The sequence below is a fragment of the Lutra lutra genome, chromosome 6 (genome assembly GCF_902655055.1).
Source record: "Lutra lutra chromosome 6, mLutLut1.2, whole genome shotgun sequence".
Lineage (NCBI taxonomy): Eukaryota > Metazoa > Chordata > Mammalia > Carnivora > Mustelidae > Lutra > Lutra lutra.
This window is the reverse complement of record NC_062283.1, coordinates 75,549,498-75,837,855: the sequence shown is the minus strand read 5'-3', so window position 1 is coordinate 75,837,855 and position 288,358 is coordinate 75,549,498. Positions and strand designations below refer to the sequence as shown.

The 288,358-nt window shown below is 35.4% G+C and overlaps 1 protein-coding gene, 2 long non-coding RNA genes and 1 pseudogene across 6 annotated transcripts; 2 read left to right on the top strand and 2 right to left on the bottom strand.

Moving 5' to 3' along the window:
• Positions 1 to 58,597: 58,597 nt before the first annotated feature.
• Positions 58,598 to 284,276, top strand: LOC125102961 (triadin-like). Of its 3 annotated transcripts, XM_047734649.1 has the most exons (13): positions 58,598 to 59,109; positions 106,825 to 107,034; positions 130,383 to 130,547; positions 131,618 to 131,650; positions 152,114 to 152,173; positions 166,433 to 166,492; positions 170,207 to 170,257; positions 177,420 to 177,590; positions 183,787 to 183,846; positions 207,992 to 208,069; positions 228,904 to 228,963; positions 278,952 to 279,005; positions 284,020 to 284,276. In XM_047734649.1, the coding sequence occupies exons 1-13, from the start codon at positions 59,088 to 59,090 to the stop codon at positions 284,259 to 284,261; spliced, it is 1,266 nt and encodes a 421-aa protein (XP_047590605.1). In that variant the 5' UTR covers positions 58,598 to 59,087; the 3' UTR covers positions 284,262 to 284,276. The 3 variants fall into 3 exon arrangements, with proteins under 3 accessions (XP_047590605.1, XP_047590603.1, XP_047590604.1); XM_047734647.1 differs by lacking the exon at positions 170,207 to 170,257; XM_047734648.1 differs by lacking the exons at positions 170,207 to 170,257; positions 278,952 to 279,005; positions 284,020 to 284,276 and adding an exon at positions 230,000 to 237,884 and having other exon boundaries at positions 58,604 to 59,109.
• LOC125103466 (uncharacterized) lies at positions 96,435 to 96,610 on the top strand (annotated as a pseudogene).
• Positions 180,561 to 228,438, bottom strand: LOC125102963 (uncharacterized). Of its 2 annotated transcripts, XR_007128244.1 has the most exons (6): positions 228,148 to 228,438; positions 224,705 to 224,843; positions 194,053 to 194,229; positions 192,336 to 192,835; positions 187,708 to 187,802; positions 180,561 to 180,829 (listed from the first exon to the last, which is right to left on the bottom strand). It is a non-coding gene; the product is annotated as an uncharacterized LOC125102963 (long non-coding RNA). The 2 variants fall into 2 exon arrangements; XR_007128245.1 differs by lacking the exons at positions 180,561 to 180,829; positions 187,708 to 187,802 and adding an exon at positions 190,054 to 190,100 and having other exon boundaries at positions 228,148 to 228,437.
• Positions 211,655 to 219,360, bottom strand: LOC125102964 (uncharacterized). Its single transcript, XR_007128246.1, has 3 exons — positions 219,256 to 219,360; positions 212,919 to 213,026; positions 211,655 to 211,678 (listed from the first exon to the last, which is right to left on the bottom strand). It is a non-coding gene; the product is annotated as an uncharacterized LOC125102964 (long non-coding RNA).
• Positions 284,277 to 288,358: the final 4,082 nt, after the last annotated feature.

Genomic DNA, 288,358 nt, shown 5'->3' with positions numbered 1-288,358 from the left:
TCAAATCAGATTATATGCCATTTTACTTGTGTTTTCCTATGGTGATTGGAATTTCCATCTTCTATTACTTCATTCTAAAAGATGTATCTAAACTCCCAGGATGATTATTATGGACGGTCTCTCTGCTCTCCAGTGCAGATGTCAATGTGTACTTGCAGAAGACCCCTCCATTTCTTGGAGTCCTTGCTTCAGTGTGCTAAATGTATTACATGTCTGATCCTTTCTACCTAAAATTCTCTCTTTTAAAATCAGAAGAAATGATTCTTGTACACCAACTATAGAAGCGGGATTTGCTTTTCTTGTGTTCACAATTGAGGTAAAAAAAATCTGCTGCCATTGAATGTTCAGAGTTTTCTCTTGTGAGAATGCAGATGGAAGATGCAGCTGCTTTCCTTCAAATCAATTTTCTCCCATTGGTCCTTTGTTCTCTTTTTTTCCCAGAGAAATTTCTTGTTTCCTAACAGTGTATTTTCCCGCACAATCGAAATTATTTTTATACAGTTAATTCTTGAGTTTGAGTTTTAGTTTTAACACTTTAGATGACATCCAAACTTGTCTAACTTTCACGAAAATAATTAACTATATTCTTTAACCTCAAAACAGGAGTCTGGGATTTCCTGGTTGGATGCTGAAGGGATTTTGTAGACATGGGAACTCGAAGTGTAATTAGTAATTTATACAACTAATAGGTCTATTTGTCAGAGACTCAGATCCATACATTCTAAATAAGGGAAACAACTAGTGCAACTTAGTGAGTTGGAAACATTGTTTTGAAAAGTCAAGTAATTATATTTTCATGAAACAGGAGTGATATCATTTTATCTTTGAATAGGGTTTGCTAAAAGAGCGATAGCTCAATAATACATTCACTAGTTTTGTACCAGTGCATGATGTAAGTTTAAGTAGACATTAATGCAATCAATTTGAATTATATGCATATGTAGATGTATCTTTCTCTTAAAATTGCCCCACCTTTGACTGGTGATCTTATCAGATTTTAAGAGAAAGATTGTACATATATCTATTTCCATTTTCTGCTTAGCTTGGCCTGGCTAGACATAGCAGATATGGTATGTTGATAAGGAGGTAATAAAAATAGTTTGGGAAAAAATGTAGTATTGTATAAAATTCTCTTTTGTAATTTCTGAAAATTGACTTGACTTACATGCATCTTTCTATGGGGCATTTCATACTTCAGACATAAGACTTTAGCCAAGCATGGAGGCAACTATTCAGGTCAGGGATACAGAATTACTGAGGTCCATCTGGTTTGTGTTAATAGATTTTTGTATGACTTTAGGAGAATGCACTTCCTTTCTCATATTATGAGCTACGCAGCATACATCTTGAAAATAATTATTTGGATTAAAAAGGTATGTATGTGGTCAGAAGAGGTAGTAAAGGCTAGAAGGACATGAGCTTCAATGATGTAACATACAAGTAGTGAGCTGCCACCAGGCCAAGGATCTTGGTTCCAGGACAGGCCAGTCAGGCTGTAGCCTATTTATAAATATACATTGTTTCTAGGTGCTGGAGATACAGAAAGAAAGAAAAAAAAAGCCCCCAAAACAGACTGAGGACTCTTTCCAAGTTGCTTAACTAACTGAAGGAAGCAGATAGGAATCTGAAAATAAATAAGATAATTTCAGGTACTGAAATGTGTTATGATGAGGATAAATAATATTAGAGAATGATGCTTGAGGTAGGATGAGCAGGAAAGGTGTTTCTGACAAGGTACACTTCAGCCAAGGGCTGAATAATGAGAGAGGGGTAGCCTTGTAAAGCTCTGGGGGAGAGAATTAGAAGTAGGAAGAAGAGCAAGTGCAAAAGCCCCGATCCAGAAAACAGTCTGGTGTGTCCCAAAGCTGAGGGAACAAGCCAGCGCCTGGAGAGAAGTGCATGAGGGAGAGGGTAGAAGGACACAAGGCCAGGAAGGACACAAGGCCAGGGGAAGATCCAGAGGACCTTTTAGGGCATGACACAGAGTTCAAACTCTTATTTAAAAGTAACTGGTAGTCACCACAGTTTTTAAAAGGGTAGAGGAATGATACAATTTACACTTTAGGAAGATCATTCAGGCTGCTGTGTGGTGGATATACTCTGGGGGCAGGACTAGTCAGGAATTTCGCTGAAGTGGTCCTCCTAAAATCCAATGAGAATTGAGAGAGGTCTGGACCAGAAACACATTAGCAAAGATAGGCAAAAGCTGCATCTTTGGAATATATTCAGAAGAAGGGATGACAGGACATAGTGATGGGTAGAAAATAGAGTGTATGAGAAAAGAATCACAACCACTTCTCACTTCTCAGGTTTTTTTTTTTTTTCAGAAATATTGTTTTATAAATATAAAGCAGCAGCTTTCCTTCTCTCCTCCTCATTTTGCAATTCCATTCTAACTGGTTACATGGCCTGTTTTCTTATTTCTTTTCTTTCTTCTTCTTCTTCTTCTTCTTCTTTTTTTTTTTTTTTTTTTTTGAATATATTTGACACACAATGTTACATTAGTTTCAGGTATACAACACAGTGACTCAACTCCCCTGTACATTATGTTGTGTTCCCCAGAAGTGTAGCTACTGTCTGTCACCATACAACACTGTTACAGTACCAGTGACTGTCTTCCCTATGCTGTCTTTTATTCCCATAACACTCATTCCATAACTGGAAGCCTGTACCTTCCTCTCCCCATCACCCATTCTGCCCACCTCTATTCCCTTCCCTCTGGTAACCATCAGTTTGTTCTCTATATTTGTAGATCTGATTCTGCTTTTTTCTTGTTTTATTCATTTGTTTTGGTTTTTAGATTCTACATATAAATGAAATCATATGGTATTTGTCTTTCTCAGTTTGACTTTTTTCACTTGGAATAATGCCTTCTAGGTCCAACCAAGTTCTTGCAAATGGCAAGATCTGTCCTTTCTTATGGCTGTGTAATTCTCATGTGTGTGTGTGGACACATGCATGCTTGTGTACACACATACATATGCCACACCCTCCTTATCCATTTTTCTATCAATGGACACTTAAGTTGCCTCCATATCTTGGCTATTACAAATAATGTTGTGATAAACATAGGGGTGCAAATATCTTTTCAAATTAGTGTTTTCATTTTTCTTTGGGTAAATATCCAGTAGTGGAATTGTTGAATCATATGGTATTTCTATTTTTTTTTTAAAGATTTTTTATTTATTTATTTGACAGAGAGAGAGATCACAAGTAGACGGAGAGGCAGAGAGAGAGAGAGAGAGAGGGAAGCAGGCTTCTTGCTGAGCAGAGAGCCCGACGTGGGACTCGATCCCAGGACCCTGAGATCATGACCTGAGCCGAAGGCAGCGGCTTAACCCACTGAGCCACCCAGGCGCCCGGTATTTCTATTTTTAATTGTTTGAGGAACCTCCATACTGTTTTCCAGAGTGCATGTATCAGTTTACATTCCCATCAAAAGTACACAAGTGTTCCTTTTTCTCCACATCTTTACCACACTTATTATTCCTATGTTTTTGATCTTAGCCATTCTGACAGGTGAAATCTCATTATGTTTTTGATTTGCATTTCCCTGATGATTAGTGATGTTAAGCATCTTTTTGTGTTCCATAGCTTGTTTTCTTAACTTCATTTTTTGGATAGCACAGTGTGAAACTCAAAACTAAAAAACAAGCAAATAAAGAAAGGATATTTTTCATATTATCATGACAAAACAATTTGTGTTTGATAATTTTTTTGAAAGCCTATTTTGCCTCCCCTCTTCCATAATAAATGAACAATGAAGCTTAAGTATAGAACAGTTGCATACTTAGCATGTCCTATCTACATCTACATTTCTTTTTTTTTTTTTTTACATCTACATTTCTAATATCAGCAATGGAAATAGGATATTACATTCTTTTCCAAGTTAAAGCTAATTGTTGGCTTGAGGCTAAGGAAACTACAAGAGAAATCATAACAGCAATTACGTTTTCATGCTGACTTTTTGCCTGGCATGGTTCTTCATACTTTGCGTATTTAACTAATTTAACCCCGAACAATCCTATGATGTATTTGAAAAGGAGAAACTGAGGTACCAAGGTGGAGATACTTGTCCAAGGTCCCAGAGTTAACACATGACACAGCTGATACTCAGTTTCAAACAGCCAAATCTAGAAAGCCACACTTTCCCACTGTGTACTAATATTCCTTCTCATCTCGGTGCAGTTTCAGAAATAGTGGAAGAATGACTGCTATTTCTAGCACTCTCTCCAACGATAAGGATAGAAGCAACACAGCCTCTTAATATCTGAGACAAGAGAAAATAACCCAAATGCTCCTGGACCTCTGATAATGGATAATATAGATAACCATTCATGCTGGCTTCCCTTGTCTCTAAAAATAAATTTATTCTAATTTTCGAGCATGAAAACTCCTCAACATATATTTTAAAAACATAAACCTGAATTCTGGGTGTAGAAGAAGGTGACATTACTATACTTTTTGTATAGTAATGTCCTTGAAATCTTACAACAAATCTCATAATGTAAATATTATTATCTTGATGTCATGAATGGGATTCAAAAAGATTATGAACTTGCCCAGGGTCATACAGACAATGAACTACAGAGTTAAAATGAGCATTTTTGCATACATCCAAATCCCTGTGTACTTTACAAAACAACGTTCTATATTACTAGTGAATTATGAGAGCCCAAAGCACTTTGCCCAGTTTCAAATATTATACTTAAAGATACCATATTGAACTGATGTAAATTAATACCTCAGTAATATTTTGAAGCTAAGAAAACTTTGATATAAAAGTCATTCATAGGGTCATTCCTTTTTTGTTTGTTTGCTTTCCCATTTATATTAACTCTTGTGATAAGTAGCTTGAATGGTTCCTTCAAAACAAAACCACAGTAGCGTAAAATGATATAAAAGTATGAAGTTGTCGATTAAAGAGGGAAAAGCCACATAAACAATATATGTTCTACCTTTTTTCGTGATTCATGAATCAAGAGTTCTATTTTTTTTTTTTAATTGTTAACTTTTCATCCATTCTGGTGTATGTGTTTTCTCTCCACATGACAGATTTTTTTTTTCTGTATTTCCTCCCATCCTTTTATTTTATGAAATTTTGTTTGCGTGGCTCTGTTCTGCGTATGTTAGTTTTCATTGCAAAGCTAGAGCTCTGCAGGAACAGTAAACTGATAAACCTAGTTCAACCCTACCAAAAATGGACTTAGAAAATAACTGGAACTCAAAAGAATGAGCCCTCTGTAGCTGTTCAGTGGTGAAAGGCAAGTTGAACTAGAACTAGCCAGGAGTAAATCTACTTCAGACAAGGATCTCTACAAGGTGTGCTCCTTGCCTGGTCTGACCATTCCGAGCACTAGATTCTTAATTTCAGTTGGCCGGTGGCTTAAGTCTGTCTGATCCAGACATCTACCTAACTCAGTATTTTATAAAATAAAAGTAACAATTAGAAATCATCAAAGTAACACTATGGATTGAAAAACTATGTATAGCTTACATACAATTTGTATAAAATATTACTTCTGTATATGATCTCTTGGTCCCAAGTTTAGAATGCTCTAATTGTCTCAATTTGGACCTGATATACAGGTATTTAAACTTCCTCTGCCCTCACCCTGATATGTGCCTGGTAATTCCTAAAGCATTTCCAAGCATCCTGGGATGTGATTGGAAAACACTTCCTGGAGACAGATTAATAATTTGACATCTTGGACCCAAAGAATCACTCAGGAGGTGATTTATTCACACTCTCACTGAGTAAAGTTTCAAGCTCAAGTAATGTCATGGTTCCACCCACTTGAACATTGACAGCACAGGGTTTTCTCCTGATCTATGAGCTCTGATACTTTTTGGGCCACCGACTGAATTTAGGATGACTTTCAGAAATGGGTCCAAATGATCAAAATCCTACAAATTTTCCTGTCCTCTTCAGCCAAGTCTCATCTGAATTCCTGCTCACTCTTGTCCAGGTCTTCCCATAACAAATTTGTCTCAGCCTTCTCTGCAGAGATGGAGTTTCAATGCTTTCTCAAAGAGCTACCTTAAGTCACATTATTCTCTCAGTCCAATTCCAACTATCTAACCTGTACCAGCCATTCAAAAGCCTTTTTTTTTATGCCTTGGAAAAGACACGGAAGAACCTCAGTCAGGCTTTCTTCTTCGTATCCATAAATTACAGAGTTTAGAAGTTTTAGTCTTAACTTCTAATTCGTCATCAGAAGGAGATAATAAAACGGGCCAAATTTTCCTAAATATATTTTTTATTTTTTATAAATTTATCTGGTAAATATTGTAGAATTGTTAAGTAATTGTCATGTAATATGAATTATTTGGTAGAATTGTTACATAATAAATTACACATGTTATAAGTCATCATACAGGACACCTGGGTGGCTCAGTTGGTTAAGAGCCAACTGGTGATTTTGGCTCAGGTCATGATCTTGTGGGTCATGAGATCTAGCCCTGCATCTGGCTCCATGGTCTAGGCTGGCTATAAGCAGATAGGGAGTCTACTTGAGATTCTCTTCCTCTGCCCCTCCCCCACTTGCATACTCTCTTTCTCTAAAGTAAATAAATACATCTTTAATAAATAGTTGTCATACAGTGTGGTAACTTTTGACCAATATATTCTCCCATAAATTCATTACTACAATCCCTAAATGAACATTTTGTCACTATCCCAATCTTTATTCCCAACTCCCAGATAACCATTATCTGATTTTGTTATTATAGATGGTTTACATTCACCAATATATTACATAAATTTGATCATGAAGTATATACCTTATTTTTCCTTTTTAGAGAGAGAGAGAGAAGAGAAAGATTGGAGGAGGGCAGAGGGAGATGGAGAGAGAGAATCCCAAGCAGGCTCCGGGGCCTGATCTCACATCCTGAGATCATGACCTGAGCCCAAATCAAGAGCTGAACGTCTAACAGACTGAGCCACCCAGGCATCCCAAGTATATAGTCTTTTTTTTTTTTTTTAAGATTTTATTTATTTATTTGACAGAGAGATCACAAGTAGATGGAGAGGCAGAGAGAGAGAGAGAGAGAGAGAGAGAGAGAGAAGCAGGCTCCCTGCTGAGCAGAGAGCCCGATGCGGGACTCGATCCCAGGACCCTGAGATCATGACCTGAGCCGAAGGCAGCGGCTTAACCCACTGAGCCACCCAGGTGCCCCAAAGTATATAGTCTTTTTTGTCTGGCTTCTTTCATTCAGTATGATTTTGAGTTCATCCACATTGTTGCACTGATCCATATTTCCTTCTTCTTATTTCTGAGTAGTATTCCATTGAAAGGGTATACCACATTTGTTTATCTATTTACCCATCGATGGGCAATTGAATCATGTCCAATTTTGAAGTTTTTCAAGTAAAGCCTCTATGGACATTGATGCACAAATCTTTGCGGATTTATTTTTAACTTTTCAAGAAACTGACAAACTATTTTCTAAGGTGCCCGGGACATTTTGCTTTCTGACCAGAAGTACCTGAGACTTTCTGTTGCTTCATGTTTGCCAACACTTGGTATGTCAATTCTTTCACTTTCAGCCATTGTACAAGTCGTGTAATGGTGTTGCATTATGGTTTTATTTTTTTTTAAGATTTTATTTATTTATTTGACAGACAGAGATCACAAGTAGGCAGAGAGGCGGGCAGAGAGAGAGAGGAGGAAGCAGGCTCCCTGCTGAGCAGAGAGCCTGATGCGGGGCTCCATGCTAGGACCCTGGGATCATGACCTGAGCCGAAGGCAGAGGCTTAACCCACTGAGCCACCCTGGTGCCCCTGCATTATGGTTTTAGTTAGAATTTCTGTGACTAGGGGCATCTGGGTGGCTCAGTCGGTTAAACGTCTGCCTTCCGCTCAGGTTATGATCCCAGGGTCCTGGGATGGAGCCCCGCATCGGGCTCTCTGTTCAGTGGTAGAGCCTGCTTTTCCCTCTCCCTCTGCCTGCTGCTCTGCCTATTTGTACTCTCTATCTCTCTGTCAAATAAATAAATAAAATCTTTAAAAAAAAGAATTTCTGTGAATAATAATCTCAAAGATGTTTTTATATCCTTACTGCATATCATTTATTGTTAATTCAATTCCCAAATGTTTTATGTGTTATTTAATTTGGTGATTTTTCTTATTACTGAACTACAAAAGTTCTTCATATATTTTGCACATAAATAGTTTGTGTGATATATATTGTGAATATTTTCTTGCAGTGTGCTTTACTGTTGGTTTCTTAATGATGTCTTTGAAAGAACTAAAGTGTTAAATTTTGATAGAATTCAATATATTATTTTTTTTCTCTTTCATGGCTCAAGATTCTTTTGTTCTGTTAAAGAAAACCTCCTATACCAAGGTCACAATGATTTTCCCCTATTTTTTATCGGAGTAATATTTTTAGGTCTAAATATCATTTGAACTTGGGTTGATGGTCTTTTATTTGTTCTATGTAGACATTAAATTGATTAAACATCATTTATTGAAAAGATATTCCTTTTCCCCCACTGAATTATCTTGGCTCTTTTGCCATAATCTAAATGACAACATCCGTGTGGGTCTATTTCTGCCCTCTCTATTTTGTTCAGTTGGCAATATATTTATCTTCTTGTCAATGGAAAATTCTCTTTGTTATGGCTTAAAGTTTTATATTAAAGTCCTCCAAGTTTTTTCCTCTTTGGGCATATTTTTTGTACTAGTCCTTCATGTGCCTTAGGTCTGTGTTCTATGTTCTCCTTCTTAGGAAGTAATAAGCTTTAGTATCCATTATTCATTATTGCAGAGCTCAAAATATTTTGAACTACATATCTAAGGAGATTTTCCTCTCCCTTAATACAATCTGTATTTGGGGAAGGAACATTCTTTTCTCTTACTCACATACCCTTAAATTGAGCTTTTGCAGTAAGGACTTTTTATAGTTCTTGGATTTTTTTTTTCCAATAAAAATCATGTTAAATTTCTTATTCTGGTTAGGGATGTTAAGTACAATTGATAGAGACTTGTTAAGAGTTAGAATACCTTGGACATCACCTTGTGGTCTGTGATACCAGAATTGCTTAAGGATCTTTGAAGAAAAACAGGATTAGACCAATGTGCACAACTAGAGTTGTTGGAAGCCAAGATCAGAAGCTAAATGTGCTGTTGAAGGGAATGGAAGAGGATGGAAGTGGGGTACAAGTTCTGAGATCCAGGAAGTAAGATTAGTAAGGAGCCAGAGAGAGGATAAGCGAGGAAACAACTACTTAGAGTATTGATCATATGATTGCTTTCTTTCTTTCTTTTCTTTTTGTTTCTTGCTTGCTTTCTTGCTTTTTCTTTTTTACTTTGGGATGGTAAATTAAGGAACCATACATTTAAAGTAACAAGATACATACTATAGCTTGTAGATATTGAGTGCACATTCCACATGCAGATATTGTTCTAAGCATTTGCAAGAAGTAACTGATTCAATCCTCTGAACAACCCAATGAGTTCCATTTATTAAAAAGTTCATTTTGGAAAGCCAAAATAGAGACAGACATCAAATAACTCCATCTATCTCCCTAACTAGTAAGGAGGGAAAGAGTGTTGAGGAGTGTGAGGTCCAGATTTGAACCCAAGTAGTTCCAAAGCCCCATGCTATTATCCTCTTTAGGTAGGTAACCTCTTCAGACTGGATAGTAACAGACCTCATGCTGGATCTTTTTCTTTCTTTCTTTCTTTCTTTCTTTCTTTCTTTCTTTCTTTCTTTCTTTCTTTCTTTTCTTTTCTTTTCTCTTTCTCTTTTTTCTCTTTCTTTTTTTTTTAACATATAATATATTTTTTTTTTAGGGCTACAGGTCTATGAATCATCAGTCTTTCACAATTCACAGCACTTACCATAGCACATTGGATTTTTGTTTAGATTTGCTGGTAGTTCTTTTATTGTCTAGTATTACAGTAATTTTTTTGTTGGTGGTGTATGTATTAAATGATTTCATCTGATTCCAAAATAAGGCTAATTTTTATAGAGTAATAAGTCGTGTAAACGTTATGGTTCTGAACAGTTTTAACCTATAGATTTCAAGTTCAGAGTTAGGCTGTTCTAAGTATCATAAGATTTGTGAAACCCCCATGCTGCTTAAATCTCACTTTTTCCTTTCTAATAGGTCTCATACATTTTTATGAGTGGATATACGCCTTTGGCCCTTTGACAACACCAAAGCTTGTGAACGCAAAATTCTATGTTGAATTTGACTTGGGTAAGATGTCTTTTGTTAACTACAGATATACACATTCTCACACGATCGCTGCATTGCTCCTAAACTGGAGCAATGTTTTGTTATTTTAAAGTTTTGTTATTTTTGTAATTTAAAAAATATTTTTAAAATATTTTAATGCTCATTTTCTAAGAAAGCTTATTTAGGACTGAAGTGATCTTCTTTAAAGGAAAATGCTGAAAAAGAAATACCCTGGACCCTGAAATTTATAAATACATAGAGATTAAAGAAAAACTCCTCAATCATAATGCAGTGTCTGAATTTTCACTATGCATGTCTATAGCCATATTTTCTTCATATTTGGAATTGGCCTTGGGTCATGAATTGGGGATGCAAATTGGTAATATCTTCTCTAGGGTTTAGTTCTTCTTTGAAAGTATTTGAACATTAGCAAAGGAGAGTGCTAAAATAACTATTCACTTATTATATTAGATATTTTTGGAAGATCCACTTCCACTCTGAGTCCAAAAAGAGTATTATCTGTGGTTAGGAGCATGGACTGTGCAGGCAAACTTGAGGCTACATCTGCTTTTACATATTCTCTGTATGGATGATAGTCACATTTAATTTCCACTGCTCGCAAACAAAATGATAAGAATTATGAATAATAATAGCCATAATGATAAAGCTTTACTTATCACTTAACATTTATTTATTTATTTATTCATCTACTTACTTATTTATGTATTTTCAACCTCACAACAGCATAGTTACCTGGGCAATACTGTAAAATAACAGAAAAAAGGGGGGCGCCTGGGTGGCTCAGTGAGTTAAAGCCTCTGCCTTCAGCTCACATCATGATCCCAGGGTCCTGGGATCAAGACTCACATTGGGATCTCTGCTCCATGGGGAGCCTGCTTCCCCTCCTTCTCTCTCTGCCTGCCTCTCTGACCACTTGTGATCTCTTGTCTGTCAAATAAATAAATAAAAATCTTTAAAATAAAAAAAAAATTGAACTTAAAGAGGAAAAGAAAAAACTCATCAATTTGACTAGATTGCTATAGAGCATAGAACAGAGCCAAGATGTGGATCAAGGCTGTCTCACTCAATATCATTTGATATAGATCTTTTTTGTTGATTTGGTATAGGACTGGGAATAATAAGCACCAGAAGTGGATTTACCAAGAAACTAATAAAGCTGGACCCCTCAATTGCATGGACACCTTTCAAAGCTCTGTACCTGAACTTGTGTTTATACTTTTGCATTCCTTTCCTTATGAATGGCCCTACAAATCATGTAAGTTTTAGGCCTCACTGAACCTGGATCTACCTCAGCTAGTCAAGCATAAATGTAGCTCTTCTTATTGCTAGCACCTACTTACTGTTGCTAATTATTATTATATTCATGGAACTTGTTTGTGCCGAAGTTGCAACTTCTCAGCTACCCTCTTCTCTGCTTCTTGTTTGCCGACAACATGTAACCTTTTGTTCATTCTTTGTTTGCCTGATGTTCTCTGTAAGGCTTCTTACCTATAGGCTAACTTAAACACAGATATGTATATAGAAGGCTTTGTCACATGTGAAGTGCAAAACATATATGAATTTTTATCCCTGCTATCATTAGGCAGGGGCTTTCAAGGAGTGAGAAGACATTCTAGAGAGACATGCCCTCTACGTGCCTTTCCCATCTCACTCTTCACTGCCTCTACAGTCTACCATTTATGATAGATAAATGATACTAAATGATCTGAATGAAATCTGATACTGAATGAAATACTAAGGGTTCTGTAAATACAGCATGACCTTGAAATCCATATAAGAGCAATGATAAATACATTGAAAGTCATTATCATTATCATCAGGACAATAATTATACCAGAAACTGATTATTGATGCAGTCATGGGCTAAATGTATGACCTACCTTATTTGATAATTACAAAACCTTGTGAGGTTGCAATTTGATTCCCAATATATAGAGAATGAAACAAAGTCTTGGAGGGATTAAATGACTTATCCAAGGTCATATAATAGGGACAAAGTCAAGATTAGAATTCAAATCCGTGACCCCAAATTCCTTGATCTAATCTCCACACTCGGATATCCCTCCACCCAACATTACTCAGACTATCAGTATCTTGACTCTGTTACATTAAATATGGGTATAAATAGCAAACTGATTCGGGGGGGGGAACCTCGAAAAACTAAACTCTTTATGTCTGAAGTATTCAGACAAATCATGGAGTTAATTATATATTCTAAAATTATGCAAATGATCTTTTTAGTTGTGAATTAATCAATGTTAATCACTTGAAAAATAGCTTGTAATTTCTTTTTTTTTCCAAGAAATATGCCAAAGTAGTTGAAATTCTCTTAGTAAGCTTCCTTTTTTAAAATTCCTTTTTTTTTTTCCTGGCAGATGAAGACTACTTGAGTTATTTTGGTGTTGAGCAACAGTCACAGTAGGTGATTAAATTAGAGGCAGGTGTAAAACCCCTAAGAGTTACTGGGACTCAGTTTTTTGATCACTGGGGTTATGGCTCAGCAGTAAATTTCTGACACTTGAATGCTCTTGTTTTGTGTAAGGGGGGATAAATTAATGAGACCTGCTATTTAGAAAGAAGAGTTAATAAAGGAATAGGATGAACACTGGATGAAGAAGGAAGATATAGTTCATCGGCTTATTTGAATGCAAAAGAGACACATTCTCAACTGTGGGTATTTCAAGTGCACTTTAAGCAAAATGCAAGTGGAGCAAAAGAATGGGCGATTCTCTTATCAGCAAACAGTAAACCTAGTAATTCCCATTCATTTTCAGAAGACCTCACTCTCCTGATGTTAAGTAATGTTAAGTAAAGTGTCTGAAGGTCCTCTGGTGAATGGAGCTATTGACTTTCAAAATTTTGTAAAACAACAGAACTGCAGTGATATAGAACATGGGAAATGCTTCAAGCCCATCATGAAAGGAAGAGCTGACCCCGAACTTTTGGGCAGCTCAGGTGGCTATAATTTATTTTTCAGATAAGGTTAGAGATGTATTTTCAATCTGCAATTTACACTACAGGTATGTATTTTTTTCCTCCTCAGTAGTATATCAAAGTACCTGAGAGAGCTGAATATCACAAACTATAATATGTTACTTCTAAAATTGATTGCTCTTAGGCACCTGGTTGCTCTTAGGCACCTGCATGTCTGATTTCCCCCCATTCACTTCCAAATACTGCGTTTTTTGGTTTTTTTTGAAAAAAAGTTTCTGAAATGTAAATCTTTTTTGCATTTTATGGTTTTTATGTTCTATGCTTCATAAGTTCAACAGATTTATATGGCTTGAAAAGTAAGATTAATTGTTAGTCAGATATGGTTGGGTTTCTCCACTGGGTACTACTAAACTGATGTACCAGAGTTTGATTCTTTGTGGATCAGAGTGAATCATACTGATGGACCTGCAAGTTAAGTTTCATATCCAGAACCTAATAAACTTACAATATTTTGGAATCCTTTTTTCTCAGGGTGGCTAAAGATAGGAAGTCTTTAGCTGTCAAACCCAACCAGCTCCAGGAAGGCTCCATCAGTACATTTATTTTCATATAAAATCTTACATGAATCTTTAAAATAGTTTATTGGTATATTAATATACCAGAACATCTTTTACCCTGTAATCACAGGTATGTCTAAAAAAACCCCAGTGCATTCAGGTCATAGTTATATACACAGTTATAATACATAAATAAAATTCAAGTTTTTCAGGGTAAAATCTCATGAAAAAATTTTGATTTTGTAAACAAGTGGTTCAATGCATATTTTTGAGTACTTAATAGTTCCAATACTGACAGAACCTTGGTTCTTTTATTGTGTTGCATGGTAATGTGTTGAAATTCTTTAGTGAGGAGAACTACATTTTGGTTAAAACAATACTATCAAAATGAATTATAATATGATATCATTAGAAACATCTAGCTGTGTTTTTATTTTTAAAAGGCACACATTACAGAAGTTACATATAGATCCTCAATAAATCCTTACTGATTGAGGCTTGGTGACAAAAGTTTATTTAATAACCAAGGAAATCAAATTTCATCATTTTGAGGGTACACAGAAGAAACATTTCAATGAATAGAGAGATGGGTGCTATATTTTCCCAAAGCTAGTTAGACTAATTGATTTTGTAATCCAAAATGTTTACCAATTATTTCAACTTTGTTTGGGATGACTAATAAAAAATATTATCCTAAAATGAGGAGGCAGAACATGGGATGTTTGAAATCTTCACTTCTTATTTATTATATTATAGTCATTTCATTTTCATATATTATATGTATAGAGATTTACTTCTTGTTTTGTTGACAGTTTGTAATAAGAATAAATGAAATATAAGAACTTGCAGTGAAAGTATTTATGGAGACTTTTCTGGCCCTCAGAGGTTGAGTTTTGTGTGTTTCACAACTGACTCCATTACCAAACCTTGTGACCTTATCTCTATGCCTATCCCAGACACCTAGATTCACTACCCAAAGGCAAAACTCAGCCTTGTCTAATCACATCAAAGAGGGTGACACTGTGAAGTACACACTAGCCTCAAACCTACTTTTATTTCTTGGAAATGATACACGATGACCCGCTCATTCTGATTTACCTGAACTAACCCAGTTTTAAAATTGAAAATTCCATGCTGGACAGCAAACCAGAAGGTTGGTCACTGTAGGGTATTCCAATTCTAATATTCCTGTTTTGTAAACACTCTCTATACACATACCATTATTCAGGTATTCTACCTTTTCCAAACATTCAGGGATTCAGGGGAATATTTTTTTTAAGTTTCTCTGTAAGTAAAAAATAAAAGCACCATTTCCCTAGCAAGTTTTGTTGTGCACATTTTTATCTGAGGCATAGAAAAAGAATCATAGTTACTTGATGCTTCTCTGACTCATGTTCCTCCTTAGTGGTTGGGCAAGCATTTTCTCCGAGATGCCTTCTGGGAGAAAATGCTTACCAGTAGTTTATGTCTGGGGAACAGTCATGCCTAGCCTATATGAATCTTCACTCCGGGTGGGTCAATGAGAGGTTGTTCTGTCAATAAAACTCACTGAGGATGTATGGTCACACTTTTGTCACCTTAGACTCAGAGCCTCAGCCCCTATGTCTGAGTCTCACACTAAGAATAAATACTATTAGATGCATATCTTACCTATTTTCTTTGTCTTCTGTTAAGTGAGTGTGATGCTATGCCCATCCAGGTTCTCTTGAGTCCAGATCACTTACAGCTATGGCCTCTGCCACATTGCCTGACCTTAATTTTGGAAGAAAGGAAAGAGATTGCCTCAGAGAAAAAGTGTACTTCAAGATAGATCTTTAGTCGCAAATGAAAGTTTTTTTTTTTTTACTTTTTTTTAATAAAGATTTTATCGCAAATGAAAGTTTAATGTAGTGACAGAGACTGCAGATTGAGCACCTGAGCACACAACTCAGGTGGGCACACAACTAGGTCATACTTTCCAGTCTCCATTGCAATTAAATGTGTGATTCACTCAATCACTCTTATGTGATTGAGTTCCAACCAAAGGAATGTGAATGAAAGTGACGTCACTTCTAGGACTAGTCCATGAAAGCCCGACATTTACCATTCTCCATGTTATTTCCGTTCTTTGGTGTTTTTTTTTTTTAATTTTATAAACATATATTTTTATCCCCAGGGGTACAGGTCTGCGAATCGCCAGGTTTACACACTTCACAGCATTCACCATAGCACATACCCTCCCCAATATCCATAACCCCACCCCCCTTCTCCCAACCCCCCTCCCCCCCCTTCTTTGGTTTAATGCAGATGGGTCCCTAAACAACTGTTTGAAGGGAAGCTGACTTAAAACAAGAATACTGACAATGAATTTTCTGAGTGAGAAATACATTTCTATTTTGCCAACTTATTAAATTTTTGACTTTTGTCTATATGGTACCCAGTTTACTTTAAATAATACACATAGCCCTTAAAGGAAGATTCTAGAACTAGGCTGCTAGAACTCATGTGGTCTTTTAACCTTTTTTGTGCCTTAGTTCTCTTATTAAAGTGAAAATAATGATGGGTACCTACTTCATAGTATTGCTGTGAGGATTAAATGGTTTATTACATATAAAGTACTTAGAACAGCATCTGGCATGTAAAGGGGCTAAATAATTATTACTATTTCATGAAAATGAGTTTCAACAGTAATTTTTTTTCATATCTATTTCTCCAAAGAAATCTTTCAATTTTTTTTTCTGACTGGTCTTAATTTTTCAACAATGCTACATTGGAGGGTCACTTATATTCATGTTTCAAGGCTTTGAAACTATAGATATTACACGGAGACTGCCATTCTCTCATAATTGTCATCGTTTCTCCATTTTTAAAACAACTTTATTGATATATAATTCATATACCACACAATTCAACTATTTAAAGTGAACAATTCATTGGCCTTTTATATATCCATGGAGCTGTCTGTTGATCACCAATATTAGGGTTTTTTCCCTCTATTTCTGAGGGCTACCACACCCATAGTAGTTTAGGAGTTTGTTACAACTATGACCCCCAATTCTAAATTTTCATGTGCAGCCTCTTAGGCTGGATTCCCTCCTAGGACGTCTATGAGTTTTTAGCTCTAAGAAGCCAGTTGTTAGCTATTCAGCCTCAAGCGACCACTGTTTTATCAAGTGAAGTGGGTCAGGGTTCTTTGTTTCTTCTTCTTGCTTGTCATTTATATTTTGTTATCATTAGTCCTTTTTTTTTAATCCCTCCCTGGCTTCCTTGAGATATTATTGATGTAAAACATATGTAAGTTTAAGGTGTACGATGTGATGATTGATACATACATATATTGTAAGACGATTACTCACAATAAGGTCAGTTAACACCTCCATATCTTTGCATAATTGCCATTCTTTGGTGTATGGTCATGAACATTTAAACTCTACTCTCTTAACAACTTTCAAGTATATAATTCAGTATTATTAATTAGAGTCCCCATGCTATACATTAGGCTTCTGGGACTTCTTCTCGTAGCTGGGAATTTGTACCCTTTGTTAACATCTCCCATTTCTCCCAACCCCCAGCCTCTGAGAAGCACCATTCTATTCTCTATGAGTTTGGCTGTTTTAGAGTCCACATGTAAGTGGGAACATACAGTACTTGTATTTCTAACTGACTTATTCTCCTAACAAAATGGTCTCATATTCATGCATGTTGTTGCAAAAGACAAGATTTCTTTCTTTTTTGTTGGTGAATGACATTCCATTGTATGTGTATCCATTTTCTTTATCCACTCATCCCTGGTGGACACCTAACTTGTTTCCATGTCTTGGCTTTTGTGAGTAATGCTGCAATAATTACAGGATACAGATATCCTTCCAAGTGTTTTCATTTCCTTTGGATACATACCCAGAAGTAGACAGCTAGATCATATGTTAGTTCTGTTTTTAAATTTTGAGGAAGTTTCATACTATTTTCCATAGTGTTTATACCAATTTACATTCAGGATAAGGACTATCCGTTCAAAGTTGTTGGCCATGATATACTAATTTTTCCCTTTGAAGAAAGACTCTGATTTCTTTTTTTTTTTTAAAGATTTTTATTTATTTATTTGACAGAGAGAAATCACAAGTAAGCAGAGAGGCAGGCAGAGAGAGAGGAGGAAGCAGGCTCCCTGTTGAGCAGAAAGCCCGATGTGGGGCTTGAACCCAGGACCTGGGATCATGACCTGAGCCGAAGGCAGCGGCTTAACCCACTGAGCCACCCAGGTGCCCCAAGACTCTGATTTCTTAAAGAAGTTTTGATGGTCAAGGATAAATTAGTATCTAGCTTCCAGCTTGAAATTTGGCAACTGATTTATTCGTTCCAGTAAGTCATAAAATAAACTTCCTTATTTCTCTGAACCACTTAATATACAGTAATTCAGTCTCTTCCAAGGTTGTAATTCTACTTTCAGAGTAGTTGCAACAACTTTTCTGACAACTAGGTAGCAGTCCGGGGATTATGCATGCAATAAAAGGGAAGGTGAACTCTTGATGTCACACTTAGGTTGTGATTTAAGTTCCTATTTCTAGTTGTTATTTCAAAAATCCTAGAGGAGTAAGCCAAAAGTCCAAAAGATCTTCCTTGCACAGACTGACACAGCCTTGACTCAGGGTATATGGCTTTTCCCTGAATTCAGCCCTCGCTGACCCCTAGGCCGCATGCATTTTGCAAGGTACCATTTGCATAAGGATATTTGGTGGCTTACTTAAATCCTCCACTTTCATTTTACTTTCTTAGCTCCCGAGATGTCTCCATCCCTGAATTCAAATAGACTAATCTGCTTCCAGACTAATCTTGCCAGAAACTCTTTCTCAAGTACATTGTGAATTTTATGGTTTCATTGAATATTTGCAAGAAGTGGTAGCAGGTAGAACATCTCACAGGGTGTGTTGATTCTTTCCTCTAGTCAACTCTGAGTTTCCTGGCATGTCTCCTCTTCATGGTTTAGATAGTCCCATGGCCATCTAAGAGCCCCACTCCTGATATGGAACCCTCCATGCTTTACACAATACTAGGATTTGCATCAAGCTTGTGCACTGCTGTGTATAAGGGCCTACTTAGCCACAGCGACTCCATCTCGGTTAAACAGCCATTTTGTTGTTTATGCCGTAAACTTAAATTGACCCCCTTCCCCCGGAGAAACTTACTTAAGACAAGTCCAAGAAACCAGTAAAATGTAGTCGGCTGGTTCCTGATAACAGAGACCAGAATACAAGGATAAGTCAGGCCAGATGGAAACATCTAATCAGTAAAAAGCACATATGCAACCTCCCTAACCACCAAAGAATGTAAACCCCAACTTTTGGCCGCCAAACTTGGGCACCAGTTCTGACCAGAGTGATAAGCTAGTTCAAACAGCTACTATAGGGTAAACTGTAATTCAATTGGCCACCTGCGTGTGCCTAACATGACTAAGCCTTCCCAGAAAGTACTGTCTGTAACAGTTCCTGGTATGGGGTAATCTTGAGTAACAAGTCACCAGACCAGATGGAACTAGCCAATCAGCAAGAGACACATGAACCTGGTGGGTTGAGAGAACAAGATGTGGGTTATGCTTCTACCCCATAAAAGGTAGCCTGTAAAATTGGGAGGGGTCGCTCTCTTTAGAGGCGGCCCTGACCAGTCAGTTGATTCTTGATGCTTGGCGCGAATAAGGCTTTGCTTGACCTTCGCTTTATATCGGCCTCATTCCTTTGATAACGGACCCCAACACTATGGATTACCCCTAGAGGCAAACTTGCAACCAGAAAGATTTTTCAAATGCCCACATTCCCCACCCATTTCCAGGAAATTCTAGTGGATAAACTTTTCTCAGTCTCTTTACAAAATAAATAACCATTGCAGAAAGGCCAGAGAGTTTTCAAATATTTTGAATGAACCTCATGTATCATAGATATCCAATAATAAAGAAACAATGAACCAGAGACCTACAATGTGGTGTGATTTAAAAGTTTAATAGGATTTTTGATTTATGTCAAAATACATTGCATGTCAAAAGACCAGTTTCTGGATTGTGTTACTTTTGTCATGATGAAAAATACCATTAAATGTGTCATTGAAAATTAAGTAATGAAATGATTTGACATATGAAAGAAAATCTTAAAACAGTAGTTTTCCTTCCAGCTGTCACAACTCATTTAGATACCAATTGTCTGCAATTGCAAATCTCTGAGTCAAAAATGTCAGCCAATGGCTGCCTGTGGTGGGGAAGATGTCTCCAAGCTGAATATGAATATTGATTGCCAGAGCTGTATCAGATAAGAGACCTATGATTGGTTTGTTCTTTTATTAGATTAAAGATATGCACAGACATTGGAGAATTTGGCAGAAATAAAGACCCAAATCTAAGGCATCCTCAAGAACATTTTTAGTGTGATACTATTCTGAAAACATTTTTCCCTTGCCCATGTATTACATCACATATGCTCCATCGATTTTTTTCAACACACTTCTAGAGACACTGCCACTATATCTGGAAGAAGAAGGAAAAGATAAGAAAGGAATACCTCCTTTTTCAGATTGCCCTGCCTGTCAGTATGGCATGGTCTTCTTATCTCATATACACAACCTATTATGTGTTTAAAAATGTCATTTTTTAAGACATAGTTTTAGAGAAGAAAACAACTGGAGTGTTTGAGAATGGTCTTGACAAATGTCAACAACTTCTTTAGTAATTACTATGAACTACAGAGATACCCAAAGGATAGGTAGTTTGAGTCAGAGGTACTTGAATTTCTTATAATAAAAAAATACAACAGGGGGGTCCTGGGTGGCTCAGTGGGTTAAGCCTCTGCCTTCCGCTCAGGTCATGATCTCAGGGTCCTGGGAATGACCCCCTCATCGGGCTCTCTGCTTAGCAGGGAGCTTACTTCTCCCTCTCTCTCTGCCTGCCTCTCTGCCTACTTGTGATCTCTCTCTGTGTGAAATAAATAAATAAAATCTTTAAAAAAAAAAACAACAACAGAACAACATGTTAAATAAAGATATGGAGAATATTCCATATATATGTAAAAATATACAAACATTATAAGCTTTTTAAAAATAATAAAGTTAGGAAATCATGATTTTTTTAAAAATTTATTTGAAAAAGAGAGAGAGGGAGAGTACAGAGGGATATGGAGCAGCAGATTCCCCATTAAGCAGGGATTCGGACTCAGGGCTCAATCCCAGTACCCTGAGATCATGACCTGAACCGAAGGAGGTGCTTCGAGCTACCCAGCTGCCCTAGGAAACCATGATATTGAAGAAACATAGATTAAGTTAGTTTTAGAAGTTTTAATATTTTATGATAAAAAGTAATCAAATACTTAGATAAAAATAGTTTGTTCTTATTTTCAAGTATAGAAAAGCATTGTTGAGATAGATTTATTTGTTATTGTAAAATGAATGATTAAAACATAAACCACAGTAATGCTGGACTTTCCTGGTATTTGTTTAAATCTATGATCAGAAGATTATAATTCTGAGTTGGCTGTTGAGGGGGTATTTCACATTGGACTATTCCCTTTTTGGAAGGAAATATTTCTCATATCCACGGGAAATAGAATATTTCTAAGTACTAACGTTTCTTCCTCCAGTCCTTCTCTGATTAACACTGGGAAGCAATACATTTTATTTATTTATTTATTTATTTATTTATTTATTTATTACATTTTATTAGCTGCTAATAGTTCAAGATAAACAAACAAAAACCAAAACCTATCTCCATAGAGAGCTCTATTGTTCTCTCTCTTCCTCCCTTTTTCTGTGTAGCACCCATGGGTTTTACAGGAGACCTACGTCCCAAAACATGTAATCCTTAGAGAATTTTTGCCATATTTTCTCTCCTTGACACAAGGGTAATTAGAGATTTGCATCTATTGAAAGACCTTTCAGGATGCTGTTGTAGTGGCCTGAGAATTGACCCCCACAGATCTCAGATCAAAGTCCCTGGATCTTATATGTTAACAGATGCTTCTGCCCATGTGATTAAGTAAAGAGTTCTGAGATGAGATTATCATGGATTATCCATTTAGGCCTTAAATGACATCACATATTAAAAAAATGAGGCAGAGAAAGAGTTGATACACACACAGAGAAGGCGATATGCAGCCAGAGGCGGAGAACACAGTGATGCAACTAGGCCAAAGAGAACGGGCTTCTACCAAGAGCTGGAAGAGGCACCAAGCAAATTCTCCCAGAGCGCGTCCGGACATAGCCTGACCTGCCATAATTTGTTTCAGTCTAGTGAAACTGATTTCAGGCTTTCGTCCTTCAGAATGGTAAGAGACTAGGTTTCTGTTGTTTTATACACACAGATTATGGTAATTTGTTACTACAGCTCAAGTAACTAATATACCTGTCATCGATCAAATTTGGTATAACTATATAATTAGGTCATATTTTTACTAATCAAATTTCTGCAAGCAGTCTACTATCTTTAAAAATATTAGAGAAAAATTGTGAAACTGAATTAAAAACACTAGAATAAAATTCCATTCAGCTTTTATCAAACCTAACCACAAGTGGCCTAAGAAGTTTCGATATAAATATTTGCTTTTGCTCAGACCATGTTTTAGTTTTTTTTTTTTAAGATTTTATTTATTTATTTGACAGACAGAGATCACAGGAAGGCCGAGAGGCAGGCAGAGAGAGAGGAAGGAAAGCAGGCTCCCCGCGAGCAGAGAGTCCGATGCAGGGCTCGATCCCAGGACCCTGGGATCACAACCTGAGCTGAAGGCAGAGGCTTTAACCCACTGAGCCACCCAGGCACCCCCATGTTTTAATATTTTGAAGAAGAATTGGTCGATATGGACTACTGGACTGAGAAAAGAAATAAAAAATTCAATAGCACACCAGAATATTTATTGCAACCACACATACAGAAACTTTTAAATACAATACTAGTAAATCGAATTAATTGGGGTTTTTTTAAAGATTTTTTTTTAAATTTATGTATTTGACAGAGAGAGATCACAAGTAAGCAAAGAGGCAGGCAGAGAGAGAGGAGGAAGCAGGCTCCCCGCTGAGCAGGGAGCCAGATGCGGGGCTTGATCCCAGGGTCCTGGGATCATGACCTGAGCTGAAGACAGAGGCTTTAACCCAATGAGCCACCCAAGTGCCCCGAATTAATTGGTTTATAATAAAAATAATTATACATGAACAAAGTATTTTCCCTGGAATTCACAAATGATTTTGTTCCAAATGAGAAAAAAAAATTAAGAAATCAAAAACAATTAAAAAAACAAAAATGGTAACTCAGGAAAAAAAAGAAACAGTTAAAAAATGAAACAAATTATCACTATAATTACTCTTCAAGAAAATATAAATTAAAACATCTCAGGTTTTTCAAGCAAGTTAGCTATGATTTTTGTTTTTTAATTGCAAAAACTCAGCGACAGCAAATATGTCATGAGACAGACCCTCTCAAACTCTACTTATGGGAACATCACTTAGACCAACATATTTAGAAAGTTATTTGGCAATAATTCTTAAGAGTAATAAAATATTTATACCCCTTGATCTAATAATTCTACGTCTGAGAATCTTTCTTGAAAGAATAATTTAAAATGCAGATGCTTTTTTTGCTCAAAGATATTCATCACAGCATTATTTGAATATTAGAACTTTGGAGATAACTTTATGTGCTCCCGAACAGGAAAAGAGGTATGATATGTTACATTGATTAATTGATTGGTTGATTGTTGGGTGTGGCATATGGATTAAAATTTTGTTAGAACAAAAAGAATAACTGAGGTAAAGATATGGATATTAGAAAAAGAAGAATCAACATAATAATATCAGAAAAGGAGCACAAATGTACTGTGGGGCTTTGCGACGAGCATAAGTCACTAACTATACATGACGAGTTAAAGAACCCCAAATATGTCCACAGCCTAATCCCTAGTACCTGTGAAAGGTAACTTTATGGCAAAAGGGACTTTAGGGATGTGATTAAATTAAGGATCTTGAAATGGAGGGATTATGTTACATTATGCAGATGGACCAATCTAATCACAAAGGTCCTATAACTCGGGGAGAATGGAGTCAGAATCTGAAAGGACAGGTGATGATAGAAATAGTGATTAGAATGATGTGCTTTGAAGAAGGGGGAAGGGCCACCCATGAATCAGGGAATACAGACAGCCACTAGACGCTGAAAAAGTCAAGAAAAGAGACTCATCTCTCAGACCTTCCAGAATGAACCAGCCTTACCAGCATCTTGACTTTAGCCTCATAGAACTGATTTTGGACTTCTGTTCCCCAGAAATGTAAGATAATAAATTTTTCCCGTTTTAACCCACCGACTTTGTAGTAATCTGTTATAGCAATAATGTGAAACTAACACAACGTATACACACACACATGTGAGTAAAATCTTTAATATGAAGATTTTTACTGGTTAAATGTTTTTGTATTTCAGTATAGTTGACAGACATCAGTTTCAGCTGTACAACCTAGTGATTCAACTTTATACATGGTGCTGTGTTTGCCACAAGCGTAGCTGCCATCTGTCATCATACAACACTATTGCAGTATCATTGGCTATGTCCCCTTTGCTGTGCCTTTTATTCCTATTTTACTCATTCCATGACTGAAAGCCTATATCTCATTCACTCTCCTTCACTCATTTTGCCCATCCTCCACCCCCACCCCTCTGATAACCGTTGGTTTATTGTTTGTGTTTAGGTCTGATTCTTTTTGTTTGCTTGTTTATTCATCTGCTTTGTTTTGTAGATTCCACATGTAAGCGAAATCATATCATACAGGAATGCCATAGGATCATTAAGTATATATAAAAGTACGTTGTGTAAGATTCCACTGGAGAGGATAATCCATGTTCTGAATACAAAACATGTACGATGATGGCCTGGAAGGTCAGGAAGCAGGTAGAAAAGGTGATGGGTATTGTGTATAGTGATCCCTGGGGAATCTGAAAATGTGAACAAGCGAAGTCATGTAGAATGAAGTGTCCAGATTAGGCACTGAATAAATAGCTGCTTAAAGTGTGCAAATATTTTCAGTGTTTTCATGACTTCGTAGAGGCCATGGCAGCCTAAAAAGTCTAGACAGTAAGCACTTCATAAATTGGATTGTTTATAAGACCATGAAAAATAGGATTATAAAGTGATTATATCAATGATTATTTTATTAAATCATTAAACATCAAATGAAAAAGCAAGAGAAAATTTATGTACGAATGATCTCAACTAAGTTACGAAATGTTTAGGTAAAATACTAAATGGAAAATGTAGCAGTAGTTCTCACTGAGTTATGAGATTTATCAGTGATCTGCTTGGCTACTTAATTATATATTAATTTTGTTTCCCCAATTATTTAAAATTCATATGTATTTTATAGTCAGAAATTATGAATCAGTAAAGCATTCAAATAATAGTTGAGTTATATTTGTGCCCAGATTTCTACAAACACACTTGAATTATAATTAACATCTATATTGAGAGAGAAGATTATGGTAGAATTTATTTTTAATCAATTTCCATGAAAACGACTTCATAGTTACAAACAATGGATATCTTAGTAGTCCTTCTCTAAGGAAAGTTGGAGCCTCCGTCATCTGAAAACAAAGGATACAGCAAAATTTTAATAATTAAAGCATAGTAAATTACTATGTGCCAGATGCCAGTGTTCTCCTATTTCATATGGTAACTTGTCTAATCCTCAGGACAATCCTATGACTGTCATAACCCTCATTTAGCAGATGAGAAAACTGAGTTGCAGAGAGATTGAGTAATTTATTAAAAATTTATTAAAACTGGGGCACCTGCGTGGCTCAGTGGATTAAAGCCTCTACCTTCGCCTCAGGTCATGATCTCAGGGTCCTGGGATCAAGCCCTTCGTTGGGCTCTTGGCTCAGTGGGGAGCCTGCTTCCCTTCCTCTTTCTCTGCCTGCCTCTCTGCCTACTTGTGATATCTGTCTGACAAATAAATAAATCAATCTTTAAAAAAATTATCAAAACTTTTAAAACTAAAACTAAAAATATTTATTAAACTATTTATTAAAAATAGTTAATCAATGGTAAGAGTCAAGATTCAAAAACTGGCACCGTAACTCCAGAGCCATGCTTTAAATCCCCTTATTTCTTAACTGTAAAATCTTTGCAAGTACAATTTTAGAGTGAAAATTCAGGAGAATATGGGGTGCTTGAATGGCTCAGCCAGTTAAGCGTCTGCCTTCAGCTGGCTCAGGATTCTGGGATGGAGACCCATGTTGGGCTCCCTGCCCAGTGGAGAGTCTGCTCCTCCCTCTCCACCCCACTCATATTCTCGCTGGCTATCTCTGTCTCTCTCTCTCAAAAAATAAATAAAATAGTAAAAAAAAAAAAAAGAATTTAGGAAAACAAGTTGTATTTTTCAGTTATGAAACTTTGTGTTATATATTAATTTTTGGTGCTTTGTTTCCATATAAAACATGCAAGTATTAAATAAGAGTTGGTCTTGTTTTTATCAGTAAGAAATTGTATAAATATATATATTATATAAAGATAAACACACATTATATATTTCTTTTTACTTAGTCATTTATTTTTAAAATTTTAGTTATTTATTTGACAGAGAGAGAAATCACAAGTAGGCAGAGAGGCAGGCAGAGAAAGAGGGGAAAGCAAGCTCCTGGCCGAGCAGAGGGCCCGATGCAGGTCTTGATCCCGGGACCCTGGGATCAAGACCTGAGCCAAAAGCAGAGGCTTAACCCGCTGAGCCACCCAGGTGCCCCACATTATACATTTCTTGTATCTGCTTCTTCTTACTGGTCATCATTTCAGAGTATGTCATAAAATACTCTGCATGTGCACCTCTAAGCTCCATCTGTTTTGTTAGAGAACCACCTTTGCAAAAGAGTGTGTACTTGGGTAGAACTTACACATGTTGTGCAAATCAGTTTCTCAGCCCACGAATTTAGGAATGGGACTCAGTATACATGAGAATTTAAAATCTAAGAACATTGGGCCCTTTGGGGCTATCATGCTTAGGAGAATAGATACTGTCAATCTGCTGACAGATTAAAAATCAGGAGAGACTATGGACTCTGAAAAACGATCTGAGAATTTTGAAGGGGTGGGGTGTGGGAGGTTGGGGGCACCAGGTGGTGGGTATTGTAGAGGGCACGGATTGCATGGAGCACTGGGTGTGGTGCAAAAATAATGAATACTGTTATGCTGAAAAAATTAAAAAAAAAAATTAAAATAAAGTTATTTTGTAAAAAAAAAAAAAAAAAAAAAATCAGGAGGTGAAGAGAACCCACTACCAAAGGCTCTTGGGAAGCAAATGGGATGCAGATTTGGCACCACCAGCACCCCAACCTCCTCCTCAGCTTTGTGCTCTAGACACTTAAGAAAGTGACTTGGAATCCTTAGGATAAATCCTGCTCTTTAAAACTGTATGAGGCGCCTGGGTGGCTCAGTGGGTTAAGGCCTCTGCCTTCAGCTTGGGTCACGATCCCAGGGTTCTGGGATCGAGCCCCATGTCGGGCTCTCTGCTCAGCGGGGAGCCTGCCTCCCGCCTCTCTGCCCGCCTCTCTGCCCGCCTCTCTGCCCACCTCTCTGCCCGCCTCTCTGCCCGCCTCTCTGCCAACTTGCCATTTCTGTCAAATAAATTAAAAAAAAAAAAATTAAAACTGTGTGGGGTTCTTGTTGCTTGCATCTAAATGATCCCAGATTTGAAACAATTATATTTTGAAGAGGAAATGTTTATTTTAAAAAACTATAAAAAGAATTTTGAAACAATTCCCCCTTGCTAGCCATCTAAAGCAATTCAACATTTTGTTTTAAATTGCTTTAGCAAAAAAATTAAATAATATGCCTAAAGATAACTTGGGGATTTGTCCATTGTTTAGTTTTCATTCAAGGAAGTCACAGGCATACATTTTGTTTTTAGTGCATTTAAATATGTATGAAGCAGATAATGAATGGTATTCTCACCCAGATTTTTTGGGGAGGAGTGGATTTAGAAGTGCTAACACTGATATTATTTTTGAATGTAATGGATGGTTTTGTGTCATAAGGGAAATTCAATCTGATATAAAAATAGAATATTTTTAGACTAAGTTTATTTTAAAAGTAATTTTAAAATATTTTTATTGCACTCTGTGTAAACCTCATTATGCAGGTATAAGATTTAGGAATTAAAATTAAAAGGATTTATTTGTTTTATAATGCCCTCTAGTTTTTTGTTTTTGTTTTTTTTTTTTTTTTCATATCACAAATTACATTCACATAGAAAATTAGGGAAATATTAGGAATGAAATGAAAGCCATATATATCCCTTTCACATAAAGATAAACATTTTAAATTATTTAATGTATTTTCAATCAACCTTTGTTTCTATATGAACCTGTAATCTCTTAAGTAAATATTGGCAGTATAGGAATAGTTTTACTCATGCCTTTTTCACTTAATATACTTATGAATGTTTCTCATATTGTTATTATTTTTCCAAGCCACATATACTATTAAAAGTTCTTAAAGATTCAGTTCTAAAAATACAATGGTTTGGGACATTTGTCTGTGGTAAAACTAGTATTAATGCTGCAATAAATATCATTGTACATGGAAAACCATCAACATAAGATACTTGAATTTCAGTGGCTTTTACTGTAGGTTTTTTTTTTCTTAAGATTTGTTTTATTAAATATTGAAATGTGTATATCAGAATCCTTTGTCTTATAACACCTAGTCCTAGGAATAATTTATGTCTATTTTAGACCAATTTTATGTTTAATATTTTCTTGAAAATCATGACACACTGAACATTTGCAGAGCTTGGCAGGGGTTTCTACTTATTTTTTTAATTTTAATTTTTTTATCTTTAAAGATTTTATTTGTTCATTTGTCAGAGAGAGAGAGCATGCATGCTAGCAGGGAGAGTGGGAGGCAGAGGGAGAAGCAGGCTCCCCACTGAGCAGGGCGTTCAATATGTGGACTTGATCCCAGGACCCTGTGATCATGACCTGAGCTGAAGGCAGATGCTTAACTCACTAAGCCACCCAGGCATACTCTACTTAATTTTATAATTTAAAATGTTTATTCTCTTACCAGTAAATGTCAAATGCTGTCACATGTTACAATTTTGAGGTAGGCTTCAAAATCCTACTGAATAGATATTCTAATGTTTGTGAAGTAAAAGAGAAGATTAACCATGCACTACAATTAAAGTGAATCTTTTGTCAAAATGAGATTACTTAAAAAATAGGTTAAAACAAATGGCAAATCACAATACATCTAATCTAGTCAGTTACATTTTACACATGAAACATTGAGAATATACATGGAAACAAAGTATTACACATGGAAAATTAAATTGATATTAGGTTCCTAGTGTCTAAATATGCCTTACTTCCTCCTCTTTGTTTCTTGGAAAAGATAATTCAATTAAATAAATTTTACTGTGTAGTTACAAACTGAGTATCCTGAATTTCATTGTCATGTAGGTTAGCTTCAACAGGCTTATTAGCTGTCAAAAGGAAATTTGCATGAGCAAAATTGGAAAGAATCTGAGAAATGCCTTATATATCTTTATATTTTAAATAATTTAAGTACTATTTGATGAAAATAGACAACATATAGGACACTTAATATTGTGAATGGATTAATTAACCAATATTAAAACTGAGTACTATGATCAGGAAAGTATTTTGATGGCACTATTGGTTGAAAGTAATATGGCATTCCCAAGTACTATGATACATTTACTTTCGAACCTGGAACTCAAGTGGAAGTGAATATTCTACCAAAAGAATATTTTAAAATGTTTCCTATGTTATCAGGCATGCTAAATTATTGACCATAGTTTGCTCAGGCTAGAAAGACAGAGCTGTAACATTACATATTCTTTCCTAGTAAGAAATAAAGCAAGCATATAGCAATTCAGGAGAGACTGGAAAGAAGCAAAGCTTTCTACGCACTTCCATTCATAAAGATACACAATTTAAAATAAGTTGTGGGTGAAAGACTCTAAATTTAGCAACTGAACTCAGAAGAGAATGATATCCAGCTGTGAAACAGAGAAGGCCCAATGTTGGCGATACCCTGAAAATGACCATTAAAAAAAAGAGACTATACCCCAAATTGAACCAGAGTAGAGCTCTGATCTGCTCTACTTAAGAACTATCATCCAGTTATCAGTGAAGAAGAATAGACATTTATATCAGAATGTCATTAGAGAATATGTATACTGACTTATAGATGCATAGCTTTATAAAATATTCATATACAGAATTGTATGTGTATAAATATATTCATACATATTTGTAAAATATTCATATACAGAATTATATGTATATATTATACACACACACAGAGCTCCATAATTTTTTTTTGTTTAAAAAGAAGGTAAAATGTATAAAGCCAGAGTTTTGTTTCACTTACTTTAAAGACATTACTTTGTCATTCTCATGAAAACTACAAGTGAAGGAAATATGCCACACTTGTATCTGAGAGTTGAACTACTTGAAACCAAGCTTGATGAGAAAATCGAAGATTCTGATGCCACAATGAGTAAAACTTGATAAGTTGCACCCTGTGAGGGATGCTGTGTTTTGGCCCTTGAGTCCTTAACAGTAGCTGTGATTTCTATGAGAATGGTGAATGTTCATTGATTGGGGTCATGCAGCTGTCACCTCCCTTTTCTCAGATGCAGCACCCCTACTTCATTTGGGGGTCTTTACTTCATTGCATGCCTTCTGCCCTGTTCTCTTTTCACATGGTGGGCAGCTGACCAAAGCCTGGCCAATTGCCACCTCTGTTCCAGGACTTCAACTCTTAATTGGAGAGATGGGAGCATATTCAAAAAGTGTTGGAGCACCTTCTTTCAAACCAAATCAGTTCAGAATGTGACTTTCAATAGAACTAGCATAAAAATGGTAAGGAGTTACTATTAGAATTAATAGACTTTGTGACATTCTGATGCTAAGCCTGTACTCAACGAGTGACCATTAGTTAGATAGACTTCAGAAAAATGAACTGCTCATTAAAGGAAATAGCAACAACACAGAAAAATGGAGAAATAATGCACAAATCCCAAGTTTCAAGACACTTAAAAATGTTAAATGTTACCTGCCAATTGACATTTTAGTTCAAGAACACTGGAAAAACCATTATGCAAACAGATGTTGTGCAGTGGAAACTTTGAAAAATGGTATTAGGTAAGAAGAGGAAGTTTTTCTCAGGTTCAAGTTACTTGTTAACATTAATGGACAAATTCAGATAATTCCAGGACTACTCTTATAGTTTCAAGCACTCCCTTCTCCTATAAAAAAAAAAAAATTTTTTTCCCCATATATCTATCATGTTAGTTTGTTTGGTTTGTTTGTGGTGCTTTTAATATTTTGAAAAAAAATTCTCTGCCTAGTCATGAAATTGTTATGTTTCTCTACAAAAGGGGATCTAAGAGAGTGCTTACAGAGTAATACTGTTTGAGTTTTTGGTGGATAACAGGTGTGGAAGGAGGAGGATTCTTCTGTCTAGACAGCAGGAGTTTCACTCATGCTGCCTTTCTGTCATGTGACCTAGAACTCTGAAAGTGTTCCACCTCTTCAATATCAAATTCAAAATTAGTCTTGCAGACTTTAGCTTTATAATATGTGAACTCACTTATTTGGTTAACTCCAGCAACAGTTTTTAAACCTCATAGTAACCTTCACTACCTGCACTTTTCTACATTCATTCAGTAACAAATATCTATCAAATGCCTACTCTGTATTATACCAGGTTCCAGGCACTGGGAATAAGTGCTAAACAAAATATGCAGACTCTTTGCCCAAGGACATACTTTAGAAAGGAAAGCAAATAAAAAATAAATGTACATTATAATTGGGGTAGAAATGAGTGATATAGAAAAATCTGGTGGAATAATGGCATATAGAAGGAGATGGGATCTATGTGGTTCTTTTAAATATAGTGTAACAATTAGTTCTTACCACAATTCTGCTACAAAACAAAATTACTTCAAAAATTCAGTGGCTTGCAACACAAGTATCTGCCCATTGGCTGGAGTTTAGTGGTGTAGGTTGGACTTGGCTAGACTTCATTCCATGCTTCATGTTGGATCCAGTTCTTCTCCATGTTTTTCAGTTTCCTTAAATCAACAGCTATCCATGCATGCACATTTCATGCAAAAGGTAGAAATAAAAGAGAAGGACCAACTGAGCAATCACTACTGAGCCTTTGTTTTGGACAAGTCTACAACTATCCTCTGGGGCAAAGGAAGCCACATGCCCAGACCCAAAATCAAGGGGCAGAAAAATATGCTCTGCTCAGCGAAAGGCCTTGCAAAGTTGTAACTCCATAAAATTAACACAGCAAAGTGAAGAGCTGAGACCAATTGTTTGATCCACCACCTTGAGTGGAAGGGGAAAATTTCTTTGACATTCCACTCCATGCCTGAATTAGGTGAATGAACAAGTAATGTAAATAACTGAGAGTAGAACTTACTAGGCAGTAGGAACAGCAAGTATAAAACCTTAGAAGTCAGGACAAGTTAAAGAGACAGCAATTTGGTGTGATAGCAGTGGAGTAAGTGATTGGAAAAGTAATTAAAATCATTGCAAAACTTGAAGTCCATAGGAATAACTTTGGAGTTTATTCTAAGTTCATTGGAAAGCCTTTGGAAAATTCTGAGCAGGAAAGAGTCGTGATCAAATTTCTGTTATTAAAAAATCACATACCTTTATGTAAAAATTGACTTTAAGGGGACAAAAATGGAAAGAGAACATTAGTTAAGGGATTTTTGTGGGAGTATATGGGAGAACAGGAAATGACTCATATTAGGGTGTTAATAGTAATGGGAGTAAGAAGTAGAATTCTTGATACATACTGCTGGAGAGACCGATATCATATGACAATGGTTTGGACATGAGATGTGAGAGAAAAAGAAGACTCAAAATGACTGCTTAGTACGTAGTTTGAGCAACTTGGTAGTTGCTGTGTCATTTATTAAATGGGAAAAATCAAAGAAAGAATGGGTTTAGTGGAAGACTGAGAATTTGTTTTACAAAGATTAAGTTTGAGATGCTTTTTGGTCATCTAAATAAATTTTAAGTGTCAGGAGAGTGAGAACAGAAGAAATTGGTGCTAAAGATACAAATCTGTGAGTGATCAGAAAATAGATGGTACATAAAGTCTTAAGACTTGATGAGATCACCGAGGGAATAAAAAAGAAGAAGTTCAATGATTTCAGCTCTGGTTGCTTCAAAATTATCATTCAAAAGGAGGTCATAGAGCAAGAAAGTGATATATTAAAGGAGTGTCTGGGAAGGTAAAAGGAAATGCAAAGATGTGTGCTGTTCTGGAACCCAAGGGAAAAAAAGGAATTTCAAGAAAGAGAGAGTGATGAACATGTGTCAAATGCTACTGAGGGATCTAGGAAGATGAGGACTGAGAATTATTCACTGATACTTAGCAAGATGGAAATCATGAGTCCTTTTCACAGGAGAAATTTCTATGGAATGGTGGGGCTGAAACCTTATTTGAATGTATTAAAAAGAGAGAATGAGAAGTAGGATAAATCAGAATATTCAGTTCCTTGGAATTCTGCCCGTCTGTTAACTCCTTGCTACTTTACTTTAACATTTATTTTATTCCTTACTTTATTTCCCGTCCATCCTAGATCAGACAATTGGAGTTTTCAATCAGGTGTAATTACCTTGCTGTCTTGCTATTTCACTTGAATACCCAACAAAACCCCAAATTTGACCAATATAACCACCTTCTTTTTATTTTTATATCCAGACAGTTAAGCTCTGCTGAAGTAAATCACAAACTCACATAGACCAATGCCTTGAAAAATTCACATCATCAATACCATCTGTCATTCTCCCTATGTTTCCTAGTTATTTGTCTCTCTTCTATTCCACACATCTATAATTTACTTGGTCTACACATATTCTTTCCTTTTATAATCCCCTCACAAGAAAGAAGTGTCCCTTCTTATAATTTATCTATCTCAGTCTTATATAGCCTTCCCCTTCCTCAGTAATCTTGCTCCATCAATTATATCTTTTCCTGTATCTTCAAAAGCACCTTCCTCACTGTCCTTTTCCATCAGCATTTAAATATTCTCAATTACTTTCCATCATAAACATAATGTTTCCCCATCTCTCCTTCTGGTCCCATCTTTCACTCACCTTGCAACAGTGGCCAAATTTCATAAGAGGGTTGTCTCCCCTCATTATGGCCATATTCCTCCCCCCCCCCCCCCCCCCGGCCCATGTTTTCCTATCCTATCCTGTAGTCTGGAAACCACTTTCATCTCCCTACTCCTTTAAAACTTTCTTGTGATAATAACCAGTGATTTCACCTAAATAATAGGCATCTTGGAAATCTAATCTCATTTGATTCCACCCTTCCTGCACTTGACGCTATTGAATGTTCTTCCTGAAATGTGTTTCTTAGTTGGCTTTTCTGATGTCACACTTACTTGTTTTCTTCTTTTTTTTCTGGCCGCTCTAAGTAAATGCCATAGCTGTCTCCCTTCTCTTTTTTAATGTATTATTACATATTAATAACACACAGTTAACTCACAGGGCTCTGTTGACATTTTATGATTTTCTCCCTTTGTGTTCTACAGCTGTATGACTTTATTTACTCCCAATATTTTAATTATCATCACAAAAGTACCTTCCCAGTCATGAATATACAATAGTCTCCTGGATAACTCCACGGGGATGTTCCTTTGAGCATTTAAGCCCAACAGGAACATCATCTTGTCCACTGAACCTGCCTGTCCTCTAAGATCCTCTATGCAAATGATTAGAGACACCATGCGTCTAAATGCCTACTAAAAAAAATTGGATACAAATTACTCCCTTTGTACACTCTTTCACCAAATCAACCAAGTCCTATTGATTCTATAAAACCTGTAAATCTCCTGGTTCATTCAATTCCATCCATCCCCTGTGGATCCAGCCAGTTCAAGAAAGCTATCATCTGTCTTGTGGATTTCTTCAACAGCTCTCTGAATTCAGTTCCCTGCTTTCAGTCTCAGCCCTTCCATTTATCTATCATGCAAATATAATGCTATTACTTGCTGTTTCACACTTCAGTGCCTTTGATTTTTTTTTTTTTCTTGGTAGATTTCAAACCTCTTTGGGCTTGCTACATACTATGTAATTTTTGGAGCACTCTTCCCCATTCATCTCTTACTCTCCCAGCATCTAGCTAGATCCTACTTATCTTTAAGGTTTCAGCTAATATGTCATTATTTTCAGTGTGTTTACCATGTCTTAAATTACGACCTATTCCCTTTATAGTACTTATCATATTGAATTACATAACTCATATATAACTTGTTTCTTCAGTATGTGTATGCAGATAAAGTTATCTTGACATTAATGCACATTTCTTGTTTTTGCCCAACACTTGAACCCATAGAAACTCTCCTACCCATCCTTCTGTCAATATCTCAGAAAATTCTTGAAATGGGTCAATGCATCAATCAGCAGATATTCTTTTTAAAGGCCCACTATGAGGCCGGATAATAACAGCCTCCAGGGATGGAAAAGTGAAGAAAATAGAATACCCACAGAATTAAGAGGTAGTCGTTAAACTATACAAACATATACATAATTTCAGGTACAGGCAAATTTTAAAAGCAGTCAAATAAGAAAGTCTGTCAGACTAACTGGAGTCCAGGGAGGGAAGAGAAGAGGGTGTCATTTTACTGTAGAGAATTGTGAATTCATGACTGACTGGTGAGGAGAAGACATCCATACAATGATTTGGAGAAAGAGAATTCCAAGCCAAAAGAACATACTGGTATCTTGGCATGAGAATAAGTTTGGCATATTTGAAGGGAGAAATGAGGCTCTTGTAATAGCAGGATTAGTGAGAGGGATGAAAAAGGGCAGTTCAGAGGGTTACTGAGGGCCATGTCATGCAGGGCCTCCTAGTGCAAGGTGTTTAGATTTAATTCCCGTTGCAGTGGAAAATCATTAGGGGGTTTGAGGTGAACAGTGGATCTAGTCTGATCATTAGTTTATGAGTTTTTGTGAGGTGAGAAGACTCACATGTTCTCATAAACTAATTTCTTCTGTGTCTTCAGTGCATAGATAGGACTCTAGATCTTTTAGAGCCTTTAAAATGGATTGGCTAGTGATTCATTACTTTTGCAAGTGTCATTAAGTTCTGATTCCAGTTAAAAGACAGCAAACTAGGGACACCTGGGTGGCTCAGTGGGTTAAGCCTCTGCCTTCGGCTCAGGTTGTGATCTCAGGGTCCTGGGATCGAGCCCCTCATCGGGCTCTCTGCTCAGCAGGGAGCCTGCTTCCCCTCTCTCTGCCTGCCTCTCTGCCTATTTGTGATCTCTGTCTGTCAAATAAATAAATAAAGTCTTAAAAAAAAAGACTGCAAACTAGAAAATATGCGATAATACCTACTAATACCTACTATTTATTTAAAAAAGACAAAGCAGAACCCCACATGGTAGAAAACTCTTAAACAAAAGGCAATCATCCTACATTAAATCATTGGTAAAAGAATTCCAATCTACATGCTTCAAGTTAAAATAAAACATTTAAAGTATGTATATATCCCATATGTATATTTCATTGTTTATGATTCTTCACTTTAACCATCTTTTTTAAAAGTCCACCTTTTTTTTTTTTTAAAGATTTTATTTATTTATTTGACAGACAGAGATCACAAGTAGGCAGAGAGGCAGGCAGAGAGAGAGGAGGAAGCAGGCTCCCCGCAGAGCAGAGAGCCCGATGTGGGGCTCAATCCCAGGACCCTGGGATCATGACCTGAGCCGAAGGCAGAGGCTTTAACCCACTGAGCCACCCAGGCGCCCAAAAGTCCACCTTTTTATTACCTATAAGCATATTACATAATTTTAAATACTAAATAAACAAAAAAAAATGAATTGACTAAAAGACAAAACTTGCACATTTTTGATTGCTTCTCAAAAACTGATTCTGCTATTTGTTAACTGATTCTGTCATTTGTTAATAGACTTTCTGCCTTCTGGGAGTGAGCAAGGAAGAATGGCACAGAGAACCTCACTCTATTTCACCAGTATTCCTCTGGTGCTCCTTCATCTGCCATAATGTCTTTGAAGCTGGACTGTGACTTGTTTACCATTGTATCCTCAGACCTAGTACGGTACCTGGATAAGACGCAATTACTGTTTGTTGAATGAAGGAGAATCTACGGAGGTGGCAGGGAGAACATTAACTTCTCTCCATGATGCTTGTGCTGCATGAAGGCTACACGTACACCCTAGTTGTCATCACCTATTTCCCTGAAAGAGTGGTGCACAGCTCACTGCACTCTCCCAACATTCAGGACAAAGTACCATTTTTCCTCTTAGAAGATTGGAGCTTCCATTCCTTGAGCCACAACTAGGTGAGGTCTCCCAGTTGCTTGCATTTACTTAGATTCCATTTGCAGGAGGCAAAGCCCAAACTAATTAAAGTGAACTCAAAAATTGGATTGAAATGGCATACGTTTTTTTTCATTTGCATTTGGAAGTGTGAATGACAGGATCTAGAGTTCTAGGGTAGGATAGTGATTGACAGTAATGAGTAACAATTCGGAAAAGAGGAACATATTGCTAGAGTCACAAAACCTTAATGCCCCAAACATTTTCCATCTTTGAAAAATTGGCCCTTTTTGCATTATCTTTTTTTTTGTTGTTGTCAGATGAGTCGTAGCTGCCATTCTTAGCTCAGTTTCTTTTGCATTTGGGCTCATGAAAAACAGAACTGCAAAGCACAAAAGCTCTACATTTATATGTTCAGATGAAAAGCTGAAATCCCAAACACAGAAAGATATTGACAGCTCTGACAGATCCATCTCTGGCTTTAACAGTCAAAGATGGTTGCATGGAAACACTAACAGTCAAAAATAACTTCTTTTGTTACAAAAAATAATGAGGAGGAAATGAATTGAAAGGTTTTCGGACCCAAATGAGTATCACAAAAATTATTCTAAAGTTTTGGACCTGACATTTTGTCTATTAATTTTCATTCTAAAATTTTCAAAGTGAACCTTAGAGAAATGTGCTTCACAGGTTGTTAATTTAGGTTGAGAATTGAAAAAGGTGACTTTTCCACCATGGCCATTTAAAACACTTCCTTCTAATTTTTTCCCACCCTGATTGATACTGATTGATACTTGTGATTTTCTTTCCTTTTCTCTCTCTCTTTATCTCTCCCACTCTTTCTTTCTTTCTTTCTTTCTTTCTTTCTTTCTTTCTTTCTTTCTTTCTTTCTTTCTTTCTTTCTTTCTTTCTTTCTTGAGATTTACTTATTTATTTTAGAGAGAGGAAGTGAGAGAGCCTAATGGGGAGGGGCAGAGAGAGAGGGCAAGAGAGACTTGAGCAGAATCCATGTTGTGCACAGAGCCAGATGCAGGACTCTATCTTACAACCCCAAGATCATGACATGAGCTGAAACCAAGAGTCAGATGCTTAATCTACTGTGCCATCCAGGGCTACAAAACTTGGAATCGTACCTTAACCATCTCAGCACCTTGTTAAATCAGCGCTGAGAGTTCCAGCTCAGCTTCTCAGTGCACTTGCTCAGCTCTACTCCCATCCTCGTCATCGCAGAGCATTCCTGCAGAGAAATTACCATTTGTCTTCAGTGATACTTCATGTCATAGTTTCATTAAAACAGAAAGTAGGATGGCCAAATACTTAAAGGTATTTTTTAAGATTTAGGAAATAGACTCAGAGTTATGGCTCTGTGAAACCATCAAACTGGCTATTTTGGAAAGATTTTTTAAAGGTGGTTGTTTAATGGAATTTTTCATGTTCTAGTGAGATATATTGGCAACCTATAGCGAGCCTTATTTCTCAAAAAGCTTGACTTGTTTGAAAAAAATGGACATTGTCACCATTTAAGAAGGATTGAAATTCAGCAGAACTCATTTCCCCATATCCATAAATAACTGTTTATTGAAATATACCCTCTCACAAATTCTATTTCCTTCCTACCTACAAAGCTCTGCCTAAAAAGTGCCCATCTGTCATTAATATTCATTGGAATTATTTTGTTCCCTAATTTTTTTTTCTATTTCTTTCTATATTTTCCAAGTATACTGTTGCACCTTGGGGGAACAAAGAGTCATTAATTTTTGAGCCACCTTTGAAATTATAGCTGCTTTGTATATTTCTAGCCAAACTTATTCTCTCTCTCTCTTTTTTTAAAAACTCACACTGAGCTTACTGTAACAGAAGACAACAGTTTAATTGATGATGTTTGGCTAATGAGTTAGCATTTCAGAAGGTAAATAAAACCTGAGGCCACATAAACCCTACCCAGGACCTCATGCTTACAGAACATAACATCGAAATTTTCATGGTTTTCCAAGCTGCTTTTAACATGCAGCATTGTACTGTGACATAATTTTTGAATTAATCAATATAAATCTCTATTTTTTCACTATGTGTATCAAATATTAAGTTTACTGGACCAGATCCTCACAGGAACTCTAGAGTAGCATAAATTATGGAAGTGAGACAGAATCTTTTGCCTGGGAGAACTCTGGGAGGTTTCTTAGCTGCTTGGCACGTCTCATACCATGGGGAATCACACTTAGTCAAGAAAGGAGAGGCTTCATGAAGGTTTTATAAGATTCTGAATTATATTGATTTCCCTAGTATTCTTCCTTCAATTTTATCCTCCCTCCAAACACAGTAATCACTTACTAGCTATGATGTCATGGGCATATGCTCAATGGAAGGAATCAGGGTAATATCAAGGTACATCACTAGCTGCCACAACCTGACCCCATTTGCTACTATTGTTCTATCCTGAAAAGCCTGGATTCCAGAGTTTGAACTGGGTTTGAACTTGGGCATTGCCATGGACCAGCTGGATGATGTTGAGAAAATAACCACTTTCCTTTGTTTCAAAGGTTCCTTATTAGTAAAATAAGGGATTATAACACCTAGCTAATAGGCTTCTATATGGATCAAAACAATGAATACCCACAAAACCCTTAAAATAGTGCCTGGTCGGGGCACCTAGGTGGCTCAGTTGATTAGGTGTCTGCTTTTGGCTTAGGTACTGATCCCTAGGATCAAGTCCTGCATTGGGTTCCCTGCTCAGTGAGTAGTCTGCTTCTCCTTCTCCTTCTCCCCCTTCCTACTGCTCATGCTCTCTCTCTCCCACTCTCTCTCAAATAACTAAACAAAATCCTTTTTTTTTAAAAGTGCCTGGTCCATATTGATATTATCTTCATTTTTTGTTATTTGTTATGGATCATTTTGATATGTTGTTCATCATAAATTTCTTGCATTAATATTAATTCTTTAAACTTTTCTGTTATAATGTTATTTACTTTTACTTAGTAAGTTCTTGGCACTCCTTTAAATTTTGTATCCAGGGGGAGGTCCTCATTCATTTTATCCTAATCCCAGCCCGTCTATAAATTATTACCATTACTAGCTTTCTTGATGCTTCTAATCAAATTTGAAAAATTCTTTTTTTTGTTTTAACCATTACAATTGTGAAATGCGCAGTATATATAGAAAACATATTGGGGCGCCTGAGTGGCTCAGTGGGTTAAGCCTCTGCCTTCAGCTTGGGTCATGGTCCCAGGGTCCTGGGATGGAGCCCCACATCGGGCCCTCTGCTCAGCAGGGAGCCTGCTTCACTTCCTCTCTCTCTGCCTGCCTCTCTGCCTACTGTGATCTCTGTCTGTCAAATAAATAAATAAAAAAAATCTTAAAAAAAAAAGAAAACATATTTTAAAATACATATATGTTGGTGATTTAACACACCAAATAAATGCTTGTGCTACCACCACTCAGATAAAAAAATAGAACATCATCAGCATCTCATACACCACCCCCAATAATGATCTTATTTTTCTTCCAAAAGGCTGACTCCTTTCCTAACATTTGTGGCAATTGTCTCTTTGATTTATATGATCATTGTCCATCTATGCATGTATTCTCAAATATTATAATTTCCATGTGCCTGCATTTAAAATTTATACAAATGGAATGATGTCCACACACAATGTATTCTTTTATGTCTGGCTTTATTTAGTCAACATTAAGCTTGTGAGATATATCCATCTTTTTGCACAGAGTTGTAGTTTGTTTAATTTCCTTCCCGAATAGTGACCTATTGTATGAATATACTAGAATTTATTATTTCTACTGTTTATGAGTATTGGGTTTGTTTTCAGATTTTTGCTATTCCTAACAATACTACTAAGACCACTCTTGAACAAATCTCTTTGGACAATTATGGTACATGTGGTTGTGTTTATATTGGCTATGTCCTTGGACTAGAATTAGTATTAATGCTGGTTTTTCCAAAGTAAAAGTGGTTTTAGCAGTTTTTACCTATGACACTAACTTGTTAACTCTAATAGTTTATTTGGAGATTATTTTGTATTTTCAATGTGCCCAATCATGTCAACTGTGATTGTGTGGTTAGTATGATTAAACATGGTGATTTATGATAGTTGTATTTTTCATTTTCAAATATTTCAACATTTTATTATCTCCTAAATGCAATAAGGTCACCACCTCCAGTACCATATTGAGTAAAAATTTCTGTGTTTCATTCCCGTTTCCCAAGAGAAACTTCCAGCATTCCATGATTAAATGAGTTATTTGCTGTAGGTTTTAGATAATGGTCATTTGTCAGATCAAGGGAGAGACTTAATATTATTAATACCCACATATACTTCAAAGAATGAGAGCATTGTGCCAAGTGAAATAAGTCAAACTGAGAAGACAAATACCATATGATTTCATGTATAAGTGGAATCTAAACATATGAACACACACACGTGGATAAACAAACAAAAAGAGTCAGATCGGTAACAAACTGATTGTTACCAGAGGGAAGAAGGGTAGGAGGTTGGGCAAAAAGCATGAAGGGGAGAGGGAGATACAAGCTTCCAGTTATGAATAGATAAATTACAGGATAAAATGGCCTAGCATATGGTGAGTGCTGTGAAGTGTGTAAACCTGGCGATTCACAGACCTGTACCCCTGGGGCTAATAATACATTATATTTTTATAAAAAAATAAAAAAAAAATTAAAAAAAAAAGCCTAGAATAAGGATTGCAGTCAATGGTATTGTAATAGCAATGTAATGGGACAGATGGTAGCTACACTTGTGGTGAGGACAGCATAATGTATAAACTTGTCAAATCACTAAATTGTACACCTGAAACTAATGTAACATTCTGTGTCAACTCTATTAAAAAAAGAGAGAATATATTATTGTATTAGGTAATTTTTCTACATAAATTGAGATGGTCATAGGGTTTTTGTCCCTTATTTGGTTAATGTGATGAATTATATTAATGATTTGCTAATGTTAAACCAAATTTATATTCATGAATCAACCCAAATAGGTCAGGGTGTTTCATCCTTTTGTATATCACTGGGATGGTTTGCTATTTTTTCCTTAGAAATTTTACATCTATATGAAGAAATTGGGTAGCTTGTAATTTTTTTCTTGGCGATACTCATTTTTTATTTGATATTAAGGTTGCCGTGAATATTAAAAAAAAACCATGTTTTTGATTGATAATTCTCCATCTATTCTCTGGAAGATTTTGTGTTAACACTGACATTCATGTACCCTTAAACGTTTGATAGAATTCACCAGGGGAGATACCTAAGCTTCGAGTTTTTTCTTTCTGAAAATTTATATAATGAATTCATTTATTTTGGGGGCTATTCATATTTTCCATATCTTCCTTTGATAGTTTTGATCATTTGTGTTTTTCTAAAGGTTTATCTATTTCATATAATTTTTCAAACTTATAGCGTAGTGGGTGCAATTGTAGTTCTTAGAAAGATATGTTCAAATTCTAACCCCCAGTATCTGTGAATACAAACTCATTTGGAAAGAGGATCTTTGCACATGTAATAGGTTAAGGATTTTGGGATAAGGCCATCCTGAATTAACTGGGCAAGCCCAAAATTGAATGACAAATGTTCTTATATGGAATGGAAAAAAAACACAGACAGATATACAAGAACCAAAGAGGGGATGGTCAAGTGAAGCTGAACGTGTAGGTTGAAGTTATGCTGCTGTGAGCCAGGGAACACCATGGATTGCCAGCAGCTACCAGAAACTAGGAGAGATTCATGAAATAAACTCTCCCTAGAGCATTCAGAAAATCCAACCCTTCTTGATTTAAAAATCTGGACCTCCAGAAGTGTGAAATAATAGATTTCTGTTCTTTCAAGCCACCCAGTTAGGGCTAGCTTGTTAAAGCAGCTCTGGGAAACTAATACAACCATGCAATCACTCTTAATATTCTCTTGTATTTTTAATAATGTCTGTAGGAGATGCTATTATGTCATTATTTTTATGATTATTTCTATTTCTTCTTCCCTTCCACCTTATTTTTTCTTCAACTTCTTATATTTGATCGATCTTATTGTTGATTGATTTTATTATTCTTTTTAAAGAATAAAACTTTGGCTCTCCTGATCTTCTCTACATTTTCCAGTTACTTAATTTCCTAAATTTTCTTTACTCTTTCTTTCCTTCTACATTTTCTGTTTCATCATTTTTTCTCTTTCTGACTTGCTCAAAATGGATATCTAGCTCTCATTCCTTTTACGTATGCATTTATAGCTAGAAATTTCCTTTTATGCGTAATTTTTCTTCAGCATCATCAGCTTAAGATATTCTAATTTTTTCATTGAAATTTCTTCTTTGACTCGTATATTACTTATAGTTCCTAAGTTCTGAAAATATAAGGATTTTCTAGTGATCTTTTTGCCATTGATTATTAGTATAAATATGAACTAATAAAATATGCTAGTATAAATATAAACTAGTAAAATAAAAAATATGTATTTTAGTTCTCTTAAATGTTTTGATTTACTTTATAGGTCAGCATATGAAAATTTGAAGTATATATGTTTTATTTTGAAAAGAATGTTATTTCTGCAGTTTTAGGTATACTGTATTATACATTTCTATTATGGTGGTTGAATTGTTCAAATCTACATTTTTACATTTTTCTGATGTTCTTTGTCCTCTTTCTTTAATCATTTGGTGAGAGGTGTGTGGATTTATCTATTTTCCTCAAAACATTGTTTACATTTCTGATTTGTGTGATTCAAAGACATGTTATTACATGTATTCAAATTTGATATTGTTATCTATTCCTAGCTCATTATAACTTTTTTTTCTTAAGGTAGTGACTTTCTTTATCTCTAGCAATGTTTTTTTACCTTAAAGTTAGTTTTGTCTGATATTAATATATCATTCTTGTTTTATTTGGTTGATACTACAAAGCACATCTTTTTTACCTGTTTCCTTTTCATTTTTCTGTTTTGTCATATTTCAAATGAGTGTTTTATGAAAAACATACAGTTGAACTTTGTATCTTTAATCCAGTCTGATCTTACTTTTTAAATGGAACATTAGTTCCTTTACATTTAATGTGATTACCAATATTTTTGAGTTTTAACATCTTAGTCATTTCTATTCATCTTTCCTGCTTTGGGTTCTTTTTCTCTCTTTTCTTGACTTCTTTTATACTGAGTTAAAAAAAAATTCTTTTTCTTCTTCTATTAGCTTGAATAATATGCTTCCTTAAGATTCTTTTAGTTGTCTTTAGAGAAAGCAATATTGTTTGCTTACCAAAGGCTCATACTAATTGCTATTTTCACTCAGCTTCTGAATGACTCAAGGATTTTAGAATATATGCCACTTTTAAAATGTAATTAATCCTTTTTCTATTTTATTATTTTCAAAATATTTTATTTATTTATCTGTCAGAAAGAGAGCACAGAGGGAGCAGCAGGCAGAGGGAGAAGCAGGCTCCCTGCTGAGCAAGATGCCCCAATGCAGGACTCTTTCCCAGGACCCCAGAATCAAGACCTGAGCTGAACGTAGATGCTCAACCAACTGAGCCACCCAGGTGTCCCCATCCTTTCTCTATTTTAAAGTCTAAAAAAATCATTGTTAATGTTTTATATGATCAGTATCCATTCTAATATTCTCATATGCTTACTTTTTTTCTTGCTTCTTAATTTTTTTTCTGAAGATTTTTCATTCATCTGATTAAACAGTAAGTGACTTCTAGATTTTTTTTTGATCACTGGTAGACTCATGATTAATCCTCCATATTTTATACTTCTAAAAATGTAATGTTCTTTTTTACTTCCATTTTGGAAAGATATTTGTAGGTGGGAATAGAACTCACAGTTGTCTTATTTTCTTTAAACATTATAAAGATGTCATTGTCTCCTGGCTTAAATTTCCCATATAAAAGTCAGCTGTAAGTCTCAGCAGATGCTCCTTTTAAGGTAACCTCTTTTGTTTTCTTCTGCTGTATTTAGATATTTTTTCTTTTATCTTTGGTTTTCAGGGTTTTACTGATGTGTCCGGGCGGGTATTTCTCCGTGTTGATTCTTCACGATCTTCATGCTTTTTGAAACTATGACTTGAAGACTTTTTTTTTTTTTTTTAATTTGGAAAATCATCAATCATTATCTCTTGAAATATGACCTGCCTTTTGAGGACTCTAACTGTGTACTTAATAACATTCTTTCAACCACCTTTTTCTTATACCCTATAATTTTATTTTCCAGGCCTTTCTCTGGGTTTTAGTCTGGATATATTCTTGTAACTTATCTTTGGCTTCTACTAATCCTCTGTAAAACCTATCAAATGATTTCTCAATTTCAGTTGTTGTGTTTTTCAGTTATAAGATTTCCATTTTTTGGAAGTTTTTATCTCCTTCAAAATTCTCACTCTTGTCTTTTATCTCCTTATAAGTATACTTAAATGCTTATAAGGTAAGCATATAAATATCTGATATCCCTAATACCCAAAGCTTTTGGAGTCTGTTTATTGCAGGTTTATGTTATCTTTTGTCTTTGCTGCCTGGATATTTTTAAGTATGTTTTCTTCTTCTTCTTCTTCTTTTTTTTTTTTTTTTTTTTGAAAGTGGTGGGGAGAGACAAAAGAGAGAGAGACTTAATCAGGCTCCACTTCTAGCATAGAGCTTACATGGGGCTCAATCTCACAGCACCGAGATCATTACCTGAGGCCAAAATCAAGAGTTGGATGCTTAACCATGAGCCACCCAGGCACCCCAAGTACATCTCCTGACTATATTTGCAAATAGCTCATAGAAATAATCTGTGACCCAGGATATTATCATCCTCCAAAGAGGATTATCATCATCATAATTATCATCATCATCATTATTTTGGCTAGGAATCACAGGGAAATAGCTTTTCAGAATTATGTTAATATAGTTTCTGGATTTAATATTACATGAGGCTGAAGTGCAATCCCTGAGGGGTCTTATTTTGGATTCACCCTTTACTCCTAGGTATAGGAGTTGAGTAATAAATGTTGAGAAAGTCCATTTGTGTGTGTGTGTGTGTGCGTGTGTGTGTGCATGCATGTGGATTTTACTCCAAGTATCTGTTTTCCTAGTGCATGAAGACTATCCAAAGTGAAACTAAACCTAACCTGCACTTGTCCCTTCTGAAATAACAAATAACCTCAAAAAAAAAAAAAAAAAAAACCAACCTTAACCTAAGATAACATTAACCATAACCTTAGCCTCCATTTCCACTGGATCACAGCTTACTAATCTTCATTGTTTTATTATTTCTAAAATACAGGCTTTTAAAAATATTTTGTCCAGGTTTTTGTGTTGTCTTTGGTGGGAAAATTGGTACTAATTACCTCATCTGACATTACTAGAAGTAGAATTACTTCTCATGTATAAACCCATTATACCAGATAAGGAAAAATCTCTATGTCATTTAAACTGAATCCAATTTCTTGAGGCATTTCTGTTCAACAGAAATATTCTAATTCAATTAGGAAAGCCTATTTACAAACATAAAACCATTCAAAATTATCCAGTCTTCAAGGGTTCAAGCAAATATTGGGAAAGAGGTAGGTCATTTGAAATTTTTTATCCAAGTTCATTTTAAGTTCTATCTCAATATTTATACTATGACTATTATAACTCATATTAAGGGCTTGGAACTATTCTAGGGATTAGAGGTACAACACAACTCTGTGAGCAAGATCTCGCTCTAATGAAGTTTAGAGAAGTGGGGAAGATACTTAGGATGAAATGATGTAATCTGTGAGAAAGTGCTTAACATAGTTCCTGGCATACAACACATGTTCAAACACTATAACACACACAATCATTTCCAAACTGCCCACGGTTCCTAGGGCCCTGTAGACCTGCATCATATACTGTGTGGATTTATAGGAGTAGGCGTTGATGTGCAAACAGACTAGGGAGTGGGGAGCTCTATATGTAGTCATGTTTTTTGATTGTAGGATTTTATTACCTTTTACTGCTTGGTTCAAAATATAGAAGGATATTTTGGTAAGTGTGTTGAGGGGCATACATTTTTCTTTTGCCTCAGCCTCCGCTATGGCTTTGTGCAGCACTTACATGGAAGTATGACAGAAATAGAAATGGAGAAGACATTGATGTAGGTGCTAAAACTGCCAATAAATGAGGAGTTTACTGGCGTCAAAGGATGGTATTGAGAAGAAGAAGTAGAGTAAATACACGCATTTTGGAAAAGGGAGACTTCTCCTCTGGGAAAGATAATAAGAAATCAGAAGGATGTCCCAAGATTACTCCAGGCCTGGAGGTACAAGAGAAAATACTGCCCCTGCTTGACAGACTGTGTGACAAAAAAGCTCCTCAAGATATGACCAATTCTCAGGAAAGCACATAGGTGAAGAAAATACAGAGAAGAAGGTTAAGGATTTTGTCAACCAGAGACTGTAATTTCAAGATGGGACAGTGGCATTCTTGTGTACTTTTTTTCAAGAGAACTGAAAATAACAAATTAGTCCTTGTTCTTTCCCAAACTGTGTATGATGTTCTGGATCAGGGACAACCACATATTACTTCTTTTTCTTCACTGTAAAGGTGTTATTCTCTTGTCATCATTATATGAATGAGTGTAGATTATTTAAATTCATTACTTAGCTCTAGGCTCAGGATTATAAATATATAGCTCTGTCTATCTGTCTATCTATCTATCTATCTATCTAGACTAGATCAAGAGTATTGCTCATCATCCAGAGATAAATGAAGTGACAAGATTCTTGTTTGCATCCTTTGAGGAGGAGGTGAATATAGGCCTAGTCTCCTGATCACAGGGATTGATTGGGAGATGTGCATAGATGTAAGAGGGGGCTCCAGTTAGTGTCATCTCTATAATTTTTATATACAGACATTGATAACAGACAGCTCTCTCTTTCTTCTGATGTCATAATCTTGATCAATCTGAATGAACATGGGGTTATCTATAACTCTGCTTGTAACTTGACCCTCCACATGGAAAGTGTCTCTATAACGTGGGAAATAATGAAGCAAAATATATCAATAAAAATGGAGTTGAAAAATGGAGAAAGTACTGGTAATATTTATTCACATCCCTGGATTTCAAGATATGTAAAATCATCCACCTCTTTTTAGGATTCAGAATAACAAAAGGGAATTGGAATTTATAATAAGTGGGATTTTGGTTCAAATATCGGAAGACTGGGTAAAAGGAAAAAAAAAAAAAAAAAAAACAACCCAGTAAAGGAGAAATGTAAACAGCAGTGGGCCAGAAGTCAGAGCAGCTAGATTCAAGTTCAGGCTCCTCAATTAATAAGAATTCATGTAAATGTGAGCAAGTCACCCAGCCTTCTTGACTCTCAGTTCTCTCCTCTATAAAATGACAAAATTAGCCTTTAATTATGTTTAAGATCTTTAAAACTATAAACGAACCTGTCCTAGAAACTTCTGAACCAACTCCACTTTGAAGTAAATGTCCTACCAATGAGTAGGCACTTAATAATCTTTTTCTTATAACATTTTATTTTTTGTCTTATCCTTTCCTTTGCCTTTAAGCTTTCTGTTAAAAACAAAAAGTATGATTCTGCTAGATTAATCCATTACAGCAGAATGTAAATGCAATCAGTGACTAAATCAAACATGTCTGTGGTCCACAACATTTCCAAAGCAAAAACAAAATGATAGATCCTTCTAATTTGAACCAGCTGAAGTAACTGCTGATTTTTACAGTTCCAATGAAATAGTGAATTGTCAGAATTGATTGTCTCTGCAGATTATCATGCTGAGCACTTATGAACACAGAGGAACAGCAGTCCCTACACCAAATTTAGAGGTTCTTAAAGTTTGGCATTGGAAATACCGGTAATTTGTCCTTTCAGTGGGATCACAACCCTTTCAGTTTGTCCTTCTGATTCCCTTCTCATGCTCATGGCAATTAAGTTCATCATCAGGGCCAACTAGGATAAACTGTAATGGCTGCAGAGAATGTGGTGTTGGAGTTTCAAGACTATATCCAGGCTCTTGGGAGATAATGCTATGAGAAAGATGTAGTTTCTGCAAAGAGCTATCCTCGAGAACGTGACTTTCGTGACTATGATGAGTATGTGCCATCCAATCACTAACCTAATCTCGTATTCCAAATGTTATTTGCCCTTTTAATAGAAAACTTTCAAGTTCCATTTCTTTTTTTTTTTTTTAAGATTTTATTTATTTATTTGACAGGGAGAGAGAGAGAGATCACAAGTAGGCAGAGAGGCAGGCAGAGAGAGGTGGGGGTCAGGGAAGAAGGCTCCCCGCTGAGCAGAGAGCTCAATGTGGGGCTCAATTCCAGGACCCTGAGATCATGACCTGAGCTGAAAGCAGAGGCTTAACCCACTGAGCCACCCAGGTGCCCCTCAAGTTCCATTTCTAAATGATTATACTGAGCCTTTGATTTGTATACAACAGGCTTCCCTACTGGGTGATACATTCTGGGACGGAGGTAGTTTCACCACTCTTCTTTATATTCCAGCCATCTATTCTACTTATTGACCATGCCAAGACAACATGAATTTAAATCCCCAGGGTCTTGCACACCACCAATTTGTTCCCATCATGAAGTGTCACTTATATTGGTTTGAAATTCTATTCTAAACTTAGAGCCCACAATTTCTGTGTGGGATGTAAAGTTGACAAAACACATACTTTTTTCCTAATGCAAATCCTACATGCATTGGCTTTCAGGTAGTCAGGCTGACACTGTCGGGGGCGTGTAAGACAGAAAATAACTCCTGTTAAATAGAAGGGTAAGGAGTGAGGAAAGAGGAACAGATCTATTTTGTTAAATGGAATTTTTAGAGACAGAGCAAACGGTTCTGTTTTGTTTTTAAGGAGATTAAGAATAAAAATCAAGTATTTAAAATGAGAGCAGATACATGTTAGGAGGTCAAGGAAAGTGGCAATCTGCCAGTTGTGACAACATTTAACAATATTCAAATTAATTATAATATTGAAAATGGAAAACTCTGACTTCAAATTAATAATGAATAGCAAAATCAGACACAGCTCTGAGGTGAAATGTGATTTTCATGAGGATGGGAACATTTAACATTTATACAGTAGTTCATATTCTCAAAGTCATACATCAGTGACAACTGTAAAATACATCTTTAATTTGAATTGATGAAACACTCTGCAGGGGTACATTCAGGTGGTTGTACGCTCCCCTCCCCGAGTAAAACGAGACACACACACACACAGAGAAGAGATTTGGATAAACAGATGCTTAAAAACTGCTTAAAAAAATGTAAGTCAAATGCCCTCATATCCAGTTGCTTGAAATGCTTTAATTCTTGGTAGGTATGTCTTTGTTATTCAGTCACATAAATATTCATAGTGTGTTGCAACTCTTCACGTGTTTAGAAGTTAAGGGTAATCCACATTCTGAATGCAAAACGATTGATTTATAAATATGCACTGTAATTCTTAGACACCGCTTAAAATAAAAGACTTTTAGATCATGCATTTTCTTTAAGACAGTCATCTCTGCACTGCTCTTTCTGTATCCTTGCATTGGTTGAAGTTTAGATAAACTTTTCTTGAAGACCGCACTTTCTTGAAGATGGTCCAACCATCTACTTTTCTGTTCCAATGCCCAGTCTATTAACAGGGCTATGGAGAACTCAATAATAGTCTTATGCAGAGATTTCATTCCTAGTGGGAAGGTTTTAGCAGGATGTCACTGCCAGCCCCAGCTCTACCTCTTGCAAGTTACCCCCTGGAAAAGAAACAGCAGTGCTCCCTGTCTCTTCCTGCCTTGACCCATACAGCCTTGAAGGCTTTTGATTTTTTGTAGGCTAGAGTGCTAATGAACAGAATGACATGGCTATGGAAGCCATATAAAGATGGCAGAGCTGCCATTTTCCTGGTTTTCTAAATGACCCTATGAAAAACACCTGTTCACTAATCCAGAACCCCTCCCTGGACTGTAATCCTGATAGGGATAAGTTTTTATTTTGTTTAAGAAGTGTATTTGGACTTCATTTTGTTTTTACCTTTTATGATTCTAACTAATACATGTCTGGATTCGTTACTATAAACTATGATCTCTTAGCCCGGCAGGTTTCTCAGTTGAACTTTGCAATTCTTAAGAAGTTGCCTCTCTCCTTGCCTCTTCAACTTTTTGAAACCTTTAGGACTCTCTTTAAGATGTCATTTTAACCTCTAGCCCTTTGTTTCTCAACTGATGACATTGACTCCTAGAGAAAATAATGCCATCAGGCATGAAATCCTCTAATTCTTCTCTTTCACAAATCAAAAATTGTCTATATTTGCCTCAAACTTGATTATTTTTGCTTTACTAAATTTTTGTTTTCTTTGTAAAAGTACTCTCCACATGAGCTCTAATTTTACCCTTCCATCTGCTTGAAGCTTTCTCTACATTCCTTGTCCTTTCTCTCTCTCCTACATCACCTCATTCCTGTATCCCTTCCCTTAAAGAATAAACATGATCAAGAGTCTTATCTTTAAAAAATATCTTCTGCTTTACCCTGTATCTCCCTCTGTTAATCACCTCACTCTTTTGCTTTTCACGTAAGTTTCCTTGAAGCGTGTTTGGGTTCTCATTTCATTTTATGATCTCTCATTTGCCCACATTCTGTAATCTGGCTTCTATTTCTAAGGCTCCCTGAAATTATCTTAAGGAAACTGTGATGATCACTTTGTTGCTGAATCCAGTATTTCTAAATAGTAAATTTGATCATTTCATATTTTTGCTTAAAAAACTTCAAAGTTGGGGAACCTGAGTGGCTCAGTCAGTTATACATCTGCTTTAGGCTCAGGCATGATCCCAGGGTTCTGGGATTAAGCCTGCATCAGTGGGGAGCCTGCTTCTCCCTCTCCTCCCCGCTTGTGTTCTCTGTCACTTTCTCTGTGTGTGTGTCTCTCTCTCACTCAAATAAATAAAGAAGATCTTTAAAAAAACAAACAAATACTTCAATGTCATTCTAAATTAGAGTTAAGGCCAAACACCAGTAAAATATCCAAGTATCTCACTCTCCTTTATTCTCAGTTTCTTCTTCTGTAGGTTCCTTCCAAGTGCTCTGTGACCAAATCTTATTGAACTATCTCAAGTTCATTATGTGTAAACTTTTGTATTTTTTTCTGAGTTTTTTTTCCTACTTTTTCCTCTACCTAAGATGTACGTCCCCAATCTACTATTTATTTAAATGATTTCTTATACTTCAAGACAGTATTTCTCTCCTCTTAAAGCCTTTCCAAATGCATTAAAACTCCCTTTCTGTGTCAATGCATAGAGTTTATTCTATTCTAGGTCTTACCACATTGCATTATAATGTTCAGTTTATCTTTTTCCATGCTCTTATTAGACTCTGAGCTCCTCAAAGACAAAATCCCCATCTTACTCATCTTGGTATCTCTCACTAGAACCTAGCTTAGTGCCCAAGGCAGAGTAAAGAGGTAATATACCTATTTATCGAACAATGGAATAATGAGTACAAGTTATTTCCTTATTTATAACCAAGTTCAGAAAGTTAGTGACCCTAGTTAGTATGGAATAATGATAAACCATATATAAGAGATTACATTGTTGATAATCAAAAAACATCAAAATGAAAAAACAATCAAGGTGATGATGTTGTAAATTTTAGCCAAGTTAGCAAATAGAAATGCTCATTTAAATTATTTTTAGAGGAAAAGAAATTTGTATCTAAAAACTAGTCAGCAGATACTATTCTTTATTTAAAAAGTTACTTATGGGGTGCCTAGGTGGCCCAGTGGGTTAAGCCTCTGCCTTTGGCTCAGGTCGTGATCTCAGGCTCCTGGGATCGAGTACTGCATCAGGCTTTCTGCTTGGCAGGGAGCCTGCGTCCCCACCTCTCTCTCTGCCTGCCTCTCTACCTACTTGTGATCTCTCTCTGTCAAATAAATAAATAAAATCTTAAAAAAGATAAAAAAAATAAAAAGTTACTTATGCTTTTATAAGAAAATTAAAAAGCATAAATAAAAAATTCCTTTTGAACAACAACTAGGACAACAGACTGAAGGTCATACATGACTGACAGTGAAGCAGAAAACAATAATCCAAATTATGGATTCCATAGGACCACCTACTACAGGATATGGCAGGTCCTTGTAAAGAGGACCGTGGTAGTGGACAGAAGCCAGGAATTCAGAGAATAGAATCCCTGAGAAGGAAGGGGCAACCGCTGCTTTTGTTAACTGAAGGCTGAACTGACTCAGGCAAACTTCTGAGACAATGTTTGACAATGTCAAATGCCTGTGAGGAAAGAAACCTGATATTGGAGACTCAGCTACCCATGAGTCAGAATTAAAGAGAGGAAAGTGTTTAATTGCACTGGAATGCCTTCTGTCATTTGAACCGATCTGGATTACACAGTTTCTAAATAATCAGATGGTAAGCCAAACCTATGGGAAGACTTTCAACCTTTGGTTAAAGAAATGAGCACAGGCCATTTCGAGAAAATAATGAGGATGGAATGAGATTTCCATGACAAAAATAGAACACAAAATAATTTAAAATGAAGTGAACAGCAGCACTGAGACGAAGTAAGATTAATGGACTAATAGTTCAATTGAGGCTTTTCTTGTGATTCTGAAGATTAAGTTTATCAAGTGAGGGCTTCAGAGGACTTTCTAGGTCATGTGATGGGATTTCAAGGTCAGATGAAAGTAAATACAATCAATGGCTCTCAAGTTCACATTCAGTGCTCCTAATTTCTTTTATATTTCTTTCTTCTAAGGTTTAAAAGGCCAGTATTTATTCTTTCTATATCTAGGTTGCTTTTTGTGAAGTTTTTCTTCACTTATGAAACTAAAAGTAAAGCATTTCTTTTTTGTTTATTTCCCCTGGTAAGCTACTTCAACCGAAGCAGTGAAATAGTAGCTTGCATTTTGCTGGCGCAAATATCAAATTTTCTTACATTATAATGTTCTGTCCCCTACCTCCCTGCCTTTTTTTCCAAAATCATTCTGGTTGGTTATTTACCTTTGTCTCTTACTAAAATGAACATGAAGGGGCGCCTGGGTGGCTCAGTGGGTTAAAGCCTCTGCCTTCGGCTCAGGTCATGATCCCAGGGTCCTGGGATCGAGCCCCACATCAGCTCTCTGCTCTGCGGGGAGCCTGCTTCCTTCTCTCTCTCTCTCTGCCTGCCTCTCTGCCTACTTGTGATCTCTGTCTGTCAAATAAATAAATAAAATCTTTAAAAAAAATGAACATGAATACTTAAGCTCACATAAAAGTTATACCTGTTATTATGTTAGGATTCAAGTAAAAAGCACTTTGATCCAAATTAAGTATCCCACAGATTTAGTTATGCTTTAAGTGTACAATATTTTTTAAAAAATTGTACAAAGTTTTATTTTAATTTGTCACCAATTCATGTATAGTTTATTCACCTATAAGCTCTTCATATCCATATATTAAGAAATAGAAGATCTTTATTTTTTATTTATTTATTTGACAGAGAGAGCACAAGCAGGAGGAGCAGTAGACAGACAGAGAGGGAGAAACAGGTTCTCCACTCAACAGAGAGCTCGATATGGGGCTCAATCCCAGGACCCTGGAACCATGACGTGAACAAAAGACAGATGCTTAACCGACTGAGCCACCCAGGTGCTCCTAAGAAATAGAAGATATTGAGAAGTAACTGTAAAGTCTGCTTTCTCTCAAATACCTCTTTTGCTTGAGAAATAGGTAACTGGTAGTAAATAACTATTATCTCCTAAATATATATCTTCTCACTACTTCATTAAACACACATACATTGGCACAGAACAAGATAATGTAATATTGTCTTAAAATGATTTTTTAATTTCATTTTGTTTTATTTTATGATATTTTTGCTGGAAACCTAAAATCATCAAAACCTCAGGTTGTCTCCTGAATCTTTTCGAATTCTGAAATTCAATAAAAATATCTTCTTCCATAGTCAAGTGCAATATAGGTCTTAGTGATTGCTAGTTTATAGTAAGAGCTGACAGAGCTACAAGATTTTTTAAAAACATTGTTCTAAAGAAGAATAGTTTTGTCTACTAATTTGAATATTTAGAATATTGAGTGAAAATCACAAGGGGCAATGACCAATATAAATAAGTTGGAGAGGCAGCTTGGACTAAATGGAACATTTAGTAGGAGAATAAACTTTCAGGGTTTACCATTGACTTATAAAGACCCATCAGTTAATAATGCATCAGGACAGTTATTCCTGTATGCATAACATATCTACCTATGCCAATCCAGGAAGCTATTACTAAGAAGAGAGAGCCACCACTTCTCAGATTATATTGAACAAGCCCAATGAAGGTTGCCTGGGTGACTCAGTTGGTTAAGCAGCCAACTCTTGGTTTGGGCTCAGGTCATGATCTTAGGCTTCTGAGATCAGTTCTGTGTCTGGGCTCTGCCCTCAACAGGGAATCTGCTTCAGGATTCTTTCTCCCTGTGCCTCTTTCCCCACTCTTTCCCTTTCTCAGATAAATAAATAAATCTTAAAAAAAATAAAAGAGGAGAGAGCCCAATGAACTTGTAAGATCTCTTTAAGATGAAAACCTCTTACAAGTGAAGAAAGGCAAAAAAAAAGTTAAAGAAAGGCAAATATATTGTTTGTAATGTTTTATTCTATGAGTGTCCTGAAAAATGGGGTATATACCTTTAGAAAAATGTTAGTTACTTGGTTTAGGAAAGCTTCCAAGAGTTCCAGTTAAACTGAAAGGTATATGTCATTAATTTGGTTTCACATAATTTGAAAGTTGTAATAACTTTTCAAAATGAGAAATGTACTGGTTCCTGATGTCTAATAAGATTCATCAACTCATCCAACAGATTTAAAAAACTTACTATCTTCCATTGTGTATATATACCACATCTTCTTTATCCATTCGTCTGTAGATGGACATCTAGGTTCTTTCCATAGTTTGGCTATTGTAGACATCAAAAGAAATGAAATCTTGCCATTTGCGACGACGTGGATGGAACTAGAGGGTATCATGCTTAGCGAAATAAGTCAATCGGAGAAAGACAACTATCATATGATCTCCCTGATATGAGGGAGAGGAGATGCAACATGGGGGGTCAAGGGGGTAGGAGAAGAGTAAATGAAACAAGATGGGATTGGGAGGGAGACAAACCATAAGTGACTCTTAATCTCACAAAACAAACTGAGGGTTGCTGGGGGGAGGGGGGTCGGGAGAGAGGGGTGGGGTTATGGATATTGGGGAGGGTATGTGCTATGGTGAGTGTTGTGAAGTGTGTAAACCTGGCGATTCGCAGACCTGTACCCCTGGGGATAAAAATATATGTTTATAAAGCTGTAAAAAAAAAAAAAAAAAAGAAAGAAAGAAAGAAAGAAAGAAAGGATGAATCCCCAAGTTTTGTAGCAACATGGACGGGACTGGAAGAGATTATGCTGAGTGAAATAAGTCAAGCAGAGAGAGTCAATTATCATATGGTTTCACTTATTTGTGGAGCATAACAAATAGCATGGAGGACAAGGGGAGATGGAGAGGAGAAGGGAGTTGAGGGAAATTGGAAGGGGAGGTGAACCATGAGAGACTATGGACTCTGAAAAACGATCTGAGAATTTTGAAGGGGTGGGGGGTGGGAGGTTGGGGGCACCAGGTGGTGGGTATTGTAGAGGGCACGGATTGCATGGAGCACTGGGTGTGGTGCAAAAATAATGAATACTGTTATGCTGAAAAAAAAAATAAATAAATAAATACAATGGAAAAAAAATAAAATAAAAATTTTCTAATAACTAAAAAAAAAAAAAAAAAAAACAAACTTACTATCTTGCACACATGTTTATTTGCTAAAAAAATATTTTTTAACTCTTCTTCATCTAGTATATATAGCACAAAATCAGTGATTGGGGGTTTAAGAACAACATAAATCACTAGGAATTTAGTATTCTTGCTCTATATTCTTATTTCAACTTCTTATTAAGTAGGAGTTTGTAATTGTGATTTATTCCTGCTCTAAGATAGCTAATTTTATTTAGACACTGACCCGTGTAAATTCTTAGTGAATTACATACAGGAATTTTGTTTTGTTTTTGTTTTTCAGTTAACTACAGTGAGAGACTATGAGAGTGACTGACTGACAAATGGAGTTGGGAAATACTATTTTTCTCAAATTTGGAAGCAACATGACAATATTGAACAGAGATGCCTTTGGAGGTGAGCTGAAGAGAACTCTGCTTTTAGGCTCCCTCCCCCCATCTTAGAAAGCAGGCACCAACCAGTGTGCCAGGAGCATGCTTCCAGGAGTCTGCATCTTTCCATCTGCAGGTGACCTCTTCCTTAGTGTTCCCCATTATCTGTAAATGGTATAGTCTGCCACAGTGTCTCTCTTCTCGGGAAAGGTATCAGACTCAGAGTCAAAAGCTTCTAGACTTAGTCCTAGGTGTATATGAACACTTCCTGTGGTGGGAGGAATTGAAGCAGCAAATACAAAAGTGCTGACATGGGGTAGAGGGTGTGTCGTTTTCTATGGAAATAGCTGTTGTAACGTTCTTCTGAGTCCCCCAAATTAAAACAACATACATGACTTGCCTTTGTGATCTCTGAAGTACCGTACAAATCAAAGAGATTATGACAACCAAAGGCAGCAAGTTAAGGCTAGAAGTTGAAACTACAAACATGTATTAGGTTGACTATGAGAATAAAATAAAAGATAAGTGTAGTCACCACTTGATTATTCAAATTGGCTGCAGTTTGTGATTCTCAATGCCCTTTGATTCTCCTTCCCCTTCCTACCACTAACCATTGAATATTTCTCTGCTCATTAACACCTGTCTGGGAGTAGGGAGGTGAAGTGCTAATCAGTCCAACCCCTTTGGTTAATCATTAGCTGCTATGATCCTTTTTCTTTAATTTTCTTGAAATTGAGAAAGGGAAAATTGACCTCTTTTACTACAATGCTGGCTGTAGATTTCTAAGCTTTATGTCACCTCCCCTCTCTTTCACTGCATAGATAAATTCAGATATTTTGTTTTCAGTCAGGTGTGAAAGAGAATAAAAAGATTTGGTAATTCATCAGTTCTCAAGTGTCACTATAACCTCACATTACATATTTCTTACTGGCCAGTGTTTGGAAAATCTTTTTTTTTTTTTTTTTTTTTTAAATCTTCTTCTTCTTCTTCTTTTTTTTTTTAAGATTTTATTTATTTATTTGGGAGACAGATCACAAGTAGGCAGAGAGGCAGGCAGAGAGAGAGGAAGGGAAGCAGGCTCCCTGCTGAGCAGAGAGCCTGATGTGGGGCTTGATCCCAGGACCCTGGGATCATGACCTGAGCCGAAGGCAGAGGCTTAACCCACTGCGCCACCCAGCACCCCAAAATCTTCCCTACAAGGAAGCCTCAGGTTTTAATAGTTGCAACTTCAAGTCATGGCCCTGAGTAAATAACTACACCTGTTAAGTGGATTTAGACTCCCAGGGAACCAACCTGGAGAAAATGACTGAAGACTGCCCTCCCCTTTGCCTCTGGTAGACATTGCAGGACCCTCCCCACACCAAATAAGGAAAGAAGAATGTTCTGAGCATTAAGGGCACTAAGAATACATCTGAGCTATCGCAGATAAGATTACTTTCAACTCTTTAGTTCATGTTTTCTGACATAGACCCCAAGGTCTGTAATTATCTTAGGGAAACTGCGGGGGCGTAGGCAGTACTTTTTAGTTATTTTTGTTGTTGTTGTTGTTGTTGTTTCCTTAGCTTTCTTTGGGGCTGAAGAGCTGGGGTGTGTGTGTGTATGTGTGTTCCCCTAGAGTGCCAAAAAAAAAAAAAAAAAAAAAAAGTGCTGAAGAGTCCTAGGGAGATGAGGCTATTTTTGTTCGAAGCTGATACTTCTGCCTGAGCCACAAGTGCTGCTTGGAAAGGGCTCAGGTTGTTTCCAGGGGGAGAACTCTGCAGAGAAGAGACGAAGTTCAACAGGACAACAAAGGGGCAGCAGAAACAGCCAGGAAAACGAAGAGCCCTCACGTTTTTCACACAGAGCCCCCTATCAGAGTTCTCGAATTCTAAAGTATTCTGCAAAGTGCCACTTGACCGGAACTTTTCGCCTGCCTTTCCTTTCTCCAACCACCATGACTGAGATCACTGCTGAAGGTACTGCTACCATTTTCCAATAGTACCAATTAAGAAAAAGAAAAGGTAGAAATCGACAGTGACATTGACCTTCAAGGTGTCCACTTAATTGTTGCTTTTAGATACTTGTCTTGATCAATGATTGTATACGGATTGAAGAAGTGGATTTGGGAGTGGAGAGGCTGACAGATCTGTGTGTTGGGGGAGAGAAGGGGCTTCTCTGAAATTTTGCATGGGGAAACTCTTCTGTGCTATTCCAAAGGCCCCAGTAGCTACCAGTTGTCACCTACACCTCTATAAATAGTTATGGTCATGTAAGGTTATAACTGATATCTTACCTTGCAAAAATTACAAGACTTGCAAGGATAAAGACCACAATGAATTTAAAATGTTGCATTTAATGTTTAAATGTAGAAAAATGATTTTGAGCATTTTTACCTTATGATATTTTTAAATGGAGATTTTAAATTTGTTTTTCCTTCTAACTTCAGTGTATAAATATGCACACACACACATACATAAGATTTAAGTTGTAAGTACTCCCACAAAATTTGTGAATATTTTACTATTGGTAGATTTATAGAGATAAAGTTGGAAATGCACAAAGTGTTGACCAATATGATTTTAAAATAAATCAATTCAAATTCTGATTCTTTTCACACACCCATCTCTCTATATGATGAACTCTATGTTTCTATTAAATATTTTGTTTCAATGCTTCCTCTGAAAAGGTTTATGCCATAACTAAAACATAATTTTTTTATTACTTGATTATGGTACCAATTGTTTCATCTATATATACATATATAAAATATATATGTATATTTCTTAGAATGAAAAACCCTTTAAACAACTAAAGCATTTTGAATACAGACACAATCCAGTTCTAGTTAGGGTAAAAATCTGGGAGGTGGATCTAAAATTTGCTTCTGACAGCTGTAAGAAAATCAGACAGGTGGTGCTCTCATCAGCTTCCAAGTTGAATGCTGCTCTGGTTTGTTTTTAATTAGACAACTGAAAAATAGAATGTGCGGTTTTGGCTCTTTGCATAGACATTAGTATGGACACACAGTGATTTTAGAGTTGGAGATTTTCAGTCAATATTTATAAGGAGAAATGTCTTACTTGTACTTTCCACTGAGAAATTTAGTCTGGCACACCAAATTGATAAAAACAATTACTGGGAGATTTCTGTATATCAGGTATTTTGCTCAGGACTTTGTGCTATTTATTTATATAAACCTCATACAATTCAATTAGGCCGGCATTATTATCTCCATTTTGCAGAAATAGAAACTGTAACTCCGATGTTCAGTGACTTGCTCAAGACTATGGCATTGCCAAGGTTAGAACTAGTTTGTGTTATTTCTTTCCTGTAAGAGGATATCAGGTTTACTCTTTACCAATTTTAGTTCAGAATTTGCTAACTAAATATAAATAGCATTTTTTCCTATTCCTTAGATATTCTGTGTCATGTGGCCTTTATTTTGTCTTAAAGAGAGCTACCTATAATAGCTGCTTGCTTAGCCCTGCACAAGTTAGCAAGATACCTATGAATGTGTTTCCCTCCCTGTGGGTGTGGGGTGTGGGCATCCAGCTGATTCAGGAGGTCATGATCAAATCATGTTTGGTTTGCCTATGGATTATTCTCTGTAGAACTTGGCACTTGATTCATAAAACTTTTTTACAGGAGAATTCTTCGTTATGAAACAGAACTTTTATTTCTCTCTTCTTCCAATGGAGCATCTAAAGGATTCTTGGAAGACCTCTTGGAGTCTCCCATAAGAATAATTGAATTAGTAATAAAGTGTAAAAACCAGCTAGTGAGGGTCATTTCCTGCTCCCTGGCCTTTGCAGTTCATAGGATCTATATCATCTGAACATCAATTATATACTTTTTTTCCTTTTTGGGAATGATTTATTAATCATATTTCTCAAATGAAAATTAAACTGCCAACTAAGAATTCTTAAGGCTAGCACTTCAGTCATTCTCTGAGGTTATCCAGAGCTTCTGGAACACTTCTCTCCTACACACTTTTCATTTTGTCTTCGTGATTCTCACTTTTTGTGTCCCAGTTGCAATAGGCTTCTTTCAGTCTTTTGTAAGGGGTGTGTTTTTGTACAGAGCTTTCGTACATGGTATTCCCTTAGCATTTTGTACATGTTATACTCTTTCCTCTCACCTGCCGTATTTCTTTTGCCACCACTTTGGGGAACATTATGAAAATGTAATTCCTACATTCATAGCCTGTGACATCTACTGATGACTCTTCCCCTCCATTTATCACAAAGCAAGCAAACGCTGTATAGCAATTATGAAAGACAGAGCTAGAATAGACCATTAGAGAGCTCTAGTCCGCTGTCCTGGACTCCATTTTTGGAAAACTGAGGTTCATACAGATTAAATGAGTCTACCATGGTTGTTGATAATTAAAGGAAGTCGGAAGATATAATTCATGTCTACTGTGGCTTCTCTTAGCACTTATTCAACTATAAAGCAGTACACATTGATAAACCTTAGCAAGTTCTTCACATAGATCACGTGCATTTACCAAGCCAGACTACATCATCTGACAGAATAAAAGAAGTAATGCTAAGTATGGAATTGTGTTTCAGGTCCAGAGCCATAGATGAAGTAGAACTAGGACTGAATTGAAAGCCAAAGGATTTTAGAGAAATAATATCATTGATTCTGGCCATGATGAATTCATAAAGATAATCATAATGACAATTATAATAACAATTTACATCAAGAACACATGATGTACTATATGTTGGCTAATTTGAACATAATAATGAAAAAAGGAATCTAAAAAGTAATAATAATAACAATTCACATATATTGAGAAGACATTAAATGTCAAGCACTGTATGAAGTTTGTTATATGATCAAGACAGCTGAATGAGATAGATACTTTTATCATTGCTATTTATGGAATAGGAACTTGAGGTTGAGAGAGGTTAGGGATTTGCCTGAATTCACAGAGCTGTATATGGTATAGCTAGGATTCACATCCAGATCTCCACCTGAGTCATGCTGACCACTTCTCCTTCCTATGTGAGACTAATAGTTAGCCTGCTGTTACTTCAGAGGTTGATGGGGGCTTATGGTAGGCCACTGTTCTGATTTGACCCATGCCAGACTGAGTAGGTTGGATCAGGCCACAGACTGGATCAAACTCAAAGAGTGCTAAGGTTTAGGACTGTAAATAGCCTTTCCAGAGGCTGTTGTTCCTAGACAAGTGCCAAAGTCAGCTCCCCTTATGAGTTTCATGTGAACTTGCAACCACCAAACCAGCATTGATTTGACAATGTACAGCCCTATGCAAAATACCTTTGGAGTCATTTTGATAGTTAATTATTTTTTTTAAAGTCTAGTTAATTCTTAATAGCTTTGTTGAAAGAAGAGACTTTTTAAAAAGCTGATAAAATATGTGATTTTTTTTCAAATTGCCAAGGTAACTAATATAGAGTAAAATTATGCTTTACAATAACATCTATGTAACTGTGTTCTCTGGGTTCAAGGATCTCCAAAATATATGGGAGTACAAATTTCTACATAATAGATTCAAGTTGGCAGAGATCCTACATATAATTAACTTATAATTTACTAGAACACTTAGTTAAGGAAATTCTTTTTTTAAAAATTAGAACTTAGGTCAAACTCTCAACTTCTAAACTATTACATAACTTCAGGATTCAGGAGAAGGTTTTATCATACCATATATGGGATTGTTTCCTCACTATTAGCTCAACCGTTTTTTACTGCTCTGTAACAAACCTGTGGAAGGATTTGACATTCAAAATTTAGAGCAAAAATGGTAATTTATTTTATACAATGCACTGTTTCAACAGACTGTATAGCAAATGAACACCAATTGTTGCTCTCACAAAAAAAGAGTGAGGATTCACAGCCAAGCTAATTAACTATGCACACAAGTTATGTCATCTAGAGCAACAGATGGTAAATTCAGAGAAGGAGGAGATCCAGCCTACATATTTGTGTCTATCTTGCCAAAACTAAGTGGTTATTCTGGCCCAGGTCAAGATGATTTGGGTTGGGAGGAGAAGGAAGAGGATGAAGCATTAGGTTCAAGCCCTAATCACTTCCAAATTATGTTCTCCTGTTCAAGAAGAAGCAATACACCACATCTAGAACATTATTTTTATTTCCATGAACACATTTTTAAAAAAATTGACATTGACAAGATAGTATATTTGGAGAAGGCAAATATACTTCTTTATTTATATTTATTATACTTTATTTATCTGAAGAGGCACAGATAAATGAAAAGACTTGTGCACCAGTTGTTTAAGGAGAAGATTGTTTTTTGTTTGTTTGTTTGATTTTTTTATGCAGCACTAGGAGACAAAGTGAAGACCCATAAATAAAAGTCTGGAAGCCACAAAAAGGCAAACTCTTTACAAAATATAACCTAAAGCCTAACCAACCATTAAAACGATAGCTAGAACTAACTCTTCTGAATCAAAAACAAAAAGCAAAAAATAAAAAAGTAAAAAAGAATACACAAATAGAAACAAACAAACAAAAAAGCATGAAAGGAACACAGGCTCCAATTTTCAAGAAATAGATGGATGAAGAATATGCTAAAAACTACACTGTAGCATGCAATCAGCAAAATCCAGGCTATGGGAAACCCTATGGTACAAACAACTCAGTGCCTTCAAAGAAGTTACCGGAAACAAAAAGAGATGCCAAGGAAACCTATAGGTTAAATGTATGTATATATAGCAACTCCTCATAATGTATAAAATTATTAGATCATGATTCAGAGAAACTTAAAAATCTCAGTGAAATAATTGAAAATTTGACACCCTTTGAATGTCAGATGATAATAAATTACTTTATCCTTAGCAGGATGACTGTATTGTGGCTATGTTTTAAAAATACTTATATAATTTGGAGATACATACTCAAATATATATGGATGAATTGATAAAATGTTTTAAACTTGTTAGTAAATAGTATGCCAGAGAGAAATATCAATGTGGTGTATGTAGCATTGGACTGGTCATGACTTGATTATACCTGGACTGATGATGGGTACACAGGGTTTTATTATAATATTCTGTCCACTTTTGGGAATACTGAAGCCTCCCCTTAGTAAGGAGCCAGGGGAAAAAAAAACACAAAGCTGATGTTTTTAGTAAAAATTTTTGTAAATTTTAGTAAAAAGTTTTTATAATATATATATGGGTCCGTGAATTCACTGACCATCAAATTTATTTGTAAGTGCAAATTATTGCTTAAATTAATAATCTGTTATTGGAACAGAAACCAAATATGCTTGCATTAGACAGAGAGGCCCAGAAATGAGCATGACATTTGTAACAGCAGAAAAGGAAATAATGGACGGGACTGGAGGAGACTATGCTGAGTGAAATAAGTCAAGCAAAGAGAGTCAATTATCATACGGTCTCACTTACTTGTGGAGCATAAGGAATAACAAGGAGGATATTGGGAGAAGGAGAGGAGAAGGGACTTGGGGGAAATTGGAGGGGAAGACAAACCATGAGAGACTGTGGACTCTGAGAAACAAACTGAGGGTTTTGGAGGGGAGATGGGTGGGGGGGTTAGGTGAGCCTGGTGGTGGGTATTAAGGAGGGCACGTATTGCATGGAGCACTGGGTGTGATGTATAAACAATGAAACTCGGAACACTGAAAAAATAAAATAAGGTTTAAATTTAAAAAAAAAAGGAAAGGAAATAATGATTTTTCTAAAAGATTTTATTTACTTATTTGACAGAGAGAGAGAGAGGGAGAGTACAAGCAGGGGGAGCAGCAGGGAAAGGGAGAAGCAGACTCCTGCTGAGCAAGGAGCCCAATGTGGGGCTCGATCCCAGGACACAGAATCATGTTTTGAGCTGAAGGTATATGACTAACCAACTGAACCACCCAGGCCCCCGGAAATAAAAACTTTTTAAAAATATAATGAGATTTGGAGGTTAGTTTCATTTCATTTCTCAAAATTATTAGTGACATTAATTAGACATCTTAATTAGTAACTGATCATTTTTTGAAATGGTCCATGTGAAAACTTGAAAAGAAATAAAAAACCCACGAAGTCAACATGAGGCAAGGAAGAATAGTTCTAAAAAAATGCTATGGTAGGGAATGTCATATTTATTGATAGGGTATTAAGGACGAAGTCTTATATGATTATCTTATTAAAATATCACAGAAACGCTGAGAGGCAGATATCACAGAAATCTGATCAGTCTGATTCTAAAATTTCTCAATCTTCTTTCCTGCTCAAGTTGAATTTAGAAAAAGAGAAGAAAAGCAGACTGTGAAAAACAGAGGGTGACATAATTCATTGAAAATCAGAGAGAAAAGGTAGTGTAGAGTTCGGAGAAGGCAGCTTTAAAATAATTAAAAGCAGCGTGAGAGAGTACAAATTGTGTGGAGTGAGGTCAGAAATGTGGGTTTGAGCACCAACTCTTCTCTTCAACCATAGTTGTCTGGCGTGGGGGTGGGTTGGGAGGTGTAGTGGGGGGTTGGGTTGGGATGAGGAACCTCATAGGAGACCGAGTAATAGGGCCAGAAGAATGCTTTCAACTTTTTACAAGATCCTGCTTCTTGATAAATTATATTTACGTACCTATTTAAAAATTGTGCAAAGCATCTATGCTGCAAAATCTACAGTGAAAGAGAACAGAAAATGCATTTTTTTAGTATCAACCTTTGCTGGATTCCATTAAGAAGCTTTTTGTTGTAGCTTTTATAATGATTTGTAATAGTTACTCTTTTTTTCCCCCCTACCACATTTTAAGCACACAGTACCCATGGAAGATGTTATGCTTGTCAGATTAAATGCTTAATTTTTTCCTATTTGTTTTTGGTCATCATTGTGACTATAATTTAAAAACCTTGCTGCTTTTACCATACAAAAATGAATTGAGCCTATTCAGCTATTATTCTAAAGGCTTAGGCATCCTTGGAGACTTCAGTGCTGTTTGCATTAATTTTTAATCAGTTAACAATATTTAATATGAGAGAAACATAAAACAGTGCAACTAAGCAATTTTAAAGTGGTCTATATTGACCTTTGGTTTGAATATATCAATTTGAAAAGAGCATGCATACATGGGTGGTTAAGATTTTCCAGTTAGGTTTTTGGTTTTACAGTTATGGAGTTGAAATCATTATTCTCTTATTTTCTTCCATCAAATAAAAAGAAACACTTTGGAGAAATGTTTAATATATTTCTAAAATGCAGACTATTTAAAGTAACACATCTAAAAAGAGCAAATTAGGGGGAAAACCTTCATCAGAAAACCATGCATTAACATAACACAATAATTCCAAGCTTATGGAGTTTAGTTTCTGTACAACCCGAAGTTCTGGGAAAATCCAGCCAAGTTAAGTTTTGCTTTCCCTAATTCCCTTTTTCTCTGAAGAATCAGAGTGCCATGAATAATTTCTGAGAGGAAGTGCTTATTTGGGTGTCACATGAACACATATTGCCCCGAGTGAGGGTTAAGCAGAGATAGATGAACTTTCTGGTCCAAAAAGATAGTATTTTCCATCTTCAAAGGAAGTTGAAAAGAATATCGTTGGCAAATGTGTAATGAATAAAGTCCTGCTTCTCTCTGTACAAGTTATGCTCTCTAAACATCAAACATCTCCACATCTCTGTGCCTGAAGTCAAGCTGTCAAAAGCACATGAAATTTAGGATTCTGAGGGTTTCTTTGGTATGTAAATGAGCTGTTTCCTCATAAACCACAGAGTCCATTTCACTTATGATGTACTTCATATCACATTTAAACATGTATGGCTTAGATATTTCCTGGCTTGGTACCTGTGGCCCAGGCTGGGATATGTGGTCTTCACTTAAATTAAAGATACAGTCTTTTAATCCAGAAGAACAGATAATTTATGTTCGTTCACCAACCTGCTTTTTATAGGGGAGCATGAGGTTAGAACTTAGTTAGAAACAGGTTTTCTCATTGCTATTCATGGGCTGCATCCTCTCCCTCTCGACACAGGTTTCTGAAGTGTTGAGAAAAACAAAAGAAAGAAAGAGCTCCTAATATAATATATGCACGATATATGTGATATGATATGGTATAATATAAATAGGGTGTTATAATAACCTAGAACATTTATAAGCTTACAGACATGAGAAAATCATTTTCCACTTGTTTAGACCTTGAAACATTTTTAGCAAGGTTTCCCTGGAAAATTCATTGTTGCCTGTTCAAATAAAATTATCATATGACTAAGAAAATTTTCTGTTTGTGGTAGACATTTGATGTAACATCAAGACAAAATGGTAATTATAAAGTGACATTTCTTTGCCCTCCAGTGCTGGAGCTATTATTTTTATCCATTGTTATTCTTATTTAACCTATGTATAATTGCCTGGGGGAAAAGAATACTGTATAAAATCTATATGTTACCAATTATGGTAAAATGCCAAGCTTGTGAATTTAAATATGCAGAAGCATTAGGCATTGAATTTAGAGAAAAACAAGCAAACAAAATATGTCCATTTGAAATATAACAAAATTATAGACCCTGTGGTATTAATGATCAGCCTATAATCAGATTTGTATACCAGGAAGTCGTGTCAGAGGTCCAGCTGTAGTCAATATTTGAGCACCTATTATGCACCAAACCCAATACCAGACAATAGGGATATGAAGAGGAATAATACAAAGTCCCCGATTCCAATATAGTAGATTGAAAAATAAGCAGGAAAGAGCAAAAGTTCATCACTAGACTGAAGAGTAGTCAGGTATAAAAATACATAACTCCAGTTTGGATTTATGAATGATAAGTGTTTAGTTGACAAAATCATGCTATTTATGATCACTGAGGACACATTGAAACTTGCTTAAAGAATAACTTTAGAGTGGTAGAGTGCCCTCTTCTTCACTCTGATAACTTACAGTGCTCGTGCCATTGTCAGAAGGTGAAACGGCTAACCAAAGTAAAGTGATCAAGAGTAGGTTCAATTAAAAAAAAAAAAGAGTAGTTTTGGTCAATGAAGAGATGAAGGGAAGATGGGTGGTAGGTGGGAATTAGTGATTTGTGGGATGAGGCCCTAGGATGATCAAAGTACAGAGTTACGAGGCTAAGAAACTGGGAAAATATCCTGGTTTAAAGTTTCTTTTTCTTTTTCTTTTTTTTTTGTTAGTTTCTAGTTTTTAAAGGCACCCTACTGCTATGTCATCGAAAAGGATGAATACCTTATATTCATGACTTATTTTGAACTCATAGTTTATTACAATCCCTAGTTACTGGCTCTCTATGTGAGTAAGCTCTCAGTATTTGTGTGTCCATTGCTGCTTTTGATCCCCAAATACTCTACTTTGAGCTCAGTTTATATCTTTGGAATGCTACTTCCAATTCATGAACAAATAATTAAATAATACTGTTGGTCAGATACTCACTAAATAACTTTCTTCAGGTTAATAATGAGAAATAAGTTGTTAAAAACTAATTTTGTGGTCACTGTTTTTCCAGGTACTAGTGTTATAGGCTAGTAGTTATTTATGGTTCTATACAGGCATCGCATTAAGCATGGAAGCAAGGCAAGAGGGTTTCCAAGATACTAGGGAAAGACTTTTATCAAGGAACAGATAAAGAGAAATGATCCTTAGTCCAAGGTTTAGAAGACATGATGAGGAAATATGTAGGGTAGCAGTAATAGCTAGATTTAAGCATTAAATCAGCAGAATCCTCTAAAGACTTTGCTCATGGTGGCTGAAAGTTTTATATTAGAAATGAAAGTTTTGACAGCTACTAGAAGCTTTGCTTATTTCTTGACTTAAGTAGACCAAGCTTACTATTCAGTTTCTGCCCAATATACCTGGATTTGTAAACCTTGTATGCTGTGACTAGGATCAACTTGTTATAACCATATTGTCGCCCAAGTCCCTGTCTTTGAGTGTCATAGACTCTCAATAGCCAGGTGTTTTGGAACCTGGTATTCTTATCTTTGTCCCTTCACTCTGCCATTCACTTATGGATGGAAAGGGACAAAACTATGACATCCTTAAAGGTATTCATTCACTTAATAAGCATGTATATTTCAAGTATTTGCTTTGGCCAGTAACTGCTAAGTCTGTGGGTTAACTGTGAAATATATATTCATCTAGCCTCAAGGAAAGATTTGTAATTGTATAAATAACTATATGATACAATGTTGTTAGTTCTAAGTTGCCTAAAAGAAGAACAGACAAAATTATACATAAAAATCATGAGATACATTCCTTGGTTTCTCATCACTCAAGTTTAAAGTAGACAATATTTATACATATGAAAGAGCTAGTGTATGAATTAATATGTAACAAATAAGCAAATCAAGTGTTTTGAGGTATAAATGTTAGGAAAAGCTGAGAAACGGGGGAATAGATGAACTTGGTTGATCAGGAACTATTAGAAAAGAGTAGAACTTAAGTTAAAACCTGAAGGATATCTATAAATGAAAGAAAAGGGGCATAAAGGAAAAGAAAACATCTCTAGATCCTAAAAATTCCAGATTAATATATTTAGCAAACAATTATTTGATGTAGTTTTACTAAGTTAATATCTTGGTCTCATACTCTATGCCAGAGAATCAAAGCTGGTGGAGACATCTCTACTGACATTTGGAACAAGAGAATTAGTCAAAGGTTCTTTCCAAGATATTGCAGGATAATTAGCATGTACTAGCATCACTCACATAGTTTTGACTTCATAAACAACCACAGATATTTTCATATGGGGATACTAACTACACATCAGTTAACCAACCAGAACCGAAGATAAAGGTGAGCATAGATTCTAATGGTTGCAAAAGAGGTGGGATCAATGTACTCAACTATGAGAAACTGCTGGTTTACTTATCTTCCAGTTCTACATGGAAGAGTCTTTTAGGTCAATATAAGGGATTTGGATTATTGGTTTGGGATTACTTTTTTAAAAGAGGCTACATATATGAGACTAGAACTTCCAGTTAGAAACAGGTTTTCTCATTGCTACTCATTGGCTGCATCCTCTCCCTCTCAACACAGGTTTCTGAAATGTTGAGAAAAACAAAAGAAAGAAAGAGCTCCTAATATAATATATGCATAATATATGTGATATGATATGGTATAATATATCTTCCAACTAAGTTACCAATTACCAACTAAGAGTTAGTATACTAAATCAGTTACCACTAAGAGTTACCAACTAAGTTACCAACTAAGTTGGTGTAATAAATATGTCATCTATTTCGGGGCTCCTGGGTGGCTCAGTGGGTTAAAGCCTCTGCCTTCAGCTCGGGTCATGATCCCAGTGTCCTGGGATCGGGCCCCGCATCGGGCTCTCTGCTCTGCGGGGAGCCTGCTTCCTCCTCTCTCTCTCTCTCCCTGCCTCTCTGCTTACTTGTGATCTCTGTCTGTCAAATAAATAAATAAAATCCTTAAAAAAAAATGTCATCTATTTCAATGATTCTTAAGTTGTTTGGGATAGAATGAAATCCTTCCTGAAATATAATTATATTTGGCTTTTTAAATTTGAACTTATAATTCTATAGTAGAAATGGAAAAAAAAAGATGATGATTTTAAGGAAGTGTGAGGCAAAGAGATTCACAAACCAAATGGCACGACACATTTCCCCTGGAGAAAAATCAGTGAAAGGTGATGGCTTATTTTCTATGTCCTTGAGCTAATGAGTGGAGAACTGACAGCATAATTTGAAGAGAGGCACAGGTGGAAACATCTCTGCTAGGTAAACTGAAAGACAGTACTTTGCAAAATTACCTCATACAGTTTTACAGAAGCTAAATAATAAACCTGAGAGTGGATTATATTTCCTGACTTCATAGTCACCCTATATTGTGATGTATTGAACTCCACATGTCTGGTTAAAGTACTTTCAATGTTTCTTTAATTCCTTGTAGCACTACCAAAATGACAAATATATTTTCCAATCTTGTAGAAACTCACTTAGAATTAAGTTGTTAGCTAGCACTGACCTAGAAGCCAAAATGTGCAAGAACTCTAAGTGAAAAAAAAATTAGATAACTGTCGCAATTTTTTAATAACACTGTCCCACTTGGTTTTCAAGAGACCAGCCACCTCAACAGTTCAGAGTTAAGACAATATTGTGAATCATCACAGTTTTTTAAAACATTAAAAAAAAATTTTTATAAAATGTAAGTACTGAAACTGCATAAATCATATATATTTATGTAGTATTTACTAAACAATAGTGGAATTGACATCTGCATAACCAGTCCCCAGTCCAGGAAACAATGTTCCTATCACCTGTGAAGAAGATTCCCATCAGCCACCCACCCAGCGATTCTCATTTTGGTTTTGCTTTCCAATCGAGATTCCTTTTTCTCCAATACTTTCTCCACAGAGAATAACTATTCTGACTTTTTTTTAATAATAGTTTTCTTACTTCTTACTTTCCTTGATAGTTTTATGACCTCCACATCTATAAACAATATAGTTTAGTTTGGCCAGGTTTGTTCTTTATATAAATGGAACCACACAGCATGCATTATTCTGTCTTGCTGCATTAATTCAACACTCTGTAAGACTCACCTATTTTGTTGTATGTAGTTGTTGTATGTTGTATGTTGTATGTAGTGTTGTATTTCATGTTATTCTTGCTACACAGTTTCCACTGTATGAATGTCATAACTTATCTGAGTTTTTTTTAAATTGAAGAGCTCTAATGGACAATACAGCTATGATCATTTTTCTTCCCTTTAGTTTTGATATTCTATGGTTTTATCATCAATGTGTATTTATTTCATAGCATTATGCTCCATGTAAAATGGTGAATTCACCATGAAGAAGATTCCTTGCTCATTCAGATTGTGTAGTATATATATTATCATTGAGATCTAGTCGAAAAACATGGAGAAAGTATGACCTCAGTGGCTATCTACCAGAAATGCCCTAGCTTATTTTTTGGAAGAAATTGACATATCCCCTGCAAAATATATAAAATAGGTATTTGGGAGAACAGGGAGGAATGAATAGAATAGTAAGGACTTTTCAGAGATAAAGAAGTAATCCTCAATATATAATGACCCCTATCTGAGATGTGTAGGTAGCAACTCAAATGTTGACATTTAAAGCATAACCTGATATAAAAAAGAGATTACTCAATAAATATTATTGAATGAAAGTGTATAGAGGCCAGGAGTTCAGCATATGTGTATTGAAATTCACTAACTTTTTCCCATTTAACTATTCCTTTGACTCTACAGAGCTTTATCTTTTTCCCATTTGCTCAGTCTCTAAATTCTGGACTCTTCTTTTCTCAATTCCATATTTTCCTCTTTATTCCCACTGTTCCTGCTTTAATTTAAGCTCTGATCATTTCATATTTGGATCCCCCTATGTGGCATATAGCATTTTCCACCAGTGGCAATAGCAATATTTCCACCTCATATGCTCTTCTTATAATGTGACCATGACTCTTTTTCCATTGAAAAGTGAATCTATTTTCCTTCCTCTTGAATCCAGAGAGACCATGTGATGATTACCTCAATAGAGAGAATACAATTAAAATGATACTATATAATTTTCAAAGATGATAAAAATGCCATGCATGTCTATCTTGCTGACTTGGGATATTTACTTTTGGAACCATGCTGTAAAAAAGTTGAATCACCCTGCACAAGACCCATAACAATGTCCTTGGCCGATAGACTCAGTTGAGATCCCAGTCAACAAACAGCACCAACTTTTCAGCCATATGAGTGAGCCATCCTGAGAATGTATCCTACAGTCCCCACATGAGCCACCCTAGTTGATACTTGTGGAGGAAACACAAGCCATGCCTGCTGAACCCTAACCAAATCACATATTTCTGAGAAAAATAAATGATTATAGTTGTTTTAGGCCACTACGCTTTGGGATGTTTTGTTATGTGGCAACATATAACTGTTACACTAACTGTTACAGTGTTGCATAAGCATCCATGTAATCTCCTGAACTCTATCTTCCACATGACTACTAAATCAAATCTATAACACTATACAACCCATTGACTAATGGTTAACTCATTCAGTGTACCACAGTTTCAGCTAGGTTAAACCACTCTGATATCAGTTAATTGAAAATTGTTATACCTCTAAAACTTTATCAATCTTTTATCCACATATTCAGTACTTTATTGATTCGAAAATTTTTAAGGAATGTTGACTACTATAAAAATGTTCTAGTCACTGGAGATATGTTCATTAAAAAAAGAAGAAGAAAAATAAGGAGGAGGAGGGGCAGGAGAAGAAAGAAAGGAAAGAACAGAGAAGGAGAAGAAAGAAGTAAGAGAAGGAAAAGAAGAAGAGGGAGAAGAAGAAGAAATTTCTGCTGTCAAAAGACTCACTGAAGTAAATTCTCAATTACATACCCTTTGGAGATTTTACAAATGTGAATGAGTTTTGTTTTGTTTTTGTTTTTGTTGTTAGTGCGCTTAAAATGGGCCCTGGTTGTGGACCAGGGAATTTCAATGTGTAGGATCTCCACACAACACTTTGCTCTACTGAGCAGGTTTAAGCAACATTTTTCATGAAGAAGTGCTCACATAATGTGTATTGGTAAAGAGTCGAACTATTAGTCATAGTATATAGTAAAAACCCTCTAGAATTTCTATGCCTCAACCCCCAGATTCTGTGAATATATTGATCTTACATGGCAATGAGAGCTTTCAGTGTGATTAAATTAAGTACCTAGAGATGGAGAGATTATCCTGGATTATCTGGGTGAGTCTAATCTAACCATGTGAGTCCTTAAAAATGGACAACATTCTTGGTGGTGGTTAGAGGGAGATGTGATGTCAGGATGTCAGGACTTGACTAGCCACTAGTGGCTCTAAGGACGGAGGAAGAGGCTGTGAGCCAGGGAACACAGTAGCCTGTAGAACCTGGAAGAGATGAGGAGACTCTCCTGCAGGCTCCAGAAATGAATGTAGCCTTGCAGACACCTTGATTTTAGCCCCTTGAGACCCATGCTGGACTTCTAAGTCACAGAAATATAAGAAAATAAATTTGTGTTATTTTGAGCTACTGAGTTTGTATTTATTTGTTATGCCAGCAGAAGAAAACAAATAAATCACTCTCTGATTACTGTAAATCTTTCTTTTACACTAAGAGACACATTTTCGGAAGGCACAAAATTGACATAGAAGAACTACAAATTTACTTTCCACAAAATATTTTTATGTAAATCACTTTTTAAGTAAAATAAATAATTCTCCCTTTTATATGAGAGACCTGAGGCTAAAAAGGAGCTTCGTTTTCAAGGTCATGGAGCTCATTATTGGGACAATTAATAATAAATTAATAATTAACTTGCAGAAATGTATGCTGACTTTCCTTCCAATAAACTGAGTTTTCCAGAAGTAACATTTTCCCCTTAATAGTCAGCAAAGTTAGAGAGACATTTTGTTTTGGTTTCTATTTGTCACTATGGATGATTGCAAATTTTAGGAAAGAGGGTTGTAGTTTGTGCAATATTTATTCCGTCTCAGTAGCTCTACAATTGAGTGCCTGCATGGCTCAAACAATTAAGCATCTGCCTTAAGCTCAGGTCGTGATCTCAGGGTCCCCTTCTCAGCGGTGAGTCTGCTACTCTCTCTGTCCCTCCCCCTGCTTGCGGTGCTCACTCTCTCTCTCTCTCTCACACAAAAATAAACAAAATCTTTAAAAATATATCTCTACAGTGATTCTGCTTACATTCAATACTATGAGCATTTATGAAACACAAATTGTGACTTGTTCTATGATCAATAACATTTGCATATTTATCTAGTCATTTACGCACAATATACACTACATATTGTCCACCTTAGTTCTTAACGCAGGACATCTTGTCCTTCTTTGGAATAGGTATCCTTCACCTTCACAGGTTTACACACACCAGGAAGCTATGCACATTTTCTGCTGGATAAGAGCCTATTAATAGAAAACTGACATGCTGCATTAAAAAAAAAAAAACAGGTCAGAGATTAGTTTCATGGAAACCCATAGTCATGTCAGCTAAACATGATCTATTTGAGGTGGGTGAAAAATGTGTGGTCACTTTGCTTGCTGCTCAAACAAAATAAATATGTCTCTTTTTTATATTCAGATTCTGAGATATTCTTTCTCTCATTTAGGACTTCTAAAGTATCTTTGCATGAAATTCCTGCAGATTTTAAACTACTGACACAACTTCTTGCTTAACCATCTTCCCAATAAGGCCAATTAAAGAGAAAAAGTGGTCAGAGTGTGGAATACAGGAAAATATGACAAATGAGATTAATTGAAATTGTTGAAGTAAAAGAAAAGAGAAACTTGGAATTAGGTAAACATAAAATTAGATTTGCAAGAAAACAAAGTTGCCTTAGTTCCACCTGAAAACATTAGTTTCCAGTACAGGGCAGAGTGCAGAGTGCAATATACCTTTGTTGATTAATATGAAAGGATAATTTCCAGAAAGGAAATAATATAATAACAGAGCAAAATTATAAGTGGTAAAAGAAGCACATAAATATGTGATATTTGAATAGCATTTATATAGCATAAATGCATACAAATATAATGTATACATAAATTTGACATGTGATGCATAGAATAAGATATGAATGTACAGTTTTTATTTTAATAAATATTGAGGGGCGCCTGGGTGGCTCAGTGGGTTAAAGCCTCTGCCTTTGGCTCAGGTCATGATCCCAGGGTCCTGGGATTGGGCCCCGCATCAGGCTCTCTGCTCAGTGGGGAGCCTGCTTCCTCCTCTCTCTCTCTCTGTCTGCCTCTCCTCCTACTTGTGATCTCTCTCTCTCTGTCAAATAAATAAATAAAATCTTTGAAAAAAAATATTGAGCTCCTACAACATATGAGACCCTGTCATGAAGCACTAAAGAAATTATTTGGTCAACATATCACAAAAAGATATAATATTGTTGTAGAGAATTTTTTGATAAATATAATTAAAATAATTCTTAAAACATTTAATTATAATAGCTTAAGGTCCACAGAGAGTAATGACATTTTTATTCTAGAATAATTGTGCAAACGTGTCTTGTTTTTCTAAATTTATACATCATATATTTTTAAATTAACATTGAAAGCATCAATCTGAGATTGTTAAAAAGCATAACTAAGTATTACCCTACAGTAATACTCACATTCTATGAATGGTGGGAGTTCAAGGTAGGAAGGGATGTATACATACTTAGACCAATCCCTTCCAAATCTGATGTGCATCTGAATCAGTTGGGAATTTTGTTAAAAGGCAGGTTCTGATTCAGTAGGTTTGGGGTGGGGTCTGAGAATCTGCATTGTTAAGCTCTCAGGTGCTGAGAATGCGGCTAGTCCAGGGACCACACTTGAAGAATATACTATGGTATTTAAGGACTACTTAGAGAAAAATTCTGCTTTTGGTTTTAGAATAATTTTTCAACTGAAATAGGTAAACCAATGATATCCTGTGAAAGAAGACAAAAGAAGGAATAATTTATTATTATTTATATTTTGTTTGACCCTTTAAACAGTGTGTTTGAGCCCTTTTAGGAAAAAGTTTTCATGATGCTGGGTTAACTGTACGATATCCGACTCCAGTTCATCACATGTATATAGTAGCAAACACTCTCAATCCTGTAAAATCCTAAAAGGAATTTTTCACCCTTTAATGATATTTCTGTGATTGTTTATAAAGACTTAGATTTTAAAATGGATACAAATTGTATGATCTTTAGATGCTTTTTCACACTTAAAAGTGACCAGTTATTACCAATTCATATTTACTGAACATCACTCAGTATCTGATATTAGACTTGGCCCTTTCAAAGTGATTGGACACGTGTCTCTCCGTAATAGACTTTGAGCTATCTCAGTGCTTAACTTAAAAGAGTTTCAACCAAACTGAATAAATGAAGTTATTAAGCAGAATAAAGTAGTTGGTTAATAATGTTGATGGCATTGATTGATTAGTGCTTAAAGAGGGTATGTTCTTCTCTCCTTAAGATGATCAATTTTGAGTTCCTTATAGTAATTAGGAACCATAAAACTTGCAAATATATTTTTAAATACATTTCTTCAAACAACTGCTAGAAAATCTCTAAGTTTATTTCAACTGCAACTAGAAATGTTTCCTAGTGTAAATGTAGGTTAGGATTTAGCTCATGAAAACTCTGGCATTAGTTGACCATTTATAAATCATGTGTTTCTTTTCTAGCACACATGCTGGCCCACCATATGGGCCTTAGATTTGGTCAGTGTATGAAAATTTGCCAATACCTTTCTAAGTGAAGGATTACGTAATTGCCTTTCACATTTATTTTTGGTCATTGTTCACTAAATGTACCACTTTCCCTTGATACTCAGTGCATCTAATTTTATCTTTATGTTGTGTTCAGTTATTGATTTTATTTTTATGATAAGAAAGAAATATCAATATAATAAAAAGTAGAATTGTAACAAAATATAATTAGAACAGGTTTCAAGGTCATTTCAAACAATTTCATGTTAAAATATAAGAGTGATTCATGTTATAAAATTATGTGCCTGGAAACTGCTTCTAGTCTTTCTCCGTCCCTGAGCAGAAATATACTTTTACTGTAAGATATGTCAAAGAAAATGAACATCTTTCTTATGGTTAAATATTTCCATGGAAGGGCAAAAACATTTTCCTTAGAAAGCTATTTGTGTCTAAAAATACTTATGTCAAGATGTCCTCTCTTAAGTCTCTTCTGTTAAGATTTAACACCATTTCTTCCTTTATTTTCAAGCTTGAAAATAGCAGGTCACTATTGTCTTTATAGTGACCCTTTGTCTTGTAGAACACTGATCTTACGTTGTTCTTCATAGCTTTTGATTTAATAAGTTGAAAGAGCCAAGAAGAAAAAGAAAATGCTTCTCCATAGGCTGTACATTTTTTTAGCCTTTAATCATATTAGAAATTAATCATATTAGTTTCTAACCTAATTTCAAATGGTAGTGTATTTTGAGAATATGTATATGTGATATTTCAAACTTTTGTTAACAGGTAAAGCAAAGATACCACCTGATCAAAAAAAACCCCAAAACCCAAAAAACAAACAAACAAACAAACACAAACAAACCCACCAATCGAATTAGAATGAATGTCAGCCTTGATTCTGGGCTTATGCTTATTACCTAACTCTCAGCTTTGTGTATTGGGAATGTTCTGTTAAAAAGTACATAGGATCACAAAGTCATGGATTTAAACTGCTGTCCTCCCCTACACTCACCATGTGACTTACTTTTCTTTTCTTTTTTTAAAGATTTTATTTATTTATTTGACAGAAAGAGAGAGGGCAAGAAAGGGAATACAAGCTGGGAGAGGGGCAGAGGGAGAAGCAGGCTTTCTGCTGTGCTGGAGGCCCAATGGGGGGCTTGATTCCAGGACTCTGAGATTATGACCTGAGCTGAAGGCAGATGCCTAACTCACTGAGCCACCCAGGTGCCCCTTACATTACTTTTCTCAAAAGCAGTTTCATTATCTACAATAGAAAGTTTATAATGACAGGTCACAGGGTGTGTTTATAAAAGTGCCAAACACTATCTGATACACACCAGGACAACATAAATATTAAACTAATTCTTCTTTCTTATATTGATCAAATACAAGATTGGGAGATCTGAGGACTTGTACATCTGTGTGGATGTATGCATGAACCAGACATATGATCAATAATACATAAAATTATTTTATTTTTGTTTTCTCATATAATAAAGATTGTAATGTTCTAACATACACAGAGTATATAGCAGGGGACAATTATCTCATTGTTCTTCCCCTGGTCCCCCATGTTTTATGAATAAAATGTAACTTATTCTATCCAGTCTGGTTCTCTTGGTTATTCTCAATTATTGGCATTTGCTTTTTCAGATTTAGAATTTACAATAAAATCTTATTATTAAAAACATCGAGTTTTTAACTTTTCCATTTTCTTTCACATACTAATTTCATTTTAGTACTTTACATAAATTATGAAAGTCCTAAATAATTTAATTCTTTCTTCCAGCTCTTAGAAATTATACAATGACTAGGGCAAAGATGGTGTTTTCCAGGGTTAATGCAGATTAGCAGGCCCCTTTATATAACTTTTCTGTTACTGTCTGACAATATGACCGCAAAATAAGTAGCTTAAAATAGCAGGTAGTATCTCACAGTCTCTGTGTGTCAGGAATCCGGCATGACTTAGTTGGATTTTCCATTTCAAGGGACTCTCAACCATGCAATAACAAAGATGTGTCAATTGGGGTCAGGTCTTGTTTAAGGGGTAAATGGGGAACAAATCTTCCATGCTCCTGTTGTTGTTGACAGAATTCAATTCCTTGTACAGTAGAACTGGCCTCTGTTTCTTGCTGGTCCCTAGAAGACCCTGTTGGCCAGAAGTTGCTGTCGATTCCTAAAGGTTGTCTCTAATTTCTTGTTATGTTGCTTCCCAACATGATCACCAGCAGGAAAGAGAGTCTCTAAGACAAGTCAGATGTTATGATCTTATGTAAGGTAATTATATACACATCCTTTAGCTGCATCTTGTTGGTTAGAAGCTAGTCTCAGGACATGTTCACACAAGAGGAGGAGGTTATGCAAGGCAAAAATGCCAGGTGCTGGATATTACAGAGGCCCTCTTAGAATCTGTCTGCCACAACCCTCTCTAGCACAGAATCTGATCTCAGCTGAATAAGTTAGAAACCTATCTCCTAATCAGGCTTAGTCTAAAGACTTAAATCCTATGAGCCTGGGTTAAAACATGATATATGTTTTTATTTATTTATAAAAGGCTTTGTTCTTCCAGAGACCAAAATATTTGGACTCAGTTCATTTCAGTCTCTTCCAGTATTTAAATGCTTGAATAATTTAATTAAAAGTAACTGTAGCTAGAAACAGAGTAAAGGAATTTTCACGGTCCCAGGGAGTAGTTCACTCAGGAAATAAGGGATAATAATCATAGACCAGGACTCACGTCACTAAAAATCAGCTTCTATAGTGACCTAATTTTGAGAATGGGACTTTTCTGTACCATTGGATAGGGCTGACTTAACCAGGAAAAATGTTCTCCTGCTCTACTTTTTCTGGAGACCACAAAAAATCTTTCATGCAACGTTTCATCACATTTTTATTTCAACACATTTTCAAGGTCCGATCTGATTTCCTACATGTAGTCAGACTCCAGGGGTCCCACTTAGGTGTTTAATACAGTTTTGCCTTTTGTCATATGCTATGAAAAGCTGTAGGGACCAGATTCTTTTAAACTTGTTCCCAGAGAGTCCCAGTCCTTGAGTAAAAGAAAAGAAGAACTTGGTGTTCTTGTGATGATCAACTTCTACTCCTCCCTCAGATTTCAGCTCAGTTGTCACCATCCACGGTGAAGGCCCCGATATAGGCTTTCATGGGGCAGACATATCTCCTTTGTAACATTTATCAAAATTGCAATCATCCATTTGTCTAATTATTTAATAGTTATCTCTGCTACTGATTAGTCTTGGCCTGATAACGGCAGAGACTCTAAAGAAATTTGCTCATCTTTTGATCCCAAAAATGTAGCAAGGTGCTTGGCACCTGGTAGGCACTTAATAAATCACAGGGCATAAATGTACATATGGGCATATGGAGGGGGGCGTTTACCAGGAGCTCAGAGCCCACCCTAGGCCACCTAAGTGAAGCAACAGAGGTGCCCTGGTTTGAAGCTGAGAACTGTGTTAAGGGGAAAAAGAGTTCATAATGAGAATGGCATATGACTATGACTTAGCTGGGTCACTCTTTGGTGTACTCATTTTCGGCTCTTTCCTACTGAACATTTGAATACCTGGCATTTACCACTTGTTGAACTTTAGTATATTTTTGAACACATAACTATTACATTGAGGAATCATTCTGTTCATTAACAAAATCAACAGGACAAATAAAAATTAAGGCTGTTGGTAAGATGATTTGTAATTCCTGTTTGACACTTGACTCTTCAGTTTTCAACGTTAATTAATCATTTAATTAATTTTGCAAATTTAACTCATGAGAGAAGTTATTTTCAGGATTTCCAGTAGGAATTTTGTTCTAATAATCTGAAGAGTTTCTTATAACGCATCCAGCCAATTGAACAATCATGAACTGAGTGCCTCTTTTTTAACTTAGATATAGTAGGAAGTAGTAGTGATAGAGACTAGTGGGGGAACAGGAAGAGAATTCAATGTAGTGTAGTAAGAAATATGTATGTTATATAAGAACAATTATGATGTGTGCACATTATATCACAATGGTCCATAGGTAATATACTGGCCCATACCATGGCCCAGGGACCAAAGTGGGAACATTCTCAGAAGGGATTCCATTTAGAAAAGATAGTTAAGTGAATTCTTAAAGAAGCACTGACAAGTCAGCTGGGAGAGAACAAAAAGAATAGTGATTGATTTCCTAATTTTGCCTCATCTGTATCTTACCAACTTTTTAAAATCCTCTAATGTAATTAATAATTCAAGGTGTTCATCAACCAGTTACTTTAAAATTGGCAAGACAGAGTTCTTCTTTTTTAAATATACAAATATATTCTAAGGATAAAAGTAAAATGAATAAGTATAAAGAGGAAAAAGATACAACCCCATCACTTTTATCATAATTCTTCTGATTTTTTTAAGTTTGCTTCATATATTTGATGTAATAGTATAATATAATTTTACATGAGGTTATGCTTTGAGTAATGCTTTGGAATTTGATTTCTTTCATAAAAACTTCTTGAGCATCTTTTTCTTTCAGTAAATATAAATTTTCATTAACATTTGTATTACTATATTATAGTTCACTATATTATTTATTTAACCAATCCTTTTGTGTTGGGTCTTTATATTGCTTCCATTTTATTTCATTATTATTAACAATACAGAAATGGTCATATTTTTGCACAACTTGATTAGTTCTTTTGGAAAAATTTTAAAAAACAGATTCAAATATATTTTTTAAAAATTACAGAACATAAATAAAAATATTAGTAAATAATATATAACTTAATATAGAATAAACAATATTTCAATTAAGATAAAATAGATCATTTAATAATTCAGATATGGTTATAATACTTCTAGAAGAATATCAATGATGTTGTTATTGTATACCATCTCTGTTTATATTGTATACAAGAGCAAATTACAGTTGAATTAAGGATGTAAATATAAAAAATAAAGCAAAAAGTTCTTGATTGAAAAACCTAGAAAACTATACAAAAAGGGTAGTGATGAGGAACTTCCTAACTAAGGCTGAAAATTTAGAACCTATACTTTTATAAAAGGTGGAAATATTCATATAAATATTTATATTTATATTTATATAAATAAAAATATATATTTATATATATATATAAATACATATAAATATGTAAATATGTGGGATGATAAATAATACCACAAACAAAGCAAAAACAAAGAAAAAAACACACTATATTTAACAAAAGTGTGTATTTGGTCAGATGTATATGCCTTTATGTAAAATTCATGTTTACATTTGGACAGATTATAAAATCAAACTAAAAGATTTTTCAGATGTGTAATAAAAATAATGTAAGTAGTATTTAATTATGTTTGAAATGATAAAGCTTATACTTAAGCTATGAAAATATTTCTTTTTATACTCCACTAAATTCTTTCTTTTTTTTTAAGATTTTATTTATTTACTTGACAGAGAAAGACACAGCGAGAGAGGGAACACAAGCAGGGGGAGTGGGAGAGGGAGAAGCAGGTTTCCCGAGGAGCAGGAAGCTTGATGCGGGGCTTGATCCCAGGATCCTGGGATCATGACCTGAGTTGAAGACAGACGCTTAAAGACTGAGCCACCAAAGCCCCCCTCCACTAAATTATTTCATTTTGAACATTATAATTTCATTAAATGTACCTCTTTTTAATTTGCTTGCACTATAAATATATTTAGCAAATTGTTTACTCATGGAAAACTAGGAGATAAACTTCAATTGACCAATGATGAAGATCTATTTTTCTATTTTCCAATAGTGATGTTTGGCTGGGCTTTGTCTTTTTTTTTTTTTTTTTTTTTTAAGATTTTATATATTTATTTGACAGAGAGAGAGAGAGAGATCACAAGTAGGCAGGGAGGCAGGCAGAGAGGCAGGCAGAGAAAGAGAAGGGGAAGAAGGTCCCTGCTGAGCAGAGAGCCGGATTCGGGGCTTGACCCCAGGATCCTGAGATTATGATCTGAGCCAAAGGCAGAGGCTTAACCTACTGAGCCACCCAGGTGCCTCTGGGATTTGTCTTTGATAATAAACCCAATCTACCTTTGCAACTATGAGTGAAAATTGAAGGTTTTAATCAATGACAGTAACCATCAAAAATAAAATAAGAGGCTTAAAGCATATTGTGGCATAAAAGTTGATTTAAACTATGGTTAAAATTTATAAATGCCCATTTCTTTAGAACGGAATCTTTTTGTTTTCTTTATTATTAAATAGGCTTTTTAGAAAATAGTTTGGAACCATATTAATAGTATTTTATGCTAATGTATAATGTCAGCCATTGCATGTTCTTTTCTGAAATGTCAGCTTATTTTTTCCCAATATATTCAGAGTTTTGTTTAGCCTTACAAAGAATATATATATGTTAAACTCTTGCACTACTCTCTCTTATATCTAGCTACTTATTTTGCAAGAGTCACAATGATGGCATCCTGCTGCTCTAATTAATCTTCCTAAATCTAGTCAACAATGATAACATAAATCTCATCTGCTTGTGCATGGGGTGAAATATGTGTATGTGTATGTATGTGTGCATGTAAACATTTGGCATATGCATTAGTAATTGTAAGTTGGTAAAAACTAAGATGCAATCACTTGGTTCAAGTACCTATCAAACTATTCTGTGACTAAATACACCATTTTTCTCAGCAAACCTGCACTTTCCCTTAGCATTCTGTCTTTGTGAATGACACCATCTACCTACTTTCTAGAGCTAGAACTCTAATAATCAAATCATTGACCTTCCCTATCCTCTAATTATGACATCATTGATCTTCTTCACCCCACAACTTAATCATCAAATCATTCAAATCTTGCAGATACTATTTCCTGGATACTTCTGAATTCCATCCTTTTCTCTCTATTCTTCATGGCATCCCCAGAGTTCAGCTCTTATTACAGAAAACTGGAATTCTGCACAATTTTCTAATTGAATTTCTTTTTTAAAAAGATTTTATTTATTTATTTGACAGACAGAGTAGGCAGGAGGCAGGCAGAGAGAGAGGAGGGGAAGCAGGCTCCCTTCTGAGCAGAGAGCCCGATGCGGGGGCTCGATCCCTGAACCGAAGGCAGAGGCTTTAATCATCTGAGCCACACAGGCGCCCCTCTAATTGAATTTCTGAGTCGGCCTCAACTTCCGTGCCCTGTTACTTAAATAAACTTTCCAAAAAATAAACATGATCAAGATCCTTCTGTGTAAAATTCAACTCTGGCTTGCCCTGTTATTTGTTAGAAAGACTGACTTTCTTATTTTAACCTTTACAAACATTGGAGATATCTTTTCTTCTCTCACCCCTTCTTTCTCCACTTTGCCATAAGTGCCTTTGTCTTCAGCGATATGCTTAGACTTGTAATTTCTGAAATGCAGTCTTCTTTAATCCTTTAATCTTTTACACCCGCTGCTCTGCCACCTGATTTAAAGTGTCCTCCTCACTAAGTTCTCACAGTGGTCTGAGCATGACATCTGCACAGAACTAACAAACAATGCTGTGATGATGCTTCACTTGTCTGTCTTAACACTTGCTTAACTCCTGGAAGGTAGAACCCAGTCTGGTCTAGTTTTTAATCTTCCACACTTGGCTATCATGGAAACTGCCATATACTCTTATTGATGAATGAAAAGAGGCCAAATTATGATAAGAACTCAATGGTCAACTTTGTTTCAGCTCTCCTCTGAGAACTCATCAATTTACTTCAGATAAAAGTTACTTCTTTTGGTAATAATATTAACTCTAGTGTCATTTTCTTTAACAAAATATAGGACAATATCAGTAAGGGTGAGTACATTATTACGATTGATGCGTCTAAGAAAAGTAGTATTAGAGATATTTGAATTGGTAACTTCAGTTCATCTCCACTGGTATTTTGAGAAATGCATGCTTCAAGGTTGAGATTCCTGCAAAGATCCAAATTAAAAAAAAAAAAAGTTTCAAAGTAGATCTACAAGGTAGTTTCCAGTTACTATCTCCATGAAAGCTTCAGGATCTATGGAAGGTGGACAGTGGCAATAAGAAAACTATATAGAATCTCAAATCTTTAAAGATTATAGAGAGCTGATCTAGGTCCATCTTTTTCATTCTCATAACAGAAAATGCCTGGAACAAGTAAGTGCTTAGTAAACATTTGATGAGTGAATGTATGCGTGACTAAGTATGTGAATGTTGGGGGAATAAGTGGACGAATAAGTATATAAGTAAATTGAGCTCTTTTTATAATATTAATGTATAAGGCAAAATAAATCAGATATAATATCAAAGTAAGAAGACTTGGCAAGTCAACAGATCTCTATATAGAAAGAAAACAAGCATAAAAAAAGAGAAACTTTAGAAGGAAAAGAAATGACTCTAAACATAATTTATTATACTAAAATTCCAATAAAAGATAAGATATGGACTGAGTTTGGTTGAAAAGACAAAATCAAGTTTTACATTTTTCCTAATTGCATCCGGATAAGACTAAATCAGGCTGTTCATTTCCAGGTTCCAATTGTATGTTTGTGATCATAGTTTAGATTATGTTTACAATTCATGAAAAACTAAACTTGGACACAAGCTACTTCTTTCTGTAATGGCTTTCTAACTTCTTTTATGTTGATTACATTTAAAAACCATCATACAGAAAAAAAAAGTCAAAATGAATAGTATTATAGTTGCGATTGGATTTCAATAGCCCTATGACCTATCCAATATGTTATAGTATCCTCTGGAATAACAAATATTTGAATTCTAAATATCTGAAATTTAAATAAGAACTGATGGTAGGTTGAATAATAAATTCCAATGCCAAAATTTAATTTTGCATTGCTGCATAATTTTTATCAATCTAAATGGTATACATATTTAAAATATAATCATTGTCCTCTGGCTAAAGAAACAGTATGAAGTCATTGTTGTGGGGCAATAGCATAATGGTTAATGTTTCTCTTTGTGGCTGTTTTGAGATTTTATTGTGGGCTGCAGTTGACAGTCCAGAGGGCATATGGAAATAATGAGAGTTTTTATTTAAAAGATGCCCTTTCTAAAGTCTGCGTCCCTAAGTGCAGGGAGGGGAAAGTTTATGGTAAGTATCGTGATTTTCCTACAGTTCAGTTTCTCTATGTTGTCAGCATTGTTCATTCCTTTTCCTTTATTCCATAATAGATTGAGATAAGGTCACTCTTGGCATTGGTTATATTGGGGAAGGTAATAAGCTCACTTAAATTTAAATCTCCTATTATTCAAAATCATCATGAAAACACATTGAAATATGATTTCTTCTCCCTCGAATATAGACATCATTAGAGTAGGAACTATATTTCCAGCCCTCAGACTAGCGTGTGACATATAGTTACCTCAGTAGGAATTGACCGTTATTCTTGATGTTCTAGATCAGTTGATTGAAATCGACTAGACCTAAGAATCTAGATCTCATCTTGGCACCAGTATTTTCCAATACTTTTCATGTAATCTTTCTGAGGATCGGTTCTCTTCTCTAATGTGAGAATGGGTTTTGCTGCCCAGCCTCCTTCAGGAAGATCAGTTGATATGATTTATGAAATGTGGCATCACAAATTGTGAGGTGATACACAAATGTATGGTGGTGTTAGCTCAATAAGGAGACAAACAAAAACGTTTGAACTGGTTATTTGTTACCTGCCAACCAGCAAGTCCCCAGTCCAGAGAGATCAAGACTGGGAATGTTTTAGGTTGTACCCTGCAGAAAGGTGTCTGAAAGCAAGAAAGGATTCAAATCTAGCATATTCTCTAGTCACCAGGATTTCATGTCTGGTATAGTAGTTGTGACTCCTTAGAAGAAGGAATACCATCTAATAATAAGCACAAATGAGGCATGTGGAGTAGCTGGGGTCTTCCCCAAGACCACCATTCTTTGATTCTCTTGTTGATTTAATGTTGAAGAAATGTAGTCTTTGCCATGATGAAATCTGCTTTTCAAGATACAGACAGGGCTGCGAATGTATTCTTAAGTCCTTGCGTCTAGACATGCAGCAAGGATGAATAAAAGGTGTCAGTGATGGCTGGGTTTCTTTAATCCATTTCAAGGTAAAGCATTCTGTTGTTCATAAAGAACTGATCAACTTTTGGCCCTTAGATGTGAGAATCACCAATGGCAACACGTTTTGTAATTATAAATTCTGTCTCCATTGAATATCCAGGAGAATATAAAACCTTAGTACTAAGATCTTTATTAGAAATCTATATACAAATATTTAATATGGATCATTTCCCATTTGATGATGCTATACTTCAAATAGCCATTCTTGGCCAGTCTTCATACTAACACAGATAAACTATCAATAATGGTTGCTGAGGAAGTGAAGAAAAGATGAGAAATAAGAAGGATGCAGCAAACCTTAAAGAAAAGTTTTTTCATATTTGTAACTTTTCACTTGTGTTCAGTTATTTAACTGATATGTACAATATAAATAATAAATTCTTTTAGTCTTTTAAAGACTTACAAAGGCGTATAAAAAGAGCCACAAATGCATATAATGCTATTCAATAGATACAGTGGTGCTGAACTAAGGCGGAATCCTGCTTTTCAGAGCTCAAATTTAGGGAGCTAAAAAGGGACAATGCAGTTATTGTGCTTATGAACACCTCTCAGAGATACTTAAAATGACCTGTGATTATGACAGCAGTTGCTCCTCTTCCTCAGCCCTCTTCCTTCACCACTTATAACCAGAGTTGTTGGATGGTTCTTAACACAAAACTGAATATATTTTCCACCCCTATGTGGCTGTCCTTGGACAAGTCTTAGGACTCTGAAAAGCTAAGAACAGCTACTACTGCTCCTAACCCCTCAAACTTTGTTTCCACCTCTCCTTCATTTTCCCATAGCAAAGCCCCGTCTTTCTCCTGAGCCCTCACTCTCAGGATTCTTCCCCAGTGGACTCTGTTGTTGACTCACTCTGCCCGTTGTCTGTTCTTGTCTGATCCTACGTCCCTCCCCTTCACAAACCCAACCCAGGTGTCATTCCCAGAAGAGCACACCACTGTTCTTGTCTCCTTTCTCTTACAGAGCTAAAGACAGTGGCTGAGATTCAGTGATGGTCCCTTGCAGACTCTCTGGGGGACTGGGGAAAAGAAATGCACCATTTCTTCACATGTTAACAAGGCTTCACACACTATGATAATCTGGTGATAAAGGGGCACATGTAAAATGTGCCTTTGGAACAACTGCCTGGGACTGATAACACAAAGGGCACAGGAAGGCTCATTCTCTAACGCAGCACCCATGTTTGGAGCATCTAGTACATAAAAAACAGCAGGAGGCATTTATATTCAGGTCACCACACCAATTCAGTAACATTTATCTAGAGCCAACCATTGCACTGAACACCAGATGTATATACGACTGAATATAAGAAGCTTCAAGGAGCTTACATTCCAGTGGGAGACTCGGAAAAATAAATGTGTAATTGCAATATAATATGTTAGGTCTAAGGTAAATGTACAAAAAGGGTGGCCTAGAAGCTTCCAGAAGGGACAATTAACTCACCCTGGAGGTTTATATCTAAGGCTGCCTGAAAGAGCTGGGGCTTAAGCTGGCTGGGACTTGTTCCCATCCCTTAGGTAGATAATATACAAACACATAAAAAAGCATGGGAATGTCTATGGTTTTATTTGTGTAACAATTCAGCTGCATAATATTAAAAAGGTTTTGATGGGCATATTGAGACCATAACCAACCTTCATAACGTTCTGTAATTAAAATGCGGAAATATATTTGTGCTCCAAATAACTACCTTATGAAAAAATCCTTTGGACCCTAATGCCTGTTTAGAATAAAGAATAGCACCAAACTGCAGAAAAGATGAACAAAAATGGCAATGCTCTGCTTTTTGTAATTGGCGGTTAATATATTAAAAACACTATGAGGTTTTCATATGAATGAAAATGCATGATTTTACCCATTATGGGTTCTGAACATTGGTTGGAGAAATACATTTCTGAATTGTTTACATTTCTTGGCTTTATTATAATGGTAGTTATGAGTGAGTAGAACATCAGTCGTATACTTTGTAATGTAAAGTCTCTTCAAAGAAATGAACCTCTGAGTCTCCGGGGCTTACATTCTCAATAATATAACCTCAATTATCATATACATGAAAAAGAAGTTTAATCTCAGGACTTCAGAAATCCATGTATAGGCAAAAAGAATGAATGGATGGAGCTGAAGTAATTTTCCCCCTAAGAGAGACATTTAAAAAGGCCGTGTTTTTAAGGGCATTTGAGTGGTGTAGTCTGTTAAGCACTGGACTCTTGGTTTTGGCTCAGGTCATATTCTCAGGGTCATGATCTCAAGGTTGTGAGATCAAGCCTCGCTCCACTCAGCATAGAGTCTGCTTGAGATTCTTTCTCCTTCTCCCTCTGACCCTTCTCCGCCTGCTCTCTAAAATAAATAAATAAATCCTTTAAAAGGGCCATATTTCGTGGCGGGTTTGGGGGATAGGAAAAGAATAAATGAAACAAGATGGGATCGGGAGGGAGACAAACCATGAGAGACTCTTAATCTCATAAAACAAACAGGGTTGCTGGGGGTCGGGGGGTCGGGAGAGGGGGGGTGGCGTTATGGACATTGGGGAGGGTATGTGCTATGTTGAGTGCTGTGAAGTGTGTAAACCTGGTGATTCACAGACCTGTACCCCTGGGGCTAATAATACATTATATATTAATAAAAAAATAAAAATTTTTTCAAAAAGGACCGTATTTATTTGGAAGAATATTTATCACTATTAGCAATAATAAGTTAGGGAAAGTTAACAAGAGAGGGAACGGAGTTAATAGTCACGGTGCCTAACATGTGCTGAATGCTTTGTTCCTCGTGATAACCCAATGAGGTCATTTTAATGATCTCAGTTTTATAGGTGAACCAGTAGCTAGAAAGGAGCAAAGGCAGTAATTCCAACCCAGCCCTGTCCCATCTTAACCTTACTTTTTTTTTAAAATTCTTTTTTTTAAGGATTTTATTTATTTATTTCACAAAGAGAGAGACGCAGCGAGAGAGGGAACACAAGCAGGGGGAGTGGGAGAGGAAGAAGCCGACTTCCCGTAGAGTGGGGAGCCTGATATGGGGCTCAATCCCGGGACCCTGGGTTCATGACCTGAGCTGAAGGCAGATATTTAACCGACTGAGCCACCCAGGCAGCCCTTACCCTTCCTTTTACATCACCGCACCTTATACCTCCTCTATGCCTGATTAACATGTAATAAATGCTAGCTTAAATTATTTTTTCCCAATTTTAAAACCATTGAATATCTATTTTTAAGTTCCTAGTTTGTCAGTTAGTCTCCTAAACTCAGAGAGTAGGAATTGGCAAGCTTTTTCTGTAAAGGGCCAGAAAATAAATATTTTAGATTTGGAGGGCCATGTGATCTCAACTACAACTGCTCAACTCTGCTACCATAGCAGAATAACATAGAAAATAGACGAAAGACAATACGTAAACGAATGGGTGTGATTGTGTTTCAATAAAACGTGGAGTCCTGAAGAAGGAGTAAGGGGCAAGGTGGACAATCAGGTGACGTTTTTTCCAGACCTAGGCTGCAGAGTGCTCACATTCACAGAAGAATGTGTGCAAGGAATCAGAGATATTTTGAGTTTGCCGAAGTGTATAATTGGAAGGGATGAGTGATCAGAGATAACAGGGGCTCAGAAGTGGAGATGGCAGTTATACAGATTGCTGGTTTTGTGTCACATGTGTAAAAGCATGTCTAGTGCGCTTAGGACTTTGCTATAGATCACATTCCCTTAATGGCCCTTTCTGAGTACTATGCTTTTCTTTGAAGAATTTCACATGCTTTCACTGTCAGCTGGTTTTGGTCACTGCAGGGAGGGAGGGACCAAGCCCGGATTTACATTTGCAGAGACTGACTGGCTGGCTTGCAGACAGGTGAAGTGACATGCTCAGGGGAGGTGGGGTGGGGGGAGGTCCACTAGCCAGCCCTCCCCCAGCTCCCAGTTTAATTGCTCCATCCCTAACCTTTTGCTACTGACCTGTGGCATATTCTTAATGTCTTTTAAAGATAAACAGATGAAGTTTTTTCTGATTACTCTCTCCTTTCAGAAGAACCAAAGCCATCTTTAAAAGAAGATAAAAAGAATACTTGAATGCTTTTTAATTTCTCATTTAGATTTGCAAATCTATTTATGGAAAAGTCCACTTAGCAGCTATTCAGTCTTTCAGCAGGATCCATTGCAGGGCAAATTGATTTTGTCCCATTCACTAATAGCTTGCTTTAGGTCACAGAATCTGAGGAGGTTGTGACTACAGAATGTGCCATATGAAAAATAATAAAACACTGTGTCAAAGGAAGCACTAGTAGAATAATGAATTTTTAAAAAGACTTTTATTCATAAGATCTGTGAAAAGTACAAATGAACAATGGAATAAATTAATAAGTGATTTCATTAAAATGTTCTGCTTTACATAATTAAGACTTAGATTTTCTAGATTATACTCGGTTTCAATTTCATGAGGAACAATTTGCAGGAAACCAGGAAATGTTTCTATTTTGCTATCAATGCTTTTCCTTCATTCTATGGAATCTATGGGTTCAAATGTTATTATTTTATGGATAAAGAAATGTGGTTCTCACAGACAAGATAACAACAGTGTTTCCATATTATGTAGGCATATCCTGAGCTGGAACCATATTCTAGCCTTATTTTGCTTATTTATGTTTGTTTTTTGTTTCAATTTTTAGGACTTTTTGCCAGAGAATGAAATCTGATGATCTGGCTACTGAGAATTCTTCAGAATTGAATGATTAAAAACTTGAATGATTTAAAAACTTGCTTTTTTTGGGGCACCTGGGTGGCTCAGTGGGTTAAGCCTCTGCCTTCCGCTCAGGTCATGATCTCAGGGTCCTGGGATCGAGCCCCACATCGGGCTCTCTGCTCAGCAGTGAGCCCGCTTCCTCCTCTCTCTGCCTGCCTCTCTGCCTACTTGTGATCTCTCTCTCTCTCTCTCTCTCTGTCGAATAAATAAATAAAAAATTAAAAAAAAAACTTGCTTTTTTAATACTAAAGATATATCTTTTTTTTTTTTTAAAGATTTTATTTATTTATTTGACAGACAGAGATCACAAGTAGGCAGAGAGGCAGGCAGAGAGAGAGGAAGGGAAGCAGGCTCCCTTGCCGAGCAGAGAGCCCGATGCGGGGCTCGATCCCAAGACCCTGGGATCATGACCTGAGCCGAAGGCAGCGGCTTTAACCCACTGAGCCACCCAGGCGCCCCCTAAAGATATATCTAAACAATACTAAAAAGTATGTCCAAGTCTGTTTTTTGACATATAACATTTTAACTTTTAGGTTGTTTATTAACCCAAAGAAGTTTCAGTGTTAAAAATGTGTGAGGGCATAAATTTTGTTGAGTAAATTTTCTTAGGATCATTCAACAAATATTATAGCTAAGATTTCATTCTGTTTAATTATATTCATGCATTAGGCATTTCTAATTATTAGAGCAATTTTTTTCCATTTCCAGGGTAAATAAAGGGAGCATGTATTTTTGGGGGAAATATTTTTATTGTAAGTATTTTGATTTAGGAATCATTATTTTTTATGACATGTTATAATTAGATCATATAAAGTCTACAGCCTATAATAAAACTTTCCCTGAAAGCATAATATCCATAAATGTTGAATCCTTTGACAAAAAATTAAAATATGTGGTCTTTATTTATATTTTGGTTTATAGATTAAGGCATAAAGAACAGGATTACTTAAATATCAAATACCTGGTTAAGAGAATCTAATATTTCAATTTAGTGAAAAAATGAATAATTTGGACAAGTAGCTGTGTTAAATATCTGACCTAATTACAGTTACTTTGGGTTTTGGTATTCCATCATTTCATTAAAATATGTTGATGGCATTTCCCTAACTTGCAGTGTTTGTGTATGTGTGTGAATTTATGTGCACATATATATTTAAAATACAGGCATTTATACAGACATGTATTTTTAAAGTTTAACGTTCTATAACAGAAGGAAAATAATGGAGCATTTTTACCAAGACCATCACTTGAATAATTTCAGTTTCAAATTACCTGTAGATTTTGAGAAAAAAATTACAAAATTTTCTTGACAATTTGATTAAGGCCTCATTTTACATGTCATTAATGGCAATGCCTTAGAATAGATTTAAGTTAATCTTTCACAGGATGCTTTTGGTGAAAATAGAGTGAAGAGACTATGTAGTACTTGCCATGGGTTGAATTGTGCACTTCTCCCCATCATTTGTAAATTGAAGACCTAACTCACCAATAACTCAGAATATGACCTTATTTGGAGATAGGATCGTCACAGAGGTAATCAAGCTAAAATTAGGTCAACTGTATGGGGTTCAAACCAATCTGATTGGTGTCCATATAGAAAGGTGAAAATTTTGAGATAGACATGCGTACAGCAAGAACACCATATGAACATGAAGCCAGCCATTTACAAACCCAGAGTAAGGTTCAGGAGGACTCTTCCCTCTGCATTCTCAAAAGGAACAACACCTTGATTCTAGATTTTTAGCTTCTGGAACCATGAGGCAAAAATTTGTTGTTTAAGTCACCGAATTTGTGGTTCTCTGTTATGACAGCCCTAGCAAACTGATAGAGTGATTGACTTCTTGCCAAATGACAAATCAACCTTTTCCCACATTAAGTTTTGACAAACCTCACTTATATGATCTCCTTTGCTTATTAACCAAATGCTCTTTATGAGTCACTGTAGTTTCTGAAATCACTGCTTTTCCTAGGAAATTATGTATATATATATATGTATACATAACATATATACTATATATATACATAATATGTATATATATACATAATATGTATATATATACATAATTAGATATATATAGATAAAATATATACATAATTTATATATATATGTGTGTGTGTGTGTGTGTGTGTGTGTGTGTGTATATATATATATATATATTTCCAGAAATCTGGCTTGTTTGACAATTTATAGTTTCTCTGGAACAGAGATGCTATAGAAGCCTAAAGCAATATAATTATGATCAGTCCTGGGACTAGAATATTAGCCATTATAATTTTCTCCTGAAAACTGTCTTAGCCAAATTTTTTAATGATCTGATTCTTTTTACAATCTGTAGAGTCTTTTATAGGTGCACATTTAATCAGAAGTAAGGTGTAGAAAAGAATCAATGCTATTTTTGAAGAACTTCCTCTAATGCTAAACCAAAGGGTTTAATATTCAAATTTGAATATTTAATGCATTTCCCTTTTGTTATAAAATTAAAAAGGAAAAGTGATTTTTTAATTAAAAAAATAAAAAGATTCCTGAACTGTTTTCCATGTCTTTTCTCCTCTTCTAAGGTAGAGAGACATTGGATTTCAAACATCTTGTAAAGCATAGCTCTAGAGCATTGTTACTCAAGGGAAGGCTGCTTAGTAGTTTCCAAAAGAGCATGCTATTGGGCAACCACAATTTTATAAAGCTTATTTTATGGAATCTGCTATGGCTTTGTGATACTAATGCAGCTGTAATGCTTGAATAAGCTTAGTCAAATAAGCTGATAAAAATGCTCACTCCATAGAAACTGCCCTGAATGATCTAAATGTCAGAAATACTGGTCTTTTAATAGTAAATTCCTCTTCAGATAAGCTATTTGAAATGAGGGGCTAGGGGATTTCACCATTCTCTTTCACACCGATGTCCCAACACCTGGAATCTACCCTGGACTGACTGAGAAAAGTGGTTCCTCTCTCCCAGCCCCCAGCACTAATACCAACGTTGAGTTCACCTCATAGTAAATACCAATCAGGTTCTTAGAGGACAGGGTCTTAAGTTTCTATTTATTTCTTACTCTTGAGGTGCCAAGGATATAATTTTACCTCTAGAATACTCGATCAAATGACTGGTCTTCTGCTCGTAAAACTGAAACTGAAATGTTGAGGGTGTGAAGGAGATAGAAAAAAATTCAGTTATTCATCATTTTGTTTTTATCTTTGCTTTTTAAAGTTGTTTTGTTTCAAAACTGTAATTGGCCAGAAATAAAGCCTTTTTTATGAGATGCCAATGAAAGACATCTCCCAGACATAAAATTTAAGATCAATATTTGGTCTATTTGGACAAACAATTCAGAAGATTAAATATTAGGGACTAAGCAACATGAATTCTTTGAAAACTCTGGTAATGAGTAGACTTCAGAAAACTGGTTCTCTTTAACTCCCCTGTTTCAGTTTCTTTTCATATCAAAGAGGATGAGAATACTTGCTCCATTCTATAGATGTGTGCAGCTTTTTCAGCTGTTTCTAAAACTCCATGAACTCCTTAGAAGAAAGATTTGTATAAAGTATTATTTGTGTTTACCTAATTGCTTGCATTTTTAAAATATGAGCATGGATACCTTAATGTTCTTTTCAGACATGCATAAAGGAGCTTCAAGCTCATTTAGAAGTCCTTTGAAAGGCACAGGAAGCTGCTTTTTTCCTATAGATTAAATGATTTTAAACAACACAGCAAATCTTATCTCTCTCTAGATTTTTTGCCTGCATTTTCTTCATGGGATATGTGGACTCAATCCAGAAAGATGAAGGGTCTGGCTATACTATTCTGATCTGTTCTAAACTTTTCAAATGGCTTAGTGATGATGTGGGACCAAGTTAAACAAAATATAATATAATATCCTATTACAATGGTGCTCATTCTAAGTATATGTCTTTTCTCTCCAAAATTATTAATTATTTTGGTTCTTCGACAATTTAAAAAATTCTATTGATCTGTTTTCAGCCAAATTATGGCAATAGCATTAAATCTGGGTAACTATAGAAAGTGTCAATTTATATTACTCACAAAGTTGTAAAAAAATAAGGATACTTCCTTGTAACTTTTATTTCAAAAGCCCCTGGGGTACTCAATAAAATTAGTGGGTATATACTCTATTATTGGTTATATTAATATTAAATTGGCTATATGAGTGGTTATATACTATAAAATATCCTTATTCATTTACATGTACATATAAAAAAGATGAAATTATTAAATTATTACTGCTTTTCCAACAAATGGATGGAAATTTCCTCATAAATAGAAAACATAGGTTCAGTTTTATTTATATTTAAATATATCAGAAAACAAGCCAGGTTGATTCATGAAACGATTACCTAAAAACTCACATCACTTCTTGGCCTTTTGGCTAAGATCAAGTGTAGTACCTAAAAACTCACCCAGAGAAGTAAACTTGAAAGAAATTTAGATCTTAGTTCTTGTATTCTCTTAAATTTCCTGAACGTAGCTGATGAGAATGTGAGAAACCCTTTATTTTATGAGTATAGTTTTAAGAAGAAGCTTTACATGAAGTCCTTATCATTATTATTGAATACATTTATGTAAAAAGAGTATGAATACCTGTGCGCCTTTTGGGGTTGGAGCAGGGTGGCGGGTGGGGGAGGGAAGGGAGACTGTCACACTTTCTTAATGAAAATAAAGTAGAAGCTATTGTGACACTGCAATGGTGGGATTATGACTCCATGTTGGGTAAAAGCAGCAGGAGACGATTAATTCTTAAGGAATCGTTGATTTCCATGAAAATGTTTTTAAGAGAAAGGAAGTAAAAAACACACATTAGAATCAACAAATCATGAAAAGCTAATGATTTTGAAGCACTGAGTTTAGTATTCTTTTTTTCTGAATTGAAATAGCATGCCATTACTCCAGTCTTTTCTATCTCAGTGAGTTTGTGATTCACTGGCAGTGGGGCAATTTAGTAGGAGGAATGCTGGGACTAGGTAAAGCGTTTCAATTATGCATATTTGGCCCAGGAAGAAAATGAATCAACCCAAACATAAAATGCTAGAAAATTAATTTCTCCAAGGAACCTGAATATAGTTTCTGAATCATATGTCTGTCCTGTACAGATCATATTCACTAGGAACCAGAGTCTAACTTCTGTTTACCTAAAACCGAATTCACAAAATATGGGAGGCTTTCTGTAGATTCTGTCCCCAAACTTCAAACTTATAAAATTAGACAGACCCTAAGATGGCTTCTCTTCTTGCATGAGACCTCCTGCATGCATGAGGTGAGGATGGATTATTTTTCTAAAATAAATCTGATGGAACCTGTCAAAGTCATTGTTATTTTAAAAGTCATTGTTACTTTTTAAAAGTGACCTCATGGGTCTTGTTGATTAATTTCAATCCCTAAAACTACCTAACAATATGTAGTACCCTTTGACATTTTGATTTGGGCCACTTGGGCATGTACTGGTAGTAAGGGACCTTGGCCATGATTTCCATTATTTTAACATGAAAGATAGAGCCCTTTTAAAATAGCTATGCTTATTAAGCTTAAAATATATTAATACTCATTTGAGCAATTTTAAAAAAGATTTTATTTATTTATTTGTCAGACGGAGGAGACAGAGAGAGAGCACAAGTAGGGGGAATGGCAGGCAAAGGGAGAAGCAGACTCCCCACTGAGCAAGGAGCCTGATAGGGTACTTGATCCCAGAACCGCTGGATCATGACCTGAACAGAAGGCAGATGCTTAACAGACTGAGCTTAACAGACTAACCCAGGCATCCCAATTTGAGCATCAGACTGAATTGTATCACTCTCAAATTTACATGTTGAAGCTCTAACCCCAGTATGATAGTATTTGGAGACAGGGCCTTTGGGAGGAAATTAGGTTCAGATGAGGTCAAGAGGAGGAAGCCCTAATGATGGGTTTAGTTCCGTTATAACAGGAGATGGTAAAGAGCTTCCTTGTTCTCTCTCTGCTATGAGAGGACACAGTTCTCTTCCTTCCAAGCCAGGAAGAGAGTCCTCACCAAAATCTGACTATGCTGGCATTATCTTTCGCAATTTCTTGCCTCCAAACTGAGGAAAAAAAAATTCTCTTAAAACATCCAGTCTGGGGGCGCCTGGGTGGCTCAGCGGGTTAAAGCGTCTGCCTTCGGCTCAGGTCATGATCCCAGGGTCCTGGGATCGAGCCCCGCATCGGGCTCTCTGCTTGGCAGGGAGCCTGCTTCCTTCTCCCTCTCTCTCTACCTGCCTCTCTGCCTACTTGTGATCTCTGTAAAAAAAAAAAAAAAAAAAAGATCTACCTATTTAAAAAAAAAAAAAGAAAAAAAAATCCAGTCTGTGGTATTTTGTTATGGGAGGCCCCACTGACTAAGATGATGCATCAACATGCATTTGTAAGTGGCCATCAGCACTTTTATTCATCTGTACTATTTCCAGTGCCTGATCTGGTTGTAGAAACCTCTCCCAGATGTTGCACTTTTTGGAGATGACAACCCTAATAACATTGCAGATGCTAGTTCTAATTGCCTCATTAGAAAAAAAAATGTGTGTCTCCTTACTTATTGACATTATTTAGTAAATATATATATTTTTTTCAGTCAAAGAAATGCACATCTTTTTCTCTATCCCACTAGTCTTTCCTTCTCTGTTGGAACCTGAATTATTTTGACCAGCTAAGTTTCCCACTTATTAGATGTACGCATATGTTTTTACTTCTTTCAGGAACATATCACTTATTTGAACATTTTCATCTACCATGAAAATGTATTTTGTTCTTTATTTAATTTATTACTCTGGTAAGAAGTTAATATGTACTGCATAGCCTTACGTATGCAGAAATATTGTGGTGATTTAATGACACACTTTTAAAAAACTGATTCCCTTTAGCAAAACCTGAGAATTTTTTCACATTTATTGTTTATTTGAACCTCACCGTGTAAAAGTGCTGAAGCACTACATCCTACTTAAAGATAGATGACTTACTCTCCTCTTAGAGCCTTGTTGAACAACAACAAAAAAGAAAAATAGCAAAGTCAGGATAATTTTATGTCATTGTATTTATCAAAAACTTACATAATCACAGGTAAAAACAATAGTGTTTATTTCAAAAGTACACAGAAATATCACTAAGGAGTTGAAATTCCTAAAAAAGAAATTGGATTTTAAGAGTGGAGTTATTTGGGTTCTCTTAAATAGAAAAAAAAAAAAAGAATTCCTCGGAGATCCTTGGCCACTGTGGATTGGTAAAACAGAATGCATTTTACCTGTAATATGTTGGGAGTTCAACATATTTTGTTTCAAAAAATGAATTCTAATTATGTACTCATTATTGTTCTTCATCTCTGATTTCAGTTTACTATTTGTAGAAAAAGTAGTAAATGCTAAGTTGAAAATGACAAGTTGAAAAGGCAGGGGAAAATTGAGCTAATACAGGAAAACACATATACTTTAATTTGCAGTAAGGACTACTGAACTGGAAAGTGAACTAATGGGTCACAGTGAGGGACTACCACCTAGGAAGGGAAATCCTGCCTTTCACTCACCCAAATGCAAGTGAGCTCTTCTTAAAGAACCTCAATATCTGAATTTGCCCTTGAAAACACCAAAAGATCATTTTATTTAGGACCATGACAATGAAGCCACTTGAGAATTAAGAGCTTTTTTTTTTCAAAAATGAAAATAAATTTAAAAGAACTTGATATTTAGATTGTTCTGACTGATCACTCCTCATAACACAAAAAATTGAAAGAAAAGAATTATTTACATCCATGGCAAGAGCCAGAGCATCACTCAGAACTTCTGATGGCTAGTAATACAAACATAAGCAAATTATTTTATATATTCCCATAAAACTGGAAAGTCCAGACCTTTATCTGACTCTAAACACAGCTGGCTCTGTGAACCTACACAGTGGAACCTGGATCCTGCCTCTTACCGTCTTGCAACCGACTCTCCAACTAGTGGGATAGAGGACAACTGGTAGACCCCACCAGCTTGCCAACCTCAGCAGAAATAGAATGTCTTTGAAGAGCTCCAGAAAAAATGTGGAGGAGTCTGATTACCCAAGAGCGTGTTCTGAATGGTCAGGCTTGTTTTAAAGAACCAATCTTATGGCTGGGAGTTAGATGAGGGTTCACTTTCTAGTTCCACTACCAGAAAAAGAAATTCTACTGGAAGAGTATGGGGAGTGGGTCGGTAGGAAGAATTGCCAGTTAATGTAAAAAAAAAGTTTATATTGGCTACCTCTGCAGGTAGATTAGGCTGCTAAATTATCCTCTGAAATATCATTTCAAAGATCATATCTCAAAAATCTTAGAGAAAAGGTGGCAGTTTAAGCCTTTCATTGAAATTGACAGGAGATCTCTTTCTGGTGTGAAACAAAGCTATTTTGACTTTGAAAGAGAGTGAATAATTTTTTTTAAGTGCCTAGAATTTGAAGGCTTCTAAAAATTACCCTAGGGGTATTTATTATGGTTTATCAACTACATATATACATAAATACGTAAAGCATATATATATATATATATATATATATATATATAAATATGTAAAGCATATACATATTAATATATATATATAAATATATATATATATTAACTAGAGCATCTAGGATTATTTTGACAAAGGCCATTTTTGTGAATTGTCATGGTTTATCTTGCCTCTCAAAATCTATTTTCATTCGATTTATATATACTTCTAGAAAAACACAATTTAATTGTCACAGATGTCTATGTGATACATAGACATTCTGCAGACACCAGGATTGATAAAAGATGGATTTTTCATTTTTCAACTTTATTTGCCAAAAGATATTTTTAGCGAAGTTTCTCGAAAATTCTTACTTACATGTGTTTTCTAGAACATCTAAATATAGTAGAGGTCATTCTTATAATTGGGAATTACATTCTTAATATAATTTTGGAGTAATACATATTTTTACATTGTCATTGTTAGTATATACTCCTTTTCTGTCCTTTGTTCTCAGATTTTCGAAGGAAAAATACAGCATTGGAGTATTCCATAAACCACATCACATAGGAAAATGCAAAATTCATAATTAATGCTTTTATGTAATGAGAATATAATATTTTATTTATACCATTCTAGAATATAGGGGCTTTCCTGAGCATCCTGGAAGAGATTGTATTGTCAGTTTCCCCTAGGAATAATAATAGGCAAGTGTACTTGGCAGTTTGATCTGATTAATAAGGCATGATGAGGTTAAGTGACTTCTTTTAGGAGGCTTGTGATTTAGCCTTCAGTGCCTAACCCAACTGTGAATCTGGGTCTTTGGAATCACTACCTAAGCAGCCCCTAGTTTTATGTTATGGGGCAGAGTCACAGGGTCTTTCAGCCAGATCATCACCTCTTTTGCAGCTGATTCTAGCTTTCTGCATTTCATATAAAACAATTTGTATGAAATCAGAAGGAATGGAATTAAAAAGTAGGCATGGAAAATATTGCCACATATCCTAGATGCTCTGAGATGCCAACTTCTCAGGAGCATTGCCCATGTCGAATTTCTCAATAATATTTACCTATCATTTTTCCCCACCATATCAATAACCAGCACTTGTCATCTTCAAAGTACTTCTCAAACATTAAATAATCTCAGATTACACACTCTGTTATTCACATATTTCTTGACCAGCTGTCAGAGAAGGCAATTTATATTTCCCCTCAATTTTATTCCTCTTGGCTTTGTGTGGCTTCTGCAGTAAATTTGAATGGAAAATGAAAGGTACAATTTAGTATGTTTCTGTAACAAAGGAAACACATAATTTTCCATAAGCAGTATAACCTTCAGATTACTTTCAAATTGCTTGTAGTTTTGCCTTCTGAGTTGGATACACAGAATGTATTTTCAACATCTTTGAGTCTTGATTAATTTTTAAGTAGAAATTTTGAGGATGTGAAGACAAAAACATACAGGAAAAAAAAATCTAAAAAATCATTTAGTGTTAACATTTTCATCCATTTTAAAAATTGTACCATATTGGGCACCTGGGTGGCTCAGTGGGTTAAGCCTCTGCCTTTGGCTCAGGTCATGATCTCAGGGTCCTGGGATCAAGCCCCGCGTCGGGCTCTCTGCACAGCAGGGAGTCTGCTTCCCCCTCTCTCTCTGCCTGCCTCTCTGCCTACTTGTGATCTCTCTCTCTGTTACATGAAGAAATAAAAAATCTTAAAAAAAAACAAAACTGTACCATATTTGTTTTGTCAGAATTATAAGGTGAAATAAAATTTGGGATTCATAATAATATCAGTTCTTTTAAATATGAAAGTTCTCACTTTAACACTGAACTTACATTGCTTTCTGAATTTATATGGTTTCTCATTTTTCTGATAAAAAAAGAAAAAAAAGTATAGAAATTCTTGTCCCGTTAGAAATTTTTTAGTTTTTTAAACATGTGACCAGGAAAAAGGAAAAGGTGACCAGGATTTGACTAATTTGTATCAAATCCCAATAGATGTGTTCTTTTGGTTTCAAGATACCAAGCAGGTGCATATGATATTGTATGCAGAAATACACTCCCACATCCAGTTCACTGAAGTGAATCTGAAGTGCAAAAGCAATTCTTCTGGTGTTCTCCATCCTGCAGTAGCGGGAAGTCTTCCAGAGATTTAAAAACTGGAGATTAGCAACATATTAACTTTCAGGTGGCCTCTCCTAAACACTTGTAATTCACTTACTCTCCTGCAAATCATTATTCCAAAGGTTTGATTCACTTGTAGCCCCACTTGGATCTTAAATTGCACTTTGAAGCACTCCTATCCTTCATCCATTTTCAGAACTGCCATTAGAAGTGATGGGAATTTGGCACAAAAATCAATGAAAGGATATGATATGAGATCGTTCTAATTTTTCCTTCTTTGAGATCCATCTCAAGTACAGTTTGTGAAATCTGTTTTTTAAAGGTATTTTTCCATCTTGCTATCATTTCAGCTAAATTGGGTTCATGAACTTGGGATATGTATTCACATAGATTTTCAGAAAAGAAAGGAGATTTGTTGATGCTATTGTTAATTTCTACCTAAAATTATTTCAAAATCTTAATTCATTTTACCACTATTTGCCTTATCAGCTTTTTAATCTCTTAAAAATATGGGGCTAGATTTACTAGTGTTACCTAAAAATGCTTGTACTAGTTATGTCTGGTTATTATTAATACCTACTAATACATACACTTGAATGTATTTGATTTTCTTTTTCCTAATCAGTGGTCAGATTTTATGACACTTACTTTTATCAATAGAAGTATATAATTGTTTATTGATAAACATTTAAAAAGTAACACTTTATTAACTAGAGCACTTAATTTTGCATGCAGTATTTTCATTTCTTCCCCCAGTAACTAAAAATTTTCATATGAACTGGACTCAAACTCTAAACACCCCATATACACAGCTGTTAGAAGATTCAAAATTTATCTTTCTCTTTTAACAAATCCCTTGACACTGTAAACATTTGTATTGCAACAAAGTAACTTTATTTGTTACAGATCATCTCTCTTGGTTTGTTGATAGGGCAAGACAGTCTCCATTAATATGAATAAATTACACTATGTGTCCTTCTTATGTATTATAAGAAGGAAATTAGTTGATTAAGAAGTCATTGAAGGCGTCATAACATCCCATCTTGACTCCCTGAAAATACCTTAGGCTACATACATGTTAAATGGAAACAAATGCCTGCATTTACTGAAGAATTAGTCTTTCAACTTCCACTACTGTTTCTGAGGTTAATCTTGCCCTTCTGGTCTTTCTTTGCCATTTTAGTAATGGTTGTACTGGCCACAGAGGTGGCCGTAGGAATAATGATGATGATGACGATGATAATAATGAAGAGATACGTTATCAGCTGTTGTATTTTCATTTATTGAATAACTCAGTGTAGCAGGAAATTTTCCAAGCAATTGACATGATTTATTTATCCACCATCATAAACCTGTAAGTCAAGTCTTACCAGCCTCATTCATCAGATATAGAGGTTTTCACTCAGAGGTGAGGAGCCATAGTGACCTTTTAGCCATGGAGTTAATCCCAGTCTCTCCTGACTGTAAAACCTGTGGCAGACCTGTTTTGCTTTACTGTATCCATGAAAAAACTACACCTAACTGAAAGGAAGAGTTGTGCAAGGTAGAGAAAGAGGTTGAAAGATTGAAAGGAACACTTTAATTCCACTCTGAGACCTTCAAGTAATACAAAGAATTCCCTTCAGTTTGAAAATACTAAAACCTTTCAGCTATTATTTAGCACATTCTAAAATAACTATAAGTAATCTTTCTGGTTAGGTGAAATTTATTTTGTGCCAAGTGTCAAAGGAGTATGAAAATTTGAAGTTTGTTTTTTAAATTTGAAATGTAATTTAGAGGTAAAAACTAAAATTAAAAATGGTTAATTGTTGGATTCCTGGGTGGCTCAGTCGATTAAGCGTTAGACTCTTAATTTTGGCTCAGGTCACAATCTCAGGGTTGTGAGATCGAGCCCCATCCAGCTCTTCACTGGGCGTGGAATCTGCTTAAGATTCTCTGTCACCCTCTCCCATTTTCCCTGACCCCCCTTCCTCTGCTCCTCTCAAAAAAAGAAAAAAAAGACACTTATGTATATTAGAAGATGGTTAATAAAAATTTCCTTTTTTGATATGTAATTCTTAAATTATTTTCAATAATGTAGCCCGTATTTAAAATATATGAAATATATTGTTAAACTGTTATTTTGGAAAAAATATTGGAATTGTTAGAGATATTTTTTCTCTTTAGGATTCAGTACATATCTGTATAATTTGGGATTAAAAATACTGTGAGAATCACTTGACTATTCTGGATGGTTTTGAATTGTTCTTAAATGTAACATGATACAGTTGTTTCAGATGATTTCTAAGTTACCCCTAGAGTTAACTTCCTGTGAGTCCAGGATTGTCAATATAATCAGATATGCCTAGTCTCCATTGAGAGGGGCTTGCTAATCATACAAAGGCAGCAACTTTGCAGGAATAAAATGAAAGAGCTACAAAAATTTTAAGTGGTTCCTTTGTATATAAAAATACCACAAAAATAAAGAGGTAAGCATCTACTCTTGATTTCAGCACAAGTGATCTTAGGGTGGTGAGATCAAGCCCTGTGTCAGGTTCCACACTGAGCATGGAGTCTGCTTAAGTTTCTCTCTCCCTCTTCCCTTGCGCTTCCCCCACCCTGGCTCGTACCCTCTCTCTCTCAAATAAATAAAATAAATGTTAAAAAAAAAAAGTTAAACAGTTGAGGGATAAAGCTGCAACTTAAGATCAGATAAAATTTTACTATCATATATGTGTATTTGTGTATATACATACATATCTACACTCTTGCAATGAGTATAAATATGTATAAATACATATACATGCATAAACATAGATATTTATATATTCACATATACATGTATTTAAAAATATACATACTTATGATCGGGTACATGTATATGTGTGTACAGTTTTTTAAACCATCGAATGGAGGTCGTTTATAGAAAAGCAAACCAAAAATTTCACAAGACAAAATATATAAAGGGAAAACAAGTATACAAAAAGCTCATCTCTAGTAATCAAAGAGTTACAAAAGAAACAGAATTTTCCTTCTGCATGACTGCAAATAGTTTGAACACTGGTAATACCCAGTATTGTCGAGGATAAGAAAACAGATTCCTAGCACGTAAAAATTTCAAAAATAAACCAATTCTCAAATACATATATGTACTTTCATAAGATATAAAAGTGATGTTATTTGTCTAAGAAATTCTATATTTAGGAAATTCCCTAACGTAAAAATTATTAATGTTCTGAGAAAAACTCTGCCATGTCCCAAGGTAGAAAATTTTTTGACTAAATTATGCATAGCCATGAAGTGACATGCCATGCAGCCACATAAGTGGTATTTTATGGAACACATATGGCAAGAGAGCTTGTTTATTATATATTGCCTAGAATAAAATATAAAGGAAAGAGTGACGATGACTTCAAAAACAAATAAAACATGTTTATATACCTATCTGCATGTACAGAAAAGTAGGTATAAGTAGAACAACACCTTAATAGTTGTTTCAGGATCATGAGATTATTTATTTTGCTATTTTTAAATATTTTTTGAATTTTCTCCCATAAACATGTAGACCCTTGAAAGCAGGAATAAAAATGTTTACTGAATATAGTAAGATTTTCCAACATCTTTCCACAGAAGATCACTTAGATCTTCTGTGCCCCTTCACAAATAAAAAATGAATGGCGTCAATGGAAGGGTCAGTTGCACAGTTAAACCAGATTCCAAAAAGGATTTTATCCATTTGAACTACTTTATCATTGATTTTGTTTCTTCCCCAGAGGAAACATTTTTGATTGCATTCAGAACTGACATATGAACCTAAATAAATGAACAAGGTGTTAAAAAACAACTTGACCAAAAACTCCATTGCCTTTGATGGTAGTGATATAGGAGGTGATAAGGGAGAAGTAAAAATGATTGAAGGTGATGACCAAGTTTGTGACTCCCATGGTATTATTTATAGAGATTAGGAGAGGAGGAATGCTAATCACTAGGGCATGTGGATTTTGGAGTGGAGGTAAATACTAGGGTAGTGGGCAGAAGGTTTGGCCCTGCCACTAAGGAGGTGTGCTCTACTACAGAAAATGGTACAAACAATTTAAAAATACTTACATAATCTGTGTGTTCTTTTGGTCACCAACATTTAACATGAAGTTCTAAATTGTAATTTCTCTTTCTGAATGTTTGATTAGGAAATGCATCTACTACCACAACTGTGATCGACAGCAAAAATGGATCCGTGCCCAAATCCCCTGGAAAATTGCTGAAGAGGACGGTCACAGAGGACATAGTGACAACATTCAGCTCCCCAGCAGCCTGGCTTCTGGTCATTGCTCTGATAATCACATGGTCAGCTGTTGCTGTTGTTATGTTTGACCTAGTGGATTACAAAAACTTTTCAGGTAAGGTTTGTGAAATGTGGGTTTTAGAAGAAAAGAAACAATGTTCTTCTCTCCCGTCTTTGTTTCTTTTCATCTCATCTTCCTGGGAGAAATAAAGTTCCCCACAAACATAAAGAGAATGTCAGTGTCTGGTTTCCTTCTTCCCCATTTCCTTCTATTCTTCTTTGAGTGTTGTAGTCAGTGATTTCAAATGAAATATATTTCTGTATTTGTAATGCCGAACACAAGTTGAATGTTACAGTCCCATGAAGATAATGATTAAAAAGTTTGGTGGAGATTTGGTTTGGGAACAGGGGCTTTAACAGTTTAAAACCAAACCAAACCAAATAAAAAACTTTTGGACAAGTGGGAAATTGTGTAAAACATTTTTAAGTCCCTCTACCATCTGGCTCCAAGCTTGCTATCCAGAAATTCTCTTTGCTCCTCCCATCAAAACATCCTATTTTGAGTTCCCAAAAATAAAGAGTGTGAAAAGGATTTTCCCAGAATTACTCGTAATGAGATACTACATCTTGAGTGGCCATGTGTTCTTATGGGTTTGGAGTAAAACAGGAATAATGCCAAGGGAGGAAAGACAGATTTTCATTATGGTATATTCACTCTTTGAGTATACCGTTTATCACTTTGTTCAAGGTATTCGGACACTTCTAAAATTATATTTGTCTATTTCCACACCTGACATGCTCTATTGACTGTGAGTTCCTTGAGGGAAGGACTCAGTCAGAGGTATAATGAATATTAAATAAGTAAATGAATAAATGTATGCTTTTTAACCACAAGCAAAACCATTTCATTAAGCTCTTAATGTGCTCCTACATATTTGCACCATTCACCCCCCACCCCCATTTCCCATTTTCTTTCTCCAAAGAGAGTGGAATCAGTAGACTTGGAAACTATAAATATCATAAATTGCATTCTGTACAGTCAGGAATCCTCTCTACTTCTTATTATGGTATTATCCTTTTTTAGTAATTATTTATTAAGAACCTAGTATATATGCCAAGCAATGGCTACATTAAAAGAAATATAAGTATTAATATTGCAAATCCATAGAACGGGATCATTTGTGTTTATTGACATGGCAGTGCGATTGAGATGATTTCTCCTGCAATACCATTAGTAGCTGTGCTAAAGTGAGCATTATCTATCGGGTAGAGATAAGTCTCATGATGTCAATGAAAGAAAAACACTATCCGGAACTGTGAACCTCTTCTCTAAATAAGTAATACTTTGGGTATTGGAGGCTTTTAAAAGGATATACAATTGAAATGCCCGTAATATAAAATTAAGACCTAGAGTTTTAAGTGAAAACTTGGCTGCATGATTCTAGATGATTTTCCCTTGAGCCTTTATGAGTGGTGATATTTTGTCTATTCTTTCTTTTTCTAGAATTTCATTCATTTACATTTTGGAACCAAATATGATTGCAAAATATAGTTCTTTAAGCTTTACAATAGATATATTTTAAGAATTGCTTGTAAAATCTCATATTTATAAAGTTAATAATTTAGTAAGTACACCACAGAAATTACTGTTGCAAGGAATTTGTTCTTAATTATCTTATAAAATGAGCAGCTACTTTTAATTAGATTTTCATATCAGATTACTTAAATGTAAAACACACTTACAATCCATGGTAGAGTTTCCTTGGACTACTGTAATTAGGTGTTATTGATAATGCCTATGTTACTGGCATTTCATCTCATGGGGGAAAAAGAGCCTCTGTATTATTGCTACTTCATTTCTTTTTGCAAGGAGTGTTTATTAGGCACATCTTCTGTATGAGGCCTCCTCTACCAGTTTCCTATATTTATTAGTGACCTAACCATCTATCCATTCCCCACAGAAAGAAACCTGCAAGTCATCTTTTAAATCTGCTGGACATGATCAGTCACCATGCTGAATGTCAGCTGACTCTCTTATGTCTCATGAATCCCCTCCCTTCTCTGGTTACTGCTGTCTCCGTTATTACATTTCAGACCTTGATTCTCTGTTGAGGGCACTAATTCAATTTCTTCTTGTCTCCTTCATCCAGTCTCTCCCCTTTACTCTTGCTCCAAAGGTATCTTCATAAAGCATAAATTTCGCCAAGTATTTCCTATTGCCAAAGTACAAATTCCTTGGCATGAAACTCAAGTCTTTGGCTTAGATCTCTCTTTTTATCATGTAATTCAGTGTATGCAACCTGTTTTCCAGCCATCCTTACTATTGCTTTTCCCTGCTTTCTTTCCCTAAGAATACATATATTCTCACCCTTCCTCACCTCTGCTCATACTACCCTCTCCCCACTCCACCCTCCCAATCAGAAAGTGTAATAAATTAGTTAAAAATGTGAACTCTGACGCTGGATTTCCCTGGTATTAAATCCAGATCTTACAACTTCCTACTTACAACTTCCTTGGAGGGGAAGCAGGCTCCCTGCCCAGCAGAGAGCCCGTTGTGGGGCTCAATCCCAGGACCCTGGGATCATGACCTGAGCCAAAGGCAGAGGCTTTAACCCACTGAGCCACCCAGGTGCCCCTCATTCCTCCATTTTCTTAAAGGATGAATTCATCCTTCAAGACTTACTCCGTTTTTTGGTGAAACTTTCTCAGATTTCCTAAGAAAAATTCACTGCACTGTGCTTTTCATTCCCTTAGTACCTTATGGGTAGTTCTATTAACAGCAGTTAACACACTGTATTATCAGTATCTCTTTACTTATCTGTTTCACTCAGAAACTTAAATTTATCTGAGGAAGGGACTGGCTTATTTATCTCTGTACATGAGTGCCTGTCATGTAGTAAGTTTTCTGCTAACCATTTCTTATAGGATACAAATCTTGAAATTTTTATTTTGAAATAATTTTTTTACATTATGAAGAAAAATAATAAAATTTTTATTTTATGCATTCTTTGACCAACTTTAAAAATTAATAAATACATTTAATAAAATCAGAATTAAAAATAATAAAATATGTTTATCAGATGAAATGTTACTTGTCATATTTTATAATGGTCATCCATTGCTACATAATAAATTACTTCAAAAATAAGTGGTTTAAGGGGCACCTGGGTGGCTCAGTGGGTTAAAGCCTCTGCCTTCGACTCAGGTCGTGATCCCAGGGTCCTGGGATCGAGCCCCACATTGGGCTCTCTGCTCCGTGAGGAGCCTGCTTCCTCCCCTCTCTCTGCCTGCCTCTCTGCCTACCTGTGATCTCTGTCTGTCAAATAAATAAATAAAATCTTAAAAAAAAATAAGTGGTTTAAAATAACAATACATGTTTATTATGCCAAACAGTTTTTTCAGGTCAGGAGTTTGGGAAAGGCTTTGGGTAGATCTTGAGGTTGCAGTAAAGAAGTTGGCTGGCGCTGTAGATATCTGAAAGATTTTCTGTGGTAGTGGAACCATTGGCAATATGTCTCATTCATTTGGCTGTCAAGTTAATGCTGCTGTGTCTTCACAACATGACAATTGACTACTCTCAGATCCAAGAGAGAACAAGAAAGAAGCCACAAATCCTCTTATGACCTAGACTTGAAAATCATATACCATCAGTTCTGCAAAATCCTTGTGGCTGCACAGGTCAACCCCATTTGTTGTCCTAAGAGACTACATAATGGTGTGAATACCAGCAGGCAATGATCATTGGGGACCAATTTGAAGGGGGCTACTGTTAGGTCCATTATTAAACGAAATGAGACTGAGACAAGGTGAAAGTTATGCAAAGCTCTATTCTATGCTAAGCATTAGAAGTCAGACTGACCAGGGCTATCTCTGAAGAGAGAGACCACCCCCAGCTTACAGGCTCAAGAATCCACTGACTGACTGGTCAGGGCTGCCTCCGAAGAGGGCGACCCCTCCCCATCTTACAGACTACCTTTTATAGAGCAAAAGTCTGGCCACACATAGTCAGCTAGTGAGATTGTAGTCATGTAGGTCACATGCAGGCGGCCAACTGAATTACAATTTACCCTATAGTAACTGTTTGACCTAACCTGTTACTCTGGTCAGAATTGGTGCTCAAGGTTGGCACCCAAATGGTGGGGTTTACATTCTTTGGTGGTTAGGGGAAAAGTATGTGTGTTTCTTACTGATTGGATGTCTCCACCTGGCCCAACTCGTCCTTGTATTCTGGGCTCTGTTATTTGGAACTGGCTGACCATATTTTACTGGTTTCCCAGACTTGCTTCTAAGTAAGTTTCTCTGGGGTAAGGGGGGCAGGGTCAGTTTAAGTTTTACTGTACAAACAACAAAATGGCTTTTAACCAAGATGGAGTCACTCTGGCTAAATAGGTCCTTACACTACCACCTATTCTACTCTTAAAAAAATTATTTTGCCAAGCTGTACATATTTGGATAAATACTTAGATAAAAGGAAATGCCATCCAATACTCTAGCTGGCAAAAAGTTATTGTAACTACAATAGGTGCAAAAAGAAAAATGATGTATTGGGATGATTGGTATCATGAAACACATCTAGGAAGATAACTCTCCAATGAATTTGAAATGAAAAAAAACATCACAAGGCTGAAATTCTAAAGAAGAAATATATAAATTCTTCAAATAAGAAGTTCAAATACTTTTTTGTTCATCCAGGTTTTTTTTTTTTTTTTAAAGATTTTATTTATTTATTTATTTGACAGAGAGAGATCACAAGTAGGCAGAGAGGCAGGCAGAGAGAGAGGAAGGGAAGCAGGCCTCCTGCTGAGCAGCGAGCCCGACGTGTGACTCGATCCCAGGACCCTGGGATCATGACCTGAGCCAAAGGCAGCGGCTTAACCCACTGAGCCACCCAGGCGCCCCTGTTCATTCAGGTTTGAATGTATACTTTCTGAAACCAAAATAATATAAATTCAATGACTGTATAATTACAGCATAAAACTTGTAACTCATATTGACCATTGGTTGCATGGGATATATATACTTGTATTAAAATTTTCATTTCTTTTCTCCATTTAGTAAATTCTAACCTACCTTTTTTATGTTGATTCTTCACAGAAAAAAAATTTGCTTCAATAAGAGTGTCAAAATGTAAATGGTACTCTTATGTTATAATATTATTTTTAATTTATACATTTCAAATATTTACTAAGGATGAATATTATTATGATGAGTCTTTTGTACTACATAATGTCTTTTAAATATGTATTGTTAATACAAGGCTAGTGATAAAAGAAAGCATACTGAGAATAACTCTGAAGACCAGACAGGGCAGCTGTCCTGGGCTCTAAATTACTCTCTGGCACTTTAGAAAAGTAGGTAAACACTTTTAAGGCATTAAGGAGTTGTTCATAGCGAAATGAAAATCTATTTTCATAAGTAAATACTGTACTGGATTGAAAAGAATGATTCTTTTCTAGGCAACCTTCACACTTACTAATTTTCTGAATTTGAATTGCTGTACCCAAATAATCTACCTGTGAGGCATACGTAGCATTGGCTTTTATGTGCTTCTTTCAGGAGACATGAGTTCACTCTACAACTTTATAACATGAGCTAGGTAACATGACTAGGAATTTGGTGTCCTTGCCTGTCAAATGGGAATAGCACCTTGCTTTCACCAAAATTTGTGACTTTGCCGCTTCCTATCGAATGAGACAAATTTTAGGACATCAACAACAAACAAACAAACAAAAAATACCAAAACCAGATACTAGAAAAGAGATTCCACCTACCTTTCATTTCTTCCTAAAAATAAAGTTCAAACACTATCCAAAATAATATGGTGTATCTGTCAGAATTTGATCACTAGGAATAGAGTAGAGTAGAGTCACTATGGTGATAAAGAATAGAAGATTTAATGTATGGCTTATGCATTCATGGGAGCTGATTAGCAGTCTAGGTAGGGCTATTGAAGTGCTTCTGGCACTAGGTCATGGGTCAGTAAACTGGAAGTTGGTATAGGAGAGGAAAAATACATTTTTTTTCTTTACTTTCTAAAATGTTGGTCAGGACCCTTCTAAAAAATACATTTTTTTCTCTACTTTTCTAAAATGTTGGTCAGGACCCTTCTAACAAAAGATAAATTAACAAGAGAAAAGCATTCAGATTTATTTAATGTAAGTTTTATGAGACACAGGAGGCTTCATAAAGAAAGGAAGACCTTAAGAAGCAGTTAAGTCCAAGCATTTTTATGCTAGGTTTAAAGAAAAGGGGAAAGGGGGAGGTGGAGAGTGACAGGACAAGAAGAGTAGGAGCTAACTGTCATAAATTGAGGGAAACAGCAAGGGCTGTTCATTCAGATTCCTCTGGGCATCCTGGAAATGATATTCCTTTCCTTTGGGTTTAGGGAGGACACCTTCCTCACGAGAGTTTTACGACCTGCTTCAGGGAAATGTCAGAAAGTCCTTCCTGCATATGTCATTTCTCAAATTCTTCCAGCTGAAAACAGTCAATATGCCAAGGTGCCGTATTTGGGGAAGCATGTCCTGAACCCCATCATTGAAAAGGGCAGATGGAAATAGAACAGGGGAGACTAAGGACAAACTGGAATTGACAAGGACAGACTGGAACACTTATTTGACTCTCACCACCTCAAGTTACAATGATGTGGATGAGCTCAAGATAAATTGGTGCCTCCCACCACGGAACTGCACAAGCACCTGGCCAGGATTTGGAGATGCTGAAGGAGGCAGTCTAGTGGGAATGGGAGAACATGCGGCCGGCTGCTGCCACCTGTCAAGGTCAGCCAGCATATGGGTGATAATGTGCGTGAGCGGTAACAGCACCTGCCCTACATCAACCTTAAGAGAATAAATAAAGGCTAATCCTTCTGTTTGGATTTCTAAAGCTCATGCAAATTTCTCGTGTGCCCAACTGTTACCCAGACCCTACACATAAGGGAATTCTGGGAAATGTAGTTCCAGTTTTGTGATTTAAGAACATACAAAGCCACCACACAGAATGACAGTATGTGACTTATCTAACACAGGACACTTGTGAGAGTGAGAATGAGAGCTGTTAATACTTCCCTCAGGACAACAAGCAGAAACTAAGATTCTAACCACCCAGATATTATCCATCTTGCCTGTCCTTTTTTCCTGGAAGATGAGAGTCTTCAGAAAGGTCAAGTTGGGGTGGTGGTGCTGGTTAAGTGATTAATGCAGGGCAATGTTTTTTTTGTTTGTTTGTTTGTTTTTTAATTAACTGAGGCCAGAGGATCATAAAGGCTGCTGGAGGCCTTGCCCCCAAGCTTTTGCAGACTCAGCCAGGAAGCTCTTTGGGAAAACGGAGGGGTGCCCTGATGATTTAATAACTCTTACAGGATCAGAATGTGTGGGCTTTGGTTGAATTCCTTACAAACTTGTTTGCCTTTTTTATAAAGAGATGACTCTTTCCTCTCTTAAATAAATGCAAAAAAAATAGGATTTCTAAAGAGATCACTACAAACTCAGGCACTAGTAGATATTAATGATTTTCCTCTAGGTCAGAAGGTACAGGAATAAGTTGTAGTAACTCTTGGCTTTTCTTTTTTTTTTTAAACATTTTATATATGTATTTGACAGGCAGATATCACAAGCACGCAGAGAGAGAGAAGGCGAAGCAGGCTCCCTGCTGAACAGAGAGCCCCATGCAGGGCTCAATCCCAGGACCCTGAGATCATGACCCAAGCCAAAGGCAGAGGCTTAATCCACTGAGCCACCCAGGTGCCCCAACTCTTGGGTTTTCTTGCCTAGGAACAAGGGTCATAATTTATTAGCTTCTTTATCCATAAGAAAGAAAAATCATTATATGGCTATACCAGGAGGTCTCAAAGAAGCACATTTGTTAGTTTTTGCATGCATTCCACATACTTATTTCAAAACAATTTTGTAAGAATTAGATAAGATAATCTATGTAAAACATACGTGCCTGGCACATAGGAGGCACTCATTAAGCATTACTTGAATTTGAATCTTATTACCGGGAAGGAAGATCAGTAATGTGAGAAGAAAGCCAGCAAGGACATGATGGTAGGAAGCATCAATTTCTTATGAAAGTCTTGCAGACATCTCCTGATGTGCCTTTTAAATAGATTTTCTAATGAGGTGTGCCATTTATCTACTGCTCTTGGAAATTAATTTCCCTGATTTTTTTTTTTTCTGGCACTTAGCCCAGTTAAGCAGGTGCACTGTTTGTCAGGCTGTGAGTCTAGAGGAGTAAAATGATTCAGGGAAGACCCAAAGCCAATCAGAATGTATAAATTTAACATTTAATGGTTATGTATATATGTATATTTGTGTGTGTGTGTGTGTGTGTGTGTGTAGAGAGATGTCTGTGTGACTGTCTGTATATGAATATGTTATCACATTTTAGGAGACTTGGAAGACCGAGACAGTAAATGAAACATTTTAGGCTTTATCAGTTCTCATGTGCACTGAGTTTTCAAGTATAGTTGACATTTTGTGTGATTCTTATTCTGATTCAAGTCTTATCTCAAATCCTACTTTTCTGTTCAATGTCCCAGGCCTGTTTGGTCCTCTTGATTCCTACATCTAAAAGGACACATTTCATTATCCAAATCCAGTCTGCTTATAAACACATCAAAGAAGCAGAAGTTTCTTTAGTCCAGTGATTTCCAGATACTAATTGAAATTTGTTCCTTCTTCATGAAATGAGAAAAAAAGATAAAGAAAAAGTTATTTATTTATTTTTTTTAAAAGATTTTATTTATTTATTTGACAGAGAGAGATCACAAGTAAGCAGACAGGCAGGCAGAGAGAGAGGAAGGGAAGCGGGCTTCCTGCTGAGCAGCGAGCCCGATGCGGGACTCGATCCCAGGACTCTGGGATCATGACCTGAGCTGAAGGCAGTGGCTTAACCCACTGAGCCACCCAGGTGCCCCAAGTTATTTATTTTAAAGAACTAGTCTTAATTTTATGGTGCCTACATTTTTTAGTCTTAAAATTCTCTTAGGAAAGGATGATAATTACAGATATTATTTCTGTCACTGTTTTTAAATGACATTCTTCTATACAATAATAAGTTGGCAATTTGATGTTGGGTTCCAGGTTTTTTCTGGTGGTGAATTTCAAGGTCAAAAAACCTCAAAGTTGGAAACCAGTGCTCTATACCACTCATTTGAACTTTACCAAATGAGGCCTTATGTTGCATTTATAAATTTATCTGTGTAGATGGATACAATTATAAATCATACCATCGGTTAACACCCAAATTTTTGATGGATCAGCCATTATACATCTTTCAGTGCTATGCTTAAATTCACTTCCTGAGGAAAAACCCTGCCTGAACATTCAATGTAAATCAAGTCACTTCGTCATACTTCCTCATTATGTTATTTACTCTTTTCTCAAAGTATATATTTATAAGTTGTACATATTTAACTGGGTGCGATTATTTTTTAAAATATTTTACTTATTTATTTTAGAGATAGAGAAAGAGAGCAGGGCGAGGAGCAGAGACAAGCAGACTGTGCACTGAGCATAGGGCGTGAGGTGAGGTTCCATCCCACAACCATAAGATCATGCCCGAGCCAAAATGAAGAGTCGGAGGCTTAACTGACTGAGCCACCCAGGCGCCCCAGGGTGTGATTATTTATTTAAAATCTCTCTTCTCCACTGATTTGTTAGGTTTGTAAGGAAATGGCTTTATTTCATTTACTTGACTTTTCAAGTGCTTAGAATTGTTTAGCATGACATATGAGTTCGACAAACATTTGGATGAATGTTTAGGTGAAAGAATGAATGAATAAATAAGGAAATAAATAAAGGAAAGGGTGACAGCATTTTTTTACACTCTGAATGCTGAGTAATGAGCATAGTATTTCTTTGTAAAATATTAGTTTATGATGATACTGATAATGTTAGTATTCACATTTAAAATACTTTTTAAAATGTCTGTTTCATTGATTGGACTTTAAGCATCTCAAAGGAAAGGATTGCCTTATTCATTTTAATAATCCTGCTGCTCTGTTTACCACCTGACACATATTGTTCAATAAAATTTGTATGATCTAAACAGAAGTCATTTGCTAAGCATATCTGACGAGCAAACAAAGAAAAAAAGAAAAAACAAATGAGCAAAGACACGAAACAGTAATAAACAAAAGAACACATGGACTTCAAGACCAGAACCAAAGCAGCTGAAGGCAAGCTTTGAGGCTAGAATTTGGGGTTAGAATCCTGGATTTATCGATCAGTTGCTGTGTAATCTTGGGGGAAATTCCTTCATTCTCTCTAGGTAATAATAATGCCTGCTTCATATGGCCCTATGAACCTTGAATAAGTTAATACATGCCAAACACTTGGAATTTTGAATGGCATATGGTCATTATTAAATAAATTGTAGTTAGTACTATTTTAATTGGTTCTTCATGACCTTAAGCATATTTCAATATTTCAAGAAGATGAATAGGCATGTTTCAAAAAGATGAATTGACTACTTGATTTCCAATTTTTAAATATCATGTGAATATACATAGATTCTAGCAATTACAACAAAGAAACCCAATGATTAAAGTATTCTATTTTATTTTAACATTGAGGCAATGTTCCAGCCATTCTGAAAGGATTTGTTACTCTTATATGATATAGTAAGCACATAATTCATGGCGCTACATACTACATTTTAATGTAAGAAGAACTTCAAAATCATTTCCTCAGCTAATACTGAGCAATAGAAGAGCTAAAGAGATTGTATAACACAGTCAAGAGTTTTCAAAATTAAACCTTGACTCACCAAATGCATGGTTATTAAATAATTAGTCCAGATATGCTAACCGCTATATTAATCCCAAATCTAATATGTCCCTTCTCCACTGTTCTGTTGCTTGTAATATAACAATCCAAGTAAACCATCTGACTGGAGTACTGTGATATCTTGACTATTCTTATGCTACCAGAAAATTAATTCCATTGAATGTTAGCTTAGAAACAAATCTATGGAAATCTGTAAATCTACAAGAAAACTTGCTTTTCTATTACTTGATAATATTATATTGAAACTGTGTTCATTTTTAAGGTTTTTTTTTTGAAAGAAAGGGGAAAGCAAACTAGTTTTTCAATTAATATAATAGCATTTACACTAGTCTCATTAATGAAAGTATAATAAGATTCACTCATTTTATTTAGATACTTGACATGGGTAAAAGAGCCAGAAGTTGTTTGTAATTTTGTTTTAGAATATAAAATGCCCTTTATTTGACATGGGTCTAGCTCCAGTAGGCTGGAACTATTCCAGGCTTAAACATTTGCAACAGAATTTTGCCAGCAAAAAATTGGTTGATTGGGGTCATATTGGGAAAGAGAGGTGAAGTGCACATCTATTTGCATTCAGTAGCACTCCTCATTGCCTCAAAAAGTTACAGTTGAGGAACAGCAAAGAATGACTTAGAAACATTGCCGTGAAACTATTAAATGTTGAAATAGCCACATAATTTTAACTAAAGTTGCTTGTCTTTAATTTCATTAGGGTTCCATACAAATGTACATTTCTAAAATACTGAAATCTGTTAATAGTAAAGATGAGTATGGGAAAATTTGAATTGAGAAAATGTTAAAAAGCAGAAGGAAAATGCCCATGCCTCAGATTTTGAATGGCAAGGATTGGAGCTACAGCGACTATTCAAATGTAGATTAGAAAAGTGACAGTCATTTCCTTGTGCAGTCGATAAAACAATTAGCTCACCAAAAGTGCTTTTAAATCAGGATCCTAGTTTTTCTTTGGTTTAAAAGCATCTAAATATCTAACATCTGCAAGTATTTTTTCAAAATGGTAAATCACATGAGTTTTATCTTTTAGAGTCTGATGTACTTCAAAAGCTTTGTGTCTCCCCTTTATTTTATTTTATTTCTTACATGGTTATCACTAAAAAAGAGAGAGGGCCTGATTATTGTAATATCATACTAGTAGTCTCCAGAGATCTGAAAGAGCGGAGAGAGAAATGATAGCCAGACAGAGAGGAAGAGAAAAGAAGATGCAGAGAGAAAATGACAATGGCTTGGGAAAATATATTTATCTAGGATGTTAAAAGATAAACTGGGGCATATTCAACATGTTACGATTTTGAAGAAAAATTAAGTGGAACCAGACAGCACCAAACAGAAAGTGGTTATGAAAGCTCTGCCTATAGGAGTTAGAAGACCTTCATAGAAAAGAAGTGGAAGCAAAGCAAGGCAGTTACTTGATAGGCTATAGCTAAGCCTTCGCCTTGTTTGGTAAAGGCTGGTTGACTGTGATTGGCTGTCCTTGGGTTTTGGTTTCTTAACCTTGAGGCATTTAACGTCTTAGGTTTGGGTGTGCTCATGTTGGTTGCTAAAGCATTAGAACCATTTGAGTCTAATGACTTCCTTGTTTAATTAATTCAAATTAGGATTTATTGGTTCAGGAAGATTTGGCTTTTTTTTTTTTTAAATGATGTATTTATTTATTTGAGGAGAGAGAGATAGAAAGAGCAGGAAAGGGAGGGGAGATAGAGGGAGAGAATCTTCAAGCAGACTCCCGGGCTCAATCTCAAAACCCGTAAAATCATGCCCTGAGCTAAAACCAAGAGTCTGGCACCCAACCCACTGAGCCACCCAGGTGCCCCAGGAAGATTTGGCTTTTCAAATGGGCTCATTACTTTTTTTTTTTTTTTTAAAGATTTTATTTATTTATTTGACAGAGAGATCACAAGCAGGCAGAGAGGCAGGCAGAGAGAGAGGAGGAAGCAGGCTCCCTGCTGAGCAGAGGGGCTCATTACTTTTGAGGGAATATGTGTATCTGGGTGTGTATAGAAGGGAAGAACCTCAAAGGTACTTTTTTCAATGTTAGTACATTTAAATGCCATTTACATTTAAATAATAAATGGGACTCTTTGTAAGCTTTCCTCTTTGCCCACTATCCATAAACTTCAGTGATCAAAAATCACTCATTTAACTTTTAAACATCTGTTGGTTCTGTTCTGCACTCTGTGCCTTATTTCTAGAACTTCTGCCTTGGTTTCCTCAAGATTGTTGTATTAAATTTAAATGTATTAAATGTAAAAGCCATCTCCTTCCTGTATCTTAAAAATCTCCTCGTCTATTCCCTCCTTTACCACGAATGTATATTGGTTTTCTAAACTTGGAAAAACACATTTCCTTACTTCCCTATATCTCTAATTAGCTACTGTCCTCTTTTTTTTCTCTCTCTCTCTAGACAAACCCCTCTGTTAAGAGATGATCTGAAACTATTCTATCACTCTGCTAAAATGTCTCAAATACACACTTGACTTCTTAATGAACACATTGAACAAATCAACAAATTGTGAACTTAAGTGTGAACAACTTGCACACTTTACATCTTCATCTTAGTTAAACCTTTAGCATTAGAGCTATTGACAGCCACATCCTTATTAAAACCTTATCTTCTTATGACTTTTGTAACTCTCTTCTTTGGCACTATTTGTTTCTTGCCCCCATCAGACATTACCACCTTGTTCCTTTGCTTCAGTTGCAATGACTTTGCATTACCCAAACAAGTGATATACAAGCTGTCATCATATTTAGCCCACTTATCTTTAATATATGGCTCTCAATTTAATAATAGGATCAATCTTCTAAAATTGCGAGACAGTAAGGTTTAGAGGATAAAAGCAGTGACACAGTTCTAAACAACCGAAGCCCATAAGGTATGTTTTAAAGAAAATACATTCTTCCCACCATGAGAGTCAGTAAAACTATTTTTATTTTGAAGGAAAAATGAATCTCATAAGCATTTTTATTTTCCCCATCCTTAACCTCAATCTCTCTCCAATTTTTCGAATTGCATGAGGTCATCAAGTTGAAGCAGTAAACTCAAGATTCCTGCCGGAGGTAGTTGTATTTCTTTCCAGGCCTGCCTCCTAGATTTTAAGTCCAGTTCATTTTCCAGGTTTTTAAGTCAGAAACATGGGACTTTTTGTAAGCTTTCCTCTTTCCCCACTATCCATAAACACTCAGTGATAAAAAATCACTCATTTAGGGGCACCTGGGTGGCTTAGTGGGTTAAGCCGCTGCCTTCGGCTCGGGTCATGATCTCAGGATCCTGGGATCGAGCCCCACATCGGGCTCTCTGCTTGGCAAGCAGCCTGCTTCCTCCTCTCTCTCTCTGCCTGTCTCTCTGCCTACTTATGATCTCTCTCTGTCAAATAAATAAATAAAATAAAAGAAAAAAAAATCACTCATTTAACTTTTTTTTTTTAAAGATTTTATTTATTTATTTGACAGAGAGATCACAAGCAGGCAGAGAGGCAGGCAGAGAGAGAGGAGGAAGCAGGCTTCCTGCTGAGCAGAGAGCCCGATGGATGCGGGGCTCAATCCCAGGACTCCGAGATCATGACCTGAGCCAAAGGCAGCGGCTTAACCCACTGAGCCACCCAGGCGCCCCCACTCATTTAACTTTTAAACATCTGTTGGTTCTGTTCTGCACTCTGTGCCTTATTTCTAGAACTCCTGCCTTGGTTTCCTCAAGCTTGTTGTATTAGCCATGTATTTTCTTTTTGCCTATAATCTTGCCTCTGTCTCCTTTTCATTCTGAGGCCAGAATGAAAATTGCAAATCTTTTTATTATTATTCCCCTATTAAAATTTTTAAATGTCTTCCTTTAAATATGAGTATGCATGTTGTCCTGATCCCTTGGCTCACCTTGCCTGCATGGGACAGCAGCTGCTTCTGCGGCAGCTCTAGCTCCTGACAAATCCTTCTTCAGCTTCTTCACTTCTGGCATAGGTGCATTTTTAGCATGATAAGGTCAACACCTTCTTCTCTTTGGAGAGGGAGTTTTGGAGGTCCTAAGACTGATGCAATTTCCATTTTGTTCTCATGAATCTCATCCCTTCCCTCCCAGGCTCCGGATTTCCTTGCTCCCTCTACTTTATGTCCATATTTTCACCCAAGGGGCTCTTCTTCTGCCTTCAGAACCTAACTCCACCTGCATAAGTAAAGATGTCTCATAGTGTGGTTAATATTAGAAGTACCAAGGGAAGGGGTACCTGGGTGGCTCAGCCAGTTAAGCGCCTTCCTTTGACTCGGGATATGACCCCAGGTTCCTGGAATTGAGCCCAGCATCCCACTCCCTTCGCAGCAGGGAGTCTACTTGTCCCTCTTCCTCTGCCCTTCCTCCCTTGCTTGTGAGCTCTCTCTCTCTCTCTCAAATAAATAAATAAAATATATTTTTTTTAAAAAGGAAGTACCAGGGAATTTCATGAATCTAAGTTTCCATTTCACCATTTTGAGGACTGTTCATTGAGGGTAAGGATAACAAGTTCAAGGGAATTTCAACGTCTGTAAATCGTCTGTATGTTAAAGAGCCAATTGGAGGAAAGTTACTCAGAGAAAATTGGTTTTGAGGATGCATCATTTATGAAATTCAGGGCAGGTGCTTATATACAACTTTTTAAACATCTTACTTTTAAAATATATATTATTGAATATGGCAATAGCATAGTTATCACTCATTTGTGAAAGCACACATTTAAATAGAGCAAAATGAGTTTTCATCATATTATTTTCTTTATAGAAGCATCTGAAAGATGCTCGATAGAAATATCATGTTACTTCATAACTTAATTATCCAGTCTCAAATGAGTTGACTTAATATTTACAATTTCTTGTTTAAATCACGAAGTGTTAATTAAATAAATACAAAAAATTATTTTAACCTATATATTCAATTTCCAAGAAAATTTTCAACATACCTTGAATTCCACATTTTTGTCCATGCAGAGATCCTTGAAATGTTATTATATACTGCAACAGAAGTATCCAATGCAAAGCCTATACTACAGCAGCTGAATTTAATGTTCATTGGCCTCTACCTCTCCATTTTAATATTTCACTTTTATTCTTCCCAAATCCTTATTAATTAGGCAGTTCCACTCCAATGAACTCTTCAGTGAAAATCATTTTTTTAATTTTTAAATTTTTTAGTATTTTATTTATTTATTTGACAGAGAAAGAGCAAAAGAGCATAAGCAAGGGGATCGGCAGGAAGAGGGAGAAGGAGAAGCAAGGTTCCCCACTGAGCAAGGAGCCTGATGCAGGGCTCAATCTCAGGACCTGGGATCATGACCTGAGCAGAAGGCAAACACTTAACAATGGAAATCATATTAAAGGAATACTATACTTGGATTTAAAGAGAGGATATTAAGAAACGAGCCCTTCTTAAAATATTTCTTGGGTGGAAAAGCTGTCTTTAAAAAAGCTGTGTTAGCAATGCATATCGGTGGCTTAGTTGGTTGAGCCATGGGCTCTTTATTTTGGGTCAGGTCATCATCTCAGGTCGTGGAATTGAGCCCCGCATAGGGCTCCTTGCTCAGTGGGGAGCCTGCTTCAGACTCTCAACCCCTCTGTCTGCCTCCCCGCACCACCCCCAAACCATTCTCTCTCTTAAAGAAAAAAAGGAAAAGCTATGTTAGTTTTTACAGATTATTATTATTATGGTACAAAAAAATATCAAGTGTTGTCTCAGAACTGAAGGAACCTTACAAAAATATAGCTATCCTCCAGGAATTTACAATAGAAAATAATGGGAAGATTTGGAATTCAAGTTAGTGTGTCTTTTACAAACTTCCATCGGCAGGATATAAATACACCTTAGAGATTAACTATGGAGGAATACATGTGCTATTTCAAACATTTCCTGAATTCTTGACTTTCTTTTATGTGTTATATTTTTCACATTTTGGTTTTACTTTCAATTTGAAGTGAACTAGAGAATAAGAAAACCATAAACTCATGGGAGAAAAAAGGCATATAAGGGAGTATAAGAAATTGAAAGCCCTTCTATTGTGATGATAAAAATTAAAGATGGCAGTTCTGACATCATTGGGTTCAACCAAGTTTGTTTAAGTTAAATGGTCTAACCCATGAGAAATTGTTTGAAAGTTACTTAAGACTGATCCTAAAATGCTTTAAAGCACAATGTCTTGAGTAAATGTCCCTTTGATAAGGACACTGACCTTAATAAGTGGATATAAAAGCATGTATTCTTGTTTGTTACTTCTTAAGTATCTGTACTTAGCATTGTCAATGCTGGAAACTCTGGGGCCTGAAGACTCAGAAGGCTATTAAGTTCATTTTGAGTGCTTTCCATTGCAAATGTGTTCTGGTTAAAAAGAAGCTAAATTAAATCAGGATTTTAACCTTACATCTTTAGAAAATTGTTGACTATTATAAATGATGTCAAACCTCAAGTCTAAAATGTTTAATAAGAATTTTTATTCTCTCAGTTGCATTTCTGATTATAAGAAACCTAACACAGAGGAGACAACCATTGCTTTCTGCATATACTAACATAACATCTATATCTTTTTATCTTTTTACTTGTTTTACCTACTTATGTTCCCTTCTTCCCATTCTTGGGGGTAGCATGGGAATGAGAAACACATCTGAAGCTCTGTTTGGCACTGGTTAAGTTCTAGAGAATTCTGTTTACCCTGAACAAATACCGAGTAATTTTCACAGTACTTCAAGCAAGAATTGTCATATGCTTAGAGCATATTAAATGATGCATGATTTGCTAATATTTTTCTTCACTTGATCAAATTTTCACTAACAGAAGCAAGAGTATTCCAGCACTTATCTACAATAAGAATGGAGAAACCAGTCACTTAAAATTGGAATTTTTTTTAGGTCTGGAAAATCGCCACTATATATTTTCAGACAGTTTTCTTCACATATCAAAATTAGAAACACCTGTATAGCAAGCCTGTAAGTGGAAGCATGAGGTTGATTATATCAGGATAAGATATTGTACATAGTAAGTCCTGAATAATTGTCTTGAGAGAAGAATCTCTCTATTTCCTAGTCAATTTCATTTGGGTGCTCCTATGTTCAAAGTACACTTATCAACATACATACAAATTGAATTTTTTTCTAATTGGGGTAGCATTTGTGACACTTTGAAAAGTCCTTACCTCAGTTTAAATCCAAATATTTAAATGTGAATATTTCCTGGGAGGTAAGGGACAGTCACTAGTTCTTTCATGAGTCCTAATGATCACATGACAATATTTGTAACAGTCTATATTCATGGAGCACCACCATAATGTTTGAGTTAAATGGCTCTAAAAGCTGAATTGATAACATTTACTATTTCCTTTACTCTGCCTTAGGTTCTTTACCCCAAGGAGTTTATATACAGGGAGTTTGAGTGAAGTTCAGTAAATACCATCTGGTGTAGGCAGAGACTCATGGGCAAAAGGGTCAGAAGATGCCTAGGATTCCTATTCAATCACCATCCTTTGGAGTGGCTTCGACAAATGCAGATGAGCAAATCTACCCCACGTCTGAGATGTTCTTTCCTCTGATAAAATATGCATGGGGCAATCTACAGTTGAGAGGGTAATTCATTTGGGAATGGGTACCATGCAGTGGGAATTTAGGACCCAGAGATGTAGAGGGATATGGAAATGAGTGTGGTGCAGTCTGTGGAGACCTGAGTTGAAGCTGAGGTCATACACAGAGCTTGTTGCTAAGGGGAGGGAAAGCCTCTGCCCCAGCTAGAAAACTGAAAAAAGAAAAAAAAAAAAAAAGAAAGAAAGGAAGAAAAAGAAAAAAACAAACAAAAATAAAACCTACGGCTCATTCAAGATTCAAAGACAATCTTGCTTGCTTTTCCACATTGACATTTCTTAGTAATCAGGCACCATCCTGTGTGCTTTGAATGTATTATCTCATATAATAATCACAACAATCTTGTTAGTATCATTACTCTTACTGTCCTTTTGCAGTTCAGCAAACTGAAGCACAGAAAAAACCATTTTTTCCCACTGTATAATACCGTTTGCCAGAACTGGGTATATGGAATATAAGGAGGCTGAATATAAAGATAACAGGCATGAAGGGGTGACTGTAGAAGAGTGACTTTGGAAAAGCAACAGCTTCAATGAATTTAGTAGACATGGAAAAAAGCTGATCCACTCAACAACATATAGCTCTCCGTGGGGGGAGGACTAGGACTAGAGTGAGGTGAGTGACGCCCTCACGTTGGGTGCAAAATGTAAGGACTTAGAAAAACTCAGTAACTAAGATGCATGATTCTTTAATGAAACATTTAAAATTTCAAAATTAATGCAAAAGTCTGCAATGAACAAAATATCAAGATTTTAAATAAAGACAGGATTATTGTTACTATCTTTCCTTCTGTCTCTGCCTCCAATATGGCCTGGCATGGCATGAGGTGGGAGGCCTGAAGTTGAATGCTGTCAGTCTGAGCTCAGAACCCAAGCTTATAACTTTTATTTGCTGATGTTTATCAGGATTTGAAAGGTAAAGAAGAGTCTAATATACCTTAAAGAATGTAAGACTGATGGTTAAAGATAATGGTAAAAACATGGACTTGGTTCTTTAGGAGGAAAGCAGAGAAAATGACTAATGTTAATATCCCATGTATGTTCCCATGTAGAAACTTAAGTATCTGTATAGTTTGGCTTCAAAGACAGAGGACCAATAAAAACTGTATTTAATTTTAAACTTTTCCTTGCCTCTCTTGCCTCTCTTGGCACTCTTTTATCAGTGCCAAGAATCCAATTTCTGATCATAAGGAGCCTAGAGCAGTTTCCCCCACATCTGGTGGTATATTTTTCTGTATGAAATATAAGATACAATTAAAAGTGACTTGAACACTGAGAAACACTTCTTATCTCACATAACAGAAGCTCTAGAAGTAGGGTGATTATTCCAAGATTGGATAATTCAATGCATCAGCAATGTCATATGGACTCAAATTCTTCCATTTTTTAACCTTTGTCTTCCTCAGTGAATCAGCGGCTGTCTTTATGGTTATAAGGTGGCTACAACAGCTCTAGGCTTTATGTTCCCATGCAACAAAGTCCTGTTTCCCCTTTTAACATCAGGAAAACCCCTCCCAGAATCTCTCATTGACTATCTGACTCTACAACAAATTATGAATTCACATCTTTGTTTGTTTGTTGATAATAATATAGCAAAACCTCAGTTTTCTTATATTTGAAAGAGAGATAAAATAATATAGCTCCCTCATTGGGTTACTGAAAGGGAAATGTGGATTAACATAAATAAAGTTCTAAGAGTAGTATCTGGCAGGTAATATACACTCTCTATGTTAGCTACTATTATTATTATGATGATCCTCAATGTAATATATTTAATTTAACGCATGGAAACATGAGAGGTAAGAAAATATAATTAAAAAAATAAACTCCTCATTGGGGTGCCTGGGTGACTCAGTGAGTTAGAGCCTCTGCCTTCAGCTTGGGTCATGATCCCAGGATCATTGGATCGAGCCCTGCATCGGGCTCTCTGCTCAGCGGGGAGCCTGCTTCCTCCTCTCTCTCTGCCTGCCTCTCTGTCTACTTGTGATCTCTGTCAAAAAAAAAAAAAAAACTTAAAAAAAAAAAAAAACTCCTCATCAATAAAAGGTTTAGTTGCATGGTATAGTGTTATTCCCATTGATAGAATTTGGATGTGATATCCAAGACAGAGAGTCAGGATTAATTTGAGGACTACTGTCTTATTTAATATACACCTATAATCTGTATCTATTATCTATATGTACATCTATATCCATGTTTTTAAGGTTGTTGTCCACATAACTAAAAATCAGAGGCTGCTCTCAAACCAGCAAAATTGACTTCATGAAAACATCCTGGCTTGACTATTTTAGAACCAGGCAATATACATGTCTGCAGAGTGTATATACAGTGCATTTAAGCACAAGGATAATTAAACCGATATCTATTTTGTTGAATTTTATTGTTAAGTTCCTCAGTGAACATTTAGAAAAAAAAGGGAAATGGGGAAATGGTCTCAATCTATTCAGATCATAAAAATCCCATTTGCCATATTCTTCCATTAGATATAAAATATACTAGTGCTAAAAAATACATTTAATGGTGCCATTACAATCCAGTTCCTTACATACAGTTCTTTAAAATTTTTCAATTGCAATTATAAAATTCCATTTCATTTCTGTTCCTAAGGTTTAATCTCATCATTCAGACTACCATATCTTGCTCAAATGAAACTCTCCAGAATGCAGTAAAATAAGATCCAAAGAGTAAAGTTATATTGTCACTGAATCATGGAGATAAATTTTCCTGAAACCAACATTTTGTAACTTGGCATCCTTGGATAGGCTGTGAATCCCCTGAAATAGAACATAAAAGTTAAAATTTCCCCAGAAATCCTTTCTCTCATATCACTTTCCCCGTTTTTAGTATATGTGTTGTCTAAGTGAGCGCACACTTTTCCCCTTTCTGTAGGATCTTACTCATCAGTGTAAAATGGAATATTCTTTCCATTTTAACAATGTTAAACAATGGAGAACCTACAATGACTCTAATGCTCTCCAAACATTGCCCAAACTCTGTCATTTACTTTATAATAAAATGCACTTACCACCTCTAAATTCTTCTGATTTGGTCTTGAATGTATTCCTCTGAAATAGCCCTTTGAAGGTCACCAGTGACATCCTTATCATTAAATCTAAAGGTCTATTCTCAGTCTTTATCTTACTTGACCTATCAGCAGTATTTGCCAGTTGAACTCTATACCCGTCCTCAAGACAATTTCCTCATTTGACATCTAAGACATTACACTCTTTTTTTTATGTTTTTCTCTCCCTGGATGTGTGTGTATAGACCTCTGTCTCTGTCTCTCCATCTCTCCTTGTCATAATCAATTGCTGGTTCATTCCTCTGACTGATCTCTCTGTACTCTAAATGTTCATGTGCTCCTGGGTCCACTTCCTTGGTGATATCATTCAGTATCATGATTTTGGATACCTTCTATCCTCTACTAAACTCCTATGTTTCTACTTTCGGTTAAGACTTCTCTTCTGTAGGTCATATTGGGGAGTACAAAGTCTACACCTCCACAAAGATGTCTAATAGGGAACTCAAGTTTGATATGTCTAAAATTCTTGTACTTATATGAGACCCCTAAAAAACCCTGTTTCTCTCCAGACCTCCCCATTTCAACAAAAGGCATTTCCCTTGTGCCAGTTTTTCATGCCAAAAACCTTGAAGTTATCCTGTACCCCTCTCTTTCTCTCACATCTAGGAGCACATCTGATTATCTGTATCTTTTACAGATAATCTTTTACATCTGATTATCTGTATCTTTTAAATACATTCAGAAAATGACCACACCTCTCTCTCTCTCTCTCTCACACACACACACACACACACACACACACTATCATCCTGATAGAAATCACCATCATCTTTCCCCTTGCTTATTTCATTTGGCTCTTACTCATCTCCCAGTTTCCAACCTGGCATTCTTTCAATCCTCAACACAGAGAATGAAGTTACATAAGTCAAATCACTTCATTTTTTGCTTTAACCTTCCAGCGACTTCCTATCTCCTTCAAAATAAAAGCCTAATTTTAGAATCCTTAATCTTTAAATAATATCATATGTTGATATAATTCTATTCTTTTAAGATATCAGAGGGAGAAAAATCCCCGAAAAACTAAAAAAAGTTTCTAAAATTAAGTAAAACACAAATCTAAAATTTAATTTAGATTGATGAAAAATCAGTTGCAATTTATGCCATAGTTTTAGATATAGAGCCTCTTCAATCAGATATTAAAGGCTATCTCTGTCCCCTTAGAGTAATTTTCATGCAATTAAAATGAGAAGGACAACATTTTAGAAATACCTATTACGTCTATTTGCTTGCATTTTTATTTTTTAATCTTTCAGTTCCCAAATAGTTTCTATTTCTCAGGATATTAAAAAAATGGAAGATTTATAGACTTCAGTTTTTCCTAATTCTATCTACTAAAGTTACTAGAAATTTATATACTTCTAATTTTCAGGTACTGGGATGCCTAAAAAGAAAAAACAAAGTGAATCTAGCTGGAACCTGATATGAATACTACCTTGACAATTCCAGATTTTTACTGATACACCACAAGTTATAATAAATGGATCTATTAGTCTTACTTTAGTCACAGCTACTTAACATCTACTTGGCACTTATTGTTTGCCTAAAAAATTTACAGAGCTATCTTCTTCACAACACTTTCCAGTATAAGATGGGCCAACAACGATATCTACCGTTCCTGAGCATCCATAACATAGGGTGTATATTGCAATTTGAATAACATAGACGTACACTATTTCAATCCATTCCTAATTTTGCCCTGTATTAAACTCTTATTTAGATTATAAACTTCTCCAGGACAACTTCTTTCTTGGTAAGCCATAGTGTTTTATACCGTAAGTATTCAATAACTTTTCTTTTTAATTGAATACACATGGATGCTGTGACAAAATATAGTTTCTGTTTCTGAGCACCCCAAAAAATTTTAGCCAAGAGACATTTACATTTATAAAATTGACATATTTTGTGTCAAAGGCACAAATCAGGATAAATGGCTCTTCTTAGTTTTTGGGGGGAATGACTGTAAAATTTTTCTCTTGTTTTGAATTACTTTTAGCGAGCTCTCTTTCCAAGATTGGCTCAGATCCTCTAAAACTTGTGCATGATGCTGTGGAAGAAACCACGGACTGGGTCTATGGCTTCTTTTCTTTGTTGTCTGACATCATCTCGTCTGAGGGTGATGAAGAAGATGATGATGATGGGGATGAGGACGCTGATAAAGGTACAAAGAGCATAGAGACCCACCTAACTTCTCAGAACAATATTAGATAGGCATTATAGTGGTTTGCTTAAGTTTAAACACAAATGAGCGCTTGGGTCAGGCTAAACAAAAATGAATACGATTCTGAGGTCTAACAGCATTATTGACAGGCTGCCAAACTCAGTAAATAATCCCTATTTGGCTTTCATTTTATAGCTCATCTGTCATTATGGCAAAGATATCAGAATTAAATACTACCATTTGGGTAGGATATAGTAGAAAGGGTCTACTATAAAGGGTCAAACTCACAATAGAACCTCACATCTATATGCTTCTTTGGGGAGAAAATAGTAGCTATTTCTCATGTTTATCCTTAGGAAGACTGAAATAATAGCAATAATTGATAGGCATATGTTCTATACATGTAAATCATATTCATGATCAAATAGAAAGCAATTCTACTAAAATCGTAATCAAAACTAACTTAATGAACCAAATGGAGGTGTAGAATGGAGGGACATTATAAACATCACAATAATTACACAACTAACCTATGTACTCTCTCATATATATTAATAAACAAAAGGAAATAAACCCCAACCATACGTAAACTACTATTGAATGGATAGAAAAAAACAAAGAACAAAGCCTTATGATTCTATCTTTTACATGACATTTTTGAGGGTCAGCCTTAGTCATCAGAAATCATGTGTTCAGTCATGACTACCAGGAAAGCTGTTATTACAGCCCTTTCTCTGACTTTGTCTGAATTTGTGTTTGTTTGGCCCCAGCGAGAGGTCAAGATGAACAATAAAGAACTGAAATGAACATGATATACGGACTATAATGTATAATTTGGATTGCTGCCATGATTTTATTGAACTCATAAAAGCGAAACTATCTCACATAAATGTACATAAACAAAGTTTATACTTAAAAACTGGAATTTGGGAGGCAAAGTAATATAAGAACTACTAATGTCAAAACTAATAGATGGCTTTTTTAATGAACAAAAGAAAATGGGAAAAGAGAGAGGCAGTATTATTCAATGCTAAAAGTTTTTCTAATTTACTGTTTTTGTCTTGGTTTAGGAGAAATAGAGGAGCCTCCCTTGAAACAAAAAGGTCGGTCGTTTTCACCTTTAAAAAAATGTGGTAATGTTGTTCTTCATCATGATTCAAATATATTTTACATGACTTGTAGCCTTAATTTAATTTTAATGTACAGTTTTTGTTTAATGACTAAATTGAGATTTATAGTTAGGTAGAGAAATACTTGATTCTCTTCAATGAGACTGCCCGCACTATTTTTCAGTTGATTATTTAATTGATGCCCTCTTTAGTAGATGTGCAAATCCATCTACACACAGAGTCATGTGACTTGAAATTGCAGGAATGAAGAGTGAATTCTGTAGCCTCAGAAATGGCCCAGAAGGTGATGATGCCCATGATTTTTATTCTCACTGTGGCCAGATGTATTGATTTTACATTTTTATTCTTTTCCTCCTTATTTTATTTTCACTATTAATATTCTTTATTTTTAGGTGATAAGTAGGGGACAGGGTGTGTGAAACAGTATGGAAAAGAATAATCTTGGAGGCAAAGACCTATCCCGTCAGTATGTATCATGTATCATCCCAAAGGAATAAGGTTACCTGGGTGTATTTGGATGTGGAAGAGACAGATTTCTTGTAGAAATATATTTGCTAGGATCTTCCATAACTGAGTGGGATGATCACAAATCCAAAAGATGGAAGCAATATGACTAGAAAAAAGGCGTATAGCTATGGGGCAAGAGCCTCACAGGGGCAATTATTTTTATAGGGAAGAGTAAGAATTGTCTAGAAGGGACAATAAGGAGAAGGGATACCATTCCTGAGTATAGCTGCTATCAGAGAGATACAGCCAGCACATAGCCAGACTTGATACAGTTTGTGATGTTTTAGTTACTGCTGCACATGTTCAGCAGCAGGCTTTTGGGAGTGTTTACTCCAGGGGAGAATTTGCTGGCTTCTGTTGCTATCTGCTTAGACCTACTGTAGATGCAAACAGTGGGATCTAAATTGGGAGCTTCAGCCTTGTCTGAGCAGATGATGATTATCTCATTATCTGGGGCAAAATCCACTTAGTGTGTGTTAATTTGGAAAATTTGAATTTGTAACTTGTCCAACAAATGAGAGCTAAACTAGTGAAACCCAAATGTGGGAAAGCTGGAAACGAAAGTATTTAGGAAGTTATCAAGAGGAGAAGACAGGTTTCTTGATCACAAATCCAGGATGAGAACTCAAGCTATAATTCTGCCATCAAATCCAGGTTTAGGATAAACTTCTTGAGGTTAGAAATAGTTTTTTTAACAGATGACCTCCAGTGGATAGTGCCTAGAACATAGTAAAAGTTTAAGCTAATGAGTTACTAGTCATTATCAGGAAACAACAGTCTATGTATAATGTGTATTCCAATTGGAAATGGAAGAGAGAAAAGCAAATATTTTTTTACTTATAAAGTGAATTCTATAGGACTATCATAAGATCATATTGTCCATAAATCACTACCTAGAATTCAGTAAAGAATCTGTTCTTTCCTTTTGATTTGAATTTCCCTATGGGATTACTTCAAAATTGTTTCATGTAATGATTAACATAAAGTGCAGATCCATACAAAGCTGATTATTATTCTCCAAATTATTGCCTTGTTTTATAAAACCAACAGGAAACTATTAAATAGTTGTTAGGGATACTTTTGAAAAAGATGTCAGTGATGTTCATTAGTTAAAACAATCTAAATGATATATGTATTTAAAACCGTGTACCCTGGGGTGCCTGGGTGGCTCAGTGGGTTAAATAAAGAGTAAATGAAACAAGATGGGATTGGGAGGGAGACAAACCATAAGTGACTCTTAATCTCACAAAACAAACTGAGGGTTGATGGGGGGAGGGGGGTTGGGAGAGGGTGGGTGCGGTTAGGGACATTGGGGAGGGTATGTGCTATGGTGAGTGCTGTGAAGTGTGTAAACCTGGCGATTCACAGACCTGTACCCCTGGGGATAAAAATATATTATATGTTTATAAAAAATAAAATTTAAATTAAAAAAAATAAATAAATAAAGCCTCTGCCTTCGGCTCAGGTCATGATCCCAGAGCCCTGGGATGGAGCCCCGCATCAGGCTCTCTGCTCAGCGGGGAGCCTCCTTCCCCCCCCCCCTCTCTCTGCTGCCTCTCTGCCTACTTGTGATCTCTGTCTGTCAAATAAATAAATAAATAAATAAATAAAGCTTTAAAATAAAATAAAATAAAACCAAGTACACTAACTAATGTCTTGAAGGATTACTAAAAGAATTGACTTAAGATCATCCAAATATATTTTTTTAATAATATTACTCACAAAGTTCCATGAGAAAATGGACATCTAAGGAAACATCTTATATATCCTATCTTGGGTATAGAAGCTATGCAATAATGAACATTGGTTGAAGTGGAGTGAAGGAAATATATTTCATTATAATTACTATTTTTTTACTTATAAGCTTTTCCATTTAGTGTCATAGAGGCAATGAGAATTTTAAAGCAATATGTAATATTTTGCAGAACATTTCTAATTATATTCTATGTTTAAAAGTGTATTTTAAGTATTATTATTAGAGAAGAGATGCTATCTATGAGCTTATCCCTATTTTATGATGGATTTTTTTTTTTTAAAGTTTTTTTTTTTTTTTTTGACAGACAGATCACGAGTAGGCAGAGAGGCAGGCAGAGAGAGGGAGAGGAGGAGGAGGCAGGCTCCCTGCTGAGCAGAGAGCCCGATGCAGGACTCGATCCCAGGACCGTGAGATCATGACCTGAGCTGAAGGCAGAGGCTTCAACCACTGAGCCACCCAGGCGCCCCTTATGATGGATTTTTAAAAACATTTTCATATTTAAAAATTGTGCTTTAAGAAGTATGCATTTTTTGGTAATCTAAAATGACAGTGTCCTAAACCATTTCATTTTCATCCATTTAAATGACTTTCTATTGATCTCCTCATGAAATACTTTTCCCTCCCATTCAGATATGTTCAATAATATTTAGCCATTTTACATAACCTAAATTATCAGTCTGTAGTATTGTTTATTTAACTGTCCTGTGTCTTTATGAAGCATTTTATTTAAATGCATTTAAAATGTTAGTTTTATTTGTCCAGTTGCTATTTTCATCGAAATAAAAACTCAACCACCCAGTTATTTATGGGTGGAGTTTGCAGTTCTAAGCTGATGTGGAATGATGGTCTAGTCAAATAATCTCATGGTTGCAGGACTGAGTATTAAACAGATTATTAATATGGATGAAATTTTTGAGTCTGCAATTCTGTGACTTATGTTGTTATATATAAATACAGCTTTAGGGTGTGAGATGTAGTATATAGTGTCTTTGTACATCTTTATTTTTCAGCTTGTCAAAATTTTAAAATAATCTATTCTATTACCAAACACTACATGATGAGCGTCCAAGGCACTGAATCATTATAAAACATTATATTTTATTATATAATTATTCAAAACTTACAGTTATGGAAATCAGCTACCACTGTAAATCTTAGTTGTGTTGTGTATGGTAGGTGCACTTTGATTATTTGGAGTCTCCTGTTGTGTAGCTTCTTCACAGGAAAGTGCACATCACGGATGCTAGTGCCCCACTTTCCAAGGTGTACACAAGTGCCGGTAACTATAAAGGAATGAAATTATATTTATATGTTTTCCTCAAAAAGTTTTGCCTGAAAACACATCTAAATTCATAATAGTACTTCTATTTTATAACATAGAGAAATGGCCTTCACCCATCCTAAAATTGCTAGAATGCTCACCCCAAAGACCAATAGGCCTTTCTACCCAGGCCTGCATACATCTGCTAAAGAAGAATCATGGTGCTGATACACAAGAGCTCTTTTTATTGATGGGAGGGTCTGACACCAAAGATATGGTGGAGTAGAGGAGACTCGAGCAACGATCAGTTTCATTTAATGACTTTGCCTTTTATTTAGCTGCATAATGTGAAAGATCACATTCCTCTTGAGGAAGAGTCCCATGAGAGCAAAGCAAAAAGAATATAGATAAGAAATACTAAAAGCTAAAAATGCCTTTTAAAAATTTAAATGTAAGTAATTCTTTTCATTTATTCTCAATACTTGCTTTCAGGAAGTGCCATTGGCTTGAAAGAGCACTTTGAAACAACCAAAACAGTGTAGGTTACTGATGCTGATTCTTTTAAATATAACTGGGATATTTTCTGAGACAGCCAAACTTTTAAAGATGCATTGACTAAACCCATAGATACCACCTTTCTGTGATACCTTCCAGATTTATTCTGTATTGTTCAAAAAAAAGGAATTTAAAACATACTTTATGTAATTACATTATAAAACATTTAATCTAATTATAGTCAAACCTTTCTATTTCATCTAATGTAAGATGTTTAATATTTTGTATCTCCTATTGACAAAAAAGTCATATGCTATTTGCAGAACCAATTTCCTCTCTCTATATACATATATTAAAGTACATATGCATATATGCATAATACATTATGCACCATTTGTTATTTATATGTATTTTTTACCTCCTATTAATAAAAAAATATAAAACTATATGCTAGCTATTGGTTTTAAATGCATGTATATATATGTAAATGTATATATTTAATATATATTCTCTTTTACTTGATAAGTATACAATTTTAAGATAGCTTACAAAATTACTAAAATTATTTATTTTATATTTGAGTGTTACTTATTTAGTCCCAAAAGCAAAACATTACAATTTGATATCCCCCTCACACATATATTGCTGAAATGTCAAACTCTTTATCATATCTTAGTTTCACAAAGAGTTCAAAATTCTACCTATTTATTACATGACGTTAGTACAAATAAAATAATTTACAATAGAATATTGGTTTGTCTTGTTTTTATAACTTACTTTCTAAAATAAATTTATTATATTAAATCTACCTCATTTTAGTCTTTTCATCTACTTTTAATAACATATCTTCCAGGTGTGTTGCAAAACTTATTCTTTCTTAATAATTGTCTAAAGATGCAAACTAAAATTTTTTTGAATTACAAAACAAAATTACATTTTTTGAGAGAGGTAAATTTGATTTGAGTAAGAGGTTTGAAAACAAAGTCTGGTTTGCCCATTAGCTAACATGACAAAGGTTTTTTATAAATAAAGTGAGTAACATCCAAGGTCTAGATGAAATATACCTAAAGGAAGATGTACATGGAAAGGTACATAAGACAGCATCATTTTTATCCAAAATCATTACCATTTGCAACATTTTGATTTTTCTTCATCCTTTCTGAGTATATTGGTTGGTTACGCAAGGTACTCCTGAGTGAAAGTAGTAAAAATATCTAGCAGTCATTTGGTGGGTCTGATAAAATCATTTTATGTCCAGGAAATTCAGAAAATGAATGACTCTCAGAATAGAGTAACAAACTTTTGTGTGTTTTTCAAATTTTTATTTCCAATGTAACTGAAGAAGTCATTAGTCAGTTACTCAGCTCAGAGATCATTGAGAATAAATTCCTTATTGATTCCCTATGTCATTTTACCATTGCTTAGAAGAAGATTAAAAAAAAATAAATAACATTATCATAATAAAATTGTCATCTCTGTGTATGTGTGGGTGCACGTGTGTGTAGCTCTATATACATGTACATGCATAAATCGTATGTACGCATGTGTGCATACATGTTCATAAGGCTTCTCAACCTTTGTATCTTTAAAAGTAAACAAGGTTATATTTGTCATCTTATCTAATTCCATCTGTAAATCATATTCACAAATACATGAACTAATTAAAGTTGTATGTATCCCATAAAGAGAGCAATGACTTTCCAATAAAATTTAAATTTTGTTTTTCAGGTTTAATAATACTTTAATGAAAATTTGTAAAATATCAACCTTCATATTCTTATAATCATAGGATATGAAAGAAATCCTAAATTTCAAAATATATACTTTTTTTCTAAAGAAGTGGATAGTATGGTCAAGAAAAAAATCCCAATCATAAAAATATATTGTTCTTGAATGAAATTTTATGAGGGAAATGGAATGAAAATATGTATGAATTCAAAAAGAAAAAAGAAAAGATACACAATTTCCAGATGTTAAAAAAGCTTGTTTGTTATTTTAAATCCATAATGTAGAATCTCAAAATATTGTGGTATCATCCATGATGGATGGACCATCATCAGGTCCATCAACCCCATTTTTTTTAAAAGATTTTATTTATTTATTTGACAGACAGAGATCACAAGTAGGCAGAGAGAGAGAGAGAGGAGGAAGCAGGCTCCAGCTGAGCAGAGAGCCCGATGCGGGGCTCGATCCCAGGACCCTGGGATCAGGACCGGAGCCAAAGGCAGAGGCTTTAACCTACTGAGCCACCCAGGCGCCCCATCAACCCCATTTTTTAACCAGATGAAGCAATTTTATTTTTAAAAGTAAAAATTTATAATAATCTATTAATTGTACTTTTTAAACTTATGATAAAAAATTTAGAAGTTATATTCAAAATATAGAAGGAGATACAGTTTCCCAACATTTTCTAAGGTAATGTCAAAGGAAAAATAATTAAAGTTTCTGTAATGAAAATGAAAATTTTGTGCTCTGGATGACCTAAGGATTCCGAATGAGAACAGAGGATGAAGGCCCAAGGTTCCACCATAGTCAATAATCACTTAAATCACCTTAAATAATCACTATTTCAGAGCACTGACATGTTTTATCCCTTCAGTAAATTTGTTTTTCAATAAACCTTTTTCAAGTGTTTTCTACATGCTAAGCATGCTAAGCAGAGGAGAACATATAAGTCTTTGTGTACAGCATTCCCAAAAGTTCACAATGAATGTTTGTTAATAAGATAGTAAATAGGGGCTCCTGGGTGGCTCAGTTGGTTAAGCATCTCCCTTCTGCTCAGGTCATGATCCCAGATTCTTGGGATGGAACCCCACCTTGGGCTCCCTGCTCAGCGGGGAGTCTGCTTCTTTTTCTCCCTCAGCCCCTCCCCAACATTCATGTTTGCTCTCTCTCTCTCTCTCTCAAGTAAATAAATAAAATCTTTAAAAAGTATGATAAAAAATAAATGACTGTAATGGAGATTTCATGTGATATGCCTAATAAAGTTAATTATTCCATACTAATAACAGAATCAATGTAAGATTGCAAATGAGGGGGCGCCTGAGTGGCTCAGTGGGTTAAGCCGCTGCCTTCGGCTCGGGTCATGATCCCAGGTCCTGGGTTCGAGCCCCGCATCGGCTTTCTGCTCAGCAGGGAGCCTGCTTCCTCCTCTCTCTCTGCCTGCCTCTCTGCCTACTTGTGATTTCTCTCTGTCAAATAAATAAATAAAATCTTTAAAAAAAAAAAGATTGCAAATGAGTCAGGACTATCTTATTTAGTATAATGTACTGAAAAAACCTTATTGAAGAGTTTAATGAATAGATGAGTAATTCAGATAATAAGTTAGATAAAATAACTTGGGCATTGCATATTTGATAATGATGAGGTGATCATATACAACCAAAAAAGAGGATGAAAATATGAATAATGATAACTATATTGAAAATGAATAAAGTATCTTGGGCAAAAATAGAAATATAATAAAAATACATAAATTTAATTATTTTAATAATTCATAAATACTCCCAAGTCGAAGCTAATCACAGACTTCCCAACACAGATACAGAGAAGGAGCAATAAAGTGAGGGAGGCAGTGATAGAGGGAGAGAAGGAGGGAGAGAGAGAAAAATCCAGTATTCTTAAAGGAAAGTTAGACATACAGTTCCATGCATAGCAGGTGTTGTTATTTTTCTGTTTCTTTTTCAAACATAAAGTATTGGTTTATCACAAACCTAGTATGATTTTGCTTTCATATTTCTATATTGGTACTTATGTGATGTTAAATTCTCTGTAAGAGAGTACAATTCTTTAGTGGATATAGAGCTTTTTAAATTTTTTGTGCTAACATTTCCAAGTGTAACCTAATGAATATACTTATCTCCTTTTTACAGTTTACTCTTAGTTAAAGCTTGGTCTGTAGTAACTCTGTTTATAAGAATAATCATTACAGCAGTTATGTCCCTTGCAATATGTAATTTTAGAAGGCAATAATGGTCCCCTAACAAGACGTTTATAATGTCATTTTCAGACATCTAGATTTAAAGTTCAGAAAGAATAGTTTTAGTCATTTGGATCTATGCACACTCAGTTTTTTGGGAAGGAAGAACTGTTTTTCAATTTCAGAATAGTGGCCTTACATGTTAAATCATGGCTTGCCTTCTAGGAAAGAACTAGACGCCTCACTATGTTAGGTTAATTTCCTTGCTTCCTAATTATGTGCTCTTTGAAACAAGGATCTGTCCTCAAGTTTGAACAGGACCCAAGTATCAAGGCTGATATTCAGTGAGATTGTACCTGATGCATGTCAACAGCAGAAGAGGTTCTTCTATACTTAGAGCAAAACAAATTACATTCTCCTTATAGTTGTATTTTTAAATTTCCTTAAAGCTCCTTGGCTTGAAAAGAACCCAGTAAATTTAAACTCAGGTCTTTCATTGTGTATTTTTCTCACTTGATTGAAACCTACAATAGCTCTTTGCAGTCAGGGTGAATAAGGAAGAGCCAGGAAATTTGCGCATCATAAATATTCAAGACTTTAGGATTAGGCCATTGAGAAGGTTGTATCACGTCATCAGGAGTAAGATAAATGGACAAGTTTCTGTGCCAGAGATTTCATTGCATCCATCTTTGCTGGCAGCTTCAGTGGCTTACACCAGGCTGAACATTAAGTGCCTGAAAAATATGGTGAGTGAAAAAAGGAGATGAAAGGGAAAGGTGACTCGACTTGTTAAAATTCATAGGCTCAGAATATTGGTTACTAGGTAGGCCCTAGTAACCTTGTTAAATAGATACATTTATCTTTGGACCTCTTCATTTAGCAAGTGTGGATCCAAACTCCACTCCACAGCTGCAGGGCTGCCTTTTGCCTTGGGCTATACAAGGAACCCGCTGCTTTATCTTTTGCCTGTTTTTCTGATTATCAATTAGACCCACAATGGCAGGTGGACAAAGCCCAGGTGGCAGGCTTGGAAGTTGACTCCCAATAACGAAGTCTGAGGTGGCTGAGGTGAAGGAAGATCTGGTCAGTGATCCAGAGAATCACTTCTTCCTGGGGTTGCAGCTGTAGTGAACTCTGGATCCAGTGGGTTAGGCAACTTTTGAATCCTTTTTTTTTTTTTTTAAAGGTTTTTAAAAGTTTGAGAGACAGGCAGCATGAGCAGGAGGAGAGATAGAGAGAGAAGCAGACTGCCCACTGAGCGGGGACTCCAATGTGAGGCTCAGTCCCAGGACCCCTAGATCATGACCCAAGCCAAAGTCAGACACTTAACAACTGAGCCACCCAAGCACCCCCGTGCCTTTTGTATCTTATGCTACTAGGAAGAGCTCATCTCTATCGAGACAAGCAAACTAGAGCCAGGATGATAGGAGGTAAATAATAGCAGGTACAGATAACAATGGGTGAAACCAGAGTCTGAAAGAACATCCCAAAGAAAGCATTGGAATTATTCCTGTGCTGACAAGAAACACCTAAAATGGTTGGGCCAGATTTGAGTTGTCTCAGAGGCACTTCTTATTCACCTTGACGTGGGCGCCAAAATCTGATCTCAGGGTTGCTTCAGTCTTATCTGTAAATCAGATTAGATAAGTAATGGAGAAGTGTATGAGTGAGAAGCTGTTATTCCAGACGCCTTTCTCTCCAGTTATGTAGGTTTCCTTTCTTAAAGTCATAAAAAATGCGGTGTTGGTTGAATACAGATGGCTTAAAGTATTACATCGTCCAGATGATGTATTTTCATTTAGAATGGTTTGTTGAAAAATAAAACAAAATTAAAAAGAAAAGGCAAAACAGAACACTCCCCAGTATTTCTCAACTCTGTGCATTAGATTCAAATGATGGGAGTCCAAAATTGATTTCAATCTGACTTAATGGAAAGGATACTTCAACAGTTCAAGTGACTGAAAGATACAAGAGTAAAACTGGCTTCAGGGATGGCTGGAGACAGGGTTTTTTTGCTGTTGTTGTTGTTGTTCAAGATTTTATTTATTTATTTGACAAAGAGAGAGAGAGAGATCACAAGTTGGCAGAGCAGCGGGCAGAGAGAGAGGGGGAAGCAGGCTCCCCACTGAGCAGAAAGCTCCATGCGGGGCTCTATCCCAGGACCCTGAGATCATGACCTGAGCTGAAGGCAGAGGCTTAACCCATCGAGCCACCCAGGCACCCCGTGGATACAGATTTTTTAATAACATGATTTGTACATCTTCTCTCTTTGCTCCTGACCCTGCTTTCCTTCATCTGCTTAATTCTCAGGCAGACTTTCCTCTCCTATTGGCAATTATGATGGCCAGAAGCGTCAGGCCCAAGGTATTTTACTTCAGCAACTCAGGAGAGAAGGCTGTGCTTTTCCTCAACAATTTCAGACAAAAACAATGTAGTTGATTCATTGGTTTGTATCGAGTAACACACCCTTCTTAGAACCAATCAGCTGGCCAGAGACCTGCAGCAGGCTCTTTGTCAAGATCTAGGGAATAGACCCACCCTTGGGAGTAAAGAGTGGGGTTGGCATCCCCAAAACTCTTGATACTGAGATGGGAAAAGGATTGGTTCCTGAAACTAGAGGAGATATGCAGTTACAATAATGAATTCTAGCAGGTGAGCCACAGATGTCTTTTTAAGATGGAACCCCAGATCCCTTCCCACTTCAGATTTACCCAGCCAGAATCTCCAGAGGTCAATCCTTAAGCAGTTGTATTTTCAAAACCTCCTCCATGTGTTTCTAACTCTCAACCTGGGTGAGAACCATTGCAACCCAAATGATTAATTCTATAAATGAGTGATTTTATGCATTGTGACACCAGGAAGGGAGAGAGTCAAAGTGGATAATTACACTTATTATTTATACATAGTGACTGCTCTTCTATATAAATTTACCATTAAAAAAATACCAAACCATGAATAACAAAATGCAAACTAGATTAATATCACAGTCACATTGCCCTAGACTATTGGAATAACTATTGACAATTGATGCTCATCAGCAGAACACATCAACATTTTAAACGTAATTGAGATAGACTCGAAGAAATATGATGAGAAGATATTTGCATTGGTTCCCCTTCTGTGGTTAACCTGCTATGGTTAAGTCACTTAACCCCAGTGGCTATCAGTTCTCACATCCATAAAGGAAAGAGGCTGGATTTTACTGATGTCCAGGTTCTTTCTAGCTATAATATTTTGATTAAATTGTGATGTCATATATTAATACTTTTACCAAGAATTTTGTCTGGACTACAGCTTGCAACTCAAAGTATGCTCCAAGCAAGCAGCATAAGCATCATCTGGGAGTGATTTAGGAATGCAGAACCAGGCTTCATCCAGACCAAATGAATCAAAACCTGCATTTTAGGAAGATCCCCAGGCAACTTATTTACACATTAAAATTTGAGAAATGTTGGTCTAGACAGTGGTTCCTACTTCTGACTGTGGTTCTGAAATCACCGGAGAGCTTATTTAAATTGGATACCCCTAAAAGTTTCCTCACCACAAGAGACTAATTGATTAAGTTTGGGCTGTAGCTCAGGAATACATTTTAATATCTCCCCAGATGACTCTTATGTACAGCCACATTGATTTTGTCTGGTATATCATCAAATATGAAACACACATTCAAACACAGCCCAAAACATCATCCAAATCCATAAAGTCCACCATTGATTATCTTATAAAAGCTATTGTTTGTTATCATATCCTTTCCACCTCATCCTGGCTTATGAACACATGGGAAAAAGTATCTCATTTTATAAATGGAGAAAATACAATTCAAAGAAGAAAAATTGATTAATCTAAGATTGCTAAGTTAGTGACAAAAATGAGGTTGGAAAGTTATCATCATATTTATTTTGAAATTTTTTTGTAGAGGTCAAGACTATCTGGTGTTGCTACTGCTATTTTTCTTGATGAAGTTGAGCTTATTTTACAAAACTCTACCAAGTAACCAAATCTAACAAAATTAAGGTCCAAACATCTTTATGTTTATGGGATTCGACATCCCTGAAGGACAGACACTCTTCTTGATTATTTGTCTATCACTATATCTGAAGTGTATGCTGACTTAATCACAAACACTAGGTAGCTTTGAGGGAAAGAAAATATTCCTCTTTATTGATGGTCAGTAGTGTGCTTTCCTCAAAATTTTATAACTAGAACAGAAAAATTATCAGAAAAATCATAGAAAATATAAATACCTACACATCATTTAGAATGTTTCTCTAAAATATTGAAAATTTAATACAATATTTTCCCGTAACAATCCTTACTTAGCCACTAAATAGATAACTAAATAGCCACTAAATAGATAACTAGACTTGCTTGGTTATTCATCATAATTAGACTTTTGTGTCCTAATCACAGCTGACAAAATCTTACAAATCGAGATTCTATGTTCAAACGAATGACTTGAATTTTCAATATTAAAATAAGAAAAATTGTAAAAAGGCATTTCATATTGTCTACTGCTTTGATATGTATAGAGAAAATACAATGATAAAAAGCATTCACTGAAATCCACAATACTCATTATAATTTAATAAACTTGGTTGTTAAATCCAAGAATCAGGATGGTTGCCTTGGTGACAGAGATTATCTTTTTAACTTCTTGAGTCTGTCATTTTAAAATCTTGAATTGATAATATTTTAAATTTGTTAACAATGTCTTATGTTAATCAAGAAAAATTGTATGCTTTAAATTGGCCATGTTAATCCTAAGTGAAATTATAAATTAATTATTCAACAATAAGCTTTGTTATAAGTAGATAAAAACTATTTATCATAAGTAAAATACATGCAACATACAAAGTAACTCAGAAAGACTTCACTAAAAAATAAGGTCATTCTTAGGAATCATTTAGCACAATCTATTTTACTATGTCCTATTGATTACTGCTGTTAGTGACCCTCCCATTTTTAAGTGCCATAGCCTGTCTTCCCAAATTGTATTTGAAAGTTGATCTCGGAGTCTTGAGGAAATCTGTTGATCTATGATTACCGCTGGAACTGTAGGAGACATAGAGTTAAGATGAGTATATATTGATAAAATTAAATAGTGCAAAGATGAAGATGGAGAATCAAGACAATGAAATGAATCTTCACTTCTAATTTGGAGAAGTTTTAAAGATTTTTGTCCATTCAATAATTATATATTCCTATGGTAATACAGAATACACTGTGAGAACCAGAGAATTCTCCCTTACACCCAAAAGTTCCATTTTAAGCTACCAAAAGGATCACTAAAATCTATATTTATCTTCTCAGGTGTCCAGCATAAATATGTATAACAGATGCCAAAATTTCATTATTTCTATATATAAAATACCATAAGTATATATTCAGACAAAGAAGAATGCAGATGATCATTGAAATACCATATGCCTCAATAGGGAATATTAGAGAGCCGCAGTAGTATCTAACACGAAGAACCAAGGGTATAGAAATTTTGGACCCCTTCCTTTAAGCTATGTTAAGTTGCATGTACTATTTTCAAATCTTGCTCCCAATTATTTCTAATGAAATAGACATGATATTTAATTGTCAACATTTTATTACAAGTATAATATATTCAATTCAGAGTTGTCTTACGTTTTATATAAATGTCTATGAGAAGTTTTGAAATACGGCAAAGTGTACTTTGTAACACTAAATTAGTGTTAGTACTAGTATTGAGTACTGTTATTTAAAGAAATAACAGTACTCAATACCCTTACTTTGATTATTATATAGCTTTTCAGTGTTCCAGAAAGACGTTATAAAAAAATCTAATTTTTGTACAAGTGTTGCAGCTTCAGAATAACTTTCACAAATTATTTTATTTCCGCAAATAGTAAAATTCTGCAACTTTACCCAGGATTTCTAATAACAGGTAAAAATGATTAGAAATGCAACATTTTACTTTCTCAAAATTTTCAACTATACTTATTTTAGTACTTAAATCAAGAGTAGATTAATAAAGAACAGGTGAGATATGATCCACTATCACTTTCTATGAGCTTTTAAGTCATAATCCTACCTAAATATTTATTTTTAAAATTTATTATATATTTATCAAATGGTTAGTATGTGATAGCCATCATTGCTGTACACTCAAAATTTAATGTGGAACAGAAAAGACGTAACTCTTGACCTCATCAAATTTAGAATTTAGTGAGAGAGACAAGTAATAATAATAATAACCAATGTTTACAAGATGCTACTTGACAATCAGGTGCTATTCTAAATTCTTTACATTTTAACTTATTTTAATCCTTCTGCAAATCTATGTGGGAGATATTATTAAAAACTTCATTTTGAAGAAATGAAGGTAGTATAGCTAGTAAGTGAAGGAATCGGATTTCAATTGGGTAGATGGATTCTAGCATCGATTATCTTAAATACTAAGCTGTATTTCAACACATGTCAGAGATAACTATATTTTTGTAGAGTTCTGTTAACAAATTATCTATGTCTAATTCTCCTAACAAAATGCATATTTTAATTTTATTAGAATAGCATAGATTTATGACATCTCTCATATGATAATTGTTATAATAATCATTTAATGATTATTGCAATGCAGAAATAATGAAAAATCTACATATTACTAATTTTCACTTATTTTCAGGAACATACTAAATTATTATATCTACACTTCTTGTTTCCCAGTACTTCACATGTCTTCAGAGACATTGGCCTCTAACCTCATTGCTTATTTGGTTTTGGACTTTAGAAAAACAGCCTAGTGAGGAAGATATACTTCTTTGTTATCTTCGCTGAGTTACAAAGCATAAAATCCAAAGTTGAAATTCTCTGAGTTCCTTAAATGAAAGAAATTTTTAAAGGCATTTAAAGCCTAGTGTGATCAAGTTTTCTAATGACTTCAAATGGTTTTAGTTTTAGAGTGGGAGATGAATAAAAGTAAGAATCTAAAAAGGGAGACATTATTTTTTTTTCCACATCTCATCTTCATTCGTACTTCCCTGTACATCTGGAGAAAAGCAGTAGAGGAAAATTAGGAGTAGTGAAAAAGTTTGGAATATGCTTGCCACGTACTATGGAAATAACTTGCCCATTCTGTAAATCTTTTAGTGCCCTTACCCCATTTCCAACACAGTAAACATCAGTGGAATAATGCTTGACTCTTCTTAGGCAAGGTAACCAATTAACTCAGTAGAAAAAGGAATTTCCTTTTGCCTCCTGACACATTGAGATAGTTGTCATGCTTTCTCCATGATATTTTTCCCATCTCCAATTCTCAAAATTCAAATATAAACTTGTATCCTTAAGGGCCTGTGGGCGTTCTCACATTAGGATCAAGATGCTTTGACCTCTGTGCCTTCTAAGTCACAAAACTATCTTTAAGGTTTACCAGTTACCAAAATGGCTTGTGATTTCAACTGACATCTGGTGCTGAGACTTATTATGTCTTCAGATCCATTGGACGCTAATCTAATTGCAATGCACATACATTTGGAGGTAAACGGTGCCTGCTTTGACCTTCCTTGTCCCTTGTATCCAGGACTTGTGCAGGTTTAAGTGAACTGTTCTTAAAGAGTGTCATGCTGTTAAATGCAATTTTATGCAAGTATACATTTTTGTCCTATTACCAAAAAATGGAGTTATTTACCAGTCTATGGAAAATATTAAACACACTAATTTAAATATAATATAGGAAATTTTATTTTTCTTGGAAGTTTGTTGAAAGCCATAGGGCAATAAAGCTCTAGTGACTTGAATCTTTCAGTGACTTGAATCTTTTAAAATTTAATTTTACATTCTTATACAAATGGATCTTAGCTGGAAAGAGCAGTTGAGAGGAACAAATCAAACATCATCTGCTTATGAGAAAAATATCCTTCTGAAGTCTAAATTGGTAGCACATTGTTACTCAGTTGGACAGGAGCCCGAATGGTTATCATTTCCTGGCTCAAGTGTAAGCAGACAGAAGTGACTCATGTGCTCAGGCTTCACTGGATTCTTCAGGCATCTGATGGCCACAGGCAATAACGCTAGTCATAGAATCCAATCCCCAAAGAAAATGCGACGTTGCAATAAAACATGCAGAAAGAGATTGAATTTATCCTTAAGTTTGAATCACAAGAAATAGATTTCCTTTGTCTTCTCTCAGCAGAGAAATGCAGGTATGTGTATGCCTTTACAAGGTTAGCTGTATAGTCTACGCTTGCTGCTATAGAAATACTGATGGTCTTCAAGGGATCATCAGTTAAAAGATTAGTTGATGATGTTCCCATCGAAATAAGTCTGTGTAAGTCATCATATTTCACTGTGGGTTGTAAAGATTTTATTTTGTATGTGTGCATGTGTGTTTATTTTAATCCATGACCCTGCTGCCCCTTGCGAGAAACATAAGAAGATCTGCCAAAAGCAATGAGGCTGTCCTTTGTATGACGCTGAAGTACAGAATCAGGGAAATAAAATATTAGGACCTTAGTCTTGAGATTGGTCTGAGTTACAGAACTGTGTTGTGTCAGTTCCATAGAGTAAAAAACAAATACTCAGAAATACATTGCCATTTTTTCAGTCTAATTCTTTAGTTTAATTTATTTTTATTTTTTCTTAAGGAAAACTTATTGTGAAGTATAGCCAACATGTTGAGATTCGCCTTCCTCTGTTAGGTTACCTCCATCCTAAGGGTTTTGAAAATGGTGGAGGCAATGCATACCCCCCACCCCGCCTTTTCATGAGTGATGTTCTTGATTCCAATCTTGTTGAGATTTGTCTTTTGGATTCCTGTTCATTTCAATTCTGGTCACAATCTAGAGCTCATTCCCTTCTGATAAGAGCTAGAGTGGGGCTCCTGGGTGGCTCTGTTAGTTAAGTGTCTGCCTTTGGCTCAGGTCATGATCTCAGGGTCCTGGGATGAACCTCCGCATTGGGCTCCCCACTCTGCAGGGAGCTTGCTTTTCCCTCTCTCCTTCTGCCTCTGTCTGCCACTCCCCCTGGTTGTGCTTTTTCTCTCTCTGTCAAATAAATTAATTAATTAATTTAAAAAAAAGAAGAAAGAAAGAAAGAGCTAGAGCTAAAGGGTGCCCAGGTGGCTCCTGCTGTTCTCCTTATGTCTGTTCTCTGATCTGAAAACTTCCTTGCAGGAAACACAGCCATTGACCAACATAGGTTGTGTAGTACCACAAACCACTACCCCATCCAGTGAATTTCTCAAGAAGAAGTTAGGCTAGGAAGCTCTGACAGGATTACCAAGCGAGGATGGTTTTTCACACCTGAACTTGCAGAAAGTCCTAACTCAGGTCTGATCCTCCTGTAGGAGCTGTAGAACCTCCGTTTTGCTCTTCTGAGTGGCCAACAGATGTCTGCAGAACACACACAGACACATACACACGCATACACACACATATGCCTACCTCTAAAGGAAAAATATTATTCTAAATGACAATTTCAAAGCCTTCTTGTCTCGCAAGGAATAGAGCATATAATGTAAGCTTTTAATTTAGAAAATTTCATCCCATTTCTGCATTTGAATCAACCCTTACGAGGAGTAAGAAATTATCTCTTAAAGGTGACTCCCTTGGCATATCCAAAGATTCCTCTACATCTCTGGCGTGTTACTTGCTTTATTGCCTTGAGTTATACAAGGCACCAATCTTCTCCACAGCCTCTGTTGTTCTGAATAGAAGGGAGGAAGTAAGACAGGGAAATTTTGAATTCGCTTTTTCACTTGTGAAAGATTTAACCCTGTGGATGACCTAAGGTTTTAAAAAGGTCATCTGCCCACTTCTAGGACTAAACCAGCACTAATAGTAATATAATGTGACCACATATGAAACTTAAAATTTCCACGTAGCCACACGTTTAAAATGTAAAAAGAGTAATATGAAATTAATTTTAATCCTGTGTCTTATTTAACCTAATCAGGGTGTCAATGAGGGCTCAACCAGAAAAAGAGTACCAGTAGAAGATGATGCAGATATATTTGTGTATTAAGAAATTCATTACAAGGAATTGACCTATGTGATTGTGGGGACTGGCTGAGCAAGTCAGAACATGCAGGACAGCAGTCAGGCAGGGAGAACCACAGGCAAACTTGAATCCATGGGCAGAGATGAAAGCTTTCATCCCCAGACAGAATTTCTTTCCTCTCTCTGGGAAACCTCATGATCCAGAATCATCTGCTTATTTTAAGTCTATGGATTAGGGATTTTAATTATTTCTGTAAAATACCTTTACAGCAAATCCTAGATTAGTGTTCATTTGAATGACTTGGGACGGTAATCTAACCAAGTTGTCACACAAATAAAATAATCACACTAAATATGTCTAAAATCATATCATTCTAATATGTTATTAATGTAAAATCATTAATGAAATATTTTACATTCATTTTTATACTAAATCTTCATAATCCAGTGTATACTTAGACTTACGGCACATCTCAATTTGGACGAGCTACATATCATGTCCTTAATATGCACGTAAATCCTGCGGCTATGGCCTAGGGCAGTATAGGTCTAGCTAGTGAAGGGGATTAACCTGGTTATCTCATATTCATAGACAGTTCTACAGATATAGATTCTTTTTTTTTTTTTACGATTTTATTTATTTACTTGATAGAGATCACAAGCAGGCAGAGAGGCAGGCAGAGGTGGGGGAAGCAGGCTCCCAGCTGAGCAGAGAGCATGATGTGGGGTTCGTTCCCAGGACCCTGGGATCATGACCTGAACTGAAGGCAGATGCTTTAACCCACTGAGCCACCCAGGAGCCCCCAGATATAAATCCTGTGTGTGTGTGTGTGTGTGTGTGTGTGTGTGTGTTAAACAAGGCTTGTTAGTTAGCTTTATTGTCTATAGCCTGTAAGATACAACTTTACAGTGCCTTTGCAAATAGGGCGTGTTTCTTTAAAAACAAATCAAAATTTTCTTTACATATATCTCTATATGATAATTTACAGTGCAACACTATTCGTTTCATAATTTTAGGAGTACTCTAGAAACCAAGAACACAGGATAAGCAAGAGAAATACTGTCATGAACCAGCTGAGCATTTTCTTGGGGGCTCATTTTTGCCATACAGGGGGCATTTGGCAATGTCTAAAGACACTTTTCATAGTCATGACTAGGGGAGAAGCTACGTGCATTTAACAAGTAGAGGCCATGGACACTGCTCAGTACTAGAGCTTGCACAGAACAGCCCACCCTACCCCCAAATAATGATTCACCCAACTCAGAAAGGTTTGATATTACCATCAGATATCTGGAACACATACAAAAACACAACACGGAGCAGAATCTGGAAACCTATGGAGAAGAGATTTAAAAAAAAAAAAAAATGACAAGAGAAGCCAAAGAATGGATTCCTCTGGGTTTTGAAGATCTTTCTTTGAAACTTGGAGAAATTTTATCAGAGATTTGGTTAAGTATCTTAACTCTTTTTTATCTCTATTGCCATAGCAAAGTCAGGGATGGGATAAGGGTGCCGGAGTGCCCTGTAAATAGTGTGATGAGAGATTCATGGGGCAGGCAAGGAGGCAGTTTTCACAGTGATGGTTACCTTCTTAGCAGGTGAAAGTCACTGTCTTTTCCGAAGACACTTAGGAATTTCCAACGGGTGGTCTTGATTTCAGACTTCTGGAAAAATTACAAAAATGCAAATTCATATTTACAAATGGAGAATTTAAAATGTGTACAGTGATTAGCACCATCTCAAATCATCTGTGAAATAAAGTTGTGATAAATAAATAAGTAAAATTCATTAGCATTTTTCTAAGAAAAACCACGCTATTAAGATTAAGTCACTTTTCAGAGGTAGTAATCATATTTGTAAACTCTAATATCTAATTTAGGTCTATCCAAATTAACTGCAAATTCACAATTAGCTTTATTTTCCAAGCCTTGGCAATGTATGTATACTGAAGCTAGCAGCAAATTAAATATATTTGTTAAAACCTGATATTTAGAAAAAAATGTAACAACTGACTTATTCCATGAAATGTGTGCTATCTGCATGCAGTAATTATTGGTTAAATGCAATGCCAAATTCTGATTATAAACATAGCTTAGAGTCAATACTTCTGAGATGTATTTCCTATTAGGTAGTTACAGTTCATTTCACAAATTCTTAATTTAATATGTAAAAATGAAATCTTCCTCAATCTAAATGACATTCTTACTAAGGATTCTTAATTGTATTGAGAGTAATTGAAATAAAACATAATTATAGTTTGTGATCAATTTTAGCACTGAAAATGGTGACAACATATCCCCATTTATGTAAGTTTTTAGGCTTTTTCAAATAACACTAATTTTGAGGTAAATCCAACTTTTTTCCTTATTTCAATAAATGAGTGATTTATTTAGCAATATGTTACGATGACTTTTTTGATTTAGGAAAAATTTAGACTTCATGGTAGAATTTTAAAGTTTAGATCATAGCAATAGTTTACATTTTGTACATTTTCAAGGAGAGTTTTTTAAATTATAAATTCTGTATTTTTCCTAGAAATACACAAAGATAAGACTGAAAAGCAGGAGAAACCTGAAAGGAAAATACTAACTAAAGGTAACTGTTTAATTTTGTGTTTATCCTTATTTTTATTTAGAATATATATTTTGTGTACTGACATGAAAGAAAGGAAAATTTTCATGTGGCATTTTCCCTTGTTTTAACATTTTTGATCATGTTTAAATGAGTACCTTTACTTCTCAGGTAATTCCAGGTATAAATATATAAGTAGTATTTAATTGTTGGAATCAAAGTGACTTCAAAATCTGTGGCAATGTTTAAATTATTTACAACAGGTTTTTCCTTATACGATAGTACTGCAAATATAACTGTTGATTTACTAGTAAATACTTTTCATCTTTGAATATGTTACGTAATAAGTCAGAGTTCAATTTTTTTTTAACCTTGAATTTTTTATGCCATGCAGTACCTTTAAAATCATTGGAACAGAAATACAGTCATTATATTGCCTCCCTACAGACTGCTATGGCCCCACAGTTTTCGTATATAGCCTCAAGGGGTACATGGACAGTGACAACATGATGATTAATATTCCTTTCAACTCAACTGAATCCAGTAACTGCAATCTTGCATTAGAGGCATATTAATAATGGCCAGCATTATCTTGCTCATTTTATAAGCATCTCTTTTCTAGGAGTGGCCCTTGTAGTCATAAAACTTTAAAGAAACCTATAGGAATAAGACTGACGATTCACAGACCTGTACCCCAAAACAAATAATACATTATATGTTAATAAAAAAAAAAAGAAAGAAACATATAGGAAGCAAGAGATTTCAAAGGGATAGATTTCTAAATAATTCTCAGGATTCCCCAAATGATCAGCCTCGCATGCTTTTTAAGTGAGGGCAAAAATTAAATTCTCATAATTCCATGTCACACAAATATCTGTTCTGGACAGAATTTGAAATAATTTTTTTTCTGGATAGAAATTGAATCTTGTCTAATACTTATTATGCTGAAACTCATTAATGTAAAATCACCTGTAATGAAGACCAAAGTTGCAAATAGTTTTCAAATAACAGAAGTTCTACTTAACCCTAAATTATACCAATATGTGAATATATTAAAATGCCATTTTAATATACTTGATGTACTTCCTTTTTGTGAAGAGTTTAAGTCAATCTGCAATATTATGTTTTTAATCCTAATGTTCGAGTTTGCGCCAGATTGATCAGCCACTCCTTACACAATCGGGGACAGTGAAACTCACTCAGTTGAAACCTATTTATATTTGTACTTAGGGAACTAATGTCTTCTTACTGTTCCCTTTCCTTTTTTTGGCCCCCAATTCCTTTGGTCAGGGAAATTGGACACAGCTCTTGGGTATGGATTAACTAAGCTGGCCATGACTGAACTGGCTATGTGTTTCAATCTGCTGGAGGTTAAACAGAAACTCAACTGGTTCCACATGGTTGGAGTCTCTGCTGTTCTATCTTACAGACTGTACTATTAATTTAATAGCAACGCTTCTGGAGTGGATGTGGTGATGCAGATGGCACCATTTGCATTTTAGACCTGGCTCTATTAGAATCCTGCTGTTAAAGACTTTGAGCAGTGGGCTGTAGAGTGGGCTTATTAAACTAGTGAGTCTTGCATAATTAAAACAGTGAATTTGGCTGAAGTTTAAAATAAATTTCTCAAAGTCTGGGTTAGAAATTAGTACCTGAATATATTCCCCGAATAGACCAAATATATTTTGGAAAGTGAATATTTCACAAGAAAGAGAAACCGGAGCTTCAACTGTTCAAGACTTAAACAAGTTTTAGAAGTACTTCTTCTTTCCCTATTTTTATGTGTCAATATGAATGAAAGGGTCCATTTTACTGCTTGCTTTCCTCATCCAGGTGGAATAAATGCCTGCTTTTATATCCAGGTAGTTCAGTGAAAATAAATGTGGTTTTAAAACCATTCACATATGTAGATGAAGATGTTTTCTATATGCTACATTTCATATCAGTCATGGTTATATATGATGGATATTTAGGAATTTAAATTCTTATCAAAATATTTGAACTCTTATAAGATAGGACAGAATATATCCAAGGTATTATTTGTGATGGTTATAGACATGCCAACAAATATTTGAGCCTGGGAAGTTGGTAAAAACTAAAAATAAGAAAAAAGTAAAAAAGCTGGTGAGTACTGGTGAAACTGGGGGAGATAAAAATTTTGGTAGCCATAGAAGCTAGATCACACTCTATTCTCTCTCTCTCTCTCTCTGTTTTTCTCCTTTAAGGTATTCATATGGTATTTGAACAGGTTTTAGGAGTGTGCAGTCTTTTGGAAAGCCTTGGAACTCTACATGTAGATGATTTACTCATCAAATGGAATACAGAAAACCATAATATGTATAGACCTAGAGAACATATATCTCCAAAATCTTTTTTTTTTTAATATTTTTTTTTTTGTTTATTTGAGAGAGATAGCAAAAGAGAGCACAAGCAGGGAGCCCAACATGGGGCTCCATCCCAGGACTCTGGGATCATGACCTGAGCTGAAGGCAGATGTTTAACCGAATGAGCCACCCAGCTGTCCCCCACAAAATCATTCCATATAAATACACTATCTAATGCTAATTCATTTTTAAAGTGTCAACGAATCAGTTTTGATCCCCACTTTTCATAACTTTATAGTTATCACCTTATTTAAATGATTTTAATTCATGAAGCTAACGTAACTTTTATTCCTATTTTTTCCACCTGTTCATTTTATCAGATGGTTTTCTTAAGGGAAATATACCAGTTTTATGGAACTGAGGAGCAAACCCTTTAATTCTTAAACTGGTAATAAGTACTTTGGTTTTAAGGTATAAGCTCTGACATGTTAGTTAATGTTTACCTTTTAATTAACCTTGGTTTTTACTTACATAAAAGAAATTGTAATTTATTTCATAAATATGATCACAGTAATGTCCATACTTGTGACCTTAAGTTGAATTAAGACATCAATTCAGTGGACTATTACATTTGTTTAAAAGAAACTTACAGCCACATTTTAACTTTTCTTGGATCACCAAGATGCCATTTACAGAGTTGTTGCTGATATAAATGGCCCTCGTGAGTAGGGAGAATTCCCTCATGCCAGAGGAGTTGTAGGCACTGAGTATTTCCTGTGGCAGAAGTTAATTGGAAGAATGCTCATTCCATTCCAAGGTGATGGTTTCTAATGGAAGATTTTATAGCTTAAAATGATTTTCCAGAATATACTCATATTTAAAGCCAAATATTTTAGAATATATTTCTGTCTAACCTCTAAGAACTAATTTCCAGATGGAGATGAGTAAGGCAGTCTAAAGACCGCAGCCCATGAGTAATTCAGATGAAGGGATGATCATTGTGGAATGCAGAGCCACATGTCAAATGACAAGAAATATTGGTCAGAGTCTCATCTGGCAGTCCACAGTTTGGGCATCCTTCATAGGTATAAATAACTACGTATACATAAGCTTTAGAAGAAAAGATATACATTCATTGTAGGGAATTCTAGAAAGTAGTGCTATTTGTCATAAATAAAAGGTCTGAGTTATGGTTGTTAAAGACTATTTCCCTGACTCAAGGTAAACACTCAGACATGTTTATTCAATAAGTAAGCTAGGAGCATATTGTATGATTTTGACAAAGAAGAATGTCACCATTATTATCCTACTTTTAGAAATGTCTTGGATCAACCAGTTTGAGTCAGAACCCAAAATTAGGAATTACTGCCTGTGTACCCAGGACAAATTAACTCATTTTTGTTGTCTCTGTTTTCTCATATGTAAAATGGGTATGATACAGTTGTGAAGATTAAGTGATTATGAAATGTATATGTGAAATCATTCAAAGAATTCTTGGCAAATTTTAATTTCAACTGTAACTATCAGTCAGTTAACTAGTCTTCTTAATCACTAGTAGTGATTAGGTCAGTGACAATCCCTTGTGGATTTCTTATCTGCGCTATTTCTCATCCTGTATTTGGGAGCACTTGGCATCCTTCTGAGCATTGGCTGAAGGAACTTAAGATCTGTCATCCCAAGATTCTGTAACATGACACTAAACTACCTTTATTGTCACTTCATCCCTGTATTTGTGCCTTCCTTCCTAAAAATATCTCATACAAGCGTTTATCTACTACGAAACAAATACTGTACTTAATCTATGCTTTCTAATGTTTCACTTAATCTTCATGGAAGAATCCAACTTGGTAGGTATAATCCCATTTAAAGCTAGGAAAACTGAGGTTTATCTGAACTTAATGATTTTTCTCCATGTCTCATATTTATTAAGTTGTAGAGCCAAATTTTAATCTCAGATTTCTTTAATTTAAGAACACGTGGCTTTCCCACTATACCTTTCATCTCATTTCCTTCCTTCTTTTTTGCTCCACTGTGTCTAAGTCTCTATAGCAGAATTTTCTCACAGCTGGAGAATCTTGAATTGTTCTCTGAACCCCCGTGGTTAGGACTTTGTAATCTGCTGATCAACTTCACTGATCTGCTTGTACTTCCCTAGAGCCTGGATTTGTCTTGCTTGATGGCTTCCCTGCATAGCAGGCATGGTATACTTAATAAAATGTATCCACCTCTAAATCTCCTCGCCATTGTTGCTACACTTAACAAAATAAGAAATGAGACCTGACAGTACTTATTCTTTTGGTAGAAATGCCAAACAGCATGTCATGGGTGTATTAGTTTTCTGTGGTTGCTGTAACAAATTGCCAAAAATGTGGTGTCTTAAAACAATAGAAATTTATTATCTTACAGTTCTAGAGGCCAGAAATCTAAAATCAGTTTCACTGGGTCCAAATCAAATTGTCGTCAGAGCATAACTACCTCAGGGGCTCTGGGAGAGAATCTGTTCCTTGCCTCTTCCAGCTTCTAGGGCTGCTGTACTTCTTGGGTTGTGGATGTATCACTCCAGTCTCTGCTATCGTGGTCACAGTGCCTTCTCTTCTGTCTTCAAATCTTCCTCTGACTCCCTATTATAAAGATACATGGGTTTGTATTTAGGGAACCCATGGATAATCCAGGATAATCTCCCTATCTCAAGATCCTCGATTTAATCACATTGCCTTTTTTTTTTTTTTTTTTTGGTCGTGTATTGTAACATTCACAGATTCCAGGGATTAAGACATGGATGCACATTTAAGGGCCACTATATATACCACTGAGCTACTCTTTAACAAGAGTACTAGAAAGGACTGGTAGCTAAATACAAAATATAAGTATTTAAGGGTAGGAATCACAGAATGGGAAAATTTACCAAATTTATTGTAGCAACATTGTCATAAGAGTTTTTATAAAACTTTAGCCACCAGCATAGCCAAAGTTAGGTGTAAAATTATTATTAGGGAATTCAGGGTTGGAGGAAGTTTTCAGGTTTCATTGTTTAGGGGACCAGAACTAATTGGAATAATTCTACTATTTTTGGTTTATTTTAGGAAGCCAGATATTTATTCATTTGTTTCTTTTTGTTTTTTTCCTGATGAGAATATGTAAGGAGTTTAGTCATATTAGAAGTAGGATAACGTTTATGTGTGGCCAAGACAGTGACATAATTTCCTTAAGATATTATAATATAAACTCATTAAAAATTCATACTCAGTGTGCATGTACTTTAAATCAAAAACTTGAGAATGACCTGAATACCTCAAGTATTTTTATATTGGATAATCTCTTCACATTTCATCTAAAACATCGATTAATTAAGAGCCCAAGTGGTTAATTAATTTTGATATTTGAGAAGACTAAAGAAGTAGAATGTGAAAAGTCTCTAGACCCTCGTACACAACTCTCATCTGACGTAACACGGATAACTAACAGACTTCTTTCACTCAGTGTATTTGAAGCCCACATTAATTTCCATTGCACAGAATGTCTTCATCCCTCTCTATTACTGGTCACAATAATAGATATCACTATCCACCCAGGCTATTCAAGCTGCAGAAGGAGGGGTTGTTGTTGCCAGGGGTGATATGGACTTGATGGACTTCAGAATCATCTGGATAGTTTAAAAAATATACATACATATATAATATTTAATATAATATGTAATATATTTAATAATGTAATTCAATATAATATATTTAATTTAATATTATATATATATTTCTACCAAAAGAATAAGTACTGTCAGGTCTTGTTTATTTTGTTAAGTATAGCAACAATAGCAAGGAGATTTAGAAGTGGATATATTTTATTAAGTATACCAGGCCTGCCATATATATATGGCTGAAATGGATATATATATATAACCATTTCAGACTCCATTCTGGGACCATTAATGTTTGGGAAGTGAGGACAGGGTTTGAGCCAAGCTTTTCTAATGATTCAAATGAGCCAGGGTTAGAATTACTGTCAATTGAACTCATGGCCTAGAGTTCAAGTACAGTCTACGGATGGACACAGAATGTACAACTAGATGTCTATAGGTGAGGCCTGCACTAACTATTTGCCATAGTCTTCACTACACTCTCTCATCACTCCTGAAGTAGACATTTAATATGCATCATTTCAGAAGACATTTGAGTGACAGTCCTGCCATAGACATCTTGGTCTCCCTCAATACAAAGAGTGGTCCTGCTCAGCCCCTTGTCATACTCCCTCTTACTATCATTTATCCTTTCTTCACTTCTCTACTTCCACTGCTATCTTCCCCACAATCATTTTTCAATTAGATTAGGGTAGTCCTTCCTCCTTACCCCCCTTCCTTCCTTCCTTTTTTTCCTTTTTCTTTCTTCCTTCCTTCCTTCCTTCCTTCCTTCCTCCCTTCCTTCCTTCCTTCTTTCATTCTTTCTTTCTTTCTCATTAAATAGGATCCATGCCCAGCATGGAGCCCAAGGTAAGGCCTGAACTCATGACCCTGAGATCTGGACCTGAACTGAGATCAAGCATCAGCTACTCAACCAACTGAGCTACCCAGGCAGCCCTAAGATAGTCATTTCTTAACTGATTTCTCTGAATTACCCCTTAAATTCATGCTAATCATTACCCTCAATGGCTTCAATCCATTTGTTGCCATTATAGCACGTTAGAGGTAAAAGCCACATTTTCTACCATGGTATAAAAGACTTTCTTCATATGATCAATGATATCCATACAAATGTCCAGCTTTTTGTACTTTCCCACATACCTTCCCTACTCTGCAACCTCCTCCTCAACCTCCTCAACCTCCTCAATTCTCAACTTGGCCCCTGCTGCCCCACCAGCCCATCCCAGACCTACCTACACTACCTGTGCCTTAGGCAGCCACACTGTTAGGCACTCCCTAAGTAGGCTCCACTGACATCTCACAGCTCTGTGCTTCTGTATGAGCACTTTTCTCTGGCCAGCAGCCCCTTCCTGTGGAGTCACTGGGCAAGTCTGTTCATCTCTTTGATTTTCAAAACGGACTTTCAGGGCAGGAGCTATGTGTGTCTTCATGTTTGTTCTAGGTCATTTTTGACATTTCCTTTTGTGATTCTGTGTTTTCCTATTTATAAATAAAGAGATTCATGTTCAATGGTCTTCCAGATTTCTACCAGCTCTGAATTTATGTGCTTATATCAAATTAAAAATGACTCTAACATCTAGCAAAGTACCCACCACATGAAACACATTCAATAAACACTGAAATAATGAATGAACGAATTAATGAAGCATTCATTTTCCCTGTTTTGTTAATCTTGACTTGACTCCTACTGACAATTTTTTCCTTGGACATTTCTATGTTTATTTTCAAATGTATATAATTATTCAGCTTTAATTGGGCTATTGTAATGTCAAATTTATGCGGTCAGCACCAGTTGAAGAATTTGATAGGAACTCCATATTAAAACAAAAACGATTTGTAACATGTAATTAGGAAACACAATAAAATTTATAACATAATAATATAGATTAAAGTAATACAGAGTAATTTGGACAATTTGGAAAATGCAAAAAGGAAAGAAAAGCAACTACAACCAATTATCCAAAGATAATTACTAATATATTTTTTTATTTTCCTCTAGCTTTTCTTTCATTTAGTTTTATTTATTGCATGTTGCCTTGGGTTTTTTTGCAACTACAAATTTTATTGTTATTTTTCAGATAACATTTAGGCTTTTATTTAACCATTAAACATGTCAATTTACTCCTAGATTAAACCAGAAAAGATTGGAAACCAATTGGTAAACATATAACTAGATGGGAAAACGTTATCAAAGATGGGTCCTAAACAAAAGGAGAGTTTTTTAAGGCATTCAAAACAATAGGTATTTGCTACATCAGCCTGACTTGTTTAGTGTTCAGGTGAAGAGCTGACCTTAGGAGTGGGGAAGAAGTTCACATGGCAGAAGTGTATGCTGATGAATGGCATGTGGTTAACATCGAAGTGGGCCAGTCAGTGGAAACAGGGTTATCCTCACAGGCAGTTATTGTAGATGAAAAAACTGGTCACAGCCATTAGGCAAAATACACATTAAGTTATTCACAGTACTCAGTTTTTGCCAAACATCATTTTGGGCACTAAAAATTCAATGATGTATAAGACCTAGTCCAGTGAGAGATCTAAAACAGCAAACACGCAATTACACTATCTTGTGGTGAGTACCCCACAAACAGATATCCTGCAGCCGACAACTAGCTGCTTCGGTTGCTGAATAGGTCTGACTGTAGTTTTCTGATAAAGCTTTAGAGGAATGTATGGCTAAAGATTTAGATGTGCACTCTGAACTAAAATGGAAGACATAAGAGCTAGGTCAAGGGTCAGTCTTCAAGGAACCAGGTGAGAACTTGGTTAGAAGAGTGTAAGAGAACCCAAATGATTAATATTGGTATTGGTTTCCAAGGGCTCCAGTAAAAAAAAAAAGTATCAAAAACTGGATGACTTAAAATAACAGAAATTTATTGTCTTACAGTTATAGAGGTAAATTAAATTTATTTATTACCATCAACTAAAAAATACAGTAGCCTATATATTGTCTCCAATGTTAAGATTTCAGCCAGGTGGATTACCTCAAAGAGCTGTAAAGGAGAATCTATTTCAAGCTTCTCCTGGCTCCTGCTGGTTGGCTGGCAACATTTGACTTATAGATGAACCATTTTAATCTCTGCCTTCAACTTCAAATGGTGTTCTCCCTGCATCTCCGTTTCTTCGCCTTGTGCATATCTGTGTCTGTGTCCAAATTTCCCCTTTTCATAAGGACATAAGTCATATTGAATTAAAACCACTGTAACGACTCCATTTTAAACTGATTACCTCTGTAAAGACCCTATTTCCAACTAAGGTCACCATTCTGAGGCACTGGAGATTAGGACTTCAACATGTCTTTTGAAACTATGCAATTCAATGCATAACAGTCTCATATGAGTCAGAAGAACATTTTTATTTATTTTTATTTATTTATTTTTTTTTAAAGATTTTATTTATTTATTTGACAGAGAGAGATCACAAGTAGACGGAGAGGCAGGCAGAGAGAGAGAGAGAGGGAAGCAGGCTTCTTGCTGAGCAGAGAGCCCGATGTGGGACTCGATCCCAGGACCCTGAGATCATGACCTGAGCCGAAGGCAGCGGCTTAACCCACTGAGCCACCCAGGCGCCCAGAAGAACATTTTTAAAAGGGTAATTTAGAATAATAATCCTGATTGACTGGTTGAGGGTTGTTTCTGGGAAACCATTACAGGACTGGAATCATAGGCTGGCAAAGGATTTTGCTGAAGATGATGAGCAAAAGCCAAAGAGGATAGGACCGTTCAAGTGTATCTAAAGATCCTGGCCCCTTATAAAAAATGCTCTCAAAGATCACAGACTAAGGTAGTGAGCCTGTATTTTTTTTTTTTTTAAGATTTTATTTATTTATTTGACAGAGAGAAATCACAAGTAGGCAGAGAGGCAGGCAGAGAGAGAGGAGGAAGCAGCCTCCCCGCCGAGCAGAAAGCCCGATGTGGGGCTTGAACCCAGGACCTGGGATCATGACCCGAGCCGAAGGCAGCGGCTTAACCCACTGAGCCACCCAGGCGCCCCGTGAGCCTGTATTTTATAAACTTTTACTTTTGCTCTCTCTCAGCCATACCTAATGGACTCTTTAAAGTATCAAATATATTTTCTTTTTCTCTCTGCCAGCGCTGAAAGATAAATCTGGAAAGTGAGGCAAGAAGGCTCTGCACAAAGCTATGTATCACTTCCTGCATAGTAATTGTTCACTTTTGAGGAAGTGATTATAGTTCTGACTGTAGCAATGGAGCCCCAGTTGAAGGGGAAATTACCCACACAATTCAATCAGATTTGAGAGTAAAACTGTATTTTGGAATTTAAATATATACCTTGTGATTTGGAGCATATATCAGATGAGCTTTATATATTTGGGTAATTTGCCTAATCAGCACATTAATACATAAACAAATGTAATTTTATTGTGGAAAAAGAAATGTACATTCTAGGATGGATTGTGTATTACATGCTTGGAGAAACCAGCAGCACACTTTGGTTGTAAGAACAAGTTTCTAGTCTGCACAGGACCTGCGTGGACGAGGTAGCATAGTTTTGGAGGAAGAGTATAATTTGACAATCTGATCACAGTACTCTTGTTCTTTTCTGCCATGGACTCTTTTGAGACAGTGTTTTTTTATCCAGGGACAAAGAAGTTCAGGCTAAGGGATCTTCTAGGTTCCTATCAGCTCTAAAATTGTGTGCTTATTTAAGTAAAAAAATAATAAAATAATACTTTAGGAAGAATTAGTAATGTAATCTTCGACAAGTTTCTCTACTCCTCAAGAGTGCTCTTCTATTGAGTTCATCGTTATTGCTTAGAATGTGTAGTTCATCTTGCCTTAGCACAAGATAGAAATTCTACAGATTAGTTACAAAAATAAATAAATAAAAACATACGGAGATATACATACTAACCAAAAGCACATCGGACATTTTGTTTAGTGTTGGCTAAAACCTCTGCAAATTAGTACTGAAAAGTTTTTGACACCAAACTTTCGATTTTTTCCAACTACTACTAACAGAGAGATCAGAAAAGAGCTCAGCCAACCTGGCCCTGAATGCCTACTGGTTTGCCCCTAGGGAAGGTTTGCTTGATAAGAATCTCAGGGTCAGATTCACTATGAGCTCTGGTACATTCAGAAAAGGACACAGGGCCTGTCTGGCAGGTTGCCAGGGCCAAGCTCTGTAAAAGCGCAGAACACAGCTTGCAGAGTGCTGGAGAGGGACCACATGGGGAGGGCGAGAGACTGCGGCAGAGTTAAGTTGAGCTGAATGTTCTGGTCAGAGAAAGGTCAGAGTCTGGGCAAGTGCAGGAACAGCAGGGCCATGCCAACTCCGATGCCAAACATCAGGGCCATTCCAACTGGTGGATTCCATTTGTTTTTAATTACCAGTATACCAAAGGGACTTTTGTTTCTTGTAAATAAGGATGACAAACAAATTAAGCTCCAGCAGGTGCAACGAGCTTATTTTGTCCTGAGCTAAAAGTGTCCTAGCTAAGATATAACTTGCCAACAGAGCTGATGACAAGGAAAGAACTTCTTTCTTCCGTATGAAAACTTCTGGTTGTAGTTTCTAAGCAAAGAGGAGGTGCACAAGCAAATGCGGTTGTTGTGGCAAATTATTTTCTTTTATCTTAGCGTAATTATTAAGGCAGTTACTGGTGGTTGCATTGTTTTGATAGAAGAAGTTTTAAAATTTTGCGTCTGAGCTCAGTCTTGCCAAAGTTTGAAGTTTTCATCCAAGAAGCTTTAGTGGCTGTCTGCCATTTTGAACAGCTCCCTAGAGCACATGGGTCCAGCTGTTTCACTGAGCCGTGTTATGGTACCATTTCTGAGGGGGATAATGAAATTCCAGCATACAGGATTGTGTCTATAAATCAAAACTTAGACTGTGAGGAACCAGATTTTCCCCCAGGGTGACAGGAATGAGGCATTAATATGCTAATTTGAGTCTGAATTCAGCCCCCTTGCTCTTTCAATTTTGTATTAATTCCTCCATTTATGCCTGTGCACACGTCAGCCAAAAAATCCTTTAGTGGAATGGACAACCAGCTGTCCGAGGTGGGTGAGGTCTGGTCCTTCACAGAAACAGAGACACAGATTAGGTGTTCTCCTGGGAATCCTGCCAATCAGGTTCCAGAAGCACAGCTTATCTCATGCAAACTTGGTTCCCCCTAGAGAACTTTTAAAAGAGGCTTTGTTTTTGCCAAGATTCTCCTTCAGTTTTCAGCTTAATTAATAGTAATCCAAAAGAACCAAAATAAGCTACCTGTGGTCATGGGTAAATGCTGAGGTCCTCTCTTTCTTTTGTGAGATATTTATATTGACCTTAGTAACTCCGAAACACCTAAAAGGACTATTAAATGTAAGGAAAAATAAAGCTTAGATGGTCTAAGGTGTATTTTTTTCTTCTGTTTCTCACTGGGGTTTAATTTTAAGAAATTTTGATAAATTATAAATTTTGTTTGCCCAGAAGCAAGCAGTGCTTATAATATCTATACCATATCATTAATAAATAGAATTATATTCGAAGATGAAAATAGTTTTTCTTATAATTTTAGAATTTGGCTCACTCAAAGAAAAATCTATTAAAACTCCACTATGGAGCAGACATCACATGATGAGCCAGGGATACAAAAATAAAATAACCTGGTGTGGTCTTTAAAGAGATTTCACCTACTAGGGAGTCAGATATAGGAACAACAGCAGTAATATTATTTAATAGTTAAAATGGAATTATGCACATGGTTTTGTTTGCGTATGAAGTAAGTAGAGATCAAAGAACATTTTGCAGTGGAGGAGACAAGTGAGTCAGCACTTGAAGGGCGCATTGATAAGAGGATGTGTGGGAGTAAGAATGTAAAGTTCAAGGGGAAATTCATGGAGATGAGATTGCATTGATGAGTAAATATCAAAGCATTAAAGCAATAAAATATTTTTAGATTTCCTATAGCATCTACTATGTTATAGATACCATGCTAGGCCATGGGGGGTTACTAATATTCATAACAGGTCAAGAGTATAATCAGATTTTCCTATTAGAAATGTTACTCTGAGAGAGAAAAATCTCAATCTAAAGGTTCAAGGGACTAGATAAGATATTATTATATATAATTTTATAATATTATAATAATATATAGTAATATTATAATAATTAATATAATAATATAATAGAATGATAATATAATAATATAATAATATAAAATTATAATAATATAATAATATTATATTTCCAATATAATAATATAATATAATAATATAGCAAGAAGGGCATTCTACTCCAAATTTTGAAATGGTCTCTTTCCCTTTTACCTTCCTGTCCCCTTACTAGATTAATTTCTTTTCACTTAACATCCTTAAACATCATTTCTACCAAGGGACATTCCCCAAATACACAGACTAGTTTAAGTCTCTGAATATCACCCTGAATATTTTCTTCATGGCAATTATACCAACTGCAATTAACTACCTTTGCAGTTGTTTGTCTAACTTCTGTTATTCCTCAGCTTGTTGACATCACAATGACAAGGATAGACTCTCTCTTGACTAACAATCTTTAGCACATAGCAGGTGCTTTCTATATTTTTGTGTAAATAAATTACTGGTGGAGAATGTAATATTGGATTGAAAAAAGATGTGTAAGAAAAATACTGAAAGGTAGATTGAAAGAGACTAGCAAATGAACAAAAGTGGAAAATAGAAGATGAATCCTGGATGACTACCATGTTTCTAGCCTGACAATTGGAAATTCTATTAACAAGAGTTATGGCTTAATTGCAGAGAAAGGTTTTGACTTAATGAATTTATATTAATCAATTGGATCACAATTCATAGTAAATTAAATTTAGTTTCCTTTAAAAAGATTTGGTGTCATTCTCATCTCATCCCAGTATATTTTAAAAAATTGTTAGTGTGGAATGTTTCTGTAGCAGAGTAACATGTACAATTTACATTGATTATACTTTGCATCAGATTCAGAAAATTATCTCTCTGTATTTCTGTTTTTATATTTTGATGTTCCTCCAGTGTTGAGCTGGGCTCCTTTGGCATATAGCATGATAAATTTTTAAAGCTTTCTACTGCATGGTATTGAAATTAAAGGTTTGGGGAAGCTAAGTTGTATTCTTACCTTTGCAATTAGACCTGCTTTTGGTACAAGTTTGTGCTTGGATATGAAATGAAAGTAGAAATAAAAAATTTATAATTATCTCAATATTTAAACATCCAATTATGTAAAAAGTCATACCAGTTAAAAAAGATTTTCAAAAGCAGCAGATAAATTTTTGACATCAAAATTGTCATGAAAACATTTCATTATTTATTATCTTTATTTAAGTGAAAAGTATTGTTTGTTTCTTTCCAGTTGCACACCGAGAAAAAGAAAAAGTAAAAGAAAAAGAAAAAGAAAAATCTGAAAAAAAAGGTATGGAGTTATTCTTACTCTGTTCTTACACATTGGCCCCTTCCCCTTTGAACGCCTCTTTACATCCTATCTTTCAAAATTATATTATGGTATTTTCCTAAGAATTGAACCTTAAACTAATTTCTAGGTTGAAGTGAATAAAATACATGATACTCAAACTCTGCTACCAAGTTACTCTCTAGAAATATATCTATTTTTTCCCTGGCAGTTGTGAGACTGCCTTAGTCAACAATGAGGATAATATTTCACAAAATATTTATCCACTTGATAGGTAAGAAAATATACTTTATTATTTTAACTTGCATTCTTTGATTACCTATAGGACTGGGATTATAACAAAATTAATTTGTATGTATTTGTTTAGAATCTGCAATACAGATTCCTTGTTTAACACATACAGAGACATTGTGCAAAGCTTCCTTCTGCCTTGTTCCCAGCCTCCTAGATCCCATTCCATCCTACTCACACATACACACAACAAATCACTTTTATGAGTTTTACGTGCATTTTTCAGAGCCTCAATATGCATTTATGAGATAATATATGTTACTGTTTCTCCCTGTTTTTTTACGCAAAATTTAATGTGTCCTATATTCTGGCTTTTGTAATTCAATAACATAACTTAGGGATCTTTCCATATCAGAAAACAGATATTTTCCTAATTTTTTTTAAAGATTTTACTTATTTATTTGACAGAGAGATCACAAGTAGGCAGAGAGGCAGGCAGAGAGAGGGGGAGAAGCAGGCCCCCCGCTGAGCAGAGAGCCCAATGCGGGGCTTGATCCCAGGACCCTGAGATCATGACCTGAGCCAAAGGCAGAGGCTTAACCCACTGAGCCACCCAGGTGCCGCTAGAGATTCTATTTCCAAATAGGATCGCATTCATAGGTACTGGGGTTAGGACTTCAACATGTCTGTTTAAGAGACACAATTCAACCTACGATGCCGAATCCAGTATTTGTGACACTGCTGGGGTCTCACCTACCAAGGCCAATACCCCAGAGAAGCCCAGAAGTGGGGGTTGGGAAGGAGGGGGCTCATTCTACTAAAAATAGGTTTGTCTCTTAGCAGTTGGAATGATTGCTCTTTGACCAGCTCCTTCACGGAATGGTTGTATTTTCATGATGATGACCTGAGCCTAAGGCGGAGGCTTTAACCCACTGAGCCACCCAGGTGCCCCTATTTTCCCAATTAAAAAAAAAAAATTTATGGTATTTAAATGGAGATATTTTCTTCCATTATATCTTTAAACCGCTTATTATTTGTATATTGAAGGATTTAAATATGATTTTTAATGATGTGTATTTCTTATGTAACTGTTCACACTCATCACCCATTTCTCCTGATAATACTTGTGCATGTCATTTGCATGTATTTTCCTGGTCTGTCACTTTTTCAGATATTTTTCTCAGGTTTTGTAGTTAAAGTTAGGGTTTCTGTTTGTGTATACAGATATGTGTGCATGCATATATGTGTGTATGCATGTGTGTGTTTGTGTTTAGATTCTTGAATTTTTAAGTGGCTAGATATGTTTTTTTTTTTTTCTTTTGGTGTTTCTGCTTTTGAGTCTTCATTTGAAGATTAATTAAATAGTTACTAATATTTCCTCAAGTTTTTAAAATTAGTTTCATATTTCACATTTAATCTTAATTCATCAAAAATCCATCTCAGTGTATTTTGTGAAATAGGACTCTAATATTTTGCTTTTGTTTTAGTAACGTATGTTATTTGTGCTAGGTTTTGGCTGATGTATATATCCACAATATGCCTAGCCTGCTGAGTTATCTTCTGCAAAACATTCCACTTAGCTGAAATATTTTGTAATATTTTAGGAATCAGATCAGTTGAAACACTTTTCAATCTTCCTTATTCTATACACATATTTAACATTTTGAATTAAATAATTGTAGCTTTATTAATGTTTACTAAGTAATAATATCTGTGAATTTCAATATAGCCACAATCTGTTTTAGAAACCGGTGTCCACTTCCCTTCTGCTACTAAATTATGCAGAATTATTGGCATTAGGTTCTACATACTCTGACTAAATGAAATAATTCAATATTTCTCACGATTTTTTTCAACTTTCACAGTGGCTTAATATTTTTTGTTAAAAAGTAGTTGAGAATTCATTGCCCCTAAATTATAAATGTTAAGGGAAATTTTCAAATTGGAAAGCAGAACAAAATGCTTCATTTTAAGTGTCTTTGATTTGTTATATACCAAAGGAGTTTGCTTTTTATAAAGTTATTATACTGTGGCCCCATGACCTTGTGTGAATTGTGCCTTTCTTAGCTTGGCATAGTGCTCCTTCAGCTAACATTGTCATAGCTATCACCCATAACCCCAAATGGTAGTGGAGACGGCAGTGGGGCAGGCTGAGAAGTTGAGAGGCTGACACTGTGGTGGGCGGGAGGGTGAAAGGGGTGAAGGGGTGGATAGCAGTGCACCCGCCCTTTCCTTAGCCCTGCAATTGCCACTGTCACTTGGCTTTCAAAAGAGTATTGTGCTTTAAACTTTCTGTGAGGTTTGCCTTAAATCTCCAAGATTCTGGGAAACTATTCATCAGTTGTATGTTAAAAGAATAGTTTTTTAACTATATATTTAGGCACAATTTTTTCTTTTATAATACAAGTAAACCTGATGGACATTAGTGTTTTTATTATATAGTTGCAGAAATGGAAGTAATTGGGACTCCAGTTTTTTACTCTAATAATTTGGCTCTTTCCTTAACCTAACTGTTTAATTAAATATCTTATTTTTTCATTTAATTTTCTATAATTTCTTTAATTCTCATTATTCTCCAATAAATAATACATTAATGTTGAAAAACGTATGGTGGTTTGGTAAACTACCAAACCACACACAGTTTAATATATTTGAACAACAGCTAACCTGCACATGCTTCTGTATGTCTCAGGGTTCCTTTGCTTAATAGAAGTTAGTGAAATAAATTCATGCTGATTTATTATTTTATTACATAAGGATGAGAAGGTATAATGTTTCAGGTATCATGTTAAATACTATTCAATTAAGAAGCTGCACTTAATCAGTAATCATTTATGATTACATTATACCTTATTGGTCGTTCTCTACCAAAGTTGCTATTTCTTAGGGATTATTTGGAAAAACTTTCATTAGAGTGGAGGACATTTGGTAAAGCAGCAACCACAGATGCTAAGCATTTTTCAATGCAGAAGACAGTCCCTTATAGTAAAAAATTATTCTTCCCCAAATGTCAATTATGTCCTTGTTGAGAAACACTGTTCTGAACCAAAGCTTTAATTCTGATTTAAATATTTATTTTAATTAATCAAAACACTGTTCTGAACCAAAGCTTTAATTCTGATTTAAATATTTATTTTAATTAATCATAGAGTGTTTCTTCCTGATAAAATAACATCTTTTGACAAATTATTATAAACTTGCTCTGTCTTTCCTAAAAACTTTATCTATTTAAAATAATAACTTTAAAAAGGAGAGTGAAACTAGCTTTCAAAATGCTTTCTAAATCCTAATGCCAAGTCTTTTAAATCGGGCTTTATACAGTTATTATTACATTGGTATCTTTTTATTTCTAAATAAGGCTTATTAATGTCATCTATCTTCAAAATAGTTTGTGATTCTGGTGGCTATCAAAACTGAGGTAAAAAGAAAGCTTGATCTTGACATCCATTAAAATTATGTACTAATATATAAAATTTTCTGTTTAAGCAACTCACAAGGAAAAAATTGAGAAAAAAGAAAAAACAGAAGCAAAGAAAGGTAACTTTTCCCTTTATTCTTTCCTCCTTCCCTTCCTTCTTTCTTCCCTCTCTCCTCTCTGTTCATTCTTTCTTTCATTCTCTTTCCTTCTCCCTCCTTCCTTCATCTCTCTTTCTTTCTCCTTCCCCTTCCTTCCTTCCTCCCTCCCTTGCTCCCTCCTTCTTTCCCTTGCTTGCTTCATACCCAACATGGAACCTAATGCAGGGCTCAAACTCAAAACACTGAGATCAAGACCTCAGCTGAGATTGAATTGGACACTTAACCCAATGAGACAACCAAGTGCCATCCCCCTTTATTATTTCTATAACTAAATTCTTTTTATTGAAAAGATTACAATTTGGATTTCAGAGAGATGGATAATTACAAGCATGCAGTATTTCCTTTACATAAAAATTAATTTGGTCTTACATTTAAAATTTGCTATTTTAGGGTACCTAGATGGCTCAGTCGGTTAGGTGTCTGCCTTTGGCTCAGGTCATGATCTCAGGGTCCTGGGATGGAACCCCACATCAGGTTCCCTGCTCAGTAGGGAGTCTGCTTCTCCCTCTACCCTGCCTATCTGCTTGAAATCTCTCTCTCTCACTCACTCACTCTCTCTCTCTCTCAAATAAATAAATAATCTTTCAAAAAATAAATAAGCAATAAAATTTAATATTTTAGAGATAATAAAACTGAATACTTAAAATAATGGGGACTCTGAAAATGTGAGAGGAAGATGAAAGTCTTTTCCACACATGTTGGGAAGAATTTGGAACCCCAAGACCTTTACCCCTTGCTGTCATCCCCATAGATACATTATATTACATGGCAAAGAGCACTTTGCAAAAGTAGTTAAGGTTGATCTAACATACGGAGATTATCCTGGATTATCCACAAAGATTCAATGTAATCTCATGAACCTTCAAAGCATAGAGATGTGACACAAGAGAAAGATTTGAAGTGTGAGAAGGATTTGCCCCCCATTGCTAGCTTGATGATTGAGGGGAGCACGTGGACAGCATGAGAAGAATTTTGTCAACATGTTGAATAAATTGAATCTTCCCAAGAACTTCCAGTAAAAGATGCAACCCTGTTGGCAATTTGATTTTAGCCTTGTGAACCTTAAGCAGAAAACCTGGTTGAGCCACATTATGCCAAGACTTTTGTATTTTGGAAACCGGGAGATATTAAATGGATATTGGTTAAGCATCTAAGTTTGTGGTAATTTACTACTATAGAGATAGGAAACTAGCACATTATATTTGGTTTACAGCTTTTGACCAGTAGGACACTTTGAATTAATTTTAGAAAATTCAAATTCAAGATTTAATTTTTAAGAAGAAAGGTTAATGCATATATCTTGACTGATATTGATATTTTAAGCCATTGAAGACCAAAAGTATCTTAACAATATACCTTCCCAAATCAATTAGAATATCAATGTAATTTTATGTATTTTGGAGGACTACATAAATATTAAATTATAAATTTAGTATTCTAAATTTATTTGCCAATTGTTTGATGCTAAAAAAATGGATTCTAATTGATAGTTCAATCTTATCTTCTAAATTTAAATTTCCTCTTCCTATTTTAAAATACAGGTTTTATGTGACTGGTATATTTTAGAAATCTCAATTCAGTATTTTCAAGGGATTAATCAGCCAAATAAACATTGGAATCTACTTTCATAATTCAATGTGTTTATCTACCCAATGCAAAATTAAATATTTGAGAAAGATATATTTTTTACTAAATTTTTTTCATGATATTACTAAATTTCATTTTATTAGGATAGATGGATTATAAGCTAAAACTTTGTTTCCTAGAAGGTAGCATGAATTTAGCCTTAAGATGAGATTTATAACTAAGTTTATTTTAGTTATAAAATAATTAAAAAAGAGATTTATTTTATTCTATTTGGTTCTCTTCTGTTTGACAGATTTGAAAGAAAATAAATTCATATATATATGAAACCTTAAAGCTAGTAGGGACATTAGAGATCATCTCACCTAATTACCTAACTTAACAGATGAAGAAACCAACCTTTAGGGAGAAAAACAATTTGCCCAGATTATATAACTAGTATGTAATTAAACCAAGACAAAACCCCAAGTGAACTGAGTATAAGTCTAGTATTCTTTCAAAAAATAAACAGAGGTTTTAAGCATCAATTATTCCTTCAACAAATATCTATTTAATACTGTACTAGTTATTTACTGCTGTGAAAAAAATTATCACAAATTTAGACACTGAAGTCAATACACATTTATTATGTCAGCTTTATGGGTCAAAAATCTGGGCATGGCTTAGCTCAGTCCTCTGCTTCACAATGTCTCACAAGACCATATTCAAAGTATTAGACAAAGATTCAGTCCCATCTGAAAGCTCAACTGGAGAAAGATAATTTCTAAAGTATTTACATGATTGTTGGCAAGATTCAGTTCTTCAAGACCTATTGAATCAGGGCCTCAATTCTTTCTGATTGGTGGCTGGAAGTCATTCTCTTTTCCTTGCCCCACGAGTCTCACTAATATGTAGCAGGTTTCATCAAACTTAGGAAGATAGCGAATCAGCTAGTAAAGCAAGAATAATCTTATGTAGACTAATCATGGAAGTCACATATTACTTCAAATGCATATGCAAATACATAGGCCAGCCCATATTCAAGGAGAGAGGATTGCACAAGCATATGAATACTCAAAAGTGGAGATCACGGATAGGCCATCTTGAGGTCAGCCTGGCCTGCCACAAATCACAAATATTTTCTTTACATACTTATAGTCTTATGGGGGAGATAGGTGTGGCAACGCATATATGTATAAATTGTGTGTGTGTATACACACACATAAATATAAATTTCCTTTTTACTTTATGTATGTATATATACATTATGTTAGGAATATAGGAAATACATAAGACATTCTCTGCATAATGGGCAATTTTGGGGAAAACAGAATAAGATTGAAAAGGTATTCATTATAGTATGTGATAATTAAAGTAGAAACAAAATAACCTATTGTATTTGAGATGCATGACCAGAGTTAAAGTAAAATCTCCCTCTGAAGACTTTGATTGTCAGAGACAGTCCTATGGAACCCAGCACATTTCATATTCTATTTCAAGCACAGCCTGTCCAAGAGTGGCAACTCTCTGAACCATCTCAGGACTTCCTTCCTGGTGCATGTGTAGAACCTCATATTCATTGTGAAGATTAGCCTATTCCTATAGTTCATTAAAAATAACAAAGACAGGGAAGAAGTAGAAGAAGAAATGATGTCATGAGAAGCAAGTCGAACTGGCTAGAAAATGATGATCTCCAGATATGTGTGTATTGGATAGTAGGGGAGGTTACTATTTATTGATCACTTTCAGAAGACTGTTGTTCTCACTAGTTTGTGTATATTTATATCTCCCCTCATATGTCTTAAAATACATTTTTGGTATCATCCTTGGAGATTAATATGAATAATATTATGCAATTTAGTGTAATGGGGAAATGGGTTAGTCATTTTGGTTCTTCTACTGCTTCTACTCCTGCCTTATTAGTGGCAATATGTTTGGCAAAAGGTTTTTCATTCCTAGATTTCTCATCTATAAAATGGGTATAATATAGTAATCCCTGCTATACATCAAACCCTAAGTTCTAGGAAAACTCCAAAGAGCTCTAGGAATACAGGATATGAGGATTTAATATTAGAAATTCCTATGTACTTATTTTGCAGTGTCCAGATTCTTCTGTTCACATTATTTTTGCTTTCTTCATGGCTGCCTTAAAGGAAGAAATAGTGACAGTGGTAAATTTTGTTTTAATGAGAAAAACTGAGGAACAGAGAAATGAAGCAGTTGGCAATAACTTTATGAATGAGAGTTGAAATTTGTAATATCCTAAATCCAAAAATGAATAGTATGTTAGTATGTTTATTGGATAATGTGAATTCCCAACTCTGGCATTAGACATTTCGATTCTAGTACAGTCACTGATGGATAAGACTCATTCCCAAGTGAATTAAATATACTGATGCCTTTCTTTCGATTAAACCATTTTATTTTTTATTTGACAAAAATCATAAATTAAATACCTTCCCAAATAGAACTGGGTGATTTGAATATAGTGTAACAGTACTGTTTGCTTTTTCATTCCTTAGTGAGTTCCTCAATCCAAATGTCACTTATATTCTTAAAAAAGAAAAGAAAAGAACAGCAGGAAAATATTTTGGCATAAAATTTAAGAACACCTATCCAGTTTGATAAAAATGAATAGCAGTTGAGTGTTGTTTTAGTATCATGGTATTTACCCCATTATATCCACATCATTTTTAAGTTCTTACCCATTTTAATGTGAGGCAAAGTTATTTGTTTCAAATATGAAGCTCATTGACAAATGTCTAAAATAGGTAAGGAAAATTTTGTTATTTTTATACTTAAAATTACTAATAAAAATTCGTTTTAAATGTGGCCAACTTGAAGAAAATTATCTTTGCCCATTTATAAATTATTATGGCATTAAAGGTAGATCTGAATTTCATGTATTGTTAATTCCATGCTGTGAAGTTAAGGTTAAATCAAGTGCTGCCTACAAGTGGATAGGTGTCATTTAATGTAACAAAAATTACAATTTCACGCACAAGAAGTGTAAACAAAAAAACAGTTGGTAAATCTTTCAAGTTTTGTCATGTTCACTTTAAATACATATCTACATATTCACACTTTACTGTTACATGTATACTATATGTACAGTGAAACATGTTCTGTTCTCTCTTTTTGATCAAAAGTGCTAATTCAGTAAACATGTATTTTGTGTTTTCCATGAAAAAAAGCACTATGTTAGACATTCTGATGCTACAAAAAAGAACAAATCATTCCCGTCCTCAAGTTGCTCTGTCTGGTAGGGAAAAGAGATGTGTGAACAATCATTTGTAATACAAGGTATATAACAAGGAAAAGCAGGTATGCCTTAAAAAAAGTTGAGGTAAATTGAAGCTGAGGTGAAAGAATGATTAATTCCAATGACCTTACACTTTGTTGCATAGGCACTGAGAGCCAAAAAATTCAAATATGTGGAAAACATAGAAAACATAAAGAAAGAAACCTGACAATAATTGACATGTAGAAAATACAAGAGATATTAAAGAAAGAGAAAATAGTCTAGTGGAGGAAGAAACTTTTGGAAAGGTGCTATGAGTGGAGAGATAGGACAAAAACCAGGTCTTGCAGGGTTTTAAATGCAATCCTAACCTTTTTTTACCCTGCTCATCTTCAGAGCTCCAGCAACTGGCTCTGACCCCATCCCATGCTAAGCTCTCTGAGAGAGTTCATTAGGTGAACATAGATGAATTGTTGTGAGTCTGAGATGTTGGTGTCTCAGGGGGATCTTCCTCTGTAGCCAGAAACCAATAAATATTTGGTATGAGGTTCTGGAATAATGTTGATTTAAAGTCATTTTCAGAGAGCTGATGGTTCCAGTCGCAGAAATCTATGAATCTGCTGTAGGAAAGAGCAGCAGCCAGCAGAGGAGATTTAAAAATGGTTTAAAGGAAGTAGAAGAAAATCCCCAATTGAATATAGTTATGGAAGCCCCAGAGACATTGGGAATTTGGAAAACAGTGCATAGAATAATCTCCCTCTTTGAAGATTCTCAAAAAGGCTTTAGTTTTGAGAAATTTCATAGTGAAAAAAACTGATTTTAGTGTTTCCGAATTTATTTGATCATAGGAATATCCCCATACTTCTAACATAGTAGCATCATCTTCCTGCGAAGTTTTTGAGGCACAGTCTTTAGGAAGTTTGGTCCATTCAATTAAATGCAGTATGGCAGATGATTTTGGTTTTGTAAGCATCAGGCATTATCATTTTCATTCTTCTCTTCATGAGACATCACAGTATTATCTTACATTAGTCTCAAATTATTGCTTAGTGTACTAAACTCAAGAAAATTAACTAATATTTTCATCAAATTTTTCAATGTGAGTGAAAACAAAATGTGACAAATGACACCAGAGAGTCTACATTGCATCAGACTTACTATGGTGTCTAGTGATTATGTGTGGTCCCATAGAATAAATAATGTCTAGCATGTAGCATCTATATAAACAATTTCCCACAAATGTGTGCTCTATTATTATTGCTTTTGTAAAATAATTGAAAGACTCACAAACTGATTAGTTCACATTTCTAGTTCCTTCCTCCCAAATGAATAGAATATCAAATGAGGAATATGTGTGTGTAGAATATATAGGCATATATGTTGTAACTAACACATATTTTCTAATTTAAAACCCTTTCTGTTCACTAGGATATATGTAAGGGTTTTTTAAAGTCATTACAATTATTATTTCTGACTTAAGATAAGCAGGATCTAATATCTCAATTTCTGCTCTCTTTCCATCACCTTTAAAGTCAAGTCATTAGAGCCTGAGTGTATCTGATGTATCCTTTAACAGATTTTATTGTTTCATTTCTCTTAGTCACTACCAGTGCAAGTAATTTCACATTTATACTCTCAAGAGTTATTTTTAAAAAATACTCTGTTCAGTTTCTTGAATGACTTTTAAGAGATTTCTTAAAATATCTTAAAATTTATTTATTTTTTAATTTATGGAACAAAATGATTATATCCTTTTAAAAAGGCTCCTTGGTATGGGCGTTGCCTTTCACTGAACAGGCCTATATATACATCCCCTGTGTATTTCAAATGGCTTCTTATTGATATGCTAAGCAGGTAGCTACCTAAAAGGTAATGTTTTCAGGTACAAATTAAGAAAGTGTCCAACTTGGGGCGCCTGGGTGGCTCAGTGGGTTAAAGCCTCTGCCTTCGGCTCTGGTCATGATCCCAGGGGCCTGGGATCGAGCCCCACATCGGGCTATCTGCTCAGCAGGGAGCCTGCTTCCCTTCCTCTCTCTCTGCCTGCCTCTCTGCCTACTTGTGATCTCTCTCTCCGTCAAATAAAAAAAAAAAAAAAAAAAAAAAGAAAGTGTCCAACTTGCAAGTGAGCTACCTTTTTAAAGTACTCGCACATGTCACTTCATAGACAATATAAAAGATAATAGTCACAAGTATGTATATCAGGGGCACTATTTTTTCTATTGTTTCTCTTTTCCCTCTTTGTTCTTAGCAACCAATGAAAGATGAAATGCTGTATTGTTAAATAAGCAAAAATAATCCAACTTGTTTTTAACTGTACAGAAGAGAGGAAAGCCAAGGCTGAAGAGAAGATTAAAAAGGAAGTGAAAGGTGGGAAACAAGAGAAAGTGAAGCCAACAGCTACAAAAGTCAAAGAAGTACACAAAACTCCACCTAAGCCCAAAGAGAAGGAGGGGAAAGAGACTGCGGCTGTGTCCAAGCATGAACAGAAAGGTAAACATTCAGAGGAGGTGGCCAGAGGTTCTAAGAGAACACTGGGCAAGAAGCAAATACAGTGAAATTAAAAACACAGAAAGACCGAGATCAGACTCAAATGGGAATAAAAAGACTTGTATAAGTAAATATAGTAAATATACCTGAAAGAAAATCCAACAAGTGGGAATTAAAGTTCATTTATGGGAAGACTAAAATGTGTTCACATATCTAAGGATGTATTTTGAAGTATTTTTAAAAGAGGATTTGAGTTAATTATCTGAAGTTATTTGAAGGTTGCGGATGAATGTTAAATTCTTGAGACACGGGATTTCTATTAAGAGGTAGAAAAGCAACTTTATGTTTCCTATTCTTTGGAGAAGAGCAGTCCAGGAATAATGACAACAATTTTCAGGGAGGTTTTTAAGGGGTCTGTGTTCAAATCATATAGAATAAGTATCATAAAAACTACCCATACATTAATGTGATCCCTGCAAAAGCACATAGCTTAGAATATACGTTGAATTATTAAATTCAGTTAATTTAATGAGCAGGAAGTTATAGGACAAAGAACTCTCAAGTTTCTTTGCTAGCTTCTCCTGACTGAATTAATGACTTTAGAAATCTCCATATCTGACCCTGTGCAGCTCTTCATAAGAGTGATGTCAGCCTTACATCCCTACTTCACAGAACTAGAGCATTTTAATGGAGGTGAAGTATAAACCTGAAATTCTTTATGGAAAGTTGCTGTGGAAACATAAAACATGGAGTTTTCAGAGGGCAGCCGAGGGCTTGTCCCACATTTCTTTCCCTTTTGGAATCTGTTTTTCCTGAAGTCCATTCCCGGCGGGCGTTATTCTGCTACACAGTCCTAAGGCTTCCTGTATAGGATCTACTCTGGAGGGGCTATTCCTACAAATGTTTCTTAGGGGTGTTGCAGAATAAGACTTTCCTTTATTCTGGTAGTTTTGAATAGTCATATTTGAAGATTAAAGGAATTGTTTCTATGAGATTTTTATTAAAAATTTTAAAAACTTTATTGCTGAGTAAGCTATTTGAACAGTGTAACTGAAAATAATTATCACCATTATAAGACACAAGATATGAAATTTGCAGTCCACACTTTTTTTTCTTTTAGATTCCACCTACAAGAGAGGTAATGTGGTATTTGCCATCCCAATCCTCTCTTGTATTTTGGCTTTGAGTCACTTTTGCCCTTGAATTCGCAAGTAATATTTATAAATTTTGATTTATTTGACAAAAGATATACATTTTTTGAAAGTGTATTTTTAAAAAGGAAAGAAAGAAGAAAAAAACCTTATGTCTCTCTTCTTTTTGTGACCCAGAAAATTTTGAAATAAATGAAAATCACCTAAATTAAAAAATCTGTGGATCATTAAAAAAAACAGTGGGATTAAAACTTTGGAGCCCTAAAGCCATTCTTTAATCTAAAGAATAATTATATTGCCTTGAAAGAATTAAAAGTATTGGTTATTATATTATATAATACATTATATATATATATATAATATCACTCTTAAAACTATATGTTATTTGTGATAATATGGGTAGAAAACAAAGCGATAGTAAGTAAAGAAAAAATATTTTGAAGGGACTATTTTACTGTGATAGAAAAAAGAAGTATTAATCTTCTGACTCATAGATATATCTATTTAAAATGATTATCAAGGTCCTAAAATACTTTGCATTTCAGATTTCTCTTTAAAATTGAAAAGAATCACATGAAATCAGCTGAAATGTACCAAGTATATTTTTATTTTTTATCCATAAATACAGTATATAAAAAAATTCATTCCACTTATATACGGGAGTATCAAAATACTTATCTAGCAACTGCGAGCATGAATAAACTTTTTGATGTCCATTTTTAGTATCTTTGGGTTTTTTTGTGTGTGGGAGGCACATTTCATTGATGAAGACACATCACTGGAACATTTTAAAATAATGTTTATTTTCTAGGTCACATAGATTGTATTTCATTTGTATCAGTAATCAGAATTATTAAAGATAGCATTCTATTACCATTTTCATTTTCAATCTACAGTTTTCATTTCCACATAAAAAGCTATTTATCTCACTTAATGTTAAAAGGACATTCAAATATCACTTCAAGTAGAAACAAAAGCACAAATGTGATTTTATTAGCTAAGTAAATGCATTCGCTAAAATAAGGCTTCCTATTAAGATAGCTACCATCAATTAAATAATTGTATCATTAGGTAAATAATCAAAACTTTACTTCCATTTCCTGGTCAGACACATAAACATTTAAATTAAGCAAAGATTCAAGAACATTTATTTATAAAAAGCCGAATCACATTATGGTTTCCACTAAACATGATAAACAAAGATTGCATGTTTTTTAAATAGTCTATTTGTGAGTTGGCTCTGATTTTGAGACTCTTGTATTGATGATTTAGTAAAATAGTTGAGTAAGTTCTCCTTTGGGTAAGGGATTATTTATTTGCTTAGCTTAAGTTAGTCTTAATGAATTTGAGTTCTTTTCAGATAGATTTCTAAATAGTTCTTTGTAAATAAATAGGGCCTATAGGTCTTTCATTGGAAACAGATTTTTACATGGAGCACACACACTTATTGGCAATTTTTAAATTATATAGTATACATGAAAATATATTCACATGTAATTACTCTTAGCATTATATATTTTTAAATGATACATTTCCATGTAAAGTGCTAGGAATCAGATGCGTAGGTATGCACATGCCTACCATAAACTTATACACACACTTATATACCACATAATCCAGTTTTTATGGACCAATCTTAATCTATTGCAAGTTGAGCAAGAAAGATTGACATCATCAGGAATTGTTCTCTGATTTTCTATAGTCTGTGGCAAATCTATGGGCAAGGAAAAAACAAAACAAAACAAACCTCCCCACTGCTATGCTCATTCTTTCTTTTCTTTCCCCTCCGCTACTTCCTCCTCTTCCTCTTTCTCCTCTTCCTCTTTTGCCTTCTCCTCCTCCTCCTTCATCTTCTTCTTTTCAATCACTATTTCAAAATTTGGGCAGGCAGAGAGAATATAGCGAATATGAATTTACCATAGAGCAGAAGACCACACATGTCCCATGCTCATAAGAGGGGTTTTTTTGTTTGTTTGTTTGTTTAACAATTTCCCTTCTGTTGACATTCTCCACCCAGAATGCATGTTCTCTCAGCTGCCACTCCACAAGGAACACGGGCAAGGCAGCAGCTGAATGACACCCATCAGGGCTCTGTGAGGAGAGAAGTTGTCAGCATGTGTTATTCTTAAACAATGTTCATTTGGGGAAAAAATTAAGAAGTGGTGACCAAATATGAAATTATATGAATGATTATCACAAAACTATGAAAGTTAGCCTAATAGAACTAACTGTTCATGTTTTTTTTAGAAAAATTTTCCTAGTTTAATGTTTGAGTTGCATTTTTTTTTATTTTATTTTTTATAAACATATAATATATTTTTATCCCCAGGGGTACAGTTCTGTGAATCGCCAGGTTTACACACTTCACAGCACTCACCATAGCACATACCCTCCTCAATGTCCATAATCCCACCCCCCAACACCCCTCCCCCCATCAACCCTCCGTTTGTTTTGTGAGATTAAGAGTCACTTATAGTTTGTCTCCCTCCCAATCCCATTTGAGTTGCATTTTTAAAGAAGCATTTCTATGAAAAGAATCTTCCAAATCAAGAAGGCTTGGTTTTGCTTTATCCTTAGGTGAAGCAGACACATTGGGGGCTGCTCAACATATACTTGCCTGGAATTCTTACATGTTGTTAAGGCCAACACTCAGGACAGATGGAAATTCGCATCCTGACATAAAATATTTGAAAATTCTCAATTTAAAATACTGTAAAAAATACTCTCATTTTCCTATTGATGCTATTAGAATGCAACATCATGACTTCACTCAAATAAAACAGAAACATCCTAAGAATTGTAACTCAATTTTCTTGATTAAAAAACTAAACATTTTTTAAATGAATAAAGGATTTTCTCTCTTAAATTGAAAGCGCATAGGATTATTGGTACATTAATTAAATGAGTGACTTGTGGAGCCAGAAAATGTTGGTATAATAAATGCAAGCATTTTACCTTGGTAATAATCTAACATAGAAACTAAGGAGTTTTATTATACTGTCAGCCCTCAGTTAAGGAAAAAAAAAACTCTGAAGCACGAAGATTTTAGTTAATTCCGTATACTGTTCTACATGTTATGTGCATAAATATGCCATCATAACTTGGGGGCGGAGAACATTTCATTCTGGGGGATGGCCCAAACCCTTCAAATTCCAGGTAGTCCCTGCATTCTCAGCTTCTCACACACACATATTCTCTGTTGCTGTTGCTGAAGGCTATAGTGTCACTAGGAATCATGGTGAAAGAAATAAAAAATTGAGGGATTTTAGATCAATGATTCTGGAAGATAGTCTAATTGGATCTTCTGAAGAGTTTGTTAAAAATGCATATTCTAGGATTTAGATACATGCCCCATCTTTTTGATATTTAAATTGCCCTTTGAAACTACTTCTGCATTGTAGGAAGGACAAATCTAAAAAGAGTATAGTCACTTAAGGTACTGAAACAAAGGGGAAAGCTTAAAGATTTCAGGAAGTCTTCCCTTGCTCAACCTCAGATTTGTCATAAAAAGGAAATATACTTTATGCTTTGCTCTATCTTTGATCCAAATCTCCTAGCCTGGAATTTTGCTCAGGAAAACAGTTATGTCCAGAAAAGAGAAAATACTCTTTAAGTTAATCTTTTTTCCTCTGTCATAGGGTTCCTGTGTCTTGGTTTCAAAAACCCTGGTTATTATCTAGTACATCCAGGAACAAATAGATTTCCTTGAACTGAGAACTAGCCTCCTTCTAACTTCCCACCTCACCTGTGGGAAAATGTGCTATAATTCAAGAACCAACACACATGCAAATTCTTAAAACTTCATGAGTTTTGGCTTACTCATATTTAGGTACTAATGAAAAGGATTATATTTTAACATTTACTGTAATAATTACATTAATTTTTTCAAAGACCTGGCAGAATTTCATAGTAAGATGGATTATTCTAAAAATATTGTTAATACTCTAAAAAGAATAAGGTCTACGAAAATCATTGTATGTGTGTTTATTATATAGTAACAAGTTTCATTAGGTCGCATGTTTGATAGACATGATTTCAAGCACTTAAGGGTGTGTCATGTGTAAATTGAATAAACTTTTGGTCCTAAAGCTACTTTTGGAGTTGTTATATTAATAAAATGCCTACTTAGAAACTTTAAAATGTAAATCATCTTTAACAAGGTTAATTTCATAATATGCCTGCTTTAAAAGATGATCTGGTAAAACTTATGGAATAGTTCACTAACTAAAATTTAGGTTGGAATGACCTCAGCAGAATCTAAAGTTATGTGAGAACATAAAGTTAACTGCCATGTCTTTAATTTAGAGGGAAAAGGGGATAAAAAAAGAACTCTAAAATCATTTGACCAAGTTTGCCAAAATATTCAAATCCTTTGGTTTTTTTTTTTTTTACTTTTTCCATAGACCATAGATTAGTCAAGATTACAAGATAGCTTCAATGAAGAAAACTCAGTTAATTAGCTTAACAATGATATCCTGTGATGCTAAAAGTCTATTCTGCACATACTCTTCTAATTGAGCAGCCTTTCCATGCAGAATCCTTAACACGTTGCAAAGGAGTTAGTCTTCCTGCTTGCCTTTTCAAGAAAACGTTCTATAGCTCCATTTAGACAATTAGCAGAAGGGCTTGGAATGAATAATTGGTAAAATGTTCCAAGTTGGAAATAATTTCCTCTTGTAAAACTTGTTTTGTAATTGGAAGTGTATATATGAACAATGAGAAAAATTGCTTTAATACGATCACTTTTTAATGAATTTGATGAAAAACGTTTTGATTAAAAGAAAGAACAACTGTATGATATTACCCTGAACTAGTCTGTTCAGTTTTTTAAGGTTATTCTTTTTGTATGGAATAAATCAAACCTTATATCTATTATGTCTTTTTCCCTGTGTGTTCATATGAGTGCAAATTATTCCTTCACAGAAAATATTGTAGTAACTAAAATAGAATTGTGCTATTTTGTTTGTTTTGATACGCCAGTTCTCCTTAGAAGAAAGAAAGGTGTTGATGACATTTTTTCATTGCTCTTTTTCTTTCTACTCTGTCAGATCAGTATGCATTCTGTCGATATATGATTGACATGTTTGTCCATGGGGATTTAAAACCAGGTATTGGAAACAATTTTTGTACTCGTCTGTTTTAATAGTCTTTGTTTCTAAGATTGTTGGCTTTTTTATGTACTAAACTGTATTTTCATTTTTAAAAATTGCATAATGCATGTTTAGATCTAGAATAAAACCAGTAAAAGCACAAGTAATAATTGGCATTAGGGCCTTTATTTTTACTTTCTACTACTGCATGGCCTATTGCAAATGAATTCAGTTGAAAGCTAAAAAAATGCTAATATCTTTATATACAAAAAATACTAATATCTTTAATAATATCTTGGAGTGAAGAGGTGAATCATTTTATTTCTGGTAAACCTTATATAAGACCTATGACCATAAAAGTATCTTTTTTAATAGTGAAAAGTATTCATATTAAATCCATCACAATTCAGATATTTAATTTGTTTCAAAAAATGTTTTTTTCTCATGAACCAGGGTTAGCCATTCCAGAGATTTATTACTGATGGAGATAGTCAACCTTAGAGTTAATAGTCAACACAATGGAGAAATATTTTTCCTAAAAGCAATTTATCTATCATCTCTCCTATCTTTAATTGTTGCCCAGAGTGTAACCAGGGATTCTTTACTAATATCTTAATTAATAATGAATAGTTTGATTGCTTATGGTAGGCCTTTTGCAGATTTAAAGACGGATAGTACTATGTTATGTTTGGGGAAACAGTTCTAAGAAGATGGTATTGTTAAGGAAGGGGCTAATTTATGTTAGAATAACTGAAGTTGATTGTTTAAAGCAAACTATATATTGGCTCTAAACTATTTTTATGGAGATCACTCCAAAATGTATAATTACATTTATGCATGTATTGGCAAATGGGCATATCATATTTAAAACAATATATATAACAATATATATAACAAGTACATATAAAACAATATATATAACAAATCTAAAGGTCCTAAAAAATTTGAAGATCATGAGAATTTTGGTTCTCCAGAAAATTCAGTTAATTCTAGTAACTTATTCAAGTTAATTTCCACCCCTTGTCCTCTTCTTCATTTTCTTAATCTTTTTACTCTTTTTTTTTTTTACTTTCTTACTGAGTTAGAAACTGAAATGAGAGGGAAAACATTGAAAAATATAGTGACTCACTTGGGTGATAACTCACTTGGTAAAAATGATTGTCAAGGTATGTGTATGGTATCATAGTAAAATTAGATGGAAACATCCAGGAAAGTAGTATAATATAGTGAAAAAAGAGGGCTTTGGACATTTGGTTGATGGGCAATGACAGAAAAGGATGGGATCCAGGGATTCTTGACCCCTTCCTTTTCTGGTATTGACCCTTCAACAAATCATGGAACTCCACATGGTCTTCAGTGTCCTTGCAGTGACTGTAAGTATCCTTTACAGTAACAAGCTTGTAAATTTGTTGATAAAGCATCTAAGTAGGTGCGCAAAATACTAGTATAACTTTATTCTTTAAATCATTCAATATAGCACAGACTGTGTGGGTAAATATCCCACATGAAAGAAACAACATTGGTGACTTTCAGTCTATATACATCATTAAGCCAATTTTAGCTTAACAGATTTGCTGACCAATTTATTTAACTGTGATAGTTTAAGAAAGTTACATTCTACACATATATTGCTTTGAAGAGATCAACTGCTTACTTGTATGTACCATGAATCTATGTTCTAATGAGCATGAGTTTTAAATTCCATTATTTGAGGGAAATAATGTGCTCTTTGTGCCCCCAAATGATTCATAGAGCTACTAATTGATCATAAAATACAAATTCTAAAAAAATCACAGGACAGAGAGAACCATACATTGTCAAAGTCAGTGAGGGATGCTAAGAGTTTAATAGTCACAAAGCTGATAACTTCTTTCCAAAAATTCAACAACAGATCAAGATAAGAAGGAACAAGGAAAACATCTCTGGAGGAGTTAAGGAGAATTCTGCTGTTAACCATTCAGGGAGAGCTCTTCTAAAGTCCTATGTGAACATTTTCTAAACAGCCATGAGTTTAGACCTGCAGCACTATCTAATATCCTAACTCCTGGAAATCACTCCCAAGTGCTATAGGATTAGATTTCTTAATATCATTTATGACATTTAAAATTGCCTTTCTAATTTGTTTCATCTACCTACAATCATGATTTTGTAGGCTGATTGCTATAATGTCTAAGAAATTAAAGAATATGTAGATCGGTATTTCTGGGGAAATACTATATTTCAGCATTTCAGGAGATGGAAAGGAAGATGCTGGAGAAGGGAAACCTGTATGGTAAGCCTATTGTTTCATATAATAAATTCTATGAAACTTCATACTATAGAGAAGGAACATTTATATTACTTTTCTTGGTGAGACAATACATAAGAGGGAGTAAGAAAGCACACAATATGGTTTGCATTTTGAAAAATAAGGAATGAGAAAAAAGATTTATCTGGGCATACTAATTTAGAGAAAATGCAAGTGATAAGACTTCGACTCTGACTGACAATTAGAGAATAAAACAATTCCTGCCAAGTTTATTGCTCTGCATGTATCCAGTATTTATAAAACATTTGTGCTTCCATCTGTTTCTGTTTGGGATTAGTAGAACACCTGTTATTATTTAGCTAGAGTTCATTATTAATTATTGGTAATGAGTTTTTAAAACTATAATTTGATTTTTCCCTTTGGGATAAAGTACTTCCTTTATATAATGTTGCCACACCCTCAAAAGTAACCCAAATCACAGTTGAGTTTTATGAAACCTTACTAATGAAATGTACTGACACTATGACATAAGTCCCAAGTTTTGCCTTTCAATCCCTTTAAATAAAATATTTCTAATAAAGATAGTCTTAACACTTTTTTTTCTAGCTAAGATATACCTGAAAATGAACTGAATTGCTCTTTTTGAATCTGTAGTGAATATGCACTATCTTATGGTCAATAACAATCCCCACCTCAATTACAGGGACCTTCTCAATAAGCCAGCATAAAGTGTAAGGATCATATCATTTTTTAGTATCTAATTAAAATTCTCCTATACTGACCCACTCTACATTAAGTTGGAAAATTAAAAAAATTATATTTAAACCTAGAAAGTGAATATATGCTACTAAGGTTGGCCCTATGGGAAATTGGAGTAGATGTATATGTACAATGTATAATTTTAGGGGTATTATGGATATTGAGGTGCTTCCTTCTCTAGAAATATTCTCTCTGCTGCTCTTAAATGATCTAACAATGCTGTCATTAGATCTCTTGATTGTGCACATGGTCAATGTTATAGAACGTGTTTTGAATAGTCCCTAACCTATCTTAGGGAAGAGAGGGGGAGGGAAGGAGAGAGAGAAGAGGGAATGGAGGGAGATGGATCCTGTTCTCCTAAGGTGGCTGTCCTGAACCTGATGATTCACACTTTTTAGGGTTAATGTAGTCTAGTTATCATTTTCTTATGAGAGAATTATAAAAACTGGTCAAAGAAGACATTAGTAGCTACATAGAAACTCAATTTATGGTGTTATTTTTGTTTTGTTTTGTTTTGCTTTTAGAAATTGATAGTACTGATGGTCAAGATAAATGACTCTAGATATTTTATCTTTATCAACCTTCCAGTAACTTCAATTTCCTTTTTTTTTTCAATTTCCTTTTCAATACTTCATTACTAAGCACATTTTTCTTAAGTGATTTATGTAGACTTTATCATTTATGTAGTCATTTATGTAGACTTTAAAAGAACCTTCATGATTTTGTTAGGCATTTTCACATTTCCTCTTCATCAAGGTCCTCCTGGGGCAAATGAATTGCATACATTGCTGGGTGAAGTCAACTGAGTTAAACAAGAGGCAAATTTCAATAAGGAAAAAAATCACATGGCTCACAGATATCTTTATACTTACCACAGATAAGGAAACCAATCCTTCCAGGAAACAGGCCTTATTTTTTTGCTTAGTTTTTGCTTAGTCATTTTAACACTTTCTTTACCTTTTCATCTCTGTATGAAAAAAATCATAATCATAAAGCCATTATGATTAAAGTTCAATACAAGTTAAAGTTTATCACGTAGAAGTTATCCTAACCATTGAAATTCTGGCTGCTGTCTGACTTTTACTTGAGCCAAAAATTTATATTAAGGTAATTTATTCTGCTTTCTGTGTCATTTACTCTCTTAAAATTGAAGGTATTCACCTATCAAAATCTTCTCTGACTATAATAAGGTATTCTTTGGCAGCTTGTATTCCAATTCTATGGGTTTTAAGTCCACAGCCAGAAAGAGCCTTAAGGAATAAGTTGGTACTCTCATTTTATTAAGATCTTTTTCTCGAACTTCAGTTGTGCCTAACTGCATTTTTGGTTTGATCCTGCTGAGAAGAGGTCAAATGTAATTGCATTATAGTCACTGTTATTTAGTGATTTAATCTAATGTATTTCAGAGCTCAATTGGCTATAATGGAAAAGACTAGGTAAGATTCAGCCTTGCTTTACTTTTCTCTAAAAAATACTGTTCCATGAAAACATACTCACTTTAGTTTCAAACATCTAATTATTTTCACAAAATAAAAGCTTGGGAGTTTTTATGTTAACTCCATAAATATTTGTTGAATCTCCTCAGCAAGTTGATAGTCCAGAAAAGAGAGAAGACATGGCATACATAACTTTAAAACCAAGGATAAGTTGATAAGTATGCAACCGAGGCTTAGAAAATGTATATGCTAATCTCAATATACTAGGAACAATAGTTATCTCCACTTACCACTTGGATCTCTTAATTTTTTTAATATTTTAAATCATTTAAAAAATGGTTTATGGAAGTAAGAATAAAGGGATAGTGAACTTAAGATAAGAACTTAAACATGGCAAACTAAAAATTGATTTCATCAGTTTCCTGATTTTGAAGGTGTATGTACTCCAAATTGGAAACATCTTCAGAAAGGAACTAACTGCCCATTAATTTTCATTCATAAACTTGCAATATATGCATTAATAGATACCAGTTCCAGATTTCAAACATCTTTAATAAGTTCTAGCATAATATTATTTTTGGTTCTTTCAGAATTTGGATCATCAAAATGTAGCAGTTGAGTTTTTGAAATCATTGAGACTCAATTTCATTGAAAAAATATCATCTCCATCTCATTACTGTGAGACATTTTTTAGATTAATAGACATTATTTAGAATGATAAATCCAATGATTTTTTTGCATACATTATTAATTTCATTCTGATACCTCCTTTACCTTTCTTTAGCATTTGTCCACTTAAAAATCACAAATTTTGTCACATAGATTTTTATAAAAGATGAAAAAATACTATAACATACCCTTCTAACAAAATGAGATAGGCTAGGTTCTTGCCACAAAATATTGCATGATAAAGTCCTTCTGGTTGAAAGACTAAGTGGATGAGAATACCATATTTCCTTTCTGTACACTCATTGATTCTTGAGAAAACTCATTGTTATATGAAAATTCACAGTCTGAGATTTCATTTGAGTGATCAATTTCAATTTCACCTTAATCACTAAAGTTTAACATACTTTTACCTCTCTTTTTCCATTCTTGCCCTCTGATTCATCTAATAACTGAAGTATCTCCCTCTGTCAATTTTCTTCTCTTTGAAGTTATGGATAAAAAATAGAACTTCTAAATTCTAAACTATGTTGAGTGAAACTAAAAGTAGACCATAAGAATGTTTCCAGACTTCTTTTATACCTTCTCAAGTGATGATGTATTACTTTAGTCACAACAATAAGGAAACTGAATGATGATGAGATAATGATGGTTTATTTTGCAATTGCATCATCCTTCCAGTCAACTCCATAATTTTTCCATTTTTCTTATTATTTTAGTCATTTGTGGCATTGCTGGGAATAATTGATGAGTAATAATGAAATAATCCCTAAGTTGATGAAATAGAAATGTCCAAGATAAAGGGAAAAACTAAGATTATGTAGATTCCATCATGCGTCCTGGATTTTTAAAGTTGTTCAATGGTGCCACATGGTAATTACAAGTTAGAATGAGTTTAAAAAATAATTTATTTTTTATTTTTTTATTATTTATTTTTTAATAATCATATAATGTATTTTTATCCCCAGGGGTACAGGTCTGTGAATCATCAGGTTTAACACACTTCACAGCACTCACCATAGCACATACCCTCCCCAATGTCAATAACCCCACCCCCCTCCCTTAAAAAATAATTTTATACTTTTATTTATAAGAATAAATTTTATTTATAATTTTGTTCTGTTTAAAAAATAAAGTAATTTTTTCTTTGTTCTTTGGGAAACCTATAAGAAAAAATAAGACAAGATAGATCAGTCCCCACAAGTAGTTACAATTGCTCAAAACCTAACCAAACCAAAATTCAAAAACAATAATTAACTTCAATAGACCCTGATAGCACCCTGAGAATCAGTGGTGAGAATGTAAATGTGAAGGTCACACAAGCCAGGATTTAAACACTTTCCTTGTGTTTAAAAAAATTTTTTGAGTCTCAATTTTTTTTATTAAAATGTATTTCTTAAAGTTGTTAAGATGATGAAATAAGAAAGTATATGCTCATGTCCTCTCCCCACATGTTTTTACTTTCTCTTTTACTATGGAAATGTACTGCAAAAAAGATAACGCTTCTTGTGTGAAAAATCAGAGATCTTATGGAACAAGAAAAGTCAAGATGGATCTTAAGACATTGTTAGACTGTGTCTACATGAATTTAAGGATAAAGATATAAAGACTGAAGGGATAACACTTTAGGCACAGAATATTGAAGTGTTCTTTTGTGACTACCAGCTGTTGAGTATTTATTCTTTGCTAGTTTCTTAAAATAATCTTATTTAATCTTTATAAAACTTTGGGAGGAGTATATCATCATCCTTGTTTTGCAGAACAGAAAATTGAGGTAGACAGAATTTAAGTGTTTTGTCTAAGTCAAATACAGTGCAGACAGGGGATTCAAATTCAGCCTGACTAATTCTAAAGCCTAAAGCTTTAGGCTAAAAAGCAGAGATGCTTTTTAGGCAGAGATGGGGAACAGCAAATGGTTCACTTTGGTTGACACTCAAGGAACCTAGAAAGAGAAACAGAATTGGAAACATTTGTGCAAGTAGGATTGGAGGGAACGGGATTAGAAAGACCAGTTAAGATGTGTTCAAGGAAAAGAAGTGAAGATTGATCTTGGGAGATGTGATTAAGGGAATTAAGATGATTTTAGAGCTATCACAGAGGTAAAATCATGGGCTTTATTATCATAAATACCAAAGGAGAAGAAGGTAAGATTTTTTTCAGAGGTTGTTGGCCTTACAATCTAAAACAAACAAAAAACCCTAACTAGGAAGTAAAGGAAGAGAGTGGGTCAAAACTCATGGGAATGGGCAGAGGAGACTTGGAACCCATTTTCTATTCCTAAAGCCACAGATGGTCTTCAGCTGCAAAAGGGGATGATCTGAAGATTCCCATCCAAACATCATTTGTTAAGCACCTGCTAAATACCAAGGTTCATTCCAGGTACTCTCACATACTTTGTCATTAGATTCTCATAGCAACTTCTGAAATTATCTGCAGTTAGATAACCAAATGTGGAGTTTTGGGGAGAGCTCAATAGTGGAATGAGGTTGCCAAAGGAATGAATGAAATAAGTTGACATACAAATAACTGAATACCTTCTGCACGTTCAGCAGTCCCAGACCAGGCACAGAAGGGGATGTAAGAACACCAAAGGATGATCTCTAAGTTTAACAAGTGGAACGGGTGGTATTTGAAAGGAAAAAAGAAACTAATAAATGATGGAAAAAGATTAAAGTTAGGAGTTAGATTGCATAATAGTGACACTAAATGTTACACATTTCAGAGAGACATCTGTGATTCTTAATGTTAGAGAAGACAACAGGCATCTAGAACTTGAAAGACGGATAGTATTTGACTAAGGGCTAAGGGAGACACAGGCCTTGCTTTGGATATGAATGGAAGAGAAAACAAATGGGACGTGACATGGCAGTGCGTGGGAAATTGATGTGTTTGTGTGACAATGAGGATATCAGACTGACAAGATAAATGAAGATGAGAAAACATCAGCAAAGTAAGAAGTGATAGGTTTGTAGTGACATTACCGATGCTCGGTCAATCAGGCAAAGATGAAACTTGGCGTGGAAGAGAGTCTGAAAGTTTTTAAAAAGAAAAATGACGTGAAACCAGCGTTTCAGAGTGCAATCAGGCAGTATCTGCTTAAGGGATTGGAAATGGAATAAAGTTTATGAACTATTGCTAAAGCTGATGAACCTAAAACATGGTTTTAAAGGAAGAAAAGACAAATTTACTAAGTCATTGTTCCTATAGGTGGTGGATCCTATACTGTGTATAAGTAACTTAAGAAATTAATATTGCAACTCAAAAGGCTATAAACTATTTTGACAAAGTTCACCCACATGGTAGAAACTTAAATGAGGTTTAGATGTAAATGAGAAGAGTAAAGTATGTGTGAGTATTTGCTAAGAACACAGTGGAGTAAGAAAAGGGTTAGAACTGACCTCTTCATAACCCAGAAAGGGACCATAATTTCCTTTCCTCCATTGGCTGATTTTTGTTGTTCTGCATTATTTTATTTTGATTCTTCAGAGGTAGCCATCCAGCCATCCAATGCATGGATATTTCAGGCAGTGAAATCGGGGGTTAGGCACAGAGGCTCCAGAGTCAGACTGCATGGTTTCAATTCTAGGCCCTGCCCCTTGCTTGAACTATGACTTCATCAAATTAATCAATCTCTGTAGGCCTTCATTTCCTCCTCTGTCAAATGAGGCTGAGAAGATTGTGGCAGAATACATTAGCAGATGGTCAAAGTGCACTTAAGGGTCTGTGGCTCCCTGAGTGTCAGCTCTTCTTTAGTCATTGAGCACGTATCTAGGAGATGTCACCAGCAGAATTTTGTTAGGGAGAAGAAGCCATTTCTTCAGATCCACATCAACACGTAATATAACACCGATTTTGCCGGTTGTAGCCACCTGATGTCTTCTGGCCTTAGTTCTACTACCTACATCATGTGGGCAACAATATATAATTTACAGTGTTATGTTGAGAATTATATGAAAAATCTTGCATGATATGCATAGAATGAGTTTGACTTAAGTGTGTTTTAGGTGAGTTCTAGAATCCAGTGCATTCTATAGATGCAGCACTGATTCTGTAGATTCAAATATGCAGGATGCTTACTTCTCTTCTTTAACGTGGGATAATAGACTTTACTTTTTAGGGTTAACATACAGATTAATTCCTGCATTGCCACAAACATTGAAAAGACTATCTGACTATGAAAGCATAAGAAGCACTATTTAAGTGTATAGTAGTGGTGGGGGTGGTGCTTATGTCCAAATACAGCAAAATTGTGACTTTCTACTCACCACTCCCTTTATCTTTCTGATTTAATGATCATTTATCATTATCACTCTCTCCCTAGCATGTCTTTCTTTTCTGCCTTATATATAACCTTAAGAAACATTTGCTTTTAAATCCCTACTGTCTCCTACTTTGCCAGATCCATGATATTTTTATTGAATTGAATTCATGATGCTTAATATTTATCTCAATGAAAAAAATTATTGATGATCATCCCAAAGCAGCCCTCTTTATTTATTCCTAGAAATAATCTTGTTATTTAAAAAGATGACGGGTTTCTAAGCATTGCAAATAGACCCCGTGTAAAGATTCTTAAAGGAGTTATTGGTAGTATCTCTAGAGACAGAGGCTCAGAATTAACAGAGACTGGCTTTGCAGCATCCATCTGTAAACTGTAGGCAGCATAAAGAATTAGAATGAAGTGGTAGAAGAAAAGGGGGAAAATCCTACACTTAATTACAGACGTGCATAGTTCCTGGACTTGGCATACCCCCAGAGGTTTGCATCTGATTATCTGAAGTCAGTGGCAGTTATTCAAGATAAATGTATTAGATTTTCATAATTGTCACAATCAATCCACGAAACATTCTTATCGCTATAAATAGCTGGTATGTGCCCAGAAATGGATGTGAGCACTTCTGAGTGGCTGTGATTCCTCTAACGCTGCTTTACTGTCTCAAGCAGCTTCATTGTGATAAAGGGGCTCTAGGTTTTGAGAGAAAGCTAGTAAATAAAAAGACTGCTGTCCTCTTAATACCAAGTCATATGACTTCATTTCTCTGTGTCCGTTTAAAGAGAACCAAATGAAGGCCTGCTTCATTTTTCTCACATTCTCATTTCTCATATCTTTCTTACCCTTTTGAATACGGGGCTAGAATTTAGAGGAATTATCTATGCTGTGAGGAAACTTTGATTCAAGTATCGTTTTGGTCTAGCCTTGTCACTGTTAAAGGCATGGACCTGCTGTCAGACAAAAATACATCCCTCCCCAGGTAACCTACTGAGACTATTCAAAGCATGTTCTAAAATAGTCTGAAAAAGGAACAAATAATACAGAGTCATTTGAATTGCTGCATGAAAAGCAAGGGAAATTAAGGCTTAATCAAAGAATTATCAAACTAATTAGGTGTTATTTATTAATGTGTCATGTCTTATAATAATCTTTTCTGTCAGTTCATATGCAAGAGTGAAGATTAAAAAAGCATTTCAGTAATTATGTGAATATATTCCCCCCCTGCTATTCTAAGGTTCACTTGGGTGGCCTAGTAGGCAAAGAATGGAGAATCTGTGACTTTCTAACCATTCAAATGAATATGTAGTGCTCATCACTTTTCTAAAGCAAGCCTTAATTTAAACATGGAAATAATAAGTATGCCCCATACCTATTTTGGTATAATTAATTGTGAACTCTGAAGCTCAATACAACTGCTTTCAGAGAGACTGAGATGATGGACAAATATTCCTCATCCATAGCTTGTTTTTCTTGTACTAGGATGTTTGTGCAAGATAAAGACGATGACGAATTTTGCAATAGTCACACTAATGCTACCAGTTTCAACATTTTTTTTTTTAAAGATTTTATTTATTTATTTGACAGAGAGAGATCACAAGTAGAAAGAGAGGCAGGCAGAGAGACGGAGGGAAGCAGGCTCCCTGCTGAGCAGAGAGCCCGATGTGGGACTCGATCCCAGGACCCTGAGATCATGACCTGAGCCGAAGGCAGCGGCTTAAACCACTGAGCCACCCAGGCGCCCCAGTTTCAACATTTTGATGTTCAACAGTTGCTCAGCATTTTCGAATCAGTCCTATGACTGCTCTTGTAGACTCTGGTATATTTTATATTTGGGTTTTCTAAAATAATCTATGTTAAGACAAAATAGTACTGTTCTTACCACATAGTAGTAATAATTATACCACATTTGAAGATAATATATTTTGCCTATTTATATACTCATCAATATCCCCGTTGATATGCTCAAAGTCATCCTATTAATCAATCTCCCAACAGTTACTAAATCCATGGTATATACTCAATAATAGTGGTCATAACATGAGTTTCAAAGCAGAAGGAGATAACAATCTAGTCAGATTATTACAAGGAAAGCAATGAACAGTACAAAACAGCTAGGGGAGAAAAGTGGGAGAAGATACCAATTAAGTATGAAATCATATCAGCAGATTATACTCAATATAAATGTCTAAAGAGGAGAGTGCCACAGAGTTTAGGATAGGCTTCCTAACAGTGTAGTCTTGGTATTTGTTCAATGCTTACCTACAGCCTCATTGTGATTTTTATTATCAATTGCTTATAATGAGTTTATTACTTATTTTTATTTAGGTAGTCGACTTTATCACTCTCAAAGGGGTAGAATAGTCATATAGTTATATGTACTTTTAATTAACAATACCAAGTACGAAGTCAATACAGGGTAGCAACTGAACAAAGTAATAGCTCACCATATGGATGGCTTCTACATGCCTGGGCATCCTTTCAAATTAGACCCCATTATCCCTTAGTGTGTATCCTTTGTCATTCATACTTAATTATTTATATTACACCTCTTAAATCCCCCTACTCTATTTTATTCAGTATTTCTGCTTCACGGTTGACATGGAGCTTTTCTGAAAGAAATACCATCACCTACAAATCACTTTCTATTGTAACCATCCACAGTGTTTAGGTAATGAGCGTGTGTTTAGTGGCTAAGACTCATTTGTAACAATTAGAATCTCATACAGAGAATGAAAGAAAATAGATATAGAAAAAGGGTCAATACTGTCATATTGAAACATGCTATAAAAAACAACCTGATGATTTAATACTCTCTTATAAAACAGTTGCATAAGAAGTAAATGGCCTCCATTTTCCATTATTCATGATGGGATTATATTAATGATGATTTTCTCCCAGAGGAATATTACTTTTTTGTATAATTATAAACAGTCTCCTGGCAGTCACTGGATAAGCAGTGTGTGTTGTTTTAAATGACAAAATAGTATCAATTATAAACAATTTAAAACAGGAAGGGAAGTTGGATGACTTCCAAATGTGTCATTCAAGGGAGAATATATTTGTGAATTTAATTGGGTGTTAAAGCCTATTAAACAGTAATTATTAACATGTTACCATTTATCATTTATCCTTTATCTATCAAGTGCAAGTATTGAAATAAATTTAAGTTTATGTTATACGCCTGTAGTTGAAAAGGTGTGGAGTTTTATTGTCTTTTTTAAAGCACCCAGTAGAGAATTCTCTGCTAAAACAAAACGACAAATCCTTTGTCTCCTTCTGAGATAAATTCCAAAACCAGAAGGTCTTTTTTTAATTGGCTCTATGATTTGTCCTCAAGCTTTTCACATCTCTTCGAATTGTTTGTGAACATGGAATATTTGCATGTGTCAGAGACAATTAATCAAAACAAACAAACAAACAAAAATGAAGAAGAGGAAGAAGAAGAAGAAGAAGAAGAAGAAGAAGAAGAAGAGGAAGAGGAAGAGGAAGAAGAAGAGGAAGAGGAAGAGGAAGGAGAAGGAGAAGGAGAAGGAGAAGAAAGAAGATTTCCCACAAGTGGAGGAAAAGGGTAGAACAGTCACAACATCCCTTCCTTTTGGCAAGTCTTGTGTGATGTGGAAATAGCTAAACAGGCTGGTTGAAAAGTGCCAAATTGATTTTATTTTATATGAATGAGATCCCTGCATAAAAGAAAAACAACACTGTTTGTTCGTTGTTTGTTTTTTTTCAAATGCCATGCAATAGCTTAAAAAAAGTAGCTCTCTGCATTTGAGGATATGGAGAAAGGAAAATTACAAAGAGCCTTGGTTAACATGGCTTACCTAGAGTCGAAGAAAAGCTCAGTCATACTTATACTTTCCTGCAGCTACCTACCCTTTAAGGATTTTTTAGGATGATCAGAGATGATGATGATGACAATATTGATGAAGACAATGGAAATGCCAAATCCTAATGTTATGCCAGGCCAGGGGTTGTGTTAAACTCTGGACATGGATCATCTCGTTGAGTTCTCATCAAAACTTGGAGCAACAGGAGAATTGTAAATATATTTTAAAATGGGCGTCACTGCCTGTTAGGTCTTCTTTTTTTTTCCCCCCCCTTCATTCTGTTTTCTAAGAGTTATAATTTAAGAAAAACTCACAATGTCTTTTCTCATATAATGCAAATTTGACATGCACTCCTAAATGTTCTCAGTACAACTGCCAAAGAAAGCAAACGATCTGCTGGTAACTTTTATATGTCTTTATTGTTTGGTCAGTGAAAGGAATCTGGTTTGGAAACCCCAGGCAGAGGGCACTGTGACTTCACACCTAAGAGCACAAATGGCTTGTCACCAAAATTACTGAAGGAATCTTGATATGGTTTATTTTTAAATTTCCTGGGGTTCTGTTAAGCTGGCCACAGGCCCGATAAAATATCATGCAGCTCCATGATTAGATTTTTAGGCATATTTTATTCTTAATGGTTAGAATGACTGCAAATTGAGATGGAGGAGAACATAGAATAAACTTATTTCTAAGGTTGTTGGTGGGTCCTTAAGTTATCAAGAATGAAAACAACAGATTCGAGCAGTTTAGGAATTGATTTAGCAATCAACTGTACCAGCTGCTTTCTGTCAATAACCTCTTTGGTAGAATCCTAAAGTCAAACAACCAGAAAAGACAGGAGACAGAAGGAGCCATTATTTGTTCTTCCTGTTTAGATAGTTTATCTATCTATGTCAAGCCTCCTATCTCTTAAGAAGTGAATTGGTTATTCTACTTGTAAATTATTTTAATACGATCTGTAAGTGTAATGATTTTGTCTTGGGAGCCATCTTTTCTCTTATTTCCCCATTTTTCTGGTTACTCATATTCCCAATGATCAATAATTTGGTGTGACTTGATTTTCCATCTTTGAGTAAATCTCTAAATTGTGTTCGATCTCTGAAAAATAATACTGAATATAAAGCCAGAAGTATTACACTTAGACTTGAGAGCTATGACACGTTAAATGTACTCATATTTAGATACAGGCCATGTTATGATTACCTGGTTGGTAAACAATAACCTTATTAGAACTGATTCTTTTGTATTAACAACAATGTCCAGTTAAATTAAATGAATAATAGCCCATTATTTGTTCGTATGTTAATATGTGAGGGAGGAAGGTCATGCCTAGTGATGTAAATGAAACCTGGGATTTTAACTCAATTTGATTTTAACTCAAAATTGAGATTTTATGAGAGTTATTATTGAGATTTTGTAATTTATCTTGAAAACTATGCATTTTTAGTTCTTATCAATTATGTTTTTAAAATTCACACATAAATACCACATTTTAAATAATTACCATGGAAAAAAGTTGATTTTTTTAATTAACTAAGCAAATAGTTTATTCAGATCTTTTAAATATTTTTTCAGTTTTCATGAGATAATTGACATATTATATTAATTTTAAGTATATAACATGATGATTTGCTCTGTGTATATATTGTGAAATGATTACCACAATAAGTTAACATCCATTTTCTCACATAGTTACAATTCTTTTTCTTATGATGCAAACACTTAAGATCTAATCTCTTAGCAATTTATAGGCAATATTATAGTCACCATGCTCTATGTAACATTCCTGGGACTTATTTATTTTATAAGTAGAAGCTTGTACCTTTAGGTTTACCTCCCTCCTTTCACCCACCCTCCAACCCCTCCACCTCTGGCAACCACCAATTTGTTCTCTGTATCTATAAATTCTATAAGTTTAGATTGCATATGTGAGATCATATGGTATTGTCTTTCTCTGTATGGTTTATTCCACTTAGCATAACAGCCTCCAGGTCGGTCCACATTGCTGCAAATGGCAGAATTTTCTTCTTTTTATGACTGAATAATATTCCATTCTATTTCTATAGGTGATAGATGGATAGATAAATAGATTCCAGTTCCAGTATATACATATATCATATTTTCTCTATCCATTCATCTATTGATGGATAGTTGGACAGTTTCCATATGTTAGTTACTATAAACAATAGTGCTAAAAGTTGATTTCTAGTAAGGTGAGCCCATTTTTATTCTATAGCTTCTCCAACTACTCAACACCTTAGAAAGTAGGCATCCCCATTTTGGTAAAGAATGTTAGATATTTTTGACATTGGAAAATAGCATCTCAGAGACCTAACTTGAATTCATTATAACTTTGAATATTGAGTTAACATAGCCAATGGTCAAAAACGTATATTATTTGTACTTTCAGTCGTTTCAAACGAATAAGACTTAAAATGTCCATTATAATATCACTTTATTATAAGACAGAGGACTGCATTTAAGATGTTTTTAAATTGTTATAAAATGATATCATTGACAACATATACTATAACAACATAATTGCCCATAATTAATTTAAATTATTTAGCACTTACTATTATTCTAAATGTTGTTATATATTTTACTCATTCTTTCTCTCTATACTATTTCTAAAATAAATGCAAAACACAAAGACGACATGTTTCTGGGCAAAGAGCAGCACAGACAATCTGCATACGTGGGTCCTATTTCTAAGTCGCTTGGGTGAATTTAACAAGTTGTTCAACTTTAGACCTCAATGTTTGGCACTAAAATGGTTACATCTATTGGTACAGAGATATTTGGGCTGAAAAATACCTCAATGGATAATCTATATAGTCTTCTTTCCACTTAAGGGGACCTGCAGATATTCAGAATATATTGCAAGTAGTATTTCTTGACTGAAATACTTAATGAAGCTACATTTCCTCATCTTTGGGCTTTAGCTCACTTTTTCTCACGAGCCATAGTTAAACACATTAATGTATCACTTTCACGGAAAGATTGTTGTTCCATTCATAAATAGGTAAAGATTCTCACAGAAAGAAAATACTTTGGTCTGGAACTATGATTGACTTATAAATAAACAGGTAGATAAATAAATAAAATTTCATTATTTTGTTGGAAGTATTTTGCACTCAATCAAGAACTAAAAAAGCTATTCTTCAGTCTGTTCATATGCAAACATTCTAGAAAGAGTGTGAGAGAGTAGCATTTAGTGACATTATTGATTCACTCATTCAGTTAGTCATTCATTTTTCTCCTTTATTCATTTTCCCTTCCCAAGTATATATTGCTGTTCTAGATTTTGTCCTTAAGTTGCTCAAAGTCTAGTGAAGATTAGAAAAAAATGGGGTAGGGCGATGGGAAGGAAGAAAAGCCCAAACTTGTAAATAAACAAACAATAAGCCTTGAGGATCAGAGGGTAAAGTGCATCCTGGCTGCTCTGGGAATGTGTAGAGCTGGAAGGGGCGTGCATAGAAGAGAACCAAGGGAGGTGATAATACAGCCAGATTCTGAGGAATTACCAGAATAAGCCCAGTTCTAGGAAGTTTCATCACTGAGAATTTACAATCCCAGAGATATTTGATTAGATAGCAAGTAAGATATTTGCATTCTAAGTGCGCGAGTGCATTCTAAGTTTTTATTTCTTCTCATTGAGACTGCAGTCCATCTAACTTGCCTCATTAATCTTTTTCCCTCCCAGCTTTGACCTTTGCACTAAAAGAAAAACATATAATTCATTTTACCCTTCTGTCTCCTTCTTCCTTCTTTACTCTCTGCCCCTTGGTTGACTTTGCTTGCAAATATGATTTGCTGTGGATTTCAAAGACTTATGGTTTGGATAATTAAAAGAATTAAGAAAAGTGAGGAAACAGTAATTCTGAAAATTCTGAAAGCCTCTTACTTTGAAAGTCTATCTAGAATTGTGGAAATGAGGTCAGGTTACCAAAAAGATTGATTTAAGTATTGAGTCTTTTTGATGGGCCCCTGAGGTCAATTCAGCATCTAATTAAGCTTAAACATAGCATGACCACTGAAGAAAACTATAAAACTCTTCATAGTATGAAATAAATACTTACAGATCTTTCAAGGGTTATGAATCATTGATGATAATAGATGAGATAATTGACATTTATCTTAGCCTTCTGAATAGATAGTAAATAAATAGAAAAAATAAAAGGAGTGGGAAAAAAACCTTAATCTTAAATTAGATCTCCTCTCAATGCATGATTTTGTTAAGCTATTTACACTTCCAGGGACCATTTTTTTCCATCCGAAAAACCAGGGTGTTGGAATAGTTGATTTCAAAGGTCTCTCCTACACTCCAAAATTCTATGATCATGCTTCTGTGCCTCTGTTTTCATTAGGTCCCAAACATCAAGTATTCCATCATAATCAAGGTATAAGGATAAATAGAACAGTGATATGATCTTGAATCAATCTTATTTCCTTTCTTTAGTTGACTGTTCCATGGAAAATCATTTCTACTTCATAAATTGGAGATGAAGAGGAAAAAACACTTATATTACCTTTATCATTTTTAATCAAAAGAATGTATGAAATATGCATTTGGCTACTATTCCATGCTTTCCATCAAAGTGAATATGCAAATATATAACACATGGAAATATTAGGGAAGCTTTTTATCAGGATGCAAAGAAACCTTTCCAGTAGAAACATTTTGGCCTGAAGGAGGTTCTTTGATCTAAAAAGTTGAAGCTTTTGGTGTTTTAAAACCCTTATAGTAGTGTTGTGTAGCCAATTTATACTAGATAATCCATTGCTCAAAACTTTTCTAAAATCATAAAAAAACTTTGATAATTAATTACCAATGAGATATATGATTGGAATGACCCAATAAAGTAACTATGGCTTCTACTTCAGTGTCCTCTACACAAGACCTCTGGCAAAACTGAAAACTATATAATCCAAGTGACAACAATGACTAAGCAGTTAGTCCATAAACAGCACCTAGCTGGGTAAATGGAAAATTCTTTGCCCTTATCTGGAGGTTCTTACTTGTTCCCAGAAGCTCAAGTGAAATGATTTCTTTCCCTCACTTCCTACCTTAAATTCATTTAATAGTCCGGTTGGGTTTATGTCAAAATGTACTCTGAATCCACCCACTTACTTACAGCTTTTGTGTTTTTCATTGATCATATATTAAAAAAACACCATCCACTACTCAGAATAGCACCTTATTACTCTTTATTGATACATTTTTGATAGGATACTTATTTGTATCTTACTTAGTTATTTAGTATTTTTTTGCCTGTCCACTAGAATCTCAGCTCCACAAAATGGGTGATGTTGTCCCTATTGTTCACTGCTATAACTCCATATCCAAAGAAAGTGCCTGGTACTCAGTAGGCGTTCAATAAATACTAGTTGCATAAATGATAGAACCTCAACCCAATTAATCCAAACCCACGTCACTTCCTCACTTGAGTTATTTCAATAGTCTCCTCCTGATCTCTTGCTGCCTGTCATATCCTTTTCTCTACGTTGTTTTTGTTCATGTAACAGTCAGTAATCTTTTAAAAACCTACATGCCTTGTTAAAGCCCCCCAAAAGCTTACCATTGCCCTTAGGACAAATCCAAACTCACCAGAACAGCCTAGAAGACTCTGATAGGAGCTTGTCTCTGTTCTCCATCACCAATGACCTTTAAGCAAGGCAGCCTGGTCCCTAGCTTAGGTTTTTTGTCTTGCTTTATCATGTCAAGAAGCCTTTTATCAGAGATCTTCCTGAAGTTTACTCCATTGTATTCAAGTCAGAGCTGCAGTGTGTTCCCCTTGGAGGCAGGGCCACTTCCTATATTATGCATTTGTATAATTTGTATGCTTACACATAGACCCCCCATTCTGATTCCCCTACCCTAAGACAGCAGGCCCTGGCCTGGAGCTGCGACTGCCCAGGAAAGAGCTGTCTCTTAATTTTGCACTAAGTAGGTTTTCCTGGCCAAACCTTGCTGTGATGGTCCACATGCGCTCAAAAAGCATGAATTTTTCTAATCTGCACAAAGCTCCATAGGTTAGCGAAATCCAGTTTCACGGTAGCCCTGCTCTTCCTTTTCTGTCCACTTTAGCATGATCTCTTTCCCCAAGGCATTGTCTGATTCACCACTCTGTTTTGATATCCCTACATTCCTGAGATCGGGAATTATCTGCCTTGCTTGTGTTTTGCCTGTCTCCCTCCATCTCTGCCATACTATGCTCCTTAACAGCAGGGTCTATGTCTTTTCACTGTGCTCCCCCAGTGATTTCATTTGTGCTATGATGCCCCTGAATACTCACAAAAACCCAGCTGGAACAGAGATGATTGTTCTCTAAGTCCTTGAAACAACTGAGACCTAAGTTAAGTGATAATTGCCTGTTTCCTGAGTACCCCCTCCACAAGACCAAATACAAGGGAGGCAAAGTAGCTCTGCAGAATTTAGCAGTTCATGAGTGGCAGGTATAAAGATACCTATATTGGAGTAAACACCTCCTTGATCCACCCACCTCATACGAACTCCTGAACTTTTTCAGGTGGTTCTTTACTGCTGAGGGCCTCATTTCATGGGCAAATTCACAAACCTGGGATTATTATACAAAAGGTCTAAAATTTTTGTTTTAACAGATGGGGTGGGGAAAGGGAGGAATGGTTGACACCCCAATCCTTCAGATCCCCCTCCCAAAACTACATGGCAAGGGAAAGACACTCAGTAAGGAGACTCGAAGATCAAAATGTCCCTATTTTAATAAAGGGCATTAGCACAATCACATGTCTCAGACTAAGATATAAAACCATATTTAATTTTACTATTTGTTCAATTCCAAACTTTAAAAATGGTATTCCACATGTTATAAAAATACTCAGTCTAAGAACATTGTGCAATGCATATAACTAATATTATTGCTTTAGCAAATTTAACCATCATTTTCCTACTAAATTCAGATCTCCCCACTTCCTTGTTAGTCATAGAGTCACAACTGATTTTTATGAAACTGCAAGAATGAATAAGAATCTGTAATTATGTTATACAGTGTATTTTTTAAAAATGTAAGTGAATTTTAACTCCATGGCCACTTATTAAAATGACACCTTCTCTATCCCAGAATCTGTCACCATTCATTGTTGGCAATACAGAGGCCTTTCGAAGAGTTTATGATCTTCTGGATGTACTCAGTATCTCCAGGAGAATGTAATAGTGGCCTTAAGAATTAAATATCTATCAGGCATTAGAGGAAAACATCTCCTCAACATTTGTTTCAAGATTTAGGGGATAGGCTTTAGCTGTATAGAAATGTTGTGGGGAATATCCTTTGATAAAGAAGCCAGTTGAATTAAATTTTAGTACAGTGCGTTGTTTTTTAACCTCATGTTATCTGAATTCAGCTCCTAGCCTCCTGCTTGACTTGAGATTCTGAGTAATTCCACTCATCATTTCTAGCAGTGTGAAGTAAACATTGGTAACTTAGATCATTAGAAGGAATGCACACTGCCTACTATCCCCAGTGGAATTTGACTAAACCAAAATAATCAAATTTACTTGTGTGAGAAAAAACTCAGAACAACAAAATATTGGCAGCTTACAAATATGCCATTCAGGTACTATGGAAATAACCCAGCCCAAATCACTCAAGAAACAAAAATAAAGCCAATTCACTATGTTCGAATGTCAGAGGGATTTTCAGGTAATAGTTTGTAAAATGAAGGGCACCTTTAGAGTTCTAACATAAATTTCAGCAATCTAAATTGTTCCTTCAGAGAGTAACAGTCCTCAGGAATTCTGAAGGAATATATTCCTAATAAAATTATAAGCTTCTTTCCTATAAATGAGTTCTTTTTCTGTCATGTTTAACTTTATCTGTTGTTATGTCTTTGTTTATGTACTGCAAAGTCTGTTTCAAGTCCTCTTGTGTAATTAGATGGGATATAAATTATAAATTCATTATTGAAAAAAATTAGTGTTTTGAGTATTTACTATGCGTTAGAAGCTGCATCACTTAATCCCTATAACAGCACTAAAAACTCTCCTCATTTTATAAAGGCCCTAAACTGAGGCTTGGATACTTTAGGAGATTTTCAAGTTTATCCAGACTGTAAGTGATAAAGCTGAAACTCTCACATACACAAACTCTCACCATTTGACTTTAAACATAGTCTATATACTAAACAGCACTCTTTATTATAAGATTCTATTATTAGTATAACATTATATTAGCATCATTTATCATATATTATTCATACATAAAATGGTCTCTGATTTCAACAATATTCTCTGACATTATTTGAACATAAAAGAAGATTTTTCAGTCGTGTGTCATGCTCAAGGATGACGTATCTGATTCGTTATGGTGCTCCCTACCACAATAGACATTTGGTCTGAACTGATAATTGCCTTGCCAAGGTGACAGAGTTGTCACTATGGAGGCAAAAAGACTTCTGGCTTTTTCTTTCTCTTTCTTTGATCCTGCTTCCCGGCTGTGTCCATTGCCTCACAATGATACAATCAGCCATCACAGGGAGCATACTATAGTTGATTACGGTATAGACAATTTCTGTTATGGACTAAATATTATACTTTCTGCTGCAGAAGGCATAAGTTTGTTTGTTTTAGGAGTCTTCCATACTTTGGCATCCATGCCTTGTTTTCACTAGATTCTCTCTGTGTGGAATCCCTTCCTTTCCTCATTTCATCACCAGCAAACCCAGGTCAAGTCTTTACATACAGGTTACAGTTGATTTTCTCCAGGGGTCTTTCTGCAACATCCCCTCTGTATGTATTATTTCCCATCACCACACTGTAGTATTGCGACCTATTATCATGATCTAAGTCTATTTTAGTCAGTGTATTAGAAACCTCTTGAAGGCAGAGCTGGAGTTTAATGTTTTTGGTATTGGCACATAAGAAGGGCTCACTAAAATGTTTTTAAAATAAAATAATGACTTTATGGTTCCTCCAGGAAAATCTAAAAATATATTAGAGTATAAATTATGAATAATTCCCCTGGAAAGAATTTTGTTTTGAAATAAATTTCTAAAAAGCTTATCAAAACTATAAAGGATTGTGATTTTCCACATCACTGTTCATGAAAGTATATGACAGGGTAAAGCTATCTAGATTGAACAGGAACCATTCTATGAAGATATTTTTGAAAGCCTCAGTATTTGGAATAATTGATTTATATTCATGGTCACTTGTATTTTAAGCTTTAGTCATTTAGTTAACTCCTTTCTAAATCTAGATGATGCCTAAATTTAAAAGCTACGATATATCAACCCACCGTAGAAATAGTTTTTCAAGAACAGCTCTCAAGCAAGACTTGGGAATGGATATTTACAAGTATATATCCCTTTGACTTACACAGAAGGTGGAGACTCAGTGTGGAAGCTTCATGCATCTGTCCCACCTGCAGTCACGGACCCCCTTGTCATAGATGACCCTTTTCTGGCTGAAAACAGCTTTAAGCACCTCAAATCCGGAGCCTCCATGGAAATTCAGCTCTACTTCTTAGTTGCTGAATGGCCTGAAAACCTGTTCACTTTAGTTTTCAAACAGTAAAGTGAAAATACACCTACATCCTAAGGAGCTTGTGAAGATTAAATAACTTAATATATCAAAACTGATTGGGATTGTTCTAGGCGTAGAGTGAGCAGTGTATAAATGTTAGCTAGGGAAAAATCATGCAAATCAAACTGCTTTTAAGAGTGCCCAGCCTCACCTTTTCTTTGTGCAATGAAAGAGGAACTTGCATGTTGCAATCTGTTTCTATCCCATCTTTGCTCTCGGGAGGAAAAAAAAATTGACGATAATATGGATTGATACATTTCTAGGGACATGGCCTGCATGTTATGAAACGATGTCCTTTTATGCATACTTGAACATGGTCAGGAATCACCCTAGATAGGTCTAACAACAAGGAAATCCTCTAATGAGTGGAGACTAACCTCTGTGTGGCGTGAAGGCTCAGGCTGCTTCCCTTCTCACCAGTACAGAACGTGGCGTGTGTGCCTATCCAAATACTCTGCTTGCTAATCCACAACCCGCCAGAGCAAACTAATTTTGACAAATTCTAAAAAAGGAAAACTTCCAGGAAGCAGGCAGGTCTGCTGACATTTGATAATATCTAGTTGTCAGTGAGATTTCTAGAAGGTGCACATGCCCACGTCAATTCCTGGATTTAAATGAAACACAGGGCAGAAGTTTGTGGAACGAAAATTAATGATAAAACATTTTGCAAGCATTTCATATGGGATCATATGTTAGTTAATGTTTACAGTTCATGGCCTGGATGGTTTTGGTTAATTAAAGAAGTCACTTGGGATAATGAAGCACTCAGAAACGACTGTGGGTTTTTATACAGTTCATAATAAGCCCAGAGACTTGAGGGAGCCTTTCAAGACTCTATAAAACTGAATATATTTTCCCTTTGGTCCATTATTTACTTAACTGCAGGTCATTTATTTTGGCAGGAGAAAATGTACCTGTTCAATATCAAAAGGCCCATGAATTTTAACCTTCTTTTATTGCCCTATTATATCATTTGAAAATTTTTAGTTAAATGAAAAAAATGGTGATTTTTCTCTATATTAGGAGTCCTCTCAGCTTCTGTGATTTTTAGTTTCCATAATATAAAGTGCATATTGAAAATAAATTGCTTTATTTGATTGCATGTAGATTTTCCATTAATGAAGTCCAGTAGATATATTTAACATTGTATATACATCTATGAAAAGTAATATATTCAGAAATGGGTCTGAAGATAACGGAATCTGTGTATGTATCCACTTAAAGATCTCACCTAATAACACTTTTCTTATTGCATAATAATATGAATTTATACTTTGGATTATGAATTATGCATGTTGGAGACAGATCTAGCTATTTTAGTCATGGATATTAAATTTGTTAATACCTTTTTTTTTTTTTTCCCCAATACCTACTTCTACATTGTGTACAAAGGACAAAGCCCAGCCTTACCACCTCTATTACCAACAGAACAAGCTTCCAGACCCACTCCGGCATCACCTCCTCTTGAAGGCAAGTATTTTATTTTTCCTAAGGTCTTCTCTATTGTAGATAAAATAGAATGTAGAGAAATAAAACAAAACAGTAACAGCAGGAACAACAAAATCCATATTTTCTCAAGTAGTTTTAGTATGTCTTAGCTGTAGGTTACTTTTCTTGAAATTACAACTTGTTCCTTTTTGGAAAACCAAAAATTTCCTCTTCAGATTTTATATTGGTAACTATCAGCTTCCAGAAGGATGGCCAGCTTCATACCCTGAAAACCAAAGCAGAAAGTACAGAGACAAATGGATAAGGATATGCCTTGCAATTTTTGAACTTTTACCACAACTTGACCAATTTAGCATCTTAAGACTCTGGTGCTAGTGTTTCTGGGTTTGAATCTGAATTTCATCTCTGATCATTTGAGTAAATTTTTTGAAGTTACTTGAATTCACTCTTCATGAGTTTTATCATGTATAAGATGGGTCAAGATAGTACTCACCTCACAGAGTCAGTGTGAGGATAAAATGGTGTGTGTGTGTGTGTGTGTGTGTGTGTGTGTGTGTGCGTGCGCGTGCGTGTGTGTGTGTGTGTACCAGTTTATAAGTGCTTTATAAAATTAGTAGCTAATACTACTACTCGTAAGTAGTTCTTCAAAATACAATGCTTCAGGACTGGCAAAATTAGAAGAGGGAAATGTCACCATAATTAATTTTGCTAGAAGTTCAAAATCATTTGTCTTTACTTATTCATCCAACTATAATTTATTAAATCCCAACAATGAGATCACATCAGGCATTGCCTAAAGTACTGGGGATTCAAAGTATAATAAAAAATAGTTCCTGTCCTACTAAGACTCAGTTTACAGACATAAAATTAGAAGTAATTAAAGAGGAGCCAGATTACACAAGTAATCAAAGCCCAGTGCACCATTAGTGTTTTTGCAAGAGTACAGATAGAGATCTCCTTCAGACCCTCCTAGCACCCTTTCCACTCACTCCCAGCTCTGTCAAACCTGAAAGGGACACCACCCTGCAAATTCTAACCCCATCTAGCAAACAGCCGTTCTTTGGTCTTCCTCTGAGACTAGAAGTTTCATTTATCAGGAGGCCCAAACAGTCACTGGCAACAGAGAAAGAACTGTCTGAGGGAAGAAAATTCAGGGTCGTAGGATCTGGAGTGAAAGAGAGAAAAAAAACCCAGGTGGCCACACCCTATTGTCCCCACAGACTCCTAGACCCAGGGCAGGGTGTAGCCAGAGGAGTGTAAAGCACACAGCTTGCACAAGGTGCCCTGGTTGCTGGCTTCTAAGAGGTGCACTGATTACACAATGTAATAAGAACCAAAAAATAAGTCCCCAGACCCCATTCCCAAATGAGCACTGTGGAAGCTTAGAGAAAGGAGGGCATAGCTCTTCTTGGAAGAGGTGAAGAGGACTCCAGGAAAAGCTTCTCTGCAGAGGTCACTATGGAGCTAAAGTCTCAAGAATAGGGAAGCATGAGCAAGGAAGGCAAGAATATTACCAATAAACAATTGGCATATGCAAAGGCATGGAGACGGGAAAGAAAGTCATTTGGTCCAGAGGAGCAGAAGTAGCTCAGCAAGGAGAGAAAGAAGAAGTCATGGAGAGGGTCTGGGACAGCTCATAAAAAGGCATGCAAAAGACAGCTTGTGATGTACCTTGTAGCTCAGTCTTGGATTTGTTTGTATCTTAAAGTTCTTATTAGGGAACGTTGAATAGTAAGGTAAGCCTACAATATGCTCAGCCTGCAGATACACTTATCAACATTTTCTATGCTGGTCTATCCAAACTTCCTCTTCTTTCCTTTCTTTCTTCCTTTTTTTTCTCATTGTGTTTGTATTTCTTTTGCAAATCTCTAAAATCACGCTATTTCACCAAGCTAAGGAATTTGTATTTCTTTTAAAACTTTTGAGACATTTACATGGTTCAAAATTTAAAAGTTACAGAAATGATATAGGATAGAAAATCTCTGCCTGGCCCTATGCAACAACTCCCCCAGTTCTCTTTATAGGAAACCGATGTTCTTTCCTCCAGAGAGATTCTGTGCATATACAACCGTAAATATTTCCTCCTCAGCTAAGAGATTTTAATTTTTTCTATAGAAGACAAGGAATTCCCTATGGATGGGATAGACAGGTTCATTTTAAAAAGATCAGTTTGACTGCCAGCCTGCTGGACCAGAGAGGTGACATGAGATTGGCTACAGACACCTGAGAAGAGAAAATAGTCCAACCAAGTTGCAAAGCAGGAGCTAAACTGGTGTAATGGATGGAGAAAGTCTCATCTATCCGCTTTCTTTTCTATATGGAAAAGGAACCAGTCGGTGAAAGTATCTGATTAATTTAGATGCTGAGATACAACAAGTGAGAAGAATGACTCCAGCTTTCTGAATTAGATATCCATGTAGACAGAAACGCCATTCACTGAGACAAGAAACCACTGAAATAAAACGGGCCTGGGGAGGAGAAGCAGGAAGGTGATGGGTTCAGGACAGACTGGGACATGACAGTTTCCCATGAGACATCCGGGTAGAATTACTGAGCAGGCCATTCTAAATTGGCATATGGAACGCAAGAAAATATTATATGGCTGTTATCTGGAATTATATATATATCAGATATAATAATGTATATGTAACCTGTCCTCTCCTCTATAATTTGTGTATCTTCTATCCCCCAAACCTCATTCCCAAATGAATATCCAATAATGAAAAAGAAATGTCTGAGAAGTTAGTCCATTTCATGTATCCTACAAACCTCTCTTACGAAGGGGACTTAGGCATTATTGATCATTTCTTGCTTCTTAGAGAGATGATGGGAACTCTATGTCTTTAAAAACAGTTATAGTAACTTATAGCCCGTGCTCTGCAATCACACACACCTGGATCCCAATTCTGGTTCTGCTGTTTACTTATCTGGATGAACTTAAATGTGATAACTATAGTTTCAGCCTGTTTATTGGTGAAATTCTGACACTCGTATTATCTATCACAGAGAGGTATTGTACAGAGAGAATAAAACTATAATGACTGCAGTTTTTATTATTGTGTTTGATATTGGTGAACTTAGGAAGTTCTCTTTCTATTGCATTTTATTGACTTAACACAACTTTCCACAAACAGTAGTTTGCAGATCACCAGCACCAAAATCAAATATGAAGCTTGTTAAAAATTCGTATTCCCGCCATAGCTTAGATCCAGTGAATCAGATTCTTGGCAATTCAGAGAGGAAGAAAAAATCTCTATTTTTAACAAAGTCCTCAATTAAGTCTTGAACACGTTAAATTCAGAGAACCTTTGGTTTATGTCCATGTATAAAAAAGCCTTACAGATTCAGCCAGTTGTTTTACACCAGACACCTGAACTTGGTAGCCTGTTTCAAATAGTCTTTTCTTGGGGCGCCTGGGTGGCTCAGTGGGTTAAGCCGCTGCCTTCAGCTCAGGTCATGATCCCAGGTCCTGGGTTTGAGCCCCGCATCGGGCTTTCTGCTCAGCAGGGAGCCTGCTTCCTCCTCTCTCTGCCTGCCTCTCTGCCTACTTGTGATTTCTCTCTGTCAAATAAATAAATAAAAATCTTAAAAAAAAAAAAAAAACAACAAATAGTCTTTTCTCCAGTTTATCTAAATTAAATTAAAATAATTAAGTTAAACTCAAATAAATAAGTACTTTAATTTTAATATATGCATAATTTACTTAATAATTAATGATTTAAATATAAATAAATAAAATTTAATCTGAATGCCTTGGTGAGAGATGCATTATCCAGTTGAAGACAGACCCAATGATCCTTTTTGGCTATATATTTATGTTTCACATAACCAGTAGCCAGGGAAGAATTTGGGTAGCTGGGCAGGCGATGTTTTCCTTAGGTCGTGTTCTGACATCAGCATGTTCTATGCACTTTCTGGCCAGATCCTGACCAAGTCATACCTGCAGCTCTGCTCTCTTCAACTCACATTTACTTAGAATACTGTGTTTTCTGTACTTATATGCATTTTACACTTGATATTCAAAACCCTGTAACGTAGACATTATTAACAATGAACAAAAGTAGGCTTGGAGTTTATTCGTGCTAAGTTAGTAAATAGCTGGTCTGAGATTTGAGCCCTGAATTTCTAGTTCTATGCCCAAGGGTCTTTCTAGTATATTACTATGTGGACATCAGCTTTTGCAGCTTTTGAGGATCCTACCTTCATGTCTTCTGAGACATGAATATTTCTAAAAATGCTTTTCTTTAGTATTAGTCACCTGAATGTCCTATAATTGGCTAGATGTCCTTCAGAATGGTTTAAATGCCACTCATGGAGAAATTGTGACTGATGTTTGTCTGGGAGAGAACAATAGTTTTTAAGCCAAGTACCTTAACATTCTAGAAAGTCTTATAAGAGAGCAAGAGAAATGCTAGTGGGAATGAGGGGAAAGGTTACATTATACTTACAGATTATAAGAACCTACTGTATAGTATGTAAAATATTTTTATTTGGTCAGCTACACAAATGTAATGAATTAGTAGTTGCAAATTTTAAATAAAAATCCCATATCCTCGGTAAGTCAGTTCTATATCAGTATCCATCAAAAAAGGAATTCACTTGGTCGCTAGAGATCACAATTTAATGTAAAGTACATGTAAAATCTTGCTCCAAGACTCCAAATCAATAATAGCTCTTGAATATTAAAAGAAGAGTCTAGGGCTAGTCCAAGGTTTGAAATTTTTGCCTCTGCCCCAAACTGCTACAGACACATTTTATTTGGCCCACAGAGATTTTTTATTTATTGACTTCAAGTGTGGTGCTCTTGACTAAGGGGAGCTTCATACTGTCTCCATCAACTTCCAGGCATCTGCTTCACCCATTTACTCACTTGGCTCCAGGAGCAATTTCTGTGTGGGAATTATGTGAAGATAGTTTCCTCTTGATATAACAATTTCTTAAATTCCTGATCAACCCTTAATGTCTTGGTCTGCAAGAGCTGCCAAGACAAAACACCACAGTTTGGATGACTTAAATGACAGGAACTTATTTTCTCACAGTCCAAGGTCAGAGTGCCATGATGGTTGGGTTCTGGAAAGAAACCACTTCCTGACTTACAGATGTCTGCTTCTTACTATGTTCACATGGTGAAGAGGGAGCGCTGGTAGCTCTTCCTCTTAAAATGACACAGTTCTATGAGATCAGGGTTCCACTCTTAACACCTCATTTAAGCTTAATTACTTCCTAAAGGCCAGATCTCCAATACAATCATACATGGGTTAGGGTCTCAACATACGGATTTGGAGGAGACACAATTCAGTCCATAGTACTCGGTAACTTCTAACCCTAGTTATTAGTAAAGCAGCTTAAATGTTTACCTCATACAATCAGAGTTGTCTAAATATCTGAATGCTCAGTGGTTTGCATTTTGCCTATCTATTGTACATGGTTTCACACCAGTGTAAATTCCCAACTTGCATCATCTTTAATAAATGCTTGATATTGATAGGAATCAAATATTTTTTAAAGTCTTAACTGGCCTCAAATATAACTGACTCATCCTGAAAATAATAAAACAAAAGGAGTAATCTTATCACTGGCAACTACTATATGTCATTTACCTAGCTGGTAAGCAGATTATTAAGAAAAAATTTTTAGAATCCAGCTGAGGGAGAGAGAGAGAGAGAGAGAAAGGGAGACAGCAGACTCACCTCACATTTCATTTGGCATTTGGACTGTACAAGCTTATGTTACTGGAGATAATTTGACACAAAACTGACAAGTGACTCTCTCATTGCCCCAGTGTTCACAGGACAAGGGAGAGCCTATAAATAATAGTGTCACCTTAAGTTTCATTGGATTCTAATTCTGTTGTTGTTGCAAGATAGACATAAATCAAACAACTCCAATTCCCCAATTTGTGACAGATTTTGATAGATTATTCAAGTGTTTGACTCCATTTTATCTCCTACTAGAGGTTCATAAAACACCAAGTAGCAAATGTTTTGCCTATCGGTCTGTCACTTGGACAAGGGTGTGTCATTTGTAAAGTGCGACACTTAGGTTTCCACTGTTATATTTAAAGAGTGATTTAATTTGACATTTCACCCTGGAAACCAATACGATGTTTAAGTGGGTAACATAACAATATTGCAAGATTATGAGGCTTTTGCTGGTACCTCCTTTCCATTCCCAGAGGAGTTTCCACACTGTGGACACGCACTGAGCAGCTTCCTGAGGAGGCCACATTATCAGGCAGAGCTGAGCTCATGGGCTTCGTCAGGGCGTGCAGATGTGCTGCCCACGACTTCATTAACATAATTGATTAGGAACTAGGACATATTTAGTATTAATCAAGCTGTTTTTAGTGACGCTGATTATGCACAGTCCTTGATGCACTATTTTAGTCTGGAACTTCCTTAGGACTAAGTTGCAAGAAAATGGCATTACGAGAAAAAGGAACTTACTTGGGGCACTGAAGTGTGCTTTTTGATTTGAGGAATGCAGATATAACAGGTCAAAATGTAGGAGCTTAAACATATTCAGCATTTTGTTTGTTTGTTTGTTTTCAAAAAGTAGAGCTTATGTATAGCCTGGATTATTAAGTGTGTTCACGGGACATTGGAAACAATTTGCAATTTTATCACTAGCTTTTGAAAAACCATGGACCTTGTTATGAGTAAAACTGCTTTCACATCTGTGAGGCCCTTAAAAGCTTATTTGTGTGTTCATAGTACTTAAAACAAAGAAAATGAGTTTCTCACAGCACTCAACTCGTTCTTGGATATGTTGATGTGCTTTATGTTGGACTCTTTGTCTCATGCCTTGAGGTTGTATCTTGTTTTCCTTCAGTTTCACTCCTTCCCCACATCACATGCTTCACACATGATAAGGAAGTTTTGATTGCTTTAGATATTTGGGTATGAAGACTCATTGTGTTTTTCAATCACTTGTTTCCTTTGACTCCTACTGTATTTTTTTAGAATATATTTGGCCATGGAAAATTGGCTACAATTACATTAAACAGATACCTAATAACCACCTTATGTAATCATTTTGGGCATTGTCGATCTGTATTTAATTATGGACATAATTTAAAAGGAACTAACTTAAATGTAATATGAATTCTCACATTCTTTCAAAAAAGTACTACGTTTTGTGACAGAATTCCCATGTCTGTTGGGAACTCCACTGGGGGTGAAAAGCCTTCAAGGTCTGAGAGTCACTACAGCTAACCACTTATTTCAGTAAGGGAGCTGATCTATTGAGTTCTTCCCCTGAATGAAATGGCAACTGTTATATTAACATGACAGGTTATTCTTACTTTTAGCGTGAGAGACACTTTATCATCCAGTGTTTATCAGAACTGTATTTCTCAGGAAAGATTCACCCCTCACTGCTCTCAAACAGAATCCTCAGTGATTAAACAAATCCCCACCCCCATCACCCAAACAGCTGCTTCATAAAATCTTAGTATGAGCACAGTTACCAGATATGATCTCATTATTTTTTAATAATGAGAAAAGATTATTTTTCTTTCCCCCTATTCAACATGGACATCCCCCCAAAATATCATGTTTTTTGTTGTCATTGTTCTCTAGAGAATAAAAGACTTCCACCCACATGGAATTACTGGACATTTAATGTAAAATTGCCACAACTTTTCTATTGTGACAAATATGTGGACAGAAGAAGTTACATGATCTCTTGCTAAGTATATATTTTCTCCTTAAGTCACCTATTTTTTTTTTATCAATTTTATTTACTTATTTGAGAGAGAGAGCAAGCACAAGCAAGGAGAGGGGCTTAGGGAGATGGAAAGGGGGAGAGAATCTCTAGCAGACTCCCCACTGATCATGACCTGAGCCAAAACCAAGAGTCAGACGCTTAACCAACTAAAACACCCAGGCCCTCCTTAAATTACTTTTAATATACCATGATAAGTATACAATTTGTATGAAGATAGCCAAATATAAGGTGAATAAATACCATATACCCTGTCATCTTCTTGAATAAATACAGAACTGGTACTTAGTATGGCAATTGTAAATAATATCATAAATGCCATCTCCCAGAGAGAGACCAAGGACTCATCTTCTAACCTCAGCTTTGACACTAGTCGGTTGTATGATCTATGAGAGATGGGTCTCCATTTCTTCACCTATAAAGTGTGGGACCAGAAATTGAATGGTCTCTTGAGTCCCTTTCTGTTCCCACCTAGAGATTTCAAGCTTATTGTTTTCAGGCTGGTGAGTTGGTAATAAACTGCCTGAAGAGCAAAGGGAAGACTGTATGGCTTAGCATAGTGATTAAATAGCTACCATAGATGATTGTGGTCTGGATAGAGATGTCTACTTGTTGGGGCAACCAGACATGCCCCAATGCAGTGCATACTACTATGAAGCATTATTTATTGATGTACAAAAGTGAGTTGTAAAGGCTGTAAAAGTTAGGAGGAAGATGAGATATGAGTAAAGCAAGGCCATGCAATGAAATCACAAGACTTGCATTGGGTCATAAAGAGTGAGTCGGTAGGATTTGTGTAGAGGAGAAAGGAGCATTATAAGAAACTTATTATAAGATTATTTCTTACCATAGGTTGCATCCAAAGACAATGTTCTACAGGAGCTAGTAATGTTTTATTTACAATTCTATTAAACCAAGAACTTTATCACCTTAGCTCTTCAGTGAGCTTTTGCTTCCTGAGAAGCAAAGAGTATAAAATAATAAAATAGAAATTTGGCCCCAGTTCTTATTCCATTAACTCTATGACACAATAAATTTTATTGAACTTTAGGCCGATATAATATTTTTCTTTGTTTTGTGCTGAAATAAACTTATATCTTTCAACAATTTTTAATGGAATTGACCTTTAGTTATAAATTTTGATAAAGTATATAAACTAAACTACTTTCACTACTTATCTAACTTAGGAAGTTGCTACCACAGCTGAATGAAAAAATGTATATAATGATTTAGCAGATTTTCTTTTTTTATTAAAGATTTTACTTATTTATGTATATGAGAGAGGGGGGGAGCACAAGCAGGGGAGAGGGAAGGAGCAGAAGAAGTGGGAAAAACAGACTCCCCACAGAGCAGGGAGCCTGACCAGCAGTTCTATCACAGGACCCCGAGATCATGACCTAAGCCAAAGACAGGTGCTTAAAAAACTGAGCCACCCAGGCACCCCAACTTAGCACATTTTCTAGCAGAGTTATATACTCAAACATTAGTTGCCCCTTATTATCATTTTTTAATCATGAAGGTTCTATAATATGTATAATAAATCATTAATTTTATGGCAGTTTTAAAATTGGTCTCTACAGAAGATAATAAGGTAATTGCCTTGATGACATTAGTCAATATATGTGAAACTCTACATAATTTCTTAATACAGGCTTCAGGTCATATCCTGAAGAGTTTTGCATACATAGCTAAAGATTTTACGTGCCCTCATGGACTCCATGAGCTTGCTAAAGCAATTGAAGGAAGGAGAAGTATGATCAGATTTGCATTTTAGATTACCATCTCAGCTATAGAAAGAATGGATGGCTGAGAGTTGTGGATTGGGGGTATGGAGATGAGACAATTCAGGAGCCTACTGCTCCTGGGGAAAAATTATCCTCCTTTTCTTTTAAACAATCCCCCTTAACCCACAAAACAACGCCAAGCAGTGAATACAATTTCACATCATTTTAGAATTTAGAAAAGATCAGAAAAATCAAGTAAATTGCTTAAGAGAACACAGCTATAACAGTGATATACAGTTGACATTCAATCAATGCGGAGGTCAGGGGCAGTGCCGGCCCTTCCCCTTGTGGCGGACAATCTGTGTATAACTTGACCCTGTGAAAACTTAACTACCAATAACCTACTGTTCACTAGAAGCCCTATTGATTCATAAACACACCGTTGATAAGGCATATTTTATATGGATTATTTACTGTATTCTTAAACTAGAGAAAAGAAAAATATTATTAAGAAAGTCATGAGAGAAAATATATTTACAGTACTATAGTATATTTATTTTAAAAAAAATCCACGTGTAAATAGACTTATACAGTTCAAACCTGTGTTGTTTAAGGGTCAGCTGTAATTGGAATTGGAGGCCAGGTGTCACATACCCAGGTTTAGTCTGTTTCCATTATCTTAGACTAGCGATTAAGTGTTAGGGCTGAGTGTGATTGCTAAAGTCTTATCTGACCTAAGTAAATGAATGGTGTTAAGAATAAAAACAGGTTTGGGGAGAGATAATGAGCTCAGTTTGGGGCTTGCTGAGTGTATCTGGGTCCCTGGAATATCAAAATCAGTGATTAAGACTATTTAATGAATGTAGTATTTAAAGAGGTTTTTGCAGAATTACCGTGAAGCATCCCAGGGCTAGCAAAAACAGGGAGCTTTATCTGTCCTGGGCCTGAAGAGGTAGGAGATTGGAGCAGTTTACAAAGCCTAAAGCCTAAGACAGAGATGCCCAATGAGAGCTGGGTCCCTCATTATGAGAACACACTATCAAAACTCTGTAAAATCATGTGAGTAATATCCTCAATGAGCCCAGGAGGGAGTAGGAAAATAACTCTTTTTTTTTCCTGCTCTATTGTCTCTTCAGGTTGCTCCCATAAGGCAAAAATAACCCAAATCTAGAGAGCAAGGGGCTTAGTTAACACAGCGTGGAGACTGGATCTGGACTGAAAACGAACACTATGCCACATGTCAGGCAGCAAGCTAGGCTCTGTTCATACAAACGGTCGTTTCCTGTGGACCAATAAATGTAGGAGTCTGGAGTTTACAGATGAGGAGATAGAGACATTGGTGTCATAAACTTAATCCAAGCACAGCATTTCCTGAAGTCTATTATGGGGATCTCTAGTTGCACGATATTCTTGGACCAAAAAAAAAAAAAAAAAAAAAAAAAAAATTTCATGTGTTATATCCCCTTTTCATTGACAATGTATAGTAGTATATCAAGGATCTCATACATGAATCATGGTTATGGAAAATGTTAACATATTTAAACTTCTTATTTTTATATTATTTTAGATTTATAGAACAGTTATAAAGATAATACAGAGATTTTTGTATGCCTTTCAACAAGCTTCTTCTGATGTTCACATTTTCCATAAATGTGGTTCATCTACCAAAACTAACAAATTAACTTTGGTACAACACTGTTTATTCAACTTCCACCTTCCAATGGCTTAAAAAAGATTCTTTAAAAAATGATTACTTACATGTGTGATGGATGAACAAATATTAACATAAATATTCTCGGTTTTTCTCTTCCACCTTAACATCTAAGGAGTATTCTAGGGTTATCTGGTCAGGTCCCAAGTGTTTGTGTTCTGCTCAGAATATGCTGGGAAAGCAGAAAAATTGGAAAGAATCCAAAGAATTAAATATATTCATGATGAAACAGAAAGGGTTTGTCCCCAAAAGAAAAGAAAAGATTTGGACAATAAGAAAAGAGGTCAAGGGGCACGTGGGTGGTTCAGTCAGTTTAGCGGTGCCTTTGGCTCAGGTCATGATCCCAGGGTCCTTAGAAGGAGCCCCACATCCGGTTCCTTACTTGGCAGGGAACCTGCTTCTCCTTCTCTCTCTGCCTACCACTCTGCCTAGTTGTGCTGTCTCTCTATCTCTCTGTCAAATGAATGAATAAAATCTTAAAAAGAAAAGAAAAAAAAAAGAAAGAAAAGAAAGGTCAAGAAAAACAAATAGATGCAGCACGGGCTAGAGGAAGTTTTTAGTGTGCTTTTGGGAGAGAAGTGTTTGGGTGGGCGGAGAGGGAAGAGCTGTCCTGAGGGAGGGTTAGAAAGCTTGAATAAAAGAATGACTCTTTAGACTATCTTGCTTTGGGTCCTACAACATTAGCTATTTGGAAAACTTCAGGAAAGATTTAAACTTATCTTCAAAACTTCCAGACATTTTATTTATTTATTTTTAAAACTTCCTGGAACTTTAGACTCTTGTTTCTTTTAGTTGCAACACTGTGCTAGGGCTGAACATGAAGTAACATAGTTCTATTTGAGTTAATATGTTAGAACCAGTGTAATTCACCTTTAGTATTGTGGAAAAGTAGGTAAGTCTTAATAACTGATTGTCCAATAAACTTTTTAAAAAAGAAATACGTAACTGGGGCGCCTCGGTGACTCAGTAGGGTAAACATCTGTCTTTGGATCAGGTTATGATCACAGAGTTCTATGATCAGGCCCCTCCATCTGGCCTCCCGCCCCTCACCCTCACTCGTAGGGAGTCTGCTTCTCCCTCTGCCCCTCACCCTCACTCATGTTCTCTCTCTCAGATAAATAATAATAATAAATCTTTAAAAGAAAGAAAGATAAAACCAAACAGATAGAAGAGGGTCAAGAAAAAGGGAAGGAAGAATGGAAAGAAATGGGTTTCCCATGGATCATGAACTATAAATACATCTTAGTAGACATCAAATACCTTTCATGAAAAACTTGCATCTCTAAACTTAGAACTTTCCCCCTTGCTATTTGGTTTTGATTTACCATTATTGATTATTAAAAAGACTTTTTCTGAAAACCATTAACTTTTTCCTATTGAGAGAAGTTTTTTCTCTCTGTGCACATCTGACAATATAGCTGGGGGCGAGGGGTGGTCTGTCCAATTTGACCCTCCAAGAATTTATCTGTTCTGGGGATCCAAGGGTAGCACCCATGAAGCAGCACGCAGAAAGGGAGCCATCTGTTGACTAGGATCTGTTATTTGTTGTCTCAGGATTTTCTCATAACTTTTTATTATGGTATCAAAAAAGTTTTTTCCCCCGTATTTTGATCTATAAAGGACCAGAGAGGAAGTTAAGGATGACGTGGGTTGTGAATGTGAATGAAAGTGATCTAATAGTAGTTTTCTTATTATGGGATTCTGATTGGAACCCTCCCACGCCAGCAAATTTTTCTCATAAAGCATTTTATAAAAAAAGAACTGGGTCATTCCAAAGTTCTAATTTGTAAGTACCGGTTTTTCTTTATAAAACATTTATTTGTTATTTCTGTCAGTTTGACCTAAATGTTTCTTCCTAGTATATGAACTTGTTACAATTCCAAAAGATATTTTTCTTCCTCTCTAGAACAAAATGAGTCTTTAAAGCCAGATTGGTTTTAGCTAAATGGAGTAGAGAGTCTTGACAATTGTTCACATAATAAAGGATGAGGGTTGCTCACTTCAATTAGGTGTGGATTTTAAATGGCTTTAATGGGTTGTTTTTTGGGGGAACTTAATGTTTTTAACATTAAAACATAAAAAATTAATTTTTTTTAATATTTATTTGACAGACAGAGATCACAAGTAGGCAGAGAGGCAGGCAGAGAGAGGAAGGGAAGCAGGCTCCCTGCTGAGCAGAGAGCCTGATGTGGGGCTTGATTCCAGGACCCTGGGACCATGACCTGAGCGGAAGGCAGAGGCTTAACCCACTGAGCCACCCGGGCACTCCCCCAAATTTTTGATCTACTAGAATAGACCTTATATGGAAGGAGAAAACAAAAGGTTTTGTTACTCGTTTGGTATAGTTTGTGAGAGATGATGAAATTTATGTAGCCCATGAGTTAAAAAACTTGAATTCATACTACCCAGTGCTCATTATATCACATGCCCTCCTTAATGAATCACAGGCCTGTACCTCTGAAACCAACAATACCCTATATGTTAACTAATTGAATTTAAATTTTTAAAAGTTCAAAAAATTTATATTACTTATTAAGAGAATGCAATCTGGAAATTTGGGTGTGATTCCAATTATATGGCATTCTGGAAAAGGCAAACTATGGAGATAGTAAAAAGGATTAATGTTTGCCAGAGTAAAGAAATTCCTCATTTTGGTTACAGTTTGCATTTCCCTAATGACTAATAATGTTGAGTATCTTTTTCATGTTAATTAGACATTTGTGTATCATCTTTAATGATTTATTCTACTCTTTTGTTTTAATTGAGCTGCTGTATTTTATTATTGTGTTTTAAGCTGTCTTATATATTCTGGATAAAAATTCTTTCTAAGACATGTGATTTTTAAATAAAAGAATAAAAGTAAAATAAACCTGAATTCAACATATTAAAACAATGAGAACTTTAAAGTTGTACTCTCTGAAAGGATGCTTGTTTCCTTTTTAAAGATGTCCATTAGACATATTTTTTTAATTGAAAGGTTTTGATTAAAAGTCAGGCTTGTGTATGTGCCCAATATATCTAACTTCTAGTAATTTCCAAGTCAGAATACTTTTGCAAATAACTATTAAGTCTTTAATTTATGCAGTAAATCAAGCCCTAACTTCTCTAAAAAAAATGGCAATATCTTTGAAATGGCACTATAAAGTGATGTATATTTCAATTTTGAATGATAACTAGCTTTTTCTCTAAATTCAATTATGTGATGTTTCTAGGCATTCTTGACATTCCAGATGTAGTGGAGTACTTTTACAATCCATTTATAAATACAGATAAATGTAAGAAAAAAAAATTAAGCTGAAGATATGAAAAAAATAATCTTTTAGAAATAATACAATATTGAAAATGAAAGGTATTAGAAAAGAACCTTTATGTTTTTCTTACCTTTATAGAAAAACACACTGGAAATGTTTACAATAAAGGATCTTGAGGAAACAATGATACTACATAAAAATAAACTTTAAAAGTATTAAAAGAGTTCTTCCAAAGGCTCCAAATTCAGCAGCACCAAAAAAAAAAAAAAAAACCCAAAACCAAAAACAAACAAAAAAACAACCAATAAAACAAAAGCAAAATTCCACAAGGGAAACAACAAAAATTGCAATTACAGTCTATGAAGCTACCCAGAGATAAGTGTGTGGAGATGGAGAGTTTCTCACTTAGTGCATAGTCAACAGATTTTGAGCACTTGCTTTCTGAAATGTAAAAGCATGGAGGGGAAAAATAAAAACCAGAGTCCTTCTGTCTCATCTCTCTCTCTCTCACACACATACTCTGAGGCTGCCTTTGCTCTTTCACTTCTAGATAGAAAAGTGAAAAAAAATAAATAGGTGTGACAACCTTCATCGATATAAATGTAACCCATTCAAAAGTAACACACTTATCTAAAACGTTTTTATCATTTTTGAAAGGTTTGAGGGCAGTCTACCTTATCCGTTTTAAATATCAAGTTTAGTTAATGTAAGATACTTTTTTGCAATTTGAAATGTATCAAAGAATGTATCTCTTTGCATTCTCTTTTGCCTACAAAATTCAAAAACAGAGAAGAATTGTGGTTATGTCTGAGCACTTGGGCTGTGAGGGGGCTGAAAGCTGTTGGAAAGCATGCGGTAGAAGCAGGAACTTCTGTCCTGCCAGGGGTCGGTTCACTTGCAAGTGTCTGATAGAGTACATCTACCTCAAGCTTCACTTTTCACTTGCAGCAGGGAGAACAGGGTGTGCGGTTATGCTTAGTTTGGAACACTTGTGTCACTTCTGGGACTTGGGAAGTTGGGCAAGTGGCTCTTTGCTGAGTGATTTTTCTCACTGGTTACGGGATGTATAGACTTTTCACCTGAGGACCAAGTCAATGCTGATGTCCGTGAGGCCATGTGCTTGTATCTGTTACTGTAATTTCTTCTCACCTTGAAATAAGTAACATTTCAACCAAATTTAAGTACTTTTTTTTTTTTTTGGCCTGACTCTGACCACATAAAGTAATTTTTGAGATTCCTTCTCTATGATCCTTTTGAGGCTTCATGAATTGGCTTAGGGTGTCTTGAAAGAGTTCTGATTTACAGTGATTAGATGTGGAGTCCTCTGGGACATTTCAGTCGTTAGTGTAAAGATATCACAAAGAGTTCTCAGCCAGTGTCTGTAGGACCCCTGCAGTCTCTGCCCCTGGGGTCTTCAGCGGGCTTTGGTAGTGACACCTACCACTCTCCGTCAAAGCCAGACCATTTCAGACTCCGTCTGTGCTTACTTCCTCCAGAAGTAGATTTATACTTTCACTTGGCCTTGGTTTGGGGCCTCTGTGATGGTTCCCTTAGATTTTACCTTTAATATCCTTCAAAGTCCTTATTGTAACTGTAAACTTTCCTGCTTCTTATTCCCATACTTAGCGTTCCTGGAAGGAATTTTTCAAAACCGTAGACCCTGGCCAGGGGTTTGACATGAGGGAGGACAAATGTCTGTTGATTGAGCAAACAGTGATTTTAAGAGTCTCCGGGTAGTCAGCGAAAGGTGCTATTGAATTGCTGGTTGTGAATCATTTGTTTTAATAGTTGATAATGAGAAGAGCTGGCCTCCAAGAATAATTCAGCTATCACTAAAGGAAAAGCCAAGGCAAAGATAATGGATTCAGCTTCCGACAGGCCAGTTTAGTTATGCCAGATAATTCAAGTGAAGTCCTTAATTTAAGAGCTTTGCTGCCATAGCAACCTAATTACAATGTAAAGTGAGGTAGTCCTAGCACCATTCTATAACGTTACATTCCTTCAAGGGTCCCAAATAAAATTCAGAGGAAGAAAACAAAGAAAAAAGAACAAGAATATTTGTATTGAATTCTTTTACTTTCTTAATTTTCTTCCTTACAACATGATCATAAAGTCCAGTGGGGCACTTAACACCACCCAGCAGCCCCCAAATTTCCTCTTGAAACAGAGCTCAGGATCATATGATTTCTCTGCTTGGAATCTCTCAGTGGTCTCTTATCTTAAAGTAAAATGGGACCATCTTTACCATGAGCAACAGAGTCCATGATCAAGGTCTTGGCAGATAGCTTTCCTCTGCTGCAAAAATCTTCTCGATAGCCAAAACTCTCCCAATTTTTTATGACTCTCTTCAAATCTTACCCATTTGGAAAGATTTACCCTTCTTCCTTAAAAAAACAAAACAAACAGAACAAAAAACAATGCTGCCTTCCACCGTTTCATTCTCCAATCTTCAAAGACGCACTATTTTTTCTTGACCCTTATCCCCACCTGACACCATGTACACATACTCTATATATGTAATATACACATATCATATATATGTGTATATATAGATACATAACATACACATGTATTTAAAGCCTTAAAAATGGACTTTTCTCTGGATTTAACATTTTTTAAGCCATAACAAAGCCAGAGAACTTACAGTAGCTATTTACAAAGTGAAAGCTTTCTGAGTTACCTGCTCCCAGCAAAATTGAGAAGTAAATGCAAGAAGAAGCATGCTTCATTTAGAGAATGAAGGAATAAATGGGTGGAGAGAGGTCTGAACACTCTACTCATTCCCCTGCCTTTTATGGTTGAAGACGGAAGAGGGACTCATCGCTGCACAAGGCAGCAGCTACTAATTACAGCGAAGCTGAGACCAGAATCCACGTCTTCATTCCATCCCAGCACCCCTTCATAATATTTTAAATCCTACTGATTTCTTTTTTTCCTGAAGTTTCTCAACATAAAATATTCATTTTATTTTATTTATATTCATGAATTCTCATTCATAAAGTATTCTGTGCCTTCGTACAGAAAAAAAAAAAAGGAATATTAGTGTGCATTTACTCAAATAGATCAATAAATGTCCTATCTAGAGAAATTACCGAAGATTATATGTGGTCAAAGTTTTATTGTTTCTAAAGTATCATAACAGCTACTCGCTGCCGACTTTATTTTATGAACATCCCCTCTGATCTAGGCACTTCAGGTCAGTGTCTCCATTCCTCACAACAAGCCAGCAAAGTAGTTTTTATTGGTCTCGTTTTTCAAATGAGGACAACAAAATTCAGTGTGTCATAGTGCATAGCTCAATTTTCTGCGACCAGAAAGGGTCAGAGACAGAATTTATACCAAGGTCACTCCCGCTAGCACCCGTGCTTTCTCTCTTGCCTCATGCCTCTGTAAGATAACAGTGGAGAACTGTAATAATCACTGGTGTCATTGAACTTATCTGCTTGTGTGAAGTTTCCCATGATCACGGTATGAGCAGGGTTCCAAGCCAGCCTCTGCCACTCTAAAGAAATAAGGTGACAGTGACAAGATGTGTTGGAGGGCATTGTTTTAGAAGAAACACACCTTTATTTACTTGACTGGAACCAAGAATACATCAATCCTGGCCAGAGAGGTCTAGAAGAGGAGCCCCCATCTGACATGTTAAATTTGGATAATCTCTACAGTAGAAAGGAAAAGAGGGGACGAACAAAACATAAGATGAAAAATTAAACATTTGCATTTGTTTTCCTGTTTTCCTGGGAACAGGCATCTAAGAAAGCTTCGTAGTTCTAATTGACTATTGTTCATTTTCTGGCTTTGAGAAGGCATAAAAACATTTTAAAGCAAGAGAAAAGCCCATTGTCAGGGTTTAGAAAGCAAAAAGTAAGTCATTTAATTTTTCTTTCATCTGATGTTAATTTATGCAGAAGCTAATAACATATTTGTGGCTCAGAGCTGCTCATTGTGGAAAGGATTTCTCTCTCAACCAGCCTTCCCTGTGATCTCTGCCAGACAGAGCCATCATTTCAGGGCGTATGACACTTTAGCCAGAGAAAGACAGTACACTGATAAGTTCACAGGCTACAGACACATTTAATTGCTACTCCTGTGAAAGCCGATGGTATTAAATGTTCTAACTCTTCTCTAGCTGCCACAGTCAAAACAGAAAACAATTTGGAGGAGAGGGTGAGGAGGAAATTAAATATTTGGGTGCATAGCAGGTGGAAAGGGAAGAGTATTGTTGACTGTTGAGGAAGGAGAATTTTCATAAAAGAAACGTGGGTTACTTTTATTTCTAAGCAGGATATAATTAAATTGTTGTGTCTTTTATAATTCCACTAATTCTGCTGCTGCCAAGTCACCTATAGAATAGAGACAATAGTGCTTGAAGAAATGCAGAATCTTCAGAAGTTGATGTTTTAAATGAATTCACCATGAATAAAGTAAGCCCCATAATGACAGCTTAAAGGTCTAATTCATAAAAATGTTATTAAAGTACATTATTTATACCTGCTTTTTGTGGACTTCTGCTTTTATTCATGACTCTCTCGGTGGATGGCCATCATCACAGGCAGAGTGAAAATGGAAGCTTTAATTCAATCTGAACTAAAGCAAGAATACCTGTATCACCACAATAAAATTCCAGTTATATTAATTTAAAGAGTGGGATTCATTGCACAAGAGTATCCTCTTTAAAAAAAATGAAAAGAACGTCTTTCATCCTATGACCTCAAATATCGACTTTCATTCTGAAGTTCAGTGTAAGATTAACTAATTGGCATGAACTTTTAAATGAAATATTTATTCCTCTACATTAGGAACTGAAACTTGGATCCTGAGCTGTGATCTTATTGTGACTCCAGCATTGATGTCTGATGTGGGCTAAGAAATATTTACAAGCAATCTGTGTTTTAATTAACCCATTTTCTGACTCAAACATTTAGCAAATGCCAACTCACTTGTCTGGCATATGCATTTTTTTAGATAAGATGGAAAATACCCTGCTATGTAAAATTTCTCCCAGACAAGCTGAAAGTAATGATACTTAAATCAAAAGTATCTTTATTCAGAATTTGAAACGCGATTTACATATTTAATATGCATAAACCTTTAGGAAAAGGCAAGTGGAATTCAACTGATTTATTTGGAACTCTGGAACTATCAAAATTGGACTTCTTGGCTTTCTCCTTCTGACTGGATGAGCTGTGATGGTACACCACAGACACATTTAGACAGAGTGTGAATCTATTTCTTCCTACGACATGAGCTTATCTCTAGAAGTCATGAGAAGGGGTTCTTTATAAATTATACTTCTAACACTGAAAGTGTTGTCTTTGATCTTGTAGGTAAAAAAATCTCTACACCTAAGGGAATGAATTAATTCCTATATTTAATAAGATGCAATCATTAGTAGACAACTTCAGCGTTCACACTAGAACTAGACATTGAATTTCTTCAGCATAGAAACAATCTCATAATAGTTCTGGGTATTGAAAATTTTTGAAAGCTTGGCATCTATACTTGTGATGAGAGACAAGTGACAAAGAGAAAGATATTTCAAATATAAGGTAAATAGCACTACTAACTGAGGATAAAAATGAGTTGGTTTCCATCATTAACCCTACTCAAACCTAAAAACACTGAATATTCCATTTCGAGAACTCTGTACTCCTGCAGTTCTCTGTTTTTTGAAACGAGTACACTTACCGGAACCATGTCCAGGGATATCCAGTTTTTACCTGGCTACAGTGAGGCATTTGAGGTTCCCTCTGCTGTCAGACCAAGACTTTGTCAGATTTCTGAAAAAGAAATCTTCCATGGAGAAGTCTAGAGGCACCACATGCCGATCTCTGTGGCACCCAGAATTTCCGCAACCTCTGGATGCAAAAACCTGAGCGCCCTCGTTGATACAACCACTCAGGAAGGGCAGTGAAAGTCATGTCCCCAGCATACTGCCAGACAGATGTCACCAGGCTCCAAATGCCTGCTGACAAGAAGCAGATTTGAAAAACAGCTAAATCAAAATAGATATCATTTATGGCCTAGTGTATTATTTCTACTGACATTGAACATGCGAAAAGAAAACAACAAGAAAATTCTTTTAGCTTACCTGCAGTATCTTTCCTCAGAAATGAGGTTTTGATGTCATATGTTACTATCTATTTCTTTAGGCACCAGTCAGTTGCTTGGTTCGGAAAGCTCAAACTATCTTGTTCATTATTTATAAACAATATTAGCAACCTACAATTTTATGCATTTACTGTGAGCCAGGCACTGTGTAGAGTGCTTGGTAAACATTAGCTCACTTTGAGGGAAGTACTATTATTTTACAAAGGAGGAAAATAAGGTTTAGTGAGATTAAATCACTTGCTCAAAGTCACAAAACTATCTGGAGTCAGAACTCACTTAACGGTAAGGTTTCATTCAAATCTTGTTTTTTCTGTACTAAATTCTCTTCTCTAGAGAAAGAAGAGGAAAAGAAGAAAGCTGAGAAGAAAGTGACTTCTGAAACAAAAAAGAAAGGTAAGTAATTTAAAAACTAATACGGAAGTCAATTAGTATCCCTTTACAATGCCACTGGCAAAGCTCTTGTTTTCTAGGAGAGAATGAATAATAATTAATAATTTTATTGTTACTGTCATTAACAAGCATTCTTGAGATTTATAAAAATTCCACATAAAGTTGAAATTGATAAATATTTAAAAAGAAAAGTCACGCCTTAACATTTTTTACAAATTTTTACTGATGGAATTTTTTCTTCCTTGGGAGTGGTTCTCAGTCTAATTGAGGACTTCATTTGACTGCAAATACAAATACCAGCGTTCCTATTCATTCAGTTAAATAAAAAGTGTCTCTCAAAAGGATAACTACTGAATGTATAGGGGAAAACACTAGCTGATTGGTTTGCTGTATCTTGTCACTCGTTTAGACGGTTGTTTTCAGATGGTATTTCTGAAATCCCACGTGATCTCCAGAGATTTCTGAGCTTCTGACATGCTTCCGGTGGCCTGATAAGCCCAGAGAACTTTCTATATATTCTTTTTAATGCCTTTCAGAAAAACTATTGAATTAGACCATAATTAATAATGGCATTTAAAGTTACCATTGTCGGGATGCCTGAGTGGCTCAGTGGGTTAAGCTGCTGCCTTCGGCTCAGGTCATGATCCTATGTCCTGGGATGGAGTCCTGCATCGGGCTCCTTGCTTGAGAGGGAGCCTGCTTCTCTCTCTGCCTCTGCTTGCCACTCTGCCTGCTTGTGCACGCGTGCTCTCTCTGTCTGATAAATAAATAAATAAATAAAATCTTTAAAGTTTCCATTGTCATGAGAAATTATATTTTGAGCTTAGCAAAAATCCTCTCCTTTCCTGAAGAGAAAACACACCAGAGCCACTATTCGGTCATGAAGATGTTAGTTTACTCATGTTTGGCAAGACTACAGCACTGATTTCCGATTACTCTGTAGAGGATGTGTTGGATGCCATGATGGCAGTCATGTGTGCCCTGACATATATGAGAATTAACCAGGTAGATGCCTATAATTTTCTCATTTTATTACCAGAAAAAGAAGATGTCAAAAAGAAAATGGATAAGGACACTGCCGTGGATGTGAAAAAAAAAGGTATTGTACTTTGTTTCCTTAGGTTATGCTCATGATGCTTGTTCATGAGAGGATCTGGGGGCAAGGTAAACAAACTGGATATAGGTACTTAAATCTCTCTATGTGCAGGCCATCAAAGCAAACATTGCACTAGACAAAATTAAGCATGCAAGGAAGACTTTATTCAAGGCTGTTGTAATAGAGGAGGGAGGTCACAACTCATTCTGAACTCAATTTCACTGAAATAAAAAGCAGGAGGGTTTTTAAGAGCTGCAAAGGGGTGGAGAGTTGTAAGCCCTCTGTGTGTGCTAATTGGCTTACTCAAAGAAAAGTAAACTTTTTTCTTAGTGACTTAATGACAGGAGTGTGGTTTTACAACTTGGAGCAAGACACCCCAAAGGAGTGAGATTCTTACTATTCCAAAGAAACTAGGCGTTTGGGGTACTATTGTTCTCGATGATGACTACATTTCAAAGGGATGGCTCCCTTATCCCTGAAAAGGGTATTCTCAGGTTTAGAAAACCGGAAAGAGTCTTTTAGAAAGACATATCTCAAAGGAGCAGAGAAAGAATTTACAATTACAAGTCTTCTGAAGTAAATGCTCTAAGAAAAGGGAGGGCAGGAGCCTAAGGTGAGACAGAAGTCTGTCTAAAGCTTAGTGAAGCTGAAGAGAACTTTAAGGCCATCCTGGTGAAGACAAAATGAAATTGAGAAGAGCTACAGAGCATAATAACACCATTTTGCAAAGCTAAGAAGCTCAGAGAGAACAATGCAGCCCATTAAGAAATAGTATTGTTCAACAGCTTAGATTTTTGCTTTATATTTAGTTGTGCTTTAATTCTTGTTCAAACATGAATACCGGCTTCTATTCAGGTTAAGCTTAAGTCTAGGTGAAAAAGATAGTTGTCTTGTATCATGAGATATTATGGTTTGGTGTTAAGTGTTCTCATCCCAAATATTTCCTCCACTGGTGTCAGTGATGCTTGAAATTCCACCATTAGAGATATTCCATTCCTTTGAGTTATGAAGGAATTGTCCTCTATTAAAATGCAAATCTCCGAGGGCCTGTGTGTACAGGGTAGCAAACTAATTCTTCTCAGTTATTAACACTTAAAGTGAAAGAGGTTTCCAGATCTTCTCTGTGTAATAATATGCTGGAAACAATGCCCTAGAAAATGAGGCAGTAGGTCACTTCAGTGAAGGAGATGTTGAAGAGAGAACTTCAAAGTAAGCCATTGTGTGCAGAGAGAAAGATTGGATGGCATCAGCAAAAAGCTTTTTTTCTTAGGAAGTATAAAACCTCTGTCGGGGGGGAAAACGTAATGGTGAAGGATCCTGGAAAGGGAGACCGACCACAGGATGCCAAACTAGATAGCAAAAAGTAGCAAATAGGAATTGCAGGAAATCCTCAACATCACGCTGTAAGCAGGGTAAAAAAAGTTTTAAATATTAAGAGTTGCATGATGGTATATGATTCATGAAATGCTCAGAAGAGACCTCCAGGTGTTCTGTGAGTCTGAGCTCATTGCCAAATTCTTTGCATTCAAATTTTTATTATTAAGGATGTATTACTATAGAGTCTGTTGTATTATCAAACACTCATTGATTTTATTTGGTTTAAAACTTTCCTCATGTCCCTGGTGAAATATGTATCTTATCATAAAAAGAGAAAATGCAATTCTGACTATATGATGATACTGAGAACTTGGTTGCTGGGGTCTATGTATCTGGGCCGTGAAAGGGAAACAAGGTTCTCTTTTCTGGGCCATCAGTTTTGCCAAGTATTTGCAGAAGGAAGTTTTGAATTGTAAGCTTCAAAGTTTTTGTTAGACATTTGCAAATGCAAAATCAGAAAAATACTTTCGCCAAAACTCAGTGATGTGTGTGGTTATCATTTGGGTTTGGTTTCAGTTTTTTAGGAGAAAGGCAATACACCTTTATATACAGTGAGTGATAGGAAAATTCGATGTTTCTCTGTTACTGGGAGACCCATATTATTAGCCCAGCAGTCATGTCAAAGCAAGGTTGTATACCACTGGCAAGAGAACGGATTTTGCCAATATCACTTCCCACAATGTCAGGGTTCACTCACTCACTTCCTACAAGGCCAGGGCTCATGGGGTCATCCGTTAATACAGAGAACGTCCTGGGTGGCTGCTCAACATAGATGGGGAGGGCTGCTCAGCCAGTGCTGAAAAACAGCTTTGTCCTTCTTGGAACCAGTTGTCCGTGTGTGTGTTTGTCATTTTTACTTTTGATGACACAAAATACTGTTGGCCTTAAAAATTAGTTCAGCTTCCTCATGGAAATATGTATAAATTGTTTGTATACAAGCTCTTGACCCCCAGATACTCAAAATTGTGTGTGTGTATGTGTATGAGTGTGTGAGAGAGACAGACAGACAGACAGAGATTCAACCAATACTGGTATTTAACTCTTGTTTCTTTTTAGAGTTTAATAATTCTCCAGCTGCATTTTCATGTGAGAGGCAATATGGTTTAAAAACAGCAAGTTTGCAATGTGAAAGTAGTAATTTCTAGAGATAATGAGAGAAATTGAAAATAACCTGAAATCTTGAGGAGCTGGGGCACATATGTCATTTCTTCCTAAAGTAGTTGGAAGAATATGGCAGAATGTCTGCTGCTACTACTCTAACCCCAAAGAGTAAAAAATTTACAACATAATATATGCCTAGATGCTGATGGGTTTTATCGTGATATTTTATTATATTTATATTGAATTTTATATTATTTACATTTATGTAACATATAAAGTTACCTATTTATTATATTATTTTATTTTATTATATTATATATTATAATTACGTATATGCAAATGAACCTAAGACTTAAATTCTATGATATATGAGCCTCTGCTGCCTGAAACTGGTAAATCACACTTTGCAAATGATCTGGGCTAGGGAAAATGTGGGTGGGATTTTGCATGATATAAAATTGTCAGTTCACAAATTAATAGTGGTTGGAAGTAGGTAATTGTTGCATCAGAGTTTATTACAATGATCTCTTGTTTTGTATATATTTCAAATTGTCCTGGTGAAGACAATTGGCTGCCACTTAAAAAACGCTGTGTGAAACGGGGAAAAAAGTCACCAGGATATTTTTACAGTCTTATGAGATATGTTTCAGCCTAAATACCATGAAGATAAACAATCAAGAAAGAAAATAAAAGCTTTTAAAAACCATCTCCCTATGCTTATGTCAGACTTGAGTGTTAGACATAACACAGCACTTAAGTTAGGGCAGACGGAAGGGCTCCTGTACAGGAGAATTGATGTGTACACAGGTGGCGAAGTATGGGAAGGATGGGAAGGACAGCAGTCAAGGGGCTGCTCCTGGATTGTTGAGACCAGGGCACGCCAGCTGGTCAGGAAGCTGCTTCAGTCACCGAAGCTGCCTCTTACCCACAGACTAGACCCTGGGGATGTTGACACCAGCCTTGGCAACTGACTCACATCCAAGTAACCTTAATCACAACATTTCTGCTTTTCAGTCTCCTGGAGGTGGGTCTGATTGGTAGAATTACATCTACTGCAAGAGAATTAGGAAGAGGTGGGGTTTTGGTAAAACGGAAGTTGAAAGAGGCTGTCCAAGGTCTCTACATAAAGATACGGACATGGTTTATAAGATAAAACTCATATAATAAGAGAAGGTTTTTGAAGACCTGAATTGTACAAAGATGGCTCAGTCAAGCAGCATGATAAGAATGTGGCAATTTGAAGGGCCCAGGAGACATACTTAAACTCATTTGTGTTGTTCTTTACCTAAACCCTAGATCAAAGAAGCATGGATATTCTTCCTCTCTTTATGTCACAAAATAAAATTTTTGAAGAAATAATTTTCTTAGTGCTTGATGGGATGATAATGGCTAAAAAAACAATTGCTTTTCCTTATAAAGCAATAATTATAATTTGGAGAAAACACATAAACCATTATAGAAATGGGTCAAAAGTATGATTCATTTCTCTCAGATTGGCTTCTTTGGAGTTGTAAGTTATTTTACACTTTTTGGAGTTAAATTCATTACCACCCTGTAATGTTTATGAGCCTATTAATTATGAAGGTGATTTTGACATGATAACTGATAATGGCGTAAAATGATGTTTCATTATCACACTTTGGAACATGATTTTTTTCCCCAAGAATTATCTGAATTGGAATATAAATTACAAGAAAGATTGAAAAACCAGACTAGTTTTTCTGGACTAGCTGCTAGAAAAAAGCAAATTCACTCATTCGTTTATTCTTGCATGCCTTCTTGCCGACAACATTCACTTAATGCCTACTCCCTACCAGCCATGGTACTAGGTGCTAAGTACACAGAGGTAGATAAATGAACATAAGCCCTAACCCTAATGGAGCTTACAGTTTGATAAGGGAGGCACACAGTGAATTAGTGGACAAAATGTCCATAAGTACAATGTGGGGTAAGGCCCACAGGGGAAACAAATTTGGGGTAATAGCAGAAAGCTGGGGAGCTATTTAAATAGATAAGCTTGTCAGAGCAGGCTTGTCTAAGAGACAACATCTAAATTGGAATCTGATATATTAGAAGGATCCAGCCATCAATGCGTGCATCTTTATGCAACGTGTAAATGTGAATATGGTGTGTATGTGTGTATGTGTGCGTGTATGTATGTGCGATATGTATATATGCAATATGTCTGGGAGGAAGTACAAGTGGTCAGAACACACAGGACATATGTAAGTGCTGTATTTATTAAAAGTGTAATAGGAAACACTTGAAGGGTGTTAGCAGTGTAAGAAAACATTCTGATTTATGTTTTATACAAAGTATATACTCATTTTGATAGTGGGTAAGAGAGGGAAAAGGGAAGAGGTATACTAGTTAAAAGATTGTATCTTTTATTGAGATGGAGAAGCCTATATGGGGAGCAACTATAATGGAAACAATCTAGAGTTTCCTCTTAAGTATGTTAAGTTTCAAGTGACTATGACATATCATTCACATTTTGTATCAAGAACTATTTTAACTGTTTTACAATATTAACACATTCTATCTTTATAATACGTGAATAAATAGATTGTTATAATCCTTATTATACATTGAATAACCTGAGACACAGAGAGGTTAAGTAACTTACCCAGGGTCACATAGATAGAAAATATCAGGGTCAGGATTTTAACCCATATACTCGGAAGAAGCAGTCAGATTTATGGGTCTGGATCTCAGAGGGGAATCTGAAGTCAAACTATAAATACAAAAATCCGTATCAATCATAGTTATTGCCCTGGGAATAAATGAGATTACCCAGAGAGACTGTGTCAAAAGAAAAAGAAAGTGGAATACAGAATCAAGACCTGGGGAATTCCAACATGTAGAGATTAGATAATGGAACATAAAGCAAAAGAGGCTGAAAGGAATTGCTGGATAGGTTAAAGGAAAAGCAGAAGAGTTCAGTATTAGAGACATTTTAGAAATGAATGGTTCAAGAATCACGAAGTCATCAACCTTGTGACTGTTACTCAGAAGCCGTGACAGGAGAGCAGGATTGATGAGAGCGCCTCCTATGGGATGAAAGAAAGCCAGACTGCGGGGGCGGGGCTAAAATGGAGTAGAAAGCAGTGATGGTTTTTAATTGTGCCTCTTCGAAAGAGTAAAGACTCTTTTTTTGTCTTTTAGCTTTGTTTTGGGAGGTGAATTTAGAGCCTATGGACATAAAAACACAGTGTGAAAGACTGATGCTCAAAGGGACAGGGGATAAGTGGAAGACTAAGAGATCATTTAGAATTCATTGTTTGATGGGCACATGGGTGAAAAAAATAATCTGCTTCTTAAGGATAATGCCACAGAAGCTCCAGTAGTAAAATGTTGGTGTTTTCAAGTTAGGAAGAAGAATTTATCTAGATTGCCTTATAAAAAGAAGCATGCATTTGCAAGATATACAATGTAAGATTAGGCATCTGTGGTGATAAAACTAAAACTCCAATAGTAAATACAGTCTGATTTGAAAGCCTCAGTTTTAGAAAAAAACGTATCAAAATGTCCTTGATGCTCACTGACTGGTAACAGGTAAGTTTGTGAGAGATACTTTAATGTTTTTAAAGAATTATTCATTCATAAAAAACCCACAAAACTCATACGGCTTATGCTGTTTTAAAGAATGCAATCCTATCTATTTCCATAGCATATTTTCAGTTATTGTTTGGGGCAAATACAATTAAATTCTGCACAAACTAAAATCTTTGACTATTTTATTTCATTTCTCTATGTAAGTCTACTATTGTCATTGAGAAATTGTAATACTTTACAGAAGCATATAGCTTTGAATATGTCATTAAATTTTATGCCTACCAGACATAGAAGAGCATCTATTTTACTTTATGAATCTTTTGTAACAGATTGTTCTAGCTACTAGTGCTCAAAATAATTTACATGGCAGATTACAGACCACTAAAATAAATTTATATGTAATTAAAAGTAGCTTCCTTGAAATATTTATATGTACAGATATCACTGGGTAAGATAATAAACATTATATCTTTCATATGCTTTCACTGTTAAGTTTTAGTTTAAAAAAGCAAATTTCTATTTTCCAGACTTGTATTTTGAGACTATTATTGTAGGTTTTTATGCTCACTCTATCTCTTCCTGTCTATCTGAAAAGTACTTGGTTTTAGAAAGTTATCCTGTATTTGAATTTTGTATTTTGCATATATGTATTTGGGAAGAATTTGACAAATATATCAGCTAAGTATTATTTGCTAAACACTTTGAAACCTAGATTTTTTTTTCTAGAGTTCTACAAATTTTGTAGTAATGTACCAGTTAATATCAAGTTACAAAGAAACAGATACTTCACACACTTTTGGTTGATATCAGGGCAGTTGTAGTAATGCATGCTGTAAATGAAATTATTAAAAAATTTATTGAAGTAAATAATGGGAAATCTGGCACAAATAGACCGGATCTAATTAGTAATTCCCAGCCTTGACTTAGGGATGCTTTGTAATTATAAGGCAACAGTATGTGCCTTTCAAGTTAGTTATTTTGTTCCCGTATAGATTAGGTTGCAAATCCAAGTTCAGTTGATGGCAGCTTGACTATATTAAAAACATTTACAATGCTTGAATTGCCTTAAAGGTAAAAGAATATATTTTCAAGTGTTTTGTAATCACAGAGATGTAAGACAATAGTTACTTATTCTCTAGAGGGCAAAGGATTTTGTGATAGAACAATACAGGAACGTCTGCTGACTTGTTACTTAATATGATAGCTTTGATTACCTCTTATATCACATCTGGTTTAGCCGCCTAGAAACTGAACTGCTTGAGAAGGTGAGAGAGAGGTAATATCATACCATGCTGTGGGATCTCAGGAGATAATCCTCCATGTTCTAGCTTTCGGTTTGATCAATACAGAAGTGTGTTTGGGTCCAATGCTAACATGAAGCCAAGGTTCTTGGATTTAAAAAGGAATTCAAAATACATCTTAAACTTCAGAAAGGGAAAGGATTTATATTAAAACATATTAGGCCTGGAAAAAAAGGGACCGGTATATGAGTAACTAATTTCAATCTTCTTAATACTTGCTATGGAGAATCAGAACTATCCTCCCAGGGAAGACAGAAAGAAAATAAGCCCTAAATTTGAGTTGTGTTGCATTTTGTGAAGTACTCTCAAGAGGGAGGATTAAGATACATATGAGAAATAATCAGTAAATAGACAAGTATTTCTTCTCTTTTTGCACGGGCATATTGATCTTTTAAGTATTTCCTGTACCCATAGTATATAAATTATTTTTAACCACATTTTATATTTAGAATGGATTATTTTCTGAAAAAAAAAAAAAGAAACTAATTTAATTTGACACCAAAACAAAGTGTTCTCTTGCAAACATCATAAATTAAATTCTAATAAGATTAGACAGAGTGGTATAAGAAGTAAGATATCAATTAGAAATAAGATTTTTTTTTCATTAGAAAATATGGAGGGATTTTCATCAGTTTGTTGGGGAATTATACAGTTTGAGTTTTCCTTGTGATCTGAGATAAACATTTAAGCATATAGATGTGAAATATCTACTAATTTTTAAAAATTGTATGTCCTTTAAATCTATAAGACTTTTCATTCTTTGAAAGTAAAGCCTAAAAAACATTAAAATGATATTTCCTTCAAGTTCAGCTTTTCCCAGTTTACCAAAAGCAAACTTTTGAAATAGCTTAGCAAATTGTGCCAATATGTATTTTTTTCTCAACAGCATTTGCAAAGTAGTAACAGTTAAATATATTCACTATTTTCTCATTTAATCCTTACAATTCTTGAGATGGGGAATACAGCGCCCATTTTATAGAATCCAGAATTGGAGCAGTTAAGTAACTTGGCCATGGTTATCAGTTAGGAAAGGCACTAGGAGTTCACCAAATCAATCCCACTGTCTTTTGCAACCCTCACATATTTTTTTGCCAACTCTAGGAAATGATGATTGTGGATTGCTTTAGTATGTTTGTCCTTTTGTTCTTTTCTTTTTCCGCTTATTAGTTTGATGTCATATTGCAGACAGGCATAAGGAACAAGGAAAGAAATAGAGAGGATATATTGTGACTTTAATTCTTTTTCTTATAGAAATCCCACTTACCTTCCTTCATTCACTTGACAAATATTTACTAAGGCCATAATATTGGCAAGGAAATCTGCTAAATATTGGAGATTGATCAGTGTAACAGACAAGGTACTTGTTCTTAAAGACCTTGGAAAAGAGGAAAATAACTAGACATTTATAATGTACTGTGAGCACTGCCCAGATAGGGAAGATACAAGAGCTCACACTGAGAGAAAGGCATGATTATGGAAACTGTGTCTCCTTCCTGGTAAGTTGCCCATTAGACATTTAGAACAGGAATGCCACAGACTTATGTCATTAGGCATTTGACCTAGATGCACTTAACATATTTTTTGACAGGATGGAAATTGGAACACATAAAATTTTAACAGTGGTTTATCACCAAGGATACTTGCTTTCACAAGTGGTAGGCCATTTAAAATAGAGAATTTATTTATTTATCCAATTACAGTTCTAGAGTAAACTCTCTTCAAGGTCAGCTTGACCCAGGGGTAAAATGATATTATCTAAATGAGATTTATCTCTCCTTTTTTTAGACTGTGATTCCTTGGTATTGGCTCAAATGATTGCAAATTGGCCACATCAGGTGCTCCCTGCCCTATACCCACCCTTGTTTATGTCCAATGGGGCGGGGGGTGGGGGGGTGGGGGGAGGGTGGGAATGGGGTAATGGATTGGCTTCTTGAGAGCTCAAACAGAAAACCTGGTTTGAATACAACTGGTCCTATGGGCTCATTCCTGAACTAACCTTTGTGGTGAGAATGAAGAAATAACTGTCTTAGGTTAGGGTTACTTCTTATCCCTTGAGCAGAACAAATGAAATTTGTCCAAGATATTTGGACTGAAATTGGAGGGGAGGATTGATTCCCTTATAACTAAATTAGTGTAATAAAACCACAATAAAATGGAGTAATCACTACATGGGAAAACAAAACAAAATAAAATAAAACATAAGAGTTCTCATCAAGAATCTATTTCTAGGTAGGGGAAATATGTGTGATTTTAATTTTTTAAATTTATTTATAGAGTAGAATAAAGGACAACTTTTTTTAGTTGCCATCTATGGGGCCAATACTTAAGTATTTCAGAAAAGTAACTCAACATAGTGTAGTATAGTGTGGAAAACAAGAGCAAATGAAGTTGCAGATTTCATTAACTAAAGTATTGTATCTAGAGAAAAGAGTGAAATCTTTCCACTGTATTTTGCATAAGAATCTTTGAATATAATGAAATGGGAAACTTTAGAAAAGATCTTTTATTTATTTATTTATTTATTTTTATAATTTATTTATTTGACAGAGAGAGATCACAAGTAGGCAGAGAGGCAGGCAGAGAGAGAGAGAGAGAGGGAAGCAGGCTCCCTGCCGAGCAGAGAGCCTGATGCGGGACTCGATCCCAGGATCCTGAGATCATGACCTGAGCCGAAGGCAGCAGCTTAACCCACTGAGCCACCCAGGCGCCCCTAGAAAAGATCTTTTAAAACAAATCAGATTATATTCAGAAAAGAGTACTATGGGACTAAAAAATGGAAACAAGAAACCAGGGAGAACATCAAAGCTGTATTAAAAACTGATATAGACTTGTTCTTTATTACCTCTGAGAATTAGGACTCATTGGTCAAAGATAGGTTAAGACAGTGTCAGATATTCAAGATTATGTAAAGAATCTTTTAGGGGTTGCCTGCCTGGCTTAGTGGGAAGAGCACGAGACACTTGATCTTGGAGCTGTGAGTTCAAGCCCCAAGTACACCTTGGGTGTAAAGGGGATTATTAAATAAAATAAAACAAAACTTAAAAAAAATTTAAAAATTTTTAAAAACTTAAAAAAAAAAAAAAAAGAAGTGAAGTCTACCATTCCAAGTATTCAAGCAGAAGAGGAGTGGGTATCTCTCTGGGATCTGTGAAGGTAATTCCTGTAAGAAGAATGATTATATTGAATTTAAGGAGACTGATCAAACTCAATTTTTCCAAAATTAAACATCAGGTTAAGTGAAAATGATGTCCAGATTATTTAACCTTGTAAATGAAGGTTTTTGTTATCATGATTTAAAATTTGGCCATCTGTCAAAGTCTTCTAATTGGTTTAGTTATAAAGAAATGAAAGTTTGGTTAAGAGTTGATTCCAGGAATCGAGGTCATAGCAAATGGTCATTAAATATAACTTGAATTTACACTCTCCTGATTGTCTACTATAGCATAAAACATTATTCTAAGTCTAGTCAAAGAACGTGTTATTGATGTCTACATAAACCCAGGACTGTGAAAAAGGAAATAAAATATATGATATATATGAAATGATGATTAATTGTCCTCAGAGTAAAAATATCTTGAGATAGCTCAGTGGAAAAATTCCACTGACCGTAAACTCAAGGTAGAGGAGATCGTGTAACAGTTACTTATGGTGCCAAAGACAGGAAGAAAGCTTCAGACAGCAAGGAAATTTTGTTAGGAAATTTTCCTCTTTAACTGAAGGAGTCATGGGAGCATATATAATACTTCCCCAAATAAAAGGGCTCTTTTGTTTTCCACAAAATAATTTCAGTCTCAAGAAAAAGTATAACTATGTTAGTCACTGCCCATATCCTGTTAGCTATATTAATCTTAGAATATAAGATCACAAAGATGAACAAATGAAAAAGCTAATGTTAAAATACATCAAGAACAGAGCAGATAAAAATAGTTGTCCTGAAAGACACTATGCAGATGTAGAGGTGGGTATATACTCAAGTTACATAAGTCAGAGGACAAAGGCGGAAAAAGAAAAACAAAAAAACATACACGGAACTGAACATGTGAAACAAGTCTACGAAGAGAATATGATGAAATACTTGGGCCCTCTACTCCCTAAAAATGTGTACATGCACCAAAGTTCTTGGGAATATATACTACTTCCTACTGTGCCTCACAGGCAGCTCGGGCTTGGTGGACATGCGTTGAGCTGATGCTGAGTCCTTTGAAACGATGCTACTCTGGGATTCTATTTCCTTTTAAGAATGGAATCCTACTACTAGTTCACTCTCTTCCTTCTGAAATGACTGTTTCCAAACATTTCCCCTTTTCTCAACCTCCACCTATTTACCCTTCTTCTCTATCAGCTGAATATCTTGCTTCCTAGTTCTCTAAGAAAATAACATTTAGAAGAGAGCCCTCATGAACTCTGATCATCGATTCTACTAACATACTTCATCAGTCTCTTTGTATCCTTAGCTTTCTTGGCTGAATGCAATGCAGTAGTTAAAATGTTCATATTTATAGGAACAACCTTTGCACGGGTGCGTAAGACGCTATCCTCCTCTCCTGACTCAGGAATGTTGGTTGCTCTAGCTCGGAGTTTGACTTCTTAGGCTGGTCATACTCAGCAGCACAAAGCATGCTATTCCATCTCTTATGTATTTAAAAAAAAAATGTCCTCCTGTTGATGGTGCACCCCCCTTAGTGCATCCCATCTCTCAGATCTTTTAGACCAACACTCTTCATGAGCTATATATACTCTCCTTCCAGTATCTCATGTACCTGGTGTACTCAAGCTTTAGTCCCCATACAATTCCTGTCAAAGTCACTACTGACCTCCGCATTACCAAATCTGATTATGAATCCTCAGTTCTCAAGAGCATTTGGCAGTTGATCTCTATTTGCTCAGCCTCTTGGACCATAGTTTTTCCTTTCTTTTAACCTCTCTGTTCACTTTTCCCTGGTCCCTATTGCTGGGTTCCTCCCTTTCTTTCTGGTATCTAAAAGTGGAAGCACCCCAGGGCTCAAATCTAAGTGACTTCTCTTTCTCTGTACTTACTTCCTATGTGACTTCATACAATCCCATGGTTTTAATACCTTTGTGATAAAACCTTTAATAAACTTTGTGATAATGAGTCCCAAATGTCACCAGCTATGATGTCTATCTGAACGTCACACCCATCTCTTTGCCTATTTTGCATTTTCATTAAAATACAATTTAGATATCCCCAAATTAATATAGTTTACAAAAAAACCCACAAACTCAAATCTTCATACATACATACACCAGAATTTACTCCCTACACTTAGCTTTTTCTTAACAGTGAGTTATCACATAGTTTTGTTTTGTTTTTTTTGTTTGTTTGTTTGTTTTTTGCTTAGACCCAAATCTTCAGAATCACATTTGACTCGTCTATTTCTTCTCCTCAACCTATTATTAAATCCTGTCACCCTTACTTTTGAAATATGTCTGGTAGCTGATCCTTTCCCATGATCTTTAAGAATCATGGTGTTTAAGAACACCTTATATGTAAGTTTACACTAACAAAAAAAATCACAACAACAAAACCCCTAAAAACTCCAGCAACTTTGGCGAAGTTTATTTCTTGTTAATGCTATGAATTGAGAAAGGGGCTCTAACCATCAGAGCTACTCAGGGCCCTGGGCCAATAGAGACCCTACCTTCACCTGCATCCACCTTACAGAGGTTTCTGTTTCACTCAGAGTTAAATCTAAGTTCTCCACAATGCTGCAAAAGGCTGTCCATGAACCACTGGCTGAAGATAACTGCAGGGTAGCATTTCTCATGCAGCAAGGTCATTAACTGAGTTTCTTACCACATGCCCTTGTCATTTCAAATGTGTTTGAACAAATTTCTTTCATTTCCAACAGAACCTATAGTTTTAGCTTTTGGGTCTCACAAGTATGTGCAAATTTTAATTTGCTGTTCCAACTGAATTTTAGCCTCACTCAAATTTCATCAAAATGACAGGTATAATCAATGTGTGAGGTCTTTAGCTAGCAAGTGGTTTTAATAAAACCACAGGCAGAAAGCTAATTAATGTATGAGTTATTCCTCCTTGTGTGTAGAGAGCTTGTAAAAATATAACACACATCAAAAGCCAGGATTTCAACTTTGTTATAAAATGGTTGCTAGGAAAGAATTTAGCCTTCATCAGAAGGACTGAATGTGTGAAAGTCAATGCAAAGGAAGTAGACCAAAATAACCAGTTAGGAATGGGAAGGGGAGGTAAGGCAGGAAGGAGTTGAACACTGCAGTTCAAGGGACAGTTTTCATTCATTTTGATGTATCAGTAATACCAGGTATAAAGTATCCCGGTGTGCCACTGAATTCAGTTAGGTGGAGTATATACATATGATCAATTAAATACTCTATGTTCGGAGCACCTGGGTGGCTCAGTGGGTTAAAGCCTCTGCCTTTGGCTTAGATCATGATCTCAGGGTCCTGGGATCAAGCCCCACATCAGGCTCTCTGCTCAGCAGAGTCTGCTTCCCTCTCTCTCTCTCTCTCTGCCTGCCTGTCTGCCTACTTGTGATCTTTGTCTCTGTCAAATAAAAAAACAAAAAGAGAAAAAAAACAAAAACAAAAAAACACTCTATGTTTTTGCCTGATGAAAGACTGTGTTGACAAATAGTGGCAGTAGGCAGTTAAAATCCTCCCCTCTGGTACTTTCCTGTTCTTCTCATCCTGCTCATTTGACGTTAGCTCTTTCTTTAACTCCAACCACATTGCTCAAGTGGAGTTCAAGTCTTCATCACTGATTCACCTGCCAATGACCCTAGTTGAGCTGGAGTCTTGTTCACGGACTCTTTAAAAAAGACAAAAGGAAGATGTTCTCTTCTTGTTAAATGGTTAAATTAAGTAATGAGGGCCCAGGAAACGTATTGGTCACACTTAAACCCTTGTTGTAACAGACATACTTGAAAATAATGCTGACAAGTAGAAGTGGAGGAAAGGATGATGGCAGAATTTTAATGGGATTTAAAACCCAGGATGCAGGTATCCCTGGAAACCACCATCCACTTGACCTCGGGCAATTAGGTTACATCATTTAATTAATTCCTCTTTATATTCAAGTTAGTTTGTGTGCAGATTCTGTCATTTCTAACCTACATGCTCATTACCAAATGAAACCTTCATCCAGGTTTAGAATAGTTGTAGCAACTTAAAAACTATTAAATCATGGGAGTGGATAACAAATCATATCAGGATTTTGATGTATCTCACCTTGTTACACAAATTCTTATCAGAAAAATAAATCTCTGATATTTATTCATAGGTGCTTGTTATATGGTGTCCCACTTTAAAGAGTGTATTTATATATGTATATATATATATATATATACACACACACACATATATTTTTTTATTTAATCAGACTTAGAAATAAAGCTATATTTTTCAATTCAGCAGTTGGTTGCCAGAAAACATTATGGTACTATAATTTAAAAATTTTATGACTATAAGCAAGGTGACTCTCATTTATTTTATTTTATAGATAAAGGAGAAAACAAACCCCAAATGATTCTATTCTGAGTTTAATCTTGCCTTTCTTTTTGACTTTCAATTTGAAAAGATGGCATTTTATAGCTGGAGTATAAAATTAACTACATGTTTATCTCTCCAAACTATTAATAAACACAGTGAGTCAGCCCAAGACAAATTGGAGATAACAAAATATCCCATAATGCTGTTACATTTATTAGCTTCTCTAATTATTGTAGTTAGAAAGAACTCACTCTCCTTTCTGTTACATGGTAATTCATAATTAATTCTTGTTACACCTTTTTGTTATTTTTTTTTCTAACAGCCCCTTGAAAATACATATCTTCTGTATTATTATTTGCAGTACCTCTTAGAAATCTAGGAGGTTTTAAAACTTACGATAATTGCCATTATTGTGATAAAAGAGGCTAATGAGAGGGTTTGTAATCTAGAACTTAGCCTTAGGTGGTTAAATCTTGAAAGACATCAAATTCTTCTTTCATTAGCTCTAAGTTTTGTTACATAACTTTGCACAATTTTGTTCAGTGATTTTATCTTAAATGACTCCTTGCAAAATTGTGTGAACAATACTGATTTGCCATTGGAATCTTCATGTGAAGTCGTGAACACTTCAATTGTTTTAAAAATATTTGGAGCGCCCACTACTTTGTGGGGAACATATTAGGTCTTAGATTCATCATGATGAATTCAGTTCAAACTAGTTATTTTTTAAAAAAGGATTTATTATGTCACCTTGCTTGGGAAGTCCAGGGGAGGAATAAAAGTTATTATCATGGCTTTCTTTTTTGACCTCTCTTTTCCCATCTTTCACCAACTTATTTCTTACCTACAGTCTCTTGTAATCTCTCTATACCCTGCAGCAAGATTACTTTTATTGCTTCTGAAAGAGGCTACATAGATTAAGTGGGAGAGGATGAAGAAAAATCCAGGTAAAGCATGGGGAGAGAGGAGCACGGGAAGAGTTGGAAATTTGAAGCCAGGTCCTGATCTACAGGTGGCTGACTATGATTACCTTTGAAGGAACATCTAGTTAATTTACACTTCATTTGGCTGATAGTGAGGAACCATTGAAGATATAAATGCAAGAGCCTGACATAATCATATATATGTTTAAAAATATTAACCTGCCAATATTTTGTCAGGGTAGGAAGAACAAAAGAAACACTTGTTAGTAGTTGTTAAATAGTACCTGTCAAATATTTAGAAGGCTATTTTAATAAATATTATAGAGTTCAGATCTATTAAAATAGTGCTGGTGAGAGGTAAGGAGGACCTGATCCAGGATTGTGTATTTGAAAGAGAAAACAATTCAAATTTTTATAGAGGAAATTAATACAGTTTATGGAAGTTGAGGTTCAGCGCAATGGGAAGAAAAGATTAGTATTTATTTAAATGGGTTTTTTGCAGACAAAGTTCCCCAAAGAATTTTGAGATCTCTGCTGTTTCCTCATTTTTTTTAAACTGGAAAAACGTTGTTCATAAATAGATGCAAAAGAATCAGAGGAAAATGGATTTCTTCCCGTCTCCACAACTTTTAATAACACACTTGCTTTCATGTTAGCGTTTAAGATGTCTGGTTAAGTTGATGCTAAATAATGTGTTGGGGCAAAGAATATTTCTTCTTTCCCTTTTTTTTTTTTTTTACCAACAATTAAAGTTTTGTTTTGTAAATTTTTAATTTTTTTTTGTTAATCTGGTTGTCTCTAGGTTAAAAGAAATCAAAAAGTAAGCGAGATCATATCTGTTTTGTTCAACACTGAATATCTAGCACCTAGAATAATGCCAGTACAAAGCAGATGCTGAATATGTTCAGCGAATAAATAAAGGAAGCATCTTCCATCAAAAGAGAAGCATTTTCAATTTTATTTCCTTTAAAAAGGCTTTGCCTCCTGTCAGTGAAGTTTCCCCATTCACTTTGTCTTTCTCTATTCACTTTTGTTCACTGTGGTCATGTGGAGAAAAGCTAAATATTGTATTCCCAGTCTCCTCTGCTGTATGTGGAGTCTTAATTAGCTTTTCAAACACATTGCAGATAAAACCTATTAATCCTCTGACCTTCACTGAATTCAAAAGTTTTTGTGTTAATTGTTTTGAGATAATAATAGACAATTTTTCTGTTAGAAAAGTCATGGCATCTCTTCAAGGAAAACAGTAGAACCAGGGAGAGGACTTGAAAGGAAGCTTGTATCTGAGTTGCCATCCTTGGCCATTATTACGTGACAGATGAGAGTCACTTCTAAATTTTATGGAAACCATTTGTTTTCTTACAACTATAATATCAGCCTTTAAAAAACGAATTCTACCAGAAGGCAGCAAAGATAGAAATTTGGTCACTTGGGATAGTTGTCATTTTATATACTAAAGCCAAAGGGGAACGATCTAACATTAATTGCCTACCTATTAAATTCCCAGCACTTTGCTTGTTTTATCTCCTTAAAACTTCAGGATTCCCCTTCAAATTAGATTTGATCATTCATGCCAACATTCATTTCTGCTTACAATGTTTCCGTCTCTCAGGTGCTGAAGATAAACTGATGAAATCACCACCCACATTTTACAGATGAGCAAACAGATCATTTGTTTTCAAGAATAGAAGTTCCTACCGCTTATATGAAAAATGAATCATTATTTGAACTCCGTTCTCTCAGATTCCAAACCCACGGTCAAAACTTCAGTAATCATCAGCAGCTGGGGGGCAGGGGGATTTTCGGAGTCCCCAAGGTCAAGATGACATACGTATCGGTTTGCCTCTGTTGTGCTGGGGTAATTATTAATCACACTCCCTTTCGTTTTTAATAGATATCCAGTATAGACCGTTGCATCCCAGCTTTGGAAATTACTGTTTCCCAGAGATTCAGATACAGTGTTGAACATCAGACTCTGTCACCTCCTCAGGCATTATGATTCAGAAGGCTTGGTATGAGGTCTATAGATCTGCATTTTAAAATGGTCCTATGCTGCCAGGTATATTAGTTGGCTGGGGTTGCCATAACAAAATACAGTAAAAGGGATGGCTTTAACAACAGGAATTTATTTCTCCTAGTACTGGGGGCTATCATTTGCAAGATCAAGGTACCCAGCCAGATGGGTTTCATTCTGAGGCTCCTTTTGGCTTTAAGCAGCCACAAATTCATCCGTGTGCTCACACATCCTTTCTTTAGTGTGTGCTCATGGAGAGAGAAAGTTCTCTCGTGTCTCTTCTTAAAGACTGAATGCTTTGTCACCCCCAAATTCATATGTTGAAACCCTAACTCTCCATGAGCTGATATTTGGAGATGGGCCCTTTGTGAGTTTTAGATGAGGTCATGAAAGTGGGACCTGGTCTGACAGGGTTAGTGCTCTTATAACAACAGGTAAAGGAAACACTCATTAAGGTTTATAAAGGAAGTGGTCATGAACACTGAAACAGAATCCTCTGCTGGGAGTCAGAAGAATGAATGCAAGGTTTAACTAATCCTACTGCAAGCCCTATGACCTTGAGCAAGCCTCTCATCATTCCAGGCTTTGGTTTTTCTTGATAAACTGAGAGGTTGGAATAGCATCAGAGGCTGTCTGCGGAGGCTGGGGACCAGGCTGGAGGAAGGAGTGTGTTGGGAGTGTGTTGGCTTTGTCAGACTACATGAGATTCCAGGAGGCTCTTCCGTGGGAGCTGGATACATGTGAAGAGGTGATGATCACCGCCCTTAGGGTGCCAGTGTTGGTGATGGGAGAATGCCCGTCACCATCGCTTAGGTTGGAACAGGGAGAAAAAGAGTGGAAGCTTGGGTAAATGATCCTTACTTTCTCTTTCTAAACTTAAACATAAAAAAAAAAACAACCAAAAAAACTTTTATGATTGGATTTAGCAACTTTTAGATGAAATAACTTGTCCGTCAGCTGCTTAGTTTAACTACACACACACACACACACACACACACACACACACACACCTTCTGTGAAACAACAGCTGAGGACGCGTTTGATGATGTGAGCACGAACTGGTTTTTTTAGTCTCTTTCCTACTGAGTTGCTGGAGGACAATAGTGTGAATATCCACCTTCCTTGCCAGCTGGCTTATATTCCTACAGCAGGGAAATAACTGTCACACTTACCCTGCCCATTATGACAAGCTGCCTCTGGTCAGAATTATTACAGCATGTCCTTATTAGTGTCTGAATCCTGCTTCCATTTGTGCATTACACCTACCCAGTCCTGGATGAGTAATTTTACTTGTGAGAGCCAAATAAGCAAAATGTAGAATTAGCCTTGGACAAAAATAGCTGCTGTTACGAACGTGATTTAAGGGATGAAATGGTTCAGATCATCATCTCTGGTGTCTTTGCTTAACAAAGGCAGCTGGGAGGGGTTATTGGTCTCAGAGGTGGAATATCACTGTTATTCTGTTGGAAGGAAAGTGCTCCTTTGGCTACTTCTTCTTTGTCCACAGGGCAAGTATTGTACTAGGAGAAACCAGAGAGGTGGTACTGAGCAATAGGCAGTTTGCCCTGGAAGGTATTAGGGTAGTCTTTTTCTTTTTGCCCCTTGCCTGCTGTCTTTTAGCATAGGTTGAATGCATGTGCTTTGCCTTGGACATTGTGCATTTAAATGCCAGTTCCTGCAATTTACAGTACAAAAGGGCAAAGATACATGGGGGAAGGAGGAAAAAAAATGTCTTCTCTCTTCTCATTGGTTGACCTTCTTGGTTTTGCTTTATATAGACAGTAAAGGAGCTTCTATGACCATATTTCCAGTTGCAAAACAATACAAAAATAACTGCTCATACAATGTTATTTATATACCTTTGTCCTAGCCTTCATGCATTAGAATATAAAGAATACTTAGTCTCCTTGAGCCTGAACATCAAAAGCCATTGTTACCTCAGTTATTTGGAAGTAAAATCATACCGACCGTATTCTGTGATTTATGTGGTAGGGTCAGAAAACATTAATATCCGAAGAAATATGTAGTAATAAAATGATAACTTTGTATATAGGAGTTTAAGCCAACAATATTTAAATTTGAAAGGTGTGCATAACATGCTTATCCTGTTAATTTAGAAAATTTTATTTTATTACTTTTAAAATATTTATTTATTTATATTAAAGATTGAGAAAGAGAAAGAGAGAGGGAGAGATGGCCCATGGAGGAGAAGCAGAGGGAGAGGGAGATACTCGCCAGCAGACTTCCTGCTGAGTGTGGAGCCCAGTGTGGGGCTCAGTCTTACAACCCTGAGATCATGACCTGAGCAGAAATCAAGAGTTGGATCTTTAACCAGCCGAGCTCCCCAGGAACCCCTATACAATTTTAAAGTGTAATATATTGTAATGGATCTCATGAAACAGGTATAAGAAGAAACAAAAGACTGAAAATGATGTTGGCGCTACGTGAATCTGCATTTTTGGCAAACGATTTATGGATTTCCAACTTCTCCCTAGATGTTCCTTCATTCATTCATTCACTCATTAATTCATTTGTTGATGTGAATACTTACTGAGTCTTACCATGAGAGTCACCCTTCTCAAAGCTAAGAGTAATGGTAAAAAGACCAAGTCCCTGCCCTTACGAATTTCACAATCTCGTAAAGGAAACAGACAATAAAGGGAATGTAACATGATACCTGGGAGTGATAAGTGCTATGAAGAATTATGAGGGCAAGGAATTATGAGTGCTATTTTCCACAGGGCAGTCTGGGAAGGCCTCTCTGAGGTGTTGCTCTCCGAGCAGAGATTTAAACGACGTGAGGGAGTGAGCTGTGGAAAGAGTTCCATATAAAGGAAAGAGGGAATATGAATGCCCCAAAGATAAAGGAACTGTGAACGAAGCTGTGTGACTGGAACAGCATAAGCGAGGTCAGAGTGGTAAGAGGCTAAGTGACACAGAGTCCTGGAGATCTGCATTATAAAGGGTTTTATCCCAAGTTGGCTGGGGAGCTTTCAAAGGGTCCGAGTATAGATGAGTTTAAGCAATTACACAAGTGAAAAAAAATTAGAAGGAATGATACAAATATTCCTCATGTCCTCTGTGGGTTAGAAAAGCTGTTTAAATTGCCTCTTGCCCTGTCCCCTTACCTCTAGTGGCATTCCAGTCACTGAATTTTGCATATTAAAGTCTTCTCTTCTGAAAAGGAAAAGGCTAGTGCCATCTGATGGCCACATTTGTGAACATCATTCTCTATCTTAGAGTATTTGCAAAAATGAAAGCATTTAGGCCTAAGGGTAATAAAGCTTTCAGTGATACTCATTGCCCTAGGTGAGTTTATCTCTTAAGTAATCTAGAACAAGAATGAGTTTTAAAACTCTGCTAAAATACTGGCTGATGCTATTCTGTGCTTTGAACAATTTTGTAGTTTAGTCCAACAAACAGTTATTTTTGTCTATATATGTATTTCCATTCATGTAGTGAGTATTAGATAAATTCTTGTTCAGTTAAAATGAGTCTAATGTCTATTCATCAGTGAGGTACCATCAACCTTTCTCAAGTATGTGACTATAATCTCCTTGAATCCAGAGGGGGAAAAAGAAACTACATCATATCCTCTTATTGTAGGAGTTATTTTGTAGTGTGATTATTTGACTAACATACTGACTTCTTTTACATAGCCTTCACCTAATAAATGTAAATGAATGAACAGGAAAGAAATAGCTATGTTTTAATGTGACATAGCAGTTTATCTCAAGGGTTGTGGACTCCGCCCACTTGGCTTTGAGTTTTGGCTTAGTCTCTACAAGCTTATTGATGACCACTAGTTTCCTCCTGTGGAGAGACCCTATCGGTTCTCTGTTCAAGAGGCTGTTGTGTAGATTTAATGAGAAAATGTAGGTAAGACGCCTTATATAGCATCTGGCATATTATAAGCAATCAATACATGATGATTATTTTTATCATTATTATGGGTTTTGTTTTTACTGCTGGGTATGCTGAAGGTCACATTGTGTCTCATAGAAAAGTTACCTATGAAAAAAGCTAGCTCATAAGGATGGTTTAGTCTGATTATTCAGGAGGCATTTGATTGAATACCTCCTTTGTAATAAGCATTATTCCAGCATATCCCAAAAACATGTGCATGACTGAGAAGTATTGAAATTCCGCGAGGGTAAGCATCTGGGTGTTTAGTTATTGTTTTTCTAGAGCCTAGGGAGGTATCTGGCTCAGAGTAGATAATAGATTAACAAGTGCAAAATGAATGGATGAATGAATGAATGGAAAAATATTGAAATTATCTGAGCTTACCTCTTAACTGTATATCTATTTTAAAAATTGATTTAAGTTAAAGTTTCTGTATGTAGATATATGGAAAATGGAATGATATTCAAAATTATATTATTGTCATTATATTTTTACCAGGGAGAATGATGTCAGTAGTAATGCTATCCTACGGTAGTCATTTCTCAGCTATAATGAAAAGATTCTTCATTACTACTTGTGAGCAAGATCCCTAAAGAGACAAATTTTGACACAACCATTACACAAATCACTAAATGTGTATATGTTGGCTTTTTCCCTATTATGTGCTGCGTATCACTTTAAATTTAGTTTTCATATATACTTCTTCCTTCCGAATTATTCAGCCAGCTAACTCTAACTCACATATTTTAATTCTCTAACTCACAGATATTTCAAAGTATTCCTGGAGATCCTAGATAGAAAATTTTTTTTAAATCAATCTATTTTGTATTTTAGTCAAGTTTCGGTGGACTCTAGAATTTTTAAAAACTCTGTAAAAAGGATCTTGTAACCTTAATGTTAACCTTGGTCCATACTTCAGAAAGTATTAGTAAAAGATCATTTATTCGGACCTAGGGGAAGTACGAATGACAAAGACCTAGCATAGGTTCACCAAAATTAAGCCTTGAAAAATTAATTTTAATTCTTTATCAGGTAGCAAACTAGAAGATCAGAAAAAATCATGCACACATTGCATGTGTAGTGAAACTTTTGAAAAGGTGCCTTGTCATCGGTGATTAAAAGGGAGAGAATGGACTGAATACAAGGGACCCCTAGCGATCCCGAGGACCTCTACTTACCAACGCCTAACAGTGCAAACTTATTTGACCTGGCAGAGTCTCGTGGTGTAGATGAACTTCACCATTTCCTGACAGCCTGGATTTCATCATCCTTGAAAAAGAGATTGACTTGTGGCACTATTGAATATTTCTTTGTTTGTAGGAAGCCCATTCATGATTCATCAATGGTTTGTGACACATTTGCTATCATAATAGGCCAGCACATCTTCAAAGTCAATAAGATTTATAACAATTTTATGTAGAAAAGACTGCTTGCTGGGACCTATATGCACTTGCCAGCTGGCTATATCAAATATCACTCATTGTTGAGTGCTTTCTTTACAATGTCCTACTTATGGGGCGCCTGGGTGGCTCAGTGGGTTAAGCCGCTGCCTTTGGCTCAGGTCATGATCCCAGGTCTTGGGTTCGAGCCCCACATCGGGCTTTCTGCTCAGCAGGGAGCCTGCTTCCTCCTCTCTCGCTGCCTGCCTCTCTGCCTACTTGTGATTTCTCTCTGTCAAATAAATAAATAAAATCTTTAAAAAAAAAAAACAATGTCCTACTTATTCTTACAGAATTTACTTTTTTTTTTCAGGCTGTGAAGTCATCAGTGCAATCTCACCAGAGAGAATTAATGCTCCTCCTTGAGTGCTTTAGTTGCTCTTATAAGTAACTTTGAGTCATAGTACTATACTGTTAAAAAAATTCTCATTTTAAAATAATCATTATTTTCTGGTACTTCACTAAGTTACTATTTCAGATATACTCCCAATTAGCGCGGTACCCATAATTTGAGGGTTTGATTATCAGAAAGTACAGGTATATTTAGATCTCTGCACTTGAAACATTTTTGAGAATCTCTTTAGGAGTGAATACAGGATGATGAGTTCAAGTTTGGCTCAGCAAGCTATTCCCTCCCTCAGTCAGCAGTTTCATTCCCAAGACCCACTAGTTAGGAGCCTAGGATGCTTATGTGATTACCGTCACTTCTCCCATTGCCCTCAGCACTGAGAATTTGTTGAGCACTATGTGCTAAAACCCTTTAAATGATGTTTTCACAGAATCTCATCGCACAGGTTCTAAACTTTTTAAAGACTTATTTTTTTTAAATCAAATTTCACCACTAAATACTATTTATTATCTTTTGATTTCTTATATTGCTTTTTTTAAAATCCTGTTTTCTACATAATGTGATTTTTCATTCCCAACCCCCGCCTCTCCATCAAGTAAACACAGGTAGTGCAATGCTTGAACAAAGTTATTGAATGTTCTAAACAATTTTTTGCATTCCAACCTACTGGAAGTTGTCAAATTTTAAATTAGGTAATTGCTAATGTCCCAACCATTTTCTTTATTTATATCTTCTTATGAGTTTTTAACATGATGTGAATTCTTATTTTTCCGATGTATTTTTTTAAAAAACTGATACTATTTAACTTAAACTTCTAACATTTTTATTACAAAATATCCATTCATGAAAACTCTTAAGAGCTACATGTTAGATTTTTGTAAGTTTTCAGCTGAACCCTTCTAAAAACTTCACATAACCTTCGATAAAGACATATAATCAGTAATGATCAGGTATCTTAAAGAATATCAAGACCAAGAAGGATGTTTACAACTTCATCAGGAAGCTATACCAAAATGACTGAAGATTCTGAAAACTCCCTCCCCCCAAAATGTGATATTTCTTAAATTAGATGACCTATTAGCACTGACCCAATTAAACTTTCTGTGTTGATAGAAATGTTTCGTATCTGTACTATTGAAAATGGTAGCCACTAGCTACATGTGCCTTGTAACATTTGAAAATGACCAATGCTGTTGAGAAGTGGAATTCCTACTTTTATTTTGTTTTATATTTGAAAAGCCAGATGTGGCTAGTGGTGACATATTGACCAGCACAGTCTCCTCTTTAAATTCACTATGCCCTTTCTTTGCCTTCTACCCCACTTCCTCCTTTATCTGAGATCACAGACACAGAACATAAATTGTAATTTTAGTCAACACAGAAGTCAGGGTTCCTGTACTTCCTAAAAGTTGGGTAAATTTCCATAGTGCACTGTCAGTCTGGCTTTTTGGGAGAAAACTATAGCACTGAGTTAGCATTTTCTCCTTCCCATGGTGTAAATAATCCCACCATGGACAATATGTAGCTATCAATGTGAAACCTATCAGCTGGAGAAATTTCTGAAAATATAACCGGGCTCTCATAAGCTGCTACAACTGAATCTAATGTCCATATGCCCCATGAAAATCCAAAGCCTGCCCTTGTTTTCTTCAAAGTACCAGAGCTTTATATGCTCAGGATCACCTCTGGTTGTGAGCCCAGTTTATACTTAATTTGTTCAGTTAGTAGGCTGGCTTGTTAATACTCCTTATGCTGTCCAGCACTTTTCTTTCATTTCCACAAAATTTATTCACATGAACTCTGTATGTGAAGAGTTGAATTTTAAAAATGATAGGGTGTGTGTCTGTGTGTTGGGGCAGAGGTGACTGCATATAGCATTAGTAACATACAGATTAAAGGTCGACTATCTGCTATTTAATGTCCTTTGGACAGTCTCCAGTGACCTTTCTCAGGTAGCCTCCAGCCACCTGTCATCTCTCTGACTCTCATCCTTCTTTCTGCTTCCCTCACTTGTCCTCGCGTACCTCCTCACTTTTGGATGGCCCCCAGGAATCCCAAAAGTTCTCACTAAGTCGTGAAAAGTAATCCCCTTCTCTCCAGTCTCTGCTCTTAGATGCTCTTCTTAATATTCCAGCTCATCAAATTGTGTGGAGTGTCCTTTTTTTTACTGGGATCAACCTATGTTATAAAGCATTTATTCATAAATTCTACATTATTTATTGAATACCAACTATGTGATAGGCACTCTTCTGGTCATAAATCTCAAATTTGGCCTTCTGCTACATTAGAATGGAGAGCAATGATTGTCAAAATGCCTAGCACAGTGCTGAAATATGTTAGCAGCCAATAGATATCATTTTATTACATTGTTAAAGCAAAATTTAGAAACAATAAGGGAAAGGAATAAAGGATGTGAGCTTTAGAAGGATTAAGCCTTTTCATTTATTTCATCTATTCCTCTTAATTATACACCCTATTTCCCCCCAAAGCAAACTTTTCAATTATGATATTTATGACCATCAGATATGTACAAACAATGTTGTAACCCACTCTCCTTTTAGCAAAATTATGCATAAATAACTGTAGTTTTAATTAGCACAAACATATCTTTCCATTGACCTGTATTTAATTGTTATTGTCGTTGTTATAAATTCCTTAGCCATATAGTGTGGATACACAGTAAATATATGTAACATATTTTAGTTTCAATGAATGAGAAACTACAATAAGTTAAAAATACAGTAAGTGTTGTAGTTTGGCTTAATATATCTTGACTCCTTTTGTTTCTTTGTTAATCATTCTTTTAGTTTTCTGTGTAAAATTATTTGGTAATTTTGGCAAATACATGAGTAGTTTTTTTATTGCCCTGATGCTAGGGGCCTGTGGCAGAAGACGGAACACAACGTGTTGTGGGTTACAGCATACACTTGGGCATAGAGACATGTCTTATCAGGTCTCTTTCACATGTGCCATCTGTTCTTGGTCTCCACAGCTTCCATTCTAGCCCAGGACACTGTTAGCTCTAGTCTGGAACACTGCTTTGTTCTTCTCAGCTGGTCCTCCACAATCTGTAATTCACATTAACCACATACTCTGCACTGCACGGTCTCATTGACTGCATATCTGATTATTTCACTGCTGACTTAAACCTGTCGAAGCGTTGTCTAAATACTTTGTCTTTAGGATGAAATCCGAATGTAAGGGTTTCAATGCCTTTTGTGAACTGTCTCTAGTTTCATCTCTTGATAACCCCTTTCCTGCACAAAATTATGTCTAATCAGTTAAATCATCCCATTTTCTCATGCTTTCAGGTCTTTCAGAGGCTTCTTTCTCTGTTTGAACCCTTATCTTCACCTCTCCATCTGTTCGTTTTTGAATTACTTTTATTCACATGAAAGCATCTAGTTCTTACTTTCATAAAATCTCATCCTTTCCTGTACTTCTGGGTAGGTACATGCCCCCTGGTCTCATGAGTTCCCATAATAAAGTGTGCATCCTCTGTAATGAAATGGAGCCCACATACTGGGTATATAATTGTCTCTCACTAGATCTGAGTTCTGCCTTTTTTTTTTTTTTAAATCACCTCTCTGTTTTAACTGACAAAGCTAGGCACAATGCAAAGTGAATATTATGCTTCTGTTCAAAATTAAAGTGTATTAAATACTGTCCATACCCAGAATTTGTTTCTCTGCTGGCATTCAAGAGAGGCTGTGAAGAAAGCACACATTTGCAAGTGCCTATTATGTTCCAAGTATTATGCTCGGTACTTTACATGTGTCACCCCATTTAATCCTCACTGCAATTTGAGCCTTTGAAAACCTAAGCATGCTCAAGGGTATAAAATAGTAAATGGCAAAGCTGGGATTCAAAGCTTAACCTTTTTGAGTACAATATTTATGTTCTTTTCACCAATCTACATTGCTTTTGAGGGTCTATGAAAGCTAAATTGCTGGCAACTCTCCATCTTGTTGATTGAATAGAAGAATATATGTTAGCCTTGTGAACTGAAAATATTCAACACAGGTACAGTTGACGATAGGTACTCAATATGTATCTATTGACTGAATCACCAAATGACTGGGTGGTATTATTATTGTAATTAGTGTTAGAGAATAGCAAGGAATGTATATTCTTTGTGTTCTTAGAAGTAACATCACTTAAGGTATGTTCCTCATTAATGCATGTTATATCAAAGAAGAGTTCTAACATCAAGAATGAGTTAACAGTTCATTTCACTACTACAGAATTTCTGTCTGGAGCATGTTAAATCATGGTGTAATCCTAGAAAGTTAACAGCTTGTATACATTACTTCTCAGAGCTCTTTGAACCTTGGATTCTTTTTGTGAAGACTGTCTGTTGGACAGATACATACATATATATCTATACCCATTCATCTATTGAGGGGCACTTAAGTCATTTTCCATATGGCTATATAAATAAAATAAAAGGTGCAATGAACATAAGGACACATATGTCTTTTAATATTAGTGTTATGTTTCATTTGTTTTATTTTCTTTAGGGACTCAGAAGTGAAATTTCTGGTTCATGTGGTAGTTCTATTTTTAATTTTTTGAAGAACCTCCATACTGTTTTCCATAGTGGCTGTACCAATTTACATTCCCATTAACAGTGCATGAGAGTCTACTTTTCTCTATCTTTGCCAGCACTTTTTATTTCTCATCCTGTTGAAAATAGCCATTCTGAAAGATGTGAGGGAATATCTCATTGTGGTTTGGATTTGCATTTCCCTAACAATCAGTGATGTTGAGCATCTTTTCATGTGCATTCTAGTTATCTATATATCTTCTTTGGGAAAATGTCTGTTCAGGTCCTCTGCCCATTTTTTAATTGTGGTTATTTGTTTTTTGTTACTGAGTTGTATGAGTTCTTCATGTATTTTGGATATTAACCCTTTATTGGATAAATGATTTGAAAAATTTTCTGTCATTGAAGAGGTTGCTTTTTCATTTTGTTGATGGTTTCCATTACTATGGAGAAACTTTTTAGTTCAATGTTGTCCCACTGAATTTATTAGTTCTAACAGTTTTAGGGGGGGAATCTTTAGGGTTTTCTATATGCAAAATCAAGTTGTTCACAAATGGGGACAAATTTGTTTCTTCTTTTTTTCAATTTGTATGCCTCTTACTTCTTTTTGTTGCCTAAGTGCTCTAGCTAGGACTTCCAATACTACACTGAATAAAAGAAGCAAGAGTGGGCATCCTTGTCTTCTTCCTGATCTTAGAAGAATAGCTTTCAGTTTTTCACCACTGTGTACTATATTAGTTGTGAACTTGACATATATGGCATATATTATTTTGAAATATGAAATATGTTACTTCTATACTCACTTTGTTGAGATTATGTTTAATCATAAATGGATGTTGAACTTTATCAAATGCTTTTTCTGAATCGATTGAGATGATCATATGATTTTTAAAAAATATTTATTTATTTGAGAGAGAGAGCACAGGGGGAGGAGCAGAGGGAGAGAGAGAATCTCAAGCAGACTCCCCACTGAGAACAGAGCCTGAAGCAGGGTTTGATGTTATGAACCTGAGATCAAGACCTAAGCCAAAACCAAGAGTCTGAAGCTCAACCAACTGAACCACCAGTTTCCCTGAAATGTTTTTTTTTTTTTTTAAGATTTTTATTTATTTATTTGACAGAGAGAAATCACAAATAGGCAGAGAGGCAGGTAGAGAGAGAAGGAAGCAGGCTCCCTCCTGAGCAGAAAGCCCGATGCGGGGCTCGAACCCAGGACCTGGGATCATGACCTGAGCCGAAGGCAGGGGCTTAACCCACTGAGCCACCCAGGCGCCCCTCCCTGAAATGGTTTTTATCCTTCTTTTTAATGTGGTGTATCATGTCAGTTGATTTGCAAATGTTGAACAATCCTTGCATCTCTGAAATAAATCCCACTTGTTCGTGATTTTTTATTCTTTTAATGTATTGTTGAATTAAGTTTGCAAATATTTTGTTGAGGATTTTTACATTTATATTCACCAGACATAGTGACCTGTAATTTTTTTTTTTCCTGTGGTGTCTCTGGTTTTGGTATCAGGGCAGTGCTCCTCATAGAAGGAGTTTGGAAGCGTTCTCTCTTCTTCAGTTTTTTGGAAGAGTTTGAGAAAAATAAGTTTTAAATATTCTTTGAGTGGTTTGCTAGATTTCACCAGTGAAGCTGTCTGGTACTAGGCTCTTGTTTGTTGAGAGTGTTTTGATCATTGATTCAATCTCCTTATGATTTTCTGTTCCTTCATGATTCAATCTTTGATGATCGTATGTTCCCAGGAATTTACTCAATTATTCTGGTTGTCCAACTTGATGGTGTGTAATTGTTCACGGTACTTCCTTATTATACTTTGCACTGCTGTGGTATCAGTTGTAACTTGTCCTCTTCTATTTCTGATTCTATTCATTTGAGTCCTCCCTTCTCTTCTGACTGAGACTAGCTAAATGCTTGTCAATTTTGTTTGTCTTTTTAAGAGCCTGCTTTGTTTCATTAATCTTTTATATTGTCTTTTTGTCACTATTTCATTTACTTTGGCTCTGATTTTTGTTATGTTAGTAACTTCGGGTTTTGTTTGTTCTTTTTTTCTAATTCCTTTATGTGAAGAATTAGATTATTTGAGATGTTTTTATTTGGCTTTTGAGGTATATTGTTATAAACTTGCCTTTAATATCTACTTTTGTTTCATCCCGTATTTTTTGGTATTTTTATTTCTATATATATTTGTCTTAAGGTATATTTAATTTCTCTGACTTTTTTCTGTTGACCCATTGGTTGTTCTGTAGCATACTGTTTAATCTTTACATATTTGTGCTTTTCCAAGTTTTATTCTTGTAAATGATTTCCAGTTTTACACTGTTATGTTTGGAGAAGATGAGTGATAGGATTTCAATCTTCTTGAATTTATAGAGATTTGTTTTGTGGCCTAACATGTGATCTATCTTAGAGAATATTCCATGTGCCCTTGGGAAGAATGTGTACTCTGCTACTTTGGGGTAGAATATTCTCTGTATATCTTATAAATCCATCTGGTCTGATGTGTCATTTATGACTGATAGTTCCTTATTAATTTTCTATCTGGATATAAGTGGGGGCATTAAAGTCTCCTACTATTACTGTATTGCTGTCAGTTTTTCCCTTTAGGTCTTTAATAATTCTTACTTCATATATTTAAGTGCTTCTACCGTTGGTGCATAATATTTACAAATTTTATATCTTCTTCCTGGATTGATTCCTGTATCATCATATAATATCCTTCTTTGTCTTTTATTACAGTCTTTGTTTTAAAGTCCGTTTTGTCTCATATAAGTACAGATACTCTGTTTGTTTTGGTTTCCATTTGCATGGTTTATTTTTCCATCCATTCACTTTTATTCTGTGCATGTCTCTAGGTATGAAGTAATTCTCTCGCAGGCAATACATAAATGAGTCTTTTTTGTTTTTTATACATTCAGTTATTTTATGCCTTTTGGTTGGAGAATTAAGTCTATTTACATTTAAAGTAATTATTGATAGGCTTGTACTTATTCCTATTTCATTAATTGTTTTTTGGTTGTTTTGTAATTTCTCTCTGTTCCTTTCTTCTCTTGTGGTTTTATGACTTTCTTAATGTTCATTGTGTTCAGATTCTTTTCTCATTATCTTTTGTGTATAAACATGGGTTTTCACTTTGAGGCTCACACATAACAACATTTTATATATATATATAATGTTGTTATGTCATATATCTATGATACTATGTGGTATATATGTTATATATGTTATATATGTTATGTGATATATGTTATATATATGTTACATATATAAAACAATTTATTTTAAAGCAATATAGCAGTTTAAAATTGAACACATTCAAAAATTTAACATTTTTAATTACCCATTTTTGGGTGATTAAACCATGTTTTGTTTTTGTCACATTTTAAAATTTTTTAATTTTTATTTATTTTATTTATTTATTTTCTTTTTATTTTGTGTATCTCCTAACTGATTGCTATAATTATAGTGATTTTTGTTATGTTTGTCTTTTAATCCTTCATGCCAGCTGTGTAAGTGATTAAGCCACTACCTTTACTATACATTTACCTTTACTGGTGAGGTTTATATTTTGTATGTTTTCTTGTTATTAATTAGTATCCTTTTTTTGAACTTAAATAAGTCCCTTGAACATTTTTTGTAAGGCTGGTTTAGTGAGGGTGAACTCTTCAGGGAAAAGCTCTGGATTTGAGAGATCTTTCCCGATTGTGGTTCCCTACTCCAGGGTTGGGGTTTTTGGTAAGACTGCATCTCTGCATCTCCTACCTGTCTCAGTGTGGCCCTTTTATCCTTTGTTGAGGAGGTGATGTCCCCCTAGTTTTCTGGTTGTTTTCAGAAGAAATCGTTTCATATGTAGATTTGTACTGTAGATTTGTTGCGTCTGTGGGAGAGGGTGAGTTCAGGATCTTCGCAGACCACCATCTTGGACTGCCCCTGTGAGCTCACTCTTTATTGGTGAATTTAAAACATAGTACTAGGACTTTAAAGCACAGGAAGAGAATAAACAAGTGGCTCAAATGGTCAGTTATTGAAATTAATCTAGAACTCTAAAATAAAGGAATCTCAGGTGGCAGAGGATGGTTGGCAATGTGTTTATTCAAGGTATTTATGTTTGAATGGAATGCCTCTTTGAAGAGGATACCTAAATTATTTCACTTGATCTGTGTCATAACCTTATCAGATAAACAGCCAGGCCTGAACTAAATGACAAGTATTCTGATTCCTGGTCCAACATCTTTCCAAGTCTTATCACCTCTGTTCAAAAATAATGTCATTTTTTCTTACAGTTTTGAACTATGAAATTTAATATAAAATTTGAAACTTTATATTACATATTATTATATATTTTATTTTAGGTGCATATATAATGAAAAGAAAATGCAATTTCTAAAAAGTTTCTAATGAATCATTTTGTTAGCTTCTATAAACATAGGCAAATCTTTTAACACAAATGATTCTGGCTTAAAAACAATAAAACATTAAAAGTCACAATAATATTAACAGCTAATTTGTATAGAGCAAATTCATAGAAAATCCCATATTGTTTGACTTAAACAAGAAGGAAATGCATTATTTCACATAAGAAGTCCAAAATAGTAGTTTTCCAAGGCTTTCCTTTAGTTACTTATCTCATTAGGCATAAAAGTAGGACTAATAAAATCACATTAATTATAAATAAAAACAATGATATTGATATAAGAGAAACATATTTACCCCAAAGAACTTTAAATATTTAAAATATCAACCTCTATTAAAATATTCAAATAATGGGGGCGCCTGGGTGGCTCAGTGGGTTAAGCTTCTGCCTTTGACTAGGGTTATGATCTCACATCCTGGGATCGAGCCCTGCATCAGGCTCTTTGCTCGGCAGAGAGACCTGCTTCCCCCTCTCTCTTTGCCTATCTCTCTGCCTAATTGTGATCTCTCTCTGTCTGTGTCAAATAAATAAATAAAGTCTCTTTAAAAAAATAAAATAAAATATTCAAATAATGGCAGCATATATCTTAGCCAAAAATAGAAGAAGTCTCCTTAGTTCTACTCTTTTTTTAGTTAACTAAAAATTTATAATTCATTTGATTTTATTGAATTTGATTGCTTCTGTATAAATTTGATCTTGAATTATTCCTAGAATTTAAAAAAAATTATTTAAAGTCTATAATGCATTTTAGTAATTTTAGAATTGGATCATTTAAAGGATGTTTTTAAATCTAGATTTTGTTGTATGTTAGAATATTGTCAGAATAGTTAAACAAATTAATTTGGTGTAAGAAAATCATTCATGTGATTTACATTCAGTGTTATAAACCACTTTCTCAGCCAAAAGAAACTTGCTAGGTTCAAACACAGAAATAATCTTTCAGAGTCTCTCTTGAAATCTAACACTGAGGAAATATCTGAAAACAGAGCATGGGTTTCTCTTGTGTATTGATAAGAACAATGGTAACTTTGAATTCAATAAATGGCAAATAATAAAGAAATGCATGAAGAACATAGCATGTTATGAACACAATTGGGACCTACAATTGGGATGATTTTAAAAGTAAGATCTTAAATAAGCAGTTTAGATATGAAACAGATCTGAAGGTAGTAATACATAGATCTGATATTTGTAGAATTTAAACTGTGCTATGCCCAATCTTATTCAAGCAGTTATTGGCATTCTTTCCTAAAAATTAAATTATATATTGTTTTGAGATGGTAGTTAGCCCCTATATCTGCAATTGCTCCTAAAGTTAAAAATCTGTATATTCCCTTATATAATAAAAATATCTGCGTATTCCCAAAATATAATATGAAAAAGACACAATCCCCAAAATACAGGCATTTGTTTCATTGACTTGAAAATTTTATACTAAAAATTTTAGTATTAGAATTATTTAGTTAATTTGATACTCTGTAATTATCTTTGGCATGCAAACATAAAATTTAAATATTCTACATATGAATATGTAATGTAACTGACAGCAATTTGAAAAAAACCAAAATGGTTCATAGAAAGGTATTTGATACTAATGATTGAAAACAGTAAATATGTCTCAATTTTGGATCAAAGAAATTAGAGCCTGGGGTCAAAATCTGTTAATACTACTACAAATATTACTACTACTACTATTATTAATACTACATGTTCTACTGCCCTGGGTGAACACATTTTTGTTGTTCTGCTTCAACACACTAAAAAATAGATAGTAGTATATCATTGTTAATCCTAGGGTAAATTTTTTTCAGGGACTCTTGGGAAGAACAAACCAACTCTTATTTACTGAGAAGAATCTCATATATACTCATATAAATAATAATTACTACTTTTCAGTTTCTTTTTCCAGTTTATCTCATTAAAAATTGAGCTTTTTTTTAAAAAAAAGAAATTTGGAATTGTAAGGTTAATATTTAATGAGTTTGGAAAATATTTAAAAAATTAAATTGTCTAGTATATAATTTAAATATAGGAAACTGAAAATGAAAGATCTATTTTTATAATCCAAATAAGGAATTTCTAAACTTTCTAAATTTATAGATCATAGTATATTTTCAAATTTACTGATATATATGAAATATAACATGCATCATTCTTAGAGAGAAGTGTATAATAAGAAGTGTATAGTGGTCTTTCATTGCAGAAATAAATTTTCAATTAATGGTATATAACTTTTTATAAATAGCTAATTAAAATAAATCACAAAAATTACATATTTAATTAATAAGATATGTTAATATTGAAACTGATTTATTATAAGATGTAAAAAAATAGACTTTCATGTTTCTATCATTTTGAGTGGACAAGAAGTGATTTATAGATGTATCAATTTCTAGATTTGGGGCAACAATTAAGATAGCAATCATTATTTTAGTCCATATTTAGACCTTATTCTTTTCCTTGATGAATTTACATTACATGTTCCATAAAGATCAAACTTCTGTATAAATAGTACACAATTTATATTTGTGTATCTTTTTTTTTTAAAGATTTTATTTATTTATTTTGACAGAGAGAGATCACAAGTAGACGGAGAGGCAGGCAGAGAGAGAGAGAGAGAGGGAAGCAGGCTCCCTGCTGAGCAGAGAGCCCGATGCGGGCCTCGATCCCAGGACCCTGAGATCATGACCTGAGCCGAAGGCAGCGGCTTAACCCACTGAGCCACCCAGGCACCCTATATTTGTGTATCTTAATGAATATCAGAGATATATTTTTAAATAGTGATTTATATGAGAAACCAAATAGAGACGTTAAGTATTCACAGCAAGCAGGTTAATCTTCAAAAATGGCTTATTCACTCAAAGAAAATATATTTAATATCATGAAAGGGCACTTATGACAAATAACCATCTTATATATGGACTTAAGAAACTCCTGGGCATTGTATTCAAAGTTCTGAAAAATTATATTTTCTGCTATACAAACATTTTTTAAAAGTTCAATATTATGAATGAATCTTTCACTGGGAAGATAAAAACATTGGTTTGGGGGTGTTGCTGAGCTGCATTTTCTGCAGACTCAGAGAGAGAGAAAGAGAATGATAATATTTCTCCTTTATCTTAAATCAAGTGAGAGAGCTTCAGAAAACTTGGTATGTGTACCCTAAAATGGGGACTGGGGGGAGGCAGATTCATGCATTAGTACCTGTCTGACACCTGGAAAAGTCTAAGGTGAGAAATTGTCTTTGAGTGATCCCTAGCAGGGGTTCTTTAGCACCTAGCTAAAAGAGGACTCCCATCACAATGAAACAGCAATCAGGTTGCTCCAGGGGAGGGATTTCAAAGAACCCAAAATAGTGCCATGGGACAGGTAGAGTCTATCAGTTTGGGGCATCTGACAAGGACAAGTTGCTCCCAACTCAAGTTACACTTGAGCCAGTCAGGTAAGATTGTGTCCTTTATCCCTATTTCCTCCTCTGTGCTCCTACCCTGGAAGGGAGGAAGGCACAGTGAAGGGCAGAATGAGGAAAAGGGACAGGAATCCCACATCACCCTTCCCACTTTCAGGCTTCCAAGCTCAGGGCAAGCTTAAGCTGAGCTATGGTACAATTTTTTTTAATCATGTTTTTAGGGGTGCCTGGGTGGCTCAGTGGGTTAAACCTTCTGCCTTCAGCTCAAGTCATGATCTCAGGGTCCTGGGATGGAGCCCACATTGACCTCTCTGCTCAGCAGGGAGCCTGCTTCTCCCTCTCTGCTTGCCTCTCTGCCTACTTGTGATCCCTGTCTGTCAAATAGATAAATACAAAAAAAGAAAATCTTTAAATTATTTTTTAAGATTTTATTTATTTATTTGAGAGAGAGAGAGAGCGAGCATGAGAAGGGGGAGGGTCAGGAGAAACAGACTCCCTGCTGAGCAGGGACCCCCCCCCCCCATGCAACTTGATCCCCAGACTCCAGGATCATGACCTGAGCTGAAGGCAGTCACTTACCAACTGAGCCACCCAGGGGCCCCTATGGTACAATTTTTAACTGGGATCAAAGTTGGGAGCTTTGATATTATACCAAATTTGGATGTTTTAAATGCCTAGAAAAAGAGGCCATTGTTTTATTACCTGAACATGACCAAGAAAGCTGTATGGCCTTTTCCTGATTGTATCCAAGAGATGGTGAAAAGTAAGTCTAGAGAATGAATTTGCAGTAGTAGTTATTGAAAGAACAAAGTTTCTTTCTGCTTACACTCATAGGAGTACAACATGTTTTAGTAACTCCTGACACAAAACAGAGTTGGCCCTTATTTGTGTTCATCTACTTTTCTCTTTACCTTCACATCCAACCACCCTTTCCCATCCAACCTCAAATTCTATCATTTCCTGGAAACTTCTTGTTTCCCAAAGTGCATGTCTTCTCTTCCTTCTCTGAGCCTGCATAGCACTTCACCAACACTTTCCTTGAGACATCTATCCCTTCTATGCTTGCTTTGGTCACATATGTTTCTATCTCTCTCCCTAATCTACACATGCCATGAGGATAGAGTTTCTGTATGCATCATTATTTTTCCTTCATGCCACTCCCTCTATGTGGATATACACAATACATTCTCTCTCTCTATCTCTGAATGATAAACTAAAACTATAAAACTATCAAATAAAAATGTGTGCTACTTTAAAGGATAAAAGAATATGGGGAGAAGCATGGTAAAATATGAAATTTTTGGTAAAATGAATCTTAAAGAAGGTAAAAGTAAGACTGTCTCCTTGGAAATTAATTCAAAATTCTTTTAAAACTTGAAAATTATAGCAATATAAGAAATATTTGTAATAAGAAATTTTTCACATAGATCTTACCAACAGAAATCAGGCAGGAAGTGACAACATCATATCATATCAGGGTTCAAAATATTAGTCTTAGAGACACATGGTCTAGGTTCAAATCCAATCCCAACCAACTTGTAATTGTGTGACATTGGCAAACAATTCAATGGCTGTTTTCTTCGGTTTCCTCATCCTTAAAAATATTAATGGGGTGATCCACATGGGGCATAGGAAGATCTTGAGCCCACTTCCACCACACACATGCTGAATCTACAGTTACATATGGAACAATTCTCTCTGAAAAATACCTGAAAACTAGCCTAACAGTCCCTTCACAACAGACTATAAAAAGGACACATTGATATGGGTAGAAGAGGCAGAGATGTGTTCTCACCAAAAACCCCATCACAATCGGAGAAGTCTCACAAATCTGGAGCTTCTCCCTGGAAAGTGAGGGGTTTGTGCTCCCATAAGGCACCTCAACCCTTGGTATCTGCATCAGAGAAAGAATCAATAGGACTTGGATCCAGAGACCAAAAGGCTGTTGAGAACTGAGATCATACTTTTTTAATTAATTATTTTTATTAACATATAATGTATTATTTGCCTCAGGGGTACAGGTCTCTGAATCGTCAGGCTTACACACTTCAAAGTACTCACCATATCACATACCCTCCCCAATGTCCACAACCCAACCACCCTCTCCATACCCTCCACGGCAACCCTCAGTTTGTTTTGTGAGATTAAGAGTTTCTTTTGGTTGTTCTCCCTCCCGATCCCATCTTGTTTTATTTTTTCCTTCCCCACCCCCCAACCCCCCCCCACCGCCTCTCAAATTCCTCATGTCAGGGAGATCATATAACAAAAGTCTTTCTCTGACTTATTTCATTCAGCATAATACCCTCTAGTCCCATCCACATTGTTGCAAATGGCAAGATTTCATTTCTTTTGATGGCTGCCTAGTATTTCATTTTATATATATATATATATATATATATATATATATATATATATATAAAATCATCATGGGCATATATATATATCAAATATATATATATATCAAATCATATTTGATATATATATATATCAAATCATCATGGGCATATATATATATATATATATATATATATATATATATACCACATCTTCTTTATCCATTCATCTGTTGATGGACATCTAGGTTCTTTTAATAGTTTGGCTATTGTGGACATTGCTGCTGGGTGCACATGCCCCTTCGGATCACTACTTTTGTATCTTTAGGATAAATACCCAGTAGTGCAATTGCTGGGTCGTAGGGTAGCTCTATTTTCAACTTTTTGAGGAACCTCCATGCTGTTTTCCAGAGTGGCTGCACCAGCTTGCATTTCCACCAACAGTGTAGGAGGGTTCCCCTTTCTCTGCATCCTCACGAACAAGAATTGAGATCATACTCTTAAAGACTTTGAGTGCAGACACATTTCATGTAAAAGCAGCACTTTGAAAAATGTTTTGACTATATATGAAGAGGATTCACGTTGGGAAGGAAACAAACATTCATATCCGGGAAACCCAGAGAGTTCTAAGTAAGATGAACCTAAAGAGATCCACACCAAGAATCATTATAACAAAAATGTCAAAAGTTAAAGAGAGAATCTTAAAAGCAGCAAGACAAAAAACAACTTGTTATGTACAAGGGAATTCCCATAAGACTCTATCGGCAAATTTTTCAACAGAAAGTTTGCAGACCAGAAAAATGACACGATATATGCCAAGAAAATATATGCTGAAAGGGAAAAAAATAAAATCTAACAAGAAATACTCTACTGAGCAAGGTTATCACTCAGAACTAAAGAAAAGATAAAGGGTTTTCCAGATCAGCAAATGCAAAAGGAATTCAATGTCACTAATCTGGCCTTACAGGAAATGTTCAGAGACTTCTTTAAGCTGGAAAGAACGGGCACTAATCAATAACAAGAAAACATATGAAAGTATAAATCTTACTGGTAAAAGTAACTATATAGTAAAGGTAGTAGATTAATTACTTGCAAAGATAGCAGGAAGACAAAAATAGTACAAATAATTATAGAATATCTAGTTTAAAAAACACTAATTAAAAATAAGTATGATGTGGAAACAGAAGCATAAAATGTGCAGCGGGAGGAGTGAAAAGTTAGCGTTTTGGGGGAGTTCAGACTTAAAAACAGACAAATGAAACATCAGCAATCATCAGGGAAATGCGAATCAAAACAACAATGAGATTTCAACTCACACTTGTTGGAACAGCTATTATCAAAAGGACAAGAATTAACAAGTCTTGACTAGGATGTAGACAAAAGGGAACACTTCTGGACTATTTTTAAGAAAAGAAAGTGCATGCAAAACCCTATGATTAATAGACTTTTTGCTGAGATATAAATGACATAAAACATTATATATAACATATAGTTTAAGGTGCACATGATGATTTGATATTTGTATACAGCATAAGATGAACATGACAGTAAGTCTCGTTACCAGCCATCACCATACAAAATTACCAAAAAAAAGTTTCTTTCTTGTGATGAGAACTTTTAGGATTCACTCTCTTCACAACCCTCAAGTATGTAATGCAATATTTTTGATGATAGTCACCATGCTGTACATTACATCCCCATAAATTATTTTGTAGTTCGAAGCTTGTACCCCTTGACCCCCTTCACCTGTAGCTTCCAATCCCTAATCCCCCTCCCATCCAGCAACCACCTTTCCATTCTCAGTACCTATGAATTTTGTTTTATTTTTTCATTTTGGGTTTTTTTTTTTTTTGAGTCCACATATAAATGAAATCATGTAGTGTTTGTCTTTTTCTGCCTGACTTATTTAACTTAGCATAATTTCCTTAAGGTCCATCCAGGGAGACACCAATAAAAGCAAGAACACCAGACCTGCCTGCTCGCTCACTCTCTCGTTCTCTTTCTCTCCCCTGCAACCTCATTGTGTGGCCTCTAATATGCCATGTAATTTCCAAAACTTCTACGTAACAAAATGTTGTTCATTTTTTTTCAAAGTTCCCTGATGGTTGTTTCTAAGAGTGTCTTGCCATCATCATACGAACCACAAGGGCCAGTCTAGTCACAACATCGGTTATTGATAGGCTGAGACTGACACCAAAAAAGTAGGCTTTCTTTTGTCTGCATCCCAATTCATTTTCACAAATGTTGCCAGGGACTATCTAGGTAACAAAAGAAATTCCCTCTCTTTTGTTAATTCCAAAGTCTATTTCCTCCTTTTTAAAATATCCTCTTTCTTTGACCTTGTTGAAACCAACATTATTTGGCTTCTTCTTATACCTTATTACCAATATCTTTCTCAATGGAAAAACAACTTGAGGAGTGCCTGGGTGGCTCAGTCAGTTAAGCATCTGCCGTTGGCTTAGATCATGATCCCAGGGTTCTGGGAGCAGCCCTCTGTTGAGTTCCCTGCTCAACAGGTTATCTGCTTCTCCCTCTGCCCTCTGCCTCTCTCTGCTTGTGCTCTCTCTCTTTAAAATAAATAAATAAAATCTTTTAAAAAACAAAAAAGAAAGAAAGAGAGAGCACATCTATTTACTGAGATTTCAAGGTGAATTATTTTGACCATAATTTACACTGAAACATTTTTAAAATTTTTATGTTCACTTCTCACGTATACCAACCAGATTCTTCTGCCCCAGCCAGATTGAACAATTATCCCACTTTGCACCTTTATTTTCCTCACCCCTTTTGTGGCTCTATACTCTATTTCTCCTTCAAGAGTTATCTATGTCCTGCCTCCTAAAAAACTGTCAATACTGAAACTCAGATTACTATACCCTTTGTTTAGCATTTTTCAGGTAGTGCCCCTAAGGAGTGGAACTAGTTCTAATATTTAAATGTCATAGTGCCTTGTTCACAGTAAGCACACATGCAATAAACATTGAAGAAAGAATGAGTGATAGACTTCAGTAATTATTTGGAGAAATATTTTCTCATTTAATATCAAATTGGGTGTTGTTCATTCCCTACACTCTGTTCAACCTGAGAACAAAATTTAGCAGAACGTGTTTGCTTAAAAATACACTTCTGAATTCTCCCTCAGATTGTTTTATTTAGGACACTCTGTTAAGGATTCCTTCTTTTTGGAAATCATTCTAACTTATCTGTGTAATAAATCTGCATTTTATGAATCTTGCTATTTTTATAAGAAACTTAGATTTTCTTTGAAGCTGATTATAACATCTTCAGATTTTGACATCTGTAGTACTGTAGAGAAAAAAAAAGACTCAATGAGTCTGGGCAATGTTATGAAGATAATTGCTACCCATTTGGTTTACAATTTTCAGGTATATAACAATGATTTTTCAAACACCTTGTCTCCTAATCATTATTCATTTATTCATGCAAAAACATTTACTGAATGCCTTCTCAGTGCCAAGAACTCTGTTAGAGACTGACGATACAAATAAGAATAAAACAGTCTTTGCTCTCAGTTTTTTCCTTCACAATCCCTACTATTTTTTTTTGTACGGTTACATTTACAGTTACAATTTTGTTTGTTTACATAACATTTCCAAATTGGGTAATTAGATAAAAAGAGTGTGCATTTCTTATTTTCTAGAAAAGTGAAAAACAGTATAATAATATTCATAGACACTGTTTAGCAATGTTAGAACAATAGCTACTGGTATTGTTTAAGGGCTGAACTGAGATCATTCTGTTCTATGATATCATTTAATGAGGAAACCATTCCCCTTCTATGTGTAAGTTGTGAGTGAGAGGACCTACCAATTGTACCTCACTTAACTTTTAAGACTGAAATTTTAACTGGGAAGTGTGGCTAAAGAGTCAGAAATTCTGTTTTCATTGTGTGTGTCTGTGTGTGTAATAAAGTAGCTTATAGTCTCTCTCTCTTTTTTTAAAGATTTTATTTATTTATCTGACAGAGAGAGAGATCACAAGTAGGCAGAGAAGCAGACAGAAAGAGGGGGAAGCAGGCTCCCCCGCCGAACAGAGAGCCCAATTTGGGGCTGGATTCCAAGACCCTGATATCATGACATGAGCCGAAGGCAGGGGCTTAACCCACTGAGCCACCCAGGCACCCGAGCTTATAGTCTCAATAAATTCCTTATTCTCAAAAAAAAAAAAAAAAAAAAAAAAAAAATCCTGACTTTAAATTTTGTTTGGTTTTGTTTTGTTTTGCATAAAGAAGCAAAAGCAATCCTTGCTAAAGGAATAAGTCGTTTATAATGGGAAAGCAAAAATTTTCTAAACTCTATAACATTTATTTCAATGAAAACATCAAATAGCTACTTGAGTCTTTTTTTTTTTAAGATTTCTATTTATTTGACAGAGAGAAAGAAAGCACAAGTGGGGGGGAAAAAGAGAAGGAGGTTCCCCAATGAGCAGGGAACCTATTGTGGAACTTGATCCCAGGACCCTGAGATCATTACCTGAGCCAAAGGCTTCACCAACTGAGCCACCCAGGAACCCTAGCTACTAGAGTTTTAAATGTACTAGGAAGTGTATGCTTCTCCTAAGAGAACAGGTCCAGGTTGATGATCAGAATGCTTGTTTTTAAAATATTAACAAAGGAATAATTATTTTATGGTAAGGGAGGACTACCAATGTAAGCCTCAGTAATAAAAAGAAATAAATAATAAAAATACTTGCTATCAAAACATAATAGAGGTAACATTTTCAAATACTCTTATTAGTGTATTTGTGCTCATAGTAGTGTATTAGTGTTCATAGTCACTAATTTTAGAAAGGTGCTGTAGAAGGTAGAAAGGGACCTGGAGTGATCAGCTGGGGTTCTTTCTGCTTTAGGCAGATCTATCTAGGACTCCTTTAAGACAGGTGTCTTAGAGACATCTCCAAGAATGCAACCTCATATCTTCCCATGATAATATTGCATGTCATTGTTTTACTAGCTGTATGGCAGGAATCTTTTTCTTAACCTAATGGAGTCAGCCCTCTCCTTAATATGCCTATGTATATTCATATATATATATATATATATATATATATATATATATATATACACACACACACACACACACACACACATATATAGACACATTTATTTTAGGATAGAAGGACAAATGATCTGTGTTTCATTTATAACATTTGTTTATTTTCTTAAAAAGTTTCCTTCTTTTAGTCATTTAAATAAATTAATACCTAGGTCTTCAGCTCTAAATTTGAAATTCCCTTCTTACCCCGTTCAATCCAGACAACCAAGTGATGCCATGAGTGGGGAATGTACATTATTCTAACAGTGAATATTCTGACTGGATTTAAAGATTTTTTTCCCTATGCTTTATTCTCTCCAAATAATAAAAGGAAAAGCTGATTCTATGTGTAGAAACTATAAATAGATGTTGACTTACATTTAATGAAAACATCAAAGTTCTGCTTTTTTTTCAAATTAAGAAATGCTTAGAATGGTTTTGATCAAAATGATAGTATGTTTTCTTAAAAAGATTAAGAAAAAATCAAGGGACTATTTTAGCAGACATTGAATAATCATTTTCTTTCTGAATTAAACTCTGTAATGCTAAGATATTAAGTTAAAAACTACTTTGATTCTAAAACAAAATACATTGCTTGATGAAACAAAAATTTCCTGGGGGAATAAGAGAAGCTAAATTATGCTACCTATTGTAAATGATGCTGCCACTTTATTTAGATTTTTAACCTCTAGCAATAACAGATTATTTTGATAAATTATTCATGTTTCTGCATTGTGCACCTTTTGCAATTTGCATATCTGGCAGCAAATAGGCCCTCCTTTCAGGGTTCAGTCCCCTTGGTCAGACTGGATGGCCAAAGGCTGCTTCATGATTAATTTCATCTCAATAGAGTAATTGTCATACACAGATGAAGCAATGCCTCTGAAATGCTTTCCTGGAGCTATGAAGTACAAGAGGCTTAGCTTAAGACCTTTTAAGCATATAGTAATTTTTGGCTTAAATGTTAACCTTTCTCTATTTCAGGAGTATCTACATCTAAAAATAGTAAATTAGATTTTATAAAAATAGAAAACAATGATTTAAGGCTTAATTTAGCAGTTCATTAGACTGCCGGATGATCTGACTTTAGAGTTTAGTATCTTAGTAAAAAAAAAAAAAGAATGTGAATATTTTAATGGATCAAGGTTTCAACCTGAAGGTTCAAAGTTTAGCTGCTGAACCTGTAAATATTTACTTCTTCCCTGATTTGTGGAAAAGGTATTCAACTTTTCTATGTTCAGTTTTCTCACCTAAGAACTATCTAAATGATTCCCACTACTAGAATTAACAAGAGATGGCTTTGGAGACTTGTTTCTTTTTCTTTTTTTACAAAACTAATGAAAGAAAATTGATTTGTAATTCGGTCCTAAAGAAATGTTGGTTCGTATCATGATTTTAGACAGAATTCTTAAATTTCCAAATCCATGCAAATTGTTGTAAATTTGTTTAAAATAGTGAAATTCTAAAAAATTCCAAATTTTAGCCAAGGTCACACTATAATGTAGTAAAAATAAAGTTCTGAAATTTAATATTAAAGCACTTTCTACATATCATTTGATAAATGATCAAAGAGAAAAAGAGTTTGACTTAGTTTTTATCATCTTAAAAATGAAACAAAGCCCTAAATTTAATGACTCATTTCAAAATGGTCAATTAGATTTTTTTACACTCTTATAATTGGATTTTTTATGCAATCAATTGCTTACATGTTTTTCAGTTTTCCCAGTATTTTGCTAGGTGCTCGAGCTATGAAATTGAATAAATAACTCAAACAGTAATCACAGGGAATTTACAGATTAGTAGGAAGCTATAGTTTTGTGAGTAAATAATTTAAATATAATCACTGAAATAGAAATCTATATTGCTGAGTCCAGTGGGCTGGTTATGGAGAAGTGACCAGGATGAAGACTAAGTCATCAGAAACCATTAACTACTTGACCACCTGCTGCCACTCATTCTCCTGCCTTTGTCAGATTACTCACCTCTCTTTCTTTCAGCTTTCTTTTCTATTTTGCTGTTTTGTGAAGGGATTTAAATGTTATTTAGGGATTATTGATTGCTACTTTTGAAAGAGAAAATGATCACTTCCGATTTTATTTTTTTTTAAGATTTTTAAAAATTTATTTTTGGGAGAGAGAGGCAGAGAGAGAGACAGAGACAGAGAGAACACAGGCGCTCAAGATGAAGGGGAGGGGGACTCAGACAGGAGGGAGCAAAGAGAGAGGGACCAGTGGAGAGAGGGACAAGTGGCTTCCCGGAGCACTGTGGAGTTGGATCCCACAACCACAAGATCACCACTGGAACTGAAATCAAGAGTGGAACACTTAACCTACTGAGCCACCCAGTCGCCCCCTAATTTGCTTTAAAGAATAAAAACAATAGGGGTGCCTGGGTGGCTCAGTAGGATAAGCATCTGCTTTCAGCTCAGGTCTTGATCCCAGGGTCCTGGGACAGAGTGCCCCATTGGGCTCCCTGCTTAGCAGAGAGCCTGCTTCTCCCTCCCCTCAGTCATTCTCTCTGTCTCCCTCACTCTCAAATAAATAAGTAACATCTCTTTTAAAAAAAGAATAGAAACATTATAAAAGTAATTATTTATTTTGAGGGGGAACTGGAGGATTGCTTAGAAAATATTTAAAATGTAAGTATGATCACCACAATACTATTTTTCATCTACTGTCTGTTAGTCAAAGACCAGCACTTAACTCAGTGTAGCAGTCCACTTGCTGTTACAGTTATGCCAAGGGACATGTGGCTGGCTCAGTTGGTAGAACATGCGACTCAATCTCAGGGTCATGAGTTTGAGATCTATACATTGGGTATAGAGATTACTTAAAAATAAAATCTTAACAAAATAAGGTTATGTGAAACTTATACTAGTTGCATTTGAAACAATGGATTTACACTTCACATTAAAAGAAGTCAGGATAAACAGAGTCCTATAGATGAAAAGTTTATATTAAGTGAATATTTAAAGATTTCTTGACAAGACATTTGCAGACTCATAATATTTTTTCAGTTTTGTAACTCAGACTCTTCCATTTGGCTACTCTGATTCTTGACAATTTATATAAATACATGTTTTAGGAACCTAAGGATACTAACTTCTCTGATAATTTTCTACTAACATATTCCCAAGTAAATTATGCTGACATATTAATGTAAGCCCATCATGTCTCTAATTTTGCAGTCCAAAATAATATTTATTAATTTCAGAATTATCTTAATCTTTAGTTGAATATTCTTATCATCCTGCATTTTTATTAAAATCATTGTATTTTATGTCAAAAATACAACTGTAAAAATTATCAAATAAAATCTTGGGAACAATGAAATTATGGAGGACAAATAATATTTTACTGCTACAGAGTTGAGAATTAGCTCCATTAAAGTCATTCCTTTGTCGGTGGACATTGTCTATAGAATGACCCCTTTATATAACATATTTTACCTGGGAACAGTATCTAGAATGTATCACTGTGCATTAGTGGATGGGTGGATTTGGGAGAGGGGGAGGGATGGAGAGCTATGGCATAGCAGAAAAAAGAGTCCAGAGCCTATAAGCCCTTAATACATGCCCACTCAACGTGCACACAGCCAGACAGATACTGGGTAGGGTTAGTGAAGGTATAACTCTTGAGAGATAAGACTGTCACCTGTCAGGATAGTCAAATGGAAAATGCTGAATAGTTAGGGGCATGATCTGACCCCTGATCATTGAGCAAGGAGGCAGCTGACAGAGTAACTGAATGATCAATGGGAGAAGTAATAAGGTCCTAAGAAAAGTTCCCCTAATTCACAGTTGGGTACACCGGGTGGTGAGGTAGAATCTTCATTGTGGAGGGATCATTTTAGGAGCCATGATCTAAGAGAACATAAAGAAGAAAGAGAAGATAGGAAAATCAATTGTTAAAATTCTAAGGTACTATTTAAAAAAAAAAATCTTCTTTTTAAAAATCAGGAACTATTTTACAACTCTCTTATATGTTGAGGAAACACCAGAGCAATGTAGGATACCTCTGGTGATCTTTTGGACCTATCGTTTCATCCTTTCATTTAATTTTTCCTTTACCGATGTTTATTAAGTGAATACTAGATGGTAGTCATATAATATAGGCCTAGAGAAATACTGAGAAATACATTAGTTAAAAATTCAATATATAAATTTTGACTAATTATTGAGTCTGTTTATTCTGGATGTGACAAAGATAACACTAGCATGAACCTGGCATGGATTTTTCGTCCAGAAAAAAAAATAATAATAATAAAGAGATCATAGGTAAAATAAAATCAACTTAATTTTGACAAAAAAATATTTTCTCTGAATAATAAATAGGGTAATAATAAAAATCACACATAAATCAAATAATATTTCTTTTATAAAACAAAATGAAAAATTGGCATTATCATAATCTTCGTTATGATATAAATGAATGATTATCTCACCAATAAAAGGTAAGGCATGAATTAGAAACAAAACCTAAAAAACATGGAAACTTTGATTCTTTGCAAGTTATTCTGATGCAATCTTATTTTATAACTCTAAAAATGTAATATTAAATAAGGTGTAATCAACATTTGATAATAATTTTTTAAGAATTTTATTTATTTATTTAACAGAGAGAGTGAGAGAGCACAAGTAGGGGGAGCATCAGAGGCAGAAGGAGAAGCAGGAACTCCAATGTAGGGCTCTATCCTAGAACCCTGGGATCATGACCTGGGCCAAAAGCAGACCCTTAATGGACTGAGCCACAAAGGCGCCCAACATTTGATGATAATTAAACAAAAGACTGAGAATCTGTGTATCTCAGCTACTACATTTACACATAGCTTAGTGTAGACACAAAATAGGTACAACCAATAGGTGATTAATGAAGGAATAAAGGTCAAGATCTATAAAAAATGACCAAATCTTCCTTCCCATATTAAGTGATAATTTAATCATCGAAAGCTTACTGAAGATAGTCATGAACTGTTATTTAGTGAAATGGGAAATAAGCATTGCTTTTTGAAATCTTTATTTCCCCTCTATTTTTCATGCTAATTAATTAAATATACATTTAAATATTTATCATCTGTGTTTTTGTAGCCTGTTTCTTTAAAGAGAAAATTCTGAAAAAATAAAAACAAAAACCCTAAGACAACAAGGAAGAAAGACTCAAAATGAAGTTTTCTCATTCTCTCACAACACACACTGCTTCCCAGGACCACGCTAACGGGGATGGGCAGCACAGCAGGACAAGGGATAGCATCTTGAGTCACAGACTGGAGCTGGATATTGGTTGCTCTAAGCTTTAACCTCGTGTTAGTCACTCAATGAGCTTCTATGAGCCACTTTATTTATGTCTAATGTTCCATCCATTGCAAAAATCTGATAATACAGAAATGATTCACAAAGAAATCTGAGATTTTCAAACTCAGGTACCCAACAAATGCAAAGTGCTCCATGGTCAGTTAACAGTAAGGCAAGCAGTTTTGAGAATTTTTTTTTTTTTTTGTCTCAAATAAACCTAATGTCTTAGTGATCCCCTTAACAATTGTGCACATTTCTTAACAAAAATTCTGAGTGCCAAGGAAGATGTTTTTTATGTTTGTTTTTGATTTTCTAATCTCTCCCTTTGGGGGGGGATTAAATATATTTCTGATCTGGCACTTCATGGTAATTTTTTTATCTTTTTTCTTTGTAAGATCCAGGGAAAGCTCCTGAAACCAAACAAGGGACTATAATAGTTGCAGCACAAGGTAAACAATTAAACATTCTGTTTCATTTTTTAAAGAAAAGTGCATAGCACTTTATTGACAAAAGCAAAAGCTGTTTATTGCAGAATAGCACCATCTGCTGGGTTATTATAGAAAATATTGTTGTATTACAATACATGTTTCGAGTATTTATTTTTTAGTAGTTGGAGGAAACATGAAGGACCCAGGAATTAGTATTTTGACTCCAAGTTTCAGTCATTGAATCTTAACTTACATTTCTAAAAACAAAAAACAACCCAAAAACCAAACCAAAACAGAAAGATAGATTGATAGATGACAGATAGAAAGATTGATACAGATATATAAATATAAAATTTTCCCAATATTTTCAGTTATAACTTGTAATTTGTGTCGTATTAGAAAAGTCAGTCAGAACGGTAATAAATTCATATTATTTCATCTATATTAAGACTGCAGAAACTGGGGTGCCTGGGTGGCTCAGTGGATTAAGCCTCTGCCTTTGGCTCAGGTCATGGTCTCAGGGTCCCGGGATTGAGCCCCATATCAAACTCCCTGCTCAGCAAGGAGCCTGCTTTCTCCTGCCACTCTGCCTGCCTCTCTGCCTACTTGTGATCTCTCTTTGTCAAATAAATAAATAAAATCTTAAACAAAAAAAAAAAGACTCCAGAAATTGGGTTCCAGATATAACTACAAACAAATCACCCTAGTTTGTATAAGCCATCTGAGAAAATCAGTTTCAACAATTATTAATATCTTTGGGCCATCAAAAGTGGTGTCCTTTAAGAAAGCTTTAGAAAAATATATAATCAATATTTATCTTTAAATATATATAATCAATCAAAATATATAATCAATTATTTATCTTCATTTATTTTTTAAAATTTATTTTAGAGAAAGAGAGCAGGGAGGAGGGGTAAAGGGAGAGAGAGAGAGAGAGAAACTCAAGCAGACTCCCTGCCAAGCATGGAGCCCGACTCAAGGCGCGATCCCAGGACCCTGAGATCATGACCTGAGCTGAAACCAAGAGTTGGATGCTTAACTGACTGGGCTACCCAGGCACCCCAAAATATTGATTCTTTAAATCATCAGTTTGGGAAAAGTACTTCTTTAAAATAATTGTCCTATGAAGTTATTTTTTATTTTTACTTTTTAATTTTTTTAAAGATTTTATTTATTTTGATAGAGAGCACAAACAGGGAGAGCAGCATCTGAAATCACATCCTTTGAGAAAGCTATGCTAACTCCTGTGTGTCTCCAAGTGAACAGAATGGAATATGATTCATCTGACCTTTATTTTTAAATCATGAAAAGTAACTTGATGAAAGCATAAGGGAAGGACAGAAGTGTTCTGACTTTTGTCATCTATGAAAACTTTACAAAAGATCACACTTGAGCAATAAAAGGTAAAATATTTAATAGAGGAAATATTTTTTCAGGTTTTTAGGTTTTTATTTTATTTTATTTTTTTTAAAGATTTTATTCATTCATTTGACAGGCAGAGATCACAAGTAGGCAGAGAGGCAGGCAGAGAGAGAGGGGGAAGCAGGCTCCTCGCTGAGCAGAGAGCCCGATGTGGGGCTGGATCCCAGGACCCTGAGATCATCACCCGAGCCAAAGGTAGAGGCTTAACCCACTGAGCCACCCAGGCGCCCTTAGGTTTTTATTTTAATTCCAGTTAGCTAACATACGGTGTTAGTGTTATATTAGTTTCAAATGAACAATATAGTGATTCAACACTTCCATACAATATTCAGTGCTCATCCAATGGGTGCACTCCTAATCCCCGTCACCTACTTAACCCACTGCCCCCAACTCCTCCCCTAATAGAATCTTGCTTTCTTTCCCATGCTATATTATACAATATCTAGCAATAAAGGACATACATTTAGATGGTGTTATATTTGTTACTGGGCAGAAAACCCTTTTTTTTAAAAAATATTTTATTTATTTATTTGACAGATAGAGATCACAAGTAGGCAGAGAGGCAGGCAGAGAGAGAGAGGAGGAAGCAGGCTCCCTGCTGAGCAGAGAGCCGGATTTGGGGCTCGATCCCAGGACCCTGGGACCATGACCGGAGCCGAAGGCAGAGGCTTTAATCCACTGAACCACTCAGGCGCCCCCAGAAAACCCTTGTAGCAGACTCCTCAGCATATAACATAGAACATGTTTGCATTTAACCTGGACTCAACCATGTGCAGAATCATCATATTAAATATTGGTAAAATGGGTTGACTGCCTTCCATTTGACCCAAATGATGCCATTTATAAGCAATGCATATACTAGGATAATTAGGAGATGTGATTCCAATTTTTACTTTTCATTTAATCATCAGGTTGTTCAAGGAAACAGATTCTTCTTTAGAAGGGTATAACCAATATTATGGGATGTAGAAAGGCAGAACACTTTTGGGGTGAAAATGCATGAAAATCATGAAAATCATGATTTGAATCATGAAAATGCAGCTTAGAGTCATTTCCTCAAGCAAATGGCTACAAGTTCAAAGAATCACTGTGGTTAATGTATACATGTTCTCATAAAAAAGACACACTTGTCCTTAGACACTTCTGCTTTGATTGAGGCTTCTGAGAGCTTTAGTGGCTGTGGAACTACGACTTGACAGAGGAGTTTAATGTTACTTCAGTGTCATATCAGAGGAATTCAAGGGGAGGAAATTGCATAGGTATCCGGAAACTTGCTTCAAATTTGAGCTTGGAGCCATGGGCTCTTCATTTTTACATTCCAACTAGGCTGGACAAGGTGGGCTCAGAAAATACTCTTTTGGAATCAAAGATTTATTATTGTGGGGCACCTGGGTGGCTCAGTGGGTTAAAGCCTCTGCCTTTGGCTCAGGTCATGATCCCAGGGTCCTGGGATCGAGCCTCGCATCGGACTCTCTGCTCAGCAGGGAGTTGCTTCCTCCTCTCTCTCTGCCTGCTTCTCTGCCTACTTGTGATCTCTGTTTGTCAAATTAATAAATAAAATCTTAAAAAAAAAGATTTATTATCGAGTCATTAATACCCGAGAGTTAAACAGAGTACACAAGGCAAGATTTAGGGGCTGTTCACTAAAATGGCAATGACACATCAAAGCAGGGATACCCGGCAGGGATAAATGTCACTTGGGCTGTGCAAATCCATTGATCTTTCTTAGGTTTTATAATAGCACAGCCACATAATTAAATAATGCAAAGAAATAATTAATATTTGCCTGTACTTCATTAGGATACAGAGCTTGACATCATCAGCAGTATTGCCATAACAAAGGTTGATATTTTGGGGTGTAAAATAACAAAATTGATAATGATACTTGCAGTGTGATGAAAGACCAGAATGTATCTGTTCATTTATTTATTTATTTATTTTACTTTTATGACAGAGGAAATATCTAAAATCTAGTTTTATATAAGGTGTGTGTAAATGTGTACATATTTAACTCTATTATGAAAATTTAGCACACTTTCTTTGGGAGTACATTTAAAAATTTTAACAAAGTTTAGAGATAAAGAGGAGTATGAAATAAATGACTCTAAGCTACAGATTACAATTTAGAGACATAAGAAATTTAAATAATAACATAAATAGAATATCATGTAGTACTGAATTGAATTGTAGAGATAATAAATGTCATACTAGTTAAGACAAAGTGATTTTTAGTAAGAGTTGGGGGTTGAGGGATTCCTCATGGATGAAGGATGAATTCATTGGGCTTGGAGCATTATTAAAAAATAAACTGGCAGAGAAAAATAGCATTACTAGTGTAGATGGCTTAAAAAAATTAAGTTGCTGATAATTAGTAAAGAATATTATCACTATCAAGATATGAGACAAGTATGATGGTGCCGATGACTTGGGAAAAATGCAACATGGACATTTTGAAGAAATAGTATTTGATAGAATATACAGAATAAAACAAAGGAAGAATTAAAAATGGTACTGATCTTTTGGGCCTGGGTGAATAAGATGATTATAATTGTCAAAAATAAGTCCCATGGAAAGGAACTAGCTTAAGGGAGGAGGTGAGAATTCATTGTTGGGCAGGTTTATGTTGAGCAGATGGAGGGTCATCTAGGCAGTGAATTTTCTGTAGCCAGTAAGAACTTAGGTGGATCTAGGTGAACCCCCAGTGAAAAGATGCACACAAAAATGCCTTTGTAATTGTAGAACAGATTGAACACCAGAAGTAGTCCTAGATGTTGGGTCTAGGAGGTTCAACAAATTATAATTCACTCAGGCAGGGTTACCTGAATCTTTGATTCCATTTATGTGGCCTAGGGCTTCTTGGAGTGGGTTTGGCTCTTGAAGGAACATTATACAGAACCAAGGGTCATCTTGCTAGGAGCAATCCCAAAATGACTAAGTACCTTCCCCAGTCATTTCTGGTAACACACATTAGTTACCAATTGTATCCGGATTAAGATTCATGATCCAGGATTAGATGAGTTCTACCACAGAGAAAGTCAGAATTCAAAAGTGATTGAAGTGTGCTGTGCCTTTTCTCTGTGTAAAGATGGTGTACATTTACTAAAAGTAGGGTGGACTTGTCATTGCCCCTTGCTGAAATGGGACATTTTAAATACTACTAACATTAACTCATATAATAAACTGGTATATAATTTCTTAGTAGCTAGACACAGATAATTTATGAAATATCACCTCCATTTTTGGCATAGATCTAGTATATTCTTCTAGAAGTGGTTGTGGTTTTCTCAGATGTAACAGTTTCAAACCTAAAATAAACTTATACTAAACACACACTGTACTTATCTATTTGACTTCTTGTCTATGGAACAATATATTTTTAATTCTTTTTTTTTGGCTTTATGCTTATATCTGAGTTCTTTTAAAAACCTTTGCATAAAATAATATTTTCAGGTTATTCTCCTATTGCAGAAGTTGGATAGATTAATTGGATTAATTTGTGCATAGATAACCACTCAGTTTATGAATACATAGAATACAGTCTCATATTCCCAGGAGTATTCTGAAGAATGATCACTTAGTATGTTTTAACACTATTTTATTTATTTTATTTCAGCAGCATCTAAAAAAGATGAAAAGAAGGAAGGTATGTTTAATGCAAAAATCCCACTATGCCTTTTGTGTAAACAATTTACCAAAATCCAGAATTGGGTTTTGCTTGCCTTCTCACCTATGTTTCCTTTGGATAACTGGATGTGTGTTATGCAGACGTTTCTCATGAATGTATTTTTCTGCCTTACTTCATATAAAAGGGTACGCTGCATTTTAAAAAACAATTTTAAATCTCATCTTTCTTAAGATATAGGTGATAAAACATAACCTCACAAAATCTCAGAACTTCCATTCCATTAGAAGTTTTATCAAATTTTAAAAGTGTGAAAAATACAGACTATTTTACTCTATTAACTACTTATGTCTCTGACACTGACCAGCAACTGATGCTACTTTGTTCTATTAAGTTGCAAATAGCAAATAAACCATAGTCCATCCCCTGCACACCACCACCTTTTCTCAGAATGTCTTAAGATAGAGTAAAGATAAGATAGAGTAAAGATAAGATAGAGTCTTAAGATAGAGTAAAATCTTGGTATCAAAGAAAACCTGGACCCAGTGGAATTTAACAGGTAAGGAAGACTTTATTGAAGATGATTACAATAGGACTTGAGTCCATTGCAATAGAAGTTAAAATCCAGCAGCAATAAACAGAAAACCTGAGAATTTTAAAGTTCCAAGGTGAGCTAGTGGAAAGGTATTGGAGGACATTAGGCAGTTGGGGTATGAGGTGGTGGTCATTGTGATTAAGCCATTTGTGTTTACTAATTGCTGCTTTTTGAAGTTAGGCTCCTACTCTCCCATAGAGACCAGGATATAGAAGCACTGTATCCTTTGATGATTACATTTCAAAAGGATGCCTCCTAGGTCCCTAGGAAGATATTTCTGATTGTAGCAGATTTATACTTCAAAAGAACAGAGAAAGAATTTACAGTTGCAAGTTTTCTAAAGTAAATGTACTAATACAGGAGGGGTTGACGGCCTTAATCAGGAGGATATCTGCCTAAAATTTAGGCAAGGTAGGGGGAATACTAAGGCCATCTTAGTCACTGTAATTCTATCTAGAGAAATGTTTCTTATGTACCCTGACAATACTTAGACAGGGTCTAGATAACACTACTGTTTATTAATCTAGCTTATTTTCTTAGTAAAAATAGTATGAAGATGTAAGCAATCATTTCTAACTTTGAAAATGACAATAATATTCTAATTAGTGTTCATATAATCTGAGAAAAATAGAAAAAAGAGTTATATTTTTTATTTAATATCATCAGAACCTTATATTATCATAGCAGCTTGAGAGTCACATTCTGCTTCTATTAACCAGGAATCTAAGAGTCCACAAATAGGAGGCAGAAAAAAATATTTCTGTTGGTCATTATTTGTTCAGAGGGAACAAAACCATGATATCATAATAAAGCCAACTAAGACACGTTAGTGTCAGAGTTATTTTTCCATTCATTAGTATTCAAACTAAAGTATTAAAAGACTTTTGGATCTATGAAACAATAGTCAAAGTACAAACTGCATCGCTGTAAGCTTTATATCTGTTTTTTTTTTTTTTTCCTCATTGCTAGTCTTCCAGGGTTTTTTGTTCTATTTTTCCTGGATTAGATGCCTCATTTTTTTTCTTTTTTTGAGAAATTGTTTATAATCAATATGTAATATTTGGAAGGGGTTGGAGAGGTTGGGCAGAGCTTTGCCATGGAAAGTCAAGGGATCCAATGTCCACCACCAGCTGTAAAATATATAAAACATACCCCTATGTATTATTATTGTTATTAATTATTCCCAAAGAGCTTTGCTGATTATCTTTTATCTCTTTTTTGGAAAAAAATTTTGTAATTGCGAAGATTATGCTGTTTAAGAAAAAAAATGCAGCTATCTAGAATAATTTTTATTGTTTCCAGTGTATAAAAGAGAGCAGACTCAATGTCCAGCTATTCTAGGCAGTCATTTGATTTTGTTTCATGACTTTCTATTTCCCTTTATCCTGTTAAGCAGATCAGAGAGGTATATGGACATAACAGTCTTGGTTCTTATTTCTCATTTTTTATAATCTTAGTAAGATTATAGAAATCTTTTTCACAGAGGCTTCCTGCCTCTATTGCAAATATGTCTATTCAAATGGGCATGTTTAATACAAATTACCAGATACAATTTGGATTTTCAACATTTTCTTTTATACAAAGTTTATTTCTATTCACATTCAAACTCTTGGGGTATAGTTCAAAGATACTAATGGTTGACAACTTTCCTAGAGAAGAAGAAAATCAGGAGGGTTTGAAGGCTAATGAGAAAGCCCTGGGAAGTTCTTTTGTTAGTGAATTTTAAAATGCAGAAACAGAAGTACATACCAAATTATCAAAGATGATCTGTGCACCAGGGGCAAGGAATTTCTTGAATAATGAACTCTGAAGATTTGCTTTTCATGTTAAAATCTTATCCCACGTGTACCATCAGGTCTTTCTTAGAAACCTTAACAAGAGAGACCTTTGGCTCCACTGAATTCTGCTCATCAATTTTACTGTTCTTTGGAGTTTTGGCATCAGACAACCATATCTTAGCTTAAGTGGAGCGACATTTTTGAATATTCAACTGGGGTCCTTCTATAAGCCATTTTTACTGAAATTTCCCCTGTATTCCTCTCTTTCTCCCCCTCATAGACACTTTGCTCAACTTCTGTTAATGCACATTCTTTCTTACATTCCATTAGTTTCAAAGCCAAAGTCCCATCTAATTGTATTTTTCTCTGTAAAATGTGCTTATTCTCTATTTCTTCTTATGTAATTGCCCCCACTCTTTTTGTAGACACAGAGACACAAATTCTGGCGTAAGCTTCAACCTCTGTTTCTCCTTTGCCCCTGGCATTTAGTCTTCTAGAATTTTTAATTTGGCTGAACTCTCTTTTGTTTAATCTTTCCTAAAATAATTAGAAAGGCTAATCTCCATTCACAGCTCCAGGTTTTCTAGCTCTCACCTCACATTGTTATTTGAGTCCTCACATCAGTTTTCTAACTTCTCATGTGAACCAGGGCAAGGATCTCTGAAATCAGATGTCCTCAAAATGTGGTCAAGGACTCCTGGGGGTCTCTGAGACCCTGTCAGTGGTTCTTCAAGGTCAAAACTATTTTTGTTAAAATATGAAGTCATCGTTTGCTTGGTTCATTGTCATCCTCCCATGAGTGTGCACTGGAGTTTTCCAGAGGCTACATAATTTGCAATATTGCAACAGACTGAATACTTAAGCAGATATGCAAATCCAACTGTCTTCTCATTAAGCTAGACATTAATGAGATTCACAAAGTCACTAATCTCACCATTTTTTCTGTATTGGAAAATATATTTGTCATAAAAATTTATTACTTGTGTTAACATGTAACAGGTTTATTCTTTTTTAAATAAATGCATAAACAAATTTATATTTTAAATTGTCCTCAACTTTAATTTTTATTTTTTTCTTAAAGATTTTATTTATTTATTTATTTGACAGACAGAGATCACAAGTAGGCAGAGAGGCAGGCAGAGAGAGAGGAGGAAGCAGGCTCCCTGCCGGGCAGAGAGCCTGATGTGGGGCTCCATCCCAGGACCCTGGGATCATGACCTGAGTCGAAGGCAGAGGCTTTAACCCACTGAGCCACCCAGGCGCCCCTCAACTTTAATTTTTAAAATTGTAAACGTCAATGGCTAGAAACTACATAAATAAAAGCTGTTCAGGGTCTTTTAAAATTGTAAAGAATTTAAAGGATGCCTGAAATGAAAAAGTTTGAGAGTCTGTAACCTAAACAGTAATCCTGCCTATAATGTTTTCTCTATATAGTGTCCTTCAAAATATTGAACTGACTTCATAAAACTTTTCATGTTGTTACCTATTTAAAATATTCGGCGGCTCCACACCAGCCACAGAATATAGTCTACAAGCCTTAGTCTATAATCCAAGCCCCCACAGTCTGTTTCCTGACCTCTTGTCATATGCACAACTAGGGATCTGGGCAAAGACAAAGCCAAGGCCTGAATAGTTCTACCAGTCAAGATACGAGTTCTTTTGAGATAGAGACAATTCATTACTTCTGTGGTCAGTAAAAGCAAGGGAAGCTGAAGGTGCCAACACATTGTGGTTCTGATCCTACACACCAAAAAACAGTGACACCCAAAGAGGTGAGGCCAGGTAATGTAACACAAGTTAGGGACATCTCAGTATTGAGGAGCCAATTCTAGACTACAGCCAAATGGTTTCCTGGTCTGAAACTCTATCTCAAAGTGTTCTAGGTGGGAAAACTCAGGAGGTGATAAGAAGCTGTCTCATGACAGCTTCCTGGCCTCCTATGTTCCAGAAGGATCAA

Bases quoted from the DNA above. Each gene is read 5' to 3' on its own strand.
- LOC125102961 (XM_047734649.1), top strand. From the start codon at position 59,088: ATGACTGAGATCACTGCTGAAG. The intron at 208,070-228,903 runs GCAAGTATTTTA...TCTCTTCTCTAG, and splicing joins GGCATCACCTCCTCTTGAAG to AGAAAGAAGAGGAAAAGAAG. The intron at 279,006-284,019 runs GTAAACAATTAA...ATTTTATTTCAG, and splicing joins TATAATAGTTGCAGCACAAG to CAGCATCTAAAAAAGATGAA.